Here is a 246275-nt window from a genome sequence, read left to right as displayed (position 1 = left end):
TTTTTACCTCTATGTGTGACCTTGACCTTGGCCACAAGGACCTGAATCTTGCGCGCGACACTCCGCCCTCACAATGGTGAACATTTGTGCCAAGTAATATCGAAATCCCTCTATACATGTGGAAGTTTTGCTCCGGACAAGCATTTTTCAATGAGCTCTAAGTGTGACTTTGACCTAGAGACCTGGTTCATGTGCGCGACACTGCTCCTCATAGTGGTGAACATTTCTATGAAGTTTCATTAAAATCCCTCCATACATGTAGGAGATATGCTCCGGACAAAATTGGACGCCGCCCACCCGCCCGCCAGGGGCGTTCCCATAATACGTCCCGTTTTTCAAACGGGCGTATAAAAATGCTGATCAGTGAATACCTTTCTTCCATGTGAGTAGTTTAAGATTGACACCATCATCACCATAAAAGATGTGACTAGTGGAGACACCTAGTGCCCTCACATGTCTCATTATCACTGCACCACCAGTCATGTTGTACAAATTCTCTGAGGCAAATAAACAATGTAATTTGTTGTCTCTAACTTCAAATACTTTAATCTCACCATCAACAGCACATGATGTATAAATTCTATTCTCAAATACCTGAAATATGTAACAAGAGACCAAGTATACAATGTATATTCACAATGGTATATAAGTCCTTTGGACAGTATTGAGACAGTATTATTATAACAATCTCAACAGTACATGTAAAAGGACTACAAACTCTAACCAACATGTAGGCAAGCTGACAAACTGGTGTTGGTATTCTCTCAAAATATGTATGTTCATGTTCCTTCAACATTTTCCAAGTTATTCTCTTGGTAAGAACTATGAAGTATTAAAAAGGAGATAATTAGAAAACTAAGAAACATAGTGTTACTGCACTGTCTACCATAGGTATCTTAAACGTCTCAATGTGATATCATTGATATTGATTGATTTATGAGAGACTCCAGACAATTATAATTAAACTAAGGGAAATAACTTTAAAAAAACTAAGCAAGGTAGAATTATGGTTCTCGGACATTACACTTCATCTCACTTGTATCTATAACTGTGTAAAAATTTAAAAATCCTTTCAATACATTTAAAATAATTCTCCAGACAAGCATGTTAGGAATAACAGAAAGGTGGAAAAGGTGGGGACTTACAATATCTGTCATATATTGCAGTTTGGATCAGAATATTTGTCCCAAGGGTACCCATCCATTGGGCATTAACAAGGCTTGCTGAGCTACCACCCATGGTCATGTACCCAAGGGATAGATATTTTGGTTCAAATTGCAAACACATGCCAGATACTTTTTTTTGCATATTCTATCCTATTTTAAATGCTTTACCTCAATAAAACAATTTTTCATGGAAACTAATGTCATTTCATCCATAACCATTTTTTTACAATAGCAAACAAATTTAAAACTTCATTCATAACAGTGATATGATATCATCAAAGGCATGCAGTTTCATTCTAAATGTGCCAAATTGCGTCATTTTAATATGCTTCATTCATAAAATGCATTAAAATGACATCATTATTTAGCAGCCGACTCATCTGGCACCCCCCGTGCCAGATGAAATTTCTGGCATGGGTAAAACAGCAATACAATATGCAAGAATATATGCTCCCCATTCCCCTTTTAGGAGCATAAATATGACCTTACACATAGTCCTGTAATCGAGTCAGAATGTGCAGTCTCTGAACAAACAGTATCTTTGGTGTTGATGTCCCATAATTCCAGTTTACCTCCATCTGAAAATATAAGAAGTTGTGATTTTTGTGAATGCAGGTTACAATGTTTTTTTCGACTAAAACTCAATAATTGAGGCAGTGACAGTAGCAATTTTTTAACTGAAAATTATAGACACATATGTAAAATTTTTAAAAATCGAATATGCTCTTCCCATTAAAAAAAGCAAAAACCCAAATGATGAGTTTTCAAAGTCTGTCAGTGCATATAAAATACATATATTTGCAGGCATTCAGACATTTCAGTAATTGTTTTTTTGAATGGTACTTTACAAATTTTATTTTTTATGTTTCTATAGATGACCTACATATAAATATAAGACAATTTCATGGATACAGGAATTCGCAGTTCTAGAAAGAAGTTTTAGAAGTTTAACTGCTGATTTTAACCTGCTTAGAACACAATCTTAACTGATAACCTAGTTTTGGATATTAATCCATCAAAATGAATGTAAATTTTTTTGTTGGGTTCTAAGTTATACAGACACTGTAAAGATTTAAAGACTTATGGCGACATTCCACCTTTAATTCTGACATAAGTACGCATCACTGTAGAACCACTGACGTTCTTAAGGCTTACTGGATCACTTCCTCAGTTGGGAAAAATCCAAATCCCTTGCAGTATTGAACCCAAAGCTGTGAGGGCAAAGGGTTTGAGGTCAAAGACCTGAACCACTCAGCCACAGATACCCCCTCTAACATACAAATATATATATACAAATTGTACTGTTCAAACATTTTTACTGTTAATAATGCTCACTAGACAATCATTCTTTAATCAACAAAAATGTTCATTCTATATAAATACCTGAAGCTGTGGCAACCAAAGACAGATCTGGACAAAAAGCTATCTTGGTAATTGGATTAAAGGTGTAAACTGACTTCAATAATTCCCCTGTTAAAATAAAATAACACCTATACTTTACAATACAACAACACAATGTACAGAAGATAATTAGTTATATATAATAAAACAAGAAATGTATAAGAAGGAAAGGTTAGTTACTAAAAAAGTCCAATTCAACACTGGTAATCCATCTTAGGAAAAACAATTTTTTAAACATTTTTTTGCAAGGACTGCTACAAACTGATGATAATTCTTTCTCTATTGTTGGCTCAATTTAAACCACAATCATTCTGTAAAGCTCAAGCTTTGCTGATGAAAAAAACACCTCAGGTGAAGGACTACAAAAAGATTTTACCAAATCTGCCAGTAGTATCAAGGAGGAGATCTATGTCATTTGAGATTGGTTTACAGGTTAAGTTTTTTGAAAAATAATCAGAAGCACAATATAACACTGTCTGTACATAGCTCAGATAATAATGGTGACAGACAGACATAGGAACTAATACTGGACAAAAAAGTGTATTAAATGTTGTATTACAATGCTGAATATAAGTAAAACGTCAAGTAAACTTTCTTACAGACCAAACTTGATATTGGGCATTCCCATCCCCTTCAGACATTTGCCCCCCTCAGACAAATGCCCCTTATTCTGCTGTGGTGGACATTTACCCCATCATGTGTTTTAAAAGGGCAGATGTGTGTCTCCCCCACCCCAATTTAAAAATTTTAAAGGGCAGACATTTGCTATTTAATCAATTTCTTTTTCAATTGTTTTGTTTCCTTTAGATGGCAAATGACGGTACTTTTTTAGGAGGACAAATGCTAGACCTTACATTTTTTTTTAAATAAACAGGGCAAATGTCCTGGGTAGGGGGGAAGGGTATCGTCTTAGAGGGCAAATGTCCATTTTCCAAGCTTTCATCAACATTTCAATGTTCAATCATGGTAATCTATACTTCTGCTTTGGCATTCATAATAAACTGAGCATTTTAATTTGATAAATATATAAACCAGATGTATATTAGAACAATGTGAGTCAAATAAGTAGGGATAATTAAACATTTACCTGTTTCAGCAGACCAAACATTGAGATTACAATCTGTGGAGCCACTCAATATAAGATGATCATTCTCTGATATTGTAAATGATGACCCTTAAAATATAACACTATTAATTACAAATTGTACTTCTGAAATTTTACACAATTAATCAGACATAAAAGTTTGTCTCTATAAATAAAACTTAATTTCGTTTTAAACCCAATTTTCTGAAGAAAAAAAAATACCCCAACTTTATATACATTGTAATGCACTCTGTTCCATTGATTAGTTTCATTTGTAAAAAAAAAGATTGTTTCCCAAAATTTGACTTATAAACTAAGATATTTGCATATGAACATTGACCTACAAATGATAGAGTGACAATCAGTTTATAAATACATGTAGCAGAAAACGGCTTTCAGTAAAAGCTAAAATTATTGTCTGTCAACTGTGCAAGAAGCAATACAAGGTCAAGATGTGCAGTTGTGCGTGGTATTTTTATTTTTATAGTGGCATAATGCAGTCTCTCAAAACATTTCACCTTCTCCTATCACCATATTATGTTGACATGTATGTCTGGAAAGCCATGGCTGTCTTATATTGTTTGTTTTTTTTTCAATTAATTGAACTGTATGGGCAATGTATAAGCTGCATCAGACAATATATAAGTAACATTATTGAAACTAGAAACCAGTATAACAAACCACTGTTGCATTATATGCATACTACTGCACTATATACGAAAACATTTGTATGTGTATATAATTATACATAGAGCTATTAATAGACTTGGGGTTTTGGGAAACCAATCTGAAAGTTACTTCTTATCAAATTCAAAATTAATAAATTGTTCAACTTTCTTTTTTGTAAATTTAATAATTAAATGAAGCTCAATCATTTCTAAATGCCTTGGATGAAAATTGTGTTTTTTGTTTATTTATCTTGATTATAAACATGTTTGTGCATCAGAGAGGTTTTAAAATTGTGCATTATGTATGCTATTAACTACTTTAGTTGGTAAGAAAATGGCTGACTATGATACTGGATAAACTCCATGACTATGATGATTGACTATTAAAACATGGGTCCTGACCAAACACAATTTTTCTATAGAATTTGTTTTATTGTCTACCTGTAGGACAATGTTTTCTGCAGTCAACTTTAGAATCTTACCCTTACCTACAAAAAATACTGCAATCATTATTATTCATGGTGCACTCATTTTCCTGGTTTTCATGGATAGGTCAATCAACAAATTTAAGCTCCAACGAAATTTCATTTAGTCTGTTTAAGATTATTTTGCTTCACATTATTTACATTTTATCATTTGGAAAAATAAACAGTCCATGAATTTAATAACCCACAAAAATGTTCTTTGTGACAAAACCACGAAATTTCATGTCCACGAAAATAACCCTTTCGCTGCCAGAGGGTTATTTATTTATTCATCACCTATTTGCCAGAAGGTTTTCTAAGAAATTACTATATTATTAACTAATATTATTATTATTATTTGTTATTAGTATTATAATAATTATATAATTTTTATGTTTCCAAATCTGCTAGTATAATAATAATTATTGTCGATGGTATAATTATCTATATATTTATTATGATTATTATTATAATTATTATTATAGAAACGGCAAAATCCGTCCATATGGCAAATACGCCGAAAATAATAGGGACGGCATATGCCGTCCCTATGGCAGTGAAAGGGTTAAGTGAATTCACAGTAAGAAATTGACTGCTTCATGTGATTCCAGTTATTACACAGACTTGTACATATGCCAGAGTCAACACAGACCTGTACATATGCCAGAGTCAACACAGACCTGTACATATGCCAGAGTCAACACAGACCTGTACATATGCCAGAGTCAACACAGACTTGTACATATGCCAGAGTCAACACAGACCTGTACATATGCCAGAGTCAACACAGACCTGTACATATGCCAGAGTCAACACAGACCTGTACATATGCCAGAGTCAACACAGACTTGTACATATGCCAGAGTCAACACAGACCTGTACATATGCCAGAGTCAACACAGACCTGTACATATGCCAGAGTCAACACAGACCTGTACATATGCCAGAGTCAACACAGACCTGTACATATGCCAGAGTCAACACAGACCTGTACATATGCCAGAGTCAACACAGACCTGTACATATGCCAGAGTCAACACAGACCTGTACATATGCCAGAGTCAACACAGTCCTATATATGAGCACAGAGAAAATATAACATTTACAGTACATGTATTTAGAACAGTTTAAATATGTACCTAGTTTTACAGCAAGTTTGCCAGGTATAATAAGAACATCTGTCACAGATCCTGTATGACTTCCTAAACTTCTAACTTCTGTCAAAGTCACAATATCCCAAACTTTCACTGTTGTGTCTCGACTATAATCATAAATTAATAATTCACACAATCATTGTATGAAAAAAGCAAAAGCTTTCCTACAGAGCTGGTTGTGTTTAAAAATGGAACAAATAGACAGCTAAATTTCAATGTTATGGAAAATTTCCTGAATGTTATCAATCTGAAGGTCATTTAAAAGGTCTAGGTTATGAATCATTATGCCAAAATGAATGTCTTAAAGCAGCCAATAACAGAAAGCTCTATTGGATAAATGGTCAATTTGGCAGTTCTTCCATGAAGAATGAAACGATAAAATGTTCTAAAAATGTTTTGTCAAACATGGCAATGTATGAAACATTGAGTGTAGATATGTTACATAAATGAACTAGTCAGTACTATGATATACCTAGCTGAGACAAATAAACCATCACAGGCATCTACAGCTGTTATAATGTCATTGTGAGACTCCAATAATGATACCTGGAACTTCTTACTTCTCCACTCATCTTTTATATTTGTAATCTTATCACCTGAAATAAAAATTAAAATACCTTATATATATATTTCATTAAATCATTGCTTATGCTTATTTAATCAAATTACTTAAGCCTTATGTTTTCTCAAAATTTATAAGATTACATGACACCCAATGTATTAGGACCTTGTAATACTAAATAGAATCAAAATTCAATTATTGATTAATAAGTGAGCTGAAATATTTACAATGTACTTTGTTCTATACAAATAAAAGATGTGCAAAAAGGTATATAAGTTTTACAACATATACCAGCAGACTTGTAAATCCTGCTATAAGACTTGACTAGTTGTACAGGTTCACAGGAAATTATCTATACCTTTCTTTTTAGCAGCTTTCTTTGAAGGTGCTGGAGGAGAGGACCCTGTATAAACAGGGGGAGCAGTTTGTGACTTCTCTGACCCTGTATTGATAGTGGCTCTTGTTTCTAGCTTCTCAGACAAACTAGCAGTATTTTCTTTCCCTTGTTTCTGAGAAGATTTGTCTGACAACCTAGAAATAGTTGTATAATACAGTAATGAGTTGATAATATATCATTTTTAAAATCTTGATCCAATAGTGAAAAATCTTAACTTAAAGCAGCACGCCTCCAGATTTCTTGCTAATTTTCATGAAAATTTTGAAAATGTATTTGAATATGTAATATTGTGAAATAAGCAAAAGGAAGCAATTTACACATTATCAATGGCACTTACAAACCACGTAAATTACCAAAAAGTGGTCAAAATATGCATAAATATCATTTACTGTGTTTGTAACGCTGTAGAAATATAGTTATAAATACTGAAAAATCAGTCACTAATCCCACATCATATGTAAAATATTACTTGAATCTTGAAACTTTTTACTGGCTGGCTAACATCTACTCTTCCCCTAAGCTAACCCAATACTGGCTGGCTAACATCTACTCTTCCCCCTTAGCTAACCCAATACTGGCTGGCTAACATCTACTCTTCCCCTATGCTCATCCAATACTAACATCTACTCTTCCCCTTAGCTAACCCAATACTGGCTGGCTAACATCTACTCTTCCCCTAAGCTCATCCAATACTAACATCTACTCTTTCCCTAAGCTAACCCAATACTGGCTGGCTAACATCTACTCTTCCCCTAAGCTCACCCAATACTAACATCTACTCTTCCCCTAAGCTAACCCAATACTGGCTGGCTAACATCTACTCTTCCCCTAAGCTCATCCAATACTAACATCTACTCTTTCCCTAAGCTACATGTAACCCAATACTGGCTGGCTAACATCTACTCTTCCCCTAAGCTAACCCAATACTGGCTGGCTACAGACCTGGGGTAATCATTAACTGTAATCATTGATTTTGTAATTGATTACATGATTACACCGTAATCATCATGTAATTGATTACCTTGCCCAAAACTGATTACATTAATTGTAATTAATCAATTACAGCTTAAATTCAGTTAGTAATTATGATTACATTTTGATTGACATTGATTACTTTCAGATTTAAAAGGAAACTATTTAAGTTCAAAGGATGCCTTTATTTTACATTATACAGTTTAACTTTTGTTTTTTAGTTATACAGTAAAAATCCTCAATAAGACTGATAAAAGTGAACATTCTTATCATTGCTTACATACTTTAAGACCATGGTCTACTTTAGTCATTTTGTATGAATAAACAATATGTTTATTTATATGTATCTACAAATACATTATAAAAGAAACTATCAAAGAATGCTTTGATATTTAATCTGATAAAAGGAAAACATATTTCTGGAGAAATTTAACGTTAATTTTACAGTATCACTTATTATATGATGTACATAAATCAAATGAAAATTTAAATTTTCAAAAAATAAATGTGCTGAAAGCAAGAATCCCGGACAATCCCCCTCCCAGACGATTCCCCTTCCATATTATTTTCACAACCCGGACATTTCCCCTCCCGTTATTTTAATAGGGCGGACTTTTCCCCTCCCGTTAATTTTACAGGGCGGACAATTCCCCACCCGTTATTTTAGCAGAGCGGACAATTCCCCTACCGTTTTTTCACAAAGCGGAACGTGACAATATACGGCCCTTAATCATAGCCGCCATTGCGTATAAAAAAATCTATAACCATTCTTATTAAAGATGACAGTTTTTACTCTTAACAATAAACTGTTAAAGATCGGAACTTTTAACAATCAATATTTCACAAAAGTGACATTATACCGCCTTTTATCAATGCCGCCGCTGCTAAAATAAGATAAACAAACTGTCAATAAAAAATCTTTAATCATTGCCGCCCTTAATTAAATGTGTCCTTGATTGCAAAACCAATTAAAAATGAAGGCGAATATTCCTGCAAATGTGTTCAATCATATATAAAATCAAAATGATCACTGATATTTTGTGTTAGGACTTCATGTACTGATTCAATATGGTGAATGTATTGACGAAATAAAGATTATTTAAAAAATGCGTTCTGTTTTGTTTATATTCATGTATAAAAATTCGGGATATACAATTCGCATGTCCGCCCTAGAGATAAGCAAAATGTATTTAAAGCCGATTGAAAATACCTTTCAAATAAACAATATTATATAATATATATATTCAACAGCCACGGGAGGGAAATTGTCCGCTCTGACAACAGCGGGAGGGGAATTGTCCGGGTTGTTAAAAGAACGGGAGGGGAATTGTCCGGGTTGATCAAAGAATGGGAGGGGAATTGTCCGCCGTAAAAAAAAAACGGGAGGGGAAATGTCCGGGTTGTGAAAAAACATTCAAATTTACTGGGAGGGGAATCGTCCGGGAGGGGAATTGTCCGGATACCTGAAAGCAACAATGTACCACTCTAAAATTGACCTTCTCACATAATTTCATACAATAACCCAATAACAGTTTTTCACACCTTGTGAAATCAAGTGTCATGCTAAAGAGCATTCAAGCAGATCATAACAACAAATTTAAGATCTAGATAGGTGTTAACTTCAATATCAGTGGTCTCAATAGTCACATTAAAATTAAAACAAAAATTTGGACTGACTAATAATGGTGGTCTTAGGTGGTTAAATCTGGATCATGAAACCATTGACTTAAAGAATCTTTTTAAAAATGGTCTTAATAGCAGGGTGGTCTTAATTCTGGGGTGGTTTAATGTACATTCAATGTAATCAATTATCAATCAATTACTCTCTTAAAAGTAATTGTAATTCAATTGATTACAGAGGCAAATGTGAGTAATCAATCTTAATCAATTACAATAAAATCTGAAAGTAATTGTAATTTAATCAATTACTGATCAATGTAATCATCCCCGGGTCTGGCTGGCTAACATCTACTCTTCCTCTGAGCTCACCCAATACTGGCTGGCTAACATCTACTCTTCCCATGAGCTCACCCAATACTAACATCTACCCTTCCCCTAAGCTCACCCAATACTGGCTGGCTAACATCTACTCTTCCCCTAAGCTCACCCAATACTAACATCTACTCTTTCCCTAAGCTAACCCAATACTGGCTGGCTTACATCTACTCTTCCCCTAAGCTCACCCAATACTGGCTGGCTAACATCTACTCTTCCCCTAAGCTCATCCAATACTGGCTTTTTAACATATACTCTTCCCATGAGCTCACTCAATACTAACATCTACCCTTCCCCTAAGCTAACCCAATACTGGCTGGCTAACATCTACCCTTCCCCTAAGCTCATGCAATACTGACTAGCTAACATCTACCCTTCCCCTAATCTCACCCAATACTGGCTGGCTAACATCTACCCTTCCCCTAAGCTCACCCAATACTGGCTGGCTAACATCTACTCTTTCCCTTAGCTCACCCAATACTGGCTGGCTAACATCTACCTTCTCCTTTGCCCACCCAATACTGACTGCCTACCATCTACCCTTCCCCTGAGCTCACCCAATACTGGCTGGCTAAATTACATATAATAAATATTTGTTATAAGTATTCTAATATAATCATATAAGATAAATATAGAAACCTATCCACTGATAGAGTCTCAACTTGCTCTACTTCTATGTCTGTTGTATCAATGATATTAGGTGAGTTCAGTTGTGGTGAGTCAGTATAGGTACTGGTAGATAATGTATCACTTTTTACTGATGTATCATTTGTTACTATACTACTTGTATAGCTCTCTTCCGCATTAGAATTGTAGGACACAAGCAACTTCAATAACTCTTCTCTAACTGCCTCTTTTCTCATACACTGAAAAATGGAATATATAATTTTATCACATGATGCCTCTTGTTTTCCATGTAATGTAACTATTACAAATTGGCATATTGAGGCATACATATATGTCAAAAATTTATTTTCATTCATTTCAATGTGTATAGTCATGTGATTTATAAAAGGATAATTTGTTGTCAGTCATATACAAAATGTATAAAATAAAAGTTTTATTAACATTGAAAAATAACATGGTATAAGCTTGCCAAAATTTTATATTATGTGAGATCCTATATATATATGATGATTGCATAAACATAACCTGTGATCGTGCTATCAAAACAACACATGCTACATACATGCCATATTTTTAAGGCTAATTTCCGGGACAATTTTCATGGGGGGTGGGGGGGGCCTTGATCAGCAATCAAATTGTTTCTAAAATTTACATAGTGGCATACAACCTATATTACCGATATTTACAACTTGCAATTTAATGACAACATAAACAAGACTAAATGCTAATAATTATTAACAGTTTTTTTTTTAAAGTATTAAAGCTTTGTAAATTCAATCAGTAACATTATAGAATAGTAAGGACAATTAGCCACGTCGTTTGGTAAAAACACATGTAGCTAAAACATCCCCTGAATCCTGTAGACTTTATCACCTCATATTTAGCGGTAATTTTTACATTCTTTAGTTAATAATTGCCTACAGGCAGATTTAATTTATGCTGGCCAGTTGTTAATTACAGTTTAATTATGACACCTTTGCTCAGGATGCCGCAGGGGGTAAACAATCTTTTAATTGATCTAAATTATTGCCGATAATTGTTAGTTGGAAGGAGCACATAGATTTACCAATCAAAGGATTAGTGTCACCATTTACTGTAAAATCATTCCATTATTAGCGTTCTAGAATAGTTAATAACTTGACAATATGATTATATAGAAATGTATTATTTCTGGCTGCAAAGTAGATTATTTTAGACTTTTATTTTTACCGGGACATAAATCATCTCCGGAACACCTCTGGGACTCATCAATCAATACCTATTTCCAGGACAATCCTGGATGTCCAGGACACTATGGCATGTATGCAGAATCCCGGACAATCCCCCTCCCGGACGATTCCCCTTCATTATTATTTTCACAACCCGGACATTTCCCCTCCCGTTATTTTAATAGGGCAGACTTTTCCCCTCCCGTTAATTTTACAGGGCGGACAATTCCCCTCCCGTTATTTTAGCAGAGCGGACAATTCCCCTCCCGTTTTTTCACAGAGCGGAACGTGACATTATACGGCCCTTAATCATAGCCGCCATTGCGTATAAAAAAATCTATAACCATTCTTATTAAAGATGACAATTTTTACTCTTAACAATAAACTGTTAAAGATCGGAACTTTTAACAATCATTATTTCACAAAAGTGACATTATACCGCCTTTAATCATTGCCGCCGCTGCTTAAGATAAACAAACTGTCAATAAAAAATCTTTAATCATTGCCGCCCTTAATTAAATGTGTCCTTGATTGCAAAACCAATTAAAAATGAAGGCGAATATTCCTACAAATGTGTTCAATCATATATAAAATCAAAATGATCACTGATATTTTGTTAGGACTTCATGTACTGATTCAATATGGTGAATGTGATTTTCTAATCATAATGACGATGATGACAGTTCAATTTACTATAACATGTGCATAATATATTCTTTGCAAGAATCTACAGCTTAATTGCTTTTTTGTTCTTATCAATTGTTCTTTTATTGTTTTGCCGCTGCAAAAATGTATTGACGAAATAAAGATTATTTAAAAAATGCGTTCTGTTTTGTTTATATTCATGTATAAAAATTGGGGATATACCATTCCCATGTCCGCCCTAGAGATAAGCAAAATGTATTTAAAGCCGATTGAAAATACCTTTCAAATAAACAATATTATATAATATATATATTCAACAGCCACGGGAGGGAAATTGTCCGCTCTGACAACAGCGGGAGGGGAATTGTCCGGGTTGTTAAAAGAACGGGAGGGGAATTGTCCGGGTTGATAAAAGAACGGGAGGGGAATTGTCCGCCGTTAAAAAATAATGGGAGGGGAAATGTCCGGGTTGTGAAAAAACATTCAAATTTACTGGGAGGGGAATCGTCCGGGAGGGGAATTGTCCGGATACCATGTATGCATGCTAAGACTAGATGGGTGTTTGTTCTTTACCCTCCATTCCTGTACAAGCTGTTGAGCAGTTTACGGTGTGAATGATCGTAGAAAGGATTACATAATCAATCAAAACAATCAATCATTGCTTCCGCATAAGAAATATATAAAGTCCCAAACACTAGTAACAGGATTAGAACCCACAAGGAGTGTCATGGTTAGAACAAACGTTTATAAATATGGCAACCTAATAACCGTGTTAAACGTTTAACCAGCAATGCTTATTCTTGTGGAAATGGTTTAAAAACAATTTCAATTTTAAAGACAGAAAGTCCAGTTGTGTAAAATTAAAAACGTTTAACTAAGTTTTTTTATTGACCGTTTACAGTCGCGGTTCAACTTCAAGACAGGGCTGACCACCATGTGTCTTAGATTATTACCTTTGCCACTTCTTCGTCTGTCAAATCACGATCTATTTCTTCCAAATGTTCGATCTGTCTCAATTTTTTTCTCAATTTTCTTATATTTGCATACGTTTCCATCTTTAGAAAGTCTTGATCACTAAAAGCTTGCCGTCTCAGTCCAAAGGCGTTTGAAAAGTTTAGTGCGCGGAAAAAATGCTTTCTTCACTCTTATCACAGGCACGAGTATCGGACATGGGAAGAAAATATGACCACATTGATAAAAAAAAACAAACATCTGTGTTCATCTCAAATGTGTCAAAAACCAAAAAAAATATATATATATATAAAAAAATCGAATTAGTGCTCATAAACTAGAAATAGAAACGGGAAGTTACCGAAAAATTCCTATCAATCGAATTTGCAAATGTTGTTTATTACAAGACATTGAAACAGAAGAACACTTTATGCTTCAAGATGTAATCTTTATTAATTTCTCGAATATCTGAAAAGGTACCAAACATTAAAACTCTAAAAATATCAGAACAGTTTGTATATATGATGTTTAGTGAGAATGATGATACTATTAATAGTGTAGCAAACTTTGGCCATAAATGTTTTTCATCTAGACTCGAATTTCTAAAAACTGTAACATCTGGTTGAACCTTTATTGTGGATCATTTGGCTTACTTGTATATACTTTTTCTTCCTTTTTTATTCACTCTTGTCATTTAATATGCCTTAGTTTCTTATTGTTACAAATTTAAGTATTTTGTTAATTGCATGTGTTTGCTAACTCAGACTATCGGGAAAGCACGATTATCACCGAAGCGCGCAAAGGGTTGTGAGTCTGAATTGGACTATCGTCTATTTTCGGAGCTTCCTATCTGTTGTTTATATATCTGTGATATACTGTCAATCTCTCCCACGAGTGTTATGGCAGAGTTGCAGTCTATGACATTTCTATAGGAATAAAGTGCCATTCGGATTGCAAGTTAATTGTGAAAAAAGTAAAATAGTCTAGGCATTATAATAACTATGTTAGAAGGTGAGACTGGAAATGCACTCTAATCATGGTTAAAATGTAAGCAGTGAGAGAAGAAGACAAAGGATAAAATAGGGCCCCATAAAAAAGTTAAAAAATTGGGACTGAAACTACAACTGCTTGTTTGAATTGACTTATGTTGGACAGGGTGGCAATGTTGTTAGGGAGTTTATTCCATAGTACAGTGCTATGGGGAGATTTTTTTAAGGACTTATGGTAGTAGGAGGAAACCTGTATTTGACGTAAGGATACGGGATGCAATTAATGTGTCTGGGTAACCTATGTGGGGATTGTACATATGTTGAGAGATTAATTGCAACTAGATGATGGTAAATCTACATATAGGTCACATTGTAAAAGCAATCCTAATACGCAAAATGCAATTTTATTCATTGATTTTGTATTTTTTACGTTGTGTAAAAAATAAATTGGTTATAAATCTGAATAATTTTTTGTTACTCTTTAAAAATGTATTCTGTCGTCTAAATGTATAACATGTCTAATGCGGAACATCCTTTCTGAGGAGTATGATAGTTTTCAATGAGGATATATTGGGTGTGAGTTCAAGCTCGTGGGTGGAGGCTGGGAACCAACTCAAGATAGTCAAACTGTATAATTGTGAACATATAACATGTTATCATTTTTCAGAAATCAACAATATGCAAATAAATATTTTCAATATTTCTGGAAACTAAGAGGATATTTTTTCGTTTGAGTGAAATATGGAATATATTTTCACGAAACATGATAAAATGCCGCATATTTTCACGAGCCGGGACGGCGAGTGAAAATATGTGGCATTTTATCATGTTGAGTGAAAATATATACCATATTTCACGAAAAACGAAAAAATAACCTTTTTATTTAATTTCATTATCAAAGAAAAATGGTTACAAACCCTATTGCTTGCTACTCAACTGCAATTGTACAGCGCGCAGTAATATATTATTGCGTCTTGTTTTGCACGCGATATTTGGCGCTACATTGTGACGTCACGGAAACAACTGTTTAAACAACTGTTTAAACGTCTATATATCGTTAATAACTGAATTAAAGATATTGGTGTTCGGATTAATTTTCTTAGTTAGACCATTTTCTATCATTCTAGATAGTTTTCAAAGCAAAAGTCAACAAAAAGTTGTTTTGTATTTATCAGATTTTTCAAACAAAATGGCGAAAGAAGTCCCTTCAAATAAATATGAGTTTTAACTCCACCCACTTTCATATTTATATTTCATATTTATTACATACTTAGAAATGAAATATTGAAAAATATTGATGAAATAAAATGCGTATTTTCATTTTCCGTATTTTCACTGTAAAAATTTATTTTTCACTGCAGTGAAACATATTTTCCGTATTTTCACTGGTGTCTTGCCGGACTACTTTCTTTTACATTCTGCCAATGCACAAAATTTAAGGGAAAGTCTTTCAACTTTTAATGTCAAAAAAGAGGAAAATGTATATAATAAACAGAAAATTCAAGCTTTTTCTATAAATACATGATTTATTTTCATCTTGTGGCATGAAAATTATCATATTTCATACCACTCGATGAAAATAAATCATGTATTTATAGACAAAACTTGAATATCCTCTATTTATTTTCAAAAAATATGAAATATATTTGACTGATATAGCACCATATTTCATGGATAAAATTAAATAAATACTCATATTAAAATGAATAAATAATTTTAAAAAAACAACATTGAATAAAACATAGAAACTATCACAATGCCAGCTCTATATTCCAGCTTAAAGGAATTTGTAAGAATGTCTGTAATTAATCTGAGGGTTACAAATAAAAGTTATAAAATATTCATCGAAAAATAAATAATATATGTTAAGGGGCATTGAATGTTCTTTTCCTAGTTGAGACTGTATCTTGTTCGAAACGGAAGTTAACAAGAGAACTCAACTGGGGATACATTTTCTTCGTTACTCGTAGTTCTATTGTAAATTATTAATCCTGAGATCCGGTCTGATGGAGTGAATTGATTATTGTTTCTAATTGTCTACATAATTATTCATAAAGCTGAATGTTAAAGTGTTTTGGTATCATACATTGTAGCTCATCCTGTCGAAAACATGGATTCTCGGAATTCAAGATCAGTATTATTGTTGTTCTTTGTAAGAATATAAAGTATATTTTATTTATGAAAATGTTAAACGCTTCAACATTGATATTAGCTTAAGACGTACAATACATGCATGTTACTATGAGTTATTTCGCACTACGTACGGACAATCTTATGCAATAGAAAATTGGAAACAACAAACAAACAACAACAACGACTCATACATGTGTGTCGGTGAGCTGCCCCAATTGTATTATTATTTATTTAGCACTGCTTTTTTATTCATTGGCTTTTTCTACTCAAGAAAAAAATGTAAAAAATTATCAAGATAAAAAATTCAATATTATCTGAAAAATAATTTAATATAATAGAATATATTTTGAAATCTATTTTTAGGCCAAAAAAAATCAGGGGCCGGATCGCACGATTTTGGGGCCGCATTGACCAACTAGGAATAATGTACATGGGCCAGAATTAACCAATACTATTGCTATAATGACTTTGAACCAGGCTAACTGTAATTCATTGTGTAGAAAGAAGATATTGTAAAAGCGTAACATTTTTATTAAGTTTCGAAGGAATAATTTTTACATAACGGAATAATTAAAGCTTAATACAAATGACTTTTGAAACATCTTATATAATAAAATAGGATATATAACCATATATCGGTAACTTTGGGAGGAAAACATTTAGTAGTGTTCAATATTTTTTGCAATCGGAATGTCTTCGGCTATTATCTACTTATGGAAAGGGCCGAAAAGTTGCGATTGTTCTGGTTCCTCATAGATAAAATCCACATGTTAGGAAAGAAAAAACAACAGAGAAAATGAGACCATTGACAGACGAAGAAACAAAAACTTTCTTTGAAAAACTATCAAAGTAGTAAGAAAAGTTTCTTTTTATGAAAATTTAAACCATAAAATTGATGTTTGACTAACATGAATCGAGCAAGATCCTATCCCAGTATGGTTGGTTTCGGCCCACTTTATGTTCGTCCTTGTGAAATTTTATGTAAAATCTTAATAAAGCTGATTGTCTGAAAGTACAAGACACGGAGCTTTGTTGTTTGGTGTATCATTTATAGGTCCTCTACCAAAGTTGTTCAAATTCTGTCTCTAGGGTCAAAATGTGCAGCATGAAATAGCCAAATATTGCCCAATATTCTAAAAGTACATACGTGCCTCAGTGCTAAAATTAGCCCCAACCCGGGGATTCATAGGTTTTCCTAGCGTAAGGTCTTCAGGCTTTAGCAGAACAGTTTTTATGCTCCCCGAAAAATTATGGGGGGGGTGCATATAGTCGCCGGGTTATCTGTCCATCCGTACGTACATCCCGAATTCGTGTCCGGCCAATATCGAGACAACGTGTTGCGCGCAACATTTGGGTCGCTACCTTGAAGGTCAAGGTCACAGAATGACCTTGCACCAAAATCGTGTCAGGCCCATAACTTCGTTATTTGAAGTTGGATTTTACAACTATTTCACAGAAATGATCACCATATTGAGATGACGTGTCGCGCACAACATTTGGGTAGCTATCTTGAAGGTCAAGGGCCACAGCATGACCTTGCCGCAAAATTGTGTCTGGCCCATAACTTCGTTATTTGAAGTTGGATTTTACAACTATTTTATAGAAATGATCACCATATTGAGACGACGTGTTGCGGGCAACATTTGGGCCGCTACCTTTAAGTTTAAGGTCAAGGTCACAGCATGGCCTTGCAGCAAAATCTTTCTTGGTATTGACATAGAAATATATTCATATAATAATTGATGTTTTTCCCTTGTTTTGTCTACCATTACAAAATTTACTTCATCCAGTATTAAATAAGTGATATTAAGTTTTGTATGCTGTCTCCTCTGTCAGCTCTTATATATATCAGAGTATAAATTGTCTAGTTATTTGCTTCACAGATAGCATTTTTATTTTCAGCATTGGAGAAAATATTAAATTACTTCTTGACAGACCGGATGGTATATACTGTTTTCGCCTACATAAAGACAGAGTTTTCTATGTGAAGTATGTACTAAGTTTTATTTATGAATCACTAGCAAAAAGATGCATTCAAAAACATGTTTTCATCATTATGTTAATAATCTTTGCAAACAATATGCCATATGTTTTCCTTAAGAAAATCCAGGTTGACTACCAACTTACTCTCTTGATTAATTTCTGTGCAATGAAATGTCTACAATTTTCTAAATTTGCAAGTCCTTTTAAATTGATATGATGATCTTTGTATATATTAAATTGTTTAAAATGACTGTACATGTATGTATATATTTGTTATGTATATGCTGAGGCCCATATTGAAGATCGGGGAAATTAATGCAATAGCCTCATTAAATAAAGTTGTTACTTACTTACTTACTTCTTTATTGTACATAATTTATAGCAATTCTTCAAGGCTTTTTGAGCTATAAAAGCTATGGAAAAAGTTAAGATCTTTATTACATTTTATTTCAGTGAAGAGTTGATGAAAAGGGCTGGAAACATAGGAAGGCAAAACTTGCTTAGTTTTGGTACTTGTTTTGGGAAATTCACAAAGTCAGGAAAATTTAGACTACATGTAACAGCACTAGATTTCTTAGCACCATATGCAAAGGTACTTATTATAGCCCCCCCCCCCCCCCCCTCTCACATAATATGTGTACTGGTTAGTGGTATCATTTTGTTGCATTGTTCCATCTGTCTCTACTCTGTATAAACCTTTGAAGGATTTCCTTTAAACTTGACTCAAATGTCCACCTCAAAGACACCATTCTTATCTCATTAGGGGGAGCCTAGATTGGGAATCCAGGGATTGCTGATTCGATCCTTGAGCAAGGCATTTTTTTGTGACCTTTGATCTCAGACTGAGTCTTATGGTCATTTGTTTCACTGCAGTCAGAGATTACATACGGTTAGTACTACTAAGTTGGTCACTTGTTGAGTTTTGGTAATTACTGGTAAGGTGTCCAATATGGTTGACCAACTGCTGAAATATGACAAAAGATGTGTTAAAATATAACTTTTAAACCTTGATAACACTATAAATGTAATATTTTAAGCCCAAATATCCTGACTATTTGTCAGGAGGTTGTTCATTTGATTTCTAGCTGAAGTTTGAATAAAGGTCGTCTTAAGACCCAATATGAAAAAAACCTTGTTTACATTTGTACTATATCAGATGCAGATATTTGAAATTCTTAAACTTTTGCATAGATCAAGTGAAGCATTTAAAATGGAAAAATTAACAAAGGATGATAAAGAAACCAACTCAAATTTGTTAACGATTTTTTTGTGAGATTCTTAGCACAAGTTGATTTTGCACATTAAAAAGGATTATTCTGGACAAATGGGATAAGGGACTGATCTGAAAACTTTGCAAAGAAGTTATTGGTTTTGACTTAATCTAATGGTACATAAATCTTGGAAAAATACTTCCAGTCCTGTCATGTGTTAAAAAAAAACCTTGGTGGAGCGCTGTCAAGTCTGTCCTGTCAGGTTTGTCTGTTTCCAACATTTTGTTGAAAGTATATACATAATTATTACATGTGTACTTTAATTATTATTATTATGATTGTTTTAGTATAAGATATGGTTGAAGGCAAGTGCTGAGCAACAGTTTCTGTATGGACACCATGTGATGAAATCTGGACTTGGTAGATTAACAGAGAATACACCACAGTACCAGGGAGTTGTTGTTTATAACATGAGTGATGTTCCACTGGTATATCATTATTATACTTACTTGTCTTATATATGTTTATAAATACATTTATATTTTATTTGAGACAGTTAATTTTCTGTTTATGTTAAAAGACTTGTAAGATTTGTGTGAAACTATTTACTTTCTGCAAGTCAATTATGCTAGGATTTATATTATAAAGCTTGTCCGAATGTTTGTCTCTGTTATGTCTTGGACCACATCTGGGGGTAAAAAACTTTATTACATATATTGTGGACAAGTGGTAATCTTCAGATGTCGAGGTCATATTAAACTAAATATAAAATCTTATTAACACTCTTGTAACCAAACTTTTTAGCTCGACTATTCGATAAGAATAAGTAGAGCTATTGCAGTCACCCGAGCGTCGGCGTCGGCGTAACCACTTATGTTAAAGTTTTTGTAATAGTTCAAATATTTTCAAAGTCCATAGACATATGGCTTTGAAACTTTGCACACTTGTTCACCATCATGACCCCAACCTGTAGACAGGAGGAGGTAACTTTATCAAGCATTTTGACAGAATTATGCCCCTTTTTCGACTTAGAATTTACGTTAAAGTTTTTGTAATAGTTTAAATATTTTCAAAGTCCATTGACATATGGCTTTGAAACTTTACACACTTGTTCACCATCATGACCCCAACCTGGAAACAGGAGGAGGTAACTCTATCAAGCATTTTGACAGAATTATGCCCCTTTTTCGACTTAGAATTTACGTTAAAGTTTTTGTAATAGTTCAAATATTTTCAAAGTCCATTGACATATGGCTTTGAAACTTTGCACACTTGTTCACCATCATGACCCCAACCTGTAGACAGGAGGAGGTAACTCTATCAAGCATTTTGACAGAATTATGCCCCTTTTTCGACTTAGAATTTACGTTAAAGTTTTTGTAATAGTTCAAATATTTTCAAAGTCCATTGACATATGGCTTTGAAACTTTGCACACTTGTTCACCATCATGACCCCAACCTGTAAACAGGAGGAGGTAACTCTATCAAGCATTTTTTTTACTATCAAGCACTAAGAATAGTCGAGCGTTGCTGTCCTACCGACAGCTCTTGTTTGTAAGGTAGCCAAGTGGAGAATAAGTTAAATTTGTTTTGGTTTTCAGGGTTTTGGTGTGGCAGCCAAGTCAACACAAGAATGTAGACACACAGATCCTATGACAATTGTTGCTTTCCATCAGGCGGATATTGGTGAATATATTCGAAATGAACAAGAACTCACTTGATCTATTTTACATTTCTACATTATTAGAAGCCTTTCATTGAAAATCTTCTTCCATGTTGCTTCAAGAGCCACATCTGCATTACATGTGCAAACATATATTTCTGGAAAAAGTGGTAAAATGCAAATATAATATAACGTAATAAAGGTTAATATTACTGCAGTGATTGTTACTGTTATTAGCTTTGAAGAAAAAAAAAGTGAAGCTATTGTTATGACTATCTCGTTGTTGATGTTGGTTAAACTATTTGTAAAGGTCCATTTTCTCAGAAACTATAACAGCTATTTACTTCAGACTTGATACACTTGTTTATTGTCATAAAAGGGTGCAATTTCAAAAAAGCAGATAATCCTTTTTTCAAAGTTTTGTCCCTTTTTCAACTTAAATTTTTAGCTCTAGTTAACTTTTGAGTTAAGGTCATTTGTGTCGCCTACCACACAGTAGCAACATAATCATTGATTGCTCTTGTCTGAGATACTATCAAAGTTATTTTTCCCCAACTTTATATACATCACCATTTCTGAAGGACATGTAATATTTAATTTTTTTGTTTTTGCAAAGTTTTTTGACTTAATGTTTTTTCTTCCAAAGTCAATTTTTCAAAAACTTTTGAAATTAACCACTTTGAAGGTGGAAGTAACATAGAAGAGCAAGTAACTATGATTTTCTCTATTATGTCCCCTTTTTGTATCTTCCCTGTTTAGGTAATTTTCTGAAAAAGTATCAGAGATATTTACTTTAAACGTGGAGTTCTTGTTCACTATCAAATTTGAAATGCATTTCTAAAGTCCAGGTAATCCTGATAGCCATTTTGCTAAATTATTTCTCTTTTTTGACTGAGTATTTGCTTAATTCTCAAAAACTACAATGGTACTCGCTTTAAACTTGAAATATTTGTTGGCTATCAAGGGCAGGTAAATCTGCTAAGCAAAAGTGCAGAATTATGTCCCTTTTTCTATGTTGCTTTCCATGGAAAGGTCTTTCAAGATCTTAGACTAATGAAGATAACATGAAAATATGATGTGTTTTGTCACATTTAAATTCAAAGTACACCACAACTTTATGTAATATATATTGTGCTGTAATTATGTAGTTACTTGACACATGTCTCTAGGAGGTTTTATCTAAAATATGGTGATGTTATAGTACAGTATACAGCAATTAAGTATAAGATTATTTGTGAAACATTACTTTGACATACTTTTCTTGTATACTACTTTAATTACATGTATACAATATTATAATAAAATTTCAAAACTCACACAAATGGTATGGTATTTTCTATTGTTAGACTGATTTAATCACTGTTACAGCAGTATATAAATATCTCTTTAAATTTATGAAAGCAAATAGTTGTAACTTCATCCTTCAGTAGTTTAATTAGCTCACCTTGCACAAAGTGCAGGTGAGCTTTTAGGATGGCCAACCAAATGGTGTCCTTCGTCTGTCGTCCGTCCACATTTTAAATATTCTAAGGACATCTTCTATGATACCGCAAGGCCAATGTTTATGAAACTTGGCAGGAATACTCTTTGTATGAAGCTCTATCAAGATTGTTCAAAGAATTCCATTTCATGCAGAACTCTGGTTGCCATGGCAACCGAAAGAAAAATCTTTAAATATCTTCTTTTAAAGAACCGTAAGAGCTAGAGCTTAGATATTTGGCATGAAACATCTTCTAATGAGTGTCTACCAAGTTTGTTCAAATAAAAGCCCTAATGTCAAAATTGGCCCCGCCCCAGGGGGTCATTGATTTTCCCTATATGCATATAGTAAAAACTTAAAAAATCTTCTTTTAAAGAACCCAAAGAGCTAGAGCTAAGATATTTGGCATGAAACATCTTCTAGTGAGTGTCTACCAAGTTTGTTCAAATAAAAGCCCTGGGGTCAAAATTGGCCCCGGCCCGGGGGGTCATTGATTTTCCCTATATGCATATAGTAAAAACTTAAAAAATCTTCTTTTAAAGAACCCAAAGAGCTAGAGCTAAGATATTTGGCATGAAACATCTTCTAGTGAGTGTCTACCAAGTTTGTTCAAATAAAAGCCCTGGGGTCAAAATTGGCCCCGGCCCGGGGGGTCATTGATTTTCCCAATATGCATATAGTAAAAACTTAAAAAATCTTCTTTTAAAGAACTGTAAAAGCTAGAGCTTAGATATTTGGCATGAAACATCTTCTAGTGAATGTCTACCAAGTTTGTTCAAATAAAAGCCCTGGGGTCAAAATTGGCCCCGCCCCAGGGGGTCATTGATTTTCCCTATATGCATATATAGTAAAAACTTAAAAAATCTTCTTTTAAAGAACCCAAAGAGCTAGAGCTAAGATATTTAGCATGTAACATCTTCTAATGAGTGTCTACCAAGTTTGTTCAAATAAAAGCCCTGAGGTCAAAATTGGCCCTGCCCCAGGGGGTCATAGATTTTCCCTATATGCATATAGTAAAAACTTAAAAAATCTTCTTTTAAAGAACCCAAAGAGCTAGAGCTAAGATATTTGACATGAAATATCTTCTAGTGAGTGTCTACCAAGTTTGTTCAAATAAAAGCCCTGGGGTCAAAATTGGCCCCGCCCGGGGGGTCATTGATTTTCCCTATATGCATATAGTAAAAACTTAAAAAATCTTCTTTTAAAGAACCGTAAGAGCTATAGCTTAGATATTTGGCATGAAACATCTTCTAGTGAATGTCTACCAAGTTTGTTCAAATAAAAGCCCTGGGGTCAAAATTGGCCCCGTCCCGGGGGGTCATAGATTTTCCCTATATGCATATAGTAAAAACTTAAAAAATCTTCTTTTAAAGAACCCAAAGAGCTAGAGCTAAGATATTTAGCAAGAAACATCTTCTAATGAGTGTCTACCAAGTTTGTTCAAATAAAAGCCCTGGGGTCAAAATTGGCCCCGCCCCAGGGGGTCATTGATTTTCCCTATATGCATATTGTAAAAACTTAAAAAATCTTCTTTTAAAGAACTCAAAGAGCTAGAGCTAAGATATTTAGCATGAAACATGTTCTAATGGGTGTCTACCAAGTATGTTCAAATAAAAGCCCTGGGGTCAAAACTGGCCCCGCCCCGGGGGTCATTGATTTTCCTTATATGTGTATAGCAAAAAGTTAAAAATCTTCTTTGAAAAAACCCAAATAGCTTGAGTTTAGATATTATACATGAAACATCTTTAAGTAAATATCTACAAAGTTTGTTCAAATAAAAGCCCAGGGGTCAAAACTGGCCCTGCCCCAGGGGTGTCATTGTTTTTAACTATATGTGTATAGTAAAAACTTAAAAAATCTTCTTTTAAAAAACCCAATGAGCTAGAACTTAGATGTTTAGCATGAAACATCTTCTTATGGGTGTCTACCAAGTCTTCAAATAAAAGCCCTTGGGTAAAAATTGGGCCGGGGGGGGGGGGGGGGGGCTATGTACAGGTGAGCGACCTCAGGGCCATCATGGCCCTCTTGTCATTATGTCAAGCTTCCTAGCAATTCCATTTATTGGCGAGTATCTTTCATATTATATAGATACATTGAATGGTCATCTAACTTCTTGGTGTAGTTTAAGGTCACTATGGTCAAGGTCATCAATGCAAAAACAAATTTTACACCTCTGCACATGCAACTTTTAATTATTGACAGTAATCTTTCATAATAATTATTTGGTATTCCTTGGGTGGTCCCCTGACTTTAGATTAAGTAAGGTGTCACTAGGGAAATATTTATACTTGCTCACACATCGTTTATTGAATTAGGTCTTATATTTGGTGGGAGCATACCTGAGTGGTCATCTAACTTTGGTTGAGTTAGGTCACTAGTTCTAAAAACACAATGTTCAAAGGTTACCTGTTGTGATGGCAGTGTGCCCATCGTCAGTTCTTATCCCCTATTTCTTTAAAGAACATCTACTCCTTAACCACTTGGTAAATACCAACCAAGCTTCACAGAAATGGTCTTTAGCTGAGTGGTGGTGATGTAAGTTTACTTTCCAGATCAGTGCAGCAAGCCACTTTGAATTCACCCGAGCACAGTTTAGCCATATCGTTCCTGGATGAGCTATTTACTAGTACCTTCACTTTCACAAGGAATTGATAATTTCAGTACATACCAGAGCAAAGGTACAATACGAATAACCAGGGGAAAAAAATAGAATTTTATGATAAATCACCATCCAGGAATCGAACCCAGATTACTCGATTAACAGTCCAACCCTTTACCTAAGAAGCTAACCGGACGGTTCGATCTTGAGGTAACTTTGTACAAAAGTTATGTAAAAGGCTCCAGTCTGATGTATTATCAGGTTACAAGACTGAAAATAGACTTCGAAAAGAAAATGCGCCCCACGGATAAAAAAGGTCCCGCCCTTTGAATCATTTAGTTACTAGTAACATAAACTTTGTACTTAAACATGTCTTAAAACAACAATGCTCATAGCATAAATATACGTATTTACATATGTGGTCCTCTTCAAAAGATATATGAGTCATGCAACATGGGTAAGAACATGGCCTTACCCTCGGAGTCACTTAACATAGCATTTATAGTTAAAATGTCTATACGACTTTTCTCGAAGATAACAATGTCCAGAGCTTAGATATTGGCAAGTAGCAAAACCTTGTCTAAAAAATTGAATCATACCCGTAGGTTCAAAATTGGTTCCCGCCACGAGGTCACTTAGTTTATTTATATTTACATAGAAAAATAACATTTAAGTTCCCGCCACGAGGTCACTTAGTTTATTTATATTTACATAGAAAATAACATTTAAGTCTTACAATGCCAAGAGCATTTGAAATATTTGTCATGTAGAATTTTGTAGCAGACATCTCCAAATATTAGAAAAAAGAAATGTTCAGCTTACGTAAAGAAAGACAAACCCAAGGTGACCTTATTACAGATATCGAAGAATAATAACGGTGACATTATTGCTGCAATGTTTCTTGCATATCAGACTGGCGTTTCCGTGAGTTTTACCCATGCCGGAAATTTCATCTGGCATGGGGGGTTCCAGATGAGTCGCGTGCTGTACAATGGCACGGTTAAGATGACGTTATTTTACCGTTATGAATGAAGTTGTAATTCATACGCTGTTGTAAGAAAGTAGTTACGGCTGTAAGATAAAGAATTTAAAATATAATCGAATATGGTAGAATATGCAAGAAAAAACATCTGACATGTTTGCGGTTCGGATCGGAATATCCGTCCCGAGGTGACCCGCCCATCCGGATATTATTATTAATCTCAGGGGTGCGATTCGGGGCCATTATGGCCCTCTTGTGATTTAATCCTATATATTTTGCATCGTTCGATATGTAATGAGACTGTATCACAGCGCGATAACGCTTTGCACGATTTCATGGCCGTAACCTCAAATTTGACCAGTAACCGGAGACTGGCCTATACAGTTCTAAGATTGGTTTGGAAACGTTGATTAACGTCATAACGCTTCCATTGCAAACACAGTTACTTCCATTCAACGACAGAACGACGATTTCAATACATGTAGTATGTTCATCATTTCTGAATCATAGATTTGGCAAAATTAAATTCCTTTTGCAAACATATATAACTTGCAATAACCTTACTCATTGGTACAAAACTAAAATAAAACATCAGCAGTGAGCACTTCTTGTCTATAATTTTTAACACATCGCAACATTTCTCATAATTATGTACATATAATTTACGGTAACTTTGAAAGCCGCTGTATATTATACAAACTATTATAAATTTTCATGTGTAACTGCCTCCCGAGTATGTTATAATGTCACATGTATAATAAAAGTAAAATTGATGAATGGGCTTTGCTGAGCTAAGCTCAAACGAGGCTTGGAAGCATCGAGTGTACGGAAGTATGGATCACAGGGTGGCCATCTCACGTGATTTGTGACATCAGAAATGATGGTGAGTTGAATGGCGGCACACAAACAATTCATATTTTCCAAGCTAGTTTTCTTACCAAAACGATCGCAAAGAACACAATTTTCTCTTTCTTCATTGTTTCAGTCCCATAAAGCCTCGGTCTCACTTACTCCCGGCAGAGCCCAGGACCATCCCGGTAAGTTACCGGGACGATCCGGGATGAAATTATTGTTGCGGTCACACTTACCCCGGCAGCACTACGGTAGTTCCCTACTAACCACCTAGGATGCGCTCCGGATCATCCAGGCAGAGCCCAGGTGAAGCTACGGTTCATGCCGGTGCTTCCCCGGTCGTTCCCGTATGACGCCGGAAGAGCCCCGGTTGACCCAGGCAGAGCCCCGGTCGATCCAGGCAGAGTCCCGGCAGAGCCCAGGACGATCCAGGCAGAGCCCCGGTGATTAAAAACGCCCGAAAATGATAACATTGATACATAATTTTTATTTAATATAATATCTATTGTTCCAGAATAATAATTCATGATGATTTTCTGAAAAATCCTTATGCCATACTGGATAGAAGGGAAATGGGAAGGCTTTTAATACAAACAAGTGCAATCATCGCAAATTGTCGTTTTTCTTTTGAAATGATGGCTCTACCGGGATCAACCGTAGCTCTACCTTTATCCTCCGGGGCTCTGCCTGTAGTTACCGGGGCTCTGCCGGCATATACCGGGGCTCTACCGTAGCTCTGCCGGCACAAACCGGGGATGATCCGGGTATGATATAGCCGGTAGAGCTACGGTGCTTCCCCGGTATAACCCCGGTCGTTCCCGGCAGAGCTAAGGATGAAGCCGGCAAAGCTATACCTTCCCGGATCATCCCGGACCACCCCGGTGATATTAAATATTTTATTCCATCCGGGGTCGAATGCCGGATGTTCCCGGATCATCCAGGACGTTGCCGGCAGAGTTACGGATGTACCCCGGTTGTTCCCGGATCACCCCGGACGTCTACCGGGGCTCTGCCGGGATGTAAGTGAGACTGTAGCTTAAAGACCTTTGAAGCGATGCAGAATTTCATTTGAATACTAGTATGGTGGTTTGATGTGAAGCATTCACGACTTTGTTATTTTATCGCTGTGATTTTCCCTCTCCAGACATTTTAAGTAATTTCAGAGGTAGAGTAAAGCTATACAAATCGTTAGTTACCAAGAAGATAGACAGCTTTCAAATTCAGAGTTCCTGTGACAACACAAGGTCGGAACTACTGTACCGATACTGAGTTCCTTAGGGCGAACATAAAATTATTTCCGGTAGCTGTTTTAATGCCCCCGAAGGAAGGCATATTAAAATCGCACCGTCCGTCCGTCTGTGCGTCCCCACTTCATTCGTGTCCCGACTGAAACTTTGTCATACATTGAGGGGTTTTAAAATAACTTGGCACAAATGTCTACCACATCAAGACGATGTGTCGCGTCCAAGAACCATGTCCCTACCTAAAAGGCCAAGGTCACACTACCATTTTGAAGTTCACTTTATCACAATTAGAGTTTATAGGTACTCACATTCGTGTCTGGACTGTAACCTTGTCATGCATCAAAGGATAAATAACTAGGCATAAATGTCTACCACATCAAGACGACATGTCGCGACTAAAACCAATGTTCCTACCTTCAAGGTCAAGGTCACACTTATGGTTTGAAGGCACTCATTCTCTCGAGAAGAGTTTGAAGATACACATTCATGTCCGGACTGTAACTTTGTCATGCATGGAAGGATTTTAAAATAACTTGGCACAAATGTCTACCACAACAAGACAATATGTCGCGGCTAATGCTCATGTCCATCTGTCTGTCCGTGTGTCCCCACTTACACAACAATCATGTCCATACTGTAACTTTGTCGTGCATTGAGGGATTTTGAAATAACTTGGCACAAATGTCTATCTTATAACAACATTATGTCGCGTCCAGGATCCACGTCCCTTCTTCAAATGTCACACTTATATTTTGAAGGTTCACACTATCACAATTAGAGATTACAGGTACACTTATACAAAGAACAATATTAAGCAGTTAGTTACTTTCATTTTCTTTTCTTTTCATAATACCTGCATGCTTAAGAAACCTTTTTGGGGGACATTCGTCACTTTGGTGACAGCTGTTGTTGTGATAAAGAATGGCGACTCTTGATGGACAAAAGCTAAATTATCTCAGATTGCCTCTGTCGATAAAAGTAATAGTCTAGGGGTAAAAAGATGACAGTTTTATTTCCTTTCTTTATATTTCTGTTTTCCAAATGTACATGAACATTCTCTTCGGTACCATTTCAATGTATCATTATTTTAAAATATTTTTGAGTGAAAAAATATTTATGATTATTAAGGAATCGTTTTAAAGCAAAGACTGCCTTTTTATAATTCATCATAAAACTTATGAAATATTTTAATTGTAATATTCATGGGAAACTGTTGAGAGAATATTTTTTCGTTTGAGTAAATTATGGAATATATTTTCCTTATAAGTCCTTATAGTTATTTTATCATGTTGAGTAAAAATATGTTCCATATATCACGAAAAAGAAATAAACAACTTTTTTTTAAAAATTTTATCATCGGAAAAAACACTCGCTGAGAGTAGAGCGCGCAATAATAGTTTGATTATTCATCAATTAGTACTCAATTTAATGCCGTCATCTTACACTTTCTTGCCAAAATAGAAAACAACATGAAAATATTAAATTGATTATTTCACAACATTACAAATAAATTATTTAATAAATGCAAAGAAAATCAACTGTAGATATAAAGGCTTTAATTAAAAAAAACAAAGATTATCTGAACAACTTGCCATTAAAGTTCTTCTGGATCACTTTAAGATATTTCGAAAGTACTCAATTTTTAAAACGTATAGTAATTGATTCTTTTCTCCAAGGGAACACTAGATACAAAATTATCATTTTGTTTTTATTGTGCAATTATAAAGGGAAAAAGATGTGATTCAGATTACCTTAGCTTCGGATTACATATAATGCGCAAAACATAAAATAATGTTTTTCATTACATATAAATACATGTAGACCGAATTGCATGCTCCTTTGAAAGCAGTAGACCTATAATACTATTCGCTATATAGTTACACTCGAATATATAGCTGTTTTGAATAAACTTTATAGGTTATGATATTTATATAACACCAGGGAGAGTATATAAGCCTGTTAAAGAATATAAAATAGATAATATTTAGATTTTCTTGTAATAGTATATCATTTGTATAATTATGAAGGGTACTGATGCGTCTAAACTTTATTTTCATTGAAAATGATCCTGTCTTTGCCTTATATTATGATAATAGTTGATATAAGTGACAGAGTATCAAGTTAACATTACTATCTTTTATTTCAACTCGATGCATATTTAAAATACGACCTAGATTTGAGTATTATCTCCACATACCTCATGGTCAACAGGACAAGATAGGACTAGTGCATCTGTATTTATTTTTAATTTATTTTGTGACATTTAGATGCTGTTAAGAAAATTGGAAATATTGTTTTTTCGGTGTAAATATGGTGTTCCCGGTTTCGTTTAAGATGTTATCTTCTGTTATTGGTCCCTATTCTCGGCTGGTATCCTCGTGCAGTTCCGTCAACTGTTTTACGCGAACACATCTATACTCGTGTAGATACAAATCAACCTCCTCGTCAACCACAGAACCCCCAGCATGTCTGCTGAAGCCAATGAACGTACCTATGAAGACACTGATGGGACCTGGACCTTCTAACAGTCCTCCGAGAGTTTTAAATGCAAGTGCGTTACCACTGCTTGGTCATCTTCATCCGGAATTCACACAGGTAATATATTATACATGAATGATACTACATCAAATTTTCCGCAGCAGACGTTTCTATTATTGCTCTATATATTTATTCAGCATTTACAGCGAATTAATTTATGTATTTTGCAGATAATGGATGAAGTCAAAGATGGTATAAAATATGCATTTCAAACTTGCAACGATTGGACCGTATGTGCGTCTGGTACAGGTGAGCTTATTTTTGTATAACTATCATAACTAATAACTTCTTTTTTAGAATTGATTCATTAAATCGATTAACCAATAGTTTGTAGAATATTAGTCAAACTATAAGTAAAGCTGAAAACAACCATCACAGTAGAAGTGAAAGTCAAACTTACGTTGATGTAGAACATACATACATACATACACTATATATAAATAGACTTTGATTAAACTTTGATGTGGGGAATATTATCGTATTTTGATGTACAGCATATTATCAGACCTTGATGTCACGCATATTACTGGACTTTTATGGAGAACACAATATTGTACTCTGATGTTTAACATATTACTGGACTTTGATGAAGTAAGAATGTGATATCTATAGAACATATTGTCTAAAAATAACTTTTAAGATTTTCTCCATCAGTAACAGTCTAATGTTCTTGAACCGTCGATTTTTCGTCTTATTTAGGTCATGCTGCAATGGAATGTGCTGTTTGTAACGTTGTTGAGCCGGGAGATAAGGTACTTGTTTGTGTCAATGGTTTATGGGGGGAACGGTTCGCAGATATGGTCCAAAGACACGGTTAGTATTCACAAAGGGAGTTCTTAAATTATAAATCAGACACTCTTTACATTAGTAAAAGGATAACTAAGTCTATATTTGTGCGTGCGTACGTGCGCATATTTGTGCATTGGCTTTGTTCATTTCATATAGTGTACATGTTGTATAATTATATTGACATAGAATGTCCACTAACTTGGTGATTGTTTCTAATCATTAGATATGTATTTATGATGTTATGATATGAAAATAGGAACTGCGAGCATATATAATATATATCGTATGTCTGTTGCAGAAGGTAACGTTTCAACTATTGACATTCCAATGGGCACTGTGTTCACGCTCGAAGAAATAGAAAAAGTACGGTGAGGCAGATGTTATGATAATCTAAGTACAATGCAATATTTAACTAACATTGTTCATACTTGTGTCAAATAATGATTAAGAGGCTATTGGTAATATACGCAGCTAACAAACCATTTTAAAATATTTTTGAAAGTAAATTGTACGGGGAAAAACATTTCATTTGCAAAATCTCACCTTTTATAACAGAACAAAACTTGTTATTTCTTCCGCGAAACAAAACTTGCTTATACAACAGATTTAATATGTGTAAAGCAAACAATGTTTATCAAGTGAATAAATGAAAAGACATGAAAATGGATTATAATGTCCGATTCATCTCTTTTTTCAGGGTTTAAAAGAACACAGACCGTCGATCATGTTTATAACGCACGGGGAATCTAGTGGCACGACGGTACAACCTTTAGAAGGTATCGGTGACTTATGTCATAGGTTAGTTATTACACGTACTCTCTCTCATAGTGTCGGTAAACGTTCTTTAACATTGATATGTACTTTAATTCATGAGAAAAAAGCCGGTGCCGGGGAGGTGGTAGTTGAATTGGGTGCGACTGTTTCCATTAGCTGACTTTATTACAAGAAAAATATAACCGTGTTAAATCTGGAAATGTTCAGTCAAGATTCTCGTTTTTTTGTCTTCAGATATAAATGCATTCTCGTTGTTGATTCAGTGGCAGCTATGGGCGGTGTTCCGCTGTTCATGGATAAATGGGGTAATATTTTCGTATTTTTTGTTTAATCTTAATGCTTGAATATCTTCTGATTCTAATATCTGTTTAGTATAGAAACACGGGTCGGGAACGAAGTTTTTCCTAGGTATTTACACATTCATTATCTGTTATTTTTTCTAAGATGGTTTAATGCTTTTAATACTGTTTAAAGTAGCATCTCAATTATAATTACATAGTCCACGAAAATATCATTTTAGTCAATCTTTGTTGCAACATCTGATCTTTCATAATTTTGCAATGTTCGTACTGTTGCCTAAACTACGTTTACTTGTCCGCTACATTATCTGCTATACCTGATACTATTATAACTGATATTGTTATTTTTTGTTTATTCTCTAGGAATAGACATTATGTATAGTGGAGCACAGAAAGTACTAAGTGCACCACCAGGAGCAAGCCCCATATCATTTTCTGATCTAGCAAGGTAATTTATGCACTAATTATCAATCTATACACAATTCTGTTGTCTTTCACGAAAAATTAGCTTTTATACCAACACTATATTCTAATGTAAGTAAGAGAATAAATATAAATAAACAAATGTATATTTCTCTTTATATAAAAGTTTATTTTACACACTCTTAATAGCGAGTGATTTTATTAGCAACATCAAAACTTGTCTGTATATATATTCTTTGACGAGGCAATGCTACCACATACTGGCCTTCAGTGACATCATTTATCCTACAGCTGACCATTTTATATAGATGCATTAATTATTGTGATTTTTATATAGGCAGAAAATTGAAAACCGTAATACAAAAATCCGTTCATATTATTTCGACATGTACCATTTATCCAATTATTGGGGATGTGATGCCGGGCCTAGAAGGTAACTTATTAAATTATAACAGAAACTAATAATTCATCAGGATAAAATTTAACGAACCTTTCGTCCATTATAATATCTTTAGGTATTTATTTATCGATGAATATATTCAATTTAGTGATGTATAAGTTTTTGGTACAAGTTAGCTAACAAAAATGTTTATTAGTCTGTGGATATCGTTATATATGTTGAAAATGATACGATATTAAATAAAGTGTGATCATATTTTCTGGTGTATAATAAGGTGAATATCTATGTCAAGTCTATGGACCTGGCTAATGTGATATTCTCCACGGCCGTATTCTTACTAATACAATAAAACATTATTGATAAAACACGTTTATTATTGATACTTCACATATTACATAGAATTGTGTTTAATTATCTAGACATACTTGTATTTTCACGGCTATATGAGAGTTATTTATATTATGTACAGATATCATCATACGGGACCTATCAGCAGTGTATACGCGATACGTGAAGGCCTTTCAATGCTTGCTGAGCAGGTGAAATGTTTGTCTTAAATAGTCATTTAAAAATAACTTGTGTAACTTTAGATCAACTGAGAGAAAAAACAGAACAAATGTTTATTTAGACTTACATACAGTTCAATGTCATATCATTCACGTAATTTATATAGGATTAGCTAGTCTATCTCGTTACATTTGCTAATAATACCATGATCGAACTTTTGAATGATACACGAATGAATATACAATACTATGTTAGACATATTTCTCAGAATTGATCTATTGATGTTAGTCACAATGTATATAACTTACTCGTTTTTACTGACTTTGTCGGCAGGGATTAGAGAACAGTTGGGAAAAGCATTCCAAATGTGTTCAACAACTGCACAATGGATTAGAGGCTCTTGGTTTAAAACTCTTTGTCAAGGATAAGGTAATCTTCATTATTTTCAAATGTCTATTAAAAAGCAAATAAAGACGAACTCAAGCTCTTAACTAGGAATTATTAGAACAATCAAATAAAGGGAAGAACACTCATTTCTGCTACTAAGAGTGATTAATAAGCACAGAGAAATCGTGGCTTGTGAAAAATTATGGAAATCTTGGCGAACTTTTCTTAAAGCAACAAATTACTTAAGATATAGAATATTCATTATTGGCAAAGTGCAAACTTGTAGCAAGAATTAAAATGTTGTTGTCAAGTAAGGTGTCAAGTATCAAAAATTGTAGGTTTTAATCATGTAATTTGAGAGTAGAAATTGTTGTTAACATTAAAATTGACGGTTGCCATGAATCACAATATGCGTCCAGAAAAACGTATTTGCAGAAACCAGAAATATTGAAAGAAATTGTTTGACAATATTGATATGTTGCAGTCGTCACGATTACCTTGTGTAACAGGGGTTATTGTTCCTGACGGCGTCAACTGGAAGGATGTGTCTGACTACGCTATGAAACAGTAATCTAAAGTTTACTTACTTCGTTAGTTTATTAATGTACTAGTATGTTTTACAATGTACAGCGTAAGTTTTGGCATGATGAATGATGCGTTATTAAAGTTATCAATATTATATGTCATAAAACTGGGTACTGTTCGAAATAGATTAGCAAATTAACAATGTCCCTAAATTTTTCACTTCGTATGTAAGTTTGGTTCTATGATGGACCTATATGAAAGTGATTCATTCTTTGAATCAGTATAATACATTACCCATGTTAAAATGCCAGCAAGATGTATACTGACACGTATAGAACTTTTACTGCAAACTGAGATCGATCTATTGAGTGTTCTTTATATAACTAATAAATCATATTCTATAATCATGACAATAAATAAATAAGCCAAACTCTTAAGTTAAAATTTATTTTAGTTTGATTGTGTTGAAAGCTATAAGCTTATTGAAACACTCTCGAATCCGTTCCTGAAACCAACCAGTACTAAGCAATGAGTGTGAAGTTTCTTGTTCACGGAAACAATCAACGACCTTGCCCTTACGAGGTTTAAACCCACGCAGCCAGCAATCCTTATATTACTAGTCCGACGCGTTAACCACTCGGGCACCCCACAACTCTTTAATTAAAAGCAAATCGGCCAAAACTTACATGGACGAGTCATGGTTTAGACTTACAAGAGTATTTAATAATGTACCAAATAACGTACCATGATAGACCGTTCTTTATATTTAACTACCATACAAATGAAATATACGTTGTCCATCTTTCATATTTCAGTTTTCGTGTAGAAATATCTGGAGGACTCGGGGCTCAAGCTGGGAAGATTTGGCGAATTGGGCTTATGGGTTACAACTGCACCGAAGATAATGTCAACCTCGTCCTGCGGGCACTAAATGAAGCCCTTAGCAAAATAAAGTGATGGTAATAAGGACATAGAAACTGAAGGATTTACTTGTAATGTTTAAATGTGTGTGATGACGACGTGCTGTTTACAACATTAAGCAGGTTCTAATATAAAATGACAACTGAAAATGGTAATACAAAACGAATGTATATGTTAATGAGAAAAGACCATTTAAGAACTTCTTACTGTGTGGTTAAAGGGACTCAACTGAGGTTTATTGACATGACGGGACTGAAATATTTTACCGAGATTTGTGTACCCATTGATTTTGGCCAGTAATCTGTGTTCAAATTTTAAGCTCATTTCGTCACCCCGTTTTTCTGAATAATCATTTTTATTGTGAAGATAACCGGAGTAAGCGTTGAAACGCTTTCCACTTAAATTTGGCTAAGACTTGCAAAGTTAATCAATTTTTAATTTTATTATCAGTATATTTCTATGATATCCTTTGTAGATTTTTCCATTTTAAGTGCTTCACTTGATATTTGTAAAATTTTCAATTTTTATGTTTTAATGCTTAAATTGACATGTATAACTTTATGTAATAACATGAAATGTGTACTTATCTTACGTTTATAAAAAGAGTTTAAATATTTTCTATGTTATAATCTCTAATTATCAAAGTTATGAACGGAGTTTTAAATATATAAGAAGAAAAAGAACAATAACTACAATTACCACTTTACACTAGCATACATCACTCAAGCTGAAAGAGTCACGATGGCTGAATTAAAGATGTAATTATAAGGTTCTTTTAAGGACTGACCAATGCTTTGGTTTAGCTCCTAAAATAATACGACTAGGTGGTCAGGAGGTTGGCTCAAAGCGCTCACTCGAGGACAAAATGGTAAAACATAGTCTATAGCTTTGAGCTGGACAGGGCTACTGTTGTGATATTGATCACTAGAATATCGTGTATCTGTCGCTGTTCAGTAAAACTCCAAGCGTGCTGAGTTAATTTATTGCTTTTAAAAACGATTTGCTGGCCTCTTACCCTTACACTAAAATATTTTAACTCTAACACTATCATATGCCTAACCTAACACTAAAACATCTTAATTCTAACAGTATCAAAACCTTACCCTTGCACTAAAATATCTTAACTCTAACACTACCATATCTTTACCATAACTCTAAAATATTTTAACTCTAACACTTTCACATCCTTACCCTTAATATGTTTTGTGAAGCTTAAATGGTGTCATATAAAGAAATATAATTATACGTGAGTCCATTAGGCTCGAATCCACTTAGGCTGACTTCTCCTTCGCAAACACTGATTAAGCAAGATATAAATGTTTAGATAATGATATTAGAGCTGACATTCATTTAGTTAGCACAAACTTAATTATGGTAGTTTATTTTAACAAAATTACAAATATTTAAATATTGACAACGAAAGTAAACATTAAACAAATAAAAGTTAATGAACCTCTCGCTCCATGTAAAAGAAACTTTAATAGAGCATAAACCAATTAATGTATGTATCTGGCTGCATTGTTATACAAAAAGCGATCATAGTTCCGTAACAAAGATTTTCATTTTCTGTCTGAGTTTAAACAATTAAAGAGATTAAAGTTTGAGTTTAAGCGCATTTAATCATATTGTATAATGACTATTACCGTTAAACCCACCTTGAAATAACTTACTTGAAAGGATTTAGTTATACCACGAGATTGACAGACTAAGGACACGCATTGTTAATAATAAAACTCTATATACGTATTGTGAATAGAATTCGGAATAATTGGACAATTTGTTTTATTGAAGTAACACTTACATGTATGTAAATTATAGGAGATCGAGGACATCAAATATAGAAAGTTGTAACATTCACCGTGGAACACTTGGATCGACGTGTCGATAAATGTCTTAACTGATACATAATAAAAATATGAATCTATTAATAAGGAGTATAACTGCAGAGTTGTATTTATTATGTTGTTTTTTGACTAAGTTATTATTACTTACTTTGCACGATAACAATTTAAATAAATCTTATCAATAGTCTGGAGACTAACCAAAGGAAACAAGGTATTTGTAGACGAAACACTTTATAAACACTGAACATTATCGTATAGCCTGTCAATACTTGTGAAAAAGTGAAAAATGAAGTGAAACACTGTGAATAAGTACACAAAATAGATTAAATGTTCTGTAAGATAAGACTGGTGTAATACAAGGTGGTAATAATTAACTTGAAGGATATATAGTGCACTATGACCTCGGGAGTCGAGATAAGATCGTCCATCAACGTTCCCCCAGACCAACCGGGACCTTACGGAAACAAGTTTTATACCACATACACGTTGTCAGATACAGTTGCGGATGACGAATGTGCAGTGTTGCCTTACATGGCAAGGATACACTCGCCTGTACGTGTATCTCGTACGCCAGCAAACATGGGTATGAAACGAAAATCTCGTGTGACAGACACCGCAAGAAGTGCCATATTTAATTATAAACCGTTACGAAGAAGTGATCATTCGTCTATGTTAAAGTTTCGAGCGCCTGATGCAACTTTACCTACTCTACAGTATATGTCTCCATGGATTTCTGTGACAAAAACGGACTACCAGGATCCAAGGTTTTCAGAAGATTTTCCTAATTCTACTACAGAGATACCTTTAGGACTATTCGGTCGCAGTTATACGGACGTAAGCATCGATTTGTCGCGCAGGAATACACCAGCCATTTCACGCTCTGATTCATTACGGAAGTCTGATATTTCTTCACAACAACGCTCAAGAGCAAGTGTTACAAGAGACACCAGTGCTAAAACAGTTTCTTCTGTAGGTAAACGTGTGCAAATTGTGGAGCCTAAAGAAGAGAATAAATTCGAAGCAGAAATGAGACGTTCCGTTTTAGAACCGGTTAATTCGTCTCCCAGTCCAACAATTAAAGCTAAATTGTCTGGCATTAAAGAACCAGAGGGCGGTGTTAATTATTATAGCGGATATCTTCCGCCCGAGTTCTCTAACGAAATTGCCGAAAAATTAAAACTTAGTGTCGAACATTCCAATACAGCTTACAGTGATAAAAAGTTCGGTCAGTCCTCTATACGGGGTCAGTTTAACAAGCCATTAGTAGGTGATCGAACTTTGTATATGCATGATCCATACCAAACTCAACCTAAGATTTTACAATCAGATATAGACCAGATGCGACTAGCAAGCCGGAAACGTTTCCTTCAATCACATGGTCAAGCACCAGTTCACTACTCAGCATTAAAGAATCATGGGTCAATGAGTCGTCCGAAACAGAGAGGAGCTCGCCTCGACGAAGCAGTTCGGGAACAGCAAAGACAGTCACAGTCAGCCAAAGTAACAAGACAGCCGGTCATGGCGACATCATTAGAGGTTTTCCAACAACAACGAGAACGTACATACAATCTACAAAACCTAGCCAGAGAAATGATAAATAAATGACAGAAAACACCTTCTACATGTTGTAAATATATACAATTATCGTCTGAAACAATTAGCTGAATTCAAAGTGTATCATTTAAAATGGAATGTTTGCTTCTAGTATTTCAAAGTTTGGTGTGTAATGAAAATTGTTAAACAAAAACACATTGTCACAAAATAAACATTTTCTGTGTTTTTCTAGTGTCAGAAAAAAGATTGCGATTTCGTAGATGTTGGTGTTTTTTATTCATTTTATATGGCAGCGTGAGATAATTGTTGTTTTTAATGAATATATTTTGTTCTTTAATGAATTTCACCAATGAAACAATTATTTGTTTGTTCTTACTTGAGCAGCACCTTCTTGAAACCTCCCGGTTTCCGCGTGTTTGTTTTGAGACAATTTACAAGTCTATGTAAAACAAATGACTACCAAGATAGGGTCATGACTTATATAATACTTTTGAAGAAGTCTACTAGACAGTGCTTAATGCTGAATACTGTATTTAAGCTCTAGACATTGTAATTTCCCATTAACATAGCGACCCCTGGGCGAGGTCAATTTTGAATCGCGGGTTATAATCTATTTTACTTTTGTATAAAACTATACGGTGATGCTACAAGCAAAATATATATATAAGCTCAGGGCATCTTAATTTCAGAGACGAAGATTTACTATACAAGTCTTTGTGATGTAAGTGACCCACAGGGCGGGATCATTGCTGACCCCAGAACAGGACTTCTATAACTTTTCAAGATGTTCACTAAGCATACTGCATGTGAAATATCTAAACTCTTTGTAGTTGAAGTTTCACAAAATAAACTTGAATGTATTTTCCTTTATAAGTCTATATAAACTAAGTGACCACCCGGGCAAGGCCAATTTTTATCCCAAGGGTATGATTTATATAACATTTGCATAAGGGGCTGCATCTTTCGTGCAAAATATCTAAGCTTTTGGTATTTTTGTTTAGAGAAAAACATTTTGAGACATTTTAACTATTCAAGTATATTTTAGATAAGTAACCCCAGGGTAGGGCCATTTTTGACCCCAAGAGCATGTTACTTTTGTAGAATTCTACAAGGCAATGCTACATGTAAATATCTAAGCTCTTGGCATTGTAGTTTTTAAGAGAAGACTAGATTGTATTTACTATATAAGCCCGCGTAAATTAAGTGATCCCTAGGGCGGGGCGTTTTTTAACTTTTGTAGAGGAGCTCAAGGTGATGCTACTTGCCAAATATCATGGCTCTTTTCGCTGCGATTTCTGAGCAATAGATTTTTAAAGATCTCGTTTATAAAGTCTATTTGTAGCTCCAGACTGGAATCATTTATATAACTTTTGTATCACCACTTAAGTATCACTTTGTAAAGTTTCGTCAAGTTCAATAAGTAGTTTAGGGGGGAGATTTTGTTTTTAAAAATGTGAACAACGACGGACGATGAAAGACGCATGACGGACGAGGGACGACGGACGCACTGACATCACAAAAGCTAACATCTAAGGTGAACTTTGTGCTCAGGTGAGCTAATAAAATATTTTCAAACCTCTAATAAAATTTGAAAACAAGTGAAAGAAATTTGGATATTTTATTTGTACTCAAGAAAAAAAGAACCTAATAACAGTGGTTACAGCTTGCACCAACATACTGAAAATAGAAAACACATGTTACCTTTATCAAACCAGTGTTTTAGATATGTATTTAATTACATAAATTAAGGTTAGAATGAATGAATGGTTGTTTCTCTTATTTGATATTGGTAAATCCATGTTGGAAATTAAAACATCATGTATTTCATTTTTTTGTAAATATTGTGTTCCCAAGTCTTAAACCTCAGTAAACTGACTCGATTCCCCGTACTAGATATAGCACAAGAAATTGCACAAGTTTCCTGATTCCCTGTGCAAGATACAGGGCTCATTCTCCTAATTCCTTGTTCTAGATATAGCATTTTTTCTCCCCATTCCCTATATAAGATAGAGCACTCTTGTTCCAGGATTCAATGTGTAAGATAGAGCATTGGTTCCCCTCCCGATTTCCTGTTCAATTAGCACTCGTTCACCTGATTCTTTGCATAAGATATGGTACTAATGCCAACGATTCCATGTGCAAAATATCGCACTTATTCCCGCGATTCCCTGTATAAGATAAAAACACTTTCCCCCGATTCCCTGTGTAAGATATAGCACTCGTGCTACAGATTCCGTGTGCAAAATAGAGCACTCGTTCTACTTGTTTCCTGAGTCAACGTGCAGGACATCATACTCGTCCCGCGATTCCCTGTATGATATATAGCACTCGTGCCACCGATTCCCTGTGGACAACTCCATGTGCAAGATACACGTGTCACCGTCCCTTTTCAAATCAAATTATTCTCTGCAAAACGTATTTACCGCCTTGATCCTAATGAAACTGTTTTGTGTTTGCCTTTTATATGTCATTTTGGAAAATAGTCAACATTATTTTAATGCATAATCTTCTTTTTATGTTTGATTTTACGGTGCACAACATATGGTCATATGGCGTCGAAACAGGAGAGACAATCATGATTAACCTTTGGTGTTACAAACTAAAACCACCTCAACAACCATGCCTGTATTAGAACATTAGATATTCCAGACAATTGGAAATACATGTAGTATAAGATTGACAATTACATGTATATAAATTATAATATTATATGACTAAAGCCCATATGGCTGATTTTACTCCGGACAGTCGGAAGTGACATAAATTGCTCCGGATATCGGAATCTTAATATGTTTATTCAGATATAATCAATTAAAATTATATTTTGAAAAAAAGAGACAACGTGCAGGCACATGCAAGATCGAGCTAAGAGACTGTTAGACTCCAGTAATACGAACCCATTTAACCGTCTCTTACTATCACGCAGGGTGCAATTCTAATACCCCAACCATTAAAGTGAACCCCTTCGCCACAAGGGACTTTAGCAGAAGTACATGTAAAGAGAAATGTGACTGGAACATAGAGAACTGTCCTATATATATATCGTTTTCAATAGTTTTAAATACAAAATTAAAAAAAACCCACACACAAGTATAAATGATAGGAAACTGACTTGCCTAACGACCAAAGGGATTTCCACTGTTACCACCATCAGCACTGCCAACTTGAGGAACTTGCCAACTATTACAACACTGAATTGCAGTCAATGCTCCAAAGCTTATAGAACTATAAAAATAAAAATGATTAAGGTAAAATATTAGCTTGATCTCAATGCTTGTGTTAATTTTCTATCTCCATCCTACTTTAGGAAAGATTGAGTATTTTCTTACTTAATAAGTACATATTAACAAATTTTTTGACAAAAAGAAATGTGTTTGACACATTTTTTTAACAAAGATTGTTTATTTGAAAATATCAGTATATAGCGTATTTTTAACTTCCATTATATTTTAAAGATACGAGCCACATTGAAACTTGGAAGGTAACTTAGATATAACTTTGATATATCTTGATTCAGGAGAAATAGCTTCCCCCATTTTATTTGGTATTGTTTAATTGACTTTGCTGATATATTATTGATAATACACGAGTAAATAAATTGAAGCAAATTGCTAAAAAACCAAAAATTGTGTTGGTGTTATAAAATTTGATTGGTAATTAAAAACCCTCGGACTAACTTTTGCGTATAACCCTCTTGGGCTACCGTACATTAAGAAATTTAGCGCCCCGATTAAAAAAAATAAGATGCAAAATCATAAATATAAAGAGCGCATGATAAAAGAATAACAGGTTTACTGTCTTTTGAGAAAGGGATTTCTCAGACTCGGCTAGATATGGTCCGGAAGGGGCTCGGCAAGCCTCGCCCCTTCCAGGACCATATCTAACCTCGTCTGAGAAACCCTTTCTCAAAAGACAGTAACCTGTTATTCTCTATCTCTATAGTGTGTATATATATATCTTCACAAAAATAAGAACTGTGTTTGATCACATTTTAACTTATTATGAAGATATACATGTATATGACGATATTTTTAACTTCCATTAATATTTTAAAGATACGAGCCAGATTGGAGCTTAGCTTAGATATAACTTTGGTATATCTTGATTCAGTAGAAATAGCTTCCTCAATTTTATTTATGTACTTCTGTACTTCGATTGTTCTGAATTCTTAGCGCATTGATCAACTGCAACTGCCATTCAGCCACCAAGCCCGTCTGAGGTTTAGTTAGGTAAACATGTAAACATTAAGAAAACTAGCAGGAATGAATGTGACAATCATACTTGAAATGTTCAGATGTAGTGTTTCCACACACCCCTGGAATAGCTAAGCCCATACATTGAAACTCGTACGTATTTATACACTGTCCATGGTACACAGAGGAACAAACGAAGCTACTTGACGGCGGTGGTGTCACATCTACAGAAATAAAATATATTTGATGTCAGAATATAGAAACGTTATCTCATAATAAAAAAGTATCTCATAATATATCCAGATGTCATTAATACACGTGATTAAGATTTGGTAGGTATACAGACGCACTTCGGGTGTGGCTTGGCTTTCTTAACCGATATGACTTCCAAAACTTTGTAAGCCGTTTTTTAACATCTGATGCCGTTCTATCACAGTAAATAAACAACAGGCCATGATGGTCCTGGATTACTAACCGGAGATTCATACTAAAAAATGGTAAAGCCAGTATTGAAGTCATATTGTGTTTATTTGGTTTTTTTTCTCTTGGCTGCATTTTTTTTAAATATTTGTAGATGCCTGCTACGAAATGCTTCATGACGAATGCTCTTGGCATTGTAATTTGATGTAAAAACCGGCAGACCAGAATTACAAATGTATGAACAAAGTTGTTGTACTTAACAAGACTTTCCAAGATAAAAAAACACATTAAATACGAGCAGAAAGCTTTTTTCCACAAGCACATTGATGTTTTATAATTAAAATACCTCTTTCTACAGGAAGACTGTTTCCAAGTGAGAATACTGCAGTAAATACCAAAATAAAAGCTGTGATATCTGCCATTTTCCCTGAGGTTGAGATGATCATCCCTGAGTAAAAGACCTTCACTGATAAAACCTGATCTAGATAGAGAATAATGAGGCTAAATAGACTAATCAGTGCTGTCTCTTATCTTTAACTTCCTTCAAAAATAAAACTATGCCAGTTCATATGATTTTATTGTTCACTTCTGAAATATTTCACAATAATATTTACTTAAGGATTTTATAGTTTTGTACTTAATTGCAACATTTAGTAATGTCAGATTTACTGAAAGTAAAAATGGGAGCATTATCTTGAAATTCTATTTCCATTTTCGGTGCAACTACATGTACCTTTATCGGTATGTGTTGGGTTGATACATGCCACGCTGTTGAGTTGATACTCCTGCCGTTGATTTGATATCCCCTGCCGTTGAGTTGGTATCCCCTGTCGTTGAGTTGATATACCCTGCCGTTGCAATGATATCCCTTGTCGTTGAGTTGATATGCCATGCAGTTGAGTTGATATCCCTTGCCGTTGAGTTGATATCCCCTGCCGTTGATTTGCACTAGTGTCAAACAAAATAGCTCTTATTATAGTGATCGACTAACTTCTGGGGGCATAATGACAGTTATTATGACATTATTTTGTAACATTTTGTCCTTCATTTTAGAGCGGGTCGAACGTATAGCGGTGCGATATATTTTTAACGAGGTGAAATCGTGCGATACGGATAAATGGCGGATTTTAGACTCAGAGGAAGTATATTTTATAAAAAAATGTAAAAGTCATTGACTATCAAAGTTGCAAATTTTGTGTGGAGGACGTGGGGCTCTGAACTACATGTATTTCCTCGAAATGAAAGAAGTTTAGGTACAAAAGTAAAAGTTATTGAAGGTAAATTGGCAGTAGCCCGGGGTTCTATGTTATCACAGTACTTACCGTTTACCGAAAAATATTCAAATATAAATATCATACATGAATGAGATTTTCCTTTTGTTTAATAAGTGATCATTACCAAAACTGTCTGTCAAAGATTTATTTCTGAACATCCAATTTAAATGTTATTTTTAAAACTATTTTTAATGTCTGCCATTTTGGGTAATTTCAGAGAAGGTTACTATGGTATCACGTTAATCCCCAAAAAATGCATGTATGGAAGGATAGATGGGTCAATATCTACAAGTTAAGTGGTGAAAAACTTCCAACAGTTAACTTGCTATAATATTCAAGCTATATGAACAGATGATATGTCAGTTTATGTGATTATAACATATTTTAATCGACTGTGTAAAAACAATTAAGGGAAATGGTTGTCAAATATGAATATTTTATAAAATAGTTTTCTTCCCACGAATACATTCAATATTCACAAAAATAATTTTATTGGTGGATGAAAATGAATTTAGTTTGCCAGTTTTTAAAATATTAGCATCATCGTGTGTTGCTTTTACTAGTAGTCACAGAAAATGTAAATATCCTGATATCATAGAACCTGTGATATCATAGGAACATAGATTATAAATGATTTTGTGTCTGTGACAAAGTCTTAAGATTAAAGCCAATATCGTGAATGTTAGTTGCTATTTCTACTTACAACTAACGTAAATATTTATTATTGAGCTGCATATCAAAAACTACTGTGTAAAGACATATTTACGCATTGTCGTTAAACTATTTAAGTGTACGACGGGTTTTGGTGCGATAAGATGACTGTACACCACAAAAGGTCCGATGATTTGACAGTGCTAATAGCTACTTAAAAAATATAACATAAAAAATCTCTTTCTTTTGGACGTGGGGGTGGGGGGGGTTACTGATTACTAACGTCATTTTCCTTGCTTACACTTGACACGACATCATCTGTATTGATCTTCACGAACATCTATGAACTGATTTTACAATCGTCATCTGTACTGACCTTCAATACCATCTCCTGAACTGATCTTAACTATCATCATCTGTACTGATCTTCACTATCATCATCTGTACTGACCTTCAATAATATCATCTGTACTGATCTTCAATATCATCATCTGTACTGACCTTTACTACTAGTATTATCATCTGTACTGACCTTCATTATCATCAACTGCACTAAGCTTCAAAAACATCATCTGTACTGACCTTCACTACCATCATCTGTACTGACCTTCAATACCATCTCCTGAACTGATCTTCACTACCATCATCTGTACTGATCTTCACTATCATCATCTGTACTGACCTTCAATAATATCATCTGTACTGATCTTCAATATCATCATCTGTACTGACCTTTACTACTAGTATTATCATCTGTACTGACCTTCATTATCATCAACTGCACTAAGCTTCAAAAACATCATCTGTACTGACCTTCACAACCATCATCTGTACTGACCATCACTATCATTATCTGTACTGATATTCACTACCATCATTTGTACTGTGCTTCACTACCATCATCTGTACTGACCTTCACTACCATCATCTGTACTGATCTTCACTACCATCATCTGTTCTAATCTTCACAACCATCATCTGTTCTGACATTTACTATCAACATCTGTACTGATCTTCACTACCATCATCTTTACTGATTTTTATGACCATCATTTATACTAATCTTCACTACCATCATCTGTACTGACCTTCACTATCATCATCTGTACTGATCTTCACTACCATCATCTGTACTGACCTTCACTATCATCATCTGTACTAATCTTTACTATCATCATCTGTTCTGATTTTACTATCATCATCTGTACTGATCTTCACTACCATCATCTGTACTGACCTTCACTACCATCATCTGTACTGACCTTCAATACCATCATCTGTACTGATCTTTACTATCATCATCTGTACTGTTCTTCACTACCATCATCTGTACAGATCTTCACTATCATCATCTGTACGGATCTTCACTACCATCATCTGTACTGACCTTCAATACCATCATCTGTACTGATCTTCACTACCATCATCTGTACTGACCTTCAATACCATCATCTGTACTGATTTTACTACCATCATATGTACTGATCTTCACTACCATCATCTGTACTGACCTTCACTATCATCATCTGTACGGATCTTCACTTTTATCATCTGTACTGATCTTTAGCTGTTATCATCTGTACTGATTTTCACTATCATCATCTGTACTGATCTTCACTACCATCATCTGTACTGATCTTCACTACCATCATCTGTACTGACCTTCAATACCATCATCTGTACTGATTTTACTACCATCATATGTACTGATCTTCACTACCATCATCTGTACTGACCTTCACTATCATCATCTGTACGGATCTTCACTTTTATCATCTGTACTGATTTTACTATCATCATCTGTACTGATCTTCACTACCATCATCTGTACTGACCTTCACAACCATCATCTTTACTGATCTTCACAACTATCATCTGTACTGATCTTTAGCTGTTATCATCTGTACTGATCTTCACTATCATCATCTGTACTGATCTTCACTACCATCATCTGTACTGATCTTCACTACCATCATCTGTACTGACCTTCACTACCATCATCTGTACTGACCTTCACTACCATCATCTGTACTGATCTTCACTATCATCATCTGTACTGATCTTCACTACCATCATCTGTACTGATCTTCACTACCATCATCTGTACTGACCTTCACTATCATCATCTGTACTGATCTTCACTACCATCATCTGTACTGATCTTCACTACCATCATCTGTACTGATATTCACTACCATCATCTGTACTGATCTTCAGCTGTTATCATCTGTACTGATTTTCACTATCATCATATGTACTGACCTTCATGAACATCATCTGTACTTATCTTCATTATCATCATCTGTACTGAAGATAAATGGAATTCAATGGTTGCTATGGAAAGTCATTGGTTGCTATGGAAAATCACTAGTTTTTTTTAGAAATTTATGGTTGCTCTGGAAAGTCAATGGTTGCTGTGGAAGTCAATGGTTAATATGGAAAGTCAATGGTTGCTATGAGAAATCACATATAAGGAAAATCTATGTACCCCAGGGGTGGGGCCAATTTGACACCAGGGCTATAATTTGAATAATTTTTTGTTGAGATCCAAAAGACTATGTTTCATGCTAAATATCTAACATAATAGCCCGTGCAGTTTTCAAGAAGATTTTTTATGTATATACTATATATCTACTCGAACAGGGCCAATTTTCTTTCAAAAGTGGAGATTTCACCAACTGTGGTAATCTTATAAATGCATCAGATTGAAACTATTTATATTGTAACAAACCTTTTGTACGAGTGTTGGCCTGTTTACTCTTAAGGCAGAGTTGAGATGTATTTTGAATTGGCCTGGCTCCAGGCAAAAACACAAATATAGTTTTCTTGTGTAATAAAGTAACAGAGTAAATATAAAAAATTTAACAATAACTTTATTTATCAACTGCTACATGAATATACAAGTTACATTAATTTTAATCAATGCAATTATCAAAATCTTTAACCTGTCGAGTTCTTTAAATGGGCTTGCACACCTTTTATTTTTGATTCTACATTTACAATTGTTGGCATGTTACGATTTGCTCACACAACAGTATATCACCTGGTCAGACTGTAGGAATGTAGGCTGGCTTGACTGTATACTGGTGGAGAAGACTATATCAATATCTTTCTTGCATTGAAAATGACTGTATCACATCATAATAATCAAAATTATGTACACAAATATAGTCTTCAAAAAATTCCTCATATAAATTTATGAATATAACACATAATCAGCAATAAAGTATTTCAATAATATACTACATGTATAAAGACATTGTGGGTTTGCTAAAATAAAATACAACAAGAGCCATGTCAACATGGCCATCCCCCGCCGAATGTGTTTGCTCATTGGAAGAATGTATATGTAGTAGAGCAGAATAATTCCATTTTAAGGGTCTTTTGGTAATGAAAACTGATGGCTATAGTGATTACAGATTTGAAACCTTTGTGAATACTGATGGCTGAAAATAACAAAGGGCAATAACTGAAAAATAATGCAGGGTAGGTTATCATTCTTGTGTGCTGCATCCCTCCTCAGTAAAATCTATCCACCTATGAAGTTTCAAGTTGATACCTCAAATTCTTTTTGAGAAAAAAATTGAATTGAAAAATTAAGTATGAAAAATAACAAAGGGCAATAACTCAAAAATTATAAAAGGTAGAGTTATCATTCTTGTGCACTGCACACCTCCTGAGTGAGATCTATGCACCTATGAAGTTTCATAATGATATCTCAAAGGCCTTTTGAGTTATGCTCTGGACAAAAATTAATTTTGAAAAATAAAAGAAGGGCAATAACTTAACAATTATGCAGGGTAGAGTTATCGTTCTTGTGCACTGCACTCTTCCTCAATGAGATCCATCCACCTATGAAGTTTCAAGTTGATACCTCAAATACTTTTTGAGATAAGCTCCGGACAAAATAGTATGAAAAAGAACAAAGGGCAATAACTCAAAAATTGTACAGGGAAGAGTTATCATTCTTGTGCACAGCATTCCTCCTCAATAAAATCTATCCACCTATGACATTAAATTTTCATGTTGACATCTCAAACACTTTTGAGTTATGCTCCACTCGGGTGAAAAATTAGGTATGAAAAATAACAAAGGGCAATAACTCACAAATTATGAAAGGTAGAGTTATCATTCTTGTGCACTGCACTCCTCCTCAATGAGGTCTATCCACCTATGAAGTTTCGAGTTGATAACTCAAATACTTTTAGAGATATGCTCCGGACAAAAATGTCGGACGGAAGGACGGAGACTATTTCTAAATAATAAATAGCCTTATTAGACAATGTCACCAATTATCAAAGCCAAAAGCGTCTGTTTCAGCGATTTATAAAACTATCAACTGTAAGTTTAACTTTAAGATCTGTATCCTATACCGGTAGTTTCAGTACAAAAGATTTTAAAAAGCATTTTTCTCAAAGGACACTGCAATGTAAATTTGCTCGATTCATCAAAAATAATCTCTGTTCAGGGAAGACACTCAATCAAGAAACTTGTCTGAAAAGTGTTTTATCTTATGATACTAAATGACCTCCAAGGTAGAGGCACTTTTAATATTAGTTGCATGATTCATAAAACTTATATAGAGGTCTAGAAGGCAATTTTATATGCCAAATATAGAAGTTCTGGACAAAGTAGTTATCCACATAAAAGATAACTCACAAATAAGACTTAAATGTGTTTTCCTATATAAGCCTTTATAAATCAGGTGGCCCAAGGGCAGGGTTGAATCTTGACCCCAGGGGCAAAATTGATTTCAGTTATGTAGAGCTTCACAAGGTAATGCTACATGCTAAATATATACATGTATGCTCCGAGCATGGTTTTACATAAGACTCGAATAAGTTTTCCTATATAAGTCTACCAGTGTATAAAACAAATGACCCCCAGAGATAGGTCAATATTGACTTGAGGGGCATGATCAATTTTGTAGAGGTCAACAAGGCAATGCCACATGACAAATATTTAAACGCCAGGTATTGTAGTTTCACAAAATAAGACTTATTATTATGTGTTTTCTCATATAAGACACTTTCAATTAAGTGACCCATGGGGAAAGGTGAATATTGACCCCAGGGGCATGATTAATACCAGATTTGTAGAATTAAATACAAAATATCTCAGCTTTAGGAATTATTGTTTCCAAAATAAAACTTATATATGTTTTCCAATACAAGACTATAAATTAAAGTAATCATAATTAAAATAAGTGAGCCAATTTTGACCAAAGGAGCATGATTAACATAATCTTTATAGAACGCTATTAGATATTGCTTTATTTCAATGTGTTAGTCCACGGGTACTTTCTATTGTTGTGAGTTGAACATTCCTGCCTATATATATATACTATATTCTATGACATGTAACATATTTAATGACTCCAGTCTCCTGATGACCAGACAATCATTCCATCAAGTTAGCATTATTTCTTAATAATCAAATAAGTTTGAATAATATACATTTGTATTTTTTAATCTTTTTTAGTTATTAAACTTACATAAAGGTCACATGGTACATGCATATATAAGTAATACCAGTATTTATCACAGACTTAGTTGGAATTGAGCTATTTACACTATGTAACAAATCAATCATTCTCAGTTAGCTTGTAAATCATAATCTGGAGTCAATATGATGTCTGAATTTCCACTGTTGATTTGTCGTGACATACGCCTTTGACATTTTGGGCATGGTCGATTATCAGTTTTACATTCTTTATGGAATACTGTCTTACACTGGTCACACTGAAAACAGACAAAATAGTCTAACATGCATAGTTGTGTCTAACATTTTACCATACCAATTAATAATTTAGTATATACACCTGTAGTTTAACAAAAAATTAAAACATTACCCTGTACAACAGCAAAATAATCATTTGCAAACAGGAAGGAACAACAAATCTTAAATATAAACAAGCAAATTCATTGAATTTATATCCCCCATGCAAATTTCCTTTCGTATATATAATTCCCATAATGTCTTGTTGAAATCAATCCAGCAGTGAAAAGAAATAGCAATATTGCTCTATATGCATACTAAACTGCTAATCAAGGGCTATAACTCTATAAGGGTCTGAACGGAACAAGGCAATAATATGAGCATCTCCCCTTGGTATTGATTGTTCCGATAAAGTTTCATTAAATTCCAGCCAGTATTTGCAGAGAAATAGCGCAGAAACGATTATTGCTCTATATGCATACTGCATAACTAATCAAGGCCCATAACTCTGAGTTAAAGGGTCTGACCCAAACAAAGTGACAATATGCACATCTCCTATTGATATTGAAGGTTCCCATAAAGTTTTGTTGAATTCAAGCCAGTAGTTGCAGAGAAGTAGCGCAGAAAAGATTATTGCTCTATATGAATACTGCATAACTAATCAAGGGCCATAACTCTGACTTAAAGGGTCTGACCCGAACATGGTGACGATATCACATCTCCTCTTGATACTAATGGTTCCCATGATACAGTGTCAGTGAATTCCCGCCAGTAGTTGCAGAAAGTAGCGCGGAAACGAAATTCCGACGGAGGGACAGAAGGACGTACAATGCCAAAACAATATCCCCCTCCTGATTCCATCGGCTAAGGTTTACTAGAAATGTGTCCATAGGACAAGGATGCCCCCACATTCAACTGTTTTGTCAGTTTACTGACATACAGCAGGATAGACTGACAGACAAAGCAAATTCTAAATGACTCCCCCCTACCCCTTATAGTTGAGGAATAACAAATAAAACTTCAATACATTAATAAGCCATGAGACCAGTACCTAAGAACAGTACTGGAGACTGTATATATATATTGATATATATATAGTATGATAATATTCATGTCATGTAACACATAACAAGACAGTCGTGTAGACCATTACCACAATTAAATCATCTACAGTATACCATTACATCAAATATACAGTAGTTTCTTAAGATCATTACCACAATTAGGTCATCTACAGTAATTCCTGTATACCATTACATCAAATATACAGTAGTTTCTTAAGATCATTACCACAATTAGGTCATCTACAGTAATTCCTGTATACCATTACATCAAATATACAGTAGTTTCTTAAGATCATTACCACAATTAGGTCATCTACAGTAATTCCTGTATACCATTACATCAAATATACAGTAGTTTCTTGAGATCATTACCACAATTAGGTCATCTACAGTAATTCCTGTATACCATTACATCAAATATACAGTAGTTTTTGGAGATCATTACCACAATTAGGTCATCTACAGTAATTCCTGTATACCATTACATCAAATATACAGTAGTTTTTGGAGATCATTACCACAATTAGGTCATCTAAGTACAATGATGCTTGTATTTTTTTTTAAACAGACAATACTCACAATGATCCTTTATATTTTGATTGTATATCATACAAAATTATTAACAGAATTGTAACTTACCCTGTATGTGGCATCTACTTCAAAAGCATAGATAACTTTTGGGTTATTGCATAATTCACAAATGAATCCTTTTTGACTACATAGTCTACATCCATATACATGTTTAGAAGCAAACTTTATGACTTTACGTAAGCTACTAGCCAAAGAACCAGTAGGAACTTGTAGTAAATCCTGAAACAAGAAAATGTTATACTGAAGGACTATTACGTGAACTATAGATAAAACGTAACAAATTGAGTTATCAAACAAGAAATATCGATGCTCCCCTGTAACACACATTTGTTGTATTTCAATGCACATCAGTGAATAAATAAAGACAGTTCATATCAGCATCTGAAATAGTGCAAATGTAAACAAAGTTAAGTTGTGCTGTGTGACCTAGTTTTTGACCCCAGATGACCAATATTTTAACTTGAGCTAGAAATCATCTAAACAACCTTACTGACAAATTTCCAGGATATTTGGGCTAAAAATATTACATAAGTAGCAATAATAAGGTTTTTCTATATTTGGGCTCTATGGCTTAAAATGACCCATACTCAAGGTTGAGCTAGAAAATCTACATAACAACCTTACTAACCAATTTTCAAAACATTTGTGACATAAAAACAAAAGCTAATCACAATGTGCTAAAAATCAATGATTGAATTTCGGTCCAGGATATTTACCCTATATTATTAATTGCCAAACAATTTGTAAAGTTTCAAATAAATATCTTGAACATGCACGCTAACAATAAGTATGATAGCTTTTCTACTCTTCAATGAATCAAACTTTTTTTATTAAAGGTTTCCTTACAGTGCCTTATGGTCATTCTTCTTGCATTGACTATTTACATGAAAAATGTGAAAAACGTAAATTTCAACTAATTTTAAATGACATCTATTTATGAACAACAAACAATGTTTTTCTTTAGTTATAATTCACCTGGTAAGAATACACATATCTCTTATACATAGCAAATAAGTTCAAGATGTAATCAAAACTATCGTATTGTGAAATTTTGAAATCTATTCCTTATATTCTTGGGAATACAATGTAGGTTCATTTTTTTTTTAAATCAATACTAGTAGTCAATGACTCTTTGTAATCTACAAAACAGGCAATCATCCTGGAGAGTTTGCATAAGTTAAATCACACAACAGAGTTTGTAGGCTTAAAACCTATACAACAGATAAAAAAACAACAACAATATACTTACAGCTAAAGAATATATTTCTGAGTTTTCATACAGATAATCCCTAGGCCATACAAGTTTACGTAGATCCTCTGCCACAGATTGTTTACATGTAAATAAATACGTCCTGAATAACATCAACTGCAGTCGTAAACTCTGAAATCATAAATCATTAAGTTTCATCTTATATAACTTTGTAAATTTTACAATAAAATCTGTCCATAGCAACAAGCTTGATATACACCAAGTTTGATTACAATACCTCATTCCTAAATCTTGTTACTGACCAAAAATCATTTCTCTATTTTTAGAAACAGTGACATTGACCCTAAAAAGGGTCACCACAGAAGCTTTCAAGCCATCTAAATCCTAACCCTTGTAATCATTCGGAAACCATAAACCGACAGACAAACAAACAAACTGACTCCTTACCTCCTCCAACAAACAGATAATGGTAAATTCTGTTTTAATAATTTAATGGCTTCATTTTCATTTTTTCACAGTAATATCTTACCTTAATTTCCTGCATTTCAGGAACATGTTCATACAGTCTAGGATTTATCTCCTCAATATTCAGCAAAGGTTGTTCCTCTTTGTCAGTCAAAAACTTCAGATTTTTCTTGGCAACTGCAAAGTATTATTTTTTAATGTAAAAATTCTGGTAGAAACCCTATATTTAACCCTATATTCAAGTTTATATTGTACGATGCTTCCTACCAAATATGGAAGAGATCTGTCAATAATTAATGGCTCTGTACAACCTTTAAATGCCAGTGACCTTGACTTCCGTTCCAGTGACCTAAATCAACCCTACATAAAGAGGACTAACATTCATATAAAATCGGTCAATAAATAAAGGCTGTATAAGCAAAATAGTAAAAATCTATTTTAAGCACTGATGTCCCTGACATCCAGGACCCAAAACTCCATCTTAACTTCTAAGTATACTACACATGGCATCTACTCATTAAATATGAAAGACATCATTAAAGACAGGTAGCATTGTCAACATTAACAACTGCAGGTACTCCAGACATCTCCATTCAAGTCCAAATTTGATATTTTATAAGCATCATTTAGAACTACTTGTAATATAGTGAATATATATATTTTAAGTCTCATCAGTTTTTATAAATAACACTGTCTTATTTCAAAACATCTTTATCATAATTATACAGGAAAAATCTCCTCAATAATTAAGTCTAATAATATAAAGTTTGATAAAAAACACAATGCTGGAAAATAAAGGGAGGTAACATACTAATAATATGGGAAGAAAATATACTGGTAAATTAATTCACTGTAATCTCCCTTTGTAATATATACACTTATATACTTATATAAGGATTTTGAACTTGACCAACTAAGCCTAAACCTGCGCTCTGCACATCATCTCAATTATATTGATATGTCTGCAAAATAGTTTTAATTTCCTACTTTCAGTTTAAAAGATACAGAGCAGATACGGAATTTCGAAATTAATACAAAATGATTGTGACCTTGACCCAAGAAAGCCCAAACCTGCGTTTTGGACATCACCTCAGTAATATTAATATTTCTGCAAAAAACTTTTAAATTCCTACAATTGGTTTAAAAAAAACTTTAAAAGAACCAGAGCGAACACAAAATTTTGAAATAAATACAGTATGACCTTGACTTGAGGAAGGTCAAACCTGCGCTCGGCACATCACCTCATTAATTATGGTTAACATTTCTGCCAAGTATTTTCAATTTCCATCAATCAGTTCAAATGATAAAGAACAGACACAAAACTGCTAACTCAAATAACATAACTTTGTCAAAATGCCTCAGAACACTTTGTGACAATACTTCTTTGAAAATTAGGCTGAAAACCTTATGTGTACAGAATAAAGTGTTCACCAATCTAATAACCAGTATTTCCTTTTAAAGAAAACCCTGGTCCAATATAGAAACCTTTATGTTTTCTGAAGTCCCAGTTGTGAACAATCCTTGTAGGAATGTAGTACTCTTCATTCTCATGACATTCATAGCAGTAATAACATCCATCAAATTTACAAACACGAGGCTTCCCAAATACTGAAACAACAAAATAACCATATACTATTATACTGCTTCTCAAATTCTGAAAAAAGAACAGTAATATAGCAAATCAAACTTATATACACACTGCTTCCTAAACACTGAAATAACAGTAATAAAATTTTTATACATGTCAAGTGATTAATCAAACCTACATACTACTTGCTTCCAAAATAATAAAAATAAAAGTTTGGGCATTGTAGTTTTTTTAAAAGAAAACTTACATGTGTTTTACTTGTAAGAGTGACACCAGGATCTTTCAAAAAGAATGTTCTCGAGTCGGACCAATTTTACCAAAAATGATGTCTTGGCTGAGTCACATGATTAGGTTATTTACCAACCGTGATCTGGCACAGTACATCACCATTCAAAAATCAAACAATAAGATAATATTTTGTTAAATTGGTTTAAAAATTACAGAAACTAATCCTCGGGCTACATTACATTATCAGTTTTTACTTTAAAGGGTTTCACTGAGGTTTTTTGACATGATGGGACTGAAAATATTTTTTCCAGATAAATGTACCATTTGATGAAGGTTTAGACCACTAATCTTTGTGCAACATTTCAGATCATTCGCCCACTTCGTTTTTCCAGAATAATTATTCAAATTGTAACAAAATGACCCAAAATGAAAAGCGTCTAAACGCTTTTCACACAAATCGGGCTAAGAAAAGCATAAAAATACGATTTTCAATTTATTTCAAAGCATATTTCTTAACTATCATTGCATATATTTCTGTTTAAAGTGCCCAAGCTACTTTATGTAAGAAATTCAAATGTTATGTTTTCAGGCTTTTACACCTCAGTGGAGTCCCTTTACAAAGTAACATTTCAAAGATTTGCAATGAATTAGGAATTTTTCATTCCCTGTGTCAAGGTAAAAATCTACTGCTCATATTTGAAAATAGGTCCTTTTTAAAATTTATGCATTGTTCAATGACAGAATAGAAATCGATTTTACAGAGAAAAAAATGTTATTTTAATCATGTAAAGATTTTATAATATTTCACAATGTTATTAAAAAATATCTGATGTTTAATTTGGTGCATTTTCAAAATGGCGCCGTTTGTCCGCAAATATTCTGAACAAGCAATCTATGTTTTTTACAGATCATGGCTTTTAAAAACTTATTTTCTAAAATATTTATCTTTTTTCACAAGTTTTAAAATTTTTAAGAACATCATGTTTATAGAATTTTTATTTTTGCTCTTGTATTTTATTTTCGCCCTTTTCTGAGCACTTACATAATTTGCTTATAGCAAACTATACCGAGTTATACCGAGACATGTTTAATTGTAGCGAGAAAGGTTAACATAGCGCGTTTCAAGACCATTCTATTTGAAAGACCCTAGTGACACCAAGGCTGGAACTTTTTTGACCCATGGGGCATCATATTTGTCACTTTTGTAGAAGACCACAAGGTGACGATACATGCCAAAAATCTAAGCTATAATATATACATAGACAAAGTTACCTCTTGGGCAGGTCCAATTTTAACGTCAGACGGGTGTCTTATTTGATTTTAGTAGTGGATCACAAAGTGATAGTACATGCCAAAATATTTTTGCTCTGTGCATTAGAATTTCTGAGAAAAAGATTTTTAAGTGCAAGTATATAAAAAAAATCTATGTGACCCAACCCCCAAAGACAGTGCAATTTTTGACCTCAGGGGCATGATATAACTATATCTTATGTTAATGTCCACTAAGTAATGCTTATATTCAAAATAACTATGCTCTGGGCTTTTCTAGTATGTAGTTATCCACAAAAATATTTAAATGTGTTTCCCTATCAAAATTATGTGACCCCAGTGGCAGGATCGATTTTGACTCCAGAAGCATGATTTATAACAGTTTTAGAGGTGAAGATATCATAAATAAATTTGACTTTTCCCATGCTTTGTCTTGAGAGGCCATTTCGACCATGACCGTTTCGACCATTTTTGGTGTTTCCCTTGCCAAATATCTAAGCTGTGGGCATCGCAGCTTCACAATAGAAAAACTTAAATGTATTTTTTCTTTTTAAGTCTTAAGTGACCCAAGAGGCAAGCCAATCATGACATCAGGAGCATGATTGATATAACATTTGTAGACGACCACAGGGTGATGTCACATGACAAATATTTAAGCTCTAGGCATTGTAGTTTCTGAGAAGGAAATTTATTAAAGATTTCATTCCTAAATACTTTTTAGCTCCTCCACAAAAAAAGCTCACGTCTTTGCACTTTGTGCTGAGGTGAGCTAGAAAGGGGAATAACTATGTAAAAATGAATTGAAGAGCTATGAAACTAACTGAGCATTCTTTGACACTTCATACATTTTCTAGTGGGGACAGTTTCAAATTAAAACTTTACTGGTTTAAAAGATATTGAAGAACAACCATTGTGGCTGACCAGGACAAAGAGGTTCCCATATAAAAACCACCTACTGAAGCCAATGGCACGTGAGCAGCCTTTACATTGGAAATTTTGAGCATCTAATCCTTTCTCATTTGCAATAACTGAAAACTGTAGCATCTGTGACATATCATTCTGAAAAATTATTAAAAAAGTATGTTATTATAAAACTATTTTCTGAATTTGTAACCCCATATTAATCATTATAGTGTAAAATCAGATATTTTCACTAGAAAAATCATGAAATCATGATTTCAGATTAATTTGCCATGACTTTAACTCATGACATATTGACCATGGTCATCATGTCACATTTATAGTTATTATAATTTCCATCCAGGAATGATGAACTGTTCACAAGACAATGTGCTTTTATAAGTCAGAGTGTGACCTTGACCTTTTGCATACAGACATTGGTCTTGTATGTGTCTCAATGTGCTGCACTAATATGTAAAATCATTTCAAATGATTCAAAGTTATGGACCTGCCAAAAGCAGACAGACAATTCAAAAACTATATGGCAAACTTCAGAGGCATGACAATCAAAAGGCGATTTATCAAATGACTTTGAATTTGTCCTAGAAAAAAGATGAAATATTGAAATAGTTAACAAATACAGATTTATTTATCACTGAGAATCCAACCTTGTTCCTATGCCTATCAAAATTTCTAATGAATTACATTTCAATGTAGTATTTATTTATAAATGAATTTTATTAAAATCATTATAAATATTTCAAGTCACATGCAGTTCAATATTTTTACAACATTTGTTTGTGTAATGATGAAATAAACAAGAGCTGTCACAGGAGACAGCGAAGCTCGACTAATAAAATACTGGACGCAGTAAGGAGGACAAAACTATGAAAGAAAAATCCATTATGTATAATTATGTATTAAGTTATAGTAAAAAAATAACATTTGTTAACATTAATTCCAAGATCAAGGGGAATAATTCTAAAATAGTCATGCTAGAGTTATGGACCTTGTCACACAACATTTGTGTAATGATAAGAAATATATATTTGAAGTTTGAAGTAGATACCTTAAAAAAGTAAAGAAGTTATTATATTTCTTAAAGAAAATCCTAAGTTCAAAGAGAGATAAATCTGTAAATATTGCATCAAGAGTTATGAACATTGTCACATAAAAAGTAATTAATGATAAGGAATAAGTATTTGAAATTTGAGGTAGATACCTTTAAAAATAAAAAAGTTATAATAAAAAATAACATTTTTCTAGTAAAACAATCTAACTTTATGGAGAGATCATTCTTGCAATATTGGTGCTAGAGTTATGAACCTTGTCAAATAAGATGTGGATGATGATAACGTAAATATATTTGAAGTATGAAGTTGATCCCTTTAGAAATAAATAAGTAACAGTAAAAAATAATATTTTTTATGGAAAATTCTAAGTTCAAGGGGAGATAAATCTGAAAATATTGGTGCTAGAGTTATGAACCTTGTCACATAAGATGGGGATGATGATAACGTAAATATATTTGAAGTATGAGGTTGATCCCTTAAGAAATAAAGAAGAAACAGTAAGAAATAGTATTTTTTGAGGAAAATTCTAAGTTCAGGGGGAGATAAATCTGAAAATATTGGTGCTAGAGTTATAAACCTTGTCACATAAGATGGGGATGATGATAACGTAAATATATTTGAAGTATGAGGTTGATCCCTTAAGAAATAAAGAAGAAACAGTAAGAAATAGTATTTTTTGAGGAAAATTCTAAGTTCAGGGGGAGATAAATCTGAAAATATTGGTGGTAGAGTTATGAACCTTGTCACATAAGATGGGGATGATGATAAGGTACATATATTTGAAGTATGAGGTTGATCCCTTAAGAAATAAAGAAGTAACAGTAAAAAAAAGTATTTTTTAAGGAAAATTCTAAGTTCAAGGGGAGATAAATCTGGAAATATTGGTGCTAGAGTTATGAACCTTGTCACATAAGATGTGGTTGATGATAAGAAACATATATTTGAAGTTTGAAGTTGATACCTTAAGAAATGACAAAGTTATAGTGAAAAATATTTTACTGCACCAAAACTTTAATCTAAAATCTGGACGCGGACGCGGACGCCGACGCCGACGCCTGGGCGAGTAGGACAGCTCTCCATATACTTCGTATAGTCGAGCTAAAAATCTGCATTAAAAGTCATTTACAACATTCATTCATTTAAGAAACAAAAGTCAAGATTTTTTTTCATGCCGTACAATAGCACTAACATCATAAATTTGTTGATTTATGATCAGAAGTTAGTCCATCTTCAATTTTTAGATCTACTTTCTGACATCTAAAATATGCCTAAAAAACACTAGGAGAAATATGAAAGGGGAAACATGCTATATAAGAAGCACTGTATAGAAATATGAAAAGGAGGAACATCAAAGTACTGTAAAAGCAGATACATGTTTATTGCCAATCAATCCATATTTCAAACTAATTGGCATGAATTTCTATTTTCAGTTTTGTTATTTTTATATGATACTTAGTGAACATTTATTCTAATGAAAGTTTCTGATTTTACAGTACTTGTATGAGTATTTATAGAAGAGGTCTTACTCTAAACATCTGACTATCCTTTAGTTATTATTGAACTTTACAATAGAAGAAAGAGAATCCTACTCCTGTAAACACACATCTATATACATTTTGTTAAATATTAGTAAGCACAAGATTACATTTTGTTACTAAGAAACTATTAGAATTATGATATCTTTCACAGACTTTTCTTTTCTTCCTTTTATTTTTTACTAAAACTTAGTACAAATGGTAAAAACTAAAAGGAAGAGATTTTGTAATATACAAAACATTTTGTCAATACATGTAAAAAAATATAAAAAAAATAGATGTTAATTAATCAGCTGCCTTTAAGACACAATTTGTCTGAATAAGGCACATAAAAGTGGACTGCTAACTAGATGGTTTTGTGGAGGTTCAAAAATTTAATTTGTGTTAAAATTAACAGAAATAAACCAGGATGTAAAAAGTTGTTTTTAGTTGTTCATCTGTTCTCGGGCAAATGAAAGCATTGTAAACTTTAGTAGAAAACTATATTTTAACCATGTGATCCAAGTGACATAAAGTTCCACAATTTTACAGAGGTTAATGCACAGTATATACAATGTACATATAAAATAACAATTGTATCAGTTAATCATTGGAGACTTTATCAGAACAAGAAGCCCTGCAATGCAACAAAAACCAGGTTTTTAACCACCAAGTATTGATGTGACAGGGATTAGGAATGAAATATGGCAGTGATGTAAAATTGATGCTGTTATTTGTACCAACACAGAAAGTTGGGTTTCAATAGTTCAAAATAATAATATACAAGCTACCCGAGTATCAATGCCAGATTGTATTTTCATGTAAGCTACACACATGCCAAGTTAAGTATCAATAGGTCAAAGTGTACTGAAGTTATTATAAAAGCTGAAAATTCTATTGTACGCAAGTGACCATGACCTTGCTCCCAGATATCTAAGTAGCAATCCCAAGCTGCATCCTAATAATTAAGTTACCCACACAGCAAGTTTGGTGTCAATAGGTCAAAGCAAACTTAAGTTATTATGTGAAAATTGAATTTCTTTTTTTAAGTAACAGTGACCTTGTCCACAGATACCTGGATAGCAATCCCAAGCTGACTCTTGATATAAGCTACCCAAAAACCAAGTTTGGTGTGGAAAGGTCAAAGCAAACTCAAATTATTATGTGAAAATTGAATTTCTTTTTTTTAAGCAACAGTGACCTTGACTTTGTTCACAGACAACTGGGTAGCAATCCAAAGCTGCCTCTTGATATAAGCAGTCCATACACCATGTTTGGTGTCAATAGGCCTAAGCAAACCCAAATTATTGAGTGGAAACTGAATTTCTATTTTTAGCAACAATTACCTTGACCTTGATCACATACACCTGGGTAGCAATCCCTAGCTGCCTCTTGTTATAAGCTACCCACACACCAAGTTTGGTGTCAATAGGACTAAGAAAACTGAAGTTAGTGAGTGGAAACCAAAAGTTGACGCCCGCCCTCCAACTTCAGCATTACAATTACCAGTTTTCGTTGAAAACCTGGTTAAAAAGTAGCATAACCTGTATTAACCAATAAGACCTTCACCTCAGTGAATGTTAGAAGTTCTATGTCACTGATCATATGATAAGCAAGGTTGTCTGAAGGACGGCTATATCCACTAATTATTACAATTTTAAACCTTTGACTGACCTTTAAGTTTGACCTCAAAAGAAGCAACTTGGATTTTGTGTTTTGTACATAATCTCATAATGGTAATAATTTGTTTTAAGCAATTTTAAAAACTTAAAAAAGCATTTAAAAGTTTATTGAGAGGACACAAAATGTGGACTTTTTATATTTAACCTATTTAGTGTGACCTTGGGATAGAGACCTGATTGCTGTACTCTGCACATCATCTCAAAATGATGATCACTTGTTATTTTAAAAGCTATTCTTTAGTTCAAAAGTTACAGAGCAGACACAAAAATGTTACAGACTGACAGGACAGAGGGAGGCCATTCCCATAATCCCCTCCCCTCTAAGTGGCAGGAGATTTATAAATTGCCTCTTTGATAAGAGCTGACAGTAACAGTGGCTATTCAAGTGCTTGATAGTAATCAAGAGCCTGAATTATGTAGAAATTTACAAAGGGGAAGATTAAAAACCGCTCAAAAGTGATACAATTTTCTTAGTCCACACAGGGAGTGCATTTAATCCATGCAATTCAGTGCTAATCAATACTACAGTTATGTGTTTTTAACAATGACCGAAAATTATGATCCTAAAGATACCTGCAATGTCTCATTTACATTAAGTAAATGTGGTGAATGATCTTGCATGCAAAAATTTAACCAGGAATGGTCACTAAAGGCTATATTATCAGCCAAAATGTCTCAGCTTAGTTTATGGGTCTTAACTAGTGATTTGTGAACCACAATTATCATCCTAAAGCATGTGCAAAGTTTCAACTGAATACCTTTCGATTTTGTGCAGACTGATCACATGACAAACCAATTTTAAGTGACATTATGTTCATTTTTTCACTGTCGAGTTGAGCTTAATTGGCCATATATCAAACAAGATTGATGATTAAGTATATCGCAATTGACCAAAAATTGATAACGAAAAATGTTAAGAATAAAAAACACCTCTTGAAAAGTACAATTTGGTTGATATGCTAAGTAATAATCTATTTCAGAAATAGGGGAAATGTGTGCATAGGAAACAGATGCCCCCACATTCCACTGTTCTGTCAGTCTACTGACATAGAGCAGAATAGTATGACAGACTGACAGACAAAGGAAAATCTACATGACTCCCCTTAGTGGTTGGGGCATAATGACATCTGAATTTTATAATGTTGACATCTTGATATTTTCCAATATTGAGCTGCAAGAATTCCAAATCTCAATTTTATATCCTAAAGTATGCTTAAAAAAACAACAACAAAAAACAAGCACAACTACACATGATGACCAACATTTCTGTAAAGTTTCATGACTCAAGGCCAAATACATATAACACAAGTTGAAAATTTCAATTTTTTACTGGATAAAGGGCAATAACTCTAACAAAACTGAATTAATCTACACAAGAAAACCCAGGTGCAAAACTTCTCACAATGACCAACATTCCTGTAAAGTTTGTTGACTCTAGTTCAAGCACTTAATGGACACATGCCCCCCCCCCCCCCCACACACACACGGACAGACAAGGGTAATCTAAACACCATCCCTCCCCATAGATCTGGGGCATAAATAGACATGTGTTTTGTTTGAAGTGAATATTTTCAGATCTTGTGGAGCTTGATATTGTATGCTAAACTTGAGGACCTTTCTGTTGAAAATGTGTCACAGTAGAGTGGTAAACATATACAAGCACAGTGCATTAACTAGAGTGCAGGTATTAGTTACCCGCACTCCAGAGCATTCCCATTGACTGGCTCATTTGTTTGGGGTTTACTAATTGTGACGACAGAGAAATGGGATAGAAATATCATATTCAGATGCTCGATCATTGGTTACTTTTTTCTGGGGTTTCATATTGTGACAACAGGGAACATGTTTTTATTTTTGCCTTTGATACAAAAGAGAAAGAACATCAAATCACTCTGCAATCCGATTTACAAATCAGATAGCCATGTGTTTCAATTCTCTTTCTATTACTTAAACCATGAACTCTCACATGTGATGTTAAATACTTTAAGTGGTTGATGACCAAGTTTTAGTACACTAAATATACAGAAAATAATTTTGAATACAACAATTTATTTTTACTAGAAAAATGAAATTGACTGTAAAGTAAAATCAACAGAAAGATATCAAAATTCCTGTTTAATCATGCCACACATATATCACCCAATTGCTAGGAATCACTCACAATATCAGAGTCTGTACAATTACTGCATACAACCTCAAAATCTTCTAGATTGTCTGTATCCTATGTACATATCAATATCAAAATAAATTAACATTGTGATCTAATGCTTTATGTAAATTATCTAGATTTTTGTTTGTTTGTTTTGGGTTTTACGTCACTTTGACACAGTATAGGTCATATCGCGACGTTCCAGCTTTACTGGTGGAGGAAGACCTCAGGTGCCCTTCCGTGCATTATTTCAGGCACGAACGGGCACCTGAGTAGAACCACCGACGTTCCGTAAGCTAGCTGGATAGCTTCCTCACATGAAATTATCTAGATAATATGAAAATTTACACACATAAATTGTGAATGATACATGTTCTTTAAATATCTAAACTCTTGGTGGATTTTTCTTTTATTTCAATTCTTTAGCGGTGGGCTACTTCTGACTCATTAACTATATAATTTGGTAGAGGCTGGTGGGCAATGTTTATATATATAATATATATAAAAGCTCTAGGTTGTATAGTTCCATGTCTATGTATATAACAGAGCTACATGCAAATATCTGTACCTCCGGTATATGCATAAGAAGATTTAAGTGACTTTATATACAAGTTTATTGCAAAAAACAGGACAGGGCCAATTCTGAAACCTAGACATCAGTTACAATTCAGTAGAAGACCAATGCTTTTTAGCAAATATCTATGAACAGGTCATTACCTGGTATTAATTTTGTTGACATAATACTTTTACCATTTCATTTTTAAAATCTATTTTTATCTTTGGTGACTTACTTCAAAGTCAATTTAAAGGTTTATAAGATGGTATTCAAATAATTAAAAAAAATTGCAGATTTCAGACAATCACAAAAGCCCCAACTCTGTGAAACTCTCTCTTTACTCATGTACTGACAGGGCTTCCATTAGTGGAAGTTTTGGACTTATTTACTCTGATTTTGGCTTGTGGCCTCCAAAATGCAATACTTTTTCTCCTTTACCTAAATAATGTGACTTCCATTGCCATTTTGCAGTGTCTGACTTGACTGATTCAATGTTTTATACAAGTCATGATAACCCTGAATAATTCACTAAATAATGTTCTGTTCTGCAGAGATGAAAAATTAAAGGAGAGAAAAAAATTTGAAACAAAAGCTACACATGACACAACACTAAATTTAAATCCAGGCTATAATTCGAACAATTTTTGTATGTTTCATTCCAAATATCTAATCTAAAGCCTCTATAGTATAAAAGAAGAAGAATTTTAAAATCAATGCCCCCAGGACTTTTATTTGAACAAACTTGGTAGACAATTAGAAGAATTTTCATGCTAAATATCTAAGCTCTAGCTCTTTGGGTTTTGAGAAGATGATTTTTCTTTGTTTTTCTTTTGGTTGCCATGGCAACCAGAATTTAGCAGTGAATGGAATTCTTTGAGATTTTTTTAACATTCCTGCTCAGTTTTAGCAATATTGGCCTATTGGTATAGGAGATTGTTGTTTTAACAAAAAGTTTGCCACCCTTTATGACACACAATGGACGCAGAGTAATCCCAAAAGATCACCTTTGAGCACTTTGTGCTCAGGTGAGCTATTAAGTTGTACAAAGATCTTTTGGTGAATATTACAGGCATATCACAAGTTCATTGTAAATTATTGCTCTTTGTTTTTATGTTTGCTTCATTACTACAGAGCCTACTGTAATTATGTTGGTCTACTCAAATATAAACATTTTATCACATAACTTGACACAGAGGAAAATACAATGATTTAACTTATCAAGTGAAGTTTGGTCTACATGATAACTAATGTAGGTAATGGGAATGTGCTGGGATAATAATGTAATGAAGGAGGTGGGCAATGAAAATGCAAAATAGCATATAAATAGTATGAATTGAAACAATTTGTTAAAAACAATGATTTATATAATGAAATTCAAATACTATATTTTTTAACAAGTAAGTATTTTAAGATTGATATTTAACAAACAAACAAACAAACTGTCTGCTAAATCACATGACAAATACATTTATAACAAAGGCCACCACAAGTGAGGCCAGGGTTTGACTTGTTCTTATCTCTAAAGACATACACATCACAGTGAAGGTTTCTCATATTTTCTCTAGACAACAAATAGAGAATTTAAAATAAATTTGTTTATATGACCTTGATTGTGAATGTCATTTATAGATCAAGGTTATAATCAAATTATTCAACATGTCATTTGAGCTGTATGGCAATTAAAGCACTTTCAATCATATGACATTCATGGTCAAGGTTATTTCATAAATAAGATCATATTTGAATTATAACATGTCAGTTTTGTCATAAGAGTTGTATTAAAATAATGTAGAACACACAAATATGTGTTATGTTATCAAAAAAATCTCTTTTCATTTTCTCCAAAAAGTGTAATACTCTTTATGACAGGTCCACTAGACAATGTTCATGTTAAATATCTAATAAATATTTCAAAGGGTTTAAAGAACATTTTTTTAAGTTAATACTGTACAATGTATATTTAATTTTACATATACAGAAAATTTATGACCCCAAGGACAGGGTCATTTTGACCCTACAGGCATAATTTAAACAATTTTGTTAGAAGATCTCTAGATGATATTTATATACTGTTGACTATCATTATCTTAAAGTCAGCAGGATGGTTGAAAAAGTTGAGACGTCAGGGTTTAATATACTCAAATAGAACTGATTATTTTTCATCAGACATGCACACTGTACCTATTATTTACATCAAATAAACTAAGTACAAAATCTTCTTGTCTTGTTTTCTAAAAGCTGATATAAAAGCTGTGGGTGTAGTACTTTCAGAGCATGAAGATTTTTGAGATTTGCATTTTTGTGACCCTTTTCTTGACTAAGTGACATATTTATGTATCTAACAACTTCGATAGTGGACCTCTGAAGAATTTTGGAAGTTTGGTTAATATCCAGTCATTGGTTTCAGAATAGATGTAGTTAAAACAAATTTTTGATGAAACAACAGAGAGGCTTGAAGAAAGGTGACCAAGAGCAGGTAACTCAGACATGCTTAAAATCATGATCTATGTTAAAGATTTTGGACGGCAATGGCAAGAACATCACAGAAGAATGTAGCAAATGCTTAAAACTTTTCATTGATAAAGAACTCTGACTTGACTTACATAATGCTAGCATGAAATTTAGAATATTTTAATATTAAATTTTATCTAGCGACATTTCAATCTGGAAAGGAATTAATTTAAAATTTACAATATGTTGAATTTGAACAGATTTTAAAGTTGAAATACCTCATTTAGTGAATTTTGTTGTGTAGAGTAGACTGTTTCCTTTCTAGCTGGAAAGTTGTTGAGAACATCATCTACAGATCTGGCTGACAGAGAACTAGCAGGTGTATAGTTCTGTAACAGACTCCCAAAACTTTCAGCTAACAAACATACAAACAAAAATTCTGTAACACGTTTACAAAACTTAACCTTAAACTAGAACTCCGCGAGTCGGATGTGTCGCCTTGTGAACAATGTAGTTTAGGGGAAATGGCCAGGACAAAAATGAAATATGAAAAATAACAAAGGGCAATAACTAAAAAAATAATAAGTGCAGAGCAGCATTTCTGTACACTGCACTTCTTATCAATAAGATCTATCATTCTATGATGTTTCAAGTCCATAGCTTTCATACTTGAGGAGAAATGACCAGGACAAAAATAAAGTAAGAAAATCAACAAAGGGCAATTACTCAAAAATAAGAAATGCAGAGTATCAGTTCTTATGCACTGCACTTCTTTTTAATGAGATCTATCATCCTATGAAGTTTCAAGTCCATAGCTTTTATACTTAAGGAGAAATGGCCCGTACAAAATTAAAAAATGAAAATAAACAAAGGGCAATAACTCAAAAAATAAGAAATGCAGAGTACCAGTTCTTGTGCACTGCACTTCTTCTTAATGAGACCTATCATCCTATGAAGTTTCAAGTCCATAACTTTTATACTTTCGGAGAAATGGCCAGGACAAAAATTAAGTATGAAAATTAACAAAGGGCCATAACTCAAAAATTAAGAAATGCAAAGTACCGATTCTTGTGCACTGCACTTCTTAATAATAATATCTATCATCCTATGAAGTTTCAAGTCCAAAGCTTTTATACTTAAGGAGAAATGGCCTGGACAAAATTAAAAAATGAAAATTAACAAAGGGCAATAACTCAAAAATTAGGAAGTGCAGAGTACTGGTTCTTGTGCACTGCATTTCTTCTTAATGAGATCTATCATCCTATGAAGTTTCAAGTCTATAGCTTTTTTAGTTGAAGAGAAATGGCCCGGACAAAATTAAAGTATGAAAATTAACAAAGGGCAATAACTCAAAAAATAAGAACTGCAGAGTACCGGTCCTTGTGCACTGCACTTCGGGTTATTGAAAGAAGCATGCATACCAAGTTTGAAGTCAATCAGACTTATAGTGACTGAGTTATGCTCCGGACAAGCTTTAGCGGACGCCGACGCCGACACCGACAACGACAACGACGCCGACACAGACGCCGCCGCAGCCGACACCGCCGACAAAAGTAACCCCTATATGTCACCTTTTCAAGGCGACACAAAAAGGAAGTCACATAGTTCTTACATAAGTTTCCAAAGTGAAAATATACAGTTTACTTGTAACACAGGCATGCAAAACTTCTGTACAAGAATATATACAGTTTACAAAACCATACAAAACTTTCAGTTATCAAGAATACAGTGTATTTCCTAAATATAGGCATATCTTTCAGCTTCTTAGTTATTCTACATGCAAGATCAACTTTTTATCTAAAACATCAGGCTGAAGTCATTCAGTGATCCTACATCAAAACAAACAAATATCTTTCATATAATAAAAATAACTTTAATTTTTATTCAAAATGTTATATAAGCATGTGATAATGAAGACTTACATTTTTTCCTTGTTATAGGTAGGGACATAGATGACAAAGGTGGTGACAGGGCATTAACAGAATCGCCAGCTTCACTGTCAAATGATGAAGACCAACCTCTTCCAGTCATCATCAAGTTGTTACCCACACTCTCACGTTTCTCATTCAACCTTTACATAATAAAATTACATGATTATGAGAGCCACATTGCTATACAAAATATGCCAGCTTTAATGTTACCAAAAGAAACAATAGTTACAAGAACTCTATATTTGGTAAACACACATACTACTTGCACTGACTCTTTTTCAATGACCAAATTTACAACAAGGGGGCCCTAGGGCACAAGCGCTTACCTAAGGACAAACATTTTTTGTGTAAAAGCAGTGAAAGCTAGTGATTATTACAAGAATTTGAACAATGTTGGTCATTAGACCATACCTCATGCAAAATGTATTTTTTAATTTATACTATATACATGGTCCTAATTTCATAGCTGTACATCAAAAACAAGAAAGTATGTCACTAGGTCAATATTTAGGTCATTTGATATCAGATTTCAGTTCTATACATAAAACTTTGCACATGGTCAAAATGTCATAGCTGTATATAAGAAAGCCAAAGTAGGTCACATCATCAAAATCTAGGTAAGGTGAAGTTCAATTTTACATCTAACAATAGCCAACGCCAGGTGGGTGCAACACTTGACTTTTTTACTTTTTCTAAGAGCAAACAAATAAACGGCTAAAACAAATCTTTAAACAGAAAGAAAATTAAAGAAAAAAAATTAAGTTTTCCGTTTTACTTATTTTGATAGGTCTGTCTAGTCACACCTTTTTAAGTATAAATCATTTCCAGTTAAGAAAATATAAGCAAAATTCAATCATCTGACCTTGACGGTTAAGGTCATTTAAAGGTCCAGGTCATATCTAGATTATTCAACAAGTGTTGTATTGTCCACAAATTAATCAAATCCATACTTAAATAACAAAATTATGACAACTTAACCAAAATTCAATAATTTAACCTTGACGGTCAAGATGATTTAAAGGTCACGGTCAATTTAACCTTTCAGGCAGTCATGTACAAAAGGTTGTTTTGTCCAAGTATGAAGATAATCCATTGATTAAATACCAAGTTATTGATCTTCTTTTGATCTTTTTACAGAAAAACACTCACCTTTTAAGTGTAGAGTCCGGTGGTTGAGAACCATAATTAACTTCATTCTCCATTTCATCTAACATCTTGTTTTCACCATAGAACTGTCTTGACAAGTTCTCAGTATCTTCATTAAGTGGCATTCCATCATATAAATGGTCTACAATACTAGAAGTTAAATCTTTTTCATTTTCATTGTGATGTTCAAGAACATTTGGTAAAGATTTTCTTGGACTAGAATTATCAATTTTTTGAACATCTGATGTAATTGCTAAGGAAAAGCGGTGTCTTGACAGATATTCAGGATTGTCCAGTGTTCTCATTTGATCAACTTTTAATGCAACAGCATCAGAAAGATCTGGTTCAGCAGATTTTTGAGGATTTAGGTTTAACTGTGGCTTTAATTTGTCAATAGATGTGCTTTTACTTGTTTTTATCAATTTATGAGTTTCATCCCCAATATTTCCTTCATTATCATCCACAACTTTACTTTGCTCTTGCAATCTAAGCTCATTTAGTAGTTTTTCTGACGTGTCTATCAATTTTTCACCCTCTGTTATAATAGGACTATCATCTATCAACTCTGTAGGACCATAAACATTATACAATGAACTTCCTTGTTTACCATTACTAACCGAATTAGCTTCATCCAAAATTTCTTGCTCGTTTTCTACAGTGTCAGGAAGATCTTCTGTTAAGATACTATTCAAAATTGCATCTTCTTTAGCTTCTCTGGTGATTGATTCTAACCTTCGTACTCGCTCATGTTTTATTTCTATGACTGGACTACTAAAGAACTCTTCTGTGCTCTCTTCTATTTGTACATTGCTCTTACTTTTCTTGTTATCTTCGTCTTCACTAAAATTTGCATCTCCTTTTGCACCTCCTTCTATTAGAGTATTATAAGAGTTTCCAGTATTGTAAGCTTCTGTATTGTCTGTTGTACATTTTACAATGTCAGTTGTTTCTTCTGGATTGTCTGTCTCGTCATATGACACCTCATGTAAGCCATACTTTTGAACATAAGTTGCAGGACTAACATTTAAATGTGGCAGATCAGGTGCTGACATGTGGCTTGAACTTGAACAATCCGACAGTGGTTTTTCAAAATTCTTGGAGATCTTTTTAAACTCTTCAACATCTCTTGAAGTGAATTCTGAAGATGAAATAAAGTAGGCAGATTCTGATGTGGGTCCTAATTTTGGCTGCTCCATTGGGTTAAAAGGTGGACATCTACTTTCTAGGTTAGACCTTGATTTGTTTTTTATAACATGAACAACTGTGTCAGAATCTTCATCTCTTTCACGAAGTTTGCTTGCTTTTGAACTTTGACCTGAAATATGAAATTCTGTATGTAGCAGTTAATTTTCTAATCATAATAATCTATGTATATATCAGGATTACTGGATTACATTTTTTACTTGTAAGAAGACAATGTAAGAAAAATGCCCAAATATTATTATGTGCCAGTTTTAGAATACTGGTAAACTTTCTTGATAAAATTAATGTACATCATTTTAAGGAAATAAACAGATACAACATTATGAATAAGCAGAACTGCCTGTGTCCTGCCTAAGATACCACCACATACCACTTTGGCTGTTGTGCTCATTGAATGTGCGTCAAATTTGGGCAGTATGGAAAATTTAGTACAAAAAGGTTTAAACAAACCTGTAGTTTTGATCACAGGGGGTGGAGCATCTCTACTATTTATGATTCCTGCTAACACAAGCGGTGCATATGACCATTCATTTAATACACTGGCATTGTATGACAGCTTGAATTCAAAGTTTGACAAACCTAACAAATAAATTAATCAAATTATTAAATTATCATCTGTAAACTTTCAGTGATTTTACTGAAACCCTTATGTAACACATATTCTAACACTCCTCATGATTTTGTCACTATACACAAAGAAGGAAAAACCTGGTGTTAAACTGCCAATAAGTTAGGGACTACTTGTATATGCGGCTGTTATGTTTTCTCCCTCAATTATATAGTTTACAAAGCCTTTTAAAGCAACAATAATAACGCATTTTAATTGATATTTACCGTTCATACAATGTTTTTGTTTCATATAATGCTGAAATTATATCTCATACACACTAACACAAAAGGTTTGATCCATATTAGTTAATAAATTTTTTGACAAAATGGCGCCAAAAAGTGACCTTCAATGTAGTTCCAATTCTCACTTCAAACACAATGTAACAATGAAACAACTTTATGTAACTGGCTACCACCCTTTAAATCAGTCCTACCATTTACCACAACAGGTAAAAGACACTATGTTACAGGAATTCATGTGTACCTATGGTAAATAACTTCACAGTGGTACAGTAACAATATACAGATTTAATTTATCACAAAATATATTGTCCCTGATAAGTGTTTGGTTGTGCACATATGATACATTTGTAAGGTGCTACTATAGAATAATTAAAATCTATCTAGTATGGTAGTATGAGATATGGTTGAAATGGATTGTGGACAAGAAATGCCAGATGGAGTACATCAGACAATTATCTGAGCATTTGGTGTTCAGGTGTCAAATTATTCTTTGACATGAGAATACATGAAACATATATTCAGCAAATAAGAAATGTTAATACAGCATTGTATTGACCAAGAAATTTCCAACCAAGATAAACAATCAACAAATAGTAATAACCTTCAACAACATAATAAAAATAGAATGATACCTTGAAGATATGTCTTCATAATGCTCGGCTGTTCTCTATCTCTTAGATACGCTGTACGCTGGTAAAAATATCTAAATGTAAAAAATAAAATTGGGTAAAATATATAATGACATAGGACCATAACAATGTGATTTTGAGAATAAATGCTTTTATATATATAAAATGGTTGAAAATTTCTATCATACCCTTAAAACATGACTGTAATTTCAGACCTTGTTACCCCTTCCAAGTATTACATCAGTAGATTTGGACAAAAAGAAATTAATTGTAAGAGTAATTTTACCCATTATCATATATGCATGGTGCTATTTTATGCTATTTTTGGGACGTGACACATCTTTTTATTAAGTTTGCAGTTAACAGTTGCCTTGTGCTTAATATTTTTCTGGTTCTACACTGTGAGTCAATGGTTCTTATGCTTAATTGTATGAAAGATTGAATACTGTTGTCGCCGACTCTTTCACATATGAAAGGAAAGATCAACAGGGAACAAGAACAGTCAGCAAACAGGATCTGACAGTCCCCACCACACAAGACCATCAGTAAGGCAAAGTTAGTATCAATAACAGTTATCTGTTCAAAAATCAGTGCCTTCTAAAGTTTTCATGACATTCAAATCCCTTTGGCAACCGGCGTGTTGACCAGATCTCGAAGATGTTGGTAGAACAATAGGCTTTTGCAACAAAATGAAAAAGTATATTAATGTGTGGAAAGCACACTTTTAGGCAGCAAATGCCTATTCTTTATATTTTGCTGATTACTATAGAATTTTTGTATCTATCTGTAATGCATGTTTAAAACCTCAAACCATAGGAAATATGGACAAAACATAGAGGTAAACAGATCTGTAATAACTTATACAGTAAACTCCGCTTATAACGAACACATTGGGACATTCAAAATCTGTTCCTTATATCCGGAGTTCCTTGTAAGCATATAGCGAATTAGTTCCTTGTATCAGGAGTTTTTATAGCGAACAGATTTACATATAACGAACTGATTGTTAAACATCGTCCGCCATTTTTAAGAGCATTTGATTAAGAATAATTAATCATTTATTTCATTTTTAGACACAATACCCGAGAGCGTACATTTTGGAATTTGAAAATCCTTTGCTATTTCAGTTTTAGTTTTACTCCCTTTCTCAACTTTTCATAAAACATCATATTTTGTTTCTTAACTCACTGCACTGTGCTTTTGGTTTTCTTTCAATGAATAAGAATAAACAAGATTTTCCATTTTTCTTCCTTTTATATTGAATATCTTCTATTATATTTTTAGGGTGACTTTAACTATTAATAACATATAGATTTCTTTTAATTTCAATCAAGCATACTTTGTAGTTTTCTATGGATTATGTTTGCAAGCATGCGTGATTATGTTGAAAACCGATAATTATTTTACTCGAGCAAACTATTAAAGAAAAGAAATTATAGAATAAAGAGAATTACTGTTTTATCTTTGTGACAAGAACTCAAGCTAAAAATATCCTAAATAGAAAAAAATATTACATACTTCTATACAAATTCATTTTCATATATTGAATTACATACAACAATAAACGGTACAATCCGCGAGTTTTATTCCGTGCCAATGAAAACGAAAGTTGAAAATGCGGTATATATTTACGAATAAATGATATTTGGAGTTCGTTTTAAAGGTGTAATTTTATGCACTTTTAACTAAATTGGGACTAAAAAATGAGTTCCTTATAAGCTATAATTCCTTATAACCGTGTTCGCTATAACCGTATATTTTTATATTAAATAAAGAAGGGCAAAATTCGGGCCAAAATAAATTGTTCCTTATAACCGGAAGTTCGCTATAACCGTGTTCGCTATAAGTGAAATTTACTGTAATACTTACTCAAGATTTTTACTGTCAGATATCATTGCATCAATATAACTCTCCATAATGCCATCATTTAGTGCTACACGTACCCATGCCTTAAATATGTAAGTCAAATTCAATAATTGGTTCTGTCAATACTTTTTATGTACTTACTTGACAGCTTCATCCGAATTTAACCATAATAGTAATATGTAAATGCCTGAAGTCAGCTACATTAACCAAAATAACAATTTGAAATAACTGTTAATTAACAATCAAACGTTTATCTGTAAAATTGGAAGATTGTGTCAATATTGTATGCCATAGTCTTGCCTTCCAGATATGGAGAGAACAAATACAGAAACAAACTTGTGATGTTAGTAAAATATATATATAAGTTCTTTACCACAGAGACTTAATACATGTATTTGCAAAATTTGGGGTCACAATTATTACAAGTTTTTTCTCCATGAAAAAGCCGTCCTTAAAAAATTTCACCATTTGAAAGTTTCTAGGAATACAGTTATCTATAATTACCATTACAGTAGAGACTAAATTAAATGTAAAATACACAAACCCGACACAGTCCTATCTCAGTAGTAATTTGTCCAAGATGTTTCAACTGTGCTATCACTTCTCCATGTGTATAATTTGATACAAAGTTCCAAAAATTCTGAAATTCAAACATGAGGCCAATCTTTATCAAACAGAACACAAGTTACCTAAAAACAAAAATACCTAAGTTTTTGGTTTTGTTGTGTCTCACAAAAACATTTTTTAAAGATTTCACAAGTAACTTTACTTTTGCTCAAGTGACCTAAGAGTCTTGCATCTTCATATTTCATTCAATCTAAAACATTTTTATATAAACAGCAACAAGAAAATGTTTTCTTAAATTTGAGCAATAAGTTTATCAAATAATTGTGCTATAAACTTGTGTTCCCTGTGATATTGAATAACAATGGTAACACACACCCAGCACAGCACATCAAAAATGTTATTAAAGTTAAGTTGTACTTCTAATTTGTTTATACTTTATCACCTGTTTTTCCATATATTTCACCAACATGTTTTATAAGATGACATTATGTCCAAATTTGACGTCATTTACAGATGAAATGGCTAAATTTGACGTCATTTACAGATGAAATGGCTAAATTTGACGTCATTTAGTGATGAAATGGCTAAATAATCATGTTTTGAAGAGCAGTGGTCATAGTGTTAAATGTAGAAATAGCAAACAAATTAGTGATACTACTTCAGATACATAAGAAAAGATTAAATTAACAATCTGCCATCAGGACACTCAATTTCCACTGGCCCAAGCAATCTAAAAACATCAAATACGGGATCACAAATATGAATTGCCAGGATGAAAGAGAACAAGAGCCACCGCCAGGCGGGGGCAACACTCGACTTTTTACTTTTTCTAAACACAAACATAGAAAGGTTTCAACATATCTTAACGTTTCCTTTTTATAAATTAAGTTGGTCTGTTTTTGTCATAGTAACATGCAATATCTATAAAATAGAAACACGCAATTCTATAAATAAAAACATGCAATTCAATAAATAGAAAGACTAAATTCTAAAAATAGAAACATTTAATTCTATAAATAGAAACACGCAATTCTATAAATAGTAACAAGCAATTCTATAAAAAGCAACACACAATTCTATGAATAGTAACACGCAATTCTATAAATAGAAACACGCAATTCTAAAAATGGTAACACGCAATTCTATAAATAGAAACACGCAATTCTATAAATAGAAACACGCAATTTTATAAATAGAAACACGCAATTCTAAAAATAGTATTACGCAATTCTATAAATAGTAACATGCAATTCTATAAATAGTAGCACGCAATTCTAAAAATAGTAACATGCAATTCTAAAAATAGAAACACGCAATTTCTATAAATAGTAACACGCAATTTCTAAAAATAGAAACACGCAATTCTAAAAATAGAAACACGCAATTCTGTAAATAGAAACAAGCAATTCTATAAATAGAAACACGCAATTCTATAAATAGTAACACGCAATTCTATAAATAGTAACACGCAATTCTAAAAATAGAAACACGCAATTCTAAAAATAGTAACACGCAATTCTAAAAATAGAAACACGCAATTTCTATAAATAGTAACACGCAATTTCTAAAAATAGAAACACGCAATTCTAAAAATAGAAACACGCAATTCTGTAAATATAAACAAGCAATTCTATAAATAGAAACACCCAATTCTACAAATAGTAACACGCAATTCTATTAATAGTAACACGCAATTCTAAAAATAGAAACACGCAATTCTAAAAATAGAAACCTGCAATTCTAAAAATAGTAACACGCAATTTCTAAAAATAGTAACATGCAATTATAAAAATAGAAACACACAATTCAATAAATAGAAAGACTAAATTCTATAAATAGTAACATGCAATTCTAAAAATAGAAACACGCAAATCTAAAAATAGAAACACGCAATTCTAAAAATAGTAACACGCCATTCTAAAAATAGTAACACGAAATTCTATAAATAGTAACACGCAATTTCTATAAATAGTAGCACGCAATTTTTAAAAATAGAAACACGCAATTCAATAGTAACATGCAATTCTAAAAATAGAAACACGCAAATCTAAAAATAGAAACACGCAATTCTAAAAATAGTAACACGCCATTCTAAAAATAGTAACACGAAATTCTATAAATAGTAACACGCAATTTCTATAAATAGTAGCACGCAATTTTTAAAAATAGAAACACGCAATTCAATAGAAATATGCAATTCTATAAATAGTAACATGCAATTCTATAAATAGTAACACGCAATTCTGTAAATAGAAACACACAATTCTAAAAATAGAAACATGCAATTCCAAAAATAGATAGTAACACGCAATTCTATAAATAGAAACACACAATTCTAAAAATTAATACACGCAATTCAAACAATAGAAACACTCAATTCTAAAAATAGTAACAAGCAATTTCTATAAATAGAAACACGCAATTTCTAAAAATAGTAACACGCAATTCTATAAATAGAAACACGCAATTCTATAAATAGAAACACACAATTCTAAAAATTAATACACGCAATTCAAAAAATAGAAACACTCAATTCTAAAAATAGTAACAAGCAATTTCTATAAATAGTAACACGCAATTTCAAAAAATAGTAACATGCAATTCTATAAATAGAAACACGCAAATCTATAAATAGTAACAAGCAATTCTATAAAAAGCAACATGCAATTCTATGAATAATAACACGCAATTCAATAAATAGAAACACTCAATTCTAAAAATAGTAACACGCAATTCTATAAATAGTAACAGGCAATTTCTAAAAATAGAAACACGCAATTCTAAAAATAGAAACACGCAATTCTAAAAACAGAAACACGCAATTCTATAAATAGAAACAAGCAATTCTATAAATAGAATCACGCAATTCTAAAAATAGAAACACGCAATTCTAAAAATAGAAACACGCAATTCTATAAATAGTAACATGCAATTCTATAAATAGAAACACGCAAATCTATAAATAGAAACACGCAATTCTAAAAATAGAAACATGCAATATACGTTGTTGTTGTTGTTATGATGATGATGATGATGATGATGATAGATATGTATAAATATAAATATACACACACACACACCAATAAATATTATATGTTATTTTGGTTTTGGAGTGATATATGTGGATATATTACCTGTCAAGATTTTATATCGCCCGAGCCGTTAGGCGAGGGTGATATTTTATCTTGGCAGGTAATATATCCACATATATCACTCCAAAACCAAAATAATAATTTTATTACCCTTCCCCTGTCGAGCTTACGATTTTAAAATAAATCATTGCTACTTCAAATGAAACGTTGAAATAAGATTCCCTTTAGGGTACCCCTTCCCCACAACATGACGTCACATAAATACATGACGTATATTCTTTCGAACGTAAAGAATGTAAACAAGAGAAAAGAGTAGTCTGTTGACACACTTTTTTGGAATTAATATCAAGCTTTCACAAGGTCATATTTGTTTTCAATACTGATGAGAATATGTATCATTACTCTATTTTGGTGAATATTTATCATTTGACAGTTAACAAGTGCTTGTAAATCGGAATCTACATCGCGTAAAATCAAACCATACGCGCATCGCCACTGCGCATGTTGTTTACAACGTGGGGTACCAAACGGGGAAATTTAGTGTGTATATTACCCGTCTGGCTCGGTTATATCAATTTCTTTCGGGTGATCATATCCAATCAAAAAGGCGGAAAAAATCTGGAAGGGTAATAAATAATTATGGTAATTTAATGCACAAATCTGAGAAAATTCAGTAATTTAACCTTCAAGGTCAAGGTCATTAAAGAGCCCAAGCAAATTTGGGTTTGATAAACAACAATGTTCTGTTATAATATGAAGTTGATCCCTTCAATAATAGCAAAGTTACAGTCAGTTACAGCCAAAACAATGAAAATTTCAATAATTTGACCTTCAAAGACAATGTCATTAATGAGTGAAGGTCAAGGTCTTTCGGTATATTTTTAAAAGTTATCCTTGAAGATTATTATGTTCAAGTTTCAAGACAATCCATTCAAAAATAACAAAGTTATACAGCCAATAATAGCCAAAAAAATGAATATTTCAATAATTTGATCTTCAAAGTCAAGGTCATTTATGAGTGAAGGTCAAGGTCTGTCTAGTTATTTTTAAGGGATATCCCTGGTATAATTATGTTCAAGTTTGAAGACAATCCATTCAAAAATAACAAAGTTACAGCCAATAATAGCCAAAAAAATGAAAATTTCAATAATTTGACCTTCAAAGTCAAGGTCATTTATGAGTGAAGGTCAAGGTCTGGCTGATTATTTTTAAGGGATATCCTTGAAGATTATTATGTTCAAGTTTGAAGACAATCCATTAAAAAATAACAAAGTTACAGCCAATAACAGCATGAACAAGCAAAAATTGGACTTTTAACCTTGAAGGTCAAGGTCATTTATGGATGAAGGTCAAGGTTAGTGTGGTCTACTGAAAGGTCTTGTCCCAAAGGTTGTTGTGGCCAAGTATGAAGACAATACACCAAGAAATAAAAAAGTTATGATCCAGGTACAAGTTTGCGGACGGGGAACGGCAACGGCGACCCGACTAACAATACCTCTACTTTTTTTTTCAAAAAAAAAAAAGTCGAGCTAAAAATTGATGGGACAATAGTGACATCAATTGCAAAAGTGCTACAAAAGGATCGGTGGTAAACTGTTCCCGAAGTGTCCAGCATTATTTTATGTCTGCATCAGGTCTACTCATTCAGTTTGACCAAAGGATTGAATATGAGGCATTTGTTTTAAAAATAATTATTGTATTTAACTAGATATACGTGGTAGCAATAAATTGATATAATATTAATTAAGGGTAATAGAACTGTAATGTGTTTTTTTCTATTTAAGTCTATAATTATTAATAAAGTGATTCCTGGGACAATCTAAATATTGACCCAAGGGGCATGATTAAAAATGAATACAGTTTTGAGGAAGCCTGTTAGACTCAAATAGGTTTTCCTGTAGAAGTCTACATGTATGTAAAATATGTGACCCCCGAGGTTGGGCCAATAAACCCAATACTCAAGAAGCATGATTTATATCAATCTTCTAGTCAGGTCAACAACACAATGTTACATGACAAATATTTAAACTAGGCATTGTAGTTTCACAAAATAAGACTGAAATGAGTTTTTTTGCATATCAGACTGGCGTTTCCGTTAGTTTTACCCATGCCGGAAATTTCATCTGGCATGGGGGGTTCCAGATGAGTCGCGTGCTGTACAATGGCACGATAAAGATGACGTCATTTTACCGTTATGAATGATTTTGTAATTCATACGCTGTTGAATGAAAGTAGTTACAGTTGTAATGATATAAATTTTCATTGAAAATAAAGATAAAGAATTTAAAATATAATGGAATATGGTGGAATATGCAAGAAAAAATATCTGACATATGTTTGCGGTTCGGATCGGAATATCCGTCCCGCGGTCACCCGCCCATGGGCGGTAACTCGGCAGGCCTCGTTACCACCCAATGGGCGGATTACCTCGGGACGGATATTCCGATCCGAACCGCAAAATATTATATTATTATTCTCATACAAGAGGAAATGACCAAGGGACAAGATTTATACCAGTTTTGTAGAGGTCAACAAGGAAATACTACATGTCAAATATCTAAACTCTACATGCTCTAGGCATTGAAGTCACACAAAAAGACTTAAATGTATTTTACCATACAAAACTATATTAACTAAGTGACCACCAGGACGGGGCCAATATTGACCCAAGGGGCATGATTAATGCCAGCTATTTTGTGGTCCACAAAGTGATGTTACATACCAAATATATAAGCTCTGGGCATCTTAGTTTCATACATTAAGTTTCCAATGAGTTTTTCCTACATAAGTCTATACAAATATATAGTCAAACATGTGTCTTAAACTACCAAGTCTACAGCTCGGCTAAATGTAGCATTTCTTTGTAAATCACTTGAAAGTGAAATATAAATTATGCCCCTTTAGTAAAAGAATAGCAGTGGAGGTGATGGTGGTGGGGGGGTGGGCAACAGATAATAACTGGGCAAACAGATAATGACTTTAATTGATGTCGTTTAGGTGGTAGGGATGTTGTTTATGACATTGTAGATAATGATGCTTGAACTGATCGTTATGTTCTGTATTTCTGAGTTCAAAATGGCCAATGATTACAAACTTAATTTCTTTTAAATATATAAATAAAATACCAGACTAGACTGTGATGTAGCTTCTTGTCCAAGACCAACATAACTAGCAATCTGTTCAAAAATAAATATCAAACATATAGTATCACTGGCAACATGTATACATACAAAAGAACAACAACAAAAACTTACATATACACACATAACTCATATTGGTGAAACTCTATAATGTTTGTGGTTTGGTTCTCAAGCAAATTGTCTGGTTGCAAAAATAATAGAAAAATACTTTTGTGACAAAATTGTCTGTAAACAAAGAGAACAAGTGCAACTTTAGATGTAATTTCTTAATTTAACTTAATTTAACTTCAAAGAAATGAATTAGCTAAATCACCATTGCAGACATTGCTTGAGCAGTCAGTATGATTTCAAGATCTTTTATGAGAATGACAACCTGGCTATCCTACTGAAGGTGACTTTTGTGTTTTGACACAAATAAACCTTATTGGTTTTAATATTTGGTATACCAAAGACATAACCTGGACTACTATTGTCATATAATACTGAAAGGAAACAGATAAAATGTAATTGCAATGCTTATTTAAAAGGTTACTAGCATTCTTTGATGCTTCATTCTTGAAACTGGTGTTTCCTAAATAAAATTTACACTTTCACAATTAGTAAAACCAATGCATTGACAAAGCTTACAAAGGTAAACTGATCACTTCATTAAGAATTTTGGTTTTGATGGAGGTGATCTGTTTCATTTTTTCAGTTTTAAAAGAGGATTTTGCTTGGGTTTCTTTCACCTAAATGACACTTATATACTTGAGAAACAATGGCACAACAAGCAAATTCTTTGAATTTATATCCCCCGCCGAGTACTGGTTATTATTAACACAACAACTGAAGATATAAGGCTTTATTTATATATTAATCATGGCATAAACAGTAATATTCTTTGAACTTGATAAATATTCAGGGCAATAACACAGCCATAATTTTGTGTTAAATAGTAAAATCTGGAAATGCCAATGAGATGTATGCATAGGCCTACTTCATAACTAAACAAGGGCCATAAATCTGAGTTCTAAGTTACAAGGCGACTATAAGCACATCTCCTTTTAGAATCCCATAAAGTTTCATTGAATTCCAGCCAGTAGAAGCAGAGAAGTAGCTAGGAAACAAATATTTTTCTATATGGATACTGCATAACTAATCAAGGGCCATAATTCTGAGTTAAAGTGTCTGACTGGAACAAGCCAACCATATGCGCATCTCTTGGTATTGAAGGTTCCCATAAAGTTTCGTTTAATTCCAGCCAGTAGTTGCAGAGAAGTAGCGAGGGAAACGATTTTTACTCAATATGCATACTGCATAACTAATCAAGGGCCATAACTCTGAGTTAAAGGGTCTGACCGGAACAAGCAGACGATATGCACATCTCCTCTTGATATTGATGATTCCCCTAAAGTTTTGTTGAATTCCAGCCAGTAGTTGCAGAGAACTAGTCCGGAAACGATTTTTAGTCCATATGCATACTGCATAACTAATCAAGGGCCATAACTCTGAGTTAAAGTGTCTGACTGGAACAAGCCGACGATATGCGCAACTCCTCTTGGTATTAAAGGTTCCCATAAAGTTTTGTTGAATTCCAGCCAGTAGTTGCAGAGAACTACTCCGGAAACGATTTTTACCCTATATACATACTACATAACTAATCAAGGGCCATAACTCTGAGTTAAAGGGTCAGACCGGAACAAGCCGACGATATGCACATCTCCTCTTGATATTGATGATTCCCATAAAGTTTCGTTGAATTCCAGCCAGTAGTTGCAGAGAACTACTCCGGAAACGATTTTTACTCTATATACATACTACATAACTAATCAAGGGCCATAACTCTGAGTTAAAGGGTCGGACCGGAACAAGCCGACGATATGCGCATCTCCTCTTGATATTGATGATTCCCATAAAGTTTTGTTGAATTCCAGCCAGTAGTTGCAGAGAACTACTCCGGAAACGAAATTCAGACGGACGGATGGATGGACGGACGGACGGACTGACGGACAACGCCTGAACTATATCCCCCTGACAGACCCGATTCCATCGGCGGGGGATAATAATACTTAATCATTACTACCTTTGTGACTGCTTTGAACTTGAGTCCATGGAGAAATATAGCTTCAATACAGCTACATACATTATTGGCTGTGTCAGTGCTGTAACATATTATACATGTATCATAAATTTAAAAATTTGACAAATGTAAGCAAGTGTAAAAAATAGAAATATCAACTAAAGAATAAAATATTAGCTTAGAAAATCTACTTACAGTATGAAATATAAGGTAAGAATGGATACCTATAAACAAATACAACTTGTGAAATATGATGCAAGTACACAACAACAACATGTTTGTTATATATTGTATAAGATAAGAATGAATGTCTGTACACATCTACAATTTGTGAAATATTTCTGTACACATCTACAGTTTGTGAAATACTGGTTAAGAAAGAATTCCTATACACATCTACAGTTTGTGAAATACTGGTTAAGAAAGAATTCCTATACACATCTACAGTTTGTGAAATACTGGTTAAGAAAGAATTCCTATACACATCTACAGCTTGTGAAATATTAGGTAGGAAATAATAAACCACCTATAAACAGTTTCTAGGTACTTCAAGGTACTTAAAGTATTTAACATATGATTTATACAGATAAATAATTATGAAGTCAATTATCTTTACTCCAAAACTGAAAAAAAGCTTCTCCAAACAAAACTGATAAAAATAGCTTATTGTCTACTAGTCATAAAACTGTTCATCAGTCTATTCCTGTACACAACTACTAAATACATGTATTAATTTATGTAAGAAAGAATTCCTGTATGCAGCTACAAGTAGGTCTGAAACAATACTTGTACACAACTACAGCTTTTGAAATATTGGGTAAGAAAGAATACTTGTACACAATTTCAACATCAGCAAAGGTAGGAAGCACATCAACACAAGTTCTGAACACAACTACAACTTGTGTGAAATATTAGGTAAAAAGAATTCATGTAAACAACAACAACTTGTTTCAAAAAAAGGGAAGAAAGAATTTCTATACACAACAAGCAAATTCGTTGAATTTATATCCCCCGCCGAGTACTGGTTATTATTAACACAACAACTGAAGACATAAGGCTTTCTTTATATAATAATCATGGCATAAACAGTAATATTCTTTGAACCTGATAAATATTCAGGGAAATAACAGAGCCATAACTTTGTGTTAAATAGTAATATCTGGAAATGCCAATGAGATGTATGCATACTACATAACTATTCAAGGGCCATAAATCTGAGTTATAAGTATCTGACCGGAACAAGGCGACTATATGCACATCTCCTCTTAGTATCCCATAAAGTTTCATTGAATTCCAGCCAGTAGTTACAGAGAAGTAGCACGGAAACGATTATTGCTCTGGTTGTATACTGCCTAATTTATCAAGGGTCATAACTCTAAGTTAAAATGTCTGACCCGAACAAGGCGACAATATGCGTATGTCCTCTTCGTATTGAAGGTTCAAATAAAGTTTCATTGAATTCCAGCCAGTAGTTGCAGAGAAGTAATGAGGAAATGAATATTTTTCTATATGGATACTGCATAACTAATCAAGGGCCATAACTCTGAGTTAAAGTGTCTGACCCCAACAAGGCAATGATATGCGCATCTTCTCTTAGTATTGAAGGTTCCCATAAAGTTTCATTGAATTCCAGCCAGTAGGTGCAGAGAAGTAGCGCGGTAACGATTTTTTCTCTATATGCATACTGCATAACTAATCAAGGGCCATAACTCTGAGTTAGAGTGTCTGACTGGAACAAGGCGACGATATGCGCATCTCCTCTTGGTATCGAAGGTTCCCATAAAGTTTCATTAAATTCCAGCCAGTAGTTGCAGAAAAGTAGCGCGGAAACGATTTTTACTCCATATGCATACTGCATAACTAATCAAGGGCCATAACTCTGGGTTAAAGTGTCTGACCGGAAAAAGCCGACGATATGCGCATCTCCTCTTGATATTGAAGGTTCCCATAAAGTTTTGTTGAATTCCAGCCAGTAGTTGCAGAGAACTACTCCGGAAACGATTTTTACTCCATATGCATACTACATAACTAATCAAGGGCCATAACTCTGGGTTAAAGGGTCTGACCGGAACAAGCCGACGATATGCGCATCTCCTCTTGATATTGATGATTCCCATAAAGTTTCGTTGAATTCCAGCCAGTCGTTGCAGAGAACTACTCCGGAAAAGAAATTCGGGCGGACGGATGGACGGACGGACAGCGCCAAAACTATATCCCCCTCCCGATTCCATCGGCGGGGGATAACTACAATTTGTGAAATATTAGGTAAGAAAGAATTTGTATGCACAACTATAACTTGAGATAATTCCTATACACAACTACAACTTGTGTGAAATATTAGGTAAGAAAGAATACCTGTACACTGTGTGATCTTGAGAATCAATATGATCCTTCTGTACTAACTTAAGTGCTGCTGACAGCTCTTGTGTTATACCAATCTTTATTTCATTTTCTTTAGCAAGCACTACTTCTGAGTACACTGAAATTTACATTTTAACCGAGGAGATTATCTAGTGAAAAAAATATACAGAGACAACAATAGATTTTACTAGCTATGTTATTATAGAATAATTTAGGATTACGAACTGTTTAAATACTATGTACATGTAGGGAAACCTATGACCCTGTGACAAGGCCAATTTTGACCTCAAAACAACTGAATTGAAAGAGGATCACACAGGCAGAGATCTGCCGAGAATTTGAAAGTACTGGGCCCTGGTCCCACTTGGTCTGAAAATGATGGGCGATTTTGACCAAAGTATGGGCCTTGGGAAAATTACAATAAACATTGACCTAAATGACTGTTAAAAAGTTTGTAGATAATTGAATTTCCTTTGTAATGGAACTTAAATCATATTTTATGACAAGTGGTTCACTTATGATTCCGTATTTAACAGAGAAGATAACCAATAATACAAAAAAATGCCTAGATGGTAACTATCTAACTAATATTAATTGCAGGCAAAACATTTTTTTCAAATGGCTGCTCAAAAATCTGATTTGCATAATTTATCCACACAATTGCTGGTTCTTATTTCCAATGTCTAATACTGTGCATTATCCATTTAATTGTTCCTACTTTGCACCAAATGTCCCTGTCACAATGTATATTGACGGATTTTATTACTCCTTGTATGCCTCTGTGTAGAAAGCATACATCAAAGACACTTGCTGACAGACTTTTTGATCATGAAAAAAGTCATGCACAATGTTTTTCTGATTGGTTAATCACCCTGTCAAATATTCCTATGTCGAAAGAGACATCTTTTTTTACACTTCATCAGGAATTTCAGTGACCTTAGGGGAAATCAAGTTGTACATCTGTCAGATTAAATTGTAACTTACAGCCTTTCTTAAAATAGCAACACTTTTTTTCAGTTACCGATTATCATTTTAAATATTAAGTAGTTGTATAATTTTGTTTGTTTGTTTTATTGGATTAAATTTACGGTAGTAGAAATGAGTTTATGTGTGGGAAAGGGATTTTGCAGTAAGGACATGTAGATAAAGTGAACAAAAGCTATAGGGGAATGGATAAACTCAAGAATATGCATAATTACAGGGGAATGGGTAACGTGTTGCTGTTGGTACCAGTTTTGACTGGATGACTAAATAACCTAGCGGACAGTTTTGTTTTCTTATAAGTCTGGCACAGAATTTAGGTACGCCCTTGGCCCTTTGCTGCCGATTTTCCTGCGCCATTCTCATTCTTTTAGCACCAATGGCGCAAAATCGGGCCTCGGCAGATCTCTGCACAGGGATCATTTCTGTAAAGTTTTGATATGACTGAGTCAGTGATGTAGGAGACGTTGTTTAAGAAGTGTTGACTGAAAGCCAGACAGACTGACAGCAGTCTATGAGTAATGACAAATTGACAACAGCCCACTTTGAGCACGCTGGCCTCTGTTAAGCTAAATATTCAAGCAATTATAAATCAATTGTTCACCAGTATCTTATTAAATAGGGATTCTTTGCGATTTTTTTTGTTGAAAAACACCAGAAAATCACCTTATGTGTTACAGTGTACAAGTAAAAAAATGATTTAAATGGCTTTAAAAGATACAAGGATATCATTTATGTGTTAACGTTTTTGAGTCTGCAATTTTTACAGTATCCCAGATAGATTCTACTTTATTCAAATTATTATTGGTAATTGAGAGTTGGTGGTACATTTGGATTTAAAGTTGTATCAAACTACGTTTGTAAGAGTAGATAAATGTTACTGAGGATAAACAAAGGCTGAGTAAGAAATGGTCACAGGCTGCCTAAATCCTTAACAATTTTGCTGCATGTAAAAAGTGATAAAAAATCTCGGGATTTTCGTGTTTTTCTGCATTGTTGGATCGTAATATATGATGATTATCTTAAGATTAAAGGATATCTTTTAATTTAAGTGTGGGTCCAACCTTATCAAGGACAAGGTCTGGTTTCCAGGGTTGTGATGGTCTGTCCCCCATATCTATCCACGGGAAATTGAAATTCTATCAATAATATCCAAAATATACCCCTATATAGTATATATATATTTACATGTTTATAGTATATATATGTTTATGTATACATAAACAGATAAATCATTATCATCTGATCATTTGATAGAATTTCAAGCCATCTATCTCAGTATCTGTCATTCCGTGAATCTGAGGTTACGCAGTGTTTACGTTTTTAATTTTGTAAAATGAATCTTTAAATGTCATGTCAAAAATGGTTAAACTATTTTTATAGCAGAAACAACGTTATAATGATCACCTTTTCTTCTAAACATAGTTATTTTCTTGACATTCAGGGAGTGAACTGTAGAAAGTAAACATAACGTGCTAAATTCCGTAAGTGGCGTTACACACTGTACAGTACGGACTAAAGGTTAACGACTACTAAATGTAAATATTAACGGGATGAACGTCATCGGCTATTACCTATCGTATCGATTTATTCAGGGAATAGACATAAACACATACTATATATTATCACATATATCTTATATTTTATGGCATTGTAGAAAAATGTGTTTGTAACATGGGAATCATTTTGAGGCAAAACAAAATTAAAATTACTAGACCTTAAATTGTATGTATGTATGTATGTTAATGCTTAATGAGGGTCCATCCGCCCTTCCGGGCACAAAAAGCAGCTTTCGCTGTCGAGTACGGACCCCGGACATGTCACCAGTCATGCCCTTAAAGTAAGTTATAGTTCTAAAATGGTGACCTATTTGATTGGAATTCAGTAATTCACTGAATGAGCCCAAAGAAAATGCTATTGCTTTTAGATTTATTAATGAAATAATACACGGAAGGCCAATGAGACCATTGTGTGCATTATGTTGTTAAGTAAAAGAACGTGTTGCTGCCTAAAATAAAGGATCAAGAAGCGGACGGGTAAGGTTTCCTGACATATAGACGCACGGACAAGCAATGGTGCTTCGGACCGGTGTTTTTTGGTTCGGTGCCACAGACAAGCAAAACGGACAGACAAGTTCACTCCTTCCAGTTATCCAGCTCCGCCATGGACCATGGACTGCTTCCCTCATCTGGTGGGTCTAGAAGAACTCTTCCACGTCTTCGGTCTTCGAAGATGTCTTCTTTGACCTCCCCCCCCCCCCCCTACTTTGAGAGTGCGACATTTTCGGGGCTTGGTCATGGACTTCTCATCCCCTCAGAGTGGTCTTCTTCATCCCGTCATGTAGTTCTTCCAGATGTCTCAGATATATCGAGATAAGCGCCTCATATGTTACCATCACTTGCATATCGATCCGACTGCCGGTAAGCCACAGATAATTTAGTAATTTATAAAATATGAAATGATTTCCGAAAGATAGATTCTGCCTATATCGGTCCAATTTTGAATTTTGTTTTGTTGAAGTATGGAAAGCCACAGACGCATTTTATTGTTTTAATTGAATTTATTAAGAAATTTATTTTCAGTCAGTGAAGTGTTGTTGCCAAGGCCGTCACAAAGCACTAGCAGTTTAATGGTGCCACAGACATTGGTTGCCACGGTCAATTTTGAATTTTGATAAAATGCCTAAAAGATAAGGTAGCCTTCCTTCGGTCCAATTTTGATATTTAATAAATGTTATATAAAATTTGTGAACTCGGTCTTTTATTCATCAACGGCCCACTCTTAGAGCAAATTTTTATTGGCGATTTGCCTTTATTTCCAAAATAAAAATATATAAAAGTTTACAAAAATACATTTAAACAAAGAAAGTGAGACTCAGCAAATGATATAGAACAGAACAACCTAAAATGTGTGCCTTTAAATTGGCGGGCTGCTTTATTTTTGGATATTCTACATACCTTAAAGAAGAAGGGCTTTTGTTTTAATTAAGTTTATGAATGTGGTTGAGTCTTAAAGATCCTTTAACACAAATTTTTATGGTTTTATTTCACAAATATGATGCTCAAATTAAGATTTATCAATATTGTAAGTTCCAATAAGCATTATTTATAAAGATATTACCGAATTTAACATTTCATGTAAATAAAGGGAGGTAATTAGAAATTTATTTTCTATAAATTCTAAGTCAAATTTTCCAATAAGAAATGAATGCATATAATTTATTGATTACATATAATGTGCACAAACATTTGCAGTACATCTTTTACATATTCCTCGATGTTTGAAAATTGTTTGTCTGAGATCAGACAAAACCTTATTTGTCACCGAAGTCCTCGGGGTATAGTCTTTTATAAAGCGCACAACCTTATTTTGAGCTACTTGAAGTTTGTGCTTCAGTGACTTACTCAGTCCTTCGTACCAAGAAGATGAAGAATAATCAAAGTGACACAGCAAAAGGGCAGGACATAATTGTTTCTTCATTTCTTCCGATAAACAATTTTTGTAACGGTATAGAAAATGTAATCTTCTATTCACCTTTGAAAAAATGCTCTTGACAATTTTATCTCCTGATAGGTAACAAACCAAGATATTTAACTTCAGACGAAGACTTTATTGTTTGATCATTACATGAAATGGAAAAAATTTGAAATTTATTAATTTTTGATTTAGAACCAAATAGCATACATTCAGTCTTGCCCAGGTGTAAAGATAATTTGATTGTGAACTAACCAATCAGAGCAACGTTCCAAAACCTTTCCAAGTTTTTGGGCTATAATTTTTGGATCCTTATGCGAAAACAATATATAGTGCTACCATCTGCATATAAAATTAACTTGCAATCAGAATCGATACTAGTTACCATGTCATTACGTAGCAGAGAAATAGAAGAGGACCCAAAGTACTGCCCTGAGGGATCCCACATGTAATAGACACCTAATATATCTAATTTATCGAACAAAATATCATGATTGATGGTATCAAATGCTTTTTGTAAGTCCATCATAACCATACCCTTTGGAGCTATTTGTACGAATATAGTCAAGTAGGTAAATTAGACATGTGTCATGCAGTTGAATGAGATTTCCGAAACCTGGACTGGTGTTCGTAAATTAGATTATTACTTAATTTATTAGTTCTTAAAAATGACTCAAATTGTACATACACGGCCCGTTCTAGAATCTTGGATACAATACATAAAATACTAACTGGTCTGTAATTCCCGACATCTAGCTTACTATTCTTTTTGTGTAGAGGTTTTACTTTAGCAATTTTCATATCATTTGGGACACCCCCCCCCCCCCTCTGTTATTGAAGAATTCACAAATATAAGTTATAGGGATTTTTAACACATCAGCACCATCTTTAAGAAATTTTGCATGGACACCATCTAATCCAGTGCTTTTGTTTATATTAAGCCTACATAATTCTTCATAATTCTCACATGATGAAGGTGAAACTCTTTTTGTGATTTGTTCCTATAAAAATTCTTAATTGTATCAGATGTCACACTATACAAATTCTTTGCTGCCGGGAGTTTCTGTACTAAATTAGATGAAATATTTGTAAAGAAGTTATTGAAATGACTTGCAACTCTACAAGGATCGTGATAAGTTTCACCATCAATCGACGAAACAATATTCGGACTTTCTTTTTTATTGTTACTGTTACCAAGGGATTTGATAATCTGCCATCTATAATAGTCCTTATCCGAAGACAGACGGAAAGGCCGAAAAGTTGCGATTGGTGGAAGTGGGGGCGTTTGGGAGACTGGGGGAAATCCCGGGATCCGGGATCGGGGTCATATTATTGTCATATTTTATAATACTAAAAAAAGATTTCAAAATATTGTTATTGTAAAATGCTGCGTCTTTTTTGCTTGGTAATGTTTTAGAAATTTAGTACAGATATTATATTATTATATATCATGTACATATATTATATAATATATTTTACACGGGCATTATTCATTTGTAAACGTCATTGTCATTTTAAGAAAGGCATGCATATGAGTTAAAAAAAAATAAAAAAATATACGCGATAGTGACGAACATTGTCGAATGCTTTTTGTAAATCATACTGATTATAATCATTCTAATGAATAGACATTGAAATTGGCATAACATTAATTAAGACTGCCAGACAGTAAGACAAAACTTTATATATAGAAGCATATGGTTAACAGTACACAATCATAAGCTTTAATTAAGCTTGTATCCAACATGAGTTTTCACAAAATCTTACCACCGAATGATGCTTAACATCCAGACAAACCCTTATTGAAACAGTTATTGACATTTGGCTCAAAATAAAGGAATCGTCGGTCAAAAATCCACCAACACAATAACGGCTCACTTCCATTAAGCAATCAATGTTCTAATTATTTTGTGTATCATTCTGTAATTAAAACTAATATTCGAAATAGACAGAGTGTTCCAAGTTAAGCTTGAATAACATCATCCATAAAAAAGATAAAAGACAGTCAGTATACTAAAGACATCGATTATGGCTATCTTTGTAAAGCCACGATTATTTTAAACGAACACGCATGAAAGCTTCTCTTATTAAACATATTTAGGTTCATAAAATTCTTCATTTACCATTGTAATAAAATATTTATTTGATTTTGCTTTGTTTATTCGACACAAGTGTAGAATATTTCTTTTGAGGACAGTTTTATGAAGGAGTTTACTTGCAATTAATTGCAGATAATTAATTAGAAAATATTTGTGCCTGGAAAAAAATATGATACTATAAGTTTACAAAGATTTGGTCAATTTCATTTGTTAGCTGCTTAATATATTACAGTTTTGCTTGTCAAAGTTACGTTTTCTCAGGGGGATATTATTTATCATACGAGTAGTATTCGCTCAAAATGTTCATATATTCTGTATTTTTAATATTTCTATTGCTAGCATCAGATAGTTAGCCTGTTGATGGAGTGATATTTAATTACTAAACACACAGACTAATGGACTTTCAGCCAAAGCTACAAAACCTGAATTGTTTCTTTAGACTGGCAATTAAATGTTTATACGAAAGTGATCCGTAGTTTTGTAGTTGGTTTTCTATATCACCTCCTATGAATCTTTTCAGCACATATGAAGCTCGACTGGAATTTTGACCAGCAATTCCTTTATTTTGGGCCAAACCTCAATATATGTTTCAATAAGGGTTTGTTTTGAATGTTTAGCATCATTCGGTGGTACGTTTTTGTGAACACTTTGTATTTTGAGTCCGGTCAGCGACATTTTCTTCATACGCAAAGCATGTTATGGGCACACAAAAACCAATGACAGAAAGAATATCTCGGCGAAGACTGCATAAAATCCGATACAAAACGGGTAAATAAAGAGAAAAGCGAGGAGGGTAGAATCACATTCCGATTTTCTTTTAAAAAAAAAGGCTCTAAATTTTATATAAATGTTTAAAAAGTTGAAAACTTACTCTGTGATTGACCTATTTTCTCCTTCACATATGATGTTATAGCGCACATTTGGATCAGCTGAAATTCACATTATTTTTACCGATGCTCAATTTTGAGATCCATATAGGGTTCACGCGCCCTATCTATGGTGGCTGATTTGGTACGCTTTTGTGCGTCTCGTTGGCGCTATCGACAACACGACAAAGCGCCAAACGGCGCGTCGTCGCGCTGTCGTCTTATCGTCCTGTCTATATCGCGACACCCCAATCGGCGTGTTGTCGTGCGGCGTGTTGTCACAATGTCACATTGTCGCTCGGTTCAAATTGAAGGAATGGCTTATAAGCCAAGCGACAGGGCGATATCGCGACAACCCGCCGCACGACAACGCGCAGTTTGGCGTGCCGCGCTAGAGACAGGACGACAGTGCGACAACGCGCCGTTTGGCACTTTGACGTGTTGTCGCTAGCGACAGACGAAAAGACGACAGTGCGACAACGCGCCGTTTGGCGCTTTCTCGTGTTGTCGCTACCGCCAACTAGACGCACAAAAGCGTACCAAAATCACACACCATACCCCCGGTGGTATTTGTCAAAGGATATATTGGAAAGTTTCAACATCAAACTTGGAATAAAGTACATACTCGGGAGTCACGAACAAGCTTTCAATACCTTACTATTTGTCTGTGTAGACAAAGATTCAAGCCTAGGACACGAACCCTTCTATGGATTTACTGTAAAATTATGATTATCTCCTTAATTGAATGTCACATGGGTTACAATGACCATACTGACAATCAGAATTAACAAGCTTTATAAGGACTAACTGCATAGTATCTAAAATTACTGCACGTTTAGGTTTTAACTGGTCAGCAATAAAATTCTTTAATTATGGATTATTTTATTCAGTTAATAATAATAACAACATAAAATTTGAAAATGCACCAGGTTCAATTTTATTCCTGCTTCGTATTACTTTTGTGTTATGTCATATTTCTAACCCAGCATTACTGTCTCAAAGCTAATGCTCACTTCTGATTGAAGTTAATTCTTGCTTTCTTTCCTTATGGAAATCCATTTTGAATTCATAACAGGAAGTGTTATAAACTTCAAACATCGTAAGTTATAAAGCTAATTTTAAAATAAATAAGGCTCTCTCTTTTGTATGTACATGTTTGTACAAACATATCCTGCTTGGATCTCTAAACTATCCTTTTTTGCTTTTTTTTTCACATATAAATATGCTTTCAGACAAAATAAGATCATCATAACATCCGCTGTATTATTTCTAGTGATTTGTTGTCCCGATGTAGCCTATGCTTGTGCCCGGAATATTTTATGGCTGTATTGAACTAATTGATGGCTGTTCAAATTTCACGAATATTGATAGTAAAATTACGATATGCATTATGATAATAATATTATTGTTTATTCATTTTAATTCATATTACATTTTGCTGATATAACTGTATGTTGAAAGCGTGATTTTGCGTACGTGCGTGTGTGTGCGTTCGTGTGCGTGATTTTTATGATTTTTTTTTTACAAACACTAGGGTAAACAAAAGTACAATGTATGCAGGATAGCGCGGAAAACATGATAGAACATGATGTTTGTCATACCACTTAACAAGTGAAAATGAGTACATAACGGTTATAATTTGACATGTAAGATATATTCTCTTGACTTTAATGTTAGCAAACTTGTTCGCTGTCAGACTAGTCAATAATCTACCACAGCGTTTGATAGAAAACAAATGTATAAATGACCTTTCTTAAACAACCGTATTCTTTTTACTTAAATAGATCACAATAGACCACTACTCTTAATTGTGTAATGTTGTTTTGCGCACTTGTCAAAATAAATATTGTCTAATAAATTGCTTAAATCTAACGAGGCATACTGTATCACTGACAGGTCGTTGTTGACTATTATGTTGGCCGGTGGTTTAAAAACTATTATTATAACAGCCAATAGTGTTGTTAAAGTACTGTAATAAAAATATAAGTAATGAATGGAAAAAAAGAGTAAAACATCGTAAGTTCGGTCCTGTCACCATTTGGTTGAATTTGAAACACATGAATACTTAAACAAAAACGCTAGTATTTAATATTTAAAGATCCTGTAACACAATTTTTATGGTTTTATATCAAAAATATGATGCTCAAAATTATGATTTATCAATTTTGTAAGTTCCAAAAGCATTATTTATAAAGATTTTACCGAATTTAACATTTCATGTAAATAAAGGGAGGTAATAATTTCAATAAGGAATGAATAAGAAATGAATGCATATATTTTAATGATTACATATAATATGTACAAATATTTGCAGTACATATTTTACATATTCTTCGATGTTTAAATTGTTTTATAAGCATAACTACATACATATATAATAATTTCACTTAAGTGTGGTATACAACCTCAATTACGACATACAGGATCTTTAATAGTCATTCATGCGCTAAGGTATGCATCAGAATAAAACAACATTGAAAGGAGTATTTAAGTTAGGATAACGTATATCAGGACCGGGTAGCTCAATACATTGGTTAGAATTAACCAGTCAAAATGACATTTCTTTCAAGATTTACTAAAGATAAGTAGTTTAAACAACAGTTATTTGCAACATCCATATAAACGAAATAATTAAACAATGATCAACAGGACTGTTTGATATGTGATGGACATTTTAAGATTAATTAAAAAAACCGTATTCTTCAATATATGTGTGGGAAAGGAGCATTAAGACATAAAATGTAGAATATGAAAACAATATATATGTATACCATTACAAAACGGTAATGACATTTTTTAAACAAATAATACAAGTATCGTACTGAAATGATTTGTTCCAAAATGAAATGCTACATTTTAAATTACGACATCAAGTAAAGCCGTGCTTTTAAGTGAAATGGAAATTATATACATGTACAATGTAAATACCACATGTGAAAATACTTCAACAAATTAATAATGCTACGTACATGTAATTGCTTAGAATTCTTCAAATACAAATAATTGTAGGTAACATTATTATAAACGTAATGTTCAATGGAAATCGACATATATGTACTTATATTCCTTAGTATATCAAAGAATTAGACAAAATTATATATAAAAAAATAGATAAAAAGGGTTAAAGTCATAACTTTCATACGCAAGAAATTATAGTTATATGTTTTAATGATTATCAGACAAGAGAAGAAAACTGACAAAATTAACCACTTATTTTGTAATACATATTTGTTAGTACATTACTTATTTATCCAATTACTGATGGGTTAGTGATATAACAATTCATCATTAATGTATTTATCATCTTTTTAACTACTAGTATATATTCATAGCATTTTACAAACGGAAAGAATAAAAGATCGTCCTTGTTTGTTACTAATGTACATGTATATGACTAGCTTCTCTTATAATTGCAGGCTCCTTGCTATACTAGGGCTGTAACAACAACGTATAAATTTCAAGTTAATAAAATACGCCAGAAAGTTATTGCATAGTCCTCCTCGGGGCATCGAGTCCAATGGGCACTGGCTTAATGGAGAACAAAAACAATATCCTGTGTAAGCTTCTTGATTGTGGTTTGCTGTTTTACCTGTCGCTGGACTAGTAATCAAATCATCGTCTAGTTCTGGTGTCACTGTCGCGGTCGTCTGCGTTGTTTTTGTTGTTGGAACTGTTGTTGTTTTTGATTTTGCTAGTTTTGATGGCTGAGAATTGTGCTTACTATGCTGTTGTCGGTTTTCTGGAGCGGGATTGAAGTCATAATCTACTTCACGTGATATACCACCAGCTGCACCAACACCACTATACCCGAATCCCAGACCATAATAATCATATCCATATGTTGTTGGTGCATAGTTATACGGATAATCTTTGTTGTAAACGCCCCTTATTTCTATTTGTTGCGGTGGAAGAAAGTCATCATCTAGCTCGGGTGGTTCGGTTGTAGTTGTAGTGGTTGTTGCTGCAGATGTTGTTATCAAACTTGCGTTAGTTGTTTCACCTGTTGGCGAGTCACGAGCTGGTGTTCTCGTTATAATAGGTGGGTGTTGTATTATTGTTTGATGGTGTATTATAGGCTGATGCTGAATGATTGCCTGTCTTCGGAACGTTTGGAAACTATTAGGTGGCATCGGAACTGAAAACAATTATTGTACTGGTTATTATAAATTCACTATAATTGAAATACATCAGTTATATAGATGTATAATAGTCTCATATATATAAGTATATACAAGTGCACATGTTTGTTGTTTTTGCTGTAAAATAGCTAGTTTTTTGTCAGAATAAACAATGTGACCAATCAACATAAGTAAAATAACTATATTCAAATAAATTTCTAAAATTAATCTCTCATCATTACTACTAGATAAAGAACATAGAATAAAGCAAAGTATGGTCACTCCCCTTGCTTATTTCAGTTTTATTACAAACTTACAAAATCCTTAACTATCTGTTCCATTGAGCTAAATGAGTCATTTATACAAGTTCACCTGAGAAAATCATTGACACAGTGTAAAATGACGAAATGCGTTGGTCAAAAAATCGGGAAATACAGAGGTATTTATCGTGTCACTAATGTACACCATGTCTTCAAACGTAATTGACTAACGATGTACAAGTTCGTTCGTATAATAGGTCTATATCTACCTATCTTAAACTGCAATTTAACAGATGGCCATTAACAAAACAAACAAAAAATGTACAAAAATGTACATCACATGTAGTCCTTGTAATGTAGCTTATCCTTGTAACAGTCCCTGATTGTAAGTATACATCAATAGTGGGTCAAATGTCATTACTTTTTTTACCTTACCTAAGTTATTTATGACAGATTCCCTACATTAACGTGTAAAACTGTCTATACAAAAATATCTTTACAAAAAAGTCAACAAATTATCATAAATTAATACATGGTTCAAATGTCATTCGGGAGTTTGTACGGACTTTTTTGTTGACTCAAGTAACGCAAAACGATAAATACATGTACGATAATGTCTTTCACCAGACGAACATTAATCTATTTAAAATTATACTTATTTCAGTTAATTTACTTTTCTAATATTTAACTTCAAATATGTGGGTTTGAACTCGGTCCGGGATGAACTTTGAATTCTCGTTTTTAAGAAGATAATTAAGATGAAAGTTGGAATGTTGTCCCTTATTTAAATAATGTATGAAGAAGGAGCATCCGAGGTCTTTTGTATAAACGGTAAATAGTGTATAATGAATTTTTGATTACGTTCTCTAATGCAGTATATAACAATCAAAGTAATTACTTATTGAATACAGTTCATATACATGCATTGATTTTTGAACATTTCACCTTTAACATATCTAACATACTGGTCGATACAAACAAGTTTTAATTTAAATGAAAATTGCTTCTCTTTATGTAAAAGTGATATATTTGTCAACTTGAAAATAGTCTTTCAGTTTGAAAATTGTTAACAGTGTACAACGTGCATGTACTCTATATGATTTCTAATGAATGACTTTCAATGAGGTAAATACATACTCGTATCAGATTGAAATTGTAATCTTGAAAAGTTTGAATTCATAGGAACAACTGTAATCGTTCAGGCTCAAACAGCAAACAATGTTGTTTTTTCCATAGAAAACACTTACAGAATATATGATGAATGCTTTATGTCAAACTGAATCATTTTGATACAGTTTTATATTTCATTTCAGTATAGGTAAAAATACACGATATTATAAATGCACGGTAATATAAATACACGGTAATTTAAATACACGATAATATAAATACACGATAAAATAAATGCACGGTAATATAAAGTAATATAAATACACGGTAATATAAATGCACGGTAATATAAAGTAATATAAATGCACGGTAATATAAATACACGGTAATATAAATACACGAAAATATAAATACACGATAATATAAATGCACGGTAATATAAATAAATACACGATAATATAAATACACGGTAATATAAATACACGATAATATAAATACACGATAATTTAAATGCACGGTAATTTAAATACACGATAATATAAACACACGATAATATAAATACACGGTAATATAAATATACGATAATATAAATACACGGTAATATAAATACACGATAATATAAATACACGGTAATATAAATACACGGTAATATAAATACACGAGTTTTAAAGCACATGAACTTCGATCGTGACTCTGTTGTAAATGGATTGTGAAGAAAATAACAGAATTTATCTTATTCAGTGTTCGGGTCCGGTTGCTGAACAAACTAGCTCTGTGTAAATATACATTTATATCCGAGGCCAGTATACCGCATGACTACCACTCAAAAAGGCATATTAAAATGTGTAACTTTAAATATATAAAAAATACCAAAACTTTCAACAAAAGGTAGTTAAAAAGAATGTAAATCAAAATTCTATTCAGGCAAACAAATTCAAGTTTGAATAGTATGTATGTATAGATAGTAGCAACAGAAACAACAAAAATACATTTCAAAGGAGAAAATTCAGAAAGTAATATTTACATGAATAGCTGAAAGCATTTTGAGACATTTTCTTAATGCATATTTAAGAGAAAAAAATCCGCGGCAAGAAAACAAACCAAATACCATTTTCATCATTTATTTCCCTCATTTCCAATGTGGCAAAATGTATGCAGATTTAATACAGTTGTAAAATTAGAAAATAAAAAATACTCAGGTTAATCGACATTATATAGTAGAATACTATCTTGAAAAAATAATATATATATTGTAAGTATTTATTTGTCCGTCACAACCCTTTTTCCTACACATGCACATTTTTTCATTTCATTCCTGCCACATTCATAATTTGAAATTGTTCAACGACGACAGGATCTTCTTTTTTCAGATTGAATACCCTTCTACATGCCAAAAAAGTGCTGAACCACCAGTATTAGATTATAGCATTTGTAAAAATACATATTGCAATCTTAAATTGTTAGATGCTCGTATATTCGTGCCACATGGGGGGGGGGGGGGCACAAATTATCGTCATACTTCGGCCTGACTTTAGTCCGATTCATATTGATAATAAACTCAAATAATAAAATTAAGTAAGAACATAAATTAAACAAGAGTAAAGATAAAGCACTTACAGTCTATGCTAGTTTTATTTTTGAAGTTTTATTCACATATACAATCGATTTTAAAAAGATACTATATATAATTACAAAATTATACTTATTTTACGTAGAACAACTTATGTCGAACGCCATCTTAACGTGTGGGGAAAATGTTAAGCTTGTGTCAATAAAATTTGATCAAATAATAGTTCTAATATCAAAAGATTGATGATAAAAATTAAAAATGTCACACAATAAAATACAAATTGAGAACATACCTCGAGAGTGAACAACAACTATAGTTGTAATCAGGAAAATTACTGGAAGCTTTAATACAATTTTCATTGTGTTGCCTGATCTACGAATATCCTTGCTGTATGAAGTTTCCTACTCAACTAAAATGTTCCTCCATTTAATATGAATATTGAAATCGAACTTGTGCTCTACATACCGAACATGGAAATCTAATTAGTAAATTGTCAAACACATATAAGGACCTTAATTGTATTACGCATGCGCGCGCGAAATAACTGTTACATTGTGGCAAAAATGTTTTAACATATTTTTATACTTACCAATTATTAGTTAAACAGTAGGTCAAACAGGTAAAAAACTGACGTAGAATGTTCGGTCGTTTTTCTACTAAAACAGGTAATAGTTTACCGAACGCCAATACCACTTACATAATTATACCTGTCTCATGAAAATACCTTTGGAGATTTTAACATGGTGTAGGCCTATAAAGCGCATAACTTTAATTTTATAACACCACAATACTGTACTGTAAATGAACAACACTAACATTATCAACACCCATTATAATTACATGTATACGTAATCATACCGAAAGGAACATCCGACAGTTACAAACATTATCATGAGTTTAACCAGAACATTTGGAAAAAACAACAGCAACAAAACCACTGTTGCAATAAGGCTAATAGATATGGCGAGAAAGAGCAAGAATGCACAGGTTATTGCGAAATCATCTTGATTACAAAGAAGTAGGGTATGCAATCAACTTTTGAGGCATGAGGGGCACGCACGTGAAACGGTTAATCAATGTTGTACCATACGTAATAGTATTATTTTTCCCAAACAAAACATAATAACTAAGAAATTCACATTTATCTTTTAAATATCAAATGATCAAATAATACTGTGTTGAAAAACAGTAAAATGTCGTATATATTCTGATACCCATGAACAACGTTATACTATTTTTAAAGACAGGCCGCGGTCCAGTGCTTAGCCGCTCGTTTAAGGGGTCGTAGGACTGGGTACAATTCCCGATACATATTTTTTTTGGATATCAAATTTGTCTCTCACTTAAGTAGCTAAGATAGCTTGAAACAGAAAAATGTAAATTATATTTCGATACAAATGAGAAACTCTAGCCAAATATTAACTTCAAACTGACTGCTGCAGCCTAAAATCTAAGAGGCGTTTTAAAGTTATTTTACAACTTGTTTAGAGCGATATATCTTTGAAGATGTATTATCATATGCCCAAAACACGAGCACTGACTTTAGTGAAAATCTGAAAAAAGTATTGCAATTGAAAAAGACTACCTTACTCGTTTCTACGAATAAGACGTTCCCTCGACTCGACATAGCTTTCATGCACCACTCTCTTATTGCTTTGCTATTTTTTTTTCAACTGCAAAGCCTTTTTTCAGATTTAGATTTGCACTTCCTTTAATTTATTGTAGATACAAGCTGCACAAGATTGGAATGCTGTCAGTTTAGGACAGCATATTCGACTTTTCTCAGTACTTGATAATTTATCAAGAGCGTAGGTAATTTGCTAAGTTCAAAAGGCCATAATTCTGCTAAAATCTATGTTGGAGTTACGGGCCAATTATGCAAGAAGTGTGTGAAGTTTCAACAAATTCTCTTCAGTAGTTTTGGAGATACCAACTTGCACGCAAAAAGTTATCCAAAGTGTGATGTGGACGCCGAAGCAATCTTGTAATAGTCGAGCTGCTTCTCGAAAAACACACTGTGGATGACAGACAGTCTAAAATTGTAAAGCACGTCATCAGTCAGGCATACTTCCTGTTTGGGAAGCAACTGCTTCACGATCAGACAGTAAATGTAAAAATCCTTCTCGATCAGGATCAAGTTTTTTTGGTCAATGCAAAAAGTTACCTATCAAAAATAGAAAATAGCCATGTGATGCAGAAAAGATAAGTATAATATCCTACAGTCATTTTCTCTTAAAGATCACCATCTTACTATTAAAAAATCGAACTTAAAATCAATTTAAAATTTTAGATTTTCAACAGAAAGGCTGCTTCTAGTTTTGGATACTTTGCTTTCCAATCTGGGAGTAAGTTATATAATTTTGTAGTAGTATATTTGAATAATACATTACAAAATCGTCGTGACTGTATGTCACATGTTGAACAACAGTGCACTGTTATTCCACAAAGCAATTATCAAATATTGACACGGGCTTGCAGACGGACGGAGAATCTTGATAGATGATATTGGAGGGTAATATACTATTTTTGCACATAAGTTATTGGCCAATGCCAATAGCAATTGGTTTGTGCCAATAGCAACCGTAAATGGAATCGCTTACAATGTAACAACATATACTTATCGACCATTATAATTACATGTAAACTGATGTTTATCACCAGACTATCACACTATTTAAATATTGAATTGTCACTGTTATCTCTTAATAAAGTTTGAAGTTACATGCCTCCAGCTGAACTAAAATATTTCAAGAAAATCAAACTTGAGAAAAATGTAGGAAAGTAAAAAGATTAAAGTAATAAATTACATGCTATGAACGATTAATGACTGATTGAACAGTATTCATCACCATATTTCTACTGTGTGACAACCGCAGTAAGAGCTATTTTTGCATACAATTTTTGGTAATTTTCGTGGATTGTAAGTGCCGTTTGGGTTTAGTGAGGATAATTTTTTACCTTTGTTCCCACAAAAATGATATAAAATAAACCTTTTTATAATGCATTTATGAGACCAAAGTGTAGTGCTTCAGGCCGTTATTTTGTGTGCTTAGTGTAACCAGGTATACGTATCTGGTGTAACTTAACAGTGATTCTGCAGTAAAAACAAGGGCACCGCTAGGCGGATCATTATATGTCCGAAAGTGTGTTTTTTTAGTAAGGATGAAGCATTTGTAAGACATGGGAATTAAATAATTGTAAGACATGGGAATTAAATAAAGTATTACGTCCCTCAAAAAGCAATCCTCCTTTATAGCTAACGAACCTTCATATATATTCAGTTGCTGTTTCCAAAGCACCACCATCAAGTTGTTATCTTGTAAGTAAAAATGCTTCGACGGATGGACGGAAAGACGCCAGGGGTATAACATAATATAAGCAAATTTTTTAGGGCATATAATTAATGTACTCAATGTAAGTGATTATCCTATGAAGTTTGACAGTTGTAAAACTATTAAATATATTAAGGTCATTTGATACTGACCTTTGACCTTGTGATCCAAATATAGATGTGGATCTTTTATTCAATATAGGCAATCATCATATGAAGTTTGAACACTGTAAGCCAAATGGAACTTGTGTTATGCTCCAGAAAGCACAATTTTCAGTGTTAAGGTCATTGTGACCCTGACCTTAGGGGTCATGTATTGGACATGGCTGTTTATCCTATAAAATTTTACAGCTGTAGGTGATTAATACTTAAGTTATAGAGCGAAAACCGTTTTCAGTTTTAAGGTAATAGTGACCTTGACCTTTGACCTTGTGACCCAAAAATTAATAGGGGTCTTCTACTCAATATTGACAATCATCCTATGAAGTTTGAACACTGTGGGCCAAATGGAACTATAGTTATGCTCCAGAAACCACAATTTATTGTGACCCTGACCTTTGATCTTCTGATCCTAAAATCAATAGGGGTCATGTCTGGACATGGCTGTTCATCCTATAAAATTTTTACAGCTGTAGGTTGATTAATACTTAAGTTATTGAGCAGTACTGTTTTAAGTTTTAGGGTAATAGTAACCTTTGACCTTGTGACCCCAAAATCAATAGAGGTCTTCTACCCAATATGGACAATCATCCTATGAAGTTTGAATATTGTGGGCCAAATGGAACTTAAGTTATGCTCCGGAAACTGTTTTCAGTTTTGAGGTAATTGTGACCTTGACCTTTGACCCTAAAATCAATAGGGGTTTAACCAATATGGACATTCATCCTATGAAGTTTGAATATTGTGGGCCAAATGAAACTTAATTTATGCTCCGGAAACTGTTTTCAGTTTTAAGGTAATAGTGACCTTGACCTTGTGACCCCAAAATCAATCGGGGTGTTCTACCCAATATGGATAATCATCCTATGAAGTTTGAACACTGTGGCCAAATGGAACTTAAGTTATGCTCCGGAAACTGTTTTCAATTTTAAGGTAATAGTGACCTTGACCTTGTGACCCCAAAATCAATAGGGGTCTTCTACCCAATATGGACAATCATCCTATGAAGTTTGAATATTGTGGGCCAAATGGAACTTAAGTTATGCTCCGGAAACCAAATTGCTAACGGACACCACAGGGTATAACATAATATGCCGAAAAAATATATTGATAAAATGTGATCCCTCAGTAGCATTATTCACAACAAAATAACATGAAAACTTCAGACTTGGTAGTAAAGTTAACTTTAGTCACAAGAACAACTTCTCTGAAGCAGTCATTAGATCTCCATCACAAACACTATCTTAAATGTACTAAAATCATGTAGTAAATAATCAGAGGTGTGATTTCAGGAAGGGCAAATAACGAGAGTCATGATTAATATAACTCAAGTAGAAAACTATAAATTGATGCTAAAGGCTAAATATCTAAACTTTAAGCTTTGTAGTTCTAACAATAACATGTTTTCCTATTATCAAGTGACCACAGGGTAGGTGAATTTTGATCTCAGGGACATGATTAACATCAATTTTGCTGATGTTCTCATGGTAAATGCTACATGCTTAATATGTTTTCTCATACATGACTATATCAACTTAGTGGCCCCAGTGGATGGATCAATATTAACCCAAGGGGCATGATTAATACCTGTTTTGTAGAGGAGGACAACAAGGCAATGCTACATGTTCAATATCGAAACGCAGTTTCACCAAATAAGACTTAAATGTGTTTTCTTATACAAAAATTAACAGTAACTTTGCGGTCCAAAAAGTGATCTTACATACCCTGGGCATCTTACTTTCACACAATAAGTCTCAGATGTGTTTTTCCTATAATACAAGTCTATTTGAATAAAGTGACCTCTGGGGCAAGGCCAATATTGAACCAAGGGGCATGATTCTTATCAGTTTTGTGAAGATCAATAAGGCAAAGCTACATGCTAAATATCTAAGCTCTAGACATTGTAGTTTCACAAAATGAAACTTAAATGTGTTTTTCCATTTAAGGTTATAGAAATCAAGTACTCCCCAGGCGGGGCCATCTTTGATCTCAGTAAGCCAAAACCCGTGTTCTGCACATCTCTCATTATAAGTAATAGATCTGTCAAAAAGTTATATTTCCTTTCCATTGGTTCAAAAGATACAGTGAACACAAAATTTTGAAATTTAAAAACAAAATGACTGTGACCTTGGCCTGAGGAAGGTCAAACCTGCACTCTGCACATTGTCTCATTTGGTTAACATTTTTGTCAAGTAGTTTCAATATTTTTTCCAACAGTTCAAAACATGAAGACAGACAATCAGGGGCATAACATTAATTGCCGAATTTTTTCGGGCATATAAAAACACAAGCCAGGTAAAATAATGGTTCTTCCTCTAACTGGAGTCTATTAGTGTGTGAAGTTTAAATCAAATTCCTTCAATATTATTCCAAGTTATTCTCAGAACTTGGACGGAACAATGAATCCAGAAATCCAGCTATAAGTTACAGAATGATTGACTGGACAAGAACATCAATGCACTTTTATGAAAAAATTCCTTTGAATTCAATGTCTCCTTTAACTATGATCTACAAACCTCGGTCTTTGGCATGGCAAAATTTATATACTTTATTGCAATATTTCTAATTTTATATATTCTTTGCATGGCTCTGGGTCCTTTGGCAAATTAAAGTTTGTTGATTTGCTATCATAAGGGTGTTACTAGTTAAATGATTAAACAAAGCTGAATTTCTGATTTGAAGCCAATTTCATTAAAATTGACCTACATGAAATTACAATACAAAAACACTATTCTTGGTCCATATAAATGTTTTATTTATTCCATGAAACCTCATACAATTCATACTGATGTTTTATCTTGAATACAACACACTAGTATAGCATACTTCATGAATAAGTAAGACTTTAATAACAATTAGTCTGTATCTATTCTGTATTAGAAAATTTGATCTCAACTTCTAAGTATAATTTTATAACTATCCAATGACAGCCTGTAAAATGAAACACAGAACTAGAAATATTTCCATAGGAACATTATCAACCTACTTCATTAGCTGTCATAGTATTTAAATACTTGTGCATATTTCATAAAACTGTTATATAAATAAGTAATATATACAGACATTATTAGGTTGTTTCTTTGATCTTCTTTTGATCTTTTTCAACCCCACAATACACATTTTTTCAACATCATAAAATCACTTTCCAACCCCAGATTTACAGAATGGACTGAATAATATCAAGTTGTACACAAACTCCGTAATGTCTAACCCCCAAGACGGACAGATAGATGCACACACACTAAGTATTTAAACAAGTTTCACAAATCATATGATTGAGAAAATTCTTGTTCTTTATATAACCGTGACCTTATAATCTTAAAAACAATATGGGGCAATGTCCCTACAAAGTTTTTTATCATAAGGCTTATTTCTTCTCGAGTCATTGACAGGACAAGGATTTTATACATAGTGCCACAGTGACCTTGACTTTTGATCTGATGACCTTAAAATACATAGGGGTCACCTACTAGTCATGGCAAACCTACATACTGAATCTGTAGGCCAATATGGCTCATCTACTAATGACCAACCTCAAAAGGTATAAATTTTAGACTTGTGGGCCAAACCTAGTTATTAGTTGGATATACTTGAAGTGATCAAGGCTGAAGTGACTGATCTATTGACCTCAATGGATAGTAGTCATCTACTAATCAAGACCTACCTTCACACGACTGTAAGCCAAAGCTATTGGTCATACAAACTTGTATTGATCAAGGTCACAGTGATCTGAACTCTGACCTTTTGACCTCAAAATCAATAGGGGTCATCTACTGGTTTAGTTTCACACTTGTAAGGCAATGACTTATAAAGCGGCTGTTAAAGTGGCAACAATTTTCACTTTTGAGGTTTTCCTTCATTAACTAGGGTATTCATCTTTAACACAATTATTTATGGGAAGTTGTTTTTCACTACAACTAACAAAGTAATTTCCTTACACGGAAACATACGAAAATTTATTTAGCAGGGACAAAAAATTAGCATTATATAAAAAAACAACCATGAATGTAAGGATATAAAATTAGTATATGAACATTGCAATATAAATAATTAAATACATAATATATAATTTCTAATAAAAGAAATACATTCAGAACAACCTTCTTCCTTGACTTGTTTGTATATCAAATACATGTATGTATATTATATAAAGTTAAATATTCTTTCTACAACTTCATGGGTGGTATATTAGTATATCTTACAAAGGTGGGTTTCATATTGTGATAATAATGTGATATTTAACATTGTAAATGCTTTCTGCTCATTTTTACAAGCCCCTACATACTTTATTACGCATCAAACATTATACAATGCTTAAATGATTTAACCTTTTGAACTGCAAGATGTACATATGAAATGTTAACAGATAATAAATGAATTTAATAATATATATAAGAGACAAAAGTAGACCTACATGACTCACCAAATAAGATGAAAGTTCTGTATAGCCTTACTAAATGATTTAAGTGATGATCTATATACGAAATTTCTTTAAAAAATCCAGAAGAAATCTTGGTTATAACATGTATTAGCCAACTACACAATATCACAAAGTATCCTAGTTACCAACCACTTAGTTTACAACACAAGAAGTTTTATTTTAAGTAACAAAAGTGGCCCCAAATGCCCAGAATAATTTATCTAGTAGATTGCTTAATATCAAGTACTAGTCCAGAGGTGTCCTAGTTTAAAGCTGCGTGCCTCCAGATGAGCAAAAATGTGTCAAGAAAATCAACCTTGAGAAAAATTACCTAAAATTTTAAGCAAAAAAAAAAAATTGTCACAATCAGCAAATAATTTACTTAATGACTGATTTTGCAGTATTTATAACCATATTTCTACTGTGTGCCTAACATAGTTAGGGTTGTTTTTTTGCATATTCTGACCTATTTTTTCGTAATTTTCATAGATTCTAAGTGCTGTTTGCAATGTGTAAATTACTTTCTTTCTTCACTTGACAATATATTAATTTTAAAACATCTTAAAAACTTTCATGAAAATAAACATGAATCTGGAGTCATGCTGCTAAAAGACAATTTATTTTTAAGTTTTACTATATTACAAACAGGCAATCAAATAGTAGTACCAATTTTGATCTAAGGGGATAAATCATATATATATATAAATGCTATATATATCTTTAACCTCAGTTTTTTTCTATACAAGTCTATATAAAATGTGGTTCAGAGGCAAGGCTTTTTAAACATAAATCATGTAACTTTTGTTAAGGAAAAAGAAATTTGGAAGTGCTAACTATTAAATATGAAAGTTCTAATCTTTATAGTCACAAGATTTCAAAGATGAAACTTTTATAATCTATTTAAGCTAAGCCCATTTAAATGGCATTTTTGTGACAATTATTAAAATCCTAGTTTGAAAGATGTTTGAAAGATCTTATCTAAAGTGATTGTGGGTACAAAAATGACAAATCAAAAAGCTCGAATCTGAGAACTTTGAACAAAGGTGAGCTCAAGACTTAAAATTTAGAATAAGTATATTTTGATAACACATTTTATTTCACAATAGATAAGATTCAGCTTTCCACCATAAAAAATCTTTGTCAATGGAACTTCTTTCACTAGCATTTACCTTTATATAATAAAGGTGCAATGTACAGAAAACATATAAACAAACAAGATTGCATTTGTGAAAAATGCTATGCCACCAAATTAATACAACATTAAATAGTAGGAACAGAGTAAATAAAGCACACACACACAGAGGTGAATCGCTACATACCAACGCATCACAGATTGCGGTGGCATAAAAAGTGAATAAAACTTTAAAGCTCTGCATAGTTGAATTTTGTTAATTGCAAATATATACAAATGTCATTCTAAATTTTCAGTACTAATTCTCAGTGTTAATGAATTAGCCATATTTTCTGTGATGACACAATAATCCCTGTGCTGGCTAGCATGCTATTTCAGTGATATCAAACACAATCTTCCATTGACATCAGGAGAGGGTTGACATATTCAAAGCCGTCAAATTCTGACTGATCTATTTTATCAATAACTTTTCTGAAATGTAAAATATCAAAATAAAAATAATTTTGGTACCACTCATTTACACACAATCTATACCATATAAACTAAACATATCACTGACAAAAGAAGGTCTGCTTAGCCGGGCAATTTACGTAGATGACAAATTCATCAAAAGGTATCATGAACAAAAAATGTGCCTTAAAGATAGCAAATGTATTGTTGTGAATGGCTCAGATTATGATTTTTCTATCTAGTGTTTTTCTATCTAGTGAACATGTAAAAGTAAGAGAGCAGATAGCTGTTGATAAAAACATTTTTTTCTAACATTTGCAAGGCCTTAATTTAAAGCTGCACAAAAATATTTTGATAAAATCAAAACTGAAAATAATAATATCTGTCATATTTTGCGGTTCGGATCGGAATATCCGTCCCGAGGTGACCCGCCCATTGGGCGGTAACGAGGCGACCGAGGTGACCGAGGGACGGATATTCCGATCCGAACCGCAAACATATGTCAGATATTTTTTCTTGCATATTCTTCCATATTCCATTATATTTTAAATTCTTTATAATTAGGGGTTAAGGTCTTGTGCATGTGTCCACATGCACATGATTTGTTAATGTTTTTTGTTGTGATTTTGTTCAAATTACAATAAGCAATTCTATTATCTTTAAAGTTTACTTATGAAATAAGCTTATAAAATAAGAGTACTTTAATTCATATAATTGAGAAAGACTTAATTATCAGTAAACTGTTAAAAAAGATGAATGAATAGAAACAAATCTTACAGATCATCTGGAGTAAGCTGAACTGGTTCATTAGTAAATGCTGGGTCAAAATGTTCCAGATCTCGCTCTCCCTTCAACTGAGGTTTATATGGTGGTGAAATTTGTTTTTGTTGTAACATGTCCCAGTCTATAGTACGGAAAAATGCATGAGACTGTATATCTGGAAAACCACTCTGTGGATGACAACCCAACCTTTCCTTTTGATTCTGTACAGCATAATACAATATATATATAAAATCATATACAATAAACAAAGTTGTATGGTTCGCGTGATATTCTATCTATTAGTTGACAAGAAGTTGTTAAAAGATAACTCTATTTTTAGCACCAGTGGTTCTTGAAGTGTATCAATCTATTATATTTGCTGCCTGTGAATGTAAAATTATTGTTTATATTGTGAATAAAATGATAAAAGAATACAAAATGTGTTAGTATCTGTTATTAAAAGCAAGAAGGGCATGTGTGAATTGTGGGCCAAACCTTTTTAAAGTATTGAAATATTTTGTTATGGTACATTTCATTCTGTTTGTGTGTAAAATTATATATATGAGGGTTGTCTGGAAAGTTCTTATACATTTTACTCTAAAGAAATATATATGTACTACAAATTTTGCCAGCAAATATATGCATATTTAGGGAACACTTTACAAAAACCTATTGAGCTGTGATCAACATTTACATTTAAACAGCCCTCACATACAACATAATATATACATATTAATTGTCAACGGCATCAAATGAATGTCCCATTCTCACTCTGTCTCGAAATAATGCTCATATGATGTTACATATTTCTGATGTCAGCTGACCCATTGCCAGTACGCATGTTTTGTACCTATCCCAAGGGAAACTAAACAATGCGGATGGAACACCAATGCAGAGTTCCGCTGGATCAGCTAACTTTTCTCCATGCTATTCCCACTACAATCTCGGGTAAAAGGTCAAATATGAAAACATATTTCTTTGTATAGTTGGCTTGTTAACATTTCACTGATGCCGGGACTCAGCAATGAGGGGCAAGATGTTTGAAGTCAACAACTTTAACCACTCAACTACAGACACCCGTTTTTGATGGAAAAAACACACGTTGCCTTGAACAATTTCCGTGCAATCTGTTTTGAAAATAAACTTTTAAGTCTCAGTCAGTGTCATATTAGAGTTGCCATTAAATTTTATAATATTCAATTGCTCCGTCGTTGGAAATGTAATCATTTTTGCAACATAAATGTTACCAACCTTTAATTGACCTACAATTATTTTAGTTTATGACTAAGAATGAATAACACTAAACATACCAAAGATGAAATGTAAGTAAGTTTAACTTTCTAATAAAATAAAACCAAATTATTTTTGAAATAATAAATAGTCTTATCAGAAATTGCCATGTTTACCTCTATTTTCTTGTATGAAGAAATGTTGCCATGCTTGATTTTTTTTTATAAACTTTACAGAATGTACTCTAAACCAGACACCAGAGAGTCATAAGGGCATGTTTGGTAACAAAATATGAAGTGACTTACCTTATTTAAAAATCCTTTAAGTACAGATGCAGCTTTCACTGATAATGACCGAGGTATTCGGATTGTTTTCTCCAAAATTACTGAAACATTCAAAATACAGAGGTGAAATACAAACAAACAAAACAGTACAATTTACACTACTTAATTAAAGTAAAGGTTTTAATAAAGTATGTATATTTATGATAAACATTTTTAAGGGTAGAACAAACTTACAGGATGACCATAATAACTTTTCTACATATTCTTTTTGTGACACAAAATACTTGAAATTAAAACTGAAAAGTCAAACAACTATTTTTTTCAAATTTTTTTTCCTGCTAATGTTATCCATTTTTATACTTGTTTCTCTGATATTCACATGATGGTATCAATTAATAAGATTGTATGTTTACTTTGGAAGAGATAGTCTTCTGTATTTTGATCTGGGTTTTCTGCTCCTCCAACGACATCAAATGGTGAGCGACCAGCTAACATCTCAAACATTAACACCCCTAGAGCCCACCAGTCTACACTGTAATCTGAAATAATGTACATTATGATACATGTCATGTTCTACTGAACACATAGCAGCCTGATAGTAGGTTTTTGTCACTGTACATGATCAATTTGCCAATTATCAAAGCAGAAAACATGTTTGTTTTAATAATCATAAACATCTACATTTAGCAGCAGCTGGAAGAAATAAACAAGAACCCATATTAAACATTGGTATTCATGTAAAGTCAAGGTCATAAATGAGCCAAGGTCAATTTTAGTTTGATATACATGAATGTCATACCCTAAGGAATGTTGTATCTATAAATGAAGTCAATTCATTCATAATTAAAAAATTAAAAAGTTTAAGTTACAGCAACAAAAAGAAAATTTCAATAATTTGACCTTCAAGGTCATGGTCATTTATAAGTGAAGGTCAAGGTCTGCCTTGTAAACTTAAAGATCTATCCTAAAAGATTGCTGTGTTCAAGTCTGAAGACAACCAGTTCAAAAATAACTAAGTTGTAGCTACTTATAGCAAAAATCAAGCAGAATTCAGACATTTGACCTTAAAGGTCAAGGGCATTTATGAATGAAGATCAAGGTTAGTCAAGTGAACTTGAAGGTCTTGTCCCAAGGGTTGTTGAAGTATGTTGACAATACACCAAGAAATAAAGTTATGATCAAGATTAAAGTTTACAAATGGCAACAGGTACGTCAAAGTGACTATAACATAAATCTTGTTTTTTGTCTTTGAAAAAAAAAAACAGGCTAAAAATGAAAATCAACAATATAAATTGAGAAAATGTTGTCATAGTAATTAAGCCTTTAGCTAAATTACCCATAAATGCCATAAGATATTATTTATATTTGGCTTGTTAGATAAACAAGATGGCCATGATGGCCCTAGATCGCTCACCTGACTTATCAAACTCATCCAAACAATTACCTAGACAAGCATTCTGACCAAGTCTCACGACAGGTGAGTCAACAAGAGCTGTCAGAAGGACAGCGCGCTCGACTTTTTTAGTGCTTGCCTATAAAACAAAACTTTGACAGTTAAGGGCACACAAGACTTTAACTAGGAATTTCTAAGTACAAATCAAGAAACATTTTCACAGAGTTATCTTCTCTTGCTTACAGATAGGTCTCATGATGGCACATAAGAACTCCAACTTCCAAAGTAATATCTCAAATGGTTAGGTCAACAAGTGGACAAGAATGAAAATTTTAACTGAGTTTCTAAGTCAAAAAGGGCCATAATTCAAATAAAATCCTTAACAGAATTACCTTCTCCTGCCATGTTTGGGACCATGATGGTAAACAAGTATTCCAACTTTCAATTTAATATCTCAACCAGTTCAGTCAAAAAGTTGACTGGTACAAAAAACTTAACCAAGATTCTAAGTCGATAAAAGGCCTTAATTTTTAAAACAAATCCCTGACAGAGTTACCTTCTCTTGCGTACAGATGGGGGTAATGATGTGAAATAGCATTAAAAGTTTCAAAGCAATATCTCAAAGGGTTAAGGCAATAAGTGGATTTTACCCATATTCAATGTATTTTCTAAGTCAAAAAGGGGCATAATTCTGTCAAAAACCTTGACAGAGTTATGTCCTCTTGTCTGTTGATGAAGGTCGTGATGGTAAACAAGTATGGTCAGTTTCAAAGCAATACCTCCAATGGTTTTGAAATAAAGTGAGGTGGTACAAAAAACTTAACCAAGCTCAATACACTTTCTAAGTCAAAAAAGGGCCATAATTCTGTCAAAAACCTTGACAGAGTTATGTACTCTTGTCTGTAGATGGAGGTTATGATGGTGAACAAGTATGGTAAGTTTCAAAGCCATACTTGTAATACTTCTGAAATAAAGTGGGGTGGTACGAAAAACTTAACCAAGGTGTGACGCCAACGCTAACGCTAACGCCGACGCCGACGCCGGGGCGAGTAGGATAGCTCCCCTTTTCATAGAAAAGTCGAGCTAAAAATGTGACCACTACAGTGTTAACAAGGATTATCCATATTTGAGCAGTGCGACCTAGTTTTTTACCCAGGTGACACATATTAAAACTTGACCTAGAAATCATCAAAACAAACTTTCAGACCAATTTCCAGGATACTTGGATCAAAACAGTAGCAACTAGAGTGTTAACAAGATTTTTCTATTTTTAGCTCCGGTGACCTAGTTCCACATGCGATTTCGAACTCATCCAAGCAATTACCTAGACAAGCATCCTGACCAAGTTTGATGAAGTCGAAAATGTGACCACTAGAATGTTAACAAGGTTTTTCCATATTTGGGCGGTGTGACTTAGTTTTTCATCTAAGATGACCCATGTTCTAACTTGACTTAGAAATCATCAAAACAAACTTTCAGACCAATTAACAGAATATTTGGATCACAACAGTAGCCACTAGAGTGTTAACAAGATTTTTCTATTTTTAGCTCCGGTGACCTACTTTTTCATCCGAGATGACCCATGTTCAATTTATTCCCAGCAATGACCTAGACAAGTTTCCTGACCAAGTTTGATGACAATTGAGTCAAAATTGTGACCACTAGAGTGTTAACAAGGTTTTTCTATTTTTAGCTCCTGTGACCTAGTTTTTCATCGCAGATGACCCATGTTCGAACTCATCCGAGCTATCACCAAGACAAGCATCTTGATCAAGTTTGATGATGATTGATGCAAAAATGTGACCGCTAGAGTGTTAACAAGGTTTTTCTATCTTTAGCTCCGGTGACCTACTTTTTCATCCGAGATGACCCATGTTCAAACTCATCAGAGCTTTCACCTAGACAAGCATCCTGACCAAGTTTGATGATGATTGAGGCAAAATTGTGACCTCTAGAGTGTTAACATGGTTTTTCTATTTTTAGCTCCTGTGACCTAGTTTTTCATCCGAGATGACCCATGTTCGAACTCATCCGAGCTTTCACCTAGACAAGCATCTTGACCAAGTTTGATGATGACTGATGCAAAAATGTGACCGCTAGAGTGTTAACAAGGTTTTTCTATTTTTAGCACCGGTGACCTACTTATTCACCCGAGATGACCCATGTTCCAACTCATCCGAGCTATCACCTAGACAAGCATCTTGACCAAGTTTGATGATGATTGATGCAAAAATGTGACCGCTAGAGTGTTAACAAGGTTTTTCTATTTTTAGCTCCGGTGACCTACTTTTTCATCCGAGATGACCCATGTTTGAACTCATCCGAGCTATCAACTAGAGAAGCATCCTGACTAAGTTTGATGATGATTGGGTCAAAAATGTGACCACTAGAGTGTTCACAAGGTTTTTCTATTTTTGGCTCCTGTGACCTAGTTTTTCATCAGAGATGACCCATGTTCGAACTCATCCAAGCAATTGACTAGACAAGCATTCTGACCAAGTTTGATGATGATTGGTTCAAAAATGTGACCGCTAGAGTGTTCACAAGGTTTTTCTATTTATAGCTCCTGTGACCTAGATTTTCATCGGAGATGACCCATGTTCGAACTCATCCAAGCAATTGACTAAACAAGCATCCTGACAAAGTTTGATGATGATTGGTTCAAAAATGTGACCGCTAGAGTGTTCACAAGCAATTGTGGACGTACGACGGACGACGGACATTCACCGATCCTAATAGCTCACCCTGAGCAAGCTCAGGTGAGCTAAAAAGGTTAGAATCAGATAATATGACTACTTTGATATGTTTAAACTAGAGTTGCAAAATAAATTAGTTGAGAATCTAAAAGTAATTTATATAAAAATATTTATTTAACATGAAAATCTTTTCATAACTGTTAAAAATGTAAGATTAATTAATAATATTGAAATTATTCATAATTATTCCTTTAAAGCATTTAGACAAGGAAATGCTATGTTACACATGCTTACTATATTCCATAAGATATAAAATATAAAGATATAAAATATAAGTTTTAAGAGGTAGATATTTTGTAAAATATATTAATGCACTTTTCAAAGAAAAACGTAAGGTAAAGGTATCTGTAACAGTTGACCTAGGTGGTCATCTTACACTGCTTAAGAATATTTTCTGGGAAGTCTCTTAAAATCTCAATATTTGCAGAGATAAATTCTAGATGCTATCATTCCCTGACATTCCACACATAACCAAATTATAAATATTCTTGCTTTATTCTTTGCTATATCAATATTATACTTGTGTATTTTTAAAGTAAACTCATACAGTAGCTGGCAGTTAACTGTTAGCAAACAAGAGAGCCAATTTGTCACAAAATACACCCTTTACAAAATTAATGCTCAACCTCATTGTTGGAAACACTTACATTAAATTTCAACAGTTCATGATGACTTAAACAATATTTTTATCCGACTTTCGGTTGGACCTCTACACCTGACCTTTACCTTGACAAAAGGGACCTAAACTTTGGGCACAACACTTACAATGTTGAACATCTGTTCTAATTCATATAACAATCCCTCTATGTAATATAAAATTTCACTACAGAGAGGTGTTTTCCTCTGAACTCAAAGATTGACCTTGACCTTTGATTAGAGACCTGTTCCTCTGAACTCAAAATTGACCTTGACCTTTGATTAGAGACCTGTTCCTCTGAACGCACAGATCGACCTTGACCTTTGATTAGAGAACTGTTTCATGGTCAACATTTGTGTCAGAAAAATACTCAGATTCGTTGTTGCATATAGAAGATATGCTCAAAAAGAAACACTATACATTTAATCATTGCTGATGAAGTTTAACTTAAATTATGCTGGCAATACTCAGTCAAATAATTGTGAACATTTGTGAAAAAATACCTCAACTAAAGACTACAAAATTGTCCATACACACATTCTCATATATATTAATGACCTTTGACCTCTACATGTGACCCTGACCTTGGCCATTGAGGGGCATGAATGTCACACACAAAAGACAAAGAAACAATTGTTGAAACAGAATATGGAAAATGTAGAATTCAAATGTATAAAGCTTTATCTGCTTCAAAAATTATTGGTTGAATTAAAAAAAAGAAGAAACTAGAAATGTGTCCATAGGACACAGGTACCCCCCACACTCCACTGTTTTGTCAATCTTATGACTCTAAGTCAATTGTTTTTTTGGGCTACATGTGCCACAAATTGAAAACTAAAAATCTTTGACTAAGTAAAGGGCAAGACCTTTACAAATACTGAATGAATCCACAAGTGAACCCCAAGGTGCATAAGTACTAATGCTGACTAACATTCTTGTAAACTTTTAGGCCTACAGGTCAAATACTTTTTGAGCTATGTATGAACAAGCTGAAAATTGCTAATTTATACTACAGTAAGTCAAGAGAAATAACTAACAAAACTGAAAAAAATCCACATGCAAAGTCCCAGGTGCATAGCTTCACAGTGATGTTGAGTTGATCATTATTCCTGTAAAGTTGGTTGATTCTAACTCAAGCACTTAAGGAACAAATAACACAACATAATGAAACAGTTTTTACAAAGTCAAGGGCAATAACTCTACAAATTCTGGATAAATCCACAGGCGAAACCCAAGGTGCACAACTACATATGATGACCAACATTCCTTTTTTAGTTTCATGACTCCAGGTTAAATACATTTTGAGCTACGAACGACACAAATTGAAAATTGCAAATTTTCATTAAGTCAAGGGCAGAAACTCTGACAAAATGTATAAATTCAAGAGCGAAACCTCAGATGCACAACTTCACATGATGATCAACATTCCCGTAAAGTTTCATGACCCTATGTCAAATAGTTTTAGAGCTACGTGTGACACAAGTTGAAAATTGCAAACTTTTACTAAGTCAAGGGCAAAATCTCTGAAAAAAACAGAATAAATCCAAAAGCGAAACATCAGGTACACAAGTACACATGCTGATCAACATTCCTGTAAAGTTTCATGACCCTAGGTCAAATACTTTTTGAGCTACATAAGACACAAGTAGAAAATTGCAAATTTTTACTTAGTCAAGGACAATAACTCTGAAAAAACAGAATAAACCCACAAGCGAAACCCCAGGTTCACAACTTCACATGCTGATCAACATTCCTGTAAAATTTCATGACTCTAGGTCAAATACTTTTTGAGTTACAATTGACACAAGTGGAAAATTGTAAGTTTTTACTAACTCAAGGGCAGTAACTCTAACAAGAGCTGTCGGTAGGACAGCAACGCTCGACTATTCTTAGTGCTTGATAGTAAAATAAAATGCTTGATACAGTTACCTCCTCCTGTTTACAGGTTGGGGTCATGATGGTGAACAAGTGTGCAAAGTTTCAAAGCCATATGTCAATGGACTTTGAAAATATTTGAACTATTACAAAAACTTTAACGTAAATTCTAAGTCGAAAAAGGGGCATAATTCTGTCAAAATGCTTGATAGAGTTACTTCCTCCTGTCTACAGGTTGGGGTCATGATGGTGAACAAGTGTGCAAAGTTTCAAAGCCATATGTCAATGGACTTTGAAAATATTTGAACTATTACAAAAACTTTAACGTAAATTCTAAGTCGAAAAAGGCGCATAATTCTGTCAAAATGCTTGATAGAGTTACTTCCATCTGTCTACAGGTTGGGGTCATGATGGTGAACAAGTGTGTAAAGTTTCAAAGCCATATGTCAATGGACTTTGAAAATATTTGAACTATTACAAAAACTTTAACGTAAATTCTAAGTCGAAAAAGGGGCATAATTCTGTCAAAATGCTTGATAGAGTTACTTCCTCCTGTCTACAGGTTGGGGTCATGATGGTGAACAAGTGTGCAAAGTTTCAAAGCCATATGTCAATGGACTTTGAAAATATTTGAGGTATTACACGTAAGTGGTTACGCCGACGCTCGGGTGACTACAATAGCTCTACTTATTCTTATCGAATAGTCGAGCTAAAAATTCTAAATATATCCACACAAAAATAACCAGGTGCACAACTACAGATGCTAATCAACATTCCTGTAAAGTTTCATGACCCTATGTTAAATACTTTTTGAGCTACATGCGACACAAGTTGAAAATTGCAAATTTTTACTAAGTCAAGGCTAATTACTCTTACAAAACAGAATACATCCACAAGCGAAACCAAAGGTGCACAACTTCACATGCTGAGCAACATTCCTGTAAGGTTTCATGACTCGAGGTAAAATACTTTTTGAGTTACGTGTGACACGAGTTGGAAATTGCAAATTTATGCTAATTTAAGGGCAATAAATCTAAAAATACTAAATAGATCCACAAGCGAAACCCAAGGTGCACAACTTCACTTGCTGATCAACATTCCTGTAAAATTTCATGACTCTAGGTCAAATACTTTTTGAGTTACAATTGACACAAGTGGAAAATTGTAAGTTTTTACTAACTCAAGGGCAGTAACTCTAAAAATTCTAAATATATCCACACGAAAATACCCAGGTGCACAACAACACATGCTGGTCAACATTCCTGTAAAGTTTTATGACTCTAGGTTAAATACTTTTCAGCTACGTGCGACACAAAAGAGAATGGACGGACAAGGGTAATTCCAAAATGCTTGTATGAAATAAAATTGCCATAAATTGAATGGCGCATGCACATGGATAAAACACGCCTTAAAATAGTAGAAAAATATACATTTTGTAATGTTATAATGTTCCGAAACATTTTATTTTTACATACATTTGTATCATAGTTTGGGGACCTTTCTGTTGAAAATGTGTCAGAGTTAAATCGTATACATATACATGCACTGTGCGTTAACTGGAGTGCAGGTATTAGTTACCCGCACTCCAGAGCATCCCCATTGATTGGCTCATTTTTGATGGGGTTTACTTATTGTGACGGCAGAGAAAGGGAAAGCGACAGAAATATTATATTTAGATGCTTGTTCATTGGTTACTTTTCTCCGGGGTTTCATATTGTGACAACAGGGAGAGTGTTTTTATGTTTGACTATGATACAAAAGAGAAAGAACCCTCGTACAAATCAGAAAATCACATAGACTCGTGTTTCGATGCTCTTTCTATAACTTATGTGTTAAATAACAGAGAAAATATGTTACAACTAATTTGAGAATCAACCGTAAGATTATGGAATAAATAAATATAATTTTACTGTTGATAAATTTTATAAATATATTTCGTAAGATATAGCTTTATACTCTTTAATCTGACTTGCATGAATTTGAGGATAGGGGCAGTATTGACCCAATGGGCAAGATTAATTTTAGTTTTGAGGGAGTCCACAGGACAATGCTACATACTAAATAACTAAGCTATGGGCATTTTAGCTTCACACAATAAGACTTTAATGTGTTTTCTTACATAAGTCTATATAAATCATACAACCACCAGCACTAGACCAATATTAACCCAAGGGGCATGATTACTACCATTTTTGTAGGAGTTCACAAGGCAATGCAACATGTCACTATCAAAGCTTTGGGGAACAAGATGGCCCTTGATCTCTCACCTGACCAATCAAACTCATCTGAGCAATTACTTAGACAAGCATCCTCACCAAGTTTGATGACAATTGAGTCAAAAATGTGACCACTGGAGTGTTAACAAGTTTGTTTTTTTATATCTGGGCAATGTGACATAGTTTTTTACCCCAGGTGACCCATGTTCGAACTTGACCTAGAAATCATCAAAACAAACTTGCAGTCAAATTTCCAGGTTATTTGGATCAAAACAGTAGCCACTAGAGTTAACAAATTTTTTCTATCTTTAGCTCCTGTGACCTAGTTTTTCGTCAGAGATGACCCATGTGATGGCCATTCACTAATGTTTTAATTTTTCTCTATTGTAAGTAAATTTGTTGGAAAAGTTCTTTAAAAGTGATCACAGGAAACAGTTTCCATGAACAGACAGACAGACGAACTGAAGGACACTCTAAAGTTAATATTTGAAACATCCCTGTTACCAAAATATAACATTTTTAAAAGCAAAATTCTTAAAGAGGAGATAATTCTTGAAATAAAGATGCAATTTCATAAAAATTTTCAGCTCTTTTTGACTTATCACAAATATTGTTATATTGACCATGTTTTATGCCTATTTGTTGCCATGGCAACCAATTTTTTCAAAATAGGAAGAAAAGATAAAGACAGGCATAATCTCCAGACTGCCATCTACGCATATGTCAAGTTTCATAAAAATATTTCCATTTCTTTTTGCATTATCACTGGATTCAGTTTATGTGTAAAATTTGGCATATTTTCAGTCTATTTGTTACCATCTATCCATATATCAAGTTTCATAAAAATATTTTCAGTACTTTTTGCGTTATCGCGGGATCCAGTTTTGTGGACGGACGGACTGACAGACGGTAAACCTAAAGTCCCCTCCGGTAAACCGGTAGGGGACTAATAAGGAGAAGAACCTAGCTATTCTGTCTCAAATTTTCAGATCTCTAGCTTTAAAATCATGAAATCTGTATGGAAAAATGTTCAAAAAGTGTTGAAATTTAGATGATGAACAAACTGCTTTCACAAAAGCTCACCTTTTGAGCATTTTGTGTTCAGATGAGCAAATAAAATAGAAATATATTTTATTCATCTTCTCAGTATAATGCAATTACTTAGTATACTTGAATAAATGTTTTCTTGAGTATTTGTAATACAGTAATTCAAATCTTTTGCTTCAAAGAAAGAGTGTAGGTGTGCTGGGTATGTGTTTGTTTCTTATAATGGATCTAGCAGCAAGATTTTCAAGCAGGTATACTGTGTAAATTTCACAAGTTACCATCACTTTGACCTATTTAGCAAACATATACCATATTCCTCCCCTCGGAGTACCTCAGGAGCTATATAATTTGGAGTTCCACAAAAAGTGTTTGTAATGTCTCCAGGCCAAATGTTTTCCTGTCACAATAAATAAAACAACAATAAAAAAACTGAGTACAGAAAAGTAATAATACCACTGGAATACATCACTGCCAACAATACAATACCGCTCGACTACATAACCCATTAAAACACTTCCTAAGCTAAATAAAATATAACCATAGCATTATAAACTTTACTGTAACTTGGCAATGATGCATTCACAGCAATAATACAATCAATTTAGATGTTTATCAAGAAGACAAAATTCTAAAGATGACATTATAACTACAATATTAGTTTGTTTATTTTGAATCTATGGTATTAGTTTTGATATGATAACAAGGCCACCGCTGGGCGGGGACAACACTCGACTATTTTATTCTTTTTCTTAAAGCAAACAAATAAAAGGTTTCAACAAAATCTTTAAAAAAAAATTTAAAGAAAAACAAGAAATTCGTTTTTCCTTTTTCTTTTTTAAAATTTAATAGGTACATTGTAGGTGTAGTCACAATTGTTGTTTTGTCCAAGTATGAAACATTTCCATCATGTTAAATGTTCAATTTTACATCTGAAACTGTGAACATGGTCCAAAGTTCATAGCTGTACATAAAAGGCTAGAAAGTAGGTCACTTCGTCAAATTATCTAGGTCAGCTGAACAAATGGTAAACATCTTATTCAGCTGAATATTTTGTAATCTACAATTTCATTGGTTACAAATTTACAGCTGCAACAAAAATGTTCAGTTAGTACTGTCAATCTACTACTAGGTAGATATATGGAACATGTTTGACTTATTTCTAACACATCCTTAAAGTTTTGTCTTCCTAAAACATCTGTAGTTTATAAGTAAAGCATACTTACTCAATGAAACGTCATTCAGTAAATTTGCTTTACATTACAATACAGCAATGTGATGAAACCCTCATACAACTAACAACCTACCATAATCTTCTCCTCGAAGAATCTCAGGTGCAATGTAGTTTGGTGTTCCACAAAATGTACTTGTAGCATCGCCAGGCCATAGTCCTTCCTATAGTGGCAGTAAACAGATGTAATAAACAGTCTCATAATAGCCACATATTATTTCATTTCATTGTCTAAAGAAATTAACAAGAGCACTGCAAAGGCCAGAAACGTTCCTGCTCAGTTTTAACAATATTGGCCTATTGATACAGGAGGAGATGTTGTTTCAAGGAAAAGTTTGACACCATTAACGATGCATGACTAATGGCAAGGGATCACAAAAGCTCATCTTTGAGCACTTTGTGCTTAGGTGAGCTAAAAACAAGTAACAATGTAATGTGTGTATTCCCGGCAGTTGCAAATCACATCTGCATCCCACAGATGTTTCCTGGAATTAACCTTTTTAGGTCAATTAGCCAAGTTGTCTGACAAATGTCTTCATGAGAGCTCTGTTAATGGCTGAGATCCACCACAGGTATTGGTATTGAAAGGTATTAAAGAGGAATTGTCTTTCATTACACCAGAAATTATCAATAGTCTTTCAAGAAGTGTGGAATAACATTGGCACTTGATGAAACAGAGAACCACCATTTGTTCTAACATAAGAATAATTTTGAGGAGACCGAGTCTCAATTTATTGAATCAAAAATGTAGATCTCAGATGATTCAGAGAAGTGCGAGTCAGCATTGATTTAAAACAGTCCTGAACACTAAAAATTTTTAATTTTTTTTTTTTAGAATGGGAATGGAGTTACATACTTACTTTTAACTGGATTATTGGAATTTATTTACTTGCTAAAACAAGTGCTTGCTTCTTAGGATTTACGATAAACTACTAATATTTTGGTTACTCAAGTTATCTTTTATTTTGTCAAAAAGGGGGTGTTTATCAGGGACATTATACAGATTTTCTGTCTGTAATTGTATCTTTATGCAGGCTTTAGTTATGGGAATTTTCTACTCTTAGTGACAGTAGACTGTGTCCAGCAATATACCAAATGAGAACACAAGTAACATTGTAAAGATAGACAATACCTAGACTATTACCCAATCATTACTTTCCTTACCTTGCACATTCCGTAATCTGTAAGCTTGATATGACCTTCAGAATCCAGTAAAACATTGTCTAACTTCAGATCTCTATAAACAATACCTACAAAAAAACAAAACATACTTCAAATCCTTGGTGCAATTCTTAAATAGAAGACACAAGTGGGCCCATCTTGTTCATCTGAGTAAATAAAACATGTACAAGAGAGCCATTGTCACAAAAAATATGCCTGTCACAAATGCTCACTCTCACAATAGTAAACATAAAATTCCAAACTTCATGATGCTACATGACAAATATCTAAGCACTGGGCATTGTAGTTTTTTTTTAAAGATTTTTTTTTAAATTTCATTTCTTAAGTCTATTTTTTCACTTCTGTGACCTACCTATACATCAAACTGGACCCACTTACATTATTTTTTGTAGAAGGACACTTAAGGATCATTCCTGTTAAGTTTGGTTAAAATGTGGTATAGGGGAAAATTTTTGGATAATGACCAACTACTAATGATGGAAGATGGACAAACAACCACCACACTCACCTGTTGTTATATTAACACAAGAGCGATCAGTGATCACATGTGTCGCCTCATGATGGCCAATGTCATGTTGGGACAAGTTTTGTGATAGACGGACAGACAGACGGACAGTGCACAACTAGACTTGGTACTGATCATTCCTGTAAAGTTTGGATAAAATTGCACCAGTAGTTTATGAGGAGTAGTACGGACAAGCTTTTGTGTATCTGGCAACACACAGAAAAAAACACCTTTTTATCAAAGAGCCATAACTCGGCCAAAAATCATTCAACAGGAAAACCCGTGCAATATGCGCAGGGACTTGAGCTACAGATCAATCCTGTAAAGTTTCATTGAAATTGCATTAGTGGTATAAGAGGAGTAGTCCAGACAAACGTTAAAAATAAAAATTATTAAAGGGCCATAACTCTGACAAAAATCATTGAACCGGAAAATGCTGACAATATGCACAACTAGACTTGGTACTGATCATTCCTGTAAAGTTTGGATGAAATTGCACCAGTAGTTTATGAGGAGTAGTACGGACAAGCTTTTGTGTTTCTGGCAACACACAGAAAAAAACACTTTTTTATCAAAGGGCCATAACTCGGCCAAAAATAATTCAACAGGAAAACCGGTGCAATATGCGCAAGGACTTGAGCTACAGATCAATCCTGTAAAGTTTCATTGAAATTGCATTAGTGGTATAAGAGAAGTAGTCCGGACAAACTTTAAAAATAAAAATTATTTAAGGGCCATAACTCTGACAAAAATCATTGAACCGGAAAATACTGACAATATGCACAACTAGACTTGGTACTGATCATTCCTGTAAAGTTTGGATGAAATTGCACCAGCAGTTTATGAGGAGTAGTCCGGACAAGTTTTGTGACGGACGGACAGACGGACGTTCCAACATTTTGGCTTTAGGGGCTATTTTCTTTGTTATTTTCTTTGTTTTCTTAAGGGCTTCTAGCCCCTAATCCCTTTGATCACGGAATGAACCTATTGTCCTCTTTTGTTCTCTTTACTGTTATATAGCCCCTAAACCCAAAATGTTTGCTCGGACAGACAGACAGACGGACGGACAGACGACGGAGAAGTGATCCTTATATGTCGCCACTACTCCGTAGAGGCGACACAACAAGAGCTGACGGTAGGACAGCAACGCTTGACTATTCTTGGTGCATGATAGTAAACAAGAGCTGTCGGTAGGACAGCAACGCTCGACTATTCTTAGTGCTTGATTGTAAAAAAAAATGCTTGATACAGTTACCTCCTCCTGTTTACAGGTTGGGGTAATGATGGTGAACAAGTGTGCAAAGTTTCAAAGCCATATGTCAATGGACTTTGAAAATATTTGAGGTATTACTAAAACTTTAACATAAATTCTAAGTCGAAAAAGGGGCATAATTCTGTCAAAATGCTTGATACAGTTACCTCCTTCTGTTTACAGGTTGGGGTAATGATGGTGAACAAGTGTGCAAAGTTTAAAAGCCATATGTCAATGGACTTTGAAAATATTTGAACTATTACAAAAACTTTACGTAAATTCTAAGTCGAAAAAGGGGCATAATTCTGTCAAAATGCTTGATACAGTTACCTCCTCCTGTTTACAGGTTGGGGTAATGATGGTGAACAAGTGTGCAAAGTTTCAAAGCCATATGTCAATGGACTTTGAAAATATTTAAACTATTACAAAAACTTTAACGTAAATTCTAAGTCGAAAAAGGGGCATAATTCTGTCAAAATGCTTGATACAGTTACCTGCTCCTGTTTACAGGTTGGGTAATGATGGTGAACAAGTGTGCAAAGTTTCAAAGCCATATGTCAAAGGACTTTGAAAATATTTAAACTATTACAAAAACTTTAACGTAAATTCTAAGTCAAAAAAGGGGCATAATTCTGTCAAAATGCTTGATACAGTTACCTCCTCCTGTTTACAGGTTGGGGTAATGATGGTGAACAAGTGTGCAAAGTTTCAAAGCCATATGTCAATGGACTTTGAAAATATTTGAACTATTACAAAAACTTTAACATAAGTGGTTACGCCGACGCCAACGCCGACGCGGACGCCGACGCTCGGGTGACTTCAATAGCTCTACTTATTCTTATTGAATAGTCGAGCTAAAAAGCATTGATCATGTAAAATTTTCTAGGTAAACAACAGGGCAAAATTTTTCTTTAAATCCATATTACAGTTATAGGCATTGGAGAGAGTCCCATTATGCTCTCAAAGAAGAGTATAAAATTTCAACTTGTTTCAAAGCCCTATGTCAATGGACTTTGAAAATACTTGAGGTATTACAAAAACTTTAACGAAAATTCTAAGTGGAAAAAGGCGAATTATTCTGTCAAAATACTTGATACAGTTACCCCCTCCTGTCTATAGGTTGTGGTTATGATTGTGAACAATTGTGCAAAGTTTCAAAGCCATCTGTCAATGGACTTTGAAAGTATTTGAGGTATTACAAAAACTTTTAACGAAAATTCTAAGTGGAAAAAGGCGAATTATTCTGTCAAAATACTTGATACAGTTACCTCCTCCTGTCTATAGGTTGGGGTCATGATTGTGAACAATTGTGCAAAGTTTCAAAGCCATATGTCAATGGACTTTGAAAATATTTGAGGTATTACAAAAACTTTAATGAAAATTGTAAGTTGAAAAAGGGGCATAATTCTGTCAAAATGCTTGATACAGTAACCTCCTCCTGTCTATAGGTTGGGGTCATGATTGTGAACAATTGTGCAAAGTTTCAAAGCCATATGTCAATGGACTTTGAAAATATTTAAGGTATTACAAAAACTTTAAAGAAAATTCTAAGTCGAAAAAGGGGCATTATTCTGTCAAAAATGCTTGATACAGTTACCTCCTCCTGTCTACAGGTTGGGGTCATGATAGTGAACAAGTGTGCAAAGTTTCAAAGCCATATGTCAATGGAAGACTTTGAAAATATTTAAGGTATTACAAAAACTTTAACGAAAGTTCTAAGTCGAAAAAGGGGCATTATTCTGTCAAAAATGCTTGATACAGTTACCTCCTCCTGTCTACAGGTTGGGGTCATGATAGTGAACAAGTGTGCAAAGTTTTAAAGCCATATGTCAATGGACTTTGAAAGTATTTGAGGTATAAAAAAACTTTAATATAAGTGGTTACGCAGACGCTCGGGTGACTACAATAGCTCTGCTTATTCTTATCGAATACTCAAGCTAAAAAGCATAAATCTTATAACATAATATAGAACTTGACTGTAATTTTTTTAGCCCTTTACCGTAAATGGTCAACATGAAGGAAAATAAAATGAAATTATTGTAAGATAGAAAGAATTTGTAAATTTTACATTTACTTTTCCAGAAGGATTCATTTAAAAGATGCAATCCTCTCAATATAATTTGTTTATAAATGGACCAGGAGTTAAGTATAATTAAATTATTAACTCTATGATTTTCTGGCAATGCTGTGAAACATACTTGAAAACTCTACTAAAATTTTTAAAACAAAATTCAACAAGGGTGCCATAGTCACAAAATACGCCCGTTTACGAAAGCTTTAGATGGAGATGGGGGCATTATGGATAAGTGTTATCTAGCAAGCAAGTTTTTATTCTTGGCACTGTGTTGTTAAATGAACCTTAAAACAAATCAGTAGGGAAGATATGCACAGGATGTGTGACCTTGACCTTGGTCGCAGGGACCTGAATTTTATGCACGGCACTCAGCCTCACAATGATGAACATTTGTGCCAAATTATATTGAAATCCCTCTATGCATGCTCCAGACAAGCGTTTTTCTATGAGCTCTAACTGTGACCTTCACCTTTGACCTAGAGACTTGGTTCATGTGCAGGGCACTACGTCTCATGGTGGTGAACAATTCTATAAAGTAACATTAAAATTCCTCCATGCATCTTCAAATTTTTATCTGAACTTTGACCTCTATGTGTAACCTTGACTTTGGTTGCAGGGATCTGAATTTTGCGTGCGACACTCAGCCTCACAATGGTGAACATTTGTGCCAAGTTATATTGAAATCCCCCTATGAATGTAGAAGTTTTGCTCCAGACAAGCGTTTTTCAATGAACTCTAAGTGTGACCTTGACCTTTGACCTGGATCATGCATGGAGCAATACATATCATGGTGGTGAACATTTCCATAAAGTATTATAAAAATTCTTCCATACATGTAGGAGATATGCTCCAGACAAAATCTGGATATTTCACCATCTTTAGTGACCTTGACCTTGCATATATTGACCTAAAGTACATGTGTCACAGCCGTAGTCATGATAATGACCATTTGTGTTACAATCCCTCAATAAATGATGATTAAATCGTCCCTTTACACATCTTCATATTTTTATCTAAACTTTGACCTCTATGTGTGACCTTGACCTTGGCTGCAGGGACCTGAATTTTGTGCGCGACACTCCGCCTCACAATGGTGAACATTTGTGCCAAGTTATATTGAAATCCCTCTATGCATGTGGAAGTTTTGCTCCGGACAAGCGTTTTTCAATGAGCTCTAAGTGTGACCTTTGACCTAGAAACCTAGTTCATGTGCGTGACATGGCTTCTCATAATGGTGAACATTTCTATGAAATTTTATTAAAATCCCTCCATGCGTGTAGGAGATATGCTCCGGACAAAATCTGGATATTTCATCATCTTTAGTGACCTTGACCTTGTATATATTGACCTAAATTATATGTATCACAGCCATAGTCTTGATAATGACCATTTGTGTTACAATCCCGCAATAAATGATGACTAAATGGTCCATATACACATCTTCATATTTTTATCTGAACTTTGACCTCTATGTGTGACCTTGACCTTGGCCGCAAGGACCTGAATCTTGTGCGCGACACTCCGCCTCACAATGGTGAACATTTGTGCCAAGTAATATTGAAATCCTTCTATACATGTGGAAGTTTTGCTCCGGACAAGCATTTTTCAATGAGCTCTAAGTGTGACCTTGACCTTTGACCTAGAGACCTGGTTCATGTGCACGACACTGCTCCTCATAGTGGTGAACATTTCTATGAAGTTTCATTAAAATCCCTCCATACATGTAGGAGATATGCTCCGGACAAAATTGGACGCCGCCCGCCCGTTTCAAACGGGCGTTTAATAAATCACTGTAGAGATTCTAAAATCTGAAATATCAAAGTACCATATCATTCAATTATGAAAAAGATAAAGCAACTGGTGAATCAAGTCTTGTGCATGTTACCCCAATTAAGGAAGGTTTAAGGAACCTTATATAATAACTGGACTGTAACAATATATATAAACATTTTACCTCTTTGATGTAGGTAATTTAAGGCAAGAACAATTTCTGCAGAATAGAACCTTGCATGCTCTTCAGGTAGACGTCTTTGTCGTTGCATGTGAAACATTAAATCTCCACCATTTACAAATTCTATCACAAAAAATAATCTGAAAATAAACACATCAGAATTAATACTTATCTAGAACAACTTATCTAGAAATACAAACTAAACTATAAACTGCTTTAGGTATATGCAATTTGCCCATCAATCAAAACAGTTCCAATTTATTAAACATGCTACATTTAGACATTAGAAAATTTTAAGGTAAATCACTTGCCAGAATATGTGCTCATGTATATGACCAATGTTTAAATTTCTGATGGCAACTGCTACAGCAATGGCAATGACAACATTACTATAGCAAAAGCTTAAACCTTTTTACTTAAAAAAAATCGAGCTAAAAAAATGCTGCAGAATAAACAGTTTACATACCTGCTTGGTGTCTGAAAACAGGAATGAAGTCCAACAAGGAATGGGTAGTTTGTTGCTGTCTCAAATACATGCTTCTCTGTTTGTACCCAGTCTATATCCTATTTTAATAAGATAACTTTTTTATATCATGTAATCTTTTAGCATTATGCAAAATTTATGACTTCAAGTGAATTCTCTTGAAACTGCAAGCACTTTGTGCTAAAGTCAGCTGGAAACAATGTTTAAACTAAGTAAGAAATGGACAGAAATGGAAATTCTTTAAAAAACAGGTGATTCGCTATATCTAGAAGCATGGTTTATGTGACTAATGAAGATGTCTTAAACAGTAAAAACCTGCAAAACTTATTCTCCATTAAACTGGAATCCTCAAAAACCTGACATTTTTCAGGGTCCTGAATGTTTCGCATCTATTTTCATTATATAAAATCCTAATAAAACTGGAAACCTGGTAAACATGAAACGGGTAAAAAAATTGGAATAATTTGACAAATTTGACATTTGTCTTAATGAATACAAACAAAATGCCTATTAAGATACTATAATAAAAACTAAACACCTGAACATTACAGATGTAAGATAACTAGCCGGAAGTACGCTAATGTGCTGAAAGCATACTGTTTAACAAGAAGTCACTACAAACGATATGATGCTATTTAAAAAAAAATTGGCCGATTTCAATAGAATTTTCAATATTGATCCATAGTGCATATTTAAGTCATCAAATCCATAGCAAATATGGGAAAATTGTAGAATACAGGTCTGCAAATACACAGCACCTCCAACAAATCTATTTTTAGAGCTGCTTATCCCTTTGTAATTAAAGTCTCTGGCTCTGTGCCTTGTAGTTCCTAACAAAATATTATAAAAATTTCACTTCTACAACCTATTAACTAACCTCATCATCATTCACAAGTTCCTTTTTGATTACTTTCATTGCATACAGACGTTTTGATCTTTTCTGTTCTACTAATATCACTTTAGCGTAACTTCCTCGTCCAATCACTCGTAAAATATTGAAATCATCGAGGCTTACCATTTTACTTCCATCCCCTGTAGATGAAGCCTAAAAAAAATGTAATAAATCAGGACATGAGAGATCACTTATATTTAAACTCTAAACCTTGTTGTTTCTCAAAATAAGACTGAAATGTGTTTTCTTATTCAAGACATTATCAACTAAGTGACCCCAGTGGAGATATCAAACTGGCATAATTAATACCAGTTTAGTAAAAGCCAACATAAACAAGGAGCCTACATGTCAAACATCTAAACTCTTAGCATTAAAGTTTCACAAAATGTGACTTAAATGTGTTTTCCTATTTAAAATTAAATTAACTAAGTGACCACAGGGGCAGAGCCAATATTGACCCAAGGGGCATGATTAATACCAGTTATTTTATTGTCCACAAAGTGATGTTACATGCCAAATATCTAAGCTCTGTGCATCGTTGTTTCAAACAATAAATCTCAGATGTGTATTTCTTATGTAAGTCTATATAAACAACTGACCCCTGGAGCAGGGCCAATATTGAACCAATGGGCCTGATTCATATTAGTTTTATAAAAGGTCAGTAAGACAATGTTTCATAGGAATTGTAGTTTGTTTTGTTTTGGATTTACAGCACACAAACACCAACACATAGCATCAAAACAGGAAAAATGATTTTGACATAAAACAATTTCAGGATTATCTGCCCTTTTGAAATGGTGTCCTGTTATGACAATTAACATGTATACCAAATTTGAACATTTTGATTAATGGTTAAATTATTGCCTAGTAATTTCAATTTCCTTCCACTGGTTCAAAACATGCAGACCAAACAGATAGACAGACAACCAGGCGCATAACAATATTCAAATATTTTTTCAGGCATAAAAAATCAAAATTACATGGTAAATGTATTTAATACTTCACAAGATCAACCAATGTAACTCTGAGAAAATTTATGCAAACTTTGATATGAATTTAAGGGATATTTTAAATTAGGCTCTCTAAGCAGAAAAAATTGTCAAATAAGTGTTTCAAATAGATAGGGAAGGGTAACATATTTCAAACATATTGAGTGGAAAAAATCATTTTACTTGTGTGTAAGCTGTCTGGACATGAAATGTGATTTTTTTACATCAGACCTTTAATGAAGCAGACACAAAATGTGGACCTTTCACATTTGACCTTTAACAATTCCATTCAAATTGCGTTAGAAAAGTAATCCGGACAAATTTAACAAGAGCCCGGTTTGAGCCGGGTGATGCTCCCCGAATAGGTTTTGGACACAGGAAAGTACACCTCTTGTAGTTTCAGAGTTATGTCCCTGGAAAAAGTTCAAAGTGCAATAATTCCAAAATTAGGCAAGGCAGAGTTACTGTTCTCTGCACTTCTAATCAATGTGATCTATCAACCTACAAAGTTTCTTGATGATATCTCTTATGATTTCCGAGTTATGTCTCTGACAATTTCAAAAAGTAAAAATAAACAAAGGGCAATAACTCCAGAATAAGGCAAGGCAGAGCTATGATTCTTGTGCACTGGACAAGATTTTTCTAAAAGGGGAGATAATTAAAAAATGAGGCTTAACAGAGTTATGGTTCTTTTGCACTGCACCTCTACTCAATGAGATCTATCTACCTACAATGTTTCATCTTGATATCTCTTATAGTTTTAGAGTTATGTTTCCGACAAAGTTCAAAGTGTTAAAATTAACAAAGGGCAATAACTAATAAAATTAGGACAAAAAGAGTTATTGTTCTTATGCACTGCACACCGGGCAAAATAGAGTTATGGTTCTTTGACACTGCACTCACCCTCAATGCCCTCTCCCACTGTATGAAGTTTCAACAAATAATCTCCAAGGGTTTTCAAGTTATGCTCGGGACAAGACAACAGACGGACAGAAGGACAGACAGACAGACAAGGCGCCGACTATATGCTCCTCCGAAATTTTTCGGGGAGCATAAAAAAAAATAAATTAGAGGGCCATAACTCTAACAAAAGTCATTGAACTGGAAAATGCCAGTGAAATGTACAACTAAACTTAGTACTGATCATTCTTATAAAGTTTGGATGAAATTGCACTCAAAGTTTTTGAGAAGTATTCCAAAAAAGATTTGTGACAGACAGATAGAAAGAAAAGTAATCCCTACTTTGAAGCAGGCAACACAATAATAAAGAAACCTATTTAAGTTTTAAATGGACCCCACTGAGGTTTTTTGACAATGACAGGAACAGAAATAACTTTTTGGATATTAATGTTTAACTTATGAAGATCTAGATTAATAACTTTTGTGCCAAATTTCAAAACATTCAATCACTCTGTTTTTTTTTTTTCAGATTATTTATTCTGTGGAAAAAAAGACCCAAAATTGAAAAGCGTGGGTATGCCTTTCACACCAGAATATTTCTTAATTATCTTTTGCATATAATCCTGTTTTAATTCCCAAGCTGTAAGAAATTAAAATGTTTAATATATGCTTTTGAACCTCAGTGGAATTCCTTTAATGCAACAAAAATACTTAGCAGTTAAAAATATTTGAACTAAATGTATTTCACAATAAACTGAATAAACAATTTTACTAGCAAACAAATAATAAAGTGTGTCATAAAGTCAGGGCAATATGTTGGAATTCTGATCCTGCCATTTATGAGCACTATGTAAGATTGATAACCATTGCTTTGGACAAAAACTAAGTATGAAACAACAAGATGTTTTGTAAACACAAATGCCCCTGGCCCAAACACTTGTCAGTCACAAATTTTCCAAAAAAGGTACCCAGTCAGTCAGTTATGGTAGAAACCAGGGGCCATGCTCAACTTATTTTTAAAGTCAAACACATCAGAGTAAAAGTATTATAGAATATAGAATACTACCCAGAAAACATTAATTTATCTTCATGCACATTTCATTGAAGGTCAAGGTCTTTCAAAGATCAAGGTCACATTTTAAGGAATCTGCATTTCAGTTTTTTCATCAGTATTCTTTTGTCCAAAAATGAATCAGATCCATGAATTTATGACAATTTCAGCAAATATCAATAATTAGATCTTGATGGTCAAGGCGAATTAAAGTCATATCGTGTAAAAAGAACTTAAGATAAATCCATTTTAGGTAAACCTCGTACTGTCAAACAGACGTTCTAACAAAACAGTGCTAAAGTTGCTACATTTCTGTTCTATTTATTGTTCTTTTTAGCCACACAGTTCAGGAATGCCGGCATGATTATAACAATAACTCTCTTTGAAGAAAACAAGATTGCATTTGAGAAAAATGCTATTGCCACCGCATGGTTCAAATTTTATAGCTGTACATCAAAGGACAAGAAAGTAGGTCACATCATCAAAATCTAGGTCACCTGATATCAAAGTTCAATTTTACAACTAAAACTGTGCACATGGTCAAAAGTCATTGCTGTACATCAAAAGGACAAGAAAGTAGGTCACTGTCCCCTTGGGCAAGGCATAATTTTGAACCCAAGGGTTTAATTCAAAAACAATTTTGATACAGGTCCACCAAACAACATTTCAAGTCAAATATCTAAGCTATAGCTTTCTCCCATTCAGAAAACATTTGTTTTATTTTTCTGTTTTTACTATGTGTACATAATGAGAATCACTGCCCCTGGGCAGGGCCAATTTTGACACCAGGGGAAAAATTTGAACAACTTTGGTAGAGGACCTATAAATGATATTATTATATATCAAACATCAAAGCTCTATGCCTTGTACCTTCAGACAAAAATATTTTTTTTATTTTTTCACTATATGTACATAATGAAAAATCAATGACCCCCGGGCGGAACCAATTTTGACCCCAGGGCTATAATTTGAACAATCTTGCAAGAGGTTCACTACACAATGTTTCATGCAAAATATCTTAACTCTAGCCTTTGTTAATTTAGAGAAGATGATTTTTTAAGTTTTTACTTAAAGGTGACATATAAGGAAAACCTATGGCCCCCGGGGGCGGGGCTAATTTTGATACAAGAGGCAAAATTTGAATAACTTTGTAGAGTACCTTTAAATGATATTATTTAACAAATATTAAAGCTCTAAGCCTTGTACCTTCAGACAATAAGATTTTTTTATTTTTTACTATATGTATATATTGAAATCAATGACCCCCAGGGCGGGAGCAATTTTGACCCAAGGGCTATAATTTGAACAATCTTGCTAGAGGTTTACTACACAATGTTTCATGCAAAATATCTAAGCTCTAGGCCTTTTGGGTCGTTACAAGAAGGTGTTATGTACATATAGTGAAAATCAATGACCCCGGGGCGGGGCCGATTTTGACCCAAGGGCTATAATTTGAACAATCTTGGTAAGGGTCTACCAGACGATGCCATATGCAAAATATCTAAGCTCTAGGCCTTTTGGGTTTTTACAAGAAGGTATTTTAAGTTTTTACTATATGTACAAAGTGAAAATCAATGACCCCCGGGGTGGGGCCAATTTTGACCCCAGGGCTATAATTTGAACAATTTTGTAAGAAGTCTACCAGACAATGCCTTATGCAAAATATCTAAGCTCTAGGCCTTTTGGGTCTTTACAAGAAGATTTTTTAAATTTATTCTTATAATTCCTTTTGGTTGCCATGGCAACCAGATTTCTGCATGGAATGAAATTCTTTGAACAACTATGGAAGCCCTTCACCCAAGGAACAATCCTGCCAAGTTTGGTTGAAATTGGACCAGTGGTTTTTCGCAAGAAGATTTTTTAAGTTCACTATATAATCTATATAACACACACACAAACACACACACAAACACACGCACACAGGTGAATCGCTATATGCCACCGCATCGCAGATGCTGCGGTGGCATAAAAAGGACAGCTAAATATGGACACCACAATAACTTACAATATCACAATATCATGTACTTCATCAAAGGATGGTTCATTTATTACATGCCTTGGGCATTAAAATACTACAGGCAGTTAGATCAATACTCCAAAATTTTACTAAAGAAAATTATGGCTCTTAAAGGCAAGAAAAACATTAAAATGCTCATAAATAACATAATCCATTCCTTTAAGCAAAAATTATTTTTTCCTCCAGATAAACATGTATAAATTTTCAGGTCATGACTTCTATACCTGGGCAACTCATTTTGATCATACTCTTTACTTTGGAATAAACTATGTGAGTACAAAAAGAAACAAGAAATGTCGCATTGCGACAAAACCAGGCTTGTAACAGAAGCTTTGTAATAAATTGCCCTTGTGCATATTGTCAACATTTTGCAATACAAACAATTCTGGGGAAATTATGCACTTTTGATTATTTACATATATAATAATTATATAGATTACTATATAACTCAAGTGACCTCTGGGGCAGGATATTAGATGGTTATGATTCATTTGTAAAGATCAATAAGGCAATGCTCATGCTAAATATCTAAGCTCTACATATTGTAGTTTAACACAATGTGTTTTTTCTATATAAGTCTATATAAATCAAGTATCATCAGGGCACGGCCAATTTTTATCTAAGGAAGTCCAAACCTCTGTTCTGCACATTGTCTCATTATAAGTATTTCTGCCAAAAAGTTTTAATTTCTTTCTATCAGTTCAAAAGATACAGAGCAAACACAAAAATTTGAAATTCATACAAAATGACTAAGTGTGACCTTGACCTGAGGAAGGTCAAACCTTCACCCTGCACATCGTCTCATTATGGTTACTATTTTTGCCAAGTAGTTTAAATTTCCTTCAACTGGTTCAAAAGATACAGACTGGACAAGCAATCGCTACAGACAGACGGATGGACGACCAGGTGCATAAATACCCGGAATTTTGTTCGGGCGTATAAAAAACAAAAGGCCACAGTTCTGCCAAAGATGTTTGAATCACAAAACACTGGCAATATGCGACAGGGCACTTGGTGACAATACCGTTGTGAAAGTTTAGTCAAAATCACTTGAGAAATGTTGGAGGAAATGCGCACAGAAATAATTGTTTACACCTGCCTGTCCACCCACCAACATACCCCAATCTAATAACCAGTTTTTCTTCGACAAGCCTGATTAAAATCTTAAAAACACATCAAAAATCTACTTGTGAGCAAAAACCTACTTGTGAGTGAGCATAATAAGAATAAGCAAACAGTGAGCACAACAAGTTAGGTATACAATACCTCATTGTTATCTAATGATGACTCAACTGCCTCCTCCTACACACATGCAGTAAAATATAACATATATTTACATAATGGTAACAGTATCTATTTCACAAATAAACAACATATTTCTACATGACAGTATACTAATCAATAGAATAATTGAAGTAGAGAAGGGTTGAAAAAAAATTCAGATCCTAGGTGAGAAAATTGTGTTGAGATAAACAAATTGTCCCTTGACAATCTTAGATTGAGATTTGTCTCAATTTGAGAATGTTGGTAGAGGCCAGACCAGAACAACAAGTCTATAACTATTTCTGTCTGATTATTCCAAACACAATAGCTTGAAATGGTGAAGCATGACTTTACAAACAAAAACAGGAAAGACAATGCAGATAAAGATCATGGAAGGTATGTTTATCTTGACGCAATTTGACAGTAATTTTCTGACTGAAAACTTACCAACTTGCAAATTTTTGTAAAATAAATTTGCAAACATAATGTTTGTAAAAAATCTATATGAGAAATATATATTTATGAAATAATATCGGTCTTAGCGGTGTTTATCGGCTATTTAACACCGGTTTGGAGTTTTGGTGCATATGAATTGACCACGAAGGCCGTAGGCCTGAGTGGTAAATTTTTTCACATCAAAACGACAAAACCGGTGTTAAATAGCCGATAAACACCACTAAGACCGATATTATTTCGATTCTAACACGATAAAATAAGGAAGATCATTAATGTTATTTTTTCAAGCGGAAATAACTTCTGGTGCCCTACTGTTGCAAAAATATAGAAATTATTAAACAAAATAAATAATAAGAAAAAACGTTATTTTATCAAGTTTTCAACAATAAAAAACTTACGTCTTAGAATAAATTGCATTGTGTTTACATCAGTGCCCTATTTATCATTCTTGTATGTATGAAATAACGTCAGCTTTATGAATGAATTGTTTACTTAGGATAACCTCATTACGCTGCTTACGGATTGGCGCCGTTTTGTCAAAATATTAACTAACTGATATGGATCAAATATGTGGCGTTAGTGTATGTGAGATATTATTTCGGTATTGTTTGAAAAGAAAACATTATAAGAACTGAAAATATAAATAACAAGAGCTGTCCGTAAGACAGCGCGCTCGACTTTTTTATTGCTTGCCAATAAAAAAAGTTTTTGCAGTAAAAGGCAATACAAGAATCTCTGTATTTTTAAAGTGAACAATGGCCATGAGCATTAAGATATTTAGTGAAGAATTATTTTATTATGACATAATTTTATGGTAAAGTGAACAATGTGGATAGGAATGAATTTTTTTAGATTTTTTAAGTTTTTTAGTGCTTGCCTATAATACAAAACATTGACAGTTAAGGGCCATAATTCAAATAAAATCTTTGACAGAATTACCTTCTCCTGGACATGTTTGGGAATCATGATTGTAAACAAGTATTCCAACTTTCAAATTAATATCTCAAACAGTTCAGTCAAAAAGTGGACTGGTACTAAAAACTTAACCAAGATTCTAAGTCGATAAAAGGCCTTAATTTTAAAACAAATCCTTGACAGAGTTACCTTCTCTTGCGTACAGATGGGGTAATGATGTGAAATAGCATTAAAAGTTTCAAAAGCATATCTCAAAGGGTTAAGGCAATAAGTGGATTTTACCCATATTCAATGTATTTTCTAAGTCAAAAAGGGCATAATTCTGTCAAAAACCTTGACAGAGTTATGTCCTCTTGTCTGTTGATGAAGGTCGTGATGGTAAAACAAGTATGGTCAGTTTCAAAGCAATACCTCCAATGGTTTTTGAAATAAAGTGAGGTGGTACAAAAAACTTAACCAAGCTCAATACACTTTCTAAGTCAAAAAAGGGCCATAATTCTGTCAAAAACCTTGACAGAGTTATGTACTCTTGTCTGTAGATGGAGGTTATGATGGTGAACAAGTATGGTAAGTTTCAAAGCCATACTTGTAATACTTCTGAAATAAAGTGGGGTGGTACGAAAAACTTAACCAAGGTGTGACGCCGACGCCGACGCCGGGGCGAGTAGGATAGCTCCCCTTTTCATAGAAAAGTCGAGCTAAAAATGCTTTTTATTGTTGCTTTTAAAGGCTTTGTAAACTATATTGGCGCTGTTTTGTCAAAATATTAACTAACTGATATGGATCAAATATGTGGCGTTAGTGTATGTGAGATATTATTTCGGTATTGTTTGAAAAGAAAACATTATAAGAACTGAAAATATAAATAAAAATGCTTTTTATTGTTGCTTTTAAAGGCTTTGTAAACTATATAATCGAGGGTGAAAACACAACAGCCAAGTAGTTCCTAACCAGTGTTTATTGGCAGTTTAACACCGTTTTTTTTTCTTCTTAGTCTATAATGACAAAATCACGTGGAGTGTTAGAATAGAGTGTATCATTTTCTGACAAAATGGTTTTATGGTTTAAAATAAGTAGGGAAATTACCTCTTTACCAATGTCTACTTGTGTTGTTGTTGTTGAATCACCATTTGATTCATTCATCTGTACCTGTCCTTGACCTTTGTCATAAGGTGGTGGAGCTTCACCTTGAGGTTCTCTTTGTATCTGTAACACAACAACAACTGTAATACAAGAAACATGGCAATGCCATGAAACCAGGTTTTCAATTATCACCATTGTAGATAAATATGTTGTATTTGAAATACAAATACAAGCAACAAACAATGTAACTATGTGCAATGTAAAACATGAATAATGTAGGAGGAATTGCCACTGAAGAAGTGTTCACTATAATATTATGTATAAGGAAAAAAACAAAGGGCCATAATTAGGTCAAAAACTATCCAATCACAAAACCCCGACAATATGTGCCAGGGTGCTTGATGACAAAGCTTCTGTGAAAGTTTGAACAAAATCCGTTGAGAAATGTAGGACGAGTTCAGCACAGAAGAATTTGTTCACTATAATTATATTGATAATTCTGTATAATGAAAAACAAGTTACAAAGTAGACATGAAATAATATATCATATCTTTTTTAAATTACCTCCAAAGATGATATGACCTTTGACTGCCAAATCAAGTTAAAATCATGTAAACAGGATTTTCAATGTTAATGTCACTGTGACCTTGACCTTGGAGCCAGCCATGCGGAACATGCGTTCTGCACGTCATCTTGATGTGGTTAACATTTGTCTGAAGTTTCATCAAAATTCTTCAAAGGGTTGAAGAGTTACAGAGCGGACAGGATTTTCAATGTTAATGTCACTGTGACCTTGACCTTGGAGCCAGCCATGCGGAACATGCGTTCTGCACGTCATCTTGATGTGGTAAACATTTGTCTGAAGTTTCATCAAAATTCTTCAAAGGGTTGAAGAGTTACAGAGCGGACAGGATTTTCAATGTTAATGTCACTGTGACCTTGACCTTGGAGCCAGCCATGCGGAACATGCGTTCTGCACGTCATCTTGATGTGGTAAACATTTGTCTGAAGTTTCATCAAAATTCTTCAAAGGGTTGAAGAGTTACAGAGCGGACACAATTTCGTTTGACGCCCGCCCGCCCATCCGCCCATCCGCCCATCCGCCCAGCCGCCCATCCGCCCATCCGCCCGCCATACCCCAATCTAATAACCAGGATTTTCAAAATTGAAAACCTGGTTAACAAGTTGTTTCTATGTAAAACTTTATATAAACAAGAAATGTCAAAATGACCCATATGCCCCCTTCCCTCTTACCTTTAATAGATAGAAAAAATAAGTAAACATTATGAAAGTCACTGAGAAACTAATTATGTAATGATATGTGTTTATTTTAAGAATAAGGAAGAGAAGTTCACAATACTATTTAAAAAAGTAGGTTTACAACAATTTTTACAATAATAGTCACTTCTAGTGCAATATGATACAAAGTTATTGTTTAGCACACCTGAATATTATCATATTAATTTAGGTTTAATCCTTTGTAAATATAAAACTGTATCTATGTAGTTTGCTTTTATAACGTAGAACTAAAAACTGATTAATTAAACACTAAAATATAACAGCAGCCACCACCAGGCAGGGACCATGCTCAACTTTTTCTTACTTCTATAGTCAAACACACTGGAGAAAGAATATTGCAGTAAAGAATGCTCCTAGAAAACATGATAGTCTTGACCAAATGACAATTCGAATTTCATATTTGACCTTGACAGTCAAGTTTATTCAAAGATTGAGGTTACATTAAAATTAATCATCATTGTCAGTTTTGTCTTAAGTGTTGTTATTTTTTGTCAAAGAATGAACCAAAACCATCCATAAATAATAAAATAACTCAAGTAATTTTCAAAGGTCAATTTAAGGTCAAGGTCATATATCAGAATAATTCAACATGTCAGCTTTCTTTTAACCAAGTATAAATCAAATCAGTATAACAATAACAAAGTTATTACAATTTAAGCAAATTTCAATAATTTGACCTTGACATTCAAGGGACTGTCCCAGAAATTAGGTGACTTTCATAGAGGCGTTGGGAGATGATGATTAATGTTTTTTAATGTAAAAATAAAGATCTGAAATAACCTCTTCTAACCTAACTTCTTCATTTCTAAAGAAATAAGAATAAATTTGAAATGAGAATTTGTATATGTGTACTTCAAAATCTTACTATGGGAGGTCTTGCTGTTCCACACAGTATCTTCACAAGTTTGTGACAACGTTTATGAACCAACAGTTTACATTGTATACATTTGTATCCTTGTCTTCCTAGGCCCCATATTCTATCTTGGCAAAATTCACAAACTGCTTTCTGAAAAATACAGAAGAGTTTTATTCATTATATTCATTAACTGGTACTATCAGTCAGCTTTATAAACAAAGATATATGTTACACATTTAATCATAGTTGCTTAAACAAATAGACATGTAACTTTTAAAAGCATTGCTTTCAGGGTCTTTCTTGTCTTCATTAACAAAAATTATAAGTCAAGTTGATAGTTGTGAAATCATCCTATTAATAATTAGTAATTTAAAAAAGGATTCTAATTTAAAAAGAAGCAATACTCAAAAAGTATATCTTTCAGAATAATGTCCCTTGTCTTTCAACTGTGCCTAGTCATGATTAACAAGAATCACAAGTTTAAAATTGATAACTTTGATAGTTTTGAAACATCTTATCAATTATTACTAATTATCAATTAGTAATTTAACAACATGGGCGATCAGTGATCACATGTGCTACCTCAAGATAGCCAATTGTATGTTGCATGTACTGTGTAGCAGGTAACACAAAAATCATTAAGTCAAAAAAAGTTTTTTATTCAAGGGCTATAACTCGGCCAAAAATCATTCAAGCGGATAAAAACTGTGTAATATGCACAAGTACTTTACCTACAGATCAATCCTGTAAAGTTTCATTGCAAATGCGTTAGTGGCATAAGAGGAGTGGTCCAGATAAAAATCAAGCAAGGGTTATAACTCTGACAAAAATTTTTTAAACTGGAAAATGCTGTCAATATGCACAACTAAACTTGATAATGGCACTAAAAGTTTTTGAGGAGTAGTTCGGACTAGTTTTATGATGGACAGACAGATGAAGGAGAAGTAATCCCTATATGTTGCTGCTACTTTGTTGACCACAAAAATCTATTACTGAATGACATAAAGATATGGACTGGACATGACTATCAATGCACTATCATATCATGATTTTTCACATTCAAGTATGAACTTGACCTTTGGGCTGCTGAACTAAATTTTGTTCAGTACATGTCATCTTAATAAGCAGCATATTTATTCACATTTATTTCACATTCCATCCATGCATAACAAAGCTATGCACAAAAGAAGATCATCTATTCACAATCATGATATATGATCTTGTCCTTTGAACTGGAGAAAAAAAAACAAACATGATCATATTAAGAGATATCATTATAATGCCTCTATACTATGAAAATGACACATGATTTATATTGCATGACGGAAGATGGTGCACACAATGATGATATCTTCTTTACAACAGTAAAACACATCACCCTTGAAAATCTTTTGGCTTGAAACAAATGCCCATTGACTCTATACAATTTTCTCCACCTTCGAGCACCACGTCTGTACATATTACGATCCTCTCCTACACAAGGTAAACCAGGGGCTGCTGGTACATTAGGAAAAACTGTAAAAAGAGAAACACAGACATTTAACATTTGTTGCATACAAGACTTTTAATTTAACATGACTGACTCAAAAGATATCATTACAAAATTTATTTGTCAGGTCAAATAGATGATGTGCCTCTCTTATATTTTAGGAAGGTGGGAGGGAGGGGGAAATGTAGAAGGATTAACTGACAAAATGCATTGAGAGGTGTAGAACAAAGGCTGTTGAGTTGACTTGTGAGTTTGGAAGCGGCTATGCTTTGTGACCCTTCATATATATTTTTTTTCAATTTTGTGAATACCTAATCTGGTTTCTATTTTGTAAAATGATCTGGTTTCTGAGATATTTTGTTAACAGTTGGCAGGCTGATTTACAAAGTAGTCTAGATTTTCAACTAAGAAGCACAATTCTTAGTTTGAAGTGCTGGCAACATGTAAGTACAAATTTAATTCAGATATATAAATACCATGCACTTGCTTTCAAGTTCATTTGTTTGAAATATTTTGATTTAAAGGGTATAAATATCTTATGAAATATTTTAATAAAATTTATCAACAGTAAAATTATATTGGTTCCATTATAATATGGTTGATTCCCGAAAAAAGTTGTAGCATAGAATGTCTCTGTTATTTAATGCAAATGAATAATGTACATAAACAGAATAAAATGTTATTTTGCTATTCTAAGTAGGGGTTTATCTGTTTAGCAATAAATTTGTGCAGGTACCATTCGCATTTAAGGCAATAAATTACCATATTTATTTCATACAAGCATTTGGGAAGTATATTTTTTAAAATTCAAACAATAATTTTAGCATCATATATATAGCTTTATACACTTTAAAATCATGCTGCCAATCTATGATATTAAATATATTCAATGTTTATTTATAACAAAATAACTGAGTAGTTTGTAATGTATTACTGTAATAAAATGGTGGAATATTTACTTGTTGAGTATAAAAGATACTACCATGAATGTTAATTTCAGAGTCCTTGTTGAGTTCATACAACCTGATGGCCTCATTAAGCTCTATTTGTGAAGAAACAGTACATGGGTCTCCTGCAAAAATATAACATGAAAAAAAGAAACATAGCACTCCTGCAAAAATAATGTGAAAACAGTACAAGGATATTCTGTAAAATAACAATGTGAAAACAGTACAATGATATCCTGTAAAATTACAATGTGAAAACAGTACAAGGATATTCTGTAAAATTATAATGTGAAAACAGTACAAGGATATCCTGTAAAATTATGATGTGAAAACAGTACAAGGATATCCTGTAAAATTATAATGTGAAAACAGTACAATGATATCCTGTAAAATTACAATGTGAAAACAGTACAAGGATATCCTGTAAAATTATGATGTGAAAACAGTACAAGGATATCCTGTAAAATTATGATGTGAAAACAGTACAATGATATCCTGTAAAATTACAATGTGAAAACAGTACAAGGATATCCTGTAAAATTATGATGTGAAAACAGTACAAAGGTATCCTGTAAAATTATGATATGAAAACAGTACAAGGATATCCTATAAAAATATAATGTGAAACTAGAACTATCACTAAATGTGATTAATACCCCCCGCAAGACTGCTTCGGAAATGAGGATGTTACTAGTAACAGAATACCTTGTAAAAGAATTGAAATATAGAGTTATGGTTGTGGGCAATTAAAGATAGTTGTGGTTCTTGTATGTTGCATTTCCTTTCAATGTGATTGGCCATTGATGAAGTTTTATTGGATTACTCTGTAAGAAGTCCAGAAAGACAAGGAAAAGGAACAAAGGGCAATAACTCTATAAATACTGAAGATTGAGTTATGGCTATTGTACACTGCACTTCCTCTCATTGCGCTTAACCATTGTATGAAGTTGTATTGAATTCCAACTACTAGTTTTCAAGTTATGCACTGGACAAAAAAGTAACAAAAGCAATAACTGTAATTAGTCCAAATAGAGTTATTGTTCTTGTGCACTGCACTTCATCTCACTGCCCTTGACCATTGTATAAAGTTTCATTGAATTCCAACCATTAATTTTCAAGTTATGCACTGGACAATAAAAAGGAACAAAGGGCAAAAACTTTTAAATTAGTCAAAAAAGAGTTATGCTTTCTGTGCACTGCACTTCCTCTCAATATACTTGACCATAGTATGAAATAGTTTTGAATTTCAACTAGTAGTTTTCAAGTTATGCTCTGGACAAGGAAAAGTAACAAAGGGCAGTAACTCTGTAATTAGTCAAAATGGAGTTATGGTTCTTGTGCACTGCACTTTCTCTTATTGTGCTTGACCATTGTATGACGTTGTTTTAAATTCCAACCAGTATGTTTTAAGTTATGCTCCAGACAAGGAAAAGTATCAAAGGGCAATAACTCTGTAATTTGTCAAAATGGAGTTATAATTCTTGTGCACTGCATTTCCTCTTAATGTGCTTGACAACTGCATGAAGTTGTATTGAATTCCAACCAGTAGTTTTCAAGTTATGCTCCAGGCAAGGAAAAGTAACAAAGGGCAATAACTCTGTCAATAGTCAAGATGGAGTTATGGTTCTCATGCACTGCACTTCCTCTCAATGAGCATGACCATTGTATGAAGTTATATTGAATTCCAACTAGTAGTCTTTAAGTTCTGCTCCGGACAAAAAAAAGCAATCGAAAAGTAACAAAGGGCAATAACTTTGTAATAAGTCAAAATGGAGTTATGGTTCTTGTGCACTGCACTTCCCCTTATTGTGCTTGGCCATTGTATGAAGTTGTTTTGAATTCCAACCAGTAGTTTTCATGTTATGCTCTGGACAAGGAAAAGTTACAAAGGGCAGTAACTCTGTAATTAGTCAAAATGGAGTTATGGTTCTCATGCACTGCACTTCCTCTCAATGTGCTTGACCATTGTATGAAGTTATATTGAATTCCAACAATTAGTCTTCAAGTTTGAGTCCGGACAAAAGAAAGCAATGGAAAAATAACAAAGGGCAATAACTTTGTAAGTACTTAAGATAGAGTTATGGTTCTTGTGTACTGCACTTCCCCTTATTGTGCTTGACAATTGTATGAAGTTGTTTTGAATTCCAACCAGTAGTTTTCAAGTAATGCTCCGGACAAGGAAAAGTAACAAAGGGCAGTAACTCTGTAATTAGTCAAAATGGAGTTATGGTTCTTGTACACTGCACTTCCTCTCAATGTGCTTAACCATTGTATGAAGTTATATTGAATTCCAACTATTAGTCTTCAAGTTATAGTCCGGACAAAAGAAAGCAATAGAAAATAACAAAGGGCAATAACTCTGTTATTTCTTTAGATAGAGTTATGGTTCTTGTGCACTGCACTTCCCCTTATTGTGCTTGACAATTGTATGAAGTTGTTTCGTGTTTCAACCAGTAGTTTTCAAGTTATGCTCCGGACAAGGAAAAGTAATAAAGGGCAATAACTCTGTAATTAGTCAAGATAGAGTTATGGTTCTTGTGCACTGCTCTTCCTCTCAATGTGCTTGACCATTGTATGAAGTTATATTGAATTCCAACCATTAGTCTTCAAGTTATGCTCCGGACAAGGAAAATGCAACGGACCGCTGGACGGACCGACCGACCAACCGACCGACCACCGGGTGACTCCTATATACCCCCCAAAACTTCGTTTTTGGGGGTATAAAAAGTACAAGGATATCCTGTAAAATTATAATGTAAAACAGTATAAGGATATTCTGTAAAATTATGATGTGAAAACAGTATAAGGATATCCTGTAAAATTATAATGTGAAAACAGTACAAGGATATCCTGTAAAATTATAATGTGAAAACAGTACATGGATATCCTGTAAAATTATGATATGAAAACAGTACAAGGATATTCTGTAAAATTATAATGTGAAAATAGTACAAGGATATCCTGTAAATTCTCATGTGAAAACAGTACAAGGATACCCTGTAAATTCTCATGTGAAAACAGTACAAAGATATCCTGTAAAATTATGATGTGAAAATAGTACAAGGATATCCTGTAAAATTATAATGTGAAAACAGTACAAGGATATCCTGTAAAATTATAATGTGAAAACAGTACGAGGATATCCTGTAAAATTATGATGTGAAAACAGTACAAGGATACCCTGTAAATTCTCATGTGAAAACAGTACAAAGATATCCTGTAAAATTATGATGTGAAAATAGTACAATGATATCCTGTAAAATTATAATGTGAAAACAGTACAAGGATATCCTGTAAAATTATAATGTGAAAACAGTACAAGGATATCCTGTAAAATTATGATATGAAAACAGTACAAGGATATCCTGTTAAATTATAATGTGAAAACAGTACAAGGATATCCTGTAAAATTATAATGTGAAAACAGTACAAGGATATCCTGTAAAATTATAATGTGAAAACAGTACAAGGATATCCTGTAAAATTATGATATGAAAACAGTACAAGGATATCCTGTAAAATTATAATGTGAAAACAGTACAAGGATCTCCTGTAAAATTATAATGTGAAAACAGTACAAGGATATCCTGTAAAATTATGATATGAAAACAGTACAAGGATATCTTGTAAAATCATAATGTGAAAACAGTACAAGGATATCCTGTAAAATTATGATGTGAAAACAGAACAAGGATATCCTGTAAAATTATAATGTGAAAACAGTACAAGGATATCCTGTAAAATTATGATATGAAAACAGTACAAGGATCTGTTAAATTATAATGTGAAAAGAGTACAAGGATATCCTGTAAAATTATGATATGAAAACAGTAAAAGGATATCCTATAAAATTATAATGTGAAAACAGTACAATGATATCCTGTAAAATTATAATGTGAAAACAGTACAAGGATATCCTGTAAAATTATTATGTGAAAACAGTACAAGGATCTGTTAAATTATAATGTGAAAACAGTACAAGGATATCCTGTAAAATTATGATGTGAAAACAGAACAAGGATATCCTGTAAAATTATGATGTGAAAACAGTACAAGGATATCCTGTAAAATTATTATGTGAAAACAGTACAAGGATCTCCTGTAAAATTATAATGTGAAAACAGTACAAGGATACCCTGTAAAATTATAATGTGAAACAGTATAAGGATATCCACAGACTACTTTGGCATGAAAAATGTTTTTTTCAGAATAATTTGATGATCTTTAACAACAGAGGCAAAATAAGACAATGTGTTTTGCAGTAAACTTGTTTTTATAATACTATCGGTTCACAACTTATCTTCGGTTCAAACCTGTGCTATGCACATCATCTCATTATGGTTAACATTTCTGTCCAATTTTTTTCTTTTCGTACTGAGCTGACACAAAACAGCAAACAGGACAGGGGCATAATATTATACATTCCATGTAATGTCCAAACTGGTTTTGGTGAGGCAAATTTGCCAGCGTATTTCAATACAGTAATTATCTCATAAATTTTAATAATAACAAATACATAAATTACTAAGATTACCAGCTCACTGTTTAAACATTGAGCAATAAGATTAATTCCATTATGACAAGTGTTATAAAATGTACACATCTACAAAACATCGCTTTTATAATATCACATAACTATCACTATAAAAGAAGGTGAAGTCATGCTCAATTACTCACCATCTTCATCAACCCACTTCACAGTAAATGGTTGCTGATCATCAAACTTACAGATATCCTTGATCTCAGCACAGAAATCTTCGTAACTTATCTCACAAGTTATAGCTGTGATGAGAATATCTCTGTAATTATAATATACCAAACAAGTTTATTGGCATGATTCTACATGATTCAATATCATTCATCAAACAACTCAACTATAGTTTTAACAAATGTTAAAATACACAAATACCAGTTTATATTACATGTATATGTATATATTATTATCATCACATGTCAAAGGTTAATAAGCAATATATCTCCCATGTTTAACTATCTGTTCTTTTCTACATAATTCCAGAGAGTGAGTTATAGAAAATGACTAAACTGCTGATATCTGCAAAAACTGCAGACAAGAAATGATCAATACAGAGAACTATGAATAGCTAGAATAATTTTCAAAAATGATTACAATGTAATTGTGAAATTATTAAAATTCAGACTTGTCAAAGCATTTATTGATAACAATTCTTCCAACTAGGTATTGATGCAACACAGAAGTGTACAGTTTTTGTCAAATCAAGAGCTTCTTGCATATCAGATTTCTGTGATGACATCATCCTCACATAGTTATTGATGTAATTTATTATTATTTTAATATATTGACCTGAGAAATTTAAATATTCAATGACCTTTTGTCAGTAACTGTTCAAGTCCTGATTTTTTTTCAAATTTTCTATTATTAATTTTCGCAAAACTTGACCTCTATTTTCCTAATGCATGCAAATCACCCATTTTACGTTTTCAGACATTGAAATTAATAACAAGATTGCATTTGTGAAATATATCGCTCACCTGATTATAGATGCTCTTAGTAATTGTCACAGTTCAGAACTGTTCACTATTTAGGAAGAGGATGTGTAAGTGGCCTGAGAGCTCAGTCAATAGAGCTGCAGAACAGTGTTCTGAGGGTCCTGGGTTCAAGTCCCAGTCAGGCTGCAAATTTTTCTCACTCTGTGACATCTGGCACCCAACAGGGGAGAATTCAATTTATATTGCTCTGTAACCCCAGTGTTACGAGGATGAATTTCAATATCACACAGAAATATCATGCACTGTATATCATGATTCAGAACTGTTCACTATTTAGGGGAGAGGATGTGTAAGTGGTCGAATAGCTAAGTTGGTAGAGCCCTGAAACGGTGTTCCGAGGGTCTTGGGTTCAAGTCCCCATCAGACTGCACATTTTTCTCACCCTCTGACATAATATTGTAAACTGGTAGGACTAGTAAAAGTAATTTTTCATGTTAGATATCTGTATTAAAAACAAACCCATTATATCCAACCCTCATCCTGATATCATTGTCCACATCTGATGCCTGTTGTATAGGCATTGTACACCTGATTCTTACTTATACTACCTGAAAAATTTATTGATAATTATTAAGTTTTTATACAAAAAAATAAATGTTGTTATTCAGAATTATGAAAATGGGGGTTTCAGAGTGAAAAACTTAGAAACTTTTATAATGTCTCCAAAATTGACATGGATAAGAAGAATTTTAATGTATAATACCAAATACTTTAATTTTGTTAATAATATGTACCCTTTTCTATCAAATATTAATAAATATGGAGACCAATTTTTGATGAATAAACTTCAGACAGTGCAAAATAAATTTTGGAAGGATGTTTTTACTGGGCTCATACAGTTACATAAGCAGTGCCCAAGGAATTGGAGTGAATTTTGCTCACTTCCTGTTTGGCATAATTCTATGTTTAAAATAGGTGGTTCTACTGTTTGTTCTCAATATAATTATGTAAATTGTGGTATTATATTGGTAAATGACTTCCTAGACAATAGAGGTAATTTGCTATCATTTGATGAATTTTTAACTAAGTTTGATATAAATACCAATTTTTCAGAGTATCAAAACATTATAGTCTATTAGGAGATTTTTAATTCAACTGTCTTTAAGACACCTACAGACAGAAAGACAGAAAGAGGAAATGCCTATTCAGCCTTTAATGATCAAGATAATCTATAGTCAAAAGAAGGGATATAGACAAATCTATGATTATATTCTTAGAGCAAATATATCATCTATTGCTAAGAGAAAATGGGAAGATGAACTCAATTTAAATAATGATTTTAATTGGAATGGCATTTATAGGCTCCCTTTTAATATTACAAAGGATTCAAATTTACAATGGTTTCAGTATAAAGTTAATCACAGGATACTGGCAACAAATTATCTTTTACATAAAATGAGAATAAAAGATGTTAATACAAGTAACATGTTCTTTTTGCAACAACCATATTGAAACTATTAAACATTTATTTTGGGATTGCCAATTAAGTTCTTCTTTTTGGAAAGATATAAAATCATGGATAAATTCAAAATGTACAGAGGATATCAATTTTAAAATACAGTAGAACTTCTTTGAGTCAAACTTCGAGTAGTTGATTTTCTCGATGTGTCGAAGGAAAATGAAAGTCCTGATTTTCTCCCCTATATATTTTTTATAAAAACCTATTCATGAGTCGAAATTTTATGTGTCGAATTTTTTGATGTGTCGAAGTTTTTTCATGGTCCTTATAGAATAAATTGAGTACAATTTACCACAAATAAGTCGAAGTCCTTTAATATTTTTGACACTTTTCGATCTCGAGATATTTTTCACACCTTATCTGGCCGCAAAGATGATTTCCAATCAACTTGGGTGACAGGTGTTAATTACACAGCCGTGTCTTCAAACAGCCTTTGTATGCGTTTAAATGTGTAATAAAATGCTTTAATTGTTACCATTCAATTTGACATAGTGGTAATTGAAAGTAAACATTAAGAACTACATGTACTTTCATTTGAGAACTTCCGTGACCCGGTGTTGCGTGATAATCACACGTGAAATATTTACTAAATGCTGGTTAAGTTATTGCCCTTTCCTATTGTTACGCCTAATTTAACTTCCTTGTATACGTCAACGGGTCGAAATTTTGTTATGAAACTGAGACTGATTCATGAGTCAAAGTCCTGATGTGTCGAAGTTTTTATGCAAGTCCCTTCAACTTCGACTTACCGAAGTTCTACTGTAGTAGGAGTTGTTTCCCTTGAATCAATGACATTTTTTTTCAATATAAGTTCAATTTAAACTTGGAATTTCTCCTTTATCAGTGTCTGTTCTAGGAGGGGGGATGGGGGGATTCACCCATATTTTTGAGAATTCCCCCCTATTCTTTCTGAGGCAGGGGGGAAATTTTGCATAGAGAAAGAAGGAAAAAAAATCAACAAATGTAATAAATTGTCATTTTTCGATAAAAATCCCCCCTGTTTTTCAAATCCTAGAATAGACACTGCTTTATTTTGTTCTATAATAGTAAAGTAATACATGTAAGTTCCGAAAATGAATCTTTTGCTAATGTTATACTAAAATAAGTCTGATATTAAAAATTTGTCAACACTGTTAAGATACTATTGAATTATTATATTTATAAAATTTGTAGATTCTAAAAAGAAATCTCTTATTCCTCCTTATACATATATCTCAAAATTATATTGTATGTATGTGCATAAATGTTTTGTATTATGTAAAAAATCTGAAAAAAAAAAGAAAAGTTTTTATACAAACATGCTGTCAATAAACAATTTGGATAAATAAATTAGACTAACAAGAGAGCTGTGGTGGTGCTACAGAAGATCTACTGAGATCAATTGCGTCTGCATGCACAAATCGCTTGTTTACCTAGACCGTTCCAGTCTAAATCCCGGATATGATGACTTGTAGAACAGATAAAAGTCGATAAGGACACAGAATGAGTTAGCAATTAATACATACAGGCAGTTACTGAAATAAATAAATTTCGGATACTCCAACAATAATTGCCGATTTAAACAGGTTGGCACTAATAATAGGAGAAATAACTTAATGAAAAGACCTCCAATTAAGGTAGATTATGACTGCATTACAGAAAACGCGCTTTACAATTTTCAATGAGTCATTCATGAAGTTACTGCGTCAAAAACACAAGAAACTCAGAGTAGCGGAAACATTGATGTGTCCGGACAGATATTACATGGCGTTGATTTAATCCAGATAAAAGCTAGGGTGTTTTAATTTTTTATTTTTAACATCATAATTATACAATATTTCAGCAGCAAATGCTTAAGTTTTGGATATTTTATTGTTTACACTGCAAATGATTATAGCTAGTATGAGGGGTCAGGTAATGCATTCTTGTCATCCAAATTTTCAAAAGTCAACATTCTTGAAATGGACATTAAAATATTACCATTTACCAGGGCCGGCAAAATCAACTGTCCGAGTTGCCTGAATCGTACAATTGTAGGTCCGGGCAAGTAAAATTCTGCAGTTTACTTGTCCGTGGACTAGTAAATTTCGACGGCTAAAAAGTTCTTTTCTAATAGATCTAAATCAGAAGGAAAATCACACATTTAATACAACAAGAGGGCCATGATGGCCCTGGATCGCTCACCTGACACAACCGCATCCAAGCAATGTCTTAAACAAGCATCATGACCAAGTTTGATGCGACTGAGTCAAACATGTGACCTCTAGTGTGTTATAAAGATTTTTCCATATTTGGGCAATGTGACCTAATTTTTGACCGGACACGACCCATATTCAAACTTGACCTAGAAATCATCAAAACAACCTACCTGACCAATTTCCAGGAAATTTGGATGAAAACTGCAGCCACTAGAGTGTTAACAAGCTTTTTCTATTTTTAGCTCCTGTGACCTAGTTTTTGACTGGAGATAACCCATCTTCGATCTTAACCTAGAAATCATCAAAACAACCTTCCTGACAAATTTCAAGAATATTTGGATGAAAACTGCAGCCTCTAATGTGTTAACAAGCTTTTCTATTTTTAGCTCCTGTGACCTAGTTTTTGACCGTACATGACCCATCTTCCAACTTGACCTAGATATCATAAAACAACCTTCCTGACAAATTCCAGAATTTTTGGATGAAAACTGCAGCCACTAGAGTGTTACCAAGCTTTTTCTATTTTTAGCTCCTGTGACCTAGTTTTTGACCGGAGATGACCCATCTTCCAACTTGACCTAGATATTATCTAAGCAACCTTCCTGACAAATTTCCAGAATATTTGGATGAAAACTGCAGCCACTAGAGTGTTAACAAGATTTTTCTATTTTTAGCTCCTGTGACCTAGTTTTTGACCGGAGATGACCCATCTTCGAACTCTACCTAGATATCATCAAAACAACCTTCCTGACAAATTTCCAGGAAATTTTGATGAAAACTGCAGCCACTAGAGTGTTAACAAGCTTTTTCTATTTTTAGCTCCTGTGACCTAGTTTTTGACCAGACATGATCCATCTTCAAACTTGACCTAGATATAATCTTAACAACCTTCCTGACAAATTTCCAGAATATTTGGATGAAAACTGCAGCCTATAGAGTGTTAACAAGCTTTTTCTATTTTTAGCTCCTGTGACCTAGTTTTTGACCAGAGATGACCAATCTTCGAACTTGACCTAGAAATCATCAAAACAACTTTCCTGACAAATTTCCAGAATATTTGGGATCAAAACTGCAGTCACTAGAGTGTTAACAAGCTTTTTCTATTTTTAGCTCCTGTGACCTAGTTTTTGACCGGAGATGACCCATCTTTGAATCTGATCAGATATCATCAAAACAACCTTCCTGACAAATTTCCAGAATATTTGGATGAAAACTGCAGCCACTAGAGTGTTAACAAGCTTTTTCTATTTTTAGCTCCTGTGACCTAGTTTTTGACCGGAGATGACCCATCTTCGAACTTGACCTAGATATCATTAAAACAACCTTCCTGACAAATTTCCAGAATATTTGGATGAAAACTGCAGCCTCTAGAGTGTTAACAAGCTTTTTCTATTTTTAGCTCCTGTGACCTAGTTTTTGACCCGAGATAACCCATCTTCGAACTCGATCTGTATTTCATTGAGACAAACATTCTGACAAAGTTTGATGATGATCCAATCAAAACTGTGACTGCTAGACTGTTAACAACCCAATTATTAGTGTTAACAAGCTTTTTCTATTTTTAGCTCCTGTGACCTAGTTTTTGACCGGAGATGACCCATCTTCGAACTTGACCTAGATATCATTAAAACAACCTTCCTGACAAATTTCCAGAATATTTGGATGAAAACTGCAGCCTCTAGAGTGTTAACAAGCTTTTTCTATTTTTAGCTCCTGTGACCTAGTTTTTGACCCGAGATAACCCATCTTCGAACTCGATCTGTATTTCATTGAGACAAACATTCTGACAAAGTTTGATGATGATCCAATCAAAACTGTGACTGCTAGACTGTTAACAACCCAATTGTTGACGACGCACGACGACGGACGCCGGACATAGCCCCATCACTATACCTCACCTTGACCACTTCGTGGTCAGGTGAGCTAAAAACTAGCATGTAAAGTATGATGTCGTAAAGATTGATCATCATTCATGAGGGCATTACGTTCATATTAGGGTGTTACTATATAAAGTGTTTACATAAATAGCAACCAACCAGGCTTGGGGTTGGGTTTTCCTTACGTCATGCAGTTACTGCATGCGCGCGGCAATTAACTAATTATAGAACGTATCAAGGTCACTATGTGGGGTACATGTTTGTTTTGGTTTATGATTGCCGACTTGGCCACTGCAATAAAATATTTTCGGTAGCAACGGGGATTCTGCCATAAAATTGACTTGGAAGTTGTGGTCTTTTGAAGTGCATTTATTGTTTAGATAGCAGTCACAGCATGGTGACAAGTATTGCACAATCTTCAAGATCATATCGCAACAATTGTCTTTGAAATACCGTTATGTTGTATGAAAATTAAATATAACTTTTACAGGTCATTCGGTAATATTTACGCAAAATTAGTTGAATCACATCAGCAATTTGACTGCTTGAATCTATGTCTACAAAGTCATTTTATAATTTATTTCATGTAAAGATTTCTAGTGAAAATGCCTTTGTTTTGTCTTGATGATACTGATGTCAAAATTTTCACAATTCATCTGCTGCAACCAAACGTATATATGTAAATGATATTACGTTCTATGATAATCATATATCGTTAAAAAAAGCCAGATGTTATCAATTTGACAAATCTAACTCAAGAGTACATATGATTTTTTTTTAACGGGATTCAAATGAATATTATATAGATGAATAGAATAAGGAGTGACTAAATAAGAAATGGTACCAGAGTGCAAAAAATGTAGACATATTTATAGAGCAATTTGGGTGCAAGTGACACAAGGAACAAGAGCTGTCAGAAGGACAGCGCGCTCGACTTTTTTAGTGCTTGCCTATAAAACAAAACTTTGACAGTTAAGGGCACACAAGACTTTAACTAGGAATTTCTAAGTACAAATCAAGAAACATTTTCACAGAGTTATCTTCTCTTGCTTACAGATAGGTCTCATGATGGCACATAAGAACTCCAACTTCCAAAGTAATATCTCAAATGGTTAAGTCAACAAGTGGACAAGAATGAAAATCTTAACTGAGTTTCTAAGTCAAAAAGGGCCATAATTCAAATAAAATCCTTAACAGAATTACCTTCTCCTGCCCATGTTTTGGGACCATGATGGTAAACAAGTATTCCAACTTTCAAATTAATATCTCAAACAGTTCAGTCAAAAAGTGGACTGGTACTAAAAACTTAACCAAGATTCTAAGTCGATAAAAGGCCTTAATTTTTAAAACAAATCCTTGACAGAGTTACCTTCTCTTGCGTACAGATGGGGGTAATGATGTGAAATAGCATTAAAAGTTTCAAAGCAATATCTCAAAGGGTTAAGGCAATAAGTGGATTTTACCCATATTCAATGTATTTTCTAAGTCAAAAAGGGGCATAATTCTGTCAAAAACCTTGACAGAGTTATGTCCTCTTGTCTGTTGATGAAGGTCGTGATGGTAAACAAGTATGGTCAGTTTCAAAGCAATACCTCCAATGGTTTTGAAATAAAGTGAGGTGGTACAAAAAACTTAACCAAGCTCAATACACTTTCTAAGTCAAAAAAGGGCCATAATTCTGTCAAAAACCTTGACAGAGTTATGTACTCTTGTCTGTAGATGGAGGTTATGATGGTGAACAAGTATGGTAAGTTTCAAAGCCATACTTGTAATACTTCTGAAATAAAGTGGGGTGGTATGAAAAACTTAACCAAGGTGTGACGCCAACGCCGACGCTAACGCCGACGCCGGGGCGAGTAGGATAGCTCCCCTTTTCATAGAAAAGTCGAGCTAAAAACTGAAAAAGTGCTGGCAAAAGACCAATGTTCCTTGCAGTAAAATATACACAATTTGTCCATCACTGCCGTTCTACCTTAATCTACTGCCGTTAATATTTAAAAAAATATAAACTACATTATAATCATAATATATTATATTATTCAACATATGGCACAGAATGTTTAATAAAATTGAAAACAAGTTCATGATCATATTGCTCTTCTTAATTGACATTTGCAGTAAATATTAAATATATAGAGGATATTTGTTTAGTTCAGTGTAAGACCGGAATATATTTCACCGAGTGAGCACCAAAAGGTATATTTCACGAGTGGCGCAGCCACGAGTGAAATGTGAACTTTTGGTGTTCACGAGGTGAAATATATTTCGATCTTACATTAAACTAAACAAATTTTCTTTTTATTATATGCAAAGAAACGTTTAAAAAGACATTTTAACCTAGTACTAAATGAAAAGGGCGCCAAATAATAATACAACGTGTCGTCATTTACGACGTCACTTCATTAAGTTGGTTTCCAGTACTGTGAACGCTTGTATTTCACTGAAACAACGTAACGTGCTCAAATATTCAAAACAGTGAAATTACCAAATTGATAATTTCACTGTTTAAAACAGTGAAATTATCAGTTTTTATTTCACTGATATATTTCTATAAACCACCGAAAAGCATGTAATAAAAATACGGACAAGTGAACATTGAGTACGGACAAGTAAATTTTGTAAGTTACTTGTCCGTGGACAAGTACAATTTTGAGAGATTTTGCCGGCCCTGATTTACGTAAGTTAAAATAAATTTAATTACTTAATTATAGAAGGAACATACATTTATTGTTGCAGGGATTTTTTTCAGGTTATTTTATTATATAGCCGATATTCAGTCATATTCCCAATTTAAAATGGTATATTTTTTTCCCAATCCACAGGAAAAAATTCCCAAATAAAAATTACAAAATAAAATATTGAATAGCAAATTCTAAAAACTTTGAAAATAAGGGCTTCTTCACTGTTATGGTGCTTAAATGTTTGAAGATGCCATCCTAGACAGTGATTATTTGCATTCATTTAATCATTGCAAAATTTAAGTCATGCATTTTTCCAATTTTTAACAAACATCGCTGAAATTCCCAATTCCATGGGTATGGGTCATGTTTCCAAAATCTAGAAAAAAAACCCTGATAAAGAGGCTGCTGACTTATTGACAACCACTGAACAAAGAAAAGAACAAAATCAGGCATTTTCGGGACTTACGGGTTTGATGGCTGTCAGGTTTTGGTGGTCCCCAACCAGTAGACCTGTGTGAAATACTGTAAAACACTTATTATTCGCGAGAAATTTATTTTCGCTAATATTCGCGAGTGTTCTAAGACGCGAATTCATATTTCTCGCGAATATTTTACTTTGTCTATAAACTTGTCCGAAAATGAACACTATCCGAAAATGCGTACACATAGATATATATCTGCGGGAAAGTATCGAAACCAGTTCTAGTTACATCAAGTAGCTATTCAAGTGTTGCAGCATATACATATCGTACCGATTACCAGTATGAAATATTTACCTGTAACAATTTAGTATTATTGAGGAATTGGAAAAAAACTTCTTCGCTGCATATTACCTGTGTCAAGGAAGGTAACTGTGACTTGCACTAGAATTAAGTATAAACAAATTAATGCGTCTCACAAAATTTTAATGGTATTTCTACATATTGTTCTAATTGATGTGAAAATCTGTCCAACTAAATGGATTAATTATATTTCCAACACAATTTATCAATGTCAAGTCTATTGAACAATACAGGCCTGCACCCACCCATGCTTGATCATTTCATTCTCGTCTCATTGGTACAAATACTTTAGCACCTGCGAGTTGTTTGTAACATTTCTATGTATTGTATCCTATTGTATTGTACTACAGTTTAAGCCGGAGGGTAAACATAATCGTTTACTACAGGTTAGGCAAATTACAGTACCGTTTAATTGATTTTCCTCTGCTTGCCTTTGAATGGCTAATCAGTAAAACTTTAACACTTTGACAAACACAGTGAACACATATCAAATAATTATCAAACTTTATTGACATATTTTTAGACAGACGGTTTCACTTAACAAGAAGATTAGCAAGCTATCAGAAAAATTGATACAGATATAAATGCATTCGTCGCACAATAAACGACGCAAAGTTAGTGAACGGACAGGACAGGAAATATCCGAATGACATAGGGTTTCCGGTTTCACTTTTTTCAGGAAGACGCGAATTCATGTTGACGCGAAATAATTATTTTGGACATTTTGCATCAAATTCGCGAAATAAGGTTCTCGCGAAAAATAAGTGTTTTACAGTAAATAAACACAACATGCACTTAAAACTGTATTTTTCACCAAAATATTTGGCGAAATTCAGCCCAATTCCCCCTCAAAATAGTATGTTTTTTTCCCTCCTCAAAGCCGAAATTTTCCCCCATACGGCAGCCAGAATTTAACATGGGACACTTTAAATTCTGCTATCGCTATTCTAGATCCTTATATTAATTAAGGAAAAGCGACGTATTTTAAACTTGTGTTGCAAGAGTTGCTCCCCTTTTCTACCGGAAAGAAAACAATGTCGCACAACAGTCAATCTTACGGTGGTAAGTGGTATATAATAAAAAATGCACTGGATTCTTTTTTCATTTCTCTTCATTTGTGAAGAAATAAAATCCCCCCTCCTTTTGCATTTTCCCCCTCCAAAGGTCAAAGACCCCCTTCCCCAAAAAGTGTAAAAAACCACTTTAAAGTTTAATATCAAACACATTTTTTAATAATCTTCATTAAGAAATACTATTTGATTAAGTAAAAACTAAAATGATTTGTTATGGGGGTGGGGTGAAGTGTCAAATTATGACTATAAGGGGTGAAGAATTTGTTTGTGTGTGTGTGTGGGGGGGTCTTGTCCCCCAAGGCCTATAAATATGACGTCTCTTTGAGATATTTTTGCTTCTGGGCAAAGCAACATCATATCAAAATTGCTCAAAAACCCATAGCATGTTCCGCCAGAAAATCGGGCGAAACGAAAAACAATTAAGACAGCGTGTATTTACATTAGTTTTGACCTGTTTATGAACAAAACTAAAAAATAAATACCTTTTGTCAAAATAATTAAACTTCACTTCCGAAAAATCATGATTAAATCCTCTCATGTATTTAAATTCCTTTACAGCCGATAAACAAATGGCGGCCATACAGTGCGCAAAATCTGATTGGCTAATTCAAATGCAAGCATTTAACCGAGTCAGAACATTATAACGGAATATTTTTTTAACGAAATAATTGCCCATGCACCGTCAGTGTGTTCGAATATATTTTTCTTTTCAAAAATTTGGAATCAATCTGTAAAGCACCTTGCTTAACCAGTATGGCTGATAGACAAAATTAGATTGATGTTTATATTTTATTTTAAATTGATAAGTACATCGTTTGAGAGTTTGTGTGTATGATTGAGCATGAAATTGAAAGAAAAGAAGATAAGCTTTTGAATAAAGCTTGAAAGGCAAGGCAAAAGACATTTTTTGAATTTTTTTGATGCTACGCGTTTTTGAGCAATAACTATTGAACGTCAGGCTTGACCGACATAATGATAAGCTGATAACAAGCCTGTAACGTCTAATATATTGGACTACCCCTCCCCCCCTCCACATACACCTATCTATTAAGGTTTTTCCTTTGAAAAACCTAATTGTAAAAGGGAATATAAACTGATAAAAGTTTACTAAACCTTTCAAAATATTATTCTAAAAAAATGGTTAAGTGTCTGATAACAACAATGACTTGAGTTGAAGTGTGTGAGGGTAAAGTGCCTATACATCTACTTATAAAGTACCCAGGCAACGAGTTTTTAACAAATCAGAAAGGAAAAACTTACAAAATGAATTATTTAACACAAAAACGTACTGAAATTGATGGTAAACGAGTTCTTGAGTCTATTTCCCGTATCCGGAACTTCCTACTATTTTTTACAAATTACCGGAAATGTCGTCAAAAACACGGTAGGGGTGAAATATCGGGATCCGGATCGTATCGATACTAATAACAAAATAGAGAAAAACAGAATCCCTAAAGAAAGTCCAACACAACAAAATTGAAAATGTTGCAGGCTCGGTTTGATCACGGATTTATATTAAATCCGTGGTTTGATTGAGCCTGATCATGGACGGTACTGGAAAGTGCAAGTTACCGTCCACGCCCCCTAGCACCGGCTTTAGGCAGAATTCAACATTTAACACGAAAATGGTGAAATTTTAGATTTAGAAACATCCGTAGATGTGTTCATACGGCGGTTATTATGGAACCTTTGTGTACACCGGGAGTGTAGGACAAAAGCCCCCCCCCCCAAGAACGATAGCCCCCCCCCCATTTAAAGATGACAAGGTGGACAAAAGCCCCCTCCCCCCCCCATTAAATTTACACATAAGACAAAAGCCCCCCATCAAAAATACAGGTAGGACAAAAGCCCCCCCCCCCCCAGTCCATCAAACAGAAGCCCCCTAAGGTTTATAGACCAGACTGATTACTATCTTTTTTCACATGCTCAGTGTTCGGGAACTATATACTTCAAAATAAATCTAAACAAGTATGCGCCTTTCACTTTTATTTTCTTAATAAGCGTTGATAAGCGATTCTCTGAAAATATTCATTTACATTTGTACTTCGCAATATATAATAAAGTAAACATAAAAACATTCAAATCATCAATGAATTATATATACAAATTACACAATAAATCAAATTAGAACTTGTGTACCTTTTAATTTAAATTAAATCTTAATGTAAATTATATTTTAAAACAATTGCATTTATTCGTTAAATTAAACATATACCGATTTTGACTTGTCTCAATACATCAATTTCCAGATTTAAACTGACAAATTCTCAATAACAATTCTTTGATGTGTGTGTGTTGGGGGGGGGGGGCTTTTATCCTACCTGTATTTTTGATGGGGGGACTTTTGACGTACGTGTAAATTTCATGGGAGGGGGGGGGGCTTTAGTCCACCTTGTTATTTTAGAATGGGGGGGGGGGGCTTTCGTCCGGAGGGGCTTTTAACTCTATCTCAATCCATTTTGAAATCAGTTTTAATGGAATAATCATTGCAAAATAGTGATTTTTTGCAATTTTGAGATGTCCCCTCGTTGCCGTGGTAACAGGAAATTTAAGATTGAGTATGCTGTTACAACGGCTATGGTCTAATCAACATTTGTGCCAACTTTGAACAGTGTTGAAGCCTTTTTATAGTTTCATAGCAATTTGAACTTACAAGAGTTCTTTTTTAAAAGAGTATGCTAAAAATCATTAAATGAACTTAAATGATTGATAAACAAACTTTTGACATATATGGCAAATGGCAGAGACTTATCATTCAGCTCTGTGCAAATGGTAGATTCCCACGATCTCTCTATTTTTAATACGATCCAGACTTTTCTGAATATGATATGGCGACATTAAATTCCCGATATCACTATATATCTAATACAATCCCGGTTTTAATTTGTTTGAAATTCTTAAACAAAATATTTCATTCAAAAACCTATTTCGCTATAAGTGTATACTATCATATTTTTACAAATATTTTAGGTAGTGCAGGTTTTCATGTACGTTCTTGAAAATCAAAAATCTCTCAAAACCAGCAAACTATCAAAGAAAGTCCCTCAGAAAGTGTATACAAGTCTACTTTTAATTTCCTGAAAAACTCTTACATAACACGCCAGGAGTAACATCTAATAGATAACGTATCAATGATACCTATGACTGGTGGTCAATTCCCGGGATTACTATATATCAGATTACTATTAATCAGACAAGTAAATTAACTGTAAATTTCAAACAATACATCGGTTTGTTTACTAGCAAACACTAGCCTAGTATAAAAAATACAATATTAATGATCTAAAAGGTACCAGAAAGTCATGGAAATAACACCATTTTCAACCTCAGATATCCAAATTTTCAATGTACATACAACTAACCTAAGACTATATCACAGTAAGTCAGGTCGCTAATAAAATTGAAAATGGATCTAGCTATTAGATTGGATACCTGGTGGAGTTTTTCATTTTTTCTTTATCCAACTAAAATTCTTAATTTTAAAACAAAACTTACTTGCACTTTCCAGTACCGTCCATGAACAGGCTCAATCAAACCGAGCCTGCAACATTTTCAATTTTGTCGTGTTGGGCTTTCTTTAGGGATTCTGTATTTCTCTATTTTACTGCCTGACAACATAAAAATTTGATACTGCATATTAACTCCAGATTAACTTCGTATAACCAATCAGGATGTGCGCAACATTTCATTTACCTATAAAAATTTTAAATGGACTATAAATAAATATGAAAAACTTCTGTTTATAAAAACATATAATTAGAGTTTAGATTTGTTCTATTCGCGAAATAGAAAAAATCGGAAACTGTCTCTTTCCTTTCATAAATAATCGAGCGCACCGTCTTAAAGTGCCCGGATTACGGCTTCCATTTTCTGTCGCCTACTTCCGATATAAAGCAGTTTTCAGTACAAACTGTTAAACATGGTAATTTCTATGTGATATACCAGTAAAACTAGTTGCATCGCACTTAATTTGTTTGACTGTCCGATTCCAGGCGTCACATATTTTATAATACTGGAATTACTTTTCTATAATTTCTAATAAAAAGTTGTTTACAATGCGGAAGTGAAAACTGAAACTCGACTGAAAATTTTCACGAAAAGGTTCACGAAGGGCGGTTCACGAAAGACCTTGTTGAGAGATCAGAAAATAAGCATTTAGAACAAAAATGCTGTTCAAATCGATAGTGATCAGCTCTGGCTATTTAGTTTAACTCTGCCTTTTTGTCATCTAAATGTGCCAGACGTTTCAATTTTCCATTGGTTTAATTTCCAACAATATGATTAGAACTTAATGTTTATTTTCAGTAGTAAAATTTTTATATAAAAAACTAAAGAAAATGGAATGAACCTTATATATACTTCTGGTTTAGACCCTGGGGTCTATTCCATCACATAGCCAAATACTACTCCCTGGTCTAAACCAAAGACAGGAGCTTGACATTCTTTAAATAATTTAAAAATATAAACAAATTATTAAAAAAATAAAGGCAAAAGAAAGTAGTCTCTACCTCAAAGATCAAGGTCACACTATCATTTTTGAAGTTTCACATTATCAATAGGTACACACATTCGTGTCCGGACTGTAACTTTGTCATGCACAGAATGATTTTAAAATAACTAGACAGGGCTCACGCTGTCAGTCGCCATAGTCACCATTTGCGATTATTTTATAAGATTGGCGATTATTTTTGCATTTTGGCTACAAAATCTGGCGATTATTTTTTACTTCCAACAGTGGATTTAATTGAGTGTCAACTTTTTTATCGGTCACATGCTGCTTACTATATTGCCCGAGGTTATAAAAATACATGCAAGATGTAAAATTGTATAAGTACTCGAAAGATATTGTCCAGCATTATAATAGCCATCAAATATCAGTCTATTAGCCACAAAAATCGTTTTTAAAATTGATAAACTGGATATTGACCAACCCAAAATTTACCGTAAATTGCAGTAAAATTGCAAATTTTGATTTTTTTTTGTTTTAAGCTGCATGACAAAATCACCAGTGAAAAAAAATGGTAAAATATTTAAAAAGTATTAACTTCCAAACAACTATTTGCACAACAACCAAAATTGTGAATATTTCTTCAGAAAACAGGAAAAAATCCGATTGTCACATATTTTCGCGACACTGATAATTTTTATATTTATTTAAAGGTGAAATAAGCTATATTCTGTTTAAAAATAATTACTATTATGGCAGAAAATTTGTATTACATTGGTGATGATGACATTTTTCAGTCAGTTATTCAGGAAAAGGCTGCATTCTGTGAATGAGTTTGCAAGAGTTATTTCTATAGGCTCAGGGTTCTCGGGGACGCTTATTTTGGCGTCCCGGTACGCATGTTTATTACAGCTGGACGCAAATATTTCAGAGCAAGGATTCCACGTACGCTTAATTTTGCCTGGGGACGCATAAACATTACCGATTGTTTACAACCACAAATACACAAATGCGTCAGCGCGTGTCAGTCTATGGTAGGCGGTCCTATGCACATCGACCCGTGAAGCGATTAGCCAATCAGCGCTAACGCTTCCGATCATTATCACGCAATAGTGATTAGACTAATGTATACACGCGCTGTACCAGATATAACACGAGGTGATAATTTTATATCTTTGATCAACAGTTGATTGGAAATTAGCAAATTTTACCGACAAAAGGATAAATTATCGATTACACCGCAAGTTTAAAGACTGTTTTCTCAAATTACAAACGAGTGTAATTTTGAATGATTGTCCAATAGTTTCGGCATTTTCTAGGCACAATTTTGCTTTAGTTTCATTCTTGCAAAATCTTTCTATAAGAGTATTAAGAATTTAAGATATTTTGCCGAAATGCCAGGACAACAAACCAAAATACACATACGCTTTTCTTTGATATTTAGATTCTATCCGAAAATTGATCCCGAACATCGGCGATTTCACGTTCGCCAGAAACCCTAAAATTTCGCAAAAATTCTCGGTTTCCAAGCCAAACATACGAATGAATTGTTCTTTTATTATTTAATCAACTTTAAATCTTTAAATATCGATCTTCAATTTGCCCCCTTTTGAAGATATTTGCTAAAATAATTGTCGACCGGATGAATCTCTTACACACTGTGTGAAGCTGTACACGATTTTCCTATTCATTCCGCTAAACGCTTTACGTTTTTTTACAAATCTTTAGAGTGGACTTATTTAACCAGAATAAAATTTAATTTGGTATAAAAGTGAAAAAAAACAAAAACAACGATTTCCATGTGTTGATGCATTATAATGAAATAATTTCATAATGAATATTAACAACAAAACAATAATTATACTATGTAGTTCAGAGTTTCTTTTGAATAACTATAAACTTTGGAAGTCTCTTGAAGATTCAAAATATCAGCAATACTATTGTGAGCATTGAATGACTAATCTGTAAACATATTAATTGCGACACGCTTTTGGACTCCAACTTTTTCAGGGTTGGGAGTCCATGGACTCCATGTTTTAAAGTCCTAGTGAGAACCCTGAGGCTAATATGACCTAGATCTACTCCAGTTCTGTGTGAAATGTGGATAATTGACAGTGGTTATAGCTGACAAAATTTGATAAGAACAAATAAAAGAAATTGTCCCATAACATCATTATGTAAAGTTATAATGAATTTTTGATATTATTGTCATACAGTTATTATACTATATTAAATTTTTATTCTGTTCTACAATAACAATTCAAGTTGTGGTTCTATGTAAAAAAGGTACAATGTAGTTATCAATATACACAAATGTATCAGTTTATTTGAGAGTCCTTATAAAACTGAAAAAATTGTATATGACATTGTAATGTTTATTTAATCAACTGCTTATGTTGTTAATCGCTAAATCGTCAATAGTCTGCTGAACTTTTGGCTATTATTTTTTTAAGTTAAAAATATTGGCTATTATTTAATTTTACCCATGAAATATGGTGCTATATCAGTCAAATATATTTCATATTTTTTAAAAATAAATATGAAATATAAATATGAAAGTGGGCGGAGTCAAAACTCATATTTATTTTAAGGGACTTCTTTCGGCGTTTTGTTTGAAAAATCTGATAAATACAAAACAACTTTTTCTTGAATTTTGTTTTGAAAACTATCTAGCATGATAGAAAATGGTCTAACTAAGAAAATTAATCCGAACACCAATATCTTTAATTCAGTAATTAACGCTGTACAGACGTTTAAATAGTTGTTTACATGACGTCACAATGTAGCGCCAAACAGCGCGTGCTTACGCATAAATTACTGCGCGCTGTACAATCGCAGTTGGTAGCAAGCAAGGGGATTCGTTACCATTTTCTTTGATAATGAAATTAAATAAAAAGGATATTTTTTCGTTTTTCGTGAAATATGGTACCGGCTCGTGAAAATATATGGCATTTTATCATGTTTCGTGAAAATATATTCCATATTTCACGCAAACGAAAAAATATCCTCTTATTATTTTATTTGAGCCAGTGTGAGCCCTGACTAGGCATAAATGTCTACCACATCAAGACCATGTGTTGCGTCCAAGAATTTTGTCTCTACCTCAAAGGACAAGGTCACACTAACATTTAGAATTTTCACATTATCACAATTAGAGTTTATAAGTACACACATTCTTGTCCGGGCAGTAACTTTGTCATGCATGGAAGGATTTTAAAATAACTAGGCATAAATGTCTACCACATCAAGACTTTGTGTCCGGACAAAGACCAACATTTTCTTAATATACACAAACTTTTGACTGCTGACACTTATCAAGTGACTTAAAATGCTGTACCAATAAAGGACTTTTTTCAGTCCAGTAAAATCATGTTTGGTCCAGTAAAAATTTTCAGTTTACAGGACCTACTGTCCAGTAAAACTCAGCACTAGATCTTTCGCATAGACTAATTTATTATTATTAATATGAAATTAGGTGCTACCTATGACTTGGAAAACTCTTATGATTTAATAACAACTAAACAAGCATAAAATTTTCAAAATATAAAAGTAAATGCAGGTATTTTTTACCATTAAATAGATACATATAAATTGTTGGTGTTTAACCTATCATTGAAGTGTGTCTGCCATTTTTGTTAATCTCAAATCAGAGTTCAGTCTTTCCGACAGACCGTCGACCCTGACTGGTAAAAAATTTAGAAGGTCCGATAAAAATATATGTTTCTTTGGCCAGACAATCCATAAATAATTCACGGTTCCATGGTTTTATGTAATCCTATTGCCCTAATATAAAAGATTTTGCAAAAGCAGATCATTCACCTGTATGCATAAAATATCCAAGTCTGTGTCATTACACAATATAAGACTGTGTAAGGTGCATCATAATCGATGAGTGTTTAACTTTATTCAGTCATGTTGACATCAACCTTGTGTATTGATAATTACCGCCCATGTAGCAGTTGAGTTTTGTAAAGAAGTAAGCAGGATAATTTATTTTGTTTGTGAATATGATTTCCACAACTTTAATGTTAAATTGTTGTTAATTGATATTTAAGTTGCATTGATCAACATCCAATGATGTCAGCTGTTAACTTCAGCTCTATTGTATCTACGCTTTTCATTGGTTTTCAAATTTTACTGTAGAATAAATATAGGTTAAACATACCGTTTTGAAATAGGCGGAGCGTAGACAATTTTGACACTTGGGAAATTATTGCAAAGTTTATCCAGACGAGGGCGACTTTGTTTTTGCTTTTCTAAGCAAACTGGGTGAAGTGTAGAGAGACAATGTGACTATTTTGCCCAAGTCGCCTAGAAACATGACCCCTGCATGATTATTGCAATTATTTTTCACTTAAATAGATGTGTACAGGGCCAAAAAACCCTTCTTTGTAGAGGCCAAATATAGGCTGCTTCCCCAACCAAACTAGCCTCTTTTTCCCCCAGTTTGGTCCTCAAAATTCCCCAGTCTTTTGAAATTTCCCATAGAATTTAGAACAAAATTAAATGATGGTGTTGAATTAAGGTCTTTTACTGCCTTATCAGTATTTCCCAGTGCTATTTGCTTTTCTATTTTGAAGAACTTGTTAAAAGTTTGTGTTAAATTTGAGACCCCTTTTCCCAAATTATGCCAAAATCATGCATATTTTCCCCAAGAAAAAGGCTGAGACCCCACTGGTGTAATTAACAAGTCTAAATTTATTGTTAAGAAATATTTAAAACATCCATTTACTGGCGGTCAAGCGTGAAAGTGCCAAAATCATTGAATAATTCATCAACATCTCTAAATTACTGATACTAGTCTATATGGCAACTCAACTGTGTTTCATTTACTGGGGAACAATATATTCTAAACAATCACGGAAAATATGTTTTCATATCTGTCTTATTATTTAGCAATGCATAAAGAAATAATCATGTGCAGACTATTGTAATCATACTTCTGAGGGACACCTGGCCACCAACCAAAAAGGCGTCCACACAAGAAATGTCTGTTTGTTTTGACATGTAAGAAAACATTTTGATTGTACAGCAAGCTCTTGAAGAGTCCATTAAGTCTCTGTAATGTCAATCAGGGTTTGGAATAATTGAATAGTTATTTCACACATTATGGGTAGACAGCTACATTGTATTGTTTCAGTGAATTACAGATGTGGTCCTTTACTATCCTCGTGGTCGAGCAATTTGCAGTTGTGATAAATTATTTATGTTATATTTCAGTCAACATTTTCTTAATTTGTAAAAAAGCTAAATTAAAGGAAGACGATATTATGTGGAGACGTGCATAAAAGATGTACAGTATTTATGCATCATATTACAAGTATTAATAATGACAAATTAGGCTGTAATTCACAGATTTGAATTTGTGGAAATACTGATTTTGCCTCAACTACCATGAATTGTCATATTTATATTTTTAGGCTGATCAACAGCTAGATTGTGCACTAGATTTAATGAGAAGATTGCCTCCTCAACAGATAGAGAAAAATCTTAGCGACTTAATTGACTTGGTATGTAACACAAAGTTTTATCATATGATAACAAAAGATTAAAATTAAACAAGGCATTAAATGACATTTGTTTTTAGTATACTTATTGAGCTTTAGATTAATGTGTTTTATATAAGTGTCAGCAAGGCTTTACTGTTTATAGTAATATAATATTCACAATATGAGTGGTCTGACAAGAAAGCTAGAGTAACTGTCTGAGCAGGCACTATTATACTGTTTAATACATTTAAGTGCAATATACAAGCTGATTACCAAAAGGTGTCATTGAATTTTCTGTCCTTGTTAAACTTTTATCATTATGTACTAATAAACTGTATTATAAACTATAGAAAAAATAGACAGTATTTTGGACCTGGCAGCATTGTAGCGACCTACTAGTCAACCCCAGACCAGATATTTCATAGATCTCTGTCTTCATCTTCTAATCATTGTATCTGTTAAATGTTTTAGGGATGACTGATCTGTCACTAGTTTAAGCTATTAGACTGTTAGTACTCACTACTGTGTGCTATATTTTAAGTTTAGAGAGAAGAGGTGGCAAAATGTTGCATGTGAGGTGATCAGGTGAACATTGTGTCAGTGGACAAGTAAAGCATTCATTCATACTAGCCAAAACTAGTATTTTTCCTAGTATCTTTCCCATTTCTTATCCCTCAACACTCATGCCCCATTCCCTGATTTACATAAAAAAAGCTCACCCTTTTCTCTAGGCAAGGTAAATTGGATTTTGGCAAGTTGAAATTTCATTGTCTGCCAAACGGGCATGTTATCAAAAAAAAATATTGTGAAGACTTCTATTTATAAACTTTTATTGGGCTGTACTTGAAATTACTTGAAATTAAAATACACAGCCTCACTGAAATATTGTAACATGTATTGTAATTCAGAAATGTTTGTTCTTTTTTACAGGTACCAAACCTTTGTGAAGACCTTTTGTCATCTGTAGACCAACCTTTAAAAATAGCCAGATGTAAAACAACAGGCAAAGACTTTTTATTGTGTGACTACAACAGAGATGGTGATTCATACAGGTTTGTTTAGATCAGAAAATAATAAATTTATGAATGAGGGGACAGTCCAAAGGCCTTCTTCACAAGGTTGGACAATACTATCATTAGAAATAAAACAATATGGTAAGGAACTGCAGTGATTTTTTCCCTGAATTGTGAATGGGTCAGGTACCGTAAGAATTGTGAAAAAAGCATCGTTTCTTAACAAATTGTGAATTTTTTACTTAAGATTGTGAATATCTTATTAAGCAGTAAGAACATATAGCTCTTTTAATGTAGTACTTACTGTTACGAGACATTTTGAATGATATTTACAGAAATTACCAGACGCTTGTTTCGGTATTGATTCGACCCTAAAAGTTTCGAATTTAAACAGTACGAAAATTTAAAGGGCAATTGCACCGGAAATCATGGTAGGCTAAACGTATTTTAAGATAAACAAAGCACAACAGGCAAAATTTTAGCATCATTATGCGAAGAGAGGAAATAATACGTTATTAAAGGCTTAATTAATCGGAATTGTGAAATTTCATCAGAATTGTGAACAGGTCCGTCGGACCCAGTCTGAAAATTGTGAAGGTCCTTTGTGATTGTGAATGGGTCCGTTACTCGGTACCACTTATATAGTGAACTGATACTTTCATATTAAGAAGATACAAGGGTGGATAAAAAAAAATGTGGACTTGTTACATAACTATTCGATGTAAATCAATAAAACTTTGCACATACATCAAGCAGTTAAATGTTAAAAGGTTTACATAGATGTAGTTTATTTGTGTTTTTTAAAAAAAACAATACATACACAGAAACTATACAATATAAATGGCAGCACTGGCGCAGGAAGAGAACCATACAAAAATATTTGTGTCTGGACCTAGGGAAAACACCAACAGAGATGATGAAAATGATGAAGGATACTAATCCATCTTCAAATGTAAGCAGATCTCTTATTTTGAAGTGGCATAAATGATTTTATGATGGAAGGGAGTTTCTAATGGGAGAGGACAGAAAGAATAGTTAATGCAGGGACAGTAGCGGCAGTGAAGTCTGATCGTTGAGGACTATAGGTAAACAGTAAGTAACATTTCATCACAAGAAGCATTAGTTATGACAACATCAATTTTGAGAAACCAACTTAGATGACAAAGGTACATGTGCTGTTGATGCCGAGATTTGAAGATGTAGAAAAAGAAGAAAGCTATCAAAATTCTCTGGATTTTATGGGGAGCAGGCCAACACTTCCCTCGACAGAATTATCACCACAGATGAGACGTTTTACATGCTGAGATGAAATAGTAGTCCTCTGAGGTGAAGAGAAACTCATCCTTACCCCCACAGAAGGCCAAAGTTGAAATGTCATCTTGATGTGATTACTGTGCACTGGTACTAGTGCACTAACCAATTAAAGATGGTTGCTTTGTTTCGATATATAACTACCTTATTATCTGTGCAAACAAAATTAATGTAACAAAAGTCCATGTATTTTTTTATCCATCTTCGTAAATGTCTTGGTAGGTATTATAACTGGGGGTCAAGGGTATAAGACTGTTTAAAAAAAAAGATTTTTACAATTTTGCTTATGAGGCCTTTATTTATGTCTCATATTTAGTAGATTGATACCTTAGGTTGTCCTCTAACTTTGAGTGGAGCAAGAGATTACAGTGGTGTAGGTCCCTGATGGAAAATATAGATCATATAATTTTTAATGTGACATTTTGTTGTACTCACCCAGTTGTCCAGTTGTGTATTTTTACCAGTGAAAATTTACTGGAGGCCTTTACTCATCTTCACCTTGCCCTTTAAGGTCAAATTATTGAACTTTGCTTGATTTTTGCTATAATTGGTAACTGGTATTTGTGAAAGGAATATCTTCATACTTGAGCACATCTACCTTGAGGACAATTAAATGAATTTGACCTTGACTCGTAAGTGACCTTGACAGTCAAATTATTGTTATTTCACAGTTTTTTTCTATAATTGGCAATAAGTTTGTTATTGAAAAAATGGATTGTCTGCATACTTGCGGAAGGATATTCAGTTGACTTTGACCTTTATTTGACCTTGACTCCAAAGGTCAAATTAGTGAATTTCACAACAGTTGGCCATATCTTTGTTATCTGTTTATAGATTTGATGTAACTTGGGTAAAAGATCACTTATGTCATGTAAATGAATAAGAAAGTCAAAACAATTTAAGCTAAATTCAATATTTGACCTTTGAATTGAATTGATCCTCAAGGTCAAATATGAATTTGAATGATAATTTGTTCAAGTCAGGGGCAAGTCGTTGTTTCCTGGAGCAAGAAACTTTACACTCATTGCTCAGTACTGGTTGGTTCCAGGAACAGATTGGAAAGTGTGTCTTTAAGCTTATAGCTTCCTACACAATCAAACTAAAATAAATTCTGTATAAACCAAGACAGCAATATTTTTTAGGAGTGTTCTTTAAAGAATATACTGGATACAGGTTGAACAATGTTATAGTTTGGTATCATTTATATCTCAGTTGAGCTATCATGGTCTATCATTCCCTTGTTTGTTCATGAATTTTAATATGCTACATTTTGTTTAATTCCAGGTCTCCTTGGAGTAATAGCTATGACCCTCCATTGGATGATGGCACTATACCATCGGATAAACTACGTAAATTAGAAGTTGATGCCAACTCTGCCTTTGACCAATATAGAGAAATGTAGGTTTTAGTAATTGTATCCTGCCTTTTTTAGCTCACCTGTCACAAAGTGACACGGTGAGCTTTTGTGATCGCTTTTCGTCCGGCGTCCGTCCGTCCGTCGTCCGTCCGTCATCCGTCCGTAAACTTTTGCTTTAAATGACATCTCCTTATAAACCACTGAGCCAATTTCATCCAAACTTCACAGGAATGTTCCTTTGGTGGTCACCTTTAAAAATTGTTCAAAGAATTTAATTCCATGCAGAACTCTGGTTGCCATGGCAACCAAAAGAAAAATCTTTAAATATCTTCTTTTAAACAACCCTAAGAGCTAGAGCTTAGATATTTGGCATGAATCAGCTTCTAATAAGTGTCTACCAAGTTTGTTCAAATAAAAGCCCTGGGGTCAAAATTGACCCCGCCCCAGGGGGTCATTGATTTTCCCTATATGCATATTGTAAAAACTTAAAAAATCTTCTTTTAAAGAACCCAAAGAGCTAGAGCTAAGATATTTGGCATGAAACATCTTCTAGTGAGTGTCTACCAAGTTTGTTCAAATAAAAGCCCTGGGGTCAAAATTGGCCCTGCCCCAGGGGGTCATAGATTTTCCCTATATGCATATAGTAAAAACTTAAAAAATCTTCTTTTAAAGAACCAAAAGAGCTAGAGCTAAGATATTTGGCATGAAACATCTTCTAGTGAGTGTCTACCAAGTTGTTCAAATAAAAGCCCTGGGGTCAAAATTGGCCCAGCCCTGGGGGTTTTGATTTTCCCTATATGCATATAGTAAAAACTTAAAAAATCTTCTTTTAAAGAACTGTAAGAGCTAGAGCTTAGATATTTGGCATGAAACATCTTCTAGTGCATGTCTACCAAGTTTGTTCAAATAAAAGCCCTGGGGTCAAAATTGGCCCCGCCCCAGGGGGTCATTGATTTTCCCAATATGCATATAGTAAAAACTTAAAAAATCTTCTTTTAAAGAACCCAAAGAGCTAGAGCTAAGATATTTAGCATTAAACATCTTCTAGTGAGTGTCTACCAAGTTTGTTCAAATAAAAGCCCTGAGGTCAAAATTGGCCCTGCCCCAGGGGGTCATAGATTTTCCCTATATGCACATAGTAAAAACTTAAAAAATCTTCTTTTAAAGAACCCAAAGAGCTAGAGCTAAGATATTTGGCATGAAACATCTTCTAGTGAGTGTCTACCAAGTTTGTTCAAATAAAAGCCCTGGGTTCAAAATTGGCCCCGCCCCGGGGGGTCATTGATTTTCCCTATATGCATAAAGTAAAAACTTAAAAAATCTTCTTTTAAAGAACCGTAAGAGCTAGAGCTTAGATATTTGGCATGAAACATCTTCTACTGAATTTCTACCAAGTTTGTTCAAATAAAAGCCCTGGGGTCAAAATTGACCCCGCCCCAGGGGGTCATTGATTTTCCCTATATGCATATAGTAAAAACTTAAAAAATCTTCTTTTAAAGAACCCAAAGAGCTAGAGCTAAGATATTTGGCATGAAACATCTTCTAGTGCATGTCTACCAAGTTTGTTCAAATAAAAGCCCGGGGGTCAAAATTGGCCCCGCCCCAGGGGGTCATTGATTTTCCCTATATGCATATAGTAAAAACTTAAAAAATCTTCTTTTAAAGAACCCAAAGAGCTAGAGCTAAGATATTTAGCATGAAACATCTTCTAGTGAGTGTCTACCAAGTTTGTTCAAATAAAAGCCCTGAGGTCAAAATTGGCCCTGCCCCAGGGGGTCATAGATTTTCCCTATATGCATATAGTAAAAACTTAAAAGGTCTTCTTTTAAAGAAACCAAAGAGCTAGAGCTAAGATGTTTGGCATGAAACATCTTCTAGTGAGTGTCTACCAAGTTTGTTCAAATAAAAGCCCTGGGGTCAAAATTGGCCCGCCCTGGGGGGTCATTGATTTTCCCTATATGCATAAAGTAAAAACTTAAAAAGTCTTCTTTTAAAGAACCGTAAGAGCTAGAGCTTAGATATTTGGCATGAAACATCTTCTACTGAATTTCTACCAAGTTTGTTCAAATAAAAGCCCTGGGGTCAAAATTGGCCCCGCCCCGGGGGGTCATTGATTTTCCCTATATGCATATAGTAAAAACTTAGAAAATCTTCTTTTAAAGAACCCAAAGTGCTAGAGCTTAGATATTTAGCATGAAACATGTTCTAATGGGTGTCTACCAAGTTTGTTCAAATAAAAGCCCTGGGGTCAAAACTGGCCCCGCCCCAGGGGGTCATTGATTTTCCTTATATGTGTATAGCAAAAACTTAAAAATCTTCTTTGAAAAAACCTAAATAGCTAGAGTTTAGATATTAAGCATGAAACATCTTTAAGTAAATATCTACAAAGTTTGTTCAAATAAATTCCCGGGGGTCAAAACTGGCCCTGCCCCAGGGGTGTCATTGTTTTTATCTATATGTGTATAGTAAAAACTTAAAAAATCTTCTTTTAAAAAACCCAATGAGCTAGAACTTAGATGTATAGCATGAAACATCTTTTTATGGGTGTCTACCAAGTCTGTTCAAATAAACAAATAAAAGCCCTTGGGTAAAAATTGGCCCGGGGGGATGGGGGGCTATATACAGGTGAGCGACCTCAGGGCCATCATGGCCCTCTTGTTTAATAAAAAGGGAATATACTTGCTGTTTGTCTGCATGTCCATTTTAAACTTGTCACATATGTTCACCATAATATGTTATGCCCCTTTTTAACTTATGTGTTTTAAGTTTGATAACTCTTATAGGTAGTTTGACATAATTTAGTCCTTTTGTTCAAATTGTCTTCATATTAATAATTTTTCTTTTACTCAATTATCTCCTTTTTTTTTTTACCAAAATAATGCTTAGCAGATGATTATACTCTTTTTGCAAGGCAATTTATTGTACATGTAATTATTATTGGAACACAAATGAAACCTCATAGGTCCAGTTCAGAGTTGTCTTCAGAACAACTTAATTTTCAAATAGTTGAGGTGGTAGGTGGGGGTATTACTTCAGTGATAGTTCTAGTTATTTAAGAATTAGACTTTTACTTGGACAAAACATTTGTTTCAAACAGAAATTTTGAATGACCATCAAGGTCAAATTATTGAATCTTTCTTAAATTGAGATAATTCGAGAATAATATATTAAAGTCTCAAAGGTCAGTAGAGTTATATATATTGAATAGAAACTTGTGTATATGTTAAACATAAACTTGTAAATTATGTTTATTACAGGTATTTTGAGGGTGGTGTTTCCTCTGTTTATCTGTGGGACCTGGATCATGGCTTTGCTGGTGTTATTCTTATAAAGAAAGCAGGAGATGGTTCAAAGAAAATAAAAGGTTGCTGGGACTCAATACATGTTATAGAAGTACAGGTAAGCATGATTTTCTATAAATCTTTTTTGCTCACATTAAAACAAATTTACATTCATTTTGATGAGAGATTGATGTTATTTTGAATAAACCAAGTAATATGTTGTTTAGAAGAAATTAGATTTAGTGTTAACAAATTGATATTTCCGTTAAACTTGATAATTTTTTTTTTTAATTAAATCTTATTCTGTTTATGAGAATGAATAAATAAGAATTGTTATTTGTTGATTTGTTGAAACAAAATACATGCGAGCCGTGTCATGACAAAACCAACATAGTGCGTTTGCGACCGGCATGGATTTAGACCAGCCTGCGCATCCGCGCAGTCTGATCAGGATCCATGCTGTTCGCTATGAGAATGAATGAATAAGAATTGTTATTTGTTGATTTGTTGAAACAAAATACATGCGAGCCGTGTCACGACAAAACTAATATAGTGCGTTTGCGACCAGCATGGATTTAGACCAGCCTGTGCATCCGCGCAGTCTGATCAGGATCCATGCTGTTCGCTATCAGTTTTTCTACTTGTAAAAGGGTTGGTAAGCGAACAGCATGGATCCTGATCAGACTGCGCGGATGGTCTGGATCCATGCTGGTTGCAAACGCACTATGTTGGTTTTGTCGTGACGCGGCTCATTTGTATTTTTTTTTTGAAAATAAGATTTTGTTTTTGTCAAGAAATGTCCAAAATCTCAAAGTTGACATTTGACAATTTAAGGTTCAGAGTTTATTGAAAGTCTCAAGGTTTATGGCACATCAAAATCTTAGTTTATCTCATATGAAAATTACCAAATTTATGTGTGTAAGTTTTTGTTGTTGTAGGATAAATCAAGTGGGAAAAGTGCCCATTACAAACTGACATCAACTGTGATGTTATGGCTACAGACTACAAGAGAAGGTTCTGGGACCATGAATTTAGGTGGTAGTCTGACACGTCAGGTGGAACAAGATGCTACTGTGAATGAAGCAACACCTCACCTTGTCAATATTGGAAAGTTAGTGGAGGTAAAAATATACTTTTAGTCAAACATGTATTAAGCGACCAGGCATGAGAAACACCAAAAATGGTAGCTTAATGAAACGGTCTCTTAAGACAAAGCATAAGAAACAAGTCAAAATTGATACATGACAACTTTCCTTTGTGTTGGGGAAGTTTTTCAACTTCATTTATATAAATGTTTAATAATTATAATGCTCAGATAATCTAAACAGATGCTAAAATTAAAAATATAATTTTCTGATATTTATTGACAAATCTGTTTTGATCCATTAAGTACATGTTTGACATTTTTCCAGAATTTTTAAGCTTCTTTGTTGCTAAACCTTGTCCCCGACAGGAAAAATCTAATTAGTGTAGATGCTTTCTATTGTGCATTTTCATTTGAAATAAACAAGATACATCTAATTGTAATGATTAATTTAGTTGATCAAGTTCAAGGTCAATTCAATGCAGTCTAAATATTGAATCAACAGCGAAGTGTATACACCATCTCAGTAGGGGTGCAGCGTTGCATGTTCAATCTATTTTATTGGATAATACTTGTCACCTGACACTTAACTTTTTCTTTGCTTGGGAAATAAAGTTTTCACACATTTATATATTGTGGTTTGATTGTTGACACTTGACAGGTAAAAGTGATTGCTTGATGAAAAGATTGAATTCAATTAAATGACTAATTAGCGGTTGCATTGAGTAAAAGTCACTTAATATATTAAAGATATAGAGAGAGAATGATGGGAGGAATTTACAGTGGTCACATAAGACAAAAGTCTCTTAATACACATGGTCGCATGGGCAAGTTAGACTGTATGTGCAAAGAAGCATTCAGAGCTAGTTTATAATTATGCCACTTTCAGATTCATGCATGTATGTTTGTTATCATATGAGATGTTAAGAGAAAAAGAAATACATGTACAAAAATACACTTACTTTCACACTAAGAATTCTTTCTGGATAACAAATTTATATCTTCAAGAAACCTTAGATGTATACAACACATCAGTTAGAATCTGTAAAAAAAAAAACCTGAAAACTTAATTTTTGAAAAAAAATTTCTGTCTCCCTTATGGTTGAAGAAGTACAGAAAATGTATGTTGATCAACTGGTGTTGAATTCCAAAGCATTACCTTGTGTTGGTAATATTGATAAAAATTGTGCAGTATTCTAATACCATGCTAACCCTGTCAAAATCATCTGTATCTGTAATTATTTGCAATCTATATGATGCCCCATTTCTACAATGTTAAAATTTCATCCAGAATTGATCACAAGTGGAAAAGAAATGTCTTTGAAAAAAGTGACATGGTCCTTAAAAAGTTTTTGAATTGAAGAAGAAAGAAGTGTGGGAACCCTGTTAAGATCATTTTCCTGTAGTGTACATGTATTTAGACAAGCCTTCTATAAATTTGTTAATAATTATTTGTGTCCTAATTTTATGTTGTAACATTTTAAAGGATATGGAAAACAAAATCCGCAGTACGTTGTATGAAATTTACTTTGGCAAAACAAGGGACATTGTAAATGGTGTTAGATCAACTCAACCTTTACAGAATGAAAAACAGAAAATAAATCTACAGAATGATTTAGCACAAGCTTTGCAAAAGAGAGCACAGACATCATAATATCAATTTACATCTAGATAGGTATGTATTGCCTCAAATTTAACTCTCAATTGATACAATATTTTTTTCATTGAATGTTTGTACGAACAAAAAAAAAACAAAAACAAAAAAACAATAGCAATGACCCCTTACTTCATTTTAGCCAGATGTCCTTCCGCCCAAATTTTGTCTGGTTCATAACTTTGCCCATTTATGGATGGATTTTAAAATAATTTATAAATGTGTAGCAAAAATGTGGTCAACAATTCAGTCATTCTTAGATGGATTTGAAAATTATAAAGCATAAATGTGTTGGACATAATGACAATGTGTCATGCATCTGAGTCAGGTCTCCAGTTTATAGGTCACACTTTGTCAAATATGACGATTGTTAATCGATTGTCTTCTTTTGTGCATAGGTTTGTCATTCTTGATTAGACTTTGAAGTAATAATGCATAAATTTACTGCTGAAGATATAAAAAGAAACATTATTAAAGATTCCCCCTCCCCCCTCCCAACCAGGATCTAAAACAGAAGCTATTGATTCATTGTATAATCTTAGGGCATATTTTGAGTCTAATAAACATGTAGAAGAATCTGTTTGTAAAAAAGTTTATTAGATTTTGAATATAACACAAACACTTGTAAAAAGTCCAAATGAAAACAAACAACTTCTTCAAAGCAAGTTAATTTAAATCACCCTTCCCTACTTGCTCATGTTAATAAATGATAATACTATTTACAACACCTATAACTGTCAGGAATATATAAAATAAACATGGTAAACAATCAATTTGTTATAAATGATGTTTAAAAAATGAACAATACAAATAAATTCTAAATGTTATTAATATAAATTTCTGTGGGTCATCATATGCACTTGGGTGGGCACAATGTCACTAAACAGAAGTATGCAATAAAAGGAATTATTTTATTTTTGTTTGTTTGCAGAATGTGAACATATATTTGCAATATATTACTGGAGATTTAGCACAGTGTAACAAGTGATGATACCTGAAAGCCTTTAAATTTGCAGCAAGTAAATGAGTATGGATTAATTGATTGCCAGAAACAATTTGTGCTGTGTAATATTTTGCAAGATTGTACTTGTATGTGATTTGAACATTTCCAGGAACAAGTTCTGTACAACCTTCACATTAACATTCACATTTATGTTACAATGGAGGATATTATATTAAACTGTTGAAGGAAATTTATCTCTTAAATACATTTAATTTTCAAGGAATTTGTTGGGGTTCTTTTCTATACTGTACAGTTTGTAGTTGTTGTGCAGGTGTTTTTATCGCATAAAAAGCAAAGATATATACTATTCTTGTTTCTGTTTTGTTTATTAAGTAACATATATCTATCTTGGATATTTAAGACTTATTATTATAACTGGTTTTAAAAGGAGCAACCAATATTAATAAGATGTAAAAATATTTTGTTTATGAAGAAATTTTCAATTCACTTTGTATGAAGAATGGCTTAAATGTGACTAGATTTTCAGCTTGAAATTTATATTAAATGCATATATAATCTGAATATTACAATACTTATTTAAAGCCATTACCCCCACTTGTGTGTACCTAAATAAATGTATAAAACAGTGTTTGATTTTGACAAGATTATGCCATTTTATATTGAAAATTCACCCTGAATTATGCATCCATATTACTGATGAATGTTTTTTTTACAGTTAATTTTTTTTCAGTCTAACTTCTTAATTTATTGTCCGAGGGATTTAGGTCAAACTCCAAATATATGTACTTTATCATCACCAATATCACCCTGGTATGTTATTATAAACTTTCAGCATTATCACCCCTGAGTATTTACCTTGAAAAATAATGTTGTTTTAACTTCCTTTAAATTCTTGCTCTAACTTCATTATTTCTCAAGTGATATTCAAATCCCATATTTATGTTCAGGGCTGGTAAGTCTGCTAAGCACTTTTGCAGAATTATGTCCCCTTTTCTATGTTGCTTCTTTAACCATTTAGCACATAGAAAAGTGCAGTGTGCTGTCCGTGAACAGGTCTTGTTTATTTTTTCCTATAATCTCTAGATTTCTTAAGGGCGTTACATGGTCTTTAAATATATGATCATTATCAGCACTCAAACCATTTATGATAAGGTTCATAACTAAATGTATTTCAGGAGTTATCTCCTCATTGAACCTAGATGGGGTTTTTTACTCGTCTTTGTAACTAAAGGGATTGTATTCAAATAATGTCTGCACTAAAATTTCTGTTAACATTTTATGTTTTACTTTCATTTACATGCATATTGTGTGGTACAAATTTTTTTTATAATTTGAGCTTTTCTTGATGCATTTATTGATGAAGAAATATATTTATTATGACTGATTCCTTTCAGTGTGTGTCTTTCTTTACTGCATCCAGATTTAATTTAGTCAAGGGTGCTGTCTCATAAATTCATGTTTCATATTCTTTATTATATATTGAACAAATTGTTTTTGTTTTATAATGAAAATTCATCATGAAAGTAAATAAATCATCAGACAGCAACATAAAAGGATGTAGTAAAGTAATGATTTACTGTTTAGTATTATTATGGACACCAAAATATACCTAAAGAGTCTACCAGAAAATATAATTTACAGTGAAAGTTTACGTAACAAAATACACTTCTCTATTAAATTTTTTTCTTTGCTTATTTTTATTAAAGGGAATTTTAGTATATTATATCATTGTATTTAATATCTTTTGGTTTTCTATTTGTAGAGAAGTGGGGTATCCTTCTCACTTGGCTGTCTGTGTTACACTTTGGTTAATGTGCAACAACGTTTCATCAACCACTAAAGATAATTGCTTGTAATTTCAAGCATTTATTTATGATCATAAAAGGGCTCTTTGACTTAAAACTTAACAATGTTCAGGATCATATTTGGGGGTCACTATCCAAGGCATGGCATGGATTTGACTGAATTATGGCTCTTTGTGAACTTAGAAAATACTTTCAAACTATGTTATGTATTTTTTTCAATGAAATCTTCTTTCTTGTTAATTCCTTCATTATCCAGGCTCTTGTTTTACTACCATGCACTGTTCAGCACTTTTTTGGTATCCTTCAGTAATTCTATGCACTTTGTAATTCTGAGAATGAGTTTCTCTGCTGTTACAGATCTGTAGTAAGAACTTAATGCCAACTCTGTCTAAATGGCTAAAATAGTTAACTTTCAGCATATTTGTTCATTGCAGGATGTCTGTCTTACTTGTTATAGCCTTATAAATGATGTTCAGATGGGAATATAGACCTTAAGTCAGCTTGTCAATCGGTCAACCTCAAGGTTTCCAAACAATAACTTTGTTCAAAAGAATGAGTTATTGTAATCAAACTTCGTATTTAACAACCATATGTGGAAATACCAGTTAGGGTTGCTTCTGGACCCCCTGGGGTCAAGGTCACTGTTACTAAAAAAAACTGGATTCTGAAGGATAAAGTATCTCTCTTTTTTACAAGGTAATGGTAGATTATTATAATATTTTGACCAGGCAATTAAATGTAATATTTTTGGTACACAGATGAAACATCATAAAATAAAGGTCAGTTCAAATTTTGCTTCAGACCACTTAATTTTCAATAAGTTAAGGTGTGGAGTCGGGTATAAATCACCTTTAGTTATGAGTGATATCTGTGAAAGGGTACATATAATGTCAACTTTGTTCAAAAGAAAACTGTTAAGAAATAAGGAAAACTTTGTTTACAAGTTGAAGGCAACTATAGAAACACAGTCAGTATAGAAAGGTTTTGAGAGAGTACAAGTGGTTGACCAGATGTCACTACTTTATTTTTCGCGTTGGAAATCTTTACCAACATATTTTTTTGGACAGATTTGTCAGTAAATCCTCCCCCATCTCAATATGAAATTATTTGTTCACTAGAATAGAATGATTTGTGCTAAAACTTGTTTTATAAAGGCTTAACATTCTGATAATTGTTGATTTAATTAAACTTGAAGATGATCAGGTATAGAATGGTATGTCATATTGTCTCATCATGTACAATTATAACTGAGAAAGTGCTAACATATTGTTTGAACACAACACATAGAAGACTTCTTTTAAACCCTTGTATTCTAAATGTATGCAACATGTATATATTTTATGGTCCTATTTTATTGCATAAACATATAAGTAATTTGAGTGATTCATGACTAAAATTAAAATGTTGAATAAATGAGAACATGTTTTTGGTTATTTATCCCATTGGCTTCTTCATATATACAGTTAGTTAGAGTAAGTTTATCAGTTTCTTCACGCATACAGTTAGAGTAAATACATTGGCATCTTACATTTCTAACCTACAATGGTTTGAATTACCAGATCAGTTTTGGCCAAACCATGTTTATTAGGTGGGCTGATTAATTTCTATAGCCCCAAAACATTTTAGCGTTTAATGATATATGCACCTGGACGTCCATTCATCAGTCTGTTAGCAATCTTGTGTGGGCTCTTATCAGATTGACAGAAATTGAAACTACTTCTAATTTACCATATTACTTGCATAGGGCAGGTTTGGGTTTCTTTGGGTCAAGGTCACAGTCGTCATGCATGATTTTAAAATTTCGTTTCCGTTGTGTAGAAAATTACAACTATTTGGCGGAGCAACAAGCAACTGACAATTAAAAAAATATGCTGTATCTGGGGAAATTCTCTATCTGGACTTCACTACAAAAGCTCAAACAAGCTCAGGTTACAGGGAAAAATCCATTCATCCTTCATACCTGTGATCCACAATTATATCAAATATTGTTACAGTCTAGCTAGGATACCTGTGATCTAGAATTATATCAAATATTGTTACAGTCTAGCTAGGATACCTGTGATCCAGAATTATATCAAATATTGTTACAGTCTAGCTAGGATACCTGTGATCCAGAATTATATCAAATATTGTTACAGTCTAGCTAGGATACCTGTAATCCAGAATTATATCAAATATTGTTACAGTCTAGCTGTGGTACCTGTGACCCAAAATTATATCAAATATTGTTACAGTCTAGCTAGGATACCTGTAATCCAGAATTATATCAAATATTGTTACAGTCTAGCTAGGATACCTGTGATCCAGAATTATATCAAATATTGTTACAGTCTAGCTAGGATACCTGTAATCCAGAATTATATCAAATATTGTTACAGTCTAGCTATGATACCTGTGATCCAGAATTATATCAAATATTGTTACAGTCTAGCTATGATACCTGTTATCCAGAATTATATCAAATATTGTTACAGTCTAGCTAGGATACCTGTGATCCAGAATTATATCAAATATTGTTACAGTCTAGCTAGGATACATGTGATCCAGAATTATGTCAAATATTGTTACAGTCTAGCTAGGATACCTGTGATCAAGAATTATATCAAATATTGTTACAGTCTAGCTAGGATACATGTGATCCAGAATTATATCAAATATTATTACAGTCTAGCTATGATACCTGTCATCCAGAATTATATCAAATATTGTTACAGTCTAGCTAGGATACCTGTGATCCAGAATTATATCAAATATTGTTACAGTCTAGCTAGGATACATGTGATCCAGAATTATATCAAATATTGTTACAGTCTAGCTAGGATACCTGTGATCAAGAATTATATCAAATATTGTTACAGTCTAGCTAGGATACATGTGATCCAGAATTATATCAAATATTGTTGCAGTCTAGCTAGAATACCAGGTCCTTGCTAAAATTGGTAACATGTAAAATACTTTGCTAACAAAAATGGTCTGGACTGTTAGGACAACGAACAATGAAATGATCGCAATTATAAAGGACTAAGGCTAGAGGGACTGCACTTATACTTGTTTTAAACAGCTTGCTGTCAAAGCCTATAAAGATCTATCTAGGCTGATATGCTTTAATAATTTCCCTGTTAAATTAACACGTACAGCTCATGAATGATTTGTTCTAGTTAATGAACTAGATTTATTAACAGATAATGGGATGTGTATGGAGACAAATTGGCATCATTCTTTCAAGGTTCAGAAGAAATTTAATTCTTAATTTGTCTAAGGTTCTTTAAGTGTATTTATAAGTATATAATGGGTGAAGTTGCCATTTGTATTTCAAATGTTGATAAAAACAATAGAAATGTATCAACATCTGGGTATTCTTATAAAATGCTGCTTGAATTTTTTTTTATAAAGTTCTAAATGATTTAGAAAGACCATTTATCTCATGAATAATATTATTTTGTTCTAGAACACTTTAATATCTGCTATATAAATATATGTAATATCGGATAATGTATCTCACACTTGCCAAGAACCTTTGTATAATTTTTTTGTGAAGCTATAAACTGGACAGAAATTTCGGACGGAAGGACATTACAAAAACTTTATGCCTTCCCATTTGTGGGTGGAGGAGGGCAGGGGCATAAAATATTTCCCCAGTTTGAACAAATATTTGGAAATTTGATGGTCAAATGATTGATTAATTGAAGGATATCAATGAAAAATTGCGGCTGCCCATATGTTCATTTTAAAAACTGATGAATTCTCATGAAAGAATTTGGTCTAAAATACAAAGCAGAAATAGAGGACATGGAGGAGGCCTTTTGTTGTATGAGGATATGTTTGAAACATACCTATAGATCGATACAAAATCTCAGAACTTTAATAATTGCTTACTTGTCAAAATATTGACTTTCAATGAGCGATCTTCTCAAATTTGGATTTTCTTGCGCAGTTGTTTATGATCTAATAAGTTAACAAAATTTTGGCGAATTTGAGATGACAATTGACTAAAGTATTTTATCTAACATATGCATCAGTGTAGACCATAGCTTTATCTAACATATGCATCAGTTATGACCATAGCTTTATCTAACGTATGCATCAGTGTAGATCATAGCTTTATCTAACATATGCATCAGTGTAGACCATAGCTTTATCTAACATATGCATCAGTGTAGACCATAGCTTTATCTAACATATGCATCAGTGTAGATCATAGCTTTATCTAACATATGCATCAGCTATGACCATAGCTTTATCTAACATATGCATCAGTGTAGACCATAGCTTTATCTAACATATGCATCAGTGTAGATCATAGCTTTATCTAAACATATGCATCAGTGTAGACCATAGCTTTATCTAACATATGCATCAGTGTAGACCATAGCTTTATCTAACATATGCATCAGTGTAGATCATAGCTTTATCTAAACATATGCATCAGTGTAGACCATAGCTTTATCTAACATATGCATCAGTGTAGACCATAGCTTTATCTAACATATGCATCAGCATAGATCATAGCTTTATCTAACATATGCATCAGTGTAGATCATAGCTTTATCTAAACATATGCATCAGCGTAGACCATAGCTTTATTTAACATATGCATCAGTGTAGATCATAGCTTTATCTAACATATGCATCAGCATAGATCATAGCTTTATCTAACATATGCATCAGTGTAGATCATAGCTTTATCTAAACATATGCATCAGTGTAGACCATAGCTTTATCTAACATATGCATCAGTGTAGACCATAGCTTTATCTAAAATATGCATCAGTGTAAACCATAGCTTTATCTAACATATGCATCAGTGTAGATCATAGCTTTATCTAACATATGCATCAGCGTAGACCATAGCTTTATCTAACATATGCATCAGCGTAGACCATAGCTTTATCTAACATATGCATCAGTGTAGACCACAGCTTTATCTAACATATGCATCAGTGTAGACCATAGCTTTATCTTACATATGCATCAGCGTAGATCATAGCTTTATCTAACATATGCATCAGCATAGGCCATAGCTTTATCTAACATATGCATCAGTGTAGACCATAGCTTTATCTAACATATGCATCAGCATAGGCCATAGCTTTATCTAACATATGCATCAGTGTAGACCATAGCTTTATCTAACATATGCATCACCATAGGCCATAGCTTTATCTAACATATGCATCACCATAGGCCATAGCTTTATCTAACATATGCATCAGTGTAGATCATAGCTTTATCTAACATATGCATCAGTGTAGATCATAGCTTTATCTAAAATATGCATCAGTGTAGATCATAGCTTTATCTAACATATGCATCAGTGTAGATCATAGCTTTATCTAACATATGCATCAGTGTAGATCATAGCTTTATCTAACATATGCATCAGTGTAGACCATAGCTTTATCTAACATATGCATCAGTGTAGACCATAGCTTTATCTAACATATGCATCAGTGTAGACCATAGCTTTATCTAACATATGCATCAGTGTAGACCATAGCTTTATCTAACATATGCATCAGTGTAGACCATAGCTTTATCTAAACATATGCATCAGTGTAGACCATAGCTTTATCTAACATATGCATCAGTGTAGACCATAGCTTTATCTAACATATGCATCAGTGTAGACAATAGCTTTATCTAACATATGCATCAGTGTAGACCATAGCTTTATCTAACATATGCATCAGCGTAGATCATAGCTTTATCTAACATATGCATCAGCGTAGACCATAGCTTTATCTAACATATGCATCAGCGTAGATCATAGCTTTATCTAACATATGCATCAGTGTAGACCATAGCTTTATCTAACATATGCATCAGCTATGACCATAGCTTTATCTAACATATGCATCAGCTATGACCATAGCTTTATCTAACATATGCATCAGCTATGACCATAGCTTAAGCTTACATGCATTATTGAAGATATATGACGCGTTTCTTACCAAAGTAACCAGTAAATACTGATACATACCGTAAAATTCCTAATAAACGCCCCTGCCCTAATAAAGGCCCCCCAGGCTTTTTGATATGGAAAAAATCTTCTGATCTGTGCTGAACTCATGAGTAAATCCATAATTTTATTCAAATCATTCAGAATCCATTTTATTTTTAAGTAAACACAAAAATGTATCATATGAACTTTAAAACCTTAACATTTTTTAATGCTATTACCAACACTTGCTTACACTAAATGTATTTACAATGATTTTTGGATTTAGGAAAAAAGTGTTTTAATAATAGCCCCTCTTTTGGAAAATGTTTAGCCCCCCGGGGCCTTTAATAGGAATTTTACGGTACCAACTACATGAATTAATGCAACATAAATTTCAAGTTCAATTCTGTTTTATTTGTTATATAAAGTTAACAGGGCAGAGGTTATGTGACTTTTTAAAGTAATACAAACGAATTAGTGACTGTTGAGCCTTGGTAACTTTTTCAATATTTTGATATATTTAAAAGACAAATGTTTTCTAAATCCAAACTAGACCTAATCTATAGTCATATGCACAGTAACTTTCTTCAAATACCAATTCCAAATGCATTCTCCTGTTTTATGGTTTTGGAAAACATTGCATGAAAAATACACAATTAGTTTTTTAGTAAATCACACGAGACGTTATAATTTGGTACCAAAATGAATGAAAATGAGCTTTCTTTCTTCACTAAAAACACAAAATCAAACAGAGTATTGATCTTTTCTCGTAGCAGTCCATATTTAATCTTGTTGAAAGATCCTTAGTGTAAAATGTTCTTTGTGTAAAACGAGCAATTTCCGGAAAGTAAACAGCACAGTACTTATAGTTTTATGCACAGTTTCTAATACATATACATTGAAAGGAGATAAAAGTGTATATGTATATTTAAAAGAGAAAATAACTTAATTTATGATATTTTACTTTTGTTGCTTAATCAGTTGTTTTCAAAAAATACTGAATTATCAGTGCCATTCTTACATTAATCTCTTGTTTCTACGTAAACGCCAATAACACCTTTAGTTCATATTTTTTACCTTTAATATCTAAACTTAGATTGTGTTGGTGAATTTATCAGAAGCAAAACCAATATAACAGAAAAGTGTGTAGTAAAGGAAACCCAAATATAAAACATGGCTTCATGAAAGCATATTGTGTTTTATTTTCTTTGTCTTTATATTAACGAAGTTGATGGGGTTTTAATTGAGTTTTATGCTCTTAAAATGTAGTTAACATCTTTTTATTTTTAATATTGTTTTCAGGATGGATTTCTATTATTTACATGTGCAAAACGTGTGAAAAGGCTATTAAAGTTCGTGCATGAGATAAATCACACTGGTAATGTCCCTGTCAAGTATTTTGTGAAACGTTTTTACAGCAAAGTCAAAATCCTTGGGTGGCATCTCTTAAAATGTTGTTCAAGTTAGATCTATGCATGAACCTCTTCCCACAAGGACAGGTGTAGTTCTTCTGCCCTCAGTGTATAGCCATATGTCTTCAAATTGCTTCTTTCATTGAATGCTCATGTTGCAGGTGTCACATGTGTATGCTGCCTAACTATGTTTTTTCTGGTGAACCCAAATGTGGACCTTAACAGCGTTTCTGCTTCCAATATTGCAGACAAACTGCATTTTTCCTTGTGTTTATAACACAGCAGGAGCAAATCTGGGAGTATTTTTATAACCTAGTACCAATATATGTAAGTATTTCTGGGTACCATTAAGCAGTTTTTGACTAGGGTATATCGTTTATACTTCAAGGTACAAGGGGGAGGGGCAACAATGAACAGCGTAACGACAACTATGAGTAAACATGCTGCTAGATTTTGAAATTCTGCTTCCTTATGTACCTGTAGGAAGATCAACCTTTCTAAAACCTGAATACTCCATTAACATAAATAAAAATATTTATTTGTCCACAATTATACATGTTTATTTCAATGGGGGTCGGCTGAGTCTCTTTACACCATGTACACTGTCCAATGTTACTTGTTTTTGACAAATCACCACTGCTCCATTTACTCACCTTTATTACAATTAGACAATATAAAGGTTTTTGTTTCTTTTAAAAGATATTGACATTCTTTTTTATTACAAAAAACAACACACTTACGAACACACACTTAATAATTTTAATTAAATGCTATAATTCATTCAATCCTTTTCCTTGACAAAAGTCCATGAATCGTTTATTTTCAAGATCTGTCATAACTTTGTTCAACGCATATATCTGAAATAAACAAAAGCAAAAATTTATAAACAAACGAAAAGAAACTCATAATGATTTCTTATCAAAATAAGAGGGTAATGATGGCCCTAGATCGCTCACCTGAGATCAACTGCTGGAAAAGGTCATAAACAGGTACATGTAAGTGTGTAACATTTGGGTCTGGGCATTTTGTTAATAGAGCTCAGTAGAGATCTATTAGGCTAGCATGCTAACTAGGCCATGTACTGTATTTCTGAGGAGAAGATTTTTTGAGGTCTACTACTATGCAATGCTATTATAAATGTTATTTCATAGAGGTATGTTTAAATTCGCTTTTCCAATAAATATCTTCATAAATTAAATTTAGATATACATGTCACTTTTGCAGAGGACCACAAGATACTAATACATGCAAAATATTTAAGCTCTAAGTCTTGTAATATTCAATAGTCTATTTCTGTCCCTGGGACTGGGTAATTTTTACCTCTGGGTCATTATTTGTTTGTTTTGTTTCGTTCTACAGCACACCAACAAAATTTAGATCATATTGTGCCAAAACTGGAAAGATGATTTTGGCTAACCTCAGTGTTACAAACTTAAAGCAACACCAGAGGTAAAATCCACCTCACCTGCTTGGAGTTAAGTGATGCAGAGATTCCAGTAATTGGAACACATTTAGGTGCCTCATAGATCATGCAGGCATGATTTATATAAATTTTGCAGAGGTCCACAAGGCTTGGACATATGTTTAAAAATCTAAGCTCAGGAAGATGCAGTTTAACAGACGAAGATTTAAATGCATTTTCCTATAGAAGCCTGTGTAAACTTTGTAACCCTAAAGGTTGTACCAAAAAATTACCATAATTTATATACAATGCATTATTTGTTGAGGACCACAAAGTGATACTTCATACAAAATAACTCAGCTCTGCATAGTAATTAATCAAGGCCTGACCCCATAAACTGTGGTCCACATTTCTCAGTGCTGGACAGTAAATAAAAGCAACATAGAAAAGAGGGCATAATTCTGAAAACATGACTAAGCAGACTTCTATGTCAACTGAAATCAAAGTTCAAATCTGCAGCTGGAAACCTGTGCATGTAGTAAAAATTTCATACACAAAGCTCTTACTACCAAAAAGTAGGTTGCTGGGTAAAATCATCTATAGGTACTCTACCAAAGTTGTTCAAATTTTGCCTCTAGTGTCAAAACTAGCCCTGCCCCGGGGTCATAGGTTTTCCTTACATGTAGATAGTAAAAACTTTAAAAAATCATCTTCTCGAATTGACAAAGGCTAGAGGTGAGACATTTTGCAGTAAACATTGTGTAGTGAACCTTTAGCAAGATTATTCAAATTAAAGCCCTGGGGTCAAAACAAAAAAAATGTGTTCCTACATTACTATTTTAGTGTTGTATTTATGCGGTGGCATAGCATTTTTTACAAATGCAATCTTGTTTTTGCTATGGAAGTCACTGGTTGCTATGGAAAGTCATTGGTTGATATGGAAGTCAATGGTTGCTAAGGAAAAGCAATGGTTAATGAAAAGGAAGTCATTGTTCAATATCCATATATGGAAAATCCATGAACCCCTCAAAGGTGGAGCCAATTTGGCCAGGGCTACAATTCTAAAAATTTAGCAGAGGTCAACAATATAATGTTCCATGCCAAATATCTAAGCTCTAGCTTTTGTTAGTTTTTTTCTACAGAAGTATTACGAAAATTCATGACTACCAGGGGTTGGGGCCTTTTTAGACCCCAGGGCTATAATTTGAACAAACTTGGTAGAGGTCCACTAGACAATGTTTCAAGCCAAATGTCTAAGCTAAAGCCTGGAAGGATGTAGAAGAAGTTTTTAAAGTTACTATATACATATAAGGATATCTATTTCTCCCCGAGTGGGGCCAATAATTTGAAACAAGACAGCCATCATGGCCCTTATATCGCTCACCTGATTATTAAGGTTCTGAATTACAAGTTAGCAATGAATGATAGGCAGACATAATGTCATTTACTAAAACTGATATCATAAAATTAATATTTACACCTGAAATAGTGCAAATGTTAATAAGGTTTTTCTATATATGCCTTTTTATATGCCCGAAAGCATTTCGGGCATATTATGTTATACCCCCTGGCGTCAGAACGTCCGTCCGTTAGCAATTTGGTTTCCAGAGCATAACTAAAGTTCCATTAGGCCCACAGTATTCAAACTTCATAGGATGTTTGTCCATATTGGGTAGAAGACCCCTATTGATTTTGGGGTCACAAGGTTAAAGGTCAAGGTCACTATTACCTTAAAACTGAAAACAGTTTCTTGAACATAACTTAAGTTCCATTTGGCCCACAGTGTTCAAACTTCATAGGATGATTGTCCATATTGGGTAGAAGACCTCTATTGAATTTGGGGTCAAAGGTCAAGGTCACTATTACCTTAAAACTGAAAACAGTTTCTGGAGCATAACTTAAGTTCCATCTCGCCCACAATATTCAAACTTCAAAGGATTGCTATTTGAAGGAGGTAATACTTTATTAAATTCCCATGTCTTACAAGTGTTTCATCCTTACAAAAAAAATCACTTCGGGCATATTTTGCTCTGCCTAGCGGTGCTCTTGTTATGTGTTGTCACCTAGTTTTTGATACCACAGGACTTATAATCGAACTTAAGATTTTGTTTCATTTTACGTCTTTTCCCAACAGTATTTCAGTCATATAGGCAGGTAGTTTCCTAACCATAAGAGTTACACCAGTACTTGACTACCTTCCTCCGCGCTAAACTACCAAAGCATCTCCCGGGGATCGAACCCATGCCAGACAGGTAACTGGATTAGAAGTCATCGACTCTAACCCCTCGACCACGGAGGGGGTTCGAAGGAACTAAAGAATCTGATAGAAATCATTGAAACAACTTTTCTGACAATATTTCAAGACATTTGGGCCAAAATAGTAGCCTTGAGAGTGTTAACAAGGATTTCCCATATTTGGGTTGTAGGACCTAGTTTTTTACATCAGATATTTTGTTTTCAAACTTGAGCAAGAGAGCATCTGAATTCAAACATTACCTCATGAACAACAAAACTCACAAATTGCTTTGAAACTGTTAGACAGGCCTCCTTACTATGCAGATAATATACAATTTCCAAAATGTTTTGTCCTTGATGCTGGTCATAAAAGTAACTTTTATTACTGTTAAATACAACATACATGTATATTTTACCCTCCAATAGAAAATTATGTATAAATATCTCAATCTATCACTGTTGCTGTAATATTTGGTGTCATGGTAAAAAAATGAAATTTACCTCTCTCCTTTGTTTAACCTTAATTAATTTTTCTTTTTCTTTCTGCTGTTGTTTTTCAAGTTTAACATTTGCCTCTTTTCGCTTCTCTTGCTTTTTAGCAGCTTCTTTTTCCATCTCTTGTAATCTACTTTTTACTGCCCTTTGAGACTGAAATTTTAATGTTATGAATATTAGTTATACATATAAAAGTAATTAAAGAGACACAATTTTCAGGGGGTCCAAATCCAATACCACCGGGGTCTTCATATAAGCTTGCTATACACTAAGTTTGAATACAATACAGGCCTCGACATTAGCGGTGGTCCGTTGGTCCGAGACCACCTGATTTTGGCAAGGACCACCTAATTTTAAAATGCACTGGTCCGTCGGACCACTTGAATTTTCTGGTTTGTGCAAGGCTCATTTGGCAGAATTGCCCACAATATTCAAACTTCAAAGGATTGCTATTTGAAGGAGGTAATACTTTATTAAATTCCCATGTCTTACAAATGTTTCATCCTTACAAAAAAATCACTTCGGGCATATTTTGCTCCACCTAGCGGTGCTCTTGTTATGTGCTGTCACCTAGTTTTTGATACCACAGGACTTATAATCGAACTTAAGATTTTGTTTGTTTCATTTTACGCCTTTTCCCAACAGTATTTCAGTCATATAGGCAGGTAGTTTCCTAACCATGAGAGTTACACCAGTACTTGACTACCTTCCTCCGCGCTAAACTACCAAAGCATCTCCCGGGGATCGAACCCATGCCAGACAGGTAACTGGATTAGAAGTCATCGACTCTAACCCCTCGACCACGGAGGGGGTTCGAACGAACTAAAGAATCTGATAGAAATCATTGAAACAACTTTTCTGACAATATTTCAAGACATTTGGGCCAAAATAGTAGCCTTGAGAGTGTTAACAAGGATTTCCCATATTTGGGTTGTAGGACCTAGTTTTTTACATCAGATATTTTGTTTTCAAACTTGAGCAAGAGAGCATCTGAATTCAAACATTACCTCATGAACAACAAAACTCACAAATTGCTTTGAAACTGTTAGACAGGCCTCCTTACTATGCAGATAATACACAATTTCCAAAATGTTTTGTCCTTGATGCTGGTCATAAAAGTAACTTTTATTACTGTTAAATACAACATACATGTATATTTTACCCTCCAATAGAAAATTATGTATAATTATCTCAATCTATCACTGTTGCTGTAATATTTGGTGTCATGGTGAAAAAATGAAATTTACCTCTCTCCTTTGTTTAACCTTAATTAATTTTTCTTTTTCTTTCTGCTGTTGTTTTTCAAGTTTAACATTTGCCTCTTTTCGTTTCTCTTGCTTTTTAGCAGCTTCTTTTTCCATCTCTTGTAATCTACTTTTTACTGCCCTTTGAGACTGAAATTTTAATGTTATGAATATTAGTTATACATATAAAAGTAATTAAAGAGACACAATTTTCAGGGGGTCCAAATCCAATACCAACCGGGGTCTTCATATAAGCTTGCTATACACTAAGTTTGAATACAATATCTCATTTCTAACTAGTTATTGTCTGCAAACCATTTTTTCTTTTTTTAATTAACAGTGACCTTGACCCAAGGGGGTCTAAATGCAATACCAACCGAGGTCTTAATATGAGGTTGCTATACACCAAGTTTGATTACAATACCTCATTCCAAAATCTAGTTATTGTCCGGAAACCATTTTTCTACTTTTAGTAACAGTGACCTTGACCCCAGGGGGTCCAAATGCAAAATTGACCTGGGTTTTCACATAAGGTTGCTATATACCAAGTTTGATTACAATACCTCATTCCAAACTCTAGTTATTGTCCAGAAACCATGATGTTGACCGACCGACGGACCAACGGACCAACTGACTGACCAATCCATAAGCTGACTCCTATATAACCCCCTAAACTTTGTAAGTAGTTATACAAAATAGGTCACAGGGTTGAAGGTTGAAGTATAAATAAATAAGGGAAATCCATGACCATTCTATGTGGGGATATAATTAAGACTCAAGGGCTATAATTTGAACAAATTTGGTAGATTAGTTTACTACACAATTTCATGGTCAATATCCAAGTTTTAGCATTCATGGCTTTAATAGAGAAGAATAATATATAAATGAGAAAAATCCATCACCCCCATATACATACAAGAGCTGTCAGAGGATTAATAATTAAATACTGGATACAAAGGGAAGATAAAACTATGAAAAAAATAAATCAATTATGATACAAATATATATTTCGATACCAGCATCAAGGTTCAATATTTTTGCACCACATAAAATGATGTGACCATGCCAATAAAAGTTAAACTGACATTTCTCTGCCAAAAATCATTGAACCAAAAACAAATCCGAACTTGACCTGTGCATTCCTTTGATGTATCCTATATGTCAAATTTAAAACCATAAAACCAACAGACCAATCTACAGATCAACATTTACTCCAATTGCAAAATTTTCTTTGTGGGGGTATATTTGACCCCATGGACATGATTTATACAACTTTTGCAGAGGACAACAAGGTGCCAAATATCTAAGCTCTAAAACTGCACAATTCGAAAATAGTTTGAGTTTTACTCTGTTAACAATTAATCTGCAATTCCACTATCTTCACATAAAATATTTTATCAACTATGATGTTGTTATGAAAAAATTCTTACCCTTATATCACTCATACATGGAATATATTCGTGCTTCTTCATCAAATCTGAAAATATTAAACAATGTTCTATATTAGACTATGTTTTAGGAATGACAATAAGTGTCTATATAAAGATTTACCCTATGTTTTACAGGTTTCTTTTTTAATCAAATAAAAATCAGGTCAACGTATTTAAGAAAGGTACTTAAATAGGCTTTTTATGAGGGTTATTACATATATATTCATGCATATATAACAATATTACATACTGTCTTTAATGAAAAAACAATCATACAGACCCATGCATTAAAAGTATAAAGGGATGTTTTTCATTACATTTAATAGTACCCTTCAGAGTAAGCATGTTGTAAGGATTACCACAATAACACTCTAATCGTGCATATATTTTGAAATGGTGTGTCATGGTCATTTACAAATTGTTAATTAAGAAAGCTTTGTGACAGTTAGAAATTATCAATTATAACAGATATGAGAGACATAGCTTAAACAAGAGATGTTATCTTCCTACCAAATATGAAGGGCATCTGTTAATAAATAAAGGCTGTATGGACAAAAGTGTAAAAATCTATTTCTAGCACTGGTGACCGTGACCCAAATGATCCTAACTCCATCCAAAAGTAGAATAATTTTCAATTTATGTCCCTACCAAATACAAAAGACATTTGGCAATAGATATAGGTTACACTTCTATTCTGGCATTGGTGACCTTGACCTTGATCCAAATGACCATTAACTATATTCCAAGTAAGAGGACCTCCCTACGCATGTCAGTAATAAACAAGAAAGACATCAATTAAAAAATAAATGCTGTATGAGCAAAAGTATATAAATTTATTTTTTACACCAGCTATCTTAACCCTAGTGACCCATTTCTCCACAAAAAGTTAGAGGACCATTAAAGGTGTACCTGCCAAATATGAAAGATATTATTAAATACATGAAGTAATTAGGAGAAATTCAAAATAAATCCAACTTGCTGGAATAGATTAACCATACAAGGCCCTATTTTTTTAAAAAGAAATTATGTACTTTGTATTGACAAGTAAGTGTGGAAATTATGAAGCCTTGGTACAGGTAGAAATTAAGATATATTAAATTGCTGGTTTAGGGTAACCTCATACAGACAGACAGACGGATGGTTCAATTACTATATGCCCAGGAGCATAAAAAGACAACTTGTGAAACTCAAACTCATGAAAAGATGTTTGATCTCGTGCAACAATTTTACAAAGTTCACCATCCAGACATTTACCATTCAATTGGATATTATTCATTTTAACTACGCATTCCTATCATACACATTTTTCTTTTACTTTTCCAGATATTTTCTCAGAAAATGCTACACTATGTAACCAAACTGAATAGAAAAATTTCTGCAAACATAATGGGAAAAGAGGAAAGTTATTTACCATTAGAATTGACAAATATTTGCCTGGAACATGTTTATTATTCCAATATTGAAAGAAAGAAAATACTATGATGGCCCTTATATTACTCACCTGATTATTAAGGCTCTTATTGACTGGTAAAATTAATATTGTTAAGCAGATATAATGTGTAAATTTTAAACTGCAGATATCACAACATTCCATTCTGCATCTGAAAAAGTGTTAATTCATGATTTTTCCATATTTGGGCTGAGTGACCTAGTTTTTGACACCATTTTTTAAACCTTGAGCTAAAAATCATCCAAACAAAATTTCAGGATATTTTGGCTGAAAATGTAATCTCTACAGTGTTAACAAACATTTCCCATATTATGTCTGTGTGACCTAGTTATTGACCCCTAATGATCTATATTATACTTGAGCTAGAAATCATGCATTGTAGGATATTTGGGCTGAAAATAATCACTAGAGTGTTAACAATGTTTTTCCATATTTGGGCTGTGTAACCTAGTTTTTGACCCCAGATAACCCATATCACAACTTGAGCTAGAAATAGTCAACTGACATCCTCACAAATGAATGCCTCACTGGCTTTCAATTATTCTTTAAGCTACATGTACATACAATAATTAAAAGCTGCCTAAGAGCGATGGAATGAATATATTTTCTGTTACCTATTGTTTCAATAGCTAGAGAGCACCAGGGGCATTAATAATAATGTATCTTCAAGCACATGTAATGATTGAAAATTTAGCAACTATTATACCTGGTGTAGGTGTAGCTGGTGGTGCACAAGGAAATTCCATTCCATTTTCTCTTATAGTTCCAGATTGCTTCTCAGACAAAAAGATTTTTTTCACTTTTTTAAATTGTTCCATCTGTGCAGACAGTTTGTCTGCTGTGTTATATACTGCACCATAAATAGAAGTCAAAACAGCCTGTTTGGAAAGTAAATCTGGTGAGAGTCCTTGAGATGAACTATTTTGTTGGTATTTTATAACAGTTTTGCTTGATCTGTGAACATGCTGTAAGTTACAGGATACAGCATTTACTGATATATCCTCGTTAACATTAGAGATATCCCTCTCTTTATCCAGTGCATTTTTCTCACCTGCAGTACTTGTAGCTGATTTAACTCTTGGATTCATTTCTAATTTATATATAACTACTGGCTGAACCTGAGACTCCATACTAATGCGAGAGTTTAAATCAGTTGTATTTGGAATACAAGCTAGATTATCCTGCATATAGTGAGATATAGGCAGTGAACTGGAGTTAGTTTTGGCACTAGCAACACGAAGAGGGTACAAATTATGTACATTAGAAAATGGTGTACTGTGTACTTGACTTTGGGCAAAACCATCATCAGAATCTTGCCTTTTGTTTGACAAAAATGAAGTTTGTAGACCCTTACTGGATGGTTCACTTGAAATTCTGCTTGGTTTCCCACTTTGAGTATTTGGTAAGATATGCTGGGTTGATAGAGATGACTGCTTCTCATGTCTTCCAATTACAGTTGTATCAATAACACGACCTTGTTTTCCTTTTTTATTTTTAACTGTTGCACCAAGCCTTTTTCTTGATCTTTTACCTGTCAAAAGAAATGATATTAAAGAGCTGTTGATACCTGACAGAAATTGCTTGACTATTGTCAGTGCTTTATAGTAAAACATCAGCCTGGATAATGTAAAAATAAACAAAGAGGAAGATTTCATTCACAAAAATACAAATTAATAATATACATGACAGTTATCAGTCTTGGATATTGACCAAAGAGTTCACAAAGGGCCTTATTTCATTCGAAATCCATGTTAGAGTCTTGGAAAGTGACCATGAATTATTATCAACCCCCTCTTAAAGTTTTAAGTGATTCTTGAGGTACATAAAGTTGAAAAAGACTTTTTGAGCTATCCCGTCCCTAGATTTGCCACTACTTGCCAGCTATTTCCACTGAAAAGGGTGGCATTAAGTGTAAAAAAGGTGGCATTAACTAGAAAATGACAAAATTCCACTCTTTTTCCACTGTAGTGAAAAAATTGCCACCTAATGCCACTATCCTTTGGTGGGATTTAGGTGGCATTGAGTGGAAATTTGAACATAGACTTTTTTTATGGTGGCAAAAGGGTGGAAATTGGTGAAAAATGAAACTTAGTTTATTTTGAAGGTGGAAAATGAGTGGCTTTTAGTGGAAAAATGAAACTCTAACTATTTTCTGGGTGGCAAAATAGTGGAAAAAAACTTAGAAAATTTTGTGAATAACTTTTAGTCGAAAAGGGAAACTCTTAACTATTTTCTGGGTTGTATAAAAATTGGTGGAAAAAACTGAGAAATCTAATAATTGTGCATTGCAGGGTTTAAGATTTATTTAAGTCAAAGCTCCAAACTGAAATAAATCTGTTTATAGTTTGTACTCTACCAAAGCATCAAGTGAACTTTTTATCAAAAATATAATTTATTGAAGTTGAACAGTTAGAAAATTTTATCAGAAACTCATATTTCTTAAACATACTAGAATGCCATGAACACAATTCTGATACAAAGTCACTGCCTCACAGTAACGGTATGATAATTCCAGCTGTAAAGTAGCAGGAAAAGACACAGAAATTGGACGTAAAATCACTTTTCCAGGCGTTAAACACATATAATTATGATCAGGAAAAATTAGAAAAGTATGGGGTTACTTAACTTCCCATTTTTTATGGCAGTACTTTTCTTTAGGGATGTAAAATTTGACTTTCAAGTCAAAATGTTTATGTTCCATTCTATGCTTGTAAAATAAAATTACGGCTTTTAAAGTGTACTTTGTTCTTTAGTTATAATCTGTACATTAATTAAATAGTTGAAATGTTCTTCTATGCCCAGAAAATGCATATCTCTGCATAAAGTTTGTTGCTTCTTCTATGATATTTAATGTCAATCTTGAATAAAGTTTGACTTTTGTCTTTTCTTCTAATTGACATAATAAATTGTCTCTTCAATATTACTTTAAACTGATATCTGGTGAGTACTAACACTTTTCATGTAATGCTAACAATAATTAAAGTGAAAAATGCAAAGGGCAATAACTCCAAAAGTATGCAAAGAGTTATGGTTCTTAAACACAGCACATTACTCAAAAAGATCTATATCTGTGAAGTTTCAAATTAATATCTCCAGTACTTTTTAAGCTTAATGACCAAGACAAAAATTAAGCATAGAGAAGTAAAAAATGGCAATAAACCCCAAATCATGCAATAAAAAGTTATGGTTCCTTGGCATTGTAACTTCTCATAAATGAGATTTAGTTATATGTGGAGTTTAAAATTATTGTCTCTAACATCTTTTGTGCTATGCTTTCAGAGGCTTTAAATCTATTGTAAAAATAATTGTGTGAAAAATAAATAGCTCATAATGCCTGATAATTTCTTATAATCAGGTTAAGTAAAGTAAATACTAGCTAGTAAATACTGCATCCTCTAAGATTTAACAACACAGCATACATCTCAGATCTGATAAAACTACAGCCCTCTTATCTAGTAATCTATGAATGGGGGTTAATAGTTTACTCATGCTGACCAGAATGTTCCATTTGATTATTTTGGGAGAGGCAACATTATACATGTTTTTATGTAGAATTTGTCTTAAAATAGCATGCTAAATTATCTTTCAAAAGCTTATTCTACTCAATCTATTTAGGTATTAGATATAGTTATACATTCAAATAAATGTAAAAAATAAAATGATGGGTGCTATGGTTTTTGGAAAATCCCTCACAATTTAAAATTATAATGGACTGTCCATGCAGTTACACCGTTGTAAAGTTTGAATTCAAAGGAATTGAGGTCAGTTAAAGCTTGCAAACACAAAGGAAATTATTGATATTGTAGCAATTCTGGAGATATTTTGTTTAAAATGTAAGGGTGCATATTTTTGATTTCTCAAAGAAAACATTTAAAGTCTTATTAGTGTGGTAAATAGAAATGAGAAGTTTTAACTGAAGTGTGAATGTGTAGACAAGAAGATAAACAGCAGAATCATTCCCAGTCAAAGTTTCAGGTAAACAACTTTTACATACAATAATTATTGTTATTTATGCAGAAACTGTTTAGTTTTTTGACAGTAAAAATATGGTATTGTATAAAATTGTGTTTTATATTTGTTTTGTTTGTAACTTGACTAAAAAGAAAGCTGCATGTACAATGTACATATAAAGAATGTAGGAATATAAAGAATGTAGGAAGATCTTCATCATTTCTTAAATACATTATGTTAGAAATTTTAAGTTTGAGAAAAAAATTATAGTAACTAATCAGTAAGTACAATATCATTATGTACAATATTACATCAATCAAACTATAGATAACCTGAGGTACCTATTACTACAACTTTCATGCTATAAACAATTTTCATTGTGTGTCACATGTGGAGCAGATTAACAGTAACTGATTTATTAGTAAGTTTCATTCCTTCATTGTTGTAATTCAGCTTTCATGGTGCAGTAGATAATTATATAACCATAACTAGACAGTCTAGAGTAACATGCTATTAGGAGAATGACAGTTCATAACAGAAACAGCATTAAATAAGAATTATTATTTTGCAGACACAAAGCAATGAGGAGCAGCCTGGAGCAACACATTTGATCTTCAGTGGCTTTACAAAGGTATCTTGTTAATTCAAAGTTATTTTAGAATTAATAGGAAAGAAGTGTCACAGTACCTGTAATGATATTGAGTTATTTTATATTCATATGACCTTTAACCTTAATACTCATTTCTGTAAATTTCCACTGACCACGTTGTGCCTGTAGAATGTTATATCCTGGGAGATTTCCCGCCAATGCATCAGTCCAGATAATAAAACTGACTAGAACACACTTGTGTCTTTTCTCTTATTATATTCACATTTGTGAATCGCATGGACCAACTTTAATAGTATATAAGATATACAAAGAATATTACATGGTGTCAGAATTTATAGTTGGAATATAAGACAACAAAATATGGAATTAACAGGACTTTCTGTGCCAGTTATAAACTGGGAAGCGTCAAATCTTCCTGAACAATGGATTAAATTCCAAAGGCATGTTGAACTGATGTTTACAGGGCCGCTCAAGAACAAAACTAAGAAAGAAAAAATATCATATTTGTTGATATGGGTCGGTGACAAGGGCAGGGACATTCACGCTACATGGGAACCCTTCACTGGCGATGATGCTGAAAATCTTCAGACTTATTATGAAAAGTTCAAAGCACATGTGCAGCCGTCCTTGAACCCGATATTTGCGAGGTACAAGTTTAACAATGAAGTGCAAGGCACTGACAGTATCGATGCCTTCATCACAAGACTAAGACTAAGTGCAGCAGATTGCAGCTTTAAAGACAAGGACGAAATGATCAGAGACAGAATTGTTTTTGGGACAAATTCTGGAAAAGTGCGAGAGAAGTTGATAAACAAAGGCGAGGGATTAACACTCGAAAATGCTATTCAAATCGCACAAGCACACGAATATGCACAGAAACAACTTCAATCAATGGCAGCAGCTAATGATGTACACCTGGTTAAGCAGCACAAATCAAAACATAAAGGATACAAGAACCAACCATTTCAGCAACCTAAACAACAACAACAACAACACAGAAATTATCATAACATTCAAAAACAAGATGGAAGAAAACCACTGAAATGTCAACGATGTGGACAGAACACTCATAGACCAGGGTCAAAATGTCCAGCTGAACATTCAACGTGTTACGCATGTGGAAAGCAAAATCATTTTGCAAGCGTTTGCAGATCTAGAAATAAAAACGTTGACAATGTGAAATATTCTGAATACAATTATAGTGACAACGTTCAATCGGAAAATCAGGATTATTACGTTGATATGGTAAAATTTTCATCTTCTACTCCTGATCGTGCCTTTGTACCAATTAATGTCGGTCCTTCCCATATTCCTGTTAAATTTAAGATAGATACTGGGAGCGCGGTAGATATTCTACCATTGAGCCATTATGAGAAATTAAAGATAAAACAACCTCTTGAAATCGCAGAAAATAGATTAACATCGTACACAGGCAACATGTTACCTGTATGCGGTATAACAAATCTGCAATTGCGCTACAACAACAAGACTAGCGAGTCATTATGTTATGTTGTTGATAGTCCGACAGTCCCGCTGCTAAGTTTACAATCGTCTGTTAACTTAGGCCTGATAAAGCTCACCTATTCAATAGACAGGTCAAATACAGAATTAGATAAACAAAGGGTCATGTCAGAGTATGGGAACTTATTCCAAGGTGTAGGGGTTATCCCAGGTGAATGTAAACTTCACACTAAGAGTGATGCTGTTCCTGTAATAAACGCACCTAGGCGAGTGCCGGAAGCTTTAAGGGACAGGCTTCACGAAGAACTCCAGCGCATGGAGAATGATGGAATAATAACTAAGGTCACTGAACCCACAGACTGGGTGAACTCCCTAGTCATTGTAGAAAAACCAAAGACAGGTAAACTCAGAGTTTGCCTTGATCCAAAAGCTTTAAATGAGGCTATAAGGCGACCTCACTACCCAATGCGTACTATTGACGACGTTACATCAAGACTGACTGATGCAAAATACTTCAGCATTCTTGACATTACACACGCATACTGGAGCATCAAACTTGATGAACAGTCTTCATTATTAACAACCTTCAGCACGGTATTCGGCAGATACCGTTGGTTAAGACTCCCATATGGCATATCTGCATCGAGTGACATATTCATGCAGAAAGTAGATGAAATTTTTGAAGGATTGCAGGGTCTAACAGCCATAGTAGATGACATTTTGATATATGGGAAGACACGTGAAGAACATGACGCAAACTTGCGTAACGCCCTTGAAAGAGCACATTCCAAGGGAGTAAAGTTCAATCCGGACAAATGTATCATCGGGGTAAATGAAGTCCCATTCTTTGGTCACCTTATAACATCAACAGGGTTAAAGCCAGATCCTAGTAAAATAGAGGCAATTATGAACCTCAAAATACCAGAAAATAGACAGCAACTTGAAAATGTTCTTGGTATGGCAAATTATCTGCAAAAATTCTCTCCAAACCTAGCAGAGGTCACAAGCCCCATGAGATCCCTACTAAAGAAAGATGTAGAATTTGTTTGGGATTTTTCCCAGACAGAAGCATTTACGAAAATGAAAAACATAATCACAAGTACCCCTGTTCTTGCATATTTTGACCCGAAACAGAGTGTAACTCTTGAATCTGACTCTTCGATGCGTGGGGTCGGCTCAGCCATCATCCAAAATGGCCGCCCAGTTGCCTTCGCTTCTAGGACATTGACAGAGACTGAATCTAATTATGCTAACATAGAAAGAGAGATGTTAGCAATACTGTTTGGTTGCACGCGCTTCCATCAGTATGTATACGGTAGACATGTAATTGTACACTCCGACAACAAACCTATTAGCTCAATCATGTTGAAAAGTTTGTCTGCATGTCCACCGAGACTTCAAAGAATGCGGTTACAGTTATCAAAATATGACCTTGACGTACGCCACGTTCCTGGAAAACAAGTACCAATCAGTGACTTACTTTCTAGACAACCGCTTCCAGAGACATTACATTTAGAGGGTCTCGACTTACATGTACATACAGTGTTGAAAGGGTTACACATAACCGATAACAGACTGGAATCAATCAGGCATGAAACTCAAAATGACACGAGCATGCAGATTCTGAAGAGAACTATTATTGACGGATGGCCAGTTTCACGTGCAGACTGTAAACAAGAAATAATTGAGTTCTGGAACCACAGGGACGAATTGTCGTCTGTAAATGACCTTATATTCAGAGGACAGAGAATCGTCATACCTGTATCTGCAAGAAAACAGGTGATTGAATCAGTGCACCAAGGTCACATGGGTGTAGAAAAATGTTTACAAAGGGCTAAAGACGTAATGTTTTGGCCTGGTATGACAAAAGAAATCACAAATCATGTTTTAAAATGTGCTTTATGTCAAAAGTACAGGTATTCCAACGCAAAAGAACCATTAACTCCCCACGACGTGCCCGACCGACCTTGGCAAAACATTGCCGCTGATCTCTTCTCCTTTGACAGTAAGGACTACTTGCTGACTGTAGACTACTATAGTAGATACTTTGAGGTAGATGCTCTACCTAACACGCAAAGCATTACTATAATTAGAAAGCTAAAAGTTCACTTAGCAAGGTATGGCATTTGTGACAAACTTGTCACTGATAATGGGCCACAATTCTCTTCTGAAATATTTTCAGATTTTGCAAAAGATTGGGGGTTTTCCCACATAACATCCAGCCCACTCCACCCAAACAGTAATGGATTGGCCGAAAAAACAGTGTCGATCATTAAACGGATATTAAGGAAAGCTCAGGAGAGTAACCGAGATCCTTATCTCGCGATACTTGAGTACAGAAACACCCCTCTTGAATGTGGCTTCTCCCCAAATCAATTACTAATGGGTAGAAGAACTAAATCTATACTACCTACCACAAATTCTCAGTTACAACCCAAAACAGTAAATTGTAAACAGGTACGCGAAAAGATGCAAAAAATAAAGCAGAAACAAAAAAGTTGCTATGATAAAACATCAAAGCAACTACCCCTTCTTACACTTAATGAATATGTCCGCATCAAGGTCATGGGAACCAGCAAAAGTGATAAAAATTCACAATGACCGATCCTACTCTGTAATAACTCATGCAGGTGGCATTTACCGCAGAAATAGGCGAATGCTTAATAAAACTGAAGAAACTTTCCCAGAAATTCAGGAATTTTCCCCCAACATTTTGGCTAATAACCCTATCACTCCCTCAATTAATGGAAAAATTTCAGAATCACACAATGCTGACCACTCATTGACCTCCAATAAGCCCAGCCCAATTGACCACTATTATCACACACGATCAGGCAGGGAAGTGAAATTGAACAAACGATATTATAATGAGAACATGGTGAACAATTGAAAAAAAGTATACTGAGTGTTTACTAATAAGAAAACATCACAAACAAAAAAATAAACAATAAAGAAAAAAATATATAAACTGGAATAAACACATACATTTATTGATAAACATATATTTGTTTATATAAACTGATTACTTAATTGATATTTAAACATGTGTTATTCTAACGTTATTTTTAAATTGAACCATATTCCTTTATGATTTATTAACATGTGGATACCATTCAGCTATGTATTTAAAAAGAGGGAAATGTAATGATATTGAGTTATTTTATATTCATATGACCTTTAACCTTAATACTCATTTCTGTAAATTTCTACTGACCACGTTGTGCCTGTAGAATGTTATATCCTGGGAGATTTCCCGCCAATGCATCAGTCCAGATAATAAAACTGACTAGAACACACTTGTGTCTTTTCTCTTATTATATTCACATTTGTGAATCGCATGGACCAACTTTAATAGTACATAAGATATACAAAGAATATTACAGTACCCAATAAGACACTTTTCAGTTCTTGATAAATATAGCTATTAGTCACTATTTACAAACCTACTTTAATTCAAACTCTTTATGACACTTTAATTTGCATTTACATTTTGTTTTACAAATTTTAGAGTTTTTGTACATTTTAGCTTGAAAATTTTATCAAATATTTATCCTGATGAAGGTTCGTTAAGAACTGAAACTGGAAGATTATTAATTACTCAACCTGCACTGGTGTTGATGTGTTGTATTTCTTTATATCTTTCTTATTTTAAAATTTTAAAGTTGTATACATATACCAAGGTCTTATAAAAGTGTTTCATTTTCTGTCTTTACATATTAGATATTGATAATCATTTTCTGTCTTTACTTATTTGATATTGTTAATCATATTTTAGGACCAAGTGATGGCAGAACTGAAGCCATATGCCTCAAAAGAGAAAGGTACAGCAAAGCTCTTCAGAATGCTATTCAATATAGAAGAGATTAAAGGCCACTCATTGTTTGGTATGAGGAAAGGGAACAGAGAGTCTGACCCCAGACCTTCTTGTGCAGACAAGGCAAAACTTAAGTTCTTGGAAGGTAACTAATGAACTGAATGAAAATATCATTTTTGATTCTGCGTATATTTTCTGCCTTGGAGTAAATAAGAAAAGTCTGATTCTTCCACGTCTGCAGTGCTGTTTTTTAAAGTATTTTAATCATATCTATGCACTCAAATTGAATATAGAAATATCCAATAGTCATATAAAATTGTAAGCTTATGTTTTTAATTATTGTATTAATCATTCATAATTTTTTTTGTTTTAGATTGTGCGCTCGAAAAGTTGCCGACAACCTAAAGGACTGAACTCAAACCGTCCAGGAATAGCAAGTTAAACTGAAGAAAATAAATGGACTAATGTTTTGCTATTTTTTGAGACAATATATAATTTCATATGGAAACATTAAAAAGGATTATTTTTAAAATTTGTTTGTTTCCAATTTAGGGTACAGGGTGACTTTCAAGCAGTTTCCAGCTATTGCCACCCACAAGGTGGAAAATTTCTGAAAGGGTGAAAATAGGTGGCATTTAGTGGAAACTGAATTTGCCACTATCTGGTGGCAAAATGGTGGAAAAGTGTCTAAATACTCCACCAATTTTCCACCCTTATGGTGGCAAAAGGTGGAAATAAGTGGCATTTGGTGGAAAATAAGTTTGCCACTCAATGATGGCATAATGGTGGAAATTTGTCTAAATACTCCACCAATTTTCCACCATTATGGTGACAATAAGTGGAAACAAGTGGCATCTAGTGGAAAATGAGTTTGCCACCCTAAGGTGGCATAATGGTGGCATTATGGTGAAAGTTTGTCTAAATACTCCACCAATTTTCCACTCATTGGTGGCATTTAGTGTAAAAAAAGGTGGAATTAACTGGAAAATTATATAACATCAGTCCTGCTCAAATTTTTCACCATTTTCATGATTTGGGTGGCGTTTTGGTGGCATTATTGGTGGAAAATTGTCTAAATACTCCACCATTGAAAAGGGTGGCATTTTAGTGGCAAATCTAGGGACGGGATCTGCCCCTGAAAGTGAGGGTTTTTTTTAAAAATCTTTCAGACCACTTTCAGGAGAGATAACTCAATATCAAGCTTCCTGATACATTATTTATATAAAATATCATGTCCAGTAACTATGAAAAGTTACTTGTTATGAATTTTAAACTTGAGGCTAAATTGTTAAGATTGGGTCAATAATTACTTCTATCGGAAGATCATGTGGTTCAAATGCTGGTAATTTATTGGTTTTTTTCATAGGTAGTGAAATACTAACTGTTAATCTAAGGGATCACATTTCTAGGCAACTTGGGCGAAAATAGTTGCCTTGTCTCTCTTATTTCGCCCAGTTTGCTTAGAAAAGCAAAAGCAAACAATTGGATAAACACATGTAAAATTTTCCAAGTAATAAAAATTGTCCACGTTCTGCCTATTTCAAAACGGTCTGTTAAACGTATTTTGACTAGTGTAAATTGGAAAACATAATATGCGGTGATTCAATTGAGCGGGTGTTGGAAGTTAACGAGTGCTTTCGAATGTTGTTGAATAAATATCAATAAACAACAATTAAACAATTAAGAGGTCATTCATTTCAATTAAGACCAATAAGGGACATACTTAGCCCTAAGTACATTTGTTGGTAAGTCTTGTAACAGAGATCTGCCGAGAATTTGAAAGTACTGGGCCCTGGGCCCACTTGGTCTGAAAATGATGGGCCATTTTGACCAAAATATGGGCCTTTGGAAAATAAGTACACATTGACCTAAATGACTGTTAAAAAGTTTGTAGATAATTGAATTTCCTTTATAATGGAAATTAAATCATATTTTATGACTAGTGGTTCACTTATAATTCAGTATTTAACAGAGAAGATAACCAATAATTAAAAAAAATGCCTAGACAGTACTTTTCTAACTAATATTAATTGCAGGCAAAACATTTTTTCAAATGGCTGCTCAAAAATCTGATTTGCATAATTTATCCACATAATTTCTAATGTCTAATACTGTGCATTATCCATTTAATTGTTACTACTTTGCACCAAATGTCCTTGTCACAATGTATATTGACGGATTTTATTACTCCTTGTATGCCTCTGTGTAGAAAGCATACATCAAAGACACTTGCCGACAGACTTTTTGATCAGGAAAAAGTCATGCCCAATGTTTCCCTGATTGGTTAATCACCCTGTCAAATATTCTGATGACGAAATAGACATATTTTTTTACACTTCATCGTGAACTTGAGTGACCTTAGGGGAAATCAAGTTGTACACCTGTCAGATTATACTGTAACTTACAGCTTTTCTAAAAATGGCAACACTTTTTCAGTTACCGATAATCATTTTAAATATTAAGTAGTTGTATAATTTTTTTGTTTGTTTGTATTGGATTAAATTTACGGTAGTAGAAATGAGTATCCATGTGGGAAAGGGATTATGAGAAGAAATGCGGTAAGTAGATAAAGTGAACAAAAGCTAGGGGAATGGATAAACTCAAGAATATGCGTTATTACAGGGGAATGGGTAACGTGTTGCTGTTGGTACCAGTTTTGACTGGATGACTAAATGACCCAGCAGATAGTTTTGTTTTCATTTAAATCTGGCACTGATTTTAGATGCGCCCTTGGCCCTTTGCTGCCCGTTTTCCTGCGCCATTCTCATTTTTTTAGCGCCAATGGTGCAAAATCGCGTCCTCGGCAGATCTCTGCTTGTAATATATGTGTTTGCTTCATTGATTTTAAAGTTGAATTTTGCAGTGTAATATCGCTGGAGTAATTGTGCAGCAGAAATTTAGTGAACATAATGTTAAACATATTGTTTTATTTCAACGTAAATAATTCCTAATGTTTGGTCAATCTAAAACTTAAAAGAAATATTTTCAAATGGGACATCAACACTCCCAAAAATGTAATTTTTATTATGCACTTCTCCTTGTCCCAAAAAACTCCCTATTTTCAAATATGAAATTCAGGGCTGGCAAGATGCATATGCTATGACACTTCTCAATATTGAACTTTAATTTTTTATACATGAAAGATCAAAAGTTTGAAAAATCATAAAATTTTATAGCTTCACTCCATACCATATATTATCCATATTCCGATCAGAGATTTATGACCATAATTCCAATTAAAAATGTTACATGCATTTCTTGTTTAAAGTTAAGAACATCCAAAATCACTTAAAATGATGAGAGATGGCCAATGCAAATGATAAAATATAAAAAATTATGATTGCTTTACACCAAATCACCATTTTCAATTGATTCATTTTTCGTTCAAAGATGAAGCAACCATTGTCAATGGCTAAAAATAATATGTGTCCTCAAGAAAGTAAGTTTTGGCCACAAGATATTATATTGAAGCCTCAAGATAATAAGGTCACTGTTGTAGCCACAAGATAATAAGTTTTGGCCACAAGTTTGGTTAATAACCTACCTTTTTTTAGAGATTCATTTGAGGTATCTGGATAACAATGTGCATTACTGTTGCCATCATTATAAATTTCCTCATTTCCAATATGCTTTGAATTTTTGTCTTTTACTATATCACTGTCTGTATTAAGCAAATTTACAGCAGTTAAAATAGGAGTCTGATGTTTTAGTTCATTATCCTGTGACAAAAGCTTAGAAATGCCATAACTTCCTACGGATGATTTTGATCTAGACTTTGGTCGCATGTTGTTGCTGGATAAAAGCAGTTTTTCTCCAATATGAAAAGCATCTGAAATTCTATTATTTCTAGTCAAACATTTGTTATCAAAGCTAACTTTGTCAAATTCTTCAAACACTTCTCTAAAAGCAATGCTCATTTTCCTATTTATTTTTAATGTAATCTTTTCAGTCTCATTTATGAATGTAAATAAATGTTGTACGGTAACAGGCTTTAGTTTTGAATTTAATGGTGGTAATTAAAATAACAAAATCAAATAAACCATGGAGTTGAATATCTGTGAATAAACTGATAGATCTCAAAATCACTTATTTTATCATTCGTAACGTTTGTCCATCGTTTCATGTGTTCTACAGATAGACAAATACATAACTAAATATTGTGCAAAATGAATCTATTTAACTGTCACACATCATTAAGTTTGAGGCAAAGTACAAAGTTCGGCAACCTCAACAGGTTTAATTACGTTGAGCAAGTTCATTTTTCCATCCACAATTGTTTATATACGGTGTGATAGTAACTGTCATGTCTGTGAAAAAAAAAAACGATTCGCCCCACTAACGATTCGCTCTTCAACGACCCGTTTAGTGACGATTCGCCCAACTTCAAAATAATTATTTAGAACGTACTTTAAATAATGAAATGAATGGTTCGGAATATTTGTTAAATAAAATGTTCCACACACAGGTGTTCAGTAACGCCAAATAAAACAAGAAGTATCTTTAAAAAAGCTTTAAGGAAGTAAAACTGATTAGCATTTGCATGATAGAATAACTTTAATTTCCAATCAAGGGTCATGTTAAATGACATGTAAATCACAATAATAATAATCTGATCAAATAAAGACGTTAAAGAAACTAAAACTTGATTTGTATAATGGTAACAACAATTAACATAAAGTAAAAACAAAACAAACAAACACAGTAAATGACAGAGTTTTAGAATTAAACATCATAATTATATATATATATGGGTATTTCAACGCCATTGGCGGACAAAATATCTTTAATTTTACAACATCCAACGTATTTTTTTTTCTTTCAGCTGATATAAAATTTATCATTTTACGCCGAAAAATGTTTGAAAAATGGAAAGAAAATTGTCAATTTTGTGTAAAATTTGACGTTCAGTTTAGCCGCATTTTCGGCTTTTAATCGGCTTATTAAAAAATTCCTGAAATAAATGTTTGATTTTTTTCTTTAAACGTACTTTAAAATGTATACTCAGTCTAAATGACTGAAAAAAATAGGGGGTCACCGACTCAAATTTTTCGGTACACGTAATTTTATTTTCCCCACCCCTCTGGATAAAAGTCATGCTATCACGGGGCGTTTGTTATTTTTATGTCATGGTTTGGAACTTTTCCTTTGTTCTTACTAACCCATTATACTCAGGACACTTGAAAACTGTATTGATATATAACAGTACAGTACAGTTTTTTCATTGATTCGTATAGGAAAAAAACTGTTGAGTTTTTTTTCGCACCTTGTAATTACTGAATTAAAGATATTGGTGTCCGGATTTAATTTCTTAGTTAGACCATTTTCTATCATTCTAGATAGTTTTCAAAACAAAATTCAATAAAAAGTTTTTATTTATTTATCAGATTTTTTTCAACAAAATGGCGAAAGAAGTCCCTTAAAATAAATATGAGTTTTGACTCCGCCCACTTTCATATTTATGTTTCATATTTATTTTTTAAAAATATGAAATATATTTGACCATATAGCACCATATTTCATGGATAAAATTAAATAACACGTTATATTGAAATGTACCTGTATTTAGACTTTACTAGCCTGGGTTCCAGTCTTTGCTTCTGTTCAGAAAATCGAGTAGATTTCTATGTATCAATCAGAAATTGTGACGTGCTCGTAAAAATAGCGCGTATGTTATGAATAAGCAAAAAATATCAACGCCTAATTCTTGGATTACTGCTAAATAAGGTTCCCTACAAAATTTGTTTTAAACAGTGCATAAGTACGTAATATTTCCATCATTATCTACCGCATTTTTTAATTTATCCATAAATCGAATTTTAAAAGAATTTTTTTTACAATTGTACAAATTTTCACTTTTGAACAACATAAGCATTTTTTAAAAGTTCACTAATTGGAGATTTGGTTAACCTTAAGGCTTGTATAATACTTAATAAATCAAAATATAAAGGAAATTTCCCCCAATTCACCTTAAACAGCATCATTGCATGCTTTTTTGTGAACCCCTAACATATGTTTTAGGAATTTTGTATGTAGTTTTTCACATGGCATGTCATTAAAGCATTGAAGTAGACAAAAACCCTCTTTATTAACTCTACTGGTTGTTGTATTCAAAGTACCCCTGATTTCACTACAGGTTAACAGTATGGTCGAACAAATACAATTATGTATGAACATTAGTATTCAAATTACTGAAAGCTTTGCCTAATTTAAAATTTGCTTTTAATGCCCTTTTATACAAATCTTTTTTGCACTCAGTAAAACTACCCGAAGAAGAAAATAGTATTCCAAGATATTTATATTTCGAAACATGATTTACCTCTACATTATTATATATATACTTAAAACTGGATAGCCTTTCACTTTTGCTAAATAAAGAAAAATGCTAACAATGCTGGCATAACAATGACAATAATTATTTCTTATAGCTAAGAAAAAAAACTATTTTTAAACATTGAAATTTAATTAAAACATATTGATAGTAATGATTTTTCAAAGTAGGACAATTTCTTTTTCATGTATCTCTTTTACTTGTTTTATGTTTGACTTTATAAATTTTGTAATCATTTAGCTCTACAAATTAACTTTAAAGTTTAAAAAACTATCCTCATTCCTAAACATTTTATTTTAGAATATCCTTAACATTTTATTCTTTAGTGGTAAAAACTATCTCTTACATTTTATTTTAGAACTATCCTTAAAATTTTATTTTAGAATGATAAGAACTATCACTTTACATTTTATTTTAGCATGGTTAGAACTATCCTTTACATTTTATTTTAGAATGACCAATGAAATTCACCGATTTCGTTTTGTAATTTTAAATGATCAATGAAAATTCTTCTTGTATTCAGTCCTTCCCTGTTAATTTTACAAGAAGTCAAACTGAAAACAGACGTGTTTTGTCCGAAAAAAATGTGATACATATACAGTATACTGGGATCCTACATATTACCGGACAAAATATGATGTTTTTATCTGTAACTTTTATCTAAAATAATAAAAAAGAATGAAATTTTACCTGAATAATTTTGGGTTCTTAATGCACGTAAACATTCCTTTAGCAAACATGAAATTTAACATTTGACCGTAGAAATGAGTCTTTAAAGTAGGGCATAATAAGAGGGAAAAAATCGTGTACACAACTCAATTTACTGGACATTGTGTTTCAAAAGTTTTTGAAGTCGTGAATTAAAATTAATCTTTAAATAATCAGCAAGGAAACTACGACTATTGAATGGCAAGGTTCAGATATTTGAAAAACTTAGTATATCACTAGAAATAGACACGGCAGCAATGCCTGTTATGAAGAGGCCAATATATGGGGTGTAATTGAAATTAACACTATTAACTCAATTAACGTATTGATTCTTCATGAATCTCAAACGTTTGAAACATTTTGATATTGAAATGGAATTCTGTTCTTTGTCATACAGTTTCCTTTTAGTCATCATATAGCACGTTAGAAAAGACATAAAATCTATTTTTTTATTTACATTTCATGTCGAGTTTCCTCCTAACCCGTTTCCTTATATGTTTTTTAATTTGAATTTCTTTGTGAGATACTTTTTAGACTAAATTTAAAATTACTTTTTATCAGTAAAATATGTTACGATTGTCTCTTGAGGTAACGTTGAGAAGAATTAAAAGTAAAACCTATCTAAAATAACCCATAAAGGGTCTCCATATTCGGGCCTGCGCAGAACAGATTATTCCCGACATGAAATAACTAGTAAAACAAAAGGGCATGTTAGTGAATAAAGGACTGAATCAACAATACTTACCTGAGAGTGGTTTTGTTGTTATTTACTTTAAAACAGAAAGTGTGTGTACGATTCAGACTGTATGATTTTTCAATCAAAGCAAAAAATAAAGCACTATTCGACAGGAAAAGCTTTTGTCCGGTAAACTGATTGTCCGGTAAATATGTAGGATCCCAGTACATGTATTTAGTAAAGGGCTCATTTTTCCGCATGTGAACTTCATAACTCCCAACATTGTTTTCACCAAATTTCAAAACATTGATACCAAATTAATCTTAAAGAAAATAATGATCACAAATAATAAGTAGATATTTAATCTCCGCAAATGCATGAGAAACAACAGAGATGTGACCGCTGTTTTTGTGAATATTACGTACCCGACTGAACGGCATTTGAATCGTTTTCTATACTCGTTGTCTGAATAAAATTCGCCACTAGAAATGGGGCTTCATCAATAGTTTCAGGCGGCTGCAAACCAAAAGGGGTACGCTCATTGAATGTTCACACAATAAGTGTTTGATGGTATAGAAAAATGAAATTATTCTCGTATCGGATATATAGCTTGAATGAGTGTTTATGTATGGTTTCTGTACCTTAAGTTGAATATGGAGTGATACCTTAAATATTTTCTTTTAACGGGGCACGTGTATTTCGTGGGTTAGTGGGGTATATATATACATATATTGTTTTCGCGGTTTTTCTTCACTCGACGCTTGCATTTGGTGGTACTTAAATAACCTGTTTAAATACGCCCCACCCGACCCCATCCCTTCTTACAACAAACGTTTTTGTAATGAAGTATTTTTTAACACATTTTTGCTGAATATTAAGGCTTTTTTCATTATTCTTCACATGACACACAAAAAATCTTTTTTTGAAATATAACTTATTAAAGTTGCATAATTTAATGAATTTTCTTTGTTTTAATGAACATAACTTGTTATTTAATATTTTACAGATTACACAATATTATTCTGTTTGTAATATTTTGTAACCACGTATTCAGATCTGTTTTAGTTTCGTTTCAGAGTTTCGGATACAGCAACAATGCTATACATCTGATGAATCCCAAATACAAGAACATAACAGATACAGATAAATACCGATTGATTCTATTGATTTGTAATATGTACTACCAAATATTAAGCGTTATTCCTATGTATTTGTTGTTGTTTCTTGCTATAGTAGATTAGAGAATAATTGATTTACTCTCGACATAAGAGAGCGTAACATGTATCTTAGGTCAGAAATGAATTCTAAGTCCATTCCCATTACACTATATACTAATATATAGCAAACCGTATTTCATCGTCACGAATACCATGCTAAAAACGTCGTACCTAAAAGCAAAAACAAAGTCGCCATCATTTGGATAAACACGTGCAAAAAATTTCTATGTATGTATGTATGTATATGTGTGTGCGTGCGTGCGTGCGTGCGTGTATGTATGTATGTCATTTTGAATGCTTATAAACGTGACAGTTGTCATTAACTCACTCACTCACTCACTCACTCACTCACTCACTCACTCACTCACTCACTCACTCACTCACTCACTCACTCACTCATTCATTCATTCATTCATTCATTCATTCATTCATTCATGAACTATATTTTGACATCTTTTTCTTCTTACATGTAAACAGTCGTGAGTACGCATCTAAAATAAAGGATAATTTAAATTTTATGGGTTAACACAGGAATATTGTATGCATTGTATCAACTTACAAGTTATTATAAGGACATAATAGCGATCTCAATGGATACTAAGGTATGTATATGTCGATTGCCCATTCTTTTATCCAAATTAATAAATCATATTTTTTTTCACACCAAATGGAATTTAAAAAAGAAAATAATAAAAAATGTCTGCCCGCGTCTTCGTCTGAAACAGAGTGACGATCCAATTTTTCTGGAACATTTCGGGGATTCTCGTAAACTCAGTTAATTACATGAATTCAAATTAAAATACACCCAACATCGACTACATTTTGTAGTTTCGTGATTATTGTAGACTGCAGCACGTATTTTAATTATCTACAGAGACCAGGAAAAGGTGAGTATTTCCACCTTATTCCATAAATATTGTCATGAACTATTTAGAATGGCATTGGCTTTTTACTAATGTCCTATAGTGTTCTACTGCGCGCTGTTAAAATTGCCGTACATGTACTTGCCAACATTAAATCATAAGATAGACAGTCAACTAGTAGGTCTAATTTATTTTTCTATTTTTAATTATTTAATCAATGTATATTGATCAGATATACATTTAGATATTGTAAAGAAAAATATAATCAGATGTGCAGAACCAGAGCAGAACCTACGAGGTAATTTCTGAAAAATCATGATTTCAAAAACTACTCAACCAATTTTTAAGACGTATCCTTGTTATACTCGTGCCCTATTCACTTATGTTTCAAGTGGAAACCCCAGATAAAATGAACCAATACCAGCTAATGCTGTCTGCGGAATCTCATTAATAGCTATATATAATGAGCCAGTGAGCGCAGCCGTTTAAAGTTGTTTTCGCTGTTGTCAAAAATAAGGAATATAACAATTAAGATACATCGTAGATAGATCTCCTTAAATTTGTAGTGCAAAAGAATTGTAACTCTGTCTTGCCTAATTTTGGAGTTATTGCCTTTTGTTAAATTTTACACTGTGAACTTTGTACGGGACATAACACTAAAACTATAAAAGGGATATCAACAAGAAGTAGTTAAATCTCTGTTTGGGGAGCATCACCCGGTTCAACCTGCTCTTGTTTATTTATTTTTTTTAAAATGTGTTACCCCATGGCCTCTTTGACCCCATGTCCCCTTTGAACCTCCGTTAAAAACTCAACCGATATTATATAGCAGGTGCGAAAAAACTCAGTTGCTATATGTATATCAATTGAGATTTTACCTATATGAATCAAGTGAAAAAAACTGAACTGCTGTATATGAAAATAGTTTTCAAATCCTAAATGGAAGTGTACAGTGTATAATGTGTTGAAAAGAACAAAGAAAAAGCTCAAAGCCATGCAATAAATATGTTTTTACGTAAGATCTTGTTTAAAGTCTGTAAAGCTTTTAGATACAAGATATAGTACAGTAGTTTACATATATGAACGCTTGTAAATAGTTGACGAAAAACTTGTTACGTCCTCGAGGCTGTTACTGTGTACTTTTGAACGACGTTTTATTGATATGGTCACTTTTCATTATTAACGAATTTCCTTATATTGACCATCGAGCTTAAGTTGATGTGCATTAAGCTGACTGTTTAACATGAAATTTGCATAAGTTTGTGGCTAGATTTCATATCTTATGTTTGGATAAAAAATGTTCAGTGGAAAGAAAAGGACTGAAATTCCAACAGATTTGTCTTCGTATAACGTTGGATGTAGACTCTCCAAGTATATTGTTTATCTCCAGGTACAATTCGTGTTGATTATTTGATGTTTTAGAAATGCGCCGTAACGTTGATAATTACTCCTTTGTTATCTGAATAGTAATTAAAATTGTTCTTGTTATTTTATGGCTATTAGTTATCTACTGTATTAATATATTTGCAACATTTGAAAGTTGACAATTCACATCGGATATAATTTCATGGCTATATATTTAAAAAATGAATTATATGAGCGCATGCTCTGATATAATTATTTAGATAATAATATATTGACATTAGATATAAGGGAATTGTTGTTTATGTAATTATACGGCTTCATGTTCACAAGGTTTAATTAATGTCTATATTAACCTTGGCTATAATTCTTTACATGACTTAATTCACATCAGATAAAGCAACATGACTAAGTTTACAAACTGACTATTAAACATGTCTACATATGCACAATCATACTCCATCCTTTCAAACAGAGCACTAACTAAAAAACAAATATTTACCCAGTGCCCATGTGTGGAATATCTAATAAGTCTCAAATCTTCAAAGATATACATATATTAGTTGTAAAAAAATCCTTACAGTAGTTTGATTTGGATACATATAGAATTTGTCATGTCAATTTGCTCTAAAATGACAGTCATTTACATAATTATTATGTAATAGTTATAGTATATGAAACGAGTAATTAGGGAGGTATATCAGTGGCTGGGGCGACATCGACATAAATTATGTTTCTGTCAAAAAAAAATGTCGAGGCCGAGACGTTTTGGTTTTTTAGCATAAACATCCCGAGATTGTCGCCCCAGCCACTGTTATACCCTCGTAACTTACGAGTTTCATATATTATAACTGTTTTATCGCAATTTCATTATTTTCCTTTTTTGTAACAGAAATCAGTAAAAACATACTATTGCATTTCCCTCTCTTGTGCCCTTTCACCTTTGTTTCAGATGGAAAACCCAGATAAAATGATATGTTAGTGAGCGCAGCCGTTTAAAGTTGTTTTCGCTGTTGCCAAAAAAAATGGAATATAACAATTACCTCTGAAACTGCAAGATGTATCAACAAGAAACTTTGTAGTTGAGTAATATTGCAGTGTAAAATACCGTAACTCTGCTTTTTCTTGTTTTTGAGTTATTACCCTTTGTTCATTTTTTTTACACTACGATCTTTGTCCGGGATATAACTCTTAAACTATAAAAAATATCAACAAGAAACTTTGTAGGTAGATAGATCTCATTGAGCAGATGTGCTTTGCAAAAGAAACGTAATTCTTCCATGCCTTATATTGGAGTTATTGCCCGTTGTTCATTTTTACACTGTGAACTTTGTCCGGGACATAACTCTGAAACTACAAGAGATATCAACAAAAGTAGTTTCTCTGTGTCCAAAACATTATCGGTGAGCATCACCCGGTTCAACCACCTATTTTTTTTTTTTTGGTTATATATCAATACAGTAAATACGTACTAATAAACTTTAACCGGCTTAGTGCTTTTAATTATGAACAGTCGATTTACTAGACTGATAAACAGTTTACCGATTTTCCAAAGTAAATGTTACGATTCATTTGAAATACTGCAATTGCAATTGGAAAAAATAATTTCGAACACTTACTTCTTAAGGTGAAGATTGTGTTTGTGTAGTGTGACAACTGTGTCACATATTTGACATATATGATGAATGATAAATGTGCTCCTTCAAAGCTCAACGGAGAGCTATATTCGTTAAGAGCTATATATTACATATGTATTTATAACAATGCTTCCTAAATATTATATGTTTTTACATGTATATATGGGTATATAGCGGGGAACATCAGATTGTAACAATTCAAGGTGTTGTTGTTTTAATTTAATTTACAATATGACTTTGGCAGCTAAACCAAAATTTATTTACTCGCGCCATTAATTTAATCAAAGCACAGAAGGCGCTGAATTTGTTTGGGTCTCAAAATGAAAGAAAGGTACAGGTTGTGAGATTATATGTATAGTTCCACCAATGCTTTCCAGCGTTTTAATTGTAGTAAATTGGCTATAAGACTAATTGCAACACTGATATTCAATCCAATGTTTATTTGACTTAAACAATTTAAAAAAAAATGAGTTGCCTTTTCTGGTATTTGAACTCCAGACCTCTCGCTTCCTAAGCGAGCGCGAAAACCCTTCAGCCACGGTGAATTTATATGTGAACGGCCTGAAGAAAACCCATATTATTCTAAATTATGGCTTGTAACGACTTTAACTGTTGTTTAACACAGATGTAAATAATCCTGGAGCTTACTATAAGCATGTATATTTATAAAGAATCAAAGGGCTGCAAGCTTAAGTTCTGTGGTATTTTCTGATCTTTGCAATCGAAATCGTACTGTATATATGTATGTATTTTCCTGTATAAGTTTATTTTTATGTATTATAATTCATTTTGCAAGGCACCAGAGTTTGATACATACGGAATTCTGCATAACTAGAGTTGCATCAAAATATCATTTATGTTCATTTTTTACGACAGCTACACTTTATCCTTGCTTACACACCTCCTCTATTGTTTGTGACAGGGTTATATTTTTCAGATAGACCTGTTTAAACAAAAGAAAGTCCGTTTTGAGGTCTATCTTTTGCACGTGCACGGGTCTGTTCTAGTCAGACAGACCCGGTCATGAAATAAACGTGGAAAAATAGACCTGTCAATGCGCAGACAAAGAAAACATGAAATGCAATCAAAAATTGAAATAAAATGGCAATGATTGTCATTTATGTTCCTGTCTTACAAAATCCGGATACATATTTTAAACAAGATAAAGTTTATTGAATGCACTTAGCAATAATTATTCCAACATCCCTATATTAAATCTTTCTATAAAAATAATGGATAGCATATCAAAGTTAGGACACGTTTAATTATTTATTTAATCGCGTCATTTTTCAATGTAATAGTTATTTAAGTGGTTCTTCTGTCATGAAGTTCACAATGTAACAAAATGGATGCTCCAAGTTTATATCTATGAAACTCACTATACATACTTACGATTTTAAAATGTTAATAAAGTTATTAGTGACTTAGTGTAAAAAAATTATGATGACCGATCATATTTTAATCTAGAGCACTTTATAATCTGCTATATAAAATATAGTTTCGAGTCATGTATCAATATACATATATATGTAAGTTTTTCGTAGTATTCTGGGTATCAGGACATTACCCTTCGGACAGATGCCTCCTCGGAAGTTTGCTCCCTTTTTGCAGTAGCGGTCATTTGCCCCCTCATATCTTTGGAAGGACGGGCATGTGCCCCCTCCTTGTTTTAAAAAATGTTAAAATATTTTATTGTTGAATTGTTTGCTACCCAAATTCATCGCTTATTGTCGAAAAATTCATTGTGCTTAAAAACACAAAAATATCGCGCAAATTTGTTAGAGTCAAAATAGCATCCATAAATAAATGAACTATAATTATGTTTCCATTGGCATACAAAAAATCTGTACACGAGAGTGACAAGTCACAACAGCAAAAAAAAGAGAGGGGGGGGGGGGGCAAACGTCCGAAAAGGCAACTGTCCGAGGGCAAATGTCATAGAATCTGCATTGTCTGATACGAAATACTATCAACATAATTAATCATTCTTAAACATATCTTCCATTACAGACCTATTCACTTTATTATTGACAAATTGCACATTTAGCTTTTTCATTATTATCTTAAAGGGAAAAGCAAAGTCAAATACAAAATATATATTGTATTTTAGCAAAACGTTAAAAAAAACTTACCTGTTTATGCGTTATGTTAAAAATAATATTTGTGCATTACATCAAATGCTTTGGAGCAGTCATTCCTCAGGCCAATATATATATATAGTTTGACGGTGTGTAAGTTGGATATCGGCCTCGTACATCGATCTTTCTGTTTAGGAAAGACCTCGTACTCGGTCAATATCCTATACATATCATGACTACTTCCTTAACAAAGACACTTACAAAAGAATTAAAAAAAAGAAAAGTTTCTTCTACTGGGATTTGAACTCAAGACCTCTCACTCACGAAGCGAGCGCGTTACCACTGCACGACGGAGAAGTTATACTATCAACATTTGAATAACAACAAGTCATTCTAAATTTAGAACTTCCATTGCATTTCGGGTTTGTAATCCTTATTAATTTCGAGGTATTTTGTTCAGGATAAACCTGTTGTTTAAAATTGAAGTAGTTAATTTAGCGAAAATCTTCTCGCCCAAACAGTCCGACATGTAGAATCTATATATCCCACTACTCGGTCTGTGTAGTATTCGGTAATCGACATCGCTAAAAATAGTATTTTCATTGATAAAATCATATTCATCCGCGTAATTTGTGATTGTGCATTTATTGACAATGCTATAAGCCAATGCTATTTTTAAACTTTGAATGCGTTGTACTTTGTTGGATACTTGTAACAAAATAAAAATATTTCTTTCTTTTAAATCGCTAGTTTTAAGCTGTTTTGAGAACTACTTGTTGTTAGGTTCGTCGTAAACTTCTGTGTCAGAGATTGAATGTCCGCTTTGTCTTCAGAAAATACAATAAAACAATATTAGAAATCTTCGACCATTCGGGAATTATTTTGCTTGAAAATTAATGTGCCTGTATTTGACCATCTTTACGCAGTGATCTCCCCTGAAATTTTCGGCGTTAGTGTACATATAAAGGGAAGTAACCGCTTCAAAAAAGTGGACTACTTTCGGCATTTGCAATTAACAGCATTAGACTCTGAAATTTCGCTACCATTATTTGTTTGGTCTGACGACCCAAACAAATAAAAATATGACCAGTAGCTAACAATAAATGTAAACATTTAGTGTATAAATACGTTTAATTCGTATTCGAAATTTGCCAAGCATCTTCAGTAAATGTTAACTGCTGGACTTCAATAAAAGTGTTTCGCAACTCAAAATGTTTGTTATGTTAAGATAAAACTAAACAAATGATATCGTTTTAAATATTAACATTTTATAACATATTGAAGTTTATTGCATTTCGATATTTAACCCTTTTTAACCAAATGCTATTACAGTGAGTTGTATAAACATGTTATTTCAATTCATAATGTGATAATATTCTTTCAGAATGAGTCCTTTCTTAACAAAGCAAATCGGGACACATGTTTTATTAATGACGCATTTGATGGATCGGGAGAGCAGAAGAATGCAGACCACAATCTTCCAATGGATAATTGCGTTGAAATGTCTAATATAACAGACAACCGTAATACTGCTGACGAAAACAACAGCATCAATAATAATATGGAGTCAGATAATAAAATTCCTTTAGAAAACATTAGTTCAGAAAAGAATTCCATCGACATTGACAATAAACAACAATACCCTTGTTGGACAAACCTCGATGATAAAAGTAAACCAGTTGCACCTAAATCTAATTTCAAAAGGAGCCTTTCATTTGGGGACAAGCCAAACCAACATAAATCGGTATATTTTTATGTATTTTTCATCATCAGTTCAAACCAGTTTTCTTAGTGATACCGTACGTAAACAATTCTAGCATTTCATTTTACATTTAAACACACAGTATTTTGAGAGACATAATTTTACTGATATGATTTCCCAATGTGTGTAGAAAACAAAAATACATGTATTGTTATTTCTTTCAGTTGGCAAACAAATCAGTACACACTGCGAATGAGCTGAAGTACGATAATCCCACCTTTTACAGCGGGTCAGAGCCGAGTTCTTCTTGGGACTCAGGTTTTATTGAGTTTATTTTTCTTCTATGATGTAATATTTTCACAACTTTTACAGAAAACAAATTCAAATTTATGGAAAACTAAAGCCGAGAACTAAATTAAGCCGTCTCCGTTTTATTTTGTAGTGAACGAATTAAAATGAATATTCTTTAAGTGTATTTGCAGGTTTATTTTCAGTACATAAACTACAATATAATAAATTAATAACATTTATGTGCAAATACTTCATTTTTGAATTCTCCCAATAACAATATTTATTAATAATTTTATCAACAGTCATCTCTGGTGATACATGGAGACTTTCGCTGGAAGAGTTTACTTCAAAACGTCAGGGGTCAAAGCGTAAGCAAAGGAAAGTTTCAAAACAAATGAGGTTAGTATAACCTATTAAATTTTTTAGCATACTGAAATAAATTTGCTTTCTTACGTAAATCATTCATTAAATATTTTTTAAAGCGTGTTTATATTTAATAATATCTTATTCCTTTTTATAAATCGTTAATATCAAGCATTATTTTTCGCGCACGCGCAATCATCGTAGGGTAATACACATAAATATTAATTTTGTTGACGTTGTTAGAAATTTTACGTTAGCTCATTATACATAGTTATAAATTTATTAGGCTGGGCTTTACATTTGCAACTCTCCATTATAATTTAATAGGTAATTAAATATGTCAACGTGGAAGAACACAAATGAAATGGTCAATATGTACCAATCAGCAAATAATTTGGAAATTTCACTCAAAACTATAAGATTTTAAAGAAGAGGCGATGAAAAATAGCTTGAAAAGCTTTTTTTCTGAAACATAATACAATATGTAAGGCGAGCTTAATAATCAACGTTTCATTTAACACATCAAACTCCCCATTTAAAGGTAAAAAATACCATTTTACGTGTTGTTTCTCCGGTATATAATAAAGGGTTTCCGAAGAAATCCTGTACGTTTTCCAGGAACTCCGTGACTGTGATCATAAGAACTCCGAACAAGTTATCATAAGAACTCTAATCATTCGTGTAACAGTTCCTCCCACCCACGTGATTAAGTGACATTATGCTAAAAATTCGCTCTCAATCTGAGCTAAGTCTGCTTTATTTTTCAAAAGATTGAATATTAAAATGTTCATCGATCAATAATTGATAATGAAAAAATAATTAACTACGTAACAATTAAAAAGACTGTCCCGCTCTTTTTATCAATTGAACGTTACCGATTATTTTCGGAGGTTATTTATAGAAATGATATTTCCTTGGGTTTTTTTGTTAGTTACTTATTAGCTTTGCCTATTAAAGTATAAAATTGAAAACATTTTTGGCAAAATGTTATTTTGTCTTTAACCTTTACATTTGCAATTAACATTTTGCTAAGCATAATGTCATTTTAAGTAACAACGCCAGTATTCAATGATATGTCAAAAAAAGTAATGTATAGCACGACATTTTTTTACTGATTTCAGATCATTATATAAAAAACAAGACGACCTGATAGATGCCTACACTATGTACAGAAATCAATTCAAACGGTTCTGTTACTGTTTAAATGATATATTTCCCCCTCAAACGCTTTAACTTCATTTTCTCCTACTGTGGCTTATTTGTGCCATGTCGTATTTGGCCCCGCGGAGCGAAAGGAGACACATCCCTGAGATCACCTTGCCGTGCTTTCGTCTAGGGCGCTCTGCGTGTGGGAGTAAAATATGACAAAGTGGTCACTTTGTGAACGAGAATACGGCACGGCACAAATCAACAATCATACTCTCCCCCATATGTATACACATAGTGTACTTTGTTATCCACGCACTAGTATACATTAAATACTAACGGTACATGTACTTCACAAATTTTAACAATAATTCACCTTTTAAGCCTTTTCAGTGAGCCTTGGAATTTTACATCTAATAAATAATATATTTACCGTAAGAAGATAATGAAAGTCAATGGTTATTATGGAAGTCACTGTTTGCTATTGAGTCAATGGTTGGAAAATTCTGATAATTATGTAAGTCAGTATTTGTTATGGAAGTCACTGGTTCCTGCTAAGAAACTCACTGGTTGCTATGAGTAGTTTATAAAGTTATTTTGAGTAACTGATGGCTAAGAGGCGTCGTTGCTTGCCATGGAGTCTATTGGTTGCTCAGGAAAGTTAATTTTGTTGTTGTGGAAGTCTTTGGTTGTTAAGAAAAAGGAAAGTCAGTGACTGTAAAATGATTGACAGCCATTGTTACATGTCAAATATCTAAGCTCAAATTTCGTGACTTGATGTTTCAGGGGAGATGATTTGTTACTTTTAACTGTATACACATAGATCTACATATAAAAGGAAAACATATGGCCTCTGGGCGAACAAACTTGAACAAACTTGGTAGCGGTCAACCAAACAAAAGGCCACTATTTCATGCCAAATCTATATCTAAGATCTAGCCTTTTTTGGTTGAGAACAGAAAAGTTTCAGTGTATACTTTATACATTATTATAAGGAAAACCCATAACTCTCGGGGATGTGGCCAATTACGGCTATAGACCTAACTAGAACAAACTTTGTAGAGACCCACCAGATAATGTAGCTTGTTTCCTGTTGTCATGCTAAACAGAGATGAAGTTCCTTGAACAATTTGAAAAAAGTTTTATGCCTGGAACATTACTTCTTTGTTTATACAACTCTAACCGTGTTTTTGCACGAAATACAGTCCGTTCACAATAGCTTTTGAGCACGTTGTTCTTCTTTGTGCAGTATATATACAGTGCTTCTCACACGTGTATGTTTTCCTTTTTACACTCATGTTCATTCCTGCATACATATTATTCGCTATATACTCTTTCCTTATGTTTAACATAGTCTCTAGCTTACATTTTCTTACCATTCTTCCTGTAATATTGTATATATGTATGTGTGGAAAATATGCATAAATGGATAAAATCATGCGAGCACGCGCTGTGTCTGCTCTTTAAACATTCATAACTCGGTCAGGGGGTCGAACGTATAGCGGTGCGATACTCCTTTAAGCGAGGTCAATTCATGCGATACGCCCTAATGGCGAACGGAAGCGAAAATGAAAGTGGGTATGAGCATGTTTTTTCCCAAATATTTGTTGTCTATTGTAATTTTTTGAAGAATAGCATTGTGCATGCTGATCAGAACTTATAATTGTGCATGATTGTCAAAATAAAATACTAAATTTTTTGGAATTGAGGAAGTTATTGAGGTATTTGTTGCTGCAAATTCAACCGTCAAACTGATATTCACATGCAAACGAATAATGTATCAGTTGTTTTAAAACGAGATATTCGATTAGCTTAAGTCCCAACATGTTTATTTTTAAAAACAAAACGATATACAAGAGTAGTTTTCCATATCTATCCGAAAATATATAAAATATTTCCAGTTTTCTTACTGTACGCCAAATATTTGGTCCGATAAACCAACTGTACGCACAAATGTTGGTATGTTTTTCTGTAGCAACTTCCTCATTACAGTACATTCTTATTCAATTTTGATGAAATATCAAGTTTTGAGTTTGCATGTTAATCATATGTAAACCACAGTGTCAATTAAAACAACAGTGTCAATTAATGTATTATACTATGATATAGTTAATTTAAATATTCTTTTCTCACAAAGGTTAATCATTAAAATGAGATAAGTTATGCACAGAAATTTAAAATTCTATCAAATAATCAATAGTCACGATAATATTCGTTTTGTTTCTTCCATTTTTTTTGCAATGGAACTTGAAATTTATAAAAAAAAAATACTGGTTTGATTTCCTCTATGGATTGGATGTTATATATTATATACAGAGCACATCATTGTATTTTAGTAATTCTGATGTTTGTCATTAGCTCTGTCGCTTTGAATATATAACTATACTACTCCATAACCAGTGTATACCAAACAGCTTTGTGTATTTGCTTATGAAATCATTCATACTTTTAGTGATTTAACATATCTGCCAGTAGTTTTACTTTTAAAACTAGGCTTTCTCTGCAACATTTAATGTATAGCATTACCCCTCATTTTTTTTGTAAATATTCATTTCCACTAGGAGTTACTCTTATTGTTAAAGCAAGTGTACCAAGAGATTTGTACTGTTACAGGCCAACAGCACTTTTTAACAGTATAAAATCTGGGCAAGTGTTTTTTTTTTTATGTAAATAAAAGTATTATAGATTACAGTATCTGTTCGGGAAATAAAAAAAATAACACACAAGCGTTTGTGAGTAACACTAAAAATATCAACCCTTTAAAAATACGGTTTCCCTCGGCTAACACCTTGGCTAACAGTATTTTCCTTGGCATGATATTTTAACTGTAACCCAAAAACCCACATGTTATTTATATACTACTCCTAAAAATACGGTTTCCCTCGGCTAACACCTTGGCTAACAGTATTTTCCTTGGGATGATATTTTAACTGTAACCCAAAAACCCACATGTTATTTATATACTACTCCATAAGCAGTGTGACTCACTCTAATATTATATATACTCAATAGCTTTTTGTTTATTTGCATATGTGTCAGCATTTGTACTTGTGGTACTTTAACTATCTGGCAGTAGTTTTGTTTGTTAATCAATTTGTAATGTTTTAATTGCTCTGCAACATTTACAACTGTGTATTTGCACATGTGAGCATCAGCTGTTCCTAAGAAAGACACTGAGCTGTTTGGTGTCCAAGGACTGACTGAATTTTGAAATTGTAGTTTTGTGTTTTTTCCTGACAAGCCACAATTATGTGCACTACAAAAATAGCCTGTTCTAAGCAACATTTTAGAAAGGAATTTTACCACCTACAGATTTTTACCACCTGGTTCTCAGTCTCTATCTCTAAAACAGCAGTGAAATGTACTTTCACTGTATTTTATAGGTTGTTTGAAATGTTCAATTCTATTTATAATATGAAAAAAATATGAGTTTAACAGCAGCATGTACAAAAGATCTTAGAACCCCATGAAGTAAAACAGCCCTTATATCACATATAAACAGCTATTTTTCTGAAATGTTCTGCTTTGAAAGTGAGTTAATTTATACAAGATTTTTTTTAATTTGTTTCTTAAATTCATTCTTACATATTTTGGTCAAATTCCTACTTTTATCTAAGATCTTAGAGTAAAGGTTACTTTTTTCCAACTCCTAATTATCACAGGATAATTATTATTAATTATTCAAATTAAGTTCAAACACTTATATAGATGGTTATACAAAACTTTTTTTTCAAGTAAATCTTTAAGGAAAGAAGAAGATTTTAGAATTCCGGAAACGGGCACATATATGGTAGATATCTTAGTATAATCATAGGAAAACATGTACAGCAGATGTGATAATGAAAAATATCGAACCTTTAACAGCGTACAGTTATTTTATCGCACCAAAATCCAGCGTACACTTAAATATTTTGACCAGTTAGCGTCTATGTATATCGAAGCACAAAGGTACTTGCTATGCAACTCAATTATGATTACTCTTATAGAATAAAGAAGAAAAAGAAATTAACTATATTAATATAAATCTTGCATTAAGCAATTTTATTCACCGACCCAAAATTAGTTGCCGTCAGTTTACCTTCAATAACTTTTTTAATTATGAATTAAGGCCTCTGTAATTTTGATGAAATGTGTGTCGGTCCTATCTTCACATCCTCAATACAAAATATGCAATTGTAATCGAAAATTTATGAAATACTTAATAAAAAAACACTCACTCTGACGTGTGTTTACACGGGTAAATCCGCCATTAGGGCGTATCGCATGAAATCACCTCGCTTAAAGGAGTATCGCACCGCTATACGTTCGACCCCCTGTCGGTGTGCAAATCAAAACTAACTGCCCGAAAGTTTCATTTATAAACATAACTGTCTCATACGTGAACTACTTTGCAAGCAACTTTTTCGTGCATTAACATCTGTAGAAGTACGAGGCCACATTTAATGCTCGAGCCCACAAGGTGAGGGATTTAAGAATTCAGAGGATTTCTGCAGATGTTGAAGGTTATAGAGCTAGATATCTTATGAACTATTTTTATGTAAGCTTGAATATAAAAATCAACTCCAGTTTCAATTCATTTATTTTATAAAATTCATCAACAGTAAAATTATATTGGTTTATTTTTCTGAAAATGTGTACCATACGTTATATGACACACACATGAATATTATACGTAAACAGAATAAAATGTTCCGGAACAAAATATTCTGCCATTTTAAAAAGGATTTTATCCATTTAGCATTGGCAATATGTATTTTATACAAGCGTTTTTAGAAGTATTCTTTTTTATAAAATCCAAACAATAATTTTTGCAGCAGACATAGATATCTTTACACTTTAATGCACCAAAAATGGTGCACTAGCCCACTTTTATATCCCTTCAACAACACTACAGTTTACAAGATTTATTCAGCATTATTCTATACAGTACTTATTTAATAATAGAAATAAAAAAATAGATTGTTGATGTAAACTTTTCTCCATTTTTGTGTGTTTTGTCTTTCTATGTAACATTTGTTTTTGTCAAAGTGAGATCATAAATGATGTTAATTAAGATTATGAGATATATTTGGTGAAATAGAGATAATAACAGAAAATATAACTACAGGTTATGAGATATGTTTGGTAGAATAGAGATCTACTGTTAACTACAGATTATGAGATATGTTTGGTAGAATAGAGATGTACTGTTATAACTACAGATTATTTAGATATGTTTGGTAGAATAGAGATCTTCTGTTATAATTAAAGATTATGAGATATGTTCAGTAAAATAAAAATCTTCTGTTATAACTACAGATTATTTAGAGATGTTTGGTAAAATAGAGATCTACTGTTATAACTACAGATTATGAGATATGTTTAGTAAAATAAAGATCTTCTGTTATAACTAAAGATTATGAGATATTTTTAGTAAAATAGAGATCTTCTGTTATAACTACAGATTATGAGATATGTTTGGTAAAATATGATGTACTGTTATAACTACAGATTATGAGATATGTTTGGTAGAATAGAGATCTTCTGTTATAATTAAAGATTATGAGATATGCTTAGTAAATACTGTTATAACTACATATTATGAGATATGTTTGGTAAAATACTGTTGTTACTTACAGATTATGAGATATATTTGGTAAAAAAGAGATTTACTGTAATAACTACAGATAATGAGATATGTTTGGTAGAATACTGTTATAACTACAGATTATGAGATATATTTGGTAATAAGATTTTTAACTACAGAATATGAGATATTTTTGGTAAAATAGGGATATTCTGCCATAACTACAGATTATGAGATATTTTTTGTAAAATACTGTTATAACTACAGATTATGAGATATGTTTGGTTAAATAGAGATGTACTGTTATAACTACAGATCTTTCTACAAGAGTCAGGACGAACTAATTAACCAGTATGAGGAGATTCGGCTTGATCTAGATGATGCGATGGGGAATGCTGAACAAGAAAATATGCTTAGGAAGAAAGCGAGCATATATGCAAAAGCTACTTTTGCTGTGAACTGTGTAAACTTGGCTTGTATTATGTTTTTTTAATAAACTGTTCACTCTGAACAAGTAATACATTTGTAAATGAAATATAACGATGCTAACTTTTAATCACCGCGCTAGATGTTTTAATAATTTGTTTAAAGTTACAAACAATTTGATGTTTTAATGCACACAAACAACTTAATGAGAAATTATGTAATCACAGGTGCTGTTAATCATTAAAGTTGTAGCAGTAGTACTGTCGGGCTCTATATCTCTAATATCAAGTCTGGTGGATAGCTCAGTGGATCTACTCTCCGGCGTTGTTATATGGGTTACTACAAGAGCTGTGAAGAAGACTGACAGATACTCATATCCTCAAGGTGAAATATTTTCAAAAATATGTATATTGTTAATTAATGGATTTACATTAAAAGTATTAAATTTCCATGTACGAATGCTGACATTAAGGTATGATACCCTAATTACACTGGCCAAAGCTAGCGGTGGATCCATCGCAGCGGCGGTGGAATATTCGTCGCAGAAGCGGAGGATAAAAAATGGCCGTTTGCTATTGTCGGTAAGTTTATGACTGAATTGTGTCAGATAATAACAAATTAAAATGCCACGTGAATTGGCCAGCATAATATTATATCAGGATACAGTAAGCCATTTATACGAATCAATCATTGGTCAGAGCCTTATCTTTGATTTAATGTTCATGTCAGTCATTTAGAAGGCAAATTCAAGACTCAAGCTTCAAATTATTGGGTAAGTCTATGAACCAGTGTCACTTTGATTATGTATTGCTAGTGTGATTTCCTTTTGTATAACAAACTTAAGGTCTACCAAAATAAGCTTGAATCTTTGGTGATAGGCTTCATATTGATAAATACCAATTTTCTTTTGTCAAAAAGTTACCGGTTGAAAATAGATTAATAGAGTGGACTACAAAACTCAATGTCACATGTTCAATATCTATATATTCAGGTGATGCCCCTGCTTATTTGCATATTTAACCGGGCAATTTTTGTTCCGAATTATTGCTCTTGATTATCTTCAATCACAAGTCGCTAATGAATTCCGATTTTGGTCAAAAGTCATTTGTTTTTAAAGATTGAATATTGCTGAGGTAAGAGATATTAAGTGGTTGGATAAGTTCAGAGGTCTCACATTTTCAGCTCAATTCAGATTTAATTTATTTCTGTTTGTATGTATAAACTAGACCTCTTATTTTTTGTTTACATTCAATTTTTTTTTAAATTGAAATTTCTTTTGAAATAATTTTAAATCTTGATTAATACTAAATAATAGTGTAAATTTTAATATTCTTATTTAAACACTAATTTGATATTCAATTTTGATAAGCATTTATTGTTTTTTACCTACCTACCTATACCTACCGACCGACCGACCGATAATTTTAAATCTTGATTAATACTAAATAATAGTGTAAATTTTAATATTCCTAATTAACACTAATTTGATATTCAATTTTGATAAGCATTTATTGTTTTTACCTACCTACCTACCTACCCTACCCTACCTAAAAAAAGTTTAAATGTTTTTCTTTTCCCGTATGTTATAATGTTATAAATAGAGTTTTTTTCACAATGACTATTAAATAGAATTATTGTTATCATTCTGATTGCAGGCAGGACAAAACTGGAACCACTATCTATCGTCATCTTAGCTGTAATTATGTCCGTGGCATCTCTACAAATTATTAAGGAGTCGTTTACAAAAATATTTGGTTTAATCAACAAGACACAGTCACCCCCGAACATGAACTGGATTACAGTCGGTATAGCAAGTGCTACTGTAGGTAAGACTTTTACGTTGTATATCTTGCCTTTCTGAATATAATAATTATCAAAAAGAAAAAAAAAACACTTTTCTTTCTTGCTTTCTTAAAATAAGAATGAGAACATACACTGGGGCTATTTCCCACAACCCAATTTTCATTCATTTATCATGAATAATGGATTTAAACGTAAAATATTTTAAAGGGCGATGTTTTAAAAATATTTTAGAAAGCATAGAACATAGATTAAACATTTCATTGAGATGGGAAAGCCAAAACTAACGCCTAAGAGAAACGGGTTGGGTTTTTAGGGGGTTTTCAACCCAAAAATCACATTATTTGCGTGATAAAATTGGGATTGTACGTTTTGGCCGGGGAGTGGGGAAAACACCCCCCCAGTCCCGGCTTTGGGACAGGGCCTAAAAAATGATGTTTTTTTCTTAAAATTTGTTTCTATTGTCTTTTGGTTACCTTTTTGGAAGTTATGGGGAAAAAAATTTTCTAGAATTAAAACATGTACAATTTCATTATAGGGAAATACTGTAGTTGATCAAAAGTTAAATCAGTCTTTTTCTTGTAAACTTTGAGATCAAGTGGCCAATTAAAGATACATATTTGTGTTTTAAAATGGTAATTAATTGTCATTATATAGTATGATTTACTCTATTTAAACATTATTTACACTTTAAGGATCTGAGGAAATGCAGGGACAAGTAAACGCCTCCGGTCTCATATATATTGATCCTGTTGGTGCAATTTTAATCAGTATTTACATCATTGTAAATTGGATCATAACTGGATGGGGTAGGCTTTTTATTTTTGTTATTCAATCATTCAAATGTACAGAAGAAGTCTACATGGTATTGTTGAACCACAAATTTTACAATAGACGAATTCTTCGCATATGTGAAAAACGTTTTGAAATGTCAAAAATTTGTGAAAGTTTCGTTGGCTATCGTGTATAACATGGTTGGTCATTGTGTGTAGCATTATCAGCTATCGTGTATAACATGGTTGGCCATTGTGTGTGGCATAATTGGCTATCGTGTATAACATGGTTGACCATTGTGTGTAGCATTATCAGCTATCGTGTATAACATGGTTGGCCATTGTGTGTAGCATAATTGGCTATCGTGTATAACATGGTTGGCCATTGTGTGTAGCATAATTGGCTATCGTGTATAACATGGTTGACCATTGTGTGTAGCATTATCAGCTATCGTGTATAACATGTTTGGCCATTGTGTGTAGCATAATTGGCTATCGTGTATAACATGTTTGGCCATTGTGTGTAGCATAATTGGCTATCGTGTATAACATGGTTGGCCATTGTGTGTAGCATTATTGGCTATCGTGTATAACATGGTTGGCCATTGTGTGTAGCATTATCAGCTATCGTGTATAACATGGTCATTGTGTGTAGCATAATAGGCTATCGTGTATAACATGGTTGGCCATTGTGTGTAGCATAATTGGCTATCGTGTATTACATGGTTGGCCATTGTGTGTAGCTATCGTGTATAACATGGATACAAATTGTGTATAACATGAATTGCTATCGTGTATACTAAACATGGTATAACATGGATCTGCCATCCAGTAGTGTGTATCTTTTATTCAATCCCGTATAACTCATGGTGTATATTACCGTTAATTCTTTAGATCAGATTAAACTCCTTGTTGGTCACACAGCAACGACGGCATTCATCAGCAAGGTTACATGGATATGCATGGATCACCACAAGAAAATTAAAAAGGTTGATACCGTGAGGGCTTTTCATTTCGGACACAGTTTTCTTGTAGAGGTAGACATAGTTCTTCCGCCGGAAATGACGTTAAGAGAGGCTCACGATATAGCAGAACCCCTTCAACAGAAGATCGAAAGTCTCATTAATGTTGAGAGAGCATTTGTTCACATTGATTATGAAACAACCCACGATCCAAAATCTGAACATAAAGTAGTTTAGAGACTAAAGTTGGATTTCATTTTTTTTAAACAAGAGCTACCTCTTGCAGAGGTATATACCTCCGATAAATTGCCCTATCGCTTATTCCACAAAGGTAAAGTGTTGTCTTATTATATATTTTTGTGAACACTGCGTTGACTATTGAAAATCAAAGAATGCTATACAATATGTATTTGATTGAAGTTTCACAGAATGTAAAGTTTATGAATTTATGCTTAAACTAAAACAGTGGCGGCGTTTGTGATTTAGCTAGTGTTAAGATACTTTACATATTGTGCAGCTTAATTGATATCCATGAAATATTACAAGAACTATACATTTAATGCTACTTCATAGTGTATGTCTTATTCAGCAGTGTTTTCATATACTTGTAAATGTTTTAATAAAGTCATCTACTTTATCATGCAAAGAAATAATAAAAATTTGGCACTATCAACACATTAATCAGTGGAAATTTAAGGTACAGTGCCCGTACAATGCACTCTCATTACGTCCTGAACTCTTAAAGCCGAACGTATCAAAGCAAAATCAGTATATATATATATGTTATACAAATGTTAAAGTTCTTAAATTTTTTTTGCTAATCAAAAATTTGAACATGCAGGCCGTTTCGTCATAGACTTTTACATGATAAAAAGAATAAATGTTTCAAAATGTGCAGGCAAATACTCTATAAAAATAATGCAGAAAAAACAAAATAATGCTCTTTAACTTACTCTTAGCATTTGTTTAAGAAATATTAACCACCTACTTACACAAAGTGACGTTATGCCCATCCACATGGCGTGTGATTCAAACAATATTTTTAAGTGATATAAAAGTACATTTATATTGTATAATTTCATATGTTTGTTGTAAAAAAATAATTATTATGTGGTAAAATTCCGCATTTGTATTGTATAAAAATATTAATGTTCAATATTTTTATTTACATTCAAAACCTATATATTTATATTGTAAAAATATTTTTGTTTTAAGGGGATATTCAGGCAAAATAATGACAAAAATATTAAAATGATCATATGCACTCAAATCACGCTAAAATGACTTTTCTTGAAGTTTCAGCATGAATTTCTGTTTAAATTCTATATATTTTGGGTTTGAAGCGTAAATATTTCTATGTATGTTGAACAAAATTTAGACGCCAATAGAATCACCAAATAGTTTTAAAACAAGTCAGGTGATTTGAACAAACCCTTGAAGTTACAATAACAGATATTGTGGATATTGTATGATTAAAACAAGCCTAAGTCATTCATTTGACATGTTCTTTAACATTTCCAGAGTTCACTTTGACAACTATTGTGAAATGCTATCGCTCTAACCTGACCCACACGGGTCAAGTTAGGGAACTACCATTTTATTCTTTATATGGAGAAAAGTTTTGTTCCTTTGACTGTCAAATATATTCATTTTGAGGGCATTTACAGAATAATGAATGAAAAATTCAAAACTAAGGCATGAAAATTTTGCCTGTATCTCCCTTTAATTACACATTTATATTCTATAAATATAGAACATAAATAGTTTTATACAATACAAATGCGGAATTTTACCACATAAATAATTATTTTACAACATAAATATAAAATTATGTAATATAAATATGTTTTTACATCGCATAAAAATACTTTTTGAATTTTGCAACGTTCAACATCCAAGTGTAAACAATGCACGTGATCGACTGAAATTTCTATTATTAATATCACCAGAATGTATCGGTAACAAGAGTGGGTCAGTCTTTTTATAATTAAGGTAGCTTTTATATTGTAACATACACATTTTTATTATTAATAATTGGTCAATACAATTATATATAATAGCTAATTTTTTAATATATTTCTAACGCATCTCCACAGGGAAAATGAGCATAATGTCACTTTAAATACATATACATGTATATGTATATTGAAATGTTAAAATAAAGTATATAACATATTGATCGTGTTGTTTTTCTTTTTACATTGTTTATTACCATCTGGAAAAAATAGTATTTACTGGTGCCTCATATTTCCGTGGTACCCATATTTTCAAGGTAATAGGCATGAACAGTCTTAACTGCCTCATAGACTACATGCACCTGCCAGGAGTTTTACTTACACTTTTTTATTGTATTTTTATTGGAAATGTAACATATACAACTGAGAAAACTTACTATGTTATTCAGATTAGGGGCAAAGTAAATTATTTCAACATTTTACTTTTTGTTTTTGTACCTTTTAAGACAATTGTCTTTGTTAAACAACCATTAAGATATTTGATAAATGCTATAGAGAAAATCCCCACTTTCAAACAAGGCTAGGTATAGATGTACTAAGGAATAAACTATGATGTAACTGAAATGTCTTACCTACATTATTCAACATATTTTCCAGAATTTTATTCTTCTAACTTTTGTTGTCTATGTTAAAGTGTTAAGTACCACGGAAATATGAGGCAAAACAGTATATGTACGAGTGATATACTGAGTGAAAGATCCAGCTATGCGAGAAGCATGCGAGAGGTCTTTTTTGCAGCTGATGAAGATTTGTTTAATTTCTCAAATGGAGGGAAAATAAGAACTTCTGATTGGTCGAATTGCATCTAATATCGGCTATTCCGTCAGTCTCCGGATCAGCTTAAATTAGATAAATAGAAAATTCTCAGTTCATATACCCTTTTGTTGCGCATGCAGCTAGCGTGGTGTGCTAAAGAAGACTGGCTGCGGAAACCAATCTGCACGACTTCTTGCACAACCTGAATGTTGCGCGCCCTATTTAAAGTGAGTGCTGACAATGCCTTTACAATGTTCAAAATGGCGCACAAGTGGTTCAGGAAAACAGACTGTTGTACAATGCAAACATAAGTACAAAATATGTTTACTCAATAGCATAAGTATTTGTTCAACAAAGCAACTAAATGCAACATATACTTGCATAAAGTAAATATGTTTGAACTATTTATGGTATAGAAGATTGATACATTTACCTTTGATTGACAATTCTTTAAAACTTATTAACAGCAGAAAAATAAACTAAGAATATCCCTTTTCCAGCTTTACAAAAATATAACTCAATAATCTGATATTTTTTCATTGAATTGATGCTAAAACTATGCTTTCTACGCGACTTTATCTGATCATATCTAAAAATAACTGAGCTGTACTAATGACCTAGACTGTTCATGGCTCTACTGGAGTATAAGGTAGCCGGCTGCCAGATATATTACTAGCTATAATAAATGTTTACTGTAACTATTTTTCGAAATCGCTATTCACAAAGCAATAATCAATCTATACAGTTTAAAGGATTATAATCCGAATGAACCACTGTTCCAATGTTCGTAGTGTTAAATGTAACTTACATGTAAATGATATTTTCCGATATTTCCTTTAACCGATTTGTCCACCTCGATGTAAATTTTTCGTTTAAGTAGAGTCGTATTTTGAAGCGCCAATGTTTGTAGACTGTTCTAATTATTTTAGGCTGTAAATAAGATTCATATACTTTAATTTGATAGGCAAAAATGGATGCCGTCAGCAATCATCCTCAACACTGTGGAGAGCTCTACAATAAAATTTACATGTTACACGAGATCCGCTCTACACGTGCTTGATGTGTCGTTGTTTTTTTTTTTGCATTTCAAAGATTTTGTCCTTTGTCAGTATTGCCAACGTTTAACGCTAAAAGACAACATCATTCTGTCTAAAGTGCATCAAATGCGACTTGGCGAAAGACCAATTGCCATATGAATGTTGGAAAGGCAGTTTTCGGTGTCCGGTTAAAATTTACAATTATCGCTGAAATTGATCCTTCTTTCCGTTTTGATGGGGATGCATAGTTTGTGCAGCTTCCGGTCGTCCGTCCTTTCACACTTTGTATCCGATCCATATGGATGGATTATCTATTTAATGTTTATGATTAATAATATATGTCATATGTTGCGGTTCAGATCGGAATATCCGTCCCGAGGGGACCCCGCCCATTGGGCGGTAACGAGGCTTGCCGAGTTACCGACCATGGGCGGATTCCCGAAGGACGGATATTTCGATGCGAACCGCAAACATATGTCAGATATATTTTCTTGCATATTCTGCCATATTATTTCATATTTAAAATGGTTTACCGCAATTAGATATTTGTTCATTGAAATTAAAGTTATTTCATATATAACTTTTTTCTTACATTAGTGTCCAACTTTGTCATCCATTGGCAAGGCTGTATTTCATCAAGATTAATAATATCTGTCATATGTTGCGGTTCGGACCGGAATATCCGTCCCGAGGTGACCCGCCCATTGGGCGGTAACGAGGCTTGCGGTTCGGATCGGAATATCGGAGTTACCGCCCATGGGACGGATATTCCGATCCGAACCGCAAACATATGTCATATTAAAAGTGAATATTAATGAGGCCAAATAATGTTTGACACTAAATATGTTAGTATTCATCCGTTGCTCTTTTACAGATATAAGAAACATTCTCCGGTCGCTATCGCTCCCGTCGAAGTTTCTAATTTCTGTAGAACAAACAGCACGGATGAACACTAACATATACATAGCGTATGAATTCACAACTTTGATAACAACGGCGAAATGACTTCAACCTAAGCCATAGTTCCCTTCTAAAATAACGTCATTTTAACGTGGTTCATTCATAAAATGCGCTAAGATGACGTTGTTGTATGGCACGCGACTCATCTGGCACCTCCCATGCCAGATGAAATTTCCGGCATGGGTAAAACTCACGAAAACGCCAGTCTGCCATGCAAGAAAATACTTTTTGTCATTCCATCCTTTCCTAAAAAAACACAATTTAATTTTTGTATTCATTGTGCGAAGCAGAGTTATAATTACAAGATACGTCGATTAAACAACAATCATATCCGGTTAAGTCCGTGACATATTAGTAGTTGGTTTAGTAGTTACGTATAGTATAGCTATATAGCTAACCTTGTTTACCTTTATCTTCTGCTAACCCTTCAGCATGCATTTGTTTATATTTAAGATTCAGAAACAACCATAAAACTTACATAGTATTTTCACGCGTAAAATTATGATTCACACAATAAGAACAGCGAAGAAGATGAAGACATATCACAGAAATTGTGAGGGAAATATTACAGATTGTAAATAAAAACGATTTGTTTTTATTTCACTCGAGTATTCAATATGACTATTTTTAAGGAAAATTTGCAGAGACGACAACGTTCATTAGCATTGGGACTATTTTTAAGGAAAATTTGCAGAGACGACAAAGTTCATTAGCATTGGGACTATTTTTAAGGAAAATTTGCAGAGACGACAACGTTCATTAGCATTGGGACTATTTTTAAGGAAAATTTGCAGAGACGACAAAGTTCATTAGCATTGGGACTATTTTTAAGGAAAATTTGCAGAGACGACAAAGTTCATTAGCATTGGGACTATTTTTAAGGAAAATTTGCAGAGACGACAAAGTTCATTAGCATTGGGACTATTTTTAAGGAAAATTTGCAGAGACGACAACGTTCATTAGCATTGGGACTATTTTTAAGGAAAATTTGCAGAGACGACAAAGTTCATTAGCATTGGGACTATTTTTAAGGAAAATTTGCAGAGACGACAACGTTCATTAGCATTGGGACTATTTTTAAGGAAAATTTTGCAGAGACGACAAAGTTCATTAGCATTGGGACTATTTTTAAGGAAAATTTGCAGAGACGACAAAGTTCATTAGCATTGGGACTATTTTTAAGGAAAATTTGCAGAGACGACAAAGTTCATTAGCATTGGGACTATTTTTAAGGAAAATTTGCAGAGACGACAACGTTCATTAGCATTGGGACTATTTTTAAGGAAAATTTGCAGAGACGACAACGTTCATTAGCATTGGGACTATTTTTAAGGAAAATTTGCAGAGACGACAAAGTTCATTAGCATTGGGACTATTTTAAGGAAAATTTGCAGAGACGACAAAGTTCATTAGCATTAAATATTGGGACTATTTTTAAGGAAAATTTGCAGAGACGACAAAGTTCATTAGCATTGGGACTTCACAATCTTTTCTTTGCTTTAATTTAAATTACTAGTTATTTTTCTCTATTGTTAGGAAATAAAGCTTTTTGAAAGTTCTGTATGTTACAGAGTATAGTGCAGAACATATGTCTTAACATGGCGGGAATCACAAATGCGCGAGTCATTTGTGCATAACGGTCACGTGGAACTAGGCTGTATTTGGCGGTAAAATTGAGCGTAGCTTGACTTCTGTCTTTTCAAGGCATAAGTTTTATTCAAATTCGAAAACAATTATTTAGCAATTTTGATAAGTGGTTTGTATTTAACTGATGGCATGTATATTAATACAGTCTAGTTTAAGCTGTAATATTTTTTATGACATAATTTAAAAATAAGTTACGGTCAATAAGAAAAGTAGCTTTTTAAACTAAATTTGCATGCTAGAACGTAGTCCGTAGATCCTATATTCGGAGGAATGGACGACTCAAATCGCTCAGCCAGGCGTTCTTTATATCTGGCGATGCTGGGGTTGTGCGCATGAACTCATGCCTTAATGCCAACATTGGCAGGACGAAAGTTCTTCGTGTTACGGACACAAGTTTTTTTCCTCAAAAAAGAAGTTTTGGTTCGTGAACGGCTGCCATTACGTAGATGAATATCCATCAGATTCTGTTTATGTTGAAAATGTTGTAAAAAATAACCGCAGATTGGTTTGAAGCATGTAACATTAAATTTTTTTTTGAAGTATTAAGTTTAATGCAAGTGCATTAATCGAAATATTCAATTCAATATGTATGTATATTCATAAATGCATAATGTATTCCCTATCGAAGTCTTGCCCACTGCAAAACATTGTGTTATGTTATTTGTGAGTAGGATTGGGATCAATTATGTATAATAACCAATACATTTCTGTTTTTATGTGCTACGTCAGGGGGACGAACGTATAGCGGTGCGATACTCCTTTAAGCGAGGTGATTTCATGCGATACGCCCTAATGGCGGATTTATTCGTGTAAACACACGGCAGAGTGAGTGTTTTTTATTAAGTACTCGTATTTCATCAATCTTCGATTACAATTGCATATTTTGTATTGAGGATGTGAAGATAGGACCGACACACATTTCATCAAAATTACAGAGGCCTAAATTCATAATTAAAAAAGTTATTGAAGGTAAACTGACGGCAACTAATTTTGGGTCGGTGAATAAAATCGCTTAATGCAAGCTTATATTAATATAGTTAATTTCTTTTTCTTCTTTATTCTATAAGAGTAATCATAATTAAGTTGCATAGCAAGTACCTTTGTGCTCCGATATACATAGACGCTTACTGGTCAAAATATTTAAGTGTACGCTGGATTTTGGTGCGATAAAATAACTGTACGCTCTTAAAGGTTCGATATTTTTCATTATCACATCTGTTGTACATGTTTTCCTATGATTATACTAAGATAGCTACCATATACATGTATGTGCCCGTTTCTGGAATTCTGAAATCTTCTTCTTTCCTTAAAGATTTACTTGAAATAAAAGTTTTGTATAACCATCTATATAAGTGTTTGAACTTAATTTGAATAATTGATAATAATTATCCTGTGATAATTAGGAGTTGGAAAAAAGTAACCTTTACTCTAAGATCTTAGATAAAATGTAGGAATTTGACCAAAATATGTAAGAATGAATTTAAAAAACCAATTAAGAAATCTTGTATAAATTAACTCACTTTCAAAGCAGAACATTTCAGAAAAATAGCAGTTTATATATGATATAAAGGCTGTTTTACTTCATGAGGTTCTAAGATCTTTTGTACATGCTGCTTTCAAACTGTTATTTTTTTCATGTTATAAATAGAATTGAATATTTCAAACAACCTATAAAATACAGTGAAAGTACATTTCGCTGCTGTTCTAGAGATAGAGACTGAGAACCAGGTGGCAAAAATCTTTAGGTGGTAAAATTCTTTTCTAAAATGTTGCTTAGAACAGGCTATTTTTGTAGTGCACATAACTGTGGCCTGTCAGGAAAAAACACAAAACTTCAATTTCAAACTTCAGTCAGTCATTAGACACCAAACAGCTCAGTGTCTTTCTTAAGAACAGCTGATGTGCAAATACACAGTTGTAGATGTTGCAGAGCAATTAAAACATTACAACTTGATTAACAAACAAAACTACTGCCAGATAGGTAAGGTTACCGCTAATGGTGGGTCAATAGCGATTACCGATAGGTAAAGTCAGGGCTGGGAATCAAAACTGCGTCGTATCCTACAAAATGTAAACAAACGCCGCCATCTTGGAACGAAAAACGTATGTTTTTGTTTATAACATTTTTTGTTGGAAATGACTGAAAACCAGATATATGTATTAACACGCTACACTATTTTCCGCTTCGTTCGGTATAAGTTGCTTGCGCAACTATTTTGTAAAACAAAAGTTATAGCGAACTTGCAAAAACTCGAAGCGGGGCAGAATTTTTATGAAAATTATGTGGATACGACGCAT

General features: G+C 33.3%; 11 protein-coding genes and 2 long non-coding RNA genes across 19 annotated transcripts; 5 read left to right on the top strand and 8 right to left on the bottom strand.

The window, feature by feature from the left end:
- Positions 1 to 371: 371 nt before the first annotated feature.
- LOC132748889 (uncharacterized WD repeat-containing protein alr2800-like) lies at positions 372 to 13457 on the bottom strand (the record flags this gene model as incomplete). Its single annotated transcript, XM_060738554.1, is given in 9 exon segments — positions 372 to 594; positions 1656 to 1744; positions 2550 to 2636; positions 3655 to 3741; positions 5923 to 6044; positions 6410 to 6533; positions 6858 to 7030; positions 10503 to 10729; positions 13297 to 13457. Coding segments are annotated over 9 exon segments (1234 nt in total), but the record flags the coding sequence as incomplete, so codon positions are not given.
- Positions 13458 to 17127: 3670 nt separating this feature from the next.
- LOC132748888 (60S ribosome subunit biogenesis protein NIP7 homolog) lies at positions 17128 to 22295 on the top strand. The gene is made up of 5 exons (XM_060738553.1): positions 17128 to 17268; positions 18319 to 18405; positions 18853 to 18991; positions 19958 to 20098; positions 21212 to 22295. Exons 1-5 carry the CDS (start codon positions 17213 to 17215, stop codon positions 21329 to 21331), a joined length of 543 nt encoding a protein of 180 aa, XP_060594536.1. The 5' UTR covers positions 17128 to 17212; the 3' UTR covers positions 21332 to 22295.
- Positions 22296 to 30524: 8229 nt separating this feature from the next.
- On the top strand, positions 30525 to 36608 carry LOC132748887 (alanine--glyoxylate aminotransferase-like). The gene is made up of 12 exons (XM_060738552.1): positions 30525 to 31025; positions 31139 to 31217; positions 31668 to 31781; positions 32056 to 32120; positions 32455 to 32555; positions 32766 to 32836; positions 33194 to 33278; positions 33591 to 33686; positions 34123 to 34192; positions 34494 to 34589; positions 35032 to 35114; positions 35888 to 36608. The coding sequence occupies exons 1-12, from the start codon at positions 30741 to 30743 to the stop codon at positions 36027 to 36029; spliced, it is 1287 nt and encodes a 428-aa protein (XP_060594535.1). The 5' UTR covers positions 30525 to 30740; the 3' UTR covers positions 36030 to 36608.
- A 4387-nt stretch (positions 36609 to 40995) lies between these two features.
- On the bottom strand, positions 40996 to 44504 carry LOC132748886 (uncharacterized). The gene is made up of 4 exons (XM_060738551.1): positions 44351 to 44504; positions 43673 to 43808; positions 42508 to 42616; positions 40996 to 41068 (listed from the first exon to the last, which is right to left on the bottom strand). The coding sequence occupies exons 1-3, from the start codon at positions 44448 to 44450 to the stop codon at positions 42508 to 42510; spliced, it is 345 nt and encodes a 114-aa protein (XP_060594534.1). The 5' UTR covers positions 44451 to 44504; the 3' UTR covers positions 40996 to 41068.
- Positions 44505 to 48782: 4278 nt separating this feature from the next.
- Positions 48783 to 94680, bottom strand: LOC132748885 (pleckstrin homology domain-containing family M member 1-like). Of its 3 annotated transcripts, none has more exons than XM_060738548.1 (18): positions 94659 to 94680; positions 87228 to 87351; positions 84876 to 84954; positions 82799 to 82849; positions 76559 to 76654; positions 76018 to 76097; positions 74152 to 74222; positions 73118 to 73246; positions 71468 to 72779; positions 70310 to 70458; positions 68666 to 68802; positions 65393 to 65452; positions 59019 to 59121; positions 56463 to 56585; positions 55042 to 55154; positions 54552 to 54683; positions 53351 to 53521; positions 48783 to 51670 (listed from the first exon to the last, which is right to left on the bottom strand). In XM_060738548.1, coding segments are annotated over exons 1-18 (3078 nt in total). In that variant the 5' UTR covers positions 94660 to 94680; the 3' UTR covers positions 48783 to 51523. The 3 variants fall into 3 exon arrangements, with proteins under 3 accessions (XP_060594531.1, XP_060594530.1, XP_060594532.1); XM_060738547.1 differs by lacking the exon at positions 94659 to 94680 and adding an exon at positions 89622 to 89703; XM_060738549.1 differs by lacking the exons at positions 65393 to 65452; positions 94659 to 94680 and adding an exon at positions 89622 to 89703.
- Positions 94681 to 97710: 3030 nt separating this feature from the next.
- On the bottom strand, positions 97711 to 102346 carry LOC132748877 (uncharacterized). Its single transcript, XM_060738537.1, has 2 exons — positions 102004 to 102346; positions 97711 to 98788 (listed from the first exon to the last, which is right to left on the bottom strand). The coding sequence occupies exons 1-2, from the start codon at positions 102068 to 102070 to the stop codon at positions 98058 to 98060; spliced, it is 798 nt and encodes a 265-aa protein (XP_060594520.1). The 5' UTR covers positions 102071 to 102346; the 3' UTR covers positions 97711 to 98057.
- Positions 102347 to 107932: 5586 nt separating this feature from the next.
- On the bottom strand, positions 107933 to 163248 carry LOC132748883 (protein kinase C iota type-like). Of its 5 annotated transcripts, none has more exons than XM_060738545.1 (17): positions 163104 to 163248; positions 152225 to 152313; positions 150914 to 151035; positions 146272 to 146361; positions 145179 to 145315; positions 143810 to 143950; positions 141649 to 141768; positions 139195 to 139230; positions 132957 to 133124; positions 132062 to 132159; positions 131599 to 131735; positions 125796 to 125881; positions 123713 to 123800; positions 113893 to 114018; positions 113501 to 113580; positions 111981 to 112186; positions 107933 to 111224 (listed from the first exon to the last, which is right to left on the bottom strand). In XM_060738545.1, exons 2-17 carry the CDS (start codon positions 152284 to 152286, stop codon positions 111137 to 111139), a joined length of 1785 nt encoding a protein of 594 aa, XP_060594528.1. In that variant the 5' UTR covers positions 152287 to 152313; positions 163104 to 163248; the 3' UTR covers positions 107933 to 111136. The 5 variants fall into 5 exon arrangements, with proteins under 5 accessions (XP_060594528.1, XP_060594525.1, XP_060594526.1 ...); XM_060738542.1 differs by lacking the exon at positions 123713 to 123800 and adding an exon at positions 124708 to 124795 and having other exon boundaries at positions 163104 to 163247; XM_060738543.1 differs by lacking the exon at positions 123713 to 123800 and adding an exon at positions 124708 to 124795 and having other exon boundaries at positions 163075 to 163190.
- LOC132748884 (uncharacterized) lies at positions 115719 to 123675 on the bottom strand. The gene is made up of 2 exons (XR_009628331.1): positions 118555 to 123675; positions 115719 to 118509 (listed from the first exon to the last, which is right to left on the bottom strand). It is a non-coding gene; the product is annotated as an uncharacterized LOC132748884 (long non-coding RNA).
- Positions 163249 to 165587: 2339 nt separating the features above from the next.
- On the top strand, positions 165588 to 185638 carry LOC132748882 (F-actin-capping protein subunit beta-like). The gene is made up of 8 exons (XM_060738540.1): positions 165588 to 165736; positions 171682 to 171771; positions 172681 to 172802; positions 175359 to 175472; positions 178689 to 178830; positions 179651 to 179833; positions 181283 to 181471; positions 182382 to 185638. The coding sequence occupies exons 1-7, from the start codon at positions 165734 to 165736 to the stop codon at positions 181448 to 181450; spliced, it is 822 nt and encodes a 273-aa protein (XP_060594523.1). The 5' UTR covers positions 165588 to 165733; the 3' UTR covers positions 181451 to 181471; positions 182382 to 185638.
- A 6679-nt stretch (positions 185639 to 192317) lies between these two features.
- LOC132748881 (uncharacterized) lies at positions 192318 to 196109 on the bottom strand. Its single transcript, XR_009628330.1, has 2 exons — positions 195711 to 196109; positions 192318 to 192429 (listed from the first exon to the last, which is right to left on the bottom strand). It is a non-coding gene; the product is annotated as an uncharacterized LOC132748881 (long non-coding RNA).
- A 751-nt stretch (positions 196110 to 196860) lies between these two features.
- Positions 196861 to 213973, bottom strand: LOC132748880 (uncharacterized). Its single transcript, XM_060738539.1, has 4 exons — positions 213209 to 213973; positions 200535 to 201359; positions 198379 to 198425; positions 196861 to 197098 (listed from the first exon to the last, which is right to left on the bottom strand). Exons 1-4 carry the CDS (start codon positions 213579 to 213581, stop codon positions 196928 to 196930), a joined length of 1416 nt encoding a protein of 471 aa, XP_060594522.1. The 5' UTR covers positions 213582 to 213973; the 3' UTR covers positions 196861 to 196927.
- On the top strand, positions 203478 to 210610 carry LOC132748878 (uncharacterized). The gene is made up of 4 exons (XM_060738538.1): positions 203478 to 203803; positions 204351 to 204410; positions 209626 to 209809; positions 210038 to 210610. Exons 1-4 carry the CDS (start codon positions 203753 to 203755, stop codon positions 210067 to 210069), a joined length of 327 nt encoding a protein of 108 aa, XP_060594521.1. The 5' UTR covers positions 203478 to 203752; the 3' UTR covers positions 210070 to 210610.
- A 6699-nt stretch (positions 213974 to 220672) lies between the features above and the next one.
- On the top strand, positions 220673 to 239738 carry LOC132748890 (uncharacterized). Its single transcript, XM_060738555.1, has 11 exons — positions 220673 to 220846; positions 225918 to 226277; positions 226460 to 226553; positions 226829 to 226925; positions 228011 to 228076; positions 233917 to 234064; positions 234255 to 234411; positions 235683 to 235883; positions 236366 to 236377; positions 236523 to 236636; positions 237495 to 239738. The coding sequence occupies exons 1-11, from the start codon at positions 220754 to 220756 to the stop codon at positions 237797 to 237799; spliced, it is 1647 nt and encodes a 548-aa protein (XP_060594538.1). The 5' UTR covers positions 220673 to 220753; the 3' UTR covers positions 237800 to 239738.
- Positions 239739 to 246275: the final 6537 nt, after the last annotated feature.

The sequence above is a fragment of the Ruditapes philippinarum genome, unplaced genomic scaffold (assembly GCF_026571515.1).
Source record: "Ruditapes philippinarum isolate M1 unplaced genomic scaffold, ASM2657151v2 ctg1320_1_1_1_1, whole genome shotgun sequence".
Classification (NCBI taxonomy): Eukaryota; Metazoa; Mollusca; class Bivalvia; order Venerida; family Veneridae; genus Ruditapes; species Ruditapes philippinarum.
Note: the sequence above shows the minus strand (reverse complement) of the source record. Positions and strands in the feature narration are given on the sequence as shown.

Coding starts and splice junctions, on each gene's coding strand:
- LOC132748888 (XM_060738553.1), top strand. CDS start 17,213: ATGAGACCATTGACAGACGAAGAAACAAAAACTTTCTTTGAAAAACTA. Junction 17,269..18,318: donor TTTGAAAAACTATCAAAGTA/GTAAGAAAAGTT, acceptor TTTTATTTTCAG/CATTGGAGAAAATATTAAAT. Junction 18,992..19,957: donor TCTTAGCACCATATGCAAAG/GTACTTATTATA, acceptor TGATTGTTTTAG/TATAAGATATGGTTGAAGGC.
- LOC132748887 (XM_060738552.1), top strand. CDS start 30,741: ATGGTGTTCCCGGTTTCGTTTAAGATGTTATCTTCTGTTATTGGTCCC. Junction 31,218..31,667: donor CGTATGTGCGTCTGGTACAG/GTGAGCTTATTT, acceptor CGTCTTATTTAG/GTCATGCTGCAATGGAATGT. Junction 32,556..32,765: donor ATCGGTGACTTATGTCATAG/GTTAGTTATTAC, acceptor TTTTGTCTTCAG/ATATAAATGCATTCTCGTTG.
- LOC132748886 (XM_060738551.1), bottom strand. CDS start 44,450: ATGATCATCTCAACCTCAGGGAAAATGGCAGATATCACAGCTTTTATT. Junction 43,809..44,350: donor CAGTCTTCCTGTAGAAAGAG/GTATTTTAATTA, acceptor TTATTTCTGTAG/ATGTGACACCACCGCCGTCA. Junction 42,617..43,672: donor ACTACATCTGAACATTTCAA/GTATGATTGTCA, acceptor TTATTTTTATAG/TTCTATAAGCTTTGGAGCAT.
- LOC132748885 (XM_060738547.1), bottom strand. Junction 82,850..84,875: donor AGTTCAAAGCAGTCACAAAG/GTAGTAATGATT, acceptor ATTTTTGAACAG/ATTGCTAGTTATGTTGGTCT. Junction 54,684..55,041: donor CTGAAATGCAGGAAATTAAG/GTAAGATATTAC, acceptor TTATGATTTCAG/AGTTTACGACTGCAGTTGAT.
- LOC132748877 (XM_060738537.1), bottom strand. CDS start 102,070: ATGAAAATTGTATTAAAGCTTCCAGTAATTTTCCTGATTACAACTATA. Junction 98,789..102,003: donor AGTTGTTGTTCACTCTCGAG/GTATGTTCTCAA, acceptor AATTGTTTTCAG/TTCCGATGCCACCTAATAGT.
- LOC132748883 (XM_060738545.1), bottom strand. CDS start 152,286: ATGCCTATACAACAGGCATCAGATGTGGACAATGATATCAGGATGAGG. Junction 146,362..150,913: donor GAAGTGGGTTGATGAAGATG/GTGAGTAATTGA, acceptor ATATTTTTGCAG/GAGACCCATGTACTGTTTCT. Junction 132,160..132,956: donor AACTTGTGAATGATGATGAG/GTTAGTTAATAG, acceptor TTATTAAAATAG/GATATAGACTGGGTACAAAC.
- LOC132748882 (XM_060738540.1), top strand. Junction 175,473..178,688: donor TTTGACCAATATAGAGAAAT/GTAGGTTTTAGT, acceptor TGTTTATTACAG/GTATTTTGAGGGTGGTGTTT. Junction 178,831..179,650: donor TACATGTTATAGAAGTACAG/GTAAGCATGATT, acceptor TTGTTGTTGTAG/GATAAATCAAGTGGGAAAAG.
- LOC132748878 (XM_060738538.1), top strand. CDS start 203,753: ATGTGTAGACAAGAAGATAAACAGCAGAATCATTCCCAGTCAAAGTTT. Junction 203,804..204,350: donor ATTCCCAGTCAAAGTTTCAG/GTAAACAACTTT, acceptor ATTATTTTGCAG/ACACAAAGCAATGAGGAGCA. Junction 209,810..210,037: donor AAAACTTAAGTTCTTGGAAG/GTAACTAATGAA, acceptor TTTTTGTTTTAG/ATTGTGCGCTCGAAAAGTTG.
- LOC132748880 (XM_060738539.1), bottom strand. CDS start 213,581: ATGAGCATTGCTTTTAGAGAAGTGTTTGAAGAATTTGACAAAGTTAGC. Junction 201,360..213,208: donor AAATGAATCTCTAAAAAAAG/GTAGGTTATTAA, acceptor TTCTTTTGACAG/GTAAAAGATCAAGAAAAAGG. Junction 198,426..200,534: donor ACCAGCTACACCTACACCAG/GTATAATAGTTG, acceptor TAATATTTTCAG/ATTTGATGAAGAAGCACGAA.
- LOC132748890 (XM_060738555.1), top strand. CDS start 220,754: ATGTTCAGTGGAAAGAAAAGGACTGAAATTCCAACAGATTTGTCTTCG. Junction 226,554..226,828: donor GAGTTCTTCTTGGGACTCAG/GTTTTATTGAGT, acceptor TTTTATCAACAG/TCATCTCTGGTGATACATGG. Junction 234,412..235,682: donor CAGATACTCATATCCTCAAG/GTGAAATATTTT, acceptor TTCTGATTGCAG/GCAGGACAAAACTGGAACCA.